This window comes from Esox lucius, chromosome 3, assembly GCF_011004845.1.
Source record: "Esox lucius isolate fEsoLuc1 chromosome 3, fEsoLuc1.pri, whole genome shotgun sequence".
Classification (NCBI taxonomy): Eukaryota; Metazoa; Chordata; class Actinopteri; order Esociformes; family Esocidae; genus Esox; species Esox lucius.
In genome coordinates this window covers 23,705,340-23,969,724 of record NC_047571.1, presented here as the reverse complement: position 1 = coordinate 23,969,724, position 264,385 = coordinate 23,705,340, and the positions used below count along the sequence as shown (strand labels likewise).

At 42.1% G+C, this 264,385-nt stretch overlaps 10 protein-coding genes and 1 non-coding gene across 23 annotated transcripts; 6 read left to right on the top strand and 5 right to left on the bottom strand.

The window, feature by feature from the left end:
• The first annotated feature begins 54,645 nt into the window (after nucleotides 1-54,645).
• Nucleotides 54,646-57,101, top strand: klf2b (Kruppel-like factor 2b). 2 transcript variants are annotated; one of them, XM_020043291.2, is made up of 3 exons: nucleotides 54,646-54,844; nucleotides 55,107-56,088; nucleotides 56,247-57,101. In XM_020043291.2, exons 2-3 carry the CDS (start codon nucleotides 55,122-55,124, stop codon nucleotides 56,420-56,422), a joined length of 1,143 nt encoding a protein of 380 aa, XP_019898850.1. In that variant the 5' UTR covers nucleotides 54,646-54,844; nucleotides 55,107-55,121; the 3' UTR covers nucleotides 56,423-57,101. The 2 variants fall into 2 exon arrangements, with proteins under 2 accessions (XP_019898850.1, XP_010889308.1); XM_010891006.4 differs by having other exon boundaries at nucleotides 54,646-54,989.
• Nucleotides 57,102-58,978: 1,877 nt separating this feature from the next.
• Nucleotides 58,979-82,372, bottom strand: eps15l1b (epidermal growth factor receptor pathway substrate 15-like 1b). Of its 5 annotated transcripts, XM_010891042.3 has the most exons (25): nucleotides 82,273-82,372; nucleotides 81,602-81,643; nucleotides 81,331-81,420; nucleotides 81,146-81,193; nucleotides 80,960-81,055; nucleotides 80,475-80,582; nucleotides 80,180-80,305; nucleotides 79,957-80,016; nucleotides 79,402-79,758; nucleotides 78,597-78,760; nucleotides 78,290-78,446; nucleotides 77,432-77,494; nucleotides 76,486-76,571; nucleotides 76,043-76,115; nucleotides 75,319-75,480; nucleotides 74,996-75,193; nucleotides 73,643-73,822; nucleotides 72,402-72,519; nucleotides 71,852-71,982; nucleotides 71,346-71,427; nucleotides 67,577-67,662; nucleotides 65,808-65,868; nucleotides 63,269-63,438; nucleotides 62,507-62,523; nucleotides 58,979-61,911 (listed from the first exon to the last, which is right to left on the bottom strand). In XM_010891042.3, exons 1-25 carry the CDS (start codon nucleotides 82,297-82,299, stop codon nucleotides 61,809-61,811), a joined length of 2,805 nt encoding a protein of 934 aa, XP_010889344.2. In that variant the 5' UTR covers nucleotides 82,300-82,372; the 3' UTR covers nucleotides 58,979-61,808. The 5 variants fall into 5 exon arrangements, with proteins under 5 accessions (XP_010889344.2, XP_010889335.2, XP_010889362.2 ...); XM_010891033.3 differs by lacking the exon at nucleotides 62,507-62,523; XM_010891060.3 differs by lacking the exon at nucleotides 63,269-63,438.
• Nucleotides 82,373-92,832: 10,460 nt separating this feature from the next.
• rx2 (retinal homeobox gene 2) lies at nucleotides 92,833-99,577 on the bottom strand. The gene is made up of 4 exons (XM_010891079.3): nucleotides 99,319-99,577; nucleotides 98,186-98,657; nucleotides 96,175-96,431; nucleotides 92,833-95,100 (listed from the first exon to the last, which is right to left on the bottom strand). Exons 2-4 carry the CDS (start codon nucleotides 98,475-98,477, stop codon nucleotides 94,609-94,611), a joined length of 1,041 nt encoding a protein of 346 aa, XP_010889381.2. The 5' UTR covers nucleotides 98,478-98,657; nucleotides 99,319-99,577; the 3' UTR covers nucleotides 92,833-94,608.
• Nucleotides 99,578-110,187: 10,610 nt separating this feature from the next.
• cplx4c (complexin 4c) lies at nucleotides 110,188-115,194 on the bottom strand. The gene is made up of 3 exons (XM_010891093.3): nucleotides 114,733-115,194; nucleotides 111,876-111,963; nucleotides 110,188-111,653 (listed from the first exon to the last, which is right to left on the bottom strand). Exons 1-3 carry the CDS (start codon nucleotides 114,891-114,893, stop codon nucleotides 111,426-111,428), a joined length of 477 nt encoding a protein of 158 aa, XP_010889395.1. The 5' UTR covers nucleotides 114,894-115,194; the 3' UTR covers nucleotides 110,188-111,425.
• Nucleotides 115,195-118,793: 3,599 nt separating this feature from the next.
• On the top strand, nucleotides 118,794-133,176 carry LOC105022579 (caytaxin). 2 transcript variants are annotated; one of them, XM_010891128.3, is made up of 12 exons: nucleotides 118,794-120,141; nucleotides 125,714-125,850; nucleotides 128,733-128,788; nucleotides 128,915-129,145; nucleotides 129,470-129,625; nucleotides 129,744-129,846; nucleotides 130,590-130,721; nucleotides 130,877-130,963; nucleotides 131,234-131,332; nucleotides 131,600-131,635; nucleotides 131,796-131,843; nucleotides 131,936-133,176. In XM_010891128.3, exons 2-12 carry the CDS (start codon nucleotides 125,762-125,764, stop codon nucleotides 131,955-131,957), a joined length of 1,059 nt encoding a protein of 352 aa, XP_010889430.2. In that variant the 5' UTR covers nucleotides 118,794-120,141; nucleotides 125,714-125,761; the 3' UTR covers nucleotides 131,958-133,176. The 2 variants fall into 2 exon arrangements, with proteins under 2 accessions (XP_010889430.2, XP_034147108.1); XM_034291217.1 differs by lacking the exon at nucleotides 118,794-120,141 and having other exon boundaries at nucleotides 122,906-125,850.
• On the bottom strand, nucleotides 129,042-145,246 carry LOC105022556. Its single transcript, XR_002196639.1, has 4 exons — nucleotides 144,347-145,246; nucleotides 143,835-144,058; nucleotides 129,468-129,603; nucleotides 129,042-129,132 (listed from the first exon to the last, which is right to left on the bottom strand). It is a non-coding gene; the product is annotated as a complexin 4c (transcript).
• LOC105022569 (nicotinamide riboside kinase 2-like) lies at nucleotides 137,448-140,512 on the top strand. 3 transcript variants are annotated; one of them, NM_001303890.1, is given in 8 exon segments: nucleotides 137,456-137,628; nucleotides 137,912-138,002; nucleotides 138,757-138,805; nucleotides 139,055-139,229; nucleotides 139,414-139,592; nucleotides 139,723-139,804; nucleotides 139,806-139,809; nucleotides 140,021-140,339. In NM_001303890.1, coding segments are annotated over 7 exon segments (606 nt in total). In that variant the 5' UTR covers nucleotides 137,456-137,602; the 3' UTR covers nucleotides 140,021-140,339.
• A 1,874-nt stretch (nucleotides 145,247-147,120) lies between the features above and the next one.
• On the top strand, nucleotides 147,121-151,893 carry loxl5b (lysyl oxidase-like 5b). Its single transcript, XM_010891649.3, has 7 exons — nucleotides 147,121-148,287; nucleotides 148,376-148,484; nucleotides 149,288-149,419; nucleotides 149,668-149,824; nucleotides 150,538-150,633; nucleotides 150,772-150,887; nucleotides 151,340-151,893. The coding sequence occupies exons 1-7, from the start codon at nucleotides 147,312-147,314 to the stop codon at nucleotides 151,344-151,346; spliced, it is 1,593 nt and encodes a 530-aa protein (XP_010889951.1). The 5' UTR covers nucleotides 147,121-147,311; the 3' UTR covers nucleotides 151,347-151,893.
• A 4,514-nt stretch (nucleotides 151,894-156,407) lies between these two features.
• On the bottom strand, nucleotides 156,408-167,350 carry LOC105022588. Of its 2 annotated transcripts, none has more exons than XM_020041401.3 (3): nucleotides 164,610-167,350; nucleotides 161,221-162,075; nucleotides 156,408-159,218 (listed from the first exon to the last, which is right to left on the bottom strand). In XM_020041401.3, exons 1-2 carry the CDS (start codon nucleotides 166,626-166,628, stop codon nucleotides 161,290-161,292), a joined length of 2,805 nt encoding a protein of 934 aa, XP_019896960.3. In that variant the 5' UTR covers nucleotides 166,629-167,350; the 3' UTR covers nucleotides 156,408-159,218; nucleotides 161,221-161,289. The 2 variants fall into 2 exon arrangements, with proteins under 2 accessions (XP_019896960.3, XP_012995183.3); XM_013139729.4 differs by having other exon boundaries at nucleotides 156,409-159,218; nucleotides 161,186-162,075.
• A 21,872-nt stretch (nucleotides 167,351-189,222) lies between these two features.
• myo9b (myosin IXb) lies at nucleotides 189,223-229,549 on the top strand. Of its 4 annotated transcripts, none has more exons than XM_010891180.3 (42): nucleotides 189,223-189,758; nucleotides 190,229-191,114; nucleotides 202,196-202,290; nucleotides 202,760-202,822; nucleotides 203,627-203,726; nucleotides 204,010-204,110; nucleotides 205,386-205,509; nucleotides 205,672-205,761; nucleotides 206,173-206,289; nucleotides 207,028-207,162; nucleotides 207,343-207,464; nucleotides 207,674-207,815; nucleotides 208,695-208,884; nucleotides 209,108-209,186; nucleotides 209,594-209,686; nucleotides 209,904-209,943; nucleotides 210,091-210,213; nucleotides 212,416-212,496; nucleotides 212,632-212,865; nucleotides 213,006-213,155; nucleotides 213,519-213,676; nucleotides 213,769-214,101; nucleotides 214,923-215,108; nucleotides 215,277-215,361; nucleotides 215,973-216,179; nucleotides 219,726-219,838; nucleotides 219,972-220,069; nucleotides 220,262-220,440; nucleotides 220,853-220,960; nucleotides 221,957-222,130; nucleotides 223,389-223,430; nucleotides 223,532-223,643; nucleotides 224,151-224,224; nucleotides 224,326-224,512; nucleotides 224,706-224,834; nucleotides 225,174-225,279; nucleotides 225,549-225,680; nucleotides 225,854-225,977; nucleotides 226,342-226,460; nucleotides 227,024-227,124; nucleotides 227,319-227,375; nucleotides 228,011-228,094. In XM_010891180.3, the coding sequence occupies exons 2-41, from the start codon at nucleotides 190,305-190,307 to the stop codon at nucleotides 227,333-227,335; spliced, it is 5,673 nt and encodes a 1,890-aa protein (XP_010889482.2). In that variant the 5' UTR covers nucleotides 189,223-189,758; nucleotides 190,229-190,304; the 3' UTR covers nucleotides 227,336-227,375; nucleotides 228,011-228,094. The 4 variants fall into 4 exon arrangements, with proteins under 4 accessions (XP_010889482.2, XP_010889474.2, XP_010889465.2 ...); XM_010891172.3 differs by having other exon boundaries at nucleotides 228,007-228,089; XM_010891163.3 differs by lacking the exon at nucleotides 227,319-227,375 and having other exon boundaries at nucleotides 228,007-229,549.
• Nucleotides 229,550-229,995: 446 nt separating this feature from the next.
• Nucleotides 229,996-248,112, top strand: mfsd14a2 (major facilitator superfamily domain containing 14A2). Its single transcript, XM_010891204.4, has 12 exons — nucleotides 229,996-230,273; nucleotides 231,595-231,690; nucleotides 236,187-236,249; nucleotides 237,225-237,352; nucleotides 238,963-239,077; nucleotides 239,228-239,446; nucleotides 240,192-240,305; nucleotides 242,764-242,835; nucleotides 243,257-243,369; nucleotides 244,273-244,370; nucleotides 245,125-245,291; nucleotides 245,407-248,112. The coding sequence occupies exons 1-12, from the start codon at nucleotides 230,190-230,192 to the stop codon at nucleotides 245,617-245,619; spliced, it is 1,482 nt and encodes a 493-aa protein (XP_010889506.2). The 5' UTR covers nucleotides 229,996-230,189; the 3' UTR covers nucleotides 245,620-248,112.
• Nucleotides 248,113-264,385: the final 16,273 nt, after the last annotated feature.

Sequence of the window (264,385 nt, the reverse complement as noted above, 5' to 3'; positions counted from 1 at the left end):
AATTTTACTTTCTTCATGAAAATGTGCTTTCTTCACAAAGTCGCGTTGTTTGAAAATTGCATCATCCAGCCGACCCGAACCTGGAGCAAATCTGCCAAGATGAATGGGCCACAGTCCATCTGACGCTGTGTGCTAAGCATGTTCGTACAGTACTTACCCCAACTCTTAAAGCTTTGTTGTTATGACGTTTCTTAGATGGTAAATGAAAGAATAACAGAGTTGCTAATGACACAAAGCACTCAGGATGTGGCAATTGGGCCATTCTTTAGGCACTAATTGTAAGGAAACCAAAAGGAACAGTGGGCTACCTATAAAAAATACTTGTTGCAAAAAGTTTCAGTTGCACAAAGTTAACCTGCAATATCTGCACTAATGAATGCTACCCTGTTCCACAAGCCAGTGTGGAATGCTGAGTAGAGGGAAAAGCACGGCAGAGAGGGTTCCTGTAAAATGCATTTGTTGGTCCAGCTAGCCCTCTGTGGCTATTTCCTCTCAATCCACTGGTTCAACAGTACTGCTGTCAGGCCCAGGCCAGTCAGGCCACTGTGATGTCACTTGCTATTCGGAAGTGTTGGTTTAGTAAACAGACGGGAACGCTGAGGAGGATGTGAGTCAAACAACTGTGTCGCACTGTCATCTGTGTTTCTGACACTCTCTGCGTCTGTCTCACACCCAAACACACATGCACACGTACACATGCTAAACTAGCCCGTCCCTGGGTTCAGTTATAGGATGGGGAGCCCAGTAACAGAGCAGCCATTGTTTTAGGCCAGTCTGAGGTGAAGTGGTGAATACAGCTTTGGGTCATAGCAGGCCACTGAGGTTATTATCCTAGTTATGTTCTCCAGAATTCCACTGAACCAACAGATAGTGTCTTTTTAAGTCATTCAGTCTGAGCTTTAGTAATATGTCCATAAAAAATAGAAACAACACACTGTAGACAAAACATACAGCCTAGATACACTTGTGTGTGTGTTGTCTTTAGTGACGTTTTGATTGACAACTTAACCTGTCACAAAGACAACAGCTGAATTATCAGGGCTGTCGTTGAAAATGGTTCTGTCATGGAAACCTGCAGCTCCTGGTTGTCGAGACAGAACCATTCATTGATTTTCAGCTTTCACTTTAGAGGTGAAAATATATGTGTATTTTCTTTTTACTAGAAAGTGAAAATGAATGATCAGGACCTGAAAGGATTAATGGTCTGTTAAGTTCATGAGGTTAAGATGTTTTAAGCCTATAACGGATGTTGTCTTTTCAAAATATTCTTCAGTATCTATTTTGAGAATGTTTGGTCAGTTGCTATGGTAATCAAAAAATTGTTCTCTGACCTGTGTCTGAGTGGGGGTCAATGTGGGTGTGTCAAAGAACAACATTTCACTGAATTCCTTACTTTCCACTCTGACCTGAACTTTCTTTGGCTTTGCTCTCTGTGATCTTTAGCTGAGGATGTGAAAACGGTATTTAGCTCAAGATGAAGAGGTCACATTCAATAGGCTACTTCTGGTTCTACATATAAACATGAGCGCTCCTACATTTTCAAATCCAGAAACACACATAACATTTACATTGTAAGGCCAGTTAAAGGTATGTTTATATTTTGAATTCACATGATGTGGCGTACATATAAGCTTATGAGTACCTGCTGTAGGTAATCAGAGATTATTTACTGCAAAAGTGTCCATGGAGGCATTAAAGTAGGGTGACCAGACATCCCGCTTTGCCCGGGATGGTCCCGGTTCCAAGCTAGGTGTACCGGGTCCTGACAAATATCTGTAAAACACTAAAACGTCCCTGTTTTTGACATTCACTACCAAATTGTCCTGGTTTTCACCACAATTAAAATAATAAAACTTATTTAATAGTACTATAATGTCTCCACATACGAGTCGGAGCCAAACAAACAACTGTGTAGAACTGCTTAGCAAAACAACAATTCTCATCAAAACTCAAAAGTCGCGGAAAAACAGGGACAGTGAAAACAGTAACAAACAGGGCCTGCTCCACCAACCACAAACACACGTGATGACCAACATGCGTGCGTAAGCGCAGAAATGTGTGCATGAATGTGTGGTACACTTAAGGGTCCCGGTTTTGGGGTTTGAAATTGTGGTCACCCTACATTAAAGGGCATTTAGTCACTCGAATGTTACGAAAGCTTCTCACTAAATCTTTATATATATAAAAAAAAAATGTTGGTTATGCAAGACTGCAATTCAGTGGTTAAAAGATATCAGAAGTTTTCCGCACTGTGGCATGCCATGGTACCTGCCCAGTTCACACACAAACAGACATACACTCATAGGTGAGGCATCCCACAGAGTCATTGTGTGTGTTAGGAACCCCGTTGCCTAGCAACTGGTGTTGTGCGAGAGGGAAGCCCTCTGGTTGCCTCTAGCATTCATTCAGTATTCTGCTCATGTAACCGTGACGTGAGCAGAGGTCATTAGCCTCGGCAACAAGCCAGAAGCTCCTGCGTGAGGGAACTCTTTCACCTACAGACATTTGTGAAAGACAAATAAGTCACAGAGTCACTGAAAGTTGATGGACTCAGAATCCTGAATGACAGGATTGGTTAAAAGCAGTGCATTGTATTGGGGAATGAGAAAAGGTGTCTATGAAGAAAACTGGAGAGGGAGAGGACCGCCTACCCACAGAAACCTGAAATAGTTGCTGCAACGGTATAAAAACACTGACATTCTTAGGCTTAGTGTGTGGGCTTTGAAATGTGGAAGGAAATTTCCACTAAAATGTTGGCGCACAATAAGCTGAGTATTCAACATTTTGACCTTGAAAACAAAATGTAGACCTACTTGACTGGGTGTTGTGTAGCAGTAATGTAGACCTACTTGACTGGATGTTGTGTAGCAGTAATGTAGACCTACTTGACTGGGTGTTGTGTAGCAGTAATGTAGACCTACTTGACTGGATGTTGTGTAGCAGTAATGTAGACCTACTTGACTGGGTGTTGTGTAGCAGTAATGTAGACCTACTTGACTGGGTGTTGTGTAGCAGTAATGTAGACCTGATAGACTGAGTGTTGTGTAGCAGTAATATAGACCTACTTGACTGGGTGTTGTGAAGCAGTAATGTAGACCTACTTGACTGGGTGTTGTGTAGCAGTAATGTAGAAATACTTGACTGGGGGTTGTGTAGCAGTAATGTAGACCTACTTGACTGGGTGTTGTGTTGCAGTAATGTAGACCTGATAGACTGAGTGTTGTGTAGCAGTAATATAGACCTACTTGACTGGGTGTTGTGTAGCAGTAATGTAGACCTACTTGACTGGGTGTTGTGTAGCAGTAATGTAGACCTACTTGACTGGGTGTTGTGTAGCAGTAATGTAGACCTGATAGACTGGGTGTTGTGTAGTAGGAATGTAGACCTTCTTGACTGGGTGTTGTGTAGCAGTAATGTAGACCTGATAGACTGGGTGTTGTGTAGCAGTAATGTAGACCTACTTGACTGGGTGTTGTGTAGCAGTAATGTAGACCTACTTGACTGGGTGTTTTGTAGCAGTAATGTAGACCTACTTGACTGGGTGTTTTGTAATTCTGTCCAACCGTTCTTGAGATTGACACGTGTCGCCCATCGTTCGATATACACTGCTCAAAAAGATTAAGGGCTCTCGATGAAGGAAATCTTTGATGTACATTGTGTAATTTGTTGAGAACAAAATGACGTAACAACAGAAATCAAAATCACCAACTAACTGAGGGCTGGATTCAAACACCGAAAATTCTGAACACCAATTCTGATGTTCTCTGGCAAATGCCAATTGAGTTGCACAGTGATGGGCCGTGAACAAAGGTCCCACTAGAGGACGTCAGGCCCTCATGCCACCCTCATGGAGCCTGTTTCTGACAGTTTGGTCAGAAACATGCACACCAGTAGCCCGCTGGAGGTCATTTTGTAGGGCTCTGGCAGTGCTCCTCCTGTTCCTCCTCGCACAAAGGAGCAGATACCAGTCCTGCTGCTGGGTTGATGCCCTTCTACGGACCTGTCCAGCTCTCCTCGTGTAACGACCCGTATCCTGGTATCTCCTATATGCTCTTGAGACTGTACTGGGAGACACAGCAAATCTTCTTGCAGCGGCAATTATGGATGTGGCATCATGGAGGAGCTGGACTACCTGTGCAACCTGAATGGGTTGCAGGTACCGCCTCAAAGACAAGGACACCAGAAAAACGCAAAACTAAGGAGAGAGCAATTGTCTGCGGCCACCCCTGGCAAAACCATTCCCTTTTTGGGGGTTGTCTTGTTGTTGAAACTCCCTCTGCACTTGCACCAAAACAGGTGACATTGACTCACAATCACATATACTTCCTAACTGGACAGATTGATTTCCCTGAAGATTAATTGTATTTGGTTTATACTGTGATGATTGTGTTCCCTTAATTTTTTGGAGCTGTGTACATAAGCAGTGTACATGAAATCCAACACTACTGTTGTTTGCTCCTTGGGGTTTAAGGCTGGATGTCTCTGTAAAGCACTTTGTGACAACTGCTGTTGTAAAAAGGGCTTTATAAATACATTTGATTGATTGATTGACATAACATTTTACCACGCAATCAACTATTATCAGCAGCACCCCCTGAATAAAACATCTCGTGGCCATGCCTACTTGATCTTGTTGTGTAGCACCGTACGCCAACTTTGTTGGGTGTGTAGCAGTAATGTAGACCTGCTTGACTTGGTGTTGTGTTGCAGTAGGATAGACCTGCTTTGCTCTGTGTTGTGAAGCGGTAGTGTAGAGCTAATTGACTGGATGTTGTGTAGAAGTAGTGTAGACCTACTTGACTTGGTGATGCGTGGCAGTATAAGCATTCGTGACAATAAGACGTATTTCACAGAGTCATCCTGTATAACCATCTTTGTAATGGGGTCAAGGGGATAAACACTTTTGGCTTCCCATTGGTTACAGTGTAGAGATGTAGCATTTACTGGGTTTTGAACTGCTTACAGTACTTGGAAACTAACTCATTACCAGAGGACTGTAATGTAGATAAAAATCTGAGGTCATAAGACCAAGACTGTAGCCGTTGAACACCCTCTCATCCGCACATTCAACAGCAGATTTGAAATATATCTGTAAATATTCAATCAAGTCGTCAATGTTTTGTGTTTTTTGCATTTTCACTGGAATTATTGCACTTTTCAAGTAGTTTGTTAGCGAAGTAATGTAAAAAATACGACCCCCTTTTAATTATCGTCCGCCTTTCTTTTCTTGGCTACAAATGGGACCTTTAAATCTATTCGTTCTGAAGTTTTATATAAATATATAATTGTATATAAAACAATCTGTGTAAAGAAAAAGCATAAATTCACAAATGGATAGAATAAAGAATAACATATAATTTCTACTAATAAATGGTGGTTTGTTTTCATTTGCTTGTTCAAGCTATCTGTGTGCTTATGCATTGAATAAAATAAATGAAAACATGTTCATGCTGTAGTAGCAACTGAAATAATTTGGAGATGATTGGAAAATTATTAAAACTACTCTGTGCTTATGAAAATATAAACTTATGAAATATGGACGTCTGAATGGTTCAGATTTGGTCCAGAAATACCAGATCTTGAGCACGGTGCTGTTTAGCATTATTGTCAGTAACACCAAAATGCAAAGTAGGATTTTGCATGCTTATGCTTCTGTATACAGTACTTGCAGGTCACGCCACATTTATAGACACTTTGCACTTTCCTTGATTCACTGTTTCTTATAAAAACAAATTACATTTTTGAAAGAAATAATTGGTCACCACAGCTTGTTACTGCATTTTATACTTCACAGAACCAATTTACTTTAGCAAACTTATGTTTCCAATTTCATCATTGAAGATAAGGATTAATAATATGGACACAATTACACAGACCTCAGAGGTAGTATTTGGTTCCCCAGCCTTTGGCCAAAATAACTGCAAAATGCTTCTAGTTGCCATCATTAAGCTTGCTGCAACTTCCTACTAGCAAATTGGCCCCCTTTCAGTAACTAACTCCACTGAAGCTTGATTTTGTAAGTGTTTTTCACTCCCAACTGCTGTTATATACATGTACTCGTACTGCTCAATGACAATAAAGGTGAATCTAATCTAATTTAATGTATGAAACCCATCAGTATTACAGGGAGGATTATATCAGTCAATCAATCAAATGTATTTTATAAAGCCCTTTTTACATCAGCAGTTGTCACAAAGTGCTTTTACAGACGCACAGCCTGAAACCCCAAAGAGAAAGCAACATCAGTTAATGCACAATGGCTAGGAAAATCTCCCTAGTAGTGTCCAAACCTAGAGAGGAACCAGGCTCTGAGGTGTGGCCAGTCCTCTTCTGGCTGTGCCGGGTGAAGATTATTAGCTAGCATGAAGTCAGGTTGGGTCAATGACAATTTACCTTGTAAAAGGTTAAAGTGGTTCATGACAGAAGTGTGTGGTTAACTAGAAACACGGCGTTTATCTACATATTTTGATGGGGTACTAATATGTGATTTCCCAGCAATCGTCATGCAATTAGGACAGTAATCTAGTGAGCTTGTTTTGGAGCTTTGCCCAAGCAGAGTCTTTGGGTGGATGTGTTGCAAGGCATCATTGATTTTACAGTGGCTTCCAACTCCTTTAGAAACACATTTATTCAAATGAAGTATGCCTGGCCTAGCGTAGCATGGAGGCTACTCATTTTGCCATTGAAGGACATAGTGATCATTAATTTTGAAACTGTATATTTGCATCGATTTCTATGTGTACATGATTTATATGATATGTCAGCGTGAAGTGGTTTCCTGGACAAACAGGGGTTTTTGCTTTCTTGTATGACATAAGCGTCTTGGTATCTGGATGGATTGACATTTTATCCAAAAAACTACAAGTGAAACCAGATTTTTATTTTAGAAATATAGTGTTTTTCTGTATCAGTCAGGAAAGACCTTGTTCAAGGGTCCTTTTTCTTCGTCCTTGATTATGGTGACATTGTTTACAGGCAAGCTTTAAGGTTAATTGCTAATGCAAGACCACCCACCCATCACTGTGATCTTTATGATATGGTGAAATGGACCTCCCTTCATACAAGAAGTCTGAAACACTGGTACATTTTTGTGTAAAACGCCGTGTTTGGTCGATTGCCTACTTATCTATGCGGCTTGTTAATACAGTCTTTGTTCCCAGGTGGTATCTTTTTGAGGTCCTACGACCATTTCTAAATGTTGTTGACCATTGTGATTGTTTTTAATTGTGTTTTTATTTTGTGGTCTTGTATTGTATGTGCATGCAGACTAATGCTACTTCCTGCCTGGCCCCCCTTTGAAAAATAGTTTTTTAACCTCAAGGGGTTTCTCCTGGTTAGATAATTATTTATTGTTAAACCTTTTAGGCAGTTATTATTTTCATCTTTAACTTTTCTTTCTTCAAAAGGCATTGTGTACTCTTGGTTAAGGGCATTTCTGGCACTTTTTGGGGTCTTTCACTTTTTCCTCTCAAAGGTTAGTGAATGACAGGAGGAATAGGGGGACCTCAAGATTAGGACACTCCGCTCAGTCAGTCGAAACCTATGATGACCTCAGGTGTCATGCATAGCACGTTACAATTATTTCCAATTTTAATTACTAACTGATTTCTTTTAGCTTTTGCTTAGTGTGGAGTATATTGTTTACATAATGCATTTCATGACTGCAAGCTTTAAAGCAAACCAATGTCCAAATTATGAGAGGATCTTAATACTGTCGTAACGCTCTGTACAGTAGGTGTTTGATTAGTACCTCAGGTATACAGTGACACAACACGTCCAGGGCTTATGGGTACTGGTACTTCCATAATGGCAACCGACAACAGCTACAGCAAGAAAACACATTCTCTGCTCTCACGCACACACACACACATAGCTCTGATAGCTCTCATTAAGATGGTCCTCATCTGGGAAAAGAGCCAAAGCTTCTGTTCCGTTATAAAGGAAATTACTGTGTGAATACAAGTCTTTCTGCTAAACAAAAACCTATTTCAGTAGTCTGTTCACATTTCTAATATCGGCTTTAGGTAAAATGACAAACCAAGCTTGTTTAACATAATCTTTTTTTCCAAAACCTGGCCTAAGGCAGTATGCATGTAAGTCCTTTCTGAGGACACAAGACGATAAGAATGTGTGTGTGTGTGTGTGTGCTACACTGGTAACAGACGTGAAAGGTGACTGACTGTTCAATGGAGATGAAAGAACTCTAAAAGTTTTGTATCTGTGCTTTGAGTCGCCAATGTAATTGGTAGATAACGACAAAGCAGCACTATCAGCGCACACTCATAATAAACACACACACACACATACTTGACTTTTTAGTAATTACTTTCAAACGATAAAAACAACTGAGTTGTCTGATGGACAAAGGCTCAGCTAAGCATCCATCTGCTGACTATTTATATTGTTCATCACTTGATGGGTTTTCTGAGATTACCAGGACTTTAACAGCTGCAAATCATATAGAGTCACTTGTCTCAAACCTCTGGAGATTACCAGGACTTTAACAGCTGCAAATCATATAGAGTCACTTGTCTCAAACCTCTAATTCATTTTGATGGTCCACCAGAGCGTTTTTGGTTTTGCTCTTTGCTACTGAAAATACGTGTTTCTCCTTTTTTCTCGTTCCTCTGGACATTGGATAGGACTTGGACGGTGTCCGGCATACTTTCTCCACTCCCTGGGCTGTCTGTCTGAACCAAATGATATTTTAGCACAAGTGCATGGCAACAGAAAAACACAGAGGGACAGAGTGAATTCTTTCTCCAACCACTTTTTGAATTACTGATCATGTAAAACCCCACTGTGGTTTCCAGATTGCAAACATCAGTGCTCTGAAGCCGCATGCAAACTATCCCTCTAAATAGGACTGTCTATTTCTGTTGGGCGAGAGGGGACCATGTGTTTGACATCAGTACCACTCTCAGACATTTTTCAATTGGCCTTCACTCACCACCTCTCATCCTGTTAAACTCCCCATTCCTCTATGTAACATTGACAACTATGATATACAAAAACCCAAATGCTCCACCCTTTTCTGGCGAGTTTAGGTATCAATGAAACCCCAAAAACGACAATATAAAATAACACATTTTGTGGTTGGATCAGGGGGATCAAGTGTGGCGACGGATTTCAAGCAGAAAACAAAACAGGGAGAAAGAAGTGAACAGAGGAAAATAAATGAGACACATATTTGAGGGCAGAACAGGACACAACTGAGGTGAGCGGTTTGGATTCACTGCTTTGTTGCTGATAAAGTTCATTGACAGTTGACACATTCAACATGGTGTTGACAAGAGAGTGAGACAGAGAGAGAGATTTGTAGATTTTGTTTTCACTTTTGGTATTCATTCACTTGAATTTTTTTATTATAGCATTTTCATTGCTTGAGTGTTGTAGAAAATGTTTCCCATTCCAATATAGATCTAAAATTGAATTGAGTGACGGAGAGTCGAGAGAAAAAGATAGTGGGAGAGACAGAGATGTGCAGGGGTAGATAGTGGGAGAGACAGAGATGTGCAGGGGTAGATAGTGGGAGAGACAGAGATGTGCAGGGGTAGATAGTGGGAGAGACAGAGATGTGCAGGGGTAGATAGTGGGAGAGACAGAGATGTGCAGGGGTAGATAGTGGGAGAGACAGAGATGTGCAGGGGTTGATAGTGGGAGAAATCCACTGAGTGCTAACAGAGGAAAAAAACAGTTCAGATGTGCTGTTAATCAAAGCCCCTTTAAATAGTGAAAGACTATATGTGGCTGTTATGACTTGATTTCCATTTGATTGCTTCGATATTTAAGATATGGAATGGTAGATCCTCAGTGCCTGTCTTCAGCACGTCCCCCGTCCCCATCAGTCCAGCAGAAGGGGAATGGAAGGTCTCTGTAACTCTCCCTGTAATTTAAATACCAGTGTTTCCACCAGCACCACACCGTCTTATAGCCATTTGGTGGTGAGCTGCCACAACCCCTCACTGCTGGTTATAAACACACACCAGAGACTAATCCTGGCGCGTTGCGCACACACACACACGCACGCACATGCACACACACACTTGCACCGGCACACACGCATATAAACAAGTTCACAGACATATGCGCCAGAGCTCAGGCAAGTAAACAGGCAGGCAGGCACCCACACACATGCTAGCACATACGAACCAGCCAACATGCGACGGCAAACAGGTATGCGAGCAGGAAGGCTGGCACACGCACGTCAGGGACATAGTCCGCAGTTCTGGGATCCTGTCGGCTAAAATGTGTGTTTAATGTTGTTGTATTGTGTTTAATGTTGCATTCAGGGCCTTTTTCTGCTGTAGTACAGCGCCCGTCTGGGCATGATTGAAACATGTATTATTGTGCAGTTTTGCAGTGTACACAATGAATAAGTAATTTTGTTATATAAGCTGTGCCAGCAATGACAGCCTTGTCGTGTGAGCAATAGTTTGATTTCTCAATGTATTTTTATTTTTGGTATTAACGCGCTATCCCGCTATGCAAGAAACTTTTAAGGTCACATTTAGAGTCTCTTGGCTTAGACTGGTGAAAGTTCTAGTAACAGCTAACAAAGCACTGTCTTACAACTATAAAATATTCTGGGCATGATTATATGCTTGCATGGATGCTTTAAACTATTCTTTTTGGAAGCAAAAGCACAATGTACAATTAGTACTGCTGGTAAGGTTGGGTAAACAGCCTTCATACAGCTAATTACCTTAAAAGTTGATTTTTGACCTCCCCTTTCTAGGAATGTCAACAAACTAGGCTGTGAAACTTTATATTTCGTTCACCCCAGTGAGCATCCAGCATCAGGACCTCAAATTCACACCACAGACGGCATCAAATTTGCCATCTCTGCTTTAAAAATGACTATGTCCATTTCAGGAAAGAAAAGTATCATCTTTGTTACCACAATTACATTTGTGTACTTTTCGGGCATAAAAAAAGACATGCATTATAATTCACCTCTTGGTCAAATTGGCATAGTTTAGGCCGTGTGAATGGGATATCAGTTAACCCAGGAAACCCTCCTAGCTCTGGTCCTCTCCCCTTGCTCTGCTACAATACTGTGGAATGATAAAAGACCTTCGGCCTATCTGATGAGGATCTCCTAGTGTGTCCATGAGGTTAAGAGGTTGGTGAGGATGATATGGTGAGTCAGACTCATAACTCAGTGTTAGGGCAGAAATAGAAAGTGGGCTAAACCACATGAAGGGTGTCTATTCATAGACACTGACACAATGATAGGCTCTCTACAGATGTTTTAAAAGCCCCTTTGAAGGGGTAGTGTGTGTGTACATCTATCTACAGTGTATGTCATCTATACAGTATGGCGCTGTAATAAACCAGTCAGGATCATTGTATTCCCTCAAAGTCAGAGTATCTGGACATAAATGGTGAAATAGATCCATCATGAGACAATGTAATGCTAGAGATCATGCAGCATTACTTGCGGACAAATCTCTACGTCCCAGGTGTTAGCATCTTTAATATAAACATGACAAGGGAAAGGACGCTCAGTCCATCTTTTATCTTAACGGCTACGGTTTGAGAACTTTGAGTGCCAAGATCAATGTCACCTCTCACCTTACTCACATTAGTGCAACTAGCTAGTTAGTAAAATAGTTCCATACTAATAGAAACACAGAATTGAGTTGTCAACAATCCAAATGATGTGTATAGGGGTAAGAGTACTCGAGGTAGTGAGTAAATCTCAGAAAAAGTCAGAAAAACAAGTCAATGCTGCAAACAATTCACTGCATCCTTGTTGTTGTTATTTACTTCACGTTTTTGAGTAAATCCTAGAATAGCATCATGTTCAGGATGGCCTAAGGGAAATTACACTCATTAAAGATTAATGTGATATGGTTACTCAACCTGAAAGTAAGGCATGATTTAGTTTTCCAACAGCCATAGAAACAAATTTATAGTTAATGTCTAGTGTTTTTGAGAGTTTTTGTACAACTCCATAACTTCCATTCATTTTCAGCTAGCGGTGGCTAAAATGTGCTGTTATTTGCAAGTTGTAAAAAATGACAAATCCATTAAGGGGCCAATGCTGAGTTTTCAAACATAAAAGCAGTATAAAGAAAATACTTATAACGGTTCTAAGAAATAAAAAAAAAGTCTCTCCCTCACAATGTCATACAGAAGGCCGAAGTCAAACATTACTAACCCTAAAAATAACGGACTTCTGCATATTGTATAATGATATGGTGCCTAGGTTTGGGAGGATGTCAGCATGTAATGTGATGCCTTTCTTTCAGTATTTGTGAAAGGAAGGGGCTGTGCAGCGGAAGAGGAGGGTTGTGGGGTGGGGGGCCATAGTTATAATATAATTAAAATAGGATGGCCTTCACCAAGCAGGCAGGCAGCCCTCAATCTTGTTATTGTATATTCAACCCTAAAACAAAGACATGTAAAAATAGAGGTAAAAAGTGGGTTGAGGAGAATGCATTAACTCATGCCGACCCATACGGACTTTGTAATTATCTTCAGGCATGCACAATATCCTCTTTTTGGTTGGATTTGGTTTGGTTAGGTTACACTTCATTCCCAAACTAACCAGATGTTTCATCTTTAGACTTGATCATGGCTTTTTCGTCTAAACATTTAAAGCTTCTGTGGAAAACATGATGGATTCAAATGATGAATTTAAATTCTGTATTCAAAGCTCCTTCGGTGTGTATATGGACTGTGTTTTGTGTGTACACGATTTGGGGCCTGTGGTGTTTAAAACATGTTTTTGACGTCCATCTACACACTGGACAGCGGAGTGGTTATGTTTACCTCATCCGTGTGTGTATTTCTCTGCACCAGTAGAAATCAATTCTGCTGTTTAAACAGTCATTAAAAATACTTCCAGGTAGACTTTCAGCTGCGCCTTCAGTTTCACCTCTAGGACACCTCTAGGAGCACTGACCGCTCTCCTTTTGAGTTATGCCATTCTATTAGTGAGCAGTTTTATTGAAGTGGCAAATCCATTTACTCCAGCATTAAACGCCTGCGGAATGTGTCAGTGGGTTTAGGGAGGTTGGTTTGAAGTGTGTTTCTGAAAGCCTTTAGTGTGAAAATTTGTGTGTGTGTGTGTGTGTGCGCGTATGTTTGTGTTATTGTAGAACGAGCCTATTCACAGCACTTTTTCTCCCTCTCTTCAGGCTCAAAGGCTTCATTTGTCCTTCACAGTAAACACTACATGGCAAACTCACTTCAGTTTGGCCCTTTGAAATGTGTTGGCCCCTTGGTTGACAATGAAAAAGTTTCTGTGTAATAGTAATGGAAAGTTTAACACCACTGGAAAAAATATATTAATGTTGATGATTGCTTTTGTTTTAAATCTAACTTTAAATGCATTTTCTTATCAGGGATTATTGGCTAGATATTTGCTTTGATTTGAACTTTTTTGCAAAAGCAATTTCATGCACAGTAGACAACAGTGAAATCAAACAGTTTGCACCCATTCAATCATTGGTCCTTTGATAGATTGTGCTTTCATTCTGGGGGAAAACTGAAATAGCAGGTGAATGTTTACATTATTACTAAAACCTCCCTGGTCTTCTAGGAAATCAGCGTGTGTTTAATCCCCCCCCCCCTAGGATGCTAGGTAACGGCTTTTTAACTTGACATGAAACTAAATGTCCTGATGACTGAAGTTGAACTCTTCCTCCGCTCTGTCATTTGCTGCATACATGTTGTTTGCTGTGATGTCAAAATAAGGGAGTTACTGTATTAATTATCAGGTAATCATCTACAAATGGCTCCAGTCCAACTGAAACCATCTAAACATTCTCATTGATCCCAGGCAGATATCTCGGTAAATCGAATGCAAAAACAATGTATCTTGGAGGATCTTGCATCCAGACTCATAGCAGAGAAATTTGACATGTGGGCTAACCCAAAGAAAGGAGTTTGTGTAGCCAACAACAAGGACATTGAACAGATCAAATGGCAAAATGCTCAAACATTTAATGCCTGCTGACACAATTTAATAGAAGCTGCAATAAAATGTCTCGGAAAATTCTACTCATAGTTCTACCCAAATATTCCCTTAGAGCAAGGGTTGCACGTACAGCAGCATGGGTTCAGTTGTGACCTACTGCACTTTTAGCAAAAAAAAAAAAAAAACTTTTCTGAATAAAATATATCTTAAAAATAGAATATTGAGTGTTTATATATGTGTGTGGGTGTGCATGCACACACATGTTTGTGAAATGGGCAGGGTTTCTGTGCTGTACTTTACTGCGCTCAATCTTACTGTAACTGAGGATTAGGTATAATGCACCTTCTGGAAGGAAGGTATGACCAAAAACTGCTGCTGCTGCTGAAAATAAATAGAGAGTTATCAGGCTGATGTCTGAAACCGCCTGAAGCACCAAAACAAATCTTTCACCGTCAGGTTCCCAGACTGATGAATAAGTCGCTCACACGCACTAATGACTGTGTTTTGTCCCCTGGCATTCCCAGGTGTGGAGGATTTCATTTTCAGAAAATGCATGCAGACATTATTGCCGTTTGAGACACATGGGGTGTATTCAACAGTTAGACCTTTCGCAAAACATTTTCCAGTGAAGTGAGTTTACTCTGAATGCAATGTTTGGCAAGAAAATACATTTGTATCTGATAAATTCAGATAGGCCCATGTAAGCTGTTTGATTTAGTGTGGTTCCTTGTAATCGTTGTGAGTTAATTATACTTGCAAAGCTTCTGTTTTACTTTTGCGGAGGATAACATTACCAACTGTGATTTGATTGGATGGATCTTGGTTTTGTACTAAAAGTTCTACAAAATTGACCACATAGTACCAAACAACGAAGAAGACGCCATAGGCCACGGACTACCACTTGACCGGGGATGAAACTCTTAACTTTCCACTCCCAGACAACCTGATGACAAGGCCACTGAGTTGGTTTGGAGCATTCCTCTAATCGAACCCTTGTTCGGCCGCGTTCCATGCGAGTCTCAGCGTCATCACCCTTCAGATTACATGCAAATACACTGTAATCCCCAACCATGGAACATGTGCACCTCTGCCTATCGACAGTCCTGTGGAATGTTTTCTCAAGATTTGGTAGATATATGTGAGAAAGTGTTCCATCTTCAGCCTTGAAAATCACTGCTATAACTGCAGTTGAAAGGTAATTTCAGGGACAGTGGTAAAATTGCTTAACATTTCAATCACACTGTAACAGGTATATTCTGCATTTGGGTTGTAATCACGTCCTACATCAATATAACCCTAAAAGCAACATTTCTCATCTCCTGAAAGCGCTGATTAAGTTAAACCAAAATATTTATCCCAAATTGGAAATCAGCGGTCTAATGTGTCCTTTCTTAGCATCAAGCTGACCACTGCTGCGCCACCGTGGAAATTTTAGCTTTGATTGTGCTTCTGATGCGTGGCTGACCCCATTGGTGATGCAGTGGAGTAGTGAAGCCTAGTCAGCATGGATTTCCTGGTCTTATCCTAATCTAGTAACTGCTTGGGCACCTGCAAAGCTAACTGAGGTCACCAGATGAGTGAGCATTCCCTCATATGTATTGACCTTCACGACTGTGGATATTAAATGCGTGTGAAGAAGTGAAGAAGTGCATGTAAATACCAGTTAACTAAGTTGACTGTTTCGTGTGAGCAAACAGCGAACACCATTTTTTAAGACCAACGGTGAACTGAAATTCTGAATTTGGCCACACCAGTGAAAATGACTGCCCATACGTGATGACTTGTGTCTGAGAGAGAGCGGAGCTATAGTTTCTTCCTTACACGCATGCTCCGTCCCTCTCTTCCTTCCTTCCTTCCTTACTTCATTCTTTCCTTTCTTTCCACAGTCTTTGTATCAGCATTGTTTAACCTTGCCCATCATCAACGTGTACTCTAAATCATTTAAATTGCAGGGACGGGGTGGGTATGCCGTATACTGTAATTTCAATGAAATACGTTTCTTAATTTAGAGTTTGGTCGGGGGGGGGACAAATGCACCAGACCACTGAACCGCTAGCTCTTTCTTCACTCTGATTGGTTGGGTTACAGTGCTGAGAGACAGAGGCCTGACCGCTGGTCGTGACCGTGAGGTTGTGATGTGGTCGGACCGCGCGGTCCTGATGACGGGGTTCCATGTGTTCACTTTGACCCTGACCATAATGGAAGGAGTTTTACCCATCCACAGCCCCGCCGCCCTGGCCCGGCTCGGCCGCCAAACGGAACCAAATTACAGCCCCGGACTCTGGAATGCCGCTCTTATTATTTCTCCTTTTCCTTCTTCTAAAACACAGGATATCTCAATTTTTGGCCCTCTGTTCTCAACTTAAAGGGGCAATCTGGAGTTGCTACAATAATTTTTTGACCTGTAAATAATATCTATATGTTGATTCTTGAAGAATACAACATATAAATGCCCCATGAGCTTAGTTTAACTGTTCTACCCAGTCAGAAACCAGAATATCAGCATGTTTTGCTCATAACATGGTTCAAACTATTATTTAGAAGTATTTCAGATTAAATTTCTCCAGCCGTATCCCTCGGCTATTTTCAGAAACAGGGACGCATGCTGTGTTACTGTTTCAACTAAAGATTCCCAATTCCATTTATTTATTATAATCATCTAGTTTTTAAATATTTAAAAAGGTTTGGAAATTTTTGGGGCAATAAATAAGAATGGGAGGAATATTTGTAAAGGTGAACACAGGCATTGAACTCTGGGAGATTTAGTGCTAGACCACAGGCTCTGTACCAGAATGACATTTATACATGGAAGAACTAACTATTATATTATAAAACCATCAGAGATTGCTAAGTGTTCTCAAGGGAAATCGGGGAAGCAGTGGATGTTTAGTGGGTGGTTTTCAGGGGTGTGTGAGTAGGATGTGTGTAGGAGGCAATAAGGATCAGCGATGAAGAGTGAATGGATATGGTGAGTTCACTGGTGGTTTATGAGCATGTTATGCCAAATTAGAACGGACCAATCAAAAAGCTTGACGAATGTCTTCCTTAACCATTCTCTGCCTTCTGCTTTCAGTCTTCAGGAGAATGCATTGGACTCATGAGACTTCTGTATGTGGCAGTGCTGTTGGAGCCTATCATCTAATACAAGTCTCTTTGAAGACGGACTCTTGACAATAACCCATTTCCTGCTCTGATTTGTATAAAAGTTGTCTTCTCTGTGAATGTTTAAATTAAACCGTAACATCAACATCTTTCAATAACAATGTCTTTCAGCAGCACTGAATTAAACTAAGATCATATTTTAGCATTTAGAGCATCTAATAAAACATTTTAATCTCAGTCACATTGTCAGAATAAATAAAAAGTGAATACATTCTTCTGTGGGAATAGTGGGGACAGAATCATCTTAAAAATAAATGTACTTCTTTGGGCCAACCCATGAATGTTGGGAATATTAAATGTGAGTCACTAAAATCAAATCTAAATGACTTGATGTATTTGGCGTAAGTCATAGGAGTACATTTAATGGGGGCTGTATGAACTGAATAGACTTACCACAAGGGTCAACACTAAAACAGAATCTGGTTTGGCTACGTGAGGCCTGCATCTGTTGAACAGCTATGGGAAAGCTTACATGAACTCCCTGGTTCTCGGTCTCTATTTCTTTCTCTGCTGGCCCTGAGAATGGCAGGAACAGGTGGTTCTTCACCCTTTTCATCCTGAAGGGAGAGAATGAAGGGATATGATGTTTTAATCGGTTAGTGAAATGTCTGGTTAGGGATTAGGGCTCTGGGTCTTACCTGTCCTTTGTCAGCCTGAGAGAGAGAGAGAGACACTGGCTGCTCTTTTCCTTTCAGACTGAAGGGTTTGAAGTGGGAGATAATGATCTAAGAGAGATAAAAGATTAAAGCTGCTTAAATCTGTGGCACCAGGACCAATAGGGTCTTGAAGAGGGGGTTTGGGGGATCCTGGGCCAGGGGGCGTTGGGGGTTGAAGATACTGTCCATGATTATAGCCGATGTGGAGGATCAAAGGACATGAGCCGGGTGCCTCGAGGGACACTATTTGTTCTCGCTGTAATGTTTGAGGGGTGGTGTTTGTGTGTGTACCAGTGAATGTGATCCAGGTCTAAGTCTGAATGTGGGGACCCACAAGGTTTTTTGTCCAGGTACCCATTCACAGTGAAAAAATGGAATGCTGAATTAGGGTTGGGCAACCTGGTGTTGTAGGCCCACAGATGAATGGACTTGGAAACTGCAACATTTTCCCTGCTCCTCATGCATCATGAGAGGGTTTTGGGAACCAAGTGGTAACTGGAAACCGTGTCTGTTAAACTAGTTGACATCAAGCAATGCAGGCAGAAAATCTACCATCCCAGCCCCAATACACAGAGTGACTCATTGATGTCAAGTACCCGATGGTAACAGGAAACACGTTTTCATATTTTTTTTTCATGCAAGTAAAAGACAGGCCTAAATGGAACACAAACTCCTCCACAGCTTTCCCAATGTCGACAAAACAACATCCTTTTGACAGCGTGGGATGACTTGATGCATCAGTGTTTGTGTTGTTGCATCAGCTGAGATTGCACCAATCAGATTGTAGTACAACAGGCCCTCATTAATATGTCTATTTATGCTGATTGGTTCTGATCAGGCATCCTATTGCCATTCACTGCTACCAGTAGTATGCATTTGCTTCTCTTACTCCCACCACTACAATCCCATTCCTCCACTGTTTCCTGCTGGGGGATTACTACAGTTGACCACGCTCACAGCCTGCTGGTGATTTTCTATATGCCACTTTGGTGGAGAAGAAAGCTACCTGGAAAGGGCACTGAGCTAACAATAGGGTGGTTCTTCCATGACATCTTGGACTCTACCATGGAAGGGAAATGTGTTGCTACTTGTGCAAATTCTTCTGTATTGTTTGGCCATATTAGTGAAGAGTACAAACATATTAAAATACAATGTTATTTTTTGTTTGTTTTTCTTATTGAACATTTATCTAGCTAACTCAATTGACAAACTGCTTTTCCAATCATTTAAAGCTAGCTACTTTAAGTCGGTGTGTGTCTTTTTTTATGTTACAATCAAAAGGTAAAGCAACACAATACAAGCTATTTCATTAACACTGATGACGTTCACCAGAATACAAAGAGTTTGATACAACTGGTAATGCAATTCAACACCACAGTATATACAAATTAAATAAATAATCATCACATTTCACTATATACAGCAAGACACAGACATACTTGATGATTTAGCAGGTACCAAAGGAAGTGTGAGTTTTAGGACTGAGCAGTGGGAGATATAGATATATAAGTTACTGTTGGAAAATAAGACGCTGATAAGTGAGCTTAAGTACACAGGGGATATGCCTTAAAAGGACTTTGATGAGTGTTGAATGGCCAGTTAACTGGAGTATAAACATCACAGTGATGAGTGTTGAATGGCAAGTTAACCAGACTATAAACATCACAGTGATGAGTGTTGAATGGCAAGTTAACCAGACTATAAACATCACAGTGATGAGTGTTGAATGGCAAGTTAACCAGACTATAAACATCACAGTGATGAGTGTTGAATGGCATGTTAACTAGAATATAAACACCACTGTGATGAGTGTTCAATGGCAAGTTTACCCGAGTATAAACACCACAGTGATGAGTGTTGAAGTGGGCACTGGTGATACAGAGGATGGTGACCTGACAATAACAAAATCTGCTTTAGGTGCAGTGGCCTATTCCTGTCCTGATAGTAGAAGCAAAAAGTATATTTTGACTATCAGTTGTCGTAAACACAATTTTATTTTAAATCACGTTAATATAATATGTAAACTCAATTTCACACCGACACGATCACTCTCTCCACCCTATGGCAAAATGCATGCATGCACAACGCTTTGGCCGGACCACTAAACTGGAAGACATAAACTTACTGACTTACTGTTGTTTACCTGGTTACTAACATTATGCTCTCCGTCAAACCAGGGCTGTTAGTGGTTTCCCTAGGTAGTCTTCTCTGATTCTGTTTATGGAGCTTGAAGGACATCCATTTTTACGTCACCGCTCATTCCACTCGAATTCACATTGAGCCAGATGACGCCTTTAGTCCTCCTGTGGGGCGTATCGGTTGGTAAATTGTCCCCACGTTTCCCTGGTAGGTGATGTGGCACATTTGGCATTTTCACTAGTTTTCACTTTATTGAAGTGCATATTAAATGTATCTCTGACGTAAATCTGACATCACCTCTCGTTCGTCGACGTTAAACAAAAGCCAATGAGTCACTATAGCCCTGCAGTCATCCAGCCAGTCAGTGCAGTAATCTCTGTAGAGTTGCTTTGATGTGGGAGGAGTAGAGCACTCCTATCTGTCATGTCATGATTCTGCAGCATGCAGCCTAGTAGAGACACCTGGGCCCTGAGCTCCGGATCCAGATCCAAATCAGTGTGCAGTTGACCTACAACTTTTACTAAAACAAGCTAATTCAAAATAAAAAGCAAAGTGGATGCAATGTCATTTTCTATGTTGACTGTCTTGGCCAAAGGGAGGGGTCAACCTGTGAACAGGGGTCAACATACCAGTAGGTGATATTAGGGGGTAGGAGGACCACGCAGTTAAATACATTCAGGTGATGAGATCATGATCTCACTATACACCTCTGGAAAAAATTAAGAGACCACTGCACCTTTTTCTTTCCTTTCCAAAAAAGTCAAAAAGGAAGGTTTTGAGTGAGGAACAGAAGGGTTAAAATGAAGAGACCACTGCAAATCGAAGGCTTCTGTTCCTCATGCAAAACTTTCCTTTTCAAGGTTTTTGGAAAGGAAAGAAAAAGGTGCAGTGGTCTCTTAAATTTTCCAGAGCTGTATGTTTAAATACTAAAGCACCATTCACATTACTGGAATGAGATGGTGTGTTTTGGCCCTCCAGGACTGGAGTTGAATTGCCCTTGTCTAGCGCATGGTGTGTAGCCCGTTTCAGAGAACACGGTTATTTTTAGATGGTTGTAGAATATAATGTTTTCATTCAAGACCGGAGAAATATATATTGTTTAAGGAAGTATTAAAGAAATATGAGTTTGATTTTCTCCTGAACTTGTTTCTGCATTTTTCTGATATTTAATCTAGCCTATAAAGGAGCTGAGTTGGTAGCTTCCTGTTTGTTGACACACCCTAGCTGCACTGAAGATGAAGCAGAGTTTGTTAAATATTCATTTCATGACGGAGACTTCAACAACCAAGGGGCCTTGCGACTCCACACCGGTGTGGATGGTCAGAGTCCATATGGTTAATGTTGCTATTGTTGTAGAAATCCCTCGTTTTAACTTTAGCCAGATGCCATAGCTAGAAAATGTACAACACCAATAAAATAACAATTTAGCAGCAGTACAGATAGCGTTCATTGACTTGCTAGTAAGCTAATTCGATAAATGAGGTATCTAATGTAACATAACCTTTCCAATAGAAAGGTGGCCATCTCTGCATCGCTCTTCATCAATTTCTCAAACTTCATCTACCGCCATTTGTTGAATGCCAAACCAAGATTTACCCTCATCTTTCTCCGTGCTTTATTGGACGTTCCTCTTCGTTAACTGGGAGGAAGTTGTCTTGTGTGCATTGTGTGTATGAACTTGGCTACAATCCTATAGCCTGCATTGCATTCCATTTTTCATCGTGTTAGCCATCCTTTCACGTTGCACCACATGCTCTCTTACTGTCTCTGTAGGAATTATTAGTAGGAATTGTGGTAATTGCAACACTCTGTGTCATCACAAACAATGCTAGACATGCATTATTTTCTATGTGTTGGTGCCTTTAATCTGCCTCCTCGTTTTGACTCACTGACTCCTGTACTTATAACGACACACAGGCTCATTTATTGCCTCTGACTATTTGACTCCTCTACTGACTTTGACGTCTGACACTGTCTCACTGACTCCTTTATTGACACCACAGAATACTGTTTCCTCTACTAATTTCTGTATTGACTGACTGACTCCTTGACTGACTCCTCTACAGATTCTTCTGCTGACTGACTCACTGACTTCTTCACAGATTTCACTACTGACTCTGACTCACTGAGTCCTTTATCCCTGCATGAAGTTTGTACAGTGCAGGGCAACAGCTGTTCCAGTCTGTAGCTCAACTCCCCTCTCATTGTCTCAGTTATGAGACTGAAGCATGTTTACCCAAGAAACTACAAAGCAATGCTATATGTGGTGTTCATGTGACTGTGAAGTAAGGTGTTTCAGTCAAACCAGCGGATTTACCTGACTTGTCCAAGGAAACTTTATTAGGGTAGACAGTTCCAAAGAAGAGGTTTTGAATATTGTATTTCACTGGGTCTGTTGATAGAGAAGGATCGTCCTGTAATTTGTTTCACCGTCACACACCGCATTGGAAACAAAAGTTATAATGATTAAGTGTGGTGTTTTTTATATCCAATGTTCCAGTTGTACTCAAATAAATGCATCATTTACTCTGGCAAGAAAATGACTAAAACTTTGACACGTTGTCGTTAGTGACAGGCCAATGTTTTCACTAGATCTAATCTGTATATGGGCACAGTACTGACCTGATGCCAAACACATCAACAGAGTCAACAAGCTTGAAAAGCCCTTTAATAGATACCCTGATAATTGCATTGGTATTTCTTTTGCGGGGATCACTGTCTGAACATGACTTTTCAATACAGAACTAATGACAGAAGACAATTATAGCATAATCCATCCGTGATCCACCACATACACCATTTGTTATTTCTTTATTCATGGGGGGATTTTTTTTTTTTTTCTTTTCATCTAACCCAGTTTAACCAGTTACAGTCCTTAAAGAGCCAGTCTGACTGATTGAATGTCCTGCTGGATTTCTGTGAAGACCATTGAAAGCTGTGTTCCAAATTAAATGCACAATTCCCTATATAGAGCTCTATGTTTCACCAATTAATAAGAATAGGGAATCATTTGGTTGGAGAACATTGTCTTATGTCAGATCCCTCTGGTACCTCAAGAACTACAGCACTTTTTAGTTTTCAACTTCTCTGCAATCTTAATGACATTGAACACAACTCCAAAGTGTGACTGCGTGTGTGTGTGTGTGTGTGTGCGTGCGTGTGTGTTCGTGTGTGTGTGTATGCGCTCGTGTGTGTGTATGCGTGCGTGTGTGTGTGCGCGTGTGTGTACATGTGCATATTACCTAGGGGGAGATGCTATCTGTTGACTGAGCGTTTATCTACACTAGGTCTTTGGATTGATTAAAGGGGTCATCCTTCCTCCCACTAATCACTTTAACACACTGCTGTCTTCAGGTGACGGTTAATAATCATCACTATCATCCCCACTTCCACACACTGTGCTGTTACATGCTGGAGACTTCCAAGGCCAACCAGGGTCAGGTATTTCAATTAATCTTACCAATACATGACTGGGGAGAATATGATGCGTACAAGATCATCCTAAAATGGGCTTTCAATTCTGGAATGTTTATTTGGAAGTGGTTTATAATTACTTTTTTTGGAGGTCAAGCTAAAATGATATTGCTCTAGTTTTTAAACGGGACAAGCACTGAAAAATGTGCACTGAGTACTTTGGTTGATGTCTACACTTCCTTTAAACGGATTCATTGAATGTAGACCTACGCAGCAGAAACAAACACCCTCAAAATATTTGTACATATACTGTACCTGAACATGTCATTTTCACACTGTCTCACAGGCCTCATCACAGTTGGTTTTTCTTTTGTTTTTTTAATAGAGACTTTGTCACATCCTGGCACAGCAGGTCTGCCCTGCCAGTGGAATCTAACACCCTCTCTCCCTCATTTGGAGAACGGAAACCAGTTTTTGTTCTTTTATTATATTATAAGCCTCTTCATTCTCCCTGCGTCTGTGCCTCCATGCCTACAACGTTTTAGAGTTATGTATCGAGTTGTACATAGGGCATGGCGGTCAGAGTGTTTGATCTGAGTCAGAGAATCAGTAATTTACAGAAGACCTGAGAAATCTACTTGAATTTCAAATCGTTTTCCAATCTCTTTTTTTGTTGTCCTAAAACTCTAAATAAAATTCTTAAATGTTCATGGTGAGACCATCTTCACAGAGTTCCATAATTTTGGCCTAGTAGAGATTGCAAATGATGGGCTAAAACCAAAGAAATCACCTAATTATGTACATCATTATTTAATCCACTCAGAGACAAGGCCTTTTGGATTTGAAATGGCAAGGCAGCAGGGCTGAACTCCATTCACCTGAAGCTGTGGGCATGAAACCTAACCCCGAGAATCATTTACCCCCCACATTCATTTACACTAGCCCCAAGAGCAATTTACCCTAGTCCCCACATTCATTTACACTAGCCCCAAGAGTAATTTACCCTAGTCCCCAGAGTCATACACAATAACCCCCAGAGTCATACACCATAACCCCCAGAGTCATACACAATAACCCCCAGAGTCATACACCATAACCCTCAGAGTCATACACCATAACCCCCAGAGTCATACACCATAACCCCCAGAGTCATACACCATAACCCCCAGAGTCATACACCATAACCCCCAGAGTCATACACCATAACCCCCAGAGTCATACACCATAACCCCCAGAGTCATACACCATAACCCCCAGAGTCATACACCATAACCCCCAGAGTCATACACCATAACCCCCAGAGTCATACACCATAACCCCCAGAGTCATACACCCAAACCCAGAGAGTCATGCCCCCTAAGCTTAGGTCTCATGTAGTTGCAGTAATTAGTGGCTTTGTTAAATTCGATATCCACAACATGTCTTCAGGGCTGCTTAGAGCAACTCTACAATTTCAGACGGAGAGAGACACATTCAGTCCAGTGATGGTTAGACCTCTTCATGGAGACACACACACACCTACCCACTCCAGTGCTGGTCAAACCTCTTCACATAGACACACACACCTACTCACTCCAGTGCTGGTCAAACCTCTTCACGGACACCTTGTCAAGTGAAGTAAGTCAATAAAGCTGAAGGGTTTAAACAGGGCGGCTGTCCTCGACTTAACAGTTTCCAAGATAATCAGATGATTTGCTGAAGATTTACCCCCAGATCACGTAGTCTGCATTGTATTTAATGTAGATTTTAAAGTTCCTTTGAAAAAAAACGTGTATTAAATAAAAGAACCAGTTCTGGGTTTAGTAACATGATACAGTGGCGTCTAGAGGGATACGGAAAACACTGAAGTCAGACATGATGTCATGGTCTACTTTGGATTTTTCTTTTAAGTTATCAACCTGGATTACACCTATCGGATGGGAACAAACACATAGAAAGAAAATGAATAGAACAGCAGTGGAAAGAATTGTGGAAGAATTGTTTATAGTTGTATAGAAGTAGAGGAAGACCAAAAAAAGGTTTAAGATTCTGAATTTGGGATAGCCTAAACGTTTGGTCTGTACTGTGGGTTGAATGATTTAAAATACATTGTTACTTGGTTAATTAAAACTAAATATGAAAATTATTAATTAATATGCACATAATATAATTAGAATTTATATGTGCAACGACTTTCTTTTTGATAATAAATGATTTTCTACCTTTTCTGAGAAAGTGTTTTCTAATTTAAAATTTCAAGTGTGTTTGCGTTTTAATTATGTCAGAATGGGTGCTTTCTCAGGAATCCCAATATAATGGCAAAAGTCCAATAAAATATCTCAGAATGTATGAAAGATTTGAAAAAGGTGTATACAATCACACTATACTCGACCATTCTTTATGTTATACATTTTGAACAATCTGTCAACCTAGTGGTTTGAATAAGAATAAAATACAACCCGTTTCCAAAAATGTAAAGAAAAACAGAATGCAATGATGTATACCCTATTTTCAATAGAAAATGCTCCAAAGACAACATATCAATTGTTGAAACTACGACATTTTATTGTTTGTTGACCGGGGCAACAAAAGACTGGAAAAGTTGTGTAATGCTAAAAAAGAAACCTGGAGGAACATATCACAGCATATCACTTGGTTAATTGGCATCAAATCAGTAACATGATTGGGTATAAAAAAAGCATCCCAGGGAAGATGAGTCTTTCAGAAGTAAAGATGGGAGGGGTTCACCATTCTGTGAAAAACTGCCCATGCAAGTACCGCAACAATTGAAGAATAACGTTTCTCAATGTAAAATTGCAAAGTGTTTGGAGATATCATCATCTACATTACATAATATTCTTAAAAGATTCAGAGAATCTGGAGAAATCTCTGTAGGCAAGGGACAAGGCCGAAAACCAATATTGGATGGCTGTGATCTTTGGGCCCTCAGACGGCACTGCATTAAAAACAGACAAGATAATGTAGTGGAAATCACAGCATGGGCTCAGGAACACTTCTGAAAACTGTGTGTGAACACAGTACGTCGCTGCATCTACTGTACAAATGTAAGTTAAAACTCTACCATGCACTGAAGAAACAACATATGAACAAGATCCAGCATCCATGATGGTATGGGGGTGCATTAGTGCACATGTCATGGGTGACATCTGTGAAGGCACCATTAAATATATATATACGTTTTGTAGAAACATATGCTGCCATCCAGACAACATATTTTTTAGGAAAGCCCTTGCTTATTTCAGCAAGGCAATGCCAAACCACATTCTGCACGTATTACAACAGCATGGCTCCGTAGTAAGAGTCTGGGTGCTAAAGTGGCCTGGGTGCAGTCCAGACCTGTCACCCACTGAAAACATTTGCTGAATTATGAAATGAAAAATACGACAAAGGAGAAACCGAACTATTAAGCAGCTGAAATCCTATATCAAGCAAAAATGGGAATACATTTCACTTTCCAAACTACAGCAATTGGTGTCCTCAGCTCCCAAATGCTTACAGAGTATTGTTAAAAGAAGAGGTGGTGCAACACAGTGGAAAATATTAGCCTCGTACAACCATCCGGATCTTGTGAGCTCACATTCTGTTTCACTCCACACATCAGTCTGGACATCCACACCCTCTAAAGGTTTGGGATAGGCGTTGAGAAAAGTTATTCTAAAAATGGGTGTTGAGAAAAGTTATTCTGCATGCTATTGGATCACTCTTAACCAATCCAAACAATGACACATATGATGTTTGTACAACGTGCCTAATATCATTCTGTGAAAACATCAATGCTGGCAGCAGATATGTTAATCTATTTTAGCTAGTTAGCATGTCTGTTATTGATGACTATTGTCATCAGTGTTAATACAATGTGCGCACACAATATATCATCGTACACACCAAGAGGATATTTGAGACATCAAATGCAGCTAACCACAAATTAATTATAATTAGGGCTACCCTTAACAGAAGTTCCAGGACCTTAATTTAGAATTTGCAATAAATGCATTTGTGTGGTAGAATTGAGGAGCATTTAGCTTATTTTGGTCATCATCAAACCCTCTCACTGATTATCAGAGAACACTGATTGGTCTGGCCAAAACTTGGTTTGAGGAAGAAAAAAATATATTGTGGATGTTCAGATTGATGTGGGAAGTGAAGCAGAATGTGCGCTTGCGAGATCAGGATGGTTGTACAAGGCTAGGTAAACATGCCCCTGTCCCGAATTTTTGAAACGTGTTGCTGGCATCAAATTCAAAATGAGCACGTATTTTTCCAAAAACAATACAATTTTTCAGTTTCCACATTGTATATGTTGTCTTTGTACTATGTTTTATTATATATAGGAATAAATGATTGATTTGGACATCATTGCATTCTGTTTTTATTTGCATTTTACGCAGCGTCCCAACTTTTTTGGAAACGGGGTTGTAATATATGTGGAAGATTGAAATTTGGGGACTTGCTTCACAACCTCCAGTAATGACCCCCTCGTACCTGGCAATGGTGAACTGCCACTATGTTCTAATTTCTATTTTAAAAATAAGGGAAACTAGTGTTCCATTCTGATTTCCATATTGCACAATGCTAGCAGAGGACTGCTCTGTCACACTAAACCCCTAGCAAAACACACACGCACGCACACACACACACACACACACACACACACACCAACACTCTCAATTCTGTTACATTGCTACTTATCTCCTTCTAGTACAGGATATCACACCTGACTTTCATCTCCTTAGGGGACAGTTACCATTAAAACTAGAACTGTGGCCAGGATTCAGTGCAAGGCGTTTTATAGGAATATGTGCCATGATTGAACAGCGTTCACCGCCATTGTGATTTACAAAAACATCTGGAAATATGCCTTAAAAGGATGTATTATCAGCTACACAGTATGCTGCAAAATGTTGTATATGCCTTTGCAATTAACCCCGGAATAAATTGTTGTTGTTGACTATCTCAGGGTACAGCCAGCTACTGGTCAATGCCAGTCCAGGGACTCAAGGTTGTCTACAAACAATTTATGGGCATTCTGCCATATAATCCCACTCCTGGAATCATTCTTGGACTGTTTTACCGCAATATATGTTCTTCAATAAAGTGTGAAGAGAAAAGCTGGAGTTTTTGATCTCAGTATGAGGAAGAAAACAATAATTGATTTGAAAATTCATTTTGTGCCTATAAATATAACAATGGAAGATTTTTCAGTAGAAAAATAAAATTGTATACTGCGCCCAACGAAACCACATTTTTTTTAAACATCATATCATACTAGCCTATTTCATATGAATTATGCTTAGTATTGGATCCATGACAATGGACTGAGTTGTAGTGGCAGGTAGACATCCGACTGGGATGTCAGAGAATTTCAGCAAAACCTTGTAAGCCCCACATAACACATCCATGAAACTGCAGTTCTGTACTTTGTGGCAAATGGTAAAGTAAAAGTAGTGTAATTGCCTGGGGGAAACATTGTGGTGATTCTGGATTGTCATCATGACATCAGTTTTATTGAACTGTGAAAGCAGGTGGCATTTATATTACACCCTGAATGTTGTTTATCCAGAGCTCAATCAATCAAATGTATTTCCAAAAGCCCTTTTTATATCAACAGTTGTCACAAAGTGCCTATACAGATACCCATTTGTAAAACTCTGAATAGTAAGCTACAAAATATTGTTGTTTACTACTCTCTAGTAATTTTTAGAAAAGTAAGTTTCCTCCAGAGTTTGCGGCATGCTTGCTTTTTGACACTAAACAATTATTATATAACATTACTGTCCCTGAGTCGTGCCAGTGAGCGACTGAGATGTAATAACAGTCATGTATGTATTGTAATACATGTATTATGTAATAATGTATCACGTATTATCACAATGCTTTGGCTAAATAAATGTGAACTACTTCTGGGCTTAAACGAAGCATGATTCATTACAACATTTGGTGTAAATTAGTATTTTGAGAAGCACAAAGTAGAGTGAATACTGCCGGTAAGCAGCCTTATTATTTAGCAGTTTTTTTGCAACTTTGCCCGTCCTGGAATTTCCACAAGCCAGGCTGTGAAGCTTTATGATTGGTTTCCCCCAGCAAGTGGTACTCTTCAAAATAATAGTTGCAAATGTATGCAATATGACTTTTCTCTAAATCTGGTAATACGGAACCATACAGACAGTTAAACAAAAATAATTCCAAACCCCTTTGTGTTTGTGATTCTGTTATGAACCCAAATAAAACCCATTTTGAGTTTTTGGTTATGCCTGAAGAATGTGTACTGGGCAAAAAAGGGGATATTCCATGTATTTTATTTTAATGAAAGGGTCACCAGAAATACTAGCACAAGATTCCTGAAAACATTTGTGAAGTTTATATGATGAGAAAAGCCTTTGTGCTTATTTTGTTTTTAGATGTCATTAATTAATCAGTTACCAATCTTGATGATGTTTTCATATTATTGGTGCCTTTTCCAATAATTTCCTGTTGAGGCCAATAATGGGCTTGTGTTTTCAATGAGCTGATAGGTGTGTGTGTGTGTGTGTGTGGGTTTGTGTGTGTGTGTGTTTTTTCAATGAGCTGATAGGTGTGTGTGCGTGTGTGTGTGTTTTCAATGAGCTGATAGGGGTGTGTGCGTGTGTGTGTGGGTTTGTGTGTGTGCGTTTTCAATGAGCTGATAGGTGTGTGTGCGTGTGTGTGTGTGGGTTTGTGTGTGTGTGTGTTTTCAATGAGCTGATGGGGTGTGTGTGTGTGCGTGTTTGTGTTGTTGTGTGTGTGCGTGGGAAGAGAAGGTGATAGTGTTGATGTTCTTGTATAAATACGTACTGGGTCAACAGTAGGTTTATTGAAAGCCTGTGATATTCCTAACTCTGCACACAACAGACCAGGATGTGTTCCAGATGACAATGAAAAACAAATGTCAACTGCATTCTTTCAGTTATCATGCACCTTTTAATGCAGCTCGTATTACAAACAGCCTGTAAAAATATGTGTGCGTGTGTGTGTCTGTGTGTGTGTGTGCCAGCCTTTCCTAACACTGTTCGGCAGTTTTTGCAGAAATGTTCATTTTAAGAAACCGGACTAGGAGTCTAGCCCACTCTCTTCTCCTGATCTTTCAATAAGTACACTATATAATGTGTGGTGTACATTTTGAGTTCACCTAACACTGTCCATATCCTCCCACAGTCCTGTAACAGGTAGACAATAACAAAATAATGGATGGTTGTTTTGTTTTATCCCTACTTTCCTGGCTGTATAACATTTGAAGAGTATTCTTCTAGTTGCCTCGGCTGGTCTAGTGGTCTAATACATACCAAACAGTTATCGAATGCCCTTACAGGGTTTAAATCTGTCCCATTTCACTGTCTAAAATGTTCCTCTGTATTTTCTCTATTATACAAAAGCCCCCAAAATATATTTTGTGGCCTTCTTCGTTGTTACCATCATGGCCATCTAGCACATTGTTTAACTCTTGTCTTTCCGGATATCCACAATGACAGGTGCTTCTTCAGTGAAAGGACAGTGGTCAGGGAACACATGCAGAGTCGATGGATGGGACATTTCTGTTATTTACTCCAGACAGGTATAGGAGACTAATGTAGGAACCATGCTAATGGCTGTACATACAGGGAAAAATTAAAGGAAAGCCTTTAGCTAATCTTGACAAGATGCTACAGGGTTACGGTGTCTTCACAGTTGTCACCAAGTGCTTTACATATACCTAGCCTAAGAATTCAAAGAAATGCAGTCAGGAGCATTACAAACCGCATGTACTGTATGTCTCTGAATCAAAACCAAGTGGTTTGGGTGGGGCTGTGAATGAGCCCTGGACTGACAGGTACACAGTGCAGTGGAATGTATAAATAGTTTAATAAGCCTATTCACCAACCATCTGAGAAGAACACACCCATTCACTGTAGCACAGGCTCCAAAGCATGTCTAATGATGATTTATAGATGTGTGACCCACAAGAGTGTCTTTCACTAAAACCTGGTGTTAAACACTCCCAGAAATGTACAATTTCAACATCAGTCACGTTGGAGGAGAGAACTGCCAATGTAAAGATGGAATGTGACAGCAGTTTGACATCGATAAATCTTTGTTTTATCAAGATCAAGGAGAAGAACGATTATGCCAAATGGAAAAAAGTCAACATCTATTCATTGCACACAAGCTGTATTTTTAATAATGGTTTGGTTAGACTTTGCACCTACAATATTTGTTTGGTATTATTTCATTCGATGTAAGAACACTGGCATAACACGTTGACCGCCGGGCCTGGGTGCAAGATGACTTTACGACCACCCGGCAACAAACGTAAACGATATATATGCATATACTGGCTAATACCTGATAGATGTACTGGCTACTGATTCTGATAATAGAAACACCTGATGTAAAAGGTGCAACAGCACCTCATGCACCCCCCGATTGTTACGCGCACGTTTGAGAACATATTTGATCACAGTTCTATTGCGGAACTACTTTCGCTGGCTTAGTTGCTTGTGTAGGCCAAACTACTGGTGGTGGATTAGTTGATTTGAAATGAACTCATCTCAAACTGTTTGAAAGAAGATCAAATATTAAATACAGTTCAAATAATAAATCTTGTGTGGAGAGCCATGGTTTCCCCACTTAACCTGCCTGCCTCTGATTCCTAAATAAAAAGCCTTGCACAAAAACATACAAATAAGTAAGGTGAGTGACTGAATAAAATATGATACACATTTATGCGTAATAATGGAAATAGCCAAGAACTTTGATGGTTATAGCTCTAACATACAGCACAATGAAATCACCCTTTAACTTGAATTGTGGGAGAGTTAACAGGGTGAAAAGAGTTGACCTCAATGGAGAGAACTTTATTTTACCATGTTCCAAAGCCTGGTCTCACAGACTCATAGGGAAATGCATTGTTCTCTGCTTTCTTCAGGAGAGTGGTTCAAACATTTTGATCAATTCAATTTGCCCAGGGGAAGAGTGCTGATATCATTACCAGTGTTCAAAGCTGTTTTTCCTGAGCTGAGCTCTCATCCTGTTTTGAGGGTGTGGGGAGGGGTGTGTGGGTGGGGAGGTGAGGAGAGCAATTTAGCTAACTGATTGTCCTGGACAGGTGTGGTCCGATATGTCACTATTTAAACGTTCAACTGGTATTACAACTCAATTGTCTCACTGCCTTTGCACATGCTGAATGACAGCTCATGTCACTGTGTTAACTAACTGTTTTTATTCCTCGAACTAACTGTTTCTATTCCTTTACAAAACAGAGCTGAAGGGGATTGTAATGTGCAGTAAGGAGTCAGGGAGATGACAACAGGTTATGTCTCTAATAGCACTCCTATGTAGCTATTCTAGCAATATTTTACCAGATAAATTGACTTATATTGCACATTGCGTTTTACACCAACAACCATGTTTCCTACAAAGGGCTCGTTACTGCTGTCTGCCAGCCTGGGCCGCCAACCTACAGCCTAACATCTGGCCAGGTACCTTCATGCCTCTGTCCTTTTATGCCAGGAACGATTTCAAGAAGCAATATCTTCTGTATCTTTGCCAGAAACATAAAGCACAGAGTACAACCAAAGAAGATTGTATGTGGAAATGCAGAGAGAACAGTCTAGAAGTAAATTATGGAAGAGTGGGTCAACCTGCAAACACTGGGAGTGTACCCATGAGTTTAAACCAGGAAGTACAAGCAAAAATGTGTACCCACCAATCTGTGCTGTGATTTGTTGAATGAATGTAACTGACATCAGAACAAATAGGCTCCATTCCAAATACATTCCACTGCATCGGCCACATCTGTTCCCACAAGTTTACCAGTCAACGGGCTATGGTTAAAAAGATCCAAGCTTGTTCTATTAATTGTATTTCTGTGGTACATGCCAGTAACAACATTCCAGTGTTCTGTGAGGTGAGTCACTGAGGGTTCTGTGGACAGGGCTCTCCGGTGTGTGTCAGGAACGGTGCTGTCTGAGGTGGACCCATGGTCTCACAGACAAGCACAGGCAATGAACCGGAGGCCTTGACAGGCAGAGTCATTACGTGCTGTGAAACTCTCCGGTGACTTTTCACAGCATATTGGTTTTTAAAGATCTGTACATTCGCTTCTCTCTGTCTCGCTCAGACATACAAACACACACTTACACGCGCACGCACACACACACATACACACACACACATTCTGCTGAACATTTAAGCCTAGTGAGACAGGTGTGTGGATGTGTGCTGCTGTGTGTGTGTGTGTGTGTGTGTGTGCTGTCAGTGTTCTGTCTACTGCTCCTTCTACCTCCTCACATGGCCTCCACTCGTGATTAAAATAAACATTGTTCACACACATATACACACGCAAACCCACACACATACACACTCCATGTGCAAACTAATTTCCAAGATAACACTGAGTCACATTGCAAACACTGCAGCTTTCATCACTCTCAATGACTGCAATCACAATGTCATACACCGTATTTCTTAAAAGGTGCACTGCCTTTGACCAGGGGACTCCAGTCAGAAGTGGTGCACTGCCTTTGACCAGGGGACTCCAGTCAGAAGTGGTGCACTGCCTTTGTTCAGGGGACTCCAGTCAGAAGTGGTGCACTGCCTTTGTTCAGGGGACTCCAGTCAGAAGTGGTGCACTGCCTTTGACCAGGGGACTCTCGTCAGAAGTGGTGCACTGCCTTTGACCAGGGGACTCCAGTCAGAAGTGGTGCACTGCCTTTGACCAGGGGACTCCAGTCAGAAGTGGTGCACTGCCTTTGACCAGGGGACTCCAGTCAGAAGTGGTGCACTGCCTTTGTTCAGGGGACTCCAGTCAGAAGTGGTGCACTGCCTTTGTTCAGGGGACTCCAGTCAGAAGTGGTGCACTGCCTTTGACCAGGGGACTCCAGTCAGAAGTGGTGCACTGCCTTTGACCAGGGGACTCCAGTCAGAAGTGGTGCACTGCCTTTGACCAGGGGACTCCAGTCAGAAGTGGTGCACTGCCTTTGACCAGGGGACTCCAGTCAGAAGTGGTGCACTGCCTTTGTTCAGGGGACTCCAGTCAGAAGTGGTGCACTGCCTTTGACCAGGGGACTCCAGTCAGAAGTGGTGCACTGCCTTTGACCAGGGGACTCTCGTGAGTCCCTACTCAAACACAGACCCAAACATTACCAGAACCAAAGACACTGTCAACATGCCAAAGAGGCAGGCAGATGTGTTACTACCATACAGCATCCAGACCAGTGCCTGGCTGAAATTAATGGCATAGACCATCCAATAATCTAAATTTGTCAACTGTTTATTTTTTGGTGGTCTATGCTTTAAGTATTAGCTAGGCTAAGGTTTCAGTCTTCAAAGTAGCCTATTGCCAAATATTCTATTAAATCAGTCATATCTTAAAAAAATTTACCATAGAGGTTTGGGTTTACTCTCCATGGCCGAAATGCCAAGCCATAGGCACACAGTGAGTCAGAAAATATGCAAATGAGGGGAAAGTAACTGACGTTTTCGCCGACATTAACCAATGCCAGTACTCAGGAACATGTTAGCAATATTCTGTCCTTACATTTCCATGCAGTTTAAGCCAGAATAAATAACTTTTAAAGGTGCTAGCTTAACCAAAGGGAGAAGGGAGAGAGAGCACAACCAGTGCCGTCGAACTGGGGAAAAGGGCTACTGAGTATTTAGGGCCCTTACACCAGTGGCCCTCGAAAATGATTGAGTCTTGAATAAAGAGGGGAGGGGCCCTCAGAGACCACTTATGTACAGGACCCAGAATTTTGTGCTACACCTCTGGTCACAACGCATCTTACCAGCACAAAAGCTGTCCAAATGTTGCCGGGAATTTGTACGTATGTCACTCATGCGTCTTTTTGTGTGTCATTAATTAAAGCTCCCCAACTACAATAGGAAAATCGAAACTATGAAGACATATTTATTAATTCAACTGGCATTATACAGAAATGTTGACTCCATGGCAGTATAATATGCTGCTGAGTGTACTTTTCTCTGCATTAAAGTAAACATTTCTACGTATCGCCAACCTTTTATTGAATGAATGGACGTCTTCATGGTTTATCTGTTGTAGTAGGGTAGGCTTTCGTAAAAAAGAAGCCACTGCGTTGGGAGTGAGGCAGGCAGGCGAGACGTTTAGATGTGTCTGAAATCGCATTACAAGATTCTTCCAGGCATGCATATGGTAAATATACTGTAATATTTACGATTACAGCTAGGAACGACATATAAATGTTTCAACCCCCCTGATCTGTTGTTTTTACCTCTTTTGGGGGGGCCCATTTGTTAATTAGGGGGTCAAACCCCCCCAGTCCCCCCCTGTAATTCAAACCCTGGATTCCAGTCAGAAGTGGTGCTCTGAGTTTGACCAGGGGGCTCTGCGAAAACCTGTGGTGCACTGAGTTTGACAAGGTAATCTGCAAAAACCTGCATATTGTAAAAAAAATATCAACTTCATGAATGTTCTCTTGTCTGCCCCAGTCACCCTACTTACACACCAAAAACTATGCATTATCTTCATACTTTACCCAGCACTGGGTGTTGTTGTGTTTTCTTGGTTTCCTTGTTAAGACTTCATAAGTGTGCAGTTCTGGGGCGGTTGGCTAAAGACATGGCCTCTCATGTGGGTGACCTCGGTTTGAATCCAGGGTGGGTAACAACATTCATCACTTTCAATGGTAGACTGGCTGAACTATGCTTTTCTGGTTAATATAGGCGTCTTTCTTTTCATTTTGTAATACAGGCCAGTGACGTAGAGAGATGGCACTGTTGTGGATTCCTTCGTATTGTCAAGTACTGTGATGGAAACATTACTTTATGGCTATTCTTGTCACCATCAGTGAGTTTGGAGTTTGTTTTGATCAAAATAAATAGGTAAATCAAATAATAACTTTGAAAATCAAATTTAATCCAGGTTTTTAATACGATTTTTAAACAGAAAAATTTGAAAACTGTGCATAGTTTAGACTTTTAGTAGTGACATACAAGTTTATTCAGATTTGTATTTCAAGTTGTTACATATTTCATACAGGTAATGTATGCTGATTGGCTGAAAGCTGTAGCATATAAGATCGAATATCACAACTTGCAAACGCTCTAATCACCACGGGAACCAGTTTACAGTGATATTTTGCATCTCAGGGGTCTGTTGTGTATGACTCCAACCACATTCCATGCAAACACCTTGCATCCAACCGTACAACCTTAGGGGACACACAGGGGACATATAAACTCTTAAGCTGGTCCTAACAACACCGTCCACTGGACACCAAGACCCAGCTGTGTCTGGCCGGGGGGGTCCCCTTGACCACCACACGCCGTGGGGGTCATGGTCCTCAGTAGTCTGAGGGAGTGACAGATATAGCAGCATAAAGACCATCACCAGACCTGAGTTTGATCAGAGCGTCCGTTAAAGAAGCACACAAAAAGCGGTCCCATGGTACCCTTATGGAACCACACAGTGGTCACCACAAGTGCCTATATTTAGAACAAGGGCACTCATTCATTTTCTGGGAATGGGGAATGGGGTGTCTTAAGCAATTGCCATTGAGCAACTGCAGTTTGTCAAAGCTACAGTAACAAACCCAGAGTTGCCGTAGCTACACTGCTGGCCCGCAACAGATGGGGCACTGTAGAAACGGGTGGCTGACGCAGAATGCACCTCTGAGGGGAACGCTGGATGTATGTTGTACCTCAGTGAGAGAGAACAAAGTGCCTTACAGGGCTGTCTATTCAATTAGGAGGCATAGAACCAGGCGGGACTAAAGAAAGTCAGTCAGCTTACGCTATCAACCCGAGGAGGTTATGGTGGGTGCTATATTGTGTAATATCCTGACAAAAGGTATGTAACAGTGATAGGTATATTCAGCACCTAGTGTCTGTAAGAACACTGTCTGGCTCCCCTTGCTATCTAAGTTTCCACAATAATAAATCAGAACTCTGCCAGCAATTCCCCGTAAATACCACCAATTCAAGCACCACCAACGACAAGCTGAAACAAACAGGTGGCCAAATGAGGCTATAAACGAAACAGCCCCCTTTTAAAATAACGTATGCTTCAATGGAAAGAAAACGTGTGTGTTTGTTGTCATTTTTGTACCTCTGTGTCATAGTTTCTGCCGGTTTAACTGTTTCCACCAGGTCCATGCTGGCTGAAACGGACTAAAGGCAATGTATGTGTTGTGACAGTGGTTTGTCTGTGTTTGTGTGTATTTGTGTATGTGCTTATATGTGTGTGTGTGTGTGGGTGTGTTGTGAGAGTGTTCAAGAGACACGGGCTGGTCTTGAGTAACAGTATGGAGATAGAAAATGAGAGAGAGGAGAAAGAGAGACAGGGATATGAGAGGGAAGGGAGAGGTGGTGAGAGAGAGAGACCTGTTACTTGATAAGGTTAATACCAGTAAGGCATAAAATACACACACTTTCTTTAGTAATTGTTTTATATGGTCCATCATTCATTGTTTGTTAATTTAAAAAAATGTTTTAGAAACATTGTGCTTGACAATAAAGCATCTAAATGAAGGTGAAGGTGGCCTGGCACCCCCGCGGTCTCTCGTAAACCACTGCCACATGGGTTGGGTTCTGGCCTGCTGGGTTCTCACTGCTGTCTCTTCTATGTCAATAAGGCCTGTAATGCTCATCAACAAGTCTTCTTAAAAACAAATGTAATTAATGGAGAGTGCACGACTTCATCCGTCAGGGTGTGTGTTCTCACTGTGCCACACACAAACAGGATGAGGAGGATGAGAAGGATGAGAAGGATGAGAAGGATGTCACGATGTCAGCGTCTCGTGTCAATCACCACTTATATCAGAGTCTTTGAGTTGTGGCGTCTCCCGCAGAATTCACAACCTTATAATTATCACATGGATTTCCCTTTTGGTAATCAACATGTATTCCAAGAATGACTGGGAACCCCAGTGAGAGAGGAGAGCATTAAGCAGATATTGAATGGGCTTGATTGACTGGCAGGTTCTCAAAAGTGATATGTAATCTAACCTCTAAACTGAATAGCTGTGTGGTGGAGACTGTATCCCTGCTTTTCAGGTGCACATGCTTCCTTGCACTTTCAATTTGCCTTCAATGCACATTTTGGAATTGCCATTTGTACTTGCATTTGCCTTTATTGCACATTTATACATCCCGCTTATAACATACATTTTGCACTTCTGGTTAGTTGCTAACTGCATGTTGTTTTGCTGTCCTTGTCAATGACAATACATTTGAATCTAATCTATACTTTCGAAGAGAACCACTGAAACAATCAAAGTAAATAAGGATACGTGAGAGAGTGTATGTTAGTGTGTGTGTGCGTGTGTTTGTGTGTATGCGTGTGCGTGTGTGTGTGTGCGTGTGTGTGTGTGTTAGAGAGAGTTTGTGTGAGGGAGAGTTTGTACGTGACAAAGTAGGAGAGTGTGGTCTGCTTAACTAACCCAGTACACTAACACATAGCAGTAGACCGTTAAAACCCACTACTGTATATTCCCAGAGGAGACTTCTAAAACACTCAGCACCAAGCTGATCAATTAAACCATTCATCCACTCTGAGTATTACACACACAAGCTCTTCACAGATGTCTGACAGGAAAACACAAGGCCTCTTATCCCTGACCCTGTATGGCCAAACATGGGAAATAGTGCAGAGGAAAATGTGTCATTCTTTTCATGTGACATAGTGAAAGTAAGAGTCTGTATGTGTGCAAGACAGAGAGGGTGAGAATGAGAGAAATAGAGAGGGGGAGCAGAGAAAGACAGCGGAGAACAGAGAGGACAAGAGCTGATTGAGAGAAACGAGACGGCAAAGACCTGTCCACCACATGCTGATCTCAGCTGATTTCTTCTTCTCTTTCGGACTATAGATGTTCTTGCCACTGCCTCTGTGCCCTTCAGCCTCTCGCTGTCTCCTCTCTCACCTCTCTCCCCTCCTCTTCTCACTCTTTCCCATCTCTCCTCTCTCACCTCTCTCCCCTCCTCTCCTCACTCTTTCCCATCTCTCCTCTCTCACCTCTCTCCCCTCCTCTTCTCACTCTTTCCCATCTCTCCTCTCTCACCTCTCTCCCCTCCTCTTCTCACTCTTTCCCATCTCTCCTCTCTCACCTCTCTCCCCTCCTCTTCTCACTCTTTCCCATCTCTCCTCTCTCACCTCTCTCACCTCCACTTCTCACTCTTTCCCATCTCTCCTCTCTCACCCGTTCTCTCCTCTCCTTCTCTCTCTGGCTGTTTCGGTCTGCAGTACTCAGTCCAGTAGAGGGTCAACACCACTCATTGGCAGACAGACATGCAAGCCCGGTGACTAATGTGTCAGAGGGGATGATCAAACCCAGACATTAAATCACAGTTTTATGTTTTCCTTCTGACTTGAACCCTAAACAGACGAAACACACACAAATAAGCACACCTGCACATAGGCACACACACACACACACACAGACACACACTTATCTGTATTTAGTGGAGTTAAACAGCACAGTACACACATTTCAACACTTGGCCAATCTGTGAAAAGGGGGCGTTTAAAAGGCATTGGTGAGGAGGTCAATGGAACATGACATCACTGTCGAACTTTGACCTGATGATTACTGGCAGGTCACTGTGTGTGGTTTCCATGTACACTGTTCACACATATACACACCTAACAAAGTACACAGAAACACACACACGCACACACACACTATTTTGGTCTCTTCACTCCAAATTACAGTGTGCCAGAAGCTGTGAGGCGTGTCAAGGTGTTGTCGGGCATATTGGAACCAGGTTTTTTGTGGCATTGGCGCAGTAAAGGCTTCTTTCTGGCAACTCGACCATGCAGCTCATTTTTTGTCAAGTATCGTCATATTGTGTTCCTTGAAGCAACCACAGTGTCTTTATCCAGAGCAGCCTGTAATTCTCCTGAGGTTACCTGTGGGTTTTTCTTTATATCCTCAACAATTCTTCTAGCAGTTTTGGCTGAAATCTTTCTTGGTCTACCTGACCTTGGCTTGGTAGACCATGGGGATATCTTTTTATATCCTTTTCCATCTTTATAAAGTTCCATTACCTTGTTACGCAGGTCTTTTGACAGTTCTTTTCTGCTCCCCATGGCTCAGTATCTCACCTACTCAGTGCATCCACGTGAGAGTTAACAAAACTCATTGATTATTTACACACAGACACTAATTGCGATTTGAAAGTGTGGGAAATTCCCCTTTAATTGTCATTTTCACCTGTGGGTGTCACTTTGTGTGTCTGTAACCAGGCCAAACATTCAAAGGTATGTAAACTACTGATCAGGGCCATTTGGGTGATTTCAGTTATCATTACTATACTATACTATACAAAAAGGAGCCAGACAACCATGTGATAAATAATGGCTTTATATGATCACTATTCTTAAATGTTTTTTGCATGATCAGTCATATTTTCTAAATCAATGCCAAAATTTCACAATTTCTGGCAGGGTATGCAAATTTATGAGCACAACTGTATGGACCAGCATTAGTTTGGTGCTTTGGACAAATCACAGTTTTGTAGGTGTTAGCATCTCTCGACATTTGGGAGTGGGGTGGAGCCTTTCATTACAGTTCCAGTATCTTCTCCAAACACATACTGACCCAGAAATGCACTTTATTGAGCAACTGACCAATTATATACTATGGTTCTGGGTTAACCAGAATTAATGAGGAGCTGACTACCATCTGAGCCAACACAGACACAACACTTTGTCAACTCTCACTTTTTCCACAAAGGCCACAGTGGTCATAGACCATGGCAGAATTTCAACATGCTGTTAACCTCTGTGTGCTTCCCCTCTCCACCATCCCCTCCTCCTCCCCCTTCTCTCTACACTACTATCAACAGGAAACATCTTTCTCAGTCCAGGAAGTGCTACTCACTAATTGGCCTGATGTGATTCGCTGAAACCTTCTGCTTACGGCCAATGGGAGGGAGCTTATTTTAAGAGGTATAAAAGGAAAGAGGCCCTTCCAGAACACCATTATTTGCATGGATGAATAATGTTTGCTCTTGCAATAATGTCTTCATTTCCAATGTTTGTGTCTATAAAAACACCCAGACAGCATTACTAAGTGCGCCTGGTCTGGTGTTGAATCATACACTGAAACTCTTTATCTTCAGAACAAAATAACTGAATCATTCTGCTTTGAATTAGCCTATGTTCTTATTAGCCTATGTTCTTTAATCTGATATACTTGATATTTTCAGAGAATCCTTACACAGTCATGATTAATGGATTGAATGAGTAACAGTATTGTACGGAAGACACCACAAATACCTCAGATATATTATTTCCTACGTAGGCCAGGCCTCCTTCTTCCATTGTAAAAAGAATAGGGCCCCTGGTCTAGAGTAATGGGAATAGGGTCCCTGGTTTAGAGTAGTGGGAATAGGGCTCCTGGTCTAGAGTAGTGGGAATAGGGCCCCTGGTCTAGAGTAGTGGGAATAGGGCCCCTGGTCTAGAGTAGTGGGAATAGGGCCCCTGGTCTAGAGTAGTGGGAATAGGGCCCCTGGTCTAGAGTAGTGGGAATAGGGCTCCTGGTCTAGAGTAGTGGGAATAGGGCTCCTGGTCTAGAGTAGTGGGAATATGGCCCCTGGTCTAGAGTAGTGGGAATAGGGCCCCTGGTCTAGAGTAGTGGGAATAGGGCTCCTGGTCTAGAGTAGTGGGAATAGGGCCCCTGGTCTAGAATAGTGGGAATAGGGTCCCTGGTCTAGAGTAGTGGGAATAGGGCTCCTGGTCTAGAGTAGTGGGAATAGGGCCCCTGGTCTAGAATAGTGGGAATAGGGTCCCTGGTCTAGAGTAGTGGGAATAGGGCTCCTGGTCTAGAGTAGTGGGAATAGGGCCGTTTGAGATTAAGACACATACTGTAGTAACTAGGTGTGTGTGTGTGTGACTTCCTCTGTGTTCCCAAAATCATTTAATCACAGTGGTATTTAAAAAGCTGAAGAGGTTTTACTATGTATCTGGTATTATTCATTCTCACTATGTTTACTATGTAGTACTGCTATATGTACTGCTATGTATTAAGTGGTATTACTGTCTATTACAAACTGACCACATCCTACCACCATGCCACCATGCTGTTATTAGACCAGACACTGGGATTGGTTGAGTTCCAACTCCGACATGTCTTCTGTTTTAATTTAAAACCCACGGCATGGGAACAGAGGCTAAAAATACCCTCTACCTACAGTACAACTGGTGACAGAAGGAAAATGCAGGACTTGAAATGTGTGTCTGTGTGTTGGCAAATGACTGGAACCCTGACAGAATTCCCTAATGAGTAAGCAACAGGCTGGAGAGCTGGAGACAAAGGGGTTCGGAAGTCTCAGGAAGAAGAACAATCAGGAGGCCTGCGCGAATTCCAAGAAAAGCTCTGAACTCACAACTCACACAGACTAGGTCCTAAATGACCCTGTGCTAACTATATAGTCCACTAGGTTTGACTTTAGCCCCAACTATATAGTCCACTAGGTTTGACTTTAGCCCTAACGTTATAGTCCACTAGGTTTGACTTTAGCCCTAACTATATATTCCACTAGGTTTGACATGAGCCCTAACTATATAGTCCACTAGGTTTGACATGGGCCCTAACTATATAGTCCACTAGGTTTGACTTGAGCCCTGTAGCACTTTGGCAGGAGGATATTCCTGTGAATGGATTGAAGGTTCACAATAGGGTTCAGAATAAGGCACACCACTGCATTAGTATGGTGGTATGGTAGTATGGTAGTATGGCAGTGTGTGAGTATGGGAGTATGGTATTATGGGAGTATGGGAGTGTGGGAGTATGTTAGCATGGTAGTATGGTAGTATGTGAGTATGTGAGTATGGTAGTATGGTAGTATGGTAGTATGGTAGTATGGCAGTATGGCAGTATGGTAGTATGGCAGTATGGTAGTATGGTAGTATGGTAGTATGGCAGTATGGCAGTATGGTAGTATGGTAGTATGGGAGTATATTTCAGCCTCTTCATTTATATGTGAGCAAACAACTTGTTGGCGATCAGCTACTTTAGTATTAGGTAGCAAACATGTTTCTGGTCAGTCAGAGCAGGTACACAGTAGATTTCTATAGAAGTGATTATGGTCTTGATCTCAGGTCTGTGTTTAAACCGACTTGGGAACCTCTTTCCTGTCAGGTGGACATTGTTCTTTATTCTGTGGTACATGTGGGTTACCTATGTGGTGTCTGTCTGTCGATTTGGCCTTTAAGCTTCTCCCTCTTTGTCTATCTGTCTCTCTCTGTCTCTCTCTCTGCATCTCTCTCCATTTCTTATTATTTTCAGTCTACTTTGTTCTTTCTCTCTGTTTCTCTTTTTCTTTATTATCAGTCCTGTCTCTTACTCCCATCATCCCATGCATCATGGCGGATCTTTTTCAGTGAAACAGATAATATGTTTGACAGAGTAGACAGCAGAGGGGCCACTGACTACGATGGACGATAGACTAGGCAAGAGGCTGTAAGGCAGAGTTTAATAAATCGAAACAGCATCCACCTTAATGTCTGTAAATATAAATTGCCACTTGACCTCGTCCCTTACTTTCTCAGATATACTGTAAACACTCAACTGGTGTTCATGTGCTTTCTTACTGTACACCTGCCATTTGTCATTTTGAAACACACACAAATGACAGTTTAGTATTCAAATCACAGATTGGATGGATCACATGTAGACTAGTTGTGCTGTAGAATGAGAAGCGCGATTTCCTGACATTTTGTATGGAACAACAGCTTCAACAAATGAAAATCTCACACACACACACACACACACACACACACAGATAATTTCTTCCATGACCACATCGCTCCACAAACAGATTCAATGTAAAAACAATGAGACAGGCTCTCTCTTTCTCTTTCTTTCTCTGTAAATGTATTTACTGTCCCTGGTGATAGAATAAATACAGAGCTGCATTGTAGCCATGTAAAACATACAGAACAATAACATCTGAGAGAAAAACTGGGATTACTAACGCCAAACAGCAAGTAGCATTCAAGGGATTCTGCACTGTGTGAATAAATACATATATACACACACACACACACACACACAGATATACACAGGTAGAGACACATAAGCACACACAAACACACACACACACTGAGGAGGAAACGATGGCCTAACTGTGAGAAGATTCACTAGTAGTGAAAACAGGAAGTGGTTTTTAACCAACGGCATTAAAGCAGTGAACATCACTCTGAATCACCCCGCCAACTCCTTTATATAACAGCATTGTGACACACAGAACTCACTAGTCTCCATCTGCGAGACTTTTAAGCAATGAAAATCAAACCACGCTTAACTCTTATCATTTCATGAAGGTATTTAAGACTGAGGTCTGAAGTCCCAAATCAAATCAAACAATCTGAACTTGTCCAATAACAACCACGCACTGTTGGGAGGAATGTGTCAGTAGACTGACATAGCATAAAGAGACACACATGACAGGCAGATTAGTGGTGTTGCGTTGTAATAACAGCGGGTCAATGGTATGCCTACCTGATGTTAAGTCTAATGATAATCTGTTATCTGCTAGCCTGCCTGGGGTCAGAGTTGGAGCAGAGCCGTTTCACAGCCCCTTCAGAAGTTAACACGCTACGGCTGCAGGCAAGTCATCTAACCTGAGTGTATTAAATGTTTCCATCTCACCCTCCCTTCCCCTCATGGAACGCTGTGTGGGTCAACCTTGCCCCTGCCCTCACTGGCCCCTACCTGACACAGGTTGAGCTGTGTGACCTGCTGTGCCTTTCGGCTGTTAGAGGTAGAACCCTGGGCCTGCAGAGAGCCTGCCTCTTTGTGGGAGAAGTGTCCCGACACGCTTTCACTTGCCCCCCAGCTTAGACAACAACAACAAAAGAACAAATGGAGTCCAGAGTCATTATCGTGAAATGCCTGGCTTAGAGCAGAATGCCGGTGCAACAAGACCCCTTGAACAGTGGTAAAGTCTCCTGTGAGCGTCTAGGCGCGACAATCAGTTCTGACAGTTTGGATGGGACCACGAACCAGATGGATCTGATAAGGGATTAAGCTGAGTGCAGCTGGGTGTTAGGGAGGCGTCTTAAGCAGGGAGTCAAGGTTGGGAGTGGACACCCTCCAGGCTCCCAGCGGCCAACACCTCCCTCACCCTCAGATCAACAGCCATCTTGACCTCTGAACCGGAACCACGGCAAAGACTGACGAAGATGTTGACCAAACGTGGATGGATGGATGGATGGATGGATGGAAGGATGAAGACAGTGACAGACAGCGTGATTGGAGAACGGACGTTTTACCGGAGAATAAGTGAGGGATATTGTAAATAGATGAGTAATGAGACGGCACGCCTCCAAAGTCCCCCACTATACATGCCGTTGCTAAGCGCTAGACACACTGTTTTAATAAAACACACGCTGTTATTCAGCATGTGAGATGGCCGATGGTGATCCCATCTGGGGTGGTGAATGAGAAACATGCAGGGAGGGGGTGTGCATCATGACTTAGTTATGTCAGCCTGTCCCCGGCATCCAGTAACATTACCTCAAACACAAACACTGAGAATGTCTCAAGCATGGAGAAACCCCTTTCAGCTGATCCAGGATGACAGTGAGCTACCATATCAGCCAAACTGCGCCACGCTTTGTTGTATATTATGTTATACAGTATAAGAGCATATAACAATATGATATCAGCAGTGACGGCGGATATATAATATATATATATGGATTTAGAGAGTATACATTTACAGTGACAATGTAGTATATCTGGATGCAGGGAGATGAGCCAAATTTTGTGCACTACAGCCCAGTAATGTGGTTTACAGTTTGGAGGTGGCTGATGTGGCGCGCATCACCCTAGCCTCTCTGGGAGAGATGGTTAGATCCTCAGGGCAACAGAACAGGGAAATAAACTGTACCAGAGGCAGAGTTTCTTGTACTTGTTTGACCTGTATTGCCCGCTTGTCCTCAACCTGAGGATGGGTTATTATTGGAATGACGGGAGGGGTCAGTGATGATCTTTCGAGCACACTTCATTCGCCTGCAGTCACGTGGGACCAACTCAAAGATCTTGACAGCGGGTGAATGAAGAATGCTCACCATAACAAAGACAAAATCCGTCCAACAGATCAGGACCACTTTCCAGGGTGTGGATGTGTCAGAAGACTTCACCTGCAGAACTAAAGTGTCTTCACTGAAAACCACTGGTTACCCAACCTTAAAAAAAGTGTCTAAAAGAGTTAGGGTCGCAAAACTCAGACACTCATTTCATGCAAAGGAGCAATAACTCATTTCATTTTATGTGAGCAATAACCCAACATGACTGCATTATCATCCTTCAAGTTAATGTGTTAAAACAACTTTTGTTGCCCTGAAATAGGGGGACAGTTTATAAAAAGTGTTAGCATTTATAAATGGTGCAAGTACGTACACACATTTAACACTGGCTGATCTAATTTCCCCCCTTCCCAGTATTGTGTGCTTACCAAGAGTTTTTTCAGTAGCTCGTGTCTGTGTGTGCGTGTGTGAGCGCGTGTGTGTTTACCACAAAAGAAGACAATCGAAAGCATGACAAGGAAACAATCCACCCACCTGTGATCTAGCCAACACCCCAATCCACATCAACAGAACAACCCAAAGAACGTTGCCGTCAATGTTCTATGAGCGTTGACTAATACCAAAGGTGTCCGCACCTGATTAAATAATAAATCACATCCTACCGCGACCCCACTGTCTCGTGCTAAGACTCAATGTGAAAGTAGGGTGCGTCGAGCAGCACGTCGCACGTGCTGAATTGCTACTTAGCAGTGCTGCGTAAACGACCACACAGCGGATCCCGTTCACCCGTCAGCCAATCCAGTGGCTGTCCAGGTTACCGCTGTTCAACTGAAGCCACAACCAGAATTACTCAGTCACGGTTACACCCCACACACACCTTGTACTCTTTAACAGCTCTAACTGTCCGTGGCGTAGCCCGGTACTGGATGTAGTCTCTCAGGCTGTGGGAAGATTATACCCTTTCCTTCATCATTGTTACTGGTCAGCAGTGGGGCACTGAACAGAGAACGGGGTGGCGTTTCGGAGTCGCAGCGGACATCTGGCAGGTCAGATCCATAATCAGCTCTACCCTCCTCAACCCTGAGGCGGTCTGTTTGGGTTTGGCGTTTCGTAACGATGCTTTGTCATGACCTAAGATATCGGGACATCAAGAGCTGTTGTGTGACCAGTTGGAAGAACCCGACCGCGACCATCGTGAGCCAATCGACCGTGGAAGTGTTCTGTTCAGGACTGGACCGGCAGACCGACGGACAGAGGGACGGACACCGGTCGGCTGGACTGGCAGACCAGACAGAGCAGAGAGACTGAAATGACAAGTTTCCTTTGTGGACAGAGGGGGGAGGGGAGATGGGGGAGAGTGAAAAATGATGTGGCACGGGAGACAAAATGGACCTTATAATCCTCAAGCTGACCCTAATATATACATATATTTCCACCCCGTGTTCAATGTTTAAGTGAGTGGCTCTTGATGTGGGCGACATGAAAGTCTAAACGAAAGTCACGTTTCATCTTCTAATGTGACCACAGCTTCCGTGTGTTTCCTCTGAGGGCTGGGTCCTCTTAGGACCCATGCTGACCTCTATGACCAGGATGTGACACTAAGTCTGATGACCGGTCTCCAACCACCCACTGGTTAGGACATGTCTGCCACTCTGCAATCCAACACATCATTTCTTCACTAGACTAAAGATAGCAAAGGAAATCTATAGTTCAAAGTTCACAGACGATTTATCTGTATTGACCCTACATTAAATCCGGTACTTCATTGAAAAAGCAGACGGTCCTCCATGACTTATTAAGAGGTCTAGCATCCCAAATCCCCCTCCCCATATAGTTTAAAACTGCTATAAGCTCTCATGACAAGTAGCACACTATATAGGTGGCAGGGTACCAGTTGGAACACAAACTCAGTCGCCTGGCCAGGTGAAGAGAGGAAATGCCGAGAGCATTCCTTCCTACTAAGAATGTTTTTTATTAGTGTTTTACTAATATCACCGTTTTGAGGTGTGTACACTAAAGTGCAATGCAGACCGGACCACTTCAACGAGCTGAGCATGGCTTCAATGGGGAACCTGTGTGAGGGGCCAGGGCTAGTTTATTGAAACAGCTGGCACAGTTTAGCTCGGCATGTTCAAATGTGCTCAAGTCTGTGGTTTGAGTGCCATCTTGAAAAAACACAGGCCTCTCTAGACTTGGCTTGCAGTGGGATAGACCCAGGTTTTATTCTGGTTTTAAGTAACTGAGTGCATCTGTCTATCTAATAGTGAGTGCTTCACAAGTGTGAATCTTCAAAGCTCAAAGAACAAACAAAATGGAGAATCACCAATGTAGCAAATCAGAAGTGTACGTTGCGGTAGTAACTCACGGAGTCCAGACATCTAATTTAACATTAAATGCCATATGTATAGATGGCACAATAAGGGGAATTATCTTGTGAAGTTTGCTTATTTAATTTGCTTACTATAATGTCACCAGAACTAAAATCCCTTACAAATGTCACTGATCGATTTGAGGTTCCCATTTCTGACTATTACAACACACACAGTCCACTGTACTCTAGGCCCAGTAAACCCAGCACATATTCGATCTGTATATGCTGTGTGGATTCTTATTCTCACCGAACAACATGGACATCCTTTGCACTTTGACAGTGAAATAAACCGCACCCAGCACAAACAAGAGTCTGAATGTTAACAGCTAATAAATTGTTCTCTCGCTTTCTATGAACTATTTCAGTGCCTATGCATTTCCTGAATTTCTATGCATTACACAACTCTCTGTGCTCTCTCACACTCTCTCCAAGTGTCACTCAGTGATATCCACATGCAGTAATTACCAACACGTTAAGGAAAGTAAAAGCTGCATACGTTGGAAAGGTGGGTCTCCATAACAAAAAGTGAAAACTAAGTCGGTGTCTGAGACAATTGTCAGGGTTATAGAGGAATGTGTGTGTGTGTGATCCAGGTCTACCTATTGTATACACATGGGATCCCCACAAAGATAGTAAAACCTGACAATTATTGATGTGGACATTGACAACAAAAGATCTCAGACACAGTTTTGCAGACAGGACCAGGCTTAGTCGAGGAAACCGGCCCTAGATCTGTTAAATCAGTCATCACAAGAAAAGATAAGCATTCAGACTGATAAATGATTAGCTCTTGCTAGGTTTAGAAAACACTTCTTCGCTGGTCTAATGTCCACATGATCAGAGCACAGTTTAATTTTCTGTGGCGTTTCACATTCAATTCAGTTTAGCAATCTACAACGGACACATCCTTGAACAGCAACAGGCTATTTGAAGCTGTAGCACAGTTGCAATGTTCAATTATAGGGTGAATTCTGAGGAACATATTGCAATATTTGTGAGGAGAAGAGAGTGTCGACACTATTCCCTCCAAAGTAATCACAGGTGTTGTAGACAGCACTGCATCTGATCCTGCTACCCACATATGGTGAACTCATGATCCAGACTGCCTTGGACCCCATCGGAACTGACAAGACAGTCCTTTAACAACATTGGATGGCCTTTAAGTCAATCATGTTTGCAGCCAATAAAAATGTGTTCATACAAGGTTGAACTTCAGTTTCCTGACATAGAATAACAGACATCTAAAAAGAGCCCAAAATAAAATCCTTTAACTATCAAGAGATACCAAACTTCTCATTTCTTTTTCCTACTTCGCTTTTCTAAAAAACTGTAATGGTAAAATCTGTCAACCAGTTAAGTTTCTATGGCCTCAGTTAGCATCCAGGTGTTTTGTTCTGTCTTTTTATCTTTTGTTATCTGGGGTTGATTGTTAAGCCATTTTTGTCATGACTGTAGCACTTCATACTTGATGAATTCTTTCATGTTTCTTGCCAAAGTAGTTTGGCGGGATTTTGCAAGCATGTCAGCTGGTTTTCATAGACAGGACTGCTCTCTGTGAATGTGTGTATCACTAGCATAAGAATACAACGGTAAAGTTCCATAGTAATTAAAATGATTTGTACTGTAGTGTAATAATGTCACTACCTAGAGAACTTGAAGTCATGACTGTTCCCTAGTTAGCCTAGTCCTACAGATGTTCCCTGATTACCTTAGTCCTACAGATGTTGCATGGTTAGCCTAGTCCTACAGAACTTAGAATGCACTTAGTTTCTTCTTCACACAAGTTATTGAGATTACCTGAAATGAAGGCAGGAGCGGTACCAAATCTTTGAATCGAATGCTCTTTATTGGCATTGTGACAACTATATTCTGTTTAACATTTTTTATTTTCTCTTCCTTTCCCTCTTTTTTTTCTTTCCCCCTCCATTACGAGAAGGTACCTCTCTGAATGCCATCATTCTGTGATTTCTTTGAATCTGGCCACTCGTGTGCGTGAGCAGGAAAAAGAAGCTGGCGCGCTTCCTGAGTGGCCGCGGAGGAAACAGTGTAATAAGGCAGGCCAGGGGTGTGTGGTTAAAAATAACCAGCGTATAAAAGCCCAGGGCAGGAGTAGAATCCCACTCTCTCTCACACACACTGTCCCTTCACACTTACTCTCTAGCAGGACGTCCTGCCTGCCTGTCTCCAGCCCTCCAGCCCACCATCTCTCCCAATACAAGCCCCAGTCCCACAGCCAACACTCTCACCATCTCTCCCAATACAAGCCCCAGTCCCACAGCCAACACTCTCACCATCTCTCCCAATACAAGCCCCAGTCACACAGCCAACACTCTCACCATCTCTCCCAATACAAGCCCCAGTCACACAGCCAACACTCTCACCATCTCTCCCAATACAAGCCCCAGTCCCACAGCCAACACTCTCACCATCTTTCCCAATACAAGCCCCAGTCACACAGCCAACACTCTCACCATCACTCCCAATACAAGCCCCAGTCACACAGCCAACACTCTCACCATCACTCCCAATACAAGCCCCAGTCACACAACCAACACTCTCACCATCTTTCCCAATACAAGCCCCAGTCACACAGCCAACACCCTCACCATCTTTCCCAATACAAGCCCCAGTCCCAGAGCCTAACACTCTCCTGAAATCTCTCAAGAACCTGACACAGAACCAGAGCCTAACACTCTCCTGAAATCTCTCAAGAACCTGACACAGAACCAAAGCTCTCTCGCTGCCCCTGTCAACAACTGGTTGTCCCACACAGACACAGTCGGCGTCTAGTATTTTGCTCAGCTTAAATGTGAAGGTATGCAACATAAAATGAGATATATGTCAGTCACCAGCATGGAGTTAAAATGTACTGCATTTAGAAACATGCCAAACAGGACAGATGCTATCAACTTAACACTCAGATAGGGGTTACAATGCCCTTGGCAGGCCTCTATGATATGGCATGTGACTGCTGGGACAATGTGTCAGACCTATAGATTTCTGCCCTTTTTTATTCCATACAGTATATAGTTGTGAAATTGCCATTTGCATTGCTCAACAAGTCACACGATTGAGCAAATTCAAGGAAAACCAGTCTTTTCGGCGCTCCTCGTTCTCAGGAATCATTACTCAAGTCATCTGCATGCCAATTTAACTTACAAACCGGATTGGGGTTCCTCTTCTGCAGATGTGTTCTCATACTGGACTAGTGATTGAGTCAAGAAATAAATCAGTACATCAAGTCTCCCTCTGTCTGAGCTAAGCTGAAGACCTCACACTCTTAGGTTCTGTTCAGACTGTCACATAGCTCAGAGAGCTCTATGTTCCAAATGACACCCTGTTCCCAGTACTGCTGACCAGCTACAGGTCCTTTTTAACAGGGCGCTGATGACAATTGGTCAGACAGAAGAACCTCTCACTGGACAGGAAGAAGTGGTGGTCTTAGGGTTAAGGCCTGTGGTCGGGGTTAGGATCAGGTAGTCACACACACACACAAACACAGTCACACACGCACACTTCCCCTTCCTTTCCTTTCCAGGACGACTGACGCAAGTTCCACAGAACAGATAACACAGACAGGCAGGAAAAAAAGCTACTGAAGTCCACAAAGAAAGTATGTACATTTCAGTAAAAATGCATTGACCAGATTTATTCAACAGCTGATTTCTGTCAGCGCCCCTTGGCAGGTTCCAGTGGTGAACAGATTCTACAAAAACAATCCATTAAAAATGCAGATTTGCAAAAGCATTTTTTTCTGCCTTAATAAAGGTGTCAGGAATGGTATGAGACAAGGCTGCTCCAATGCACTGTAGATAAATTAAAGACCAAACAAACATCCTCATGATATGTTACGGTCATCTGTTAATTTTTTTTGAGTTTGACATCCCTGAAGTGCCATTTAAATGTATTTGTTCTGCATGAAACTGGATTAAATCCTCAAAACTTGGTATATTAACATATGAAATGAAAGGTTTGAAAAGTTTGAAATGTACCAAAAAAATTGGTACAACTAAGTGGTTTGGGTCAAAATTGACCTGGTGGTTCAGAATGCTGCAAAACGCAGTTAGAGAGTTAGTTTCTCTTGTTTGACCCAGGTTATATAAGGTGACAGTGTTCTGTCATTTTAGATATTATTCTTATAATCTTATAATTATTATATTATGGTGCCCCTTCAAACACTTGGTCATATCTAACACCACCCACGTGCCCCGGCTCAGCGGTATCCCCAGTGGTATCAGCAGCGAAATCCCCAGCGGTATCACCAGCGGTATCCCCAGCAAGCTTTCCACTGTAGACCAACATAATCCAGGTGGAACTGCTTCTTGCATCACATGCCACCCATATTTGTGTTTTCTATTCAGTAGGCTTGTCAGGCATGTATTGTCTTATTACCACCCACATTAAAAAAAGATGGGGCCCAAAAACCAACCTCGGCAAACATCATCATGGCTCGTAGTGCAGAGACATCAGATCCTGTTCTACCTGATTCCCTACCTGAATCCTCTTTTGACTGGAGGAGCAAAAAAAATAGATTTCAGGACTATAATTTAAAGAAATAGCAAGAGAAAAGCACACATGACACAAATGCAAAAAGTACATCTGACAATTACATATACATAACGATTGTAAAACTCTTTTTAACATATCACTTCCGCAATGCAGATGATACTGAATTGATGTGTTACAAAATATATGTTAAGAGAAGAAGAATATCATAGATTACATAGATATTGACACAAACAATCCTTGGAGAAAAAACGTTCAGTTGAGAACACTTGGAAATATAATAATAGTGGCTATAGTTTACTTAAACTTTTTATATACGTCGTTATTTATACATAAACCACTGAGTTTTACTTTACATCTATACCGTTTATTCAAATCGACACCTGAGATGCTATGTGTTATGAAGTGTATTACTCTGCAGGCTTCCATATATGTCAATTATCCTTTAGAATTTTAGAAGAACCACGTCTAGAACTCAAGACCCAAATCAAGCTTTTTTTGATCATGCAAAAGTTATCCAAAGAAGAAGAACAATGTAAGTATATATTTATTTTATTCTGCATGCCGGCCTCATAGCAAATGTGCTTTTCTTCTTGGAGACATGTATCTATTTCCTAAACGCAGGAGAACAAAACATCCTACTGTACTAGTTAAGGTAAACGGTAGTATCGGGTTGGAACTTCACAGTTCATCCAAAACGAAACCTATGGCCCGAAAGACGATAATGGAAATGTAATGAACCCACTGCAACATTCAGATACAAACTACTATTCATTATTTACACCTGAATAGAACCGTTCACCGTAGGCGTTTGGCTGTGAAAACAGTTTAAGACTATCCTGGCGTCTGATACAGTGGTGTTTAGACAATACCAGTTATATTGAAAGACAATGAGCAACAGGGGTTTAACAAGTGTAGGGTAATGCGTGGTCTTCTTTCCCAAAAAACTATGTAATCCACAGACGTACACATAGCATAATTTGATGAAAAGGTCTACATAAAGTTAGTAAAAACATTTGAATATGCAAATCTAATGTATATTTGAACAGCAGGGACATGCGTCTCCGAAATATGTATATGTCATTTATTTATTTAACAGGTACTTGAAGTTCCTATCAAATGTTCGTTGAATTTAGATTTATGCCTACATTTTTAAAACAACGTGTAAATACAGTGAAAAAGAAGTAGTCTCGAATGCAGGACAATTTTATATTCTCAGCAGCCAATATACTCCCTTTGGCAACATTATGTAAACCTACGAGTAATTAAGAAAAATTGTGTTTTTGCCGTGTAGAGCGCATGGTATATGCTTGCAATTATTTTCCATCTGAGCAAGCCCCTCCCTCCCGCTGCCAAGTGGGTTGGTCTTTGGTAGTGGAGGGAGGTTCACAAGCGCTTTATAGGCTCGCCTGAACGACCAAGTGGGAAGAGAGACAGAGAGACAGAGTGCAACTTAGCTGACTAGAGAACTGCTTTATATACTGGAGCTAAATTTACCATCATCCTGAACGTATTTCCTCGGCTTCGCACAATTGGTCCAGCTACTCGACTACCGTATTTATAAGCTTGGAGAACCTCCTACCATTCAAACTTTCTGATGTATTTGAAGTGCAACTTCGGAAGAGCTACGGTTAGATAGAACGCACTGATTCTGGTGCAAGGTGAGCGCAGCAGGTCATTTATTCGTTTAATCGACTTTGACCAGAAATAAATAAGCATATATTTAATCTTTCAAATATGGCTTTATCTGGTGTGATTTTGCCATCAATCTCGACATTCGCAAACCAAACCAAATGTTGGGAACATGTAAGTAGGGCTACAGACCTAAAACTTTTATGATCATTTGTCTGTTTCACTGTAGTCTTTCGTTGGACAGTGTTTAATGCCATATATCTAATGCCATATTCATCTTGGTTGTTGCAGAGGTGGAAAAGTGAGATGGACAAACCAGTTTCTTCTGGCTGCTCCATGCTTGACATGGTACAGAACATGGACTGTCGCGGTGTCGGGAGGAAGGACGACGAGGATCTGAGTCATTACTTAGATCTGGATTTTATTCTGGCCAACACCACTGGATCAGAATGCATGTCTACCGCTGCTCTGGGAGCAGGTGTAGCGGAGTATAACATGTCTCCAGCGGATCATCCAGGAAACCTTTTCACCACCGGGAGTCCCATGCTATCATACCCACCGAGCGAGCACAGCTCCCCGCCTCCCCCCTACAGTACCAGCTTGATGGCGGAGCTCCTCAGGTCGGAGGGGGAGAGCAACTACGGGGTCAGTAACAACTCCAGCATCCAGGGACGGTTTTATGTTAACTCAGCACCGTTTCCCAGACAGGATATTGTAGATAACATCAAAGTGGAGCCGTCCATGGACGGTTACGGACCTGTAATGGGCATGGTTCCTCAGAGCTGTCCAAAAATCAAGCAAGAGGGGAACGTGTCGTGCATGATGTCCTTCGAGCAGCCGCGAGTTGCCACCTCCCCGAGGGCAGCCAGCAGCATGACACCACCGCTCAGCCCAAACGACGAGGGGAGCTCTGAGTGCCACCAGCAGTCACCGATGTGTAACTCTATGAGTTTCCCACATAACTACCACTCTACGGCGGCGTACCCACACCACCACACCGGGGCGCCTCAAACCACCCAAATGCAGCTTGGACTATACCAAGGAGCTCACCGGTTCGGCATGTTCGAGGAGGGACTCAGCATGCAGCAGAACACACAAAGGGTACTGCTGACGCCACCATCCTCTCCGCTGGAGTTGCTGGAGACCAAACCCAAAAGAGGTCGTCGCAACTGGCCACGGAAGCGCACTGCGACCCACACCTGCACTTTTGCTGGGTGCGGAAAGACATACACCAAAAGCTCACATCTGAAGGCGCATCACAGAACGCACACTGGTAAGAGACTATATTCCTTTTTTGTATTAAATTTACCATAACATAACGCACCTTTACGGTAACCGTATTGGCTGATTGTTTGAGAATAAATGATACGTGTCTGTTCATTATCCTGCATATAAACTAATGATAATATTTCTCTTGTTCTGTCTCCACAGGTGAAAAGCCATACCATTGCAACTGGGAAGGTTGCGGCTGGAAATTCGCCCGCTCGGACGAGCTGACCCGCCATTTCCGCAAACACACCGGACACCGGCCCTTCCAGTGCCACCTGTGCGAGCGTGCTTTCTCCAGGTCCGACCACCTCGCGCTTCACATGAAGAGACACATGTGATATGAAGTACATCAGGACTTATGGGGGGAGGGGGGGGTCCTTCATGTCTGTTTTGATTATGTGTCTTTATTTAAAGTGTTTTACACGCCAAAGTTTTTTTTTATATATTGATAAAAATGTTTAGTGTAATTATTTTACATTAACGTAGCTGGTACTACATAGGTAATATTCGTTAGGCCTGTTGAAGCTTTAGAAAAGCTTTTGTAGGGTTGTTATTTTATAGCAAACAGTAGGCCTATCTGGGGCTGGCCCTAACCCTAGTCCTCCTCCCTCTTTGACAGAACTGCAGTGCTGTGTTTGACACAAAAGTGCCTTTTTTATTATTCTGTGTGCTACTGTAAAAAGAAATGGTCTATGCAGAAGGCCACCAAAATAACAAGACAAGTTTACTTAGTCTGATATGAGTGAAAGACAATGTTTTGTTTTAAACTGCCTCATTGTTTTTTTTTTTATGGAAATAGCTTGCCATACACTCAACTGTGTTGTGTTTTCACCAAATTCTTACACCTTTGGATGGAACTATATGGCTTGAGTGCAAGCCCACGGGTCCAGCCCCTTTCTAGGCTCCACTACCAGGGCTAGATGTCCTGTGTATCATTCTATTTTACCGAAGTCTATATGTATTTTATACTGGAAATGGTGTATTTATTGTAAATATTAAAAAAAACATTGAAATATATGACTCATTTGTATTGAATTCTTCATTGATATTTCAATGTGTGCAATTAAACATTTAACAGAGTAGTCACCAAAGTCATTCCTTTTTTGGGAGAAAGTTGGTCGCACATTATACTATAGCTTCAGACACACATTCACCTCATAATATGGGATTTATATTTAGACGTTGCATAGATGCTGAAGAGCAGACTTAATATTCTACAGACAATCTACAACACATCCCCATTACTCATTACAGCCCATCTAGTCTACACACACAACACCCCCTCTGAACCTCAAAGACTTGGTTCAATTGAAACAATGATGTTTTCCAGCTGTTAGTTTGATGAGGCCAGCCCCTTGTGGGTTATGTCTATGAATACAAACATTACATTTCCATAATTACAGAGAGTCCATGTGTGTGTATGAGAGAGAAATAGAGAGAGAGAGAAATGGAGAAAGTGGCCTGGCTGGGAAGATGTCTAGACAGGACAGGGGGCACAACCCAACAGTCTTACATGGCACCCTGTTACCCGTAGGACAACTGCACTGCTTTAGGGACTAGGGTGCCATTTGGGACACCTGTCTAAATAATACACTGACATCAAAACGTCTCCAATTAAACTCCTACTGAAATGATACATATGAGGCAGGTTTTCTGGAAAGAGATTTAGCTGCCTGACTGAAAATCCACTCATAATGGAGATCAGTTTTCTCCTGAACACGGTGTGTTCAGTTCTTGTGCTTAATTTGTGCCTGGGAGACCAATCAATGGTGTAGATCGCAGTAAAACATTGGTGGGCTATAGGGTGTTCCGGACGTCTTGTCCGAAGCCTCCACGCACCGCGGCTCCACACCTCAACCAAAGAAACCATTAAAAACGCTTGACTGTCGACGCACGGCTGAACACATTGTCATCACACTCAGAGCTGAGATCTAATATGCTTGGCAGAAGTACAGTTTGCTATATGAATACTGTGCAAGTCAAATAAGCTCTAATAAAACCTCACCCACCATTATATGAGGCACCAGTCAGTCCCTGAGGGAGACACATTTAAATACATCTCATTGTATGCAGACTAATCTAATAAATATGTGTAGCAGTGTTTAGGACAGTGAGATAGCAGCTGCACCTGCTCATATCATTCAACAACTCAGTAATTAAAGAGATAAATTAGATACAAATTAATTGGACCCAATGAAACCACACCTCCCATTATGAGGCACCAGTCTGTCCCTAACTAACCTTATAAATATGTCAGGTGACTGCGCCTAGCACGTCTTATACAAAACCTAAGCATTAAAAACCATGTAGTCTCTCATACACAGCACACATGTTCAATTTTATTTTTCTATTCACCTATGGTGCATTTAACCATTTGCAGAAGGACAAGGTCCGTCATATTATTTCAGTTCCATCTGCCCACATCTTACTAACATTTTTTTTAAAAACCTATTGTTAAAAAAAGAACAAAAACAGAAGTTAAATACTGGCTAAAAATAGAGCAGTGAATGCAAATGTAAAATTTCTTTTCACTTGTGTTCTTGTGAAAGCAACGTTTGCAGCAGGGTGAAACGTGACAGGATGGACAATGTGTGTACGTGTGTTACCATACTGAGAATCAGAAGTCCTCAAATGTGCAGAAACCCATAGCAAATCTGGCAAACGACATTTAGCCTATTCTAAGCTTGGGGTAAGGTCAGAGTTATAATTAGGTATAGGGTTAAGAGTTAGCGGTTAGGTTTAGGAGTTAAGGGTAGGTTTATATTTAGGGTTTTGCGGTTTAATGTCAGGGACAATTGTATTCTTAATGCGAACAAATGTTTGTAGACAAAAAGTCCTCACAAGTGTAGTAATACGTGTATGTGCCTTCACAGAACTAAGACACCACTACTTCCTGGAATGTTACATTCTTTTATTTATATTAAAAGATATACAGAGGATTACAATCATTTTGAGAAAAGACCCAAAACTTGAAGGAATATTTAAAATCATATACATTATTATATATACTGTTGTTACAGATGAAATAAGCCATTCAGTTTGTGGATAAATAAGACCTCCATGTACATTACTCCTGCATTCCAGCGTGAACAAAATCTTCACGCCAACACAGGAGAAAGGAGCTATGGGACATAGTTGAATATATACACACTGTGCCTTTGTCCTAAATGGCACAATACTCTCTACATAATGCACTACGTGTGACCAGAACCCTAAGAGAAATAGGGTGCCATTTGAGACAAAACCAAAACGAGTTCCTTGAATGAACCCACTTTGCCCAAACGGACAACAACACAATTAGATGGACGCATCATAAGGCATTAGGACCCCACACTGTCGAACCAGCTAGTGGCCATAGTCAGTTATAAAGGAGTGTTCTGCTTAGTAGTGTTTCAAGACGGTACGCATCTACGTGTGAACAGAATCCCATTTGTTACCGTATACTGAAGCTAGACTTTACACAACGGAAAAAGAAAATGGCTATTTTTTTATTGGAGACGTTCAGGTACAGTAGTTCATACCTGCTCCCTTCTGTTTTTGTCCCAATCCATTCAGCCCGGCTGGAAGCCTCAAGGCGATGGCATGGTAAAGCTAGATAACAGATAAACGTGAATGTTGGTGCGACATCTTGTACGTGCTGTAGGTCTGCAACGTACTACTGAAAGAACTACTAAATTAAGATGTGACAGAGTAATAGGAATTACATGTGGGACGTTCAGTTTGGAAGACTTGGATGATTCTTCAATTTCCATTTATGCTACCTTAAAAACCAATAAAAGAGAAAAGGAAGCTGGTCAGCAGTTGTTCTGGTGATTTGATTACACTTTGTCTTGATATTTGCCGACAATATTAAACATGTTGCACCTCCTTCCTTCAATTTAAAAAAATAATTGGCCAAAGATATGACTAATAAACCAGCAGAGCTGCCATAGGAGTGTAATCATCTGATAGAAGGTGAAGGGTAAAAACACTTCCATCTAATGCCCTACAAGTGACATACATCCTTTGAAACAGATAAATCAAAGACAAAATTAGATCAGCCTACTAAAGGGATAACAGAGATTATCGGCAGGAAATTGAAACCTAAACCCAAATCAATCCAAATATTGTTTATGTATGGGGGAAAGGGCCACCACTCCCATCCTTCAAGGCAGATGAGTTGTGTTTTGACCGTGTCATTCTTCTCTTCCAGTCAAAAAAGTAAGGCAATGAAGTAGAAAACGCCAATATCACAAATTAACATTTCCTCTTCCATATTTGCACCAAAACTCAGGAACCTAAGCATAATAGCTGACAAAAAAACACTCTCAATATCAATATTATAAAGCAGTTAATAAAGGCCATGAGGCAGTTTCTAATAGTCATATAACAGTGCATTAACAGATACTTCATAAACCACAGACACATGATTTTACCCGCTATATAAATAAAAATGAAATAAAAATGTTAACTGTAGATATTATTCCTATAACAAAGAATAAACCTGCGGAAAGTCAAGGATCCAGAGATTGATTTAAGAACTATGGGGTCTACAAGTCTAAATGACCACAGGCCCAAGACGAGTTGGACTTACGTCACTCTGGGTTTAGACTGCAGTACAGTTTAAGTCAGACTTCATTCAGGCTGAACTGGAGATCCATTGTATTTGATAATAGTGGCAAAACTAGACTAAAGTATCCATTTAGCCTGGTTATGACAAAGGGGTTAAAGACAGCGTTTGGTAGGTTAGTCTTCATTTAGCCTAGCTTGGGTGAAGATGGCTCTGGATTGGTCGAGGGCCGGCCATCCCATCCGTAAGTCTCACAGCTGCATTTATCTACAGGAACAGGATTGGTAAGGTTCCTCACTGACAGTCAAAAGTCGTCCGGGTCAGGTTGAAGTGGTTGTCGGGGTGTTGCCAAGGTTACATTTGGTCTGTACAAGAGTTGTGGTTTGTCAGTAGATGAGCTGTTCTGAGGGTGTGGTCAGATTGCGGCACATGACCTGATTGTTCAAAGAGCTCCAGGCAGTCGGTAGCTGGGTTTGATCTGTTGTGTTGCAGTGTTGGAGTCAGTCCGTACTGGGCCTGTGGTTAGGTGGTGTGTGTGTTGTGCCCGCCTGACAAAGGTGTCCTGGAATGCGCCTCACAGGCTGATGTTCGGGCAAGTTCACCCAGGTCCGGGCAACCCGCCCAATTACCCAGCATCAGCCAATCAAATCTAAATATCTAATATTTAAGTATGTGCCTCCGGAAAGAAGAAGCATGACATTAACCCTAACCCTAACCTGGAAACGGGTATGCAAAAGCAACTAATATGATTGAAACATTATAATCATGTCGAAGGTGCTATGCTTACACACCAAATGACAGTCTTCCCCTTGCCAGCTCTGGATTCGACGTAGCAAACCTTTGGATACTGGTCAGATGCTATACAACCAGGCAACTGCCACCTGCCTGCTGACCCTTTATAACAATTGATAGTTTAATTTCATTGGCTGATGCAGAAGAATGGGCAGGTTTGCCTAAACGTCAGCCTGGGACTTCCAGATATGTTCCAGGCCATCTTTGGCATTTATGCATGCGTCGTATGTGTTCTGGGTGTGTATGGTTTTCTAGTAAGATTGTAGGCCATGTGTTGATCTTTCGGAGGGCTCTGGCTAGCTCCAGGTCCTCCCGTTCCATGTTGTGGTTTTAACTGTCACAGGGTCTTTAGTGTTCAGCCTTGCTAAGGGCAATGGCCAGCTCTAGGTCCTCCTTTTCCTGTAGACGCAGCCTCCGCAATCTCTCCTGCTCCTCCCGCTCACTCTCCCTCTTAGCCCAAGCCAGTTGCTCCGACTCACTTCCAAACTGCAGGAGGACAGGAAGGCATATTGGACACAGGACAGAAGGTAGAGCTGCATGGCAACAGCAAAGCCACTTCTACAGGACACACACATATTCAAGCATTTTAATGCACCCGCTATAACATCCGGTAAACTGTGTCAACGGATCTCACACTCAAAGCCTGCCAAAGTGCTTTGTTTGTCAAAATGAAAACAATAGTATAAAGTAATAACAAGAGCAATAGAAAAAAACACATATTTTCTAATTGCAATGATTGAACTGAGAACTCAAATGACAAAATGACAAGTTAGAGTACCATAAAATGTTCCCCAAAGGTGACTTCTTTCAATGACGAGGACTGATTTTAAGGAATTTGGTATTTATAGAGAAATGGACAAAAAGTTGGGAAATTCATGCATTGTCGAACCACTTAATTAAGAAATGTGATTGCTGGTGCTACCCACTTTATCCACTTTATACAGACAGTATAAAAACCCTGACAGTGGATGTCCACGGTGCCCCCCAGCAGAGTGCTCCCCCATTCAGAGGGGGGAATTTGGAAAGGCTCTTCGCATGCAAAGAAATAAAATCTCACCACACCTTTCTCTAGTAAACTTACCTTGACATTTTCAAGTCCTGAGAGAAAAAGAAATGACAGCACAATGCTAGACATGAAATGTACAAATCAGACACTACCCCACATAAGGCACACACACAAGCACACAACCCACACACAAACCACATAAACACACACACATCCACACGCACCCTCGCTCGCTCATTGGCAGCAGGAAAACAGTACCAACAACAAAACATCAATAGCAACATGAAATGCAAAGCTGCCATGCAGCAGGTCTCCCAGACAGTAGGAAGACCTAAGACATCTGGAGCAGGTCAGAGACACACAGTGAAACGTGCCAAACACTTAGGCAGGAGGCACCACACAACTATTAAACACACGACAGTACAATGCCTTCAACAAAGCACAACCATCTTTTCAAAAAGTCTGTTCAGCCAGATCACAGAGACGGCACAGCAACAGCTAGCAATCAGTCTCCAAAGCCACGAGGAAACTGGGAGAGAAGCATGGACTGCCGACGCAAAGACGACGAACAGGGCATTCCTTCCAAAAGAACGTTTTTCTGTCAGGGTATTCAATTCCCTTGTTACGTTCGTATTTCCGGCTGGATACATAGTTGCATATCAACAGCTACTGCAGTTGCCAGAATGAGGTGCGTAGGAGAAAAAAGAAAGCCATGTCCGTTAAGCCCAAGAGATGGTATTTTGCTGAGATGGCCACTACAAGCGGAAAGCAACCACAACCACAACAACAACCACGTCTGCGGTTGGACAATAGAAGAACCACTGGGTTCAAACTTACAGAACCAAACACTGAGGCTCTGGAAGTAGCTTTGCCGGAGACGCGAGGAGCAAAAGGATCTTTGCTGCTGCTAAGTACATCTTCAAAGGTGTTGTGACTTTGGAAAGGATCCCTGGGTTTTTCCAAAGCACCACCAGCCAACCCAAGACGGTCTAAAGGAGAACCCTTACCTAGGAGGTTTGGAGAGGGACACATCATGCATATATTAATGCCGTTTCATGAATACGCGAAGAGCACAAAACTCCAAGCGCTAAATACAGACAACAGAAATCACATTAGACCAGGCTACTGTTTGAAACCTCGGGGGGAAAAAAAAACAGACATTTCACAAGCAAAACAGAAATATAATTTGGCTAAAATAAACTGATTTACAACAGCTACGCCAAATTGGTGTGCGTGTGTGTGTACTTTAGGAAAATACATTGTGCAAATTTAAATGGCCAATCTAAATTGAGCCACATTAGGGGAAGTATGTGGTGCAAGCTATTATGAAAGTTGCAATAGTAGGAGGAAGCACCTACTGTAGTGGCCACAGAGCTGGTGCTGGGGCACCGTGGGAGAGAGGCACTGGTTACGGAAGGTGGTAACCGCACGCCAGTGAGGCAACATAACGAGGACCTGCCCCCCCTGCGTCCCCAACACCACCCTTTCACCTACATAGTGCACCGCCTTGGGCCAGTGTCTGTGGAACCATATGGAACAGTCCTGTCTATGAAGAGCGTTGGTGTTTGAATGACTGCGCCTGAGAAACTAGAGCGCGCGGCGTTTCCTTCGCTTGTACGGATTGCCCGCTGAGGCACAAACCAGCCTTTCAGAATGACGGTCCTCCAAATCCAGAAAAACATAAGGCACCACGACAACACCCTCATCTACAGTGCAAATACAAAACCCATTCCACACAATGACCTGCTGCTTTCTGTCCTTCAAATGAACTCCAGAAGGAAGAGGAGCGCATATATGGATGAGGCCTGAAGGAATGTCAGTTCAATTGGAGTTAAGGCTCAACGTTACTGAGCACCAAAAGGCGGTCTGTAGAATTAACAAAACTAACCACACCACGGCTGCCTATACACAAAGCTGTTGTAGTGGGGTTTTGCTTGTCAGTGCACTATGCACTATGCACTATTTACTGTACAGTTGGTCGACAATTATGTGAAAAGCTACGAGGACCGATTTGAATACATCTGGACGAGGCTGTGAAGCTGGGTGAAAGTACGAGCAGCTGCAGCCAGGCAACGCTTCACTACGCTGGTTGAGCTGAGGGGGAAGACCTACAGTAACCACATGAGCTGTGGCTGCTTCTGGTGAGGTGACAGAGGTCACACAGGATAAGAGAGACACTGAGGGAAATGTGGCCAGAACCTGGGTAGATAAAACATTTGACTTTTGCTCAATCTCCTTTTGAAATGCCGGGTTGAATTTAGCAACAAACAAAATTATGTTAGATGTTTGCCTTTCTAACCAGCCATTACCGCCAGGCCCATGCTAATTCCTATGGTAACCTGGACACCACCTCAGTAAGTGGGTGAGTTTGTAAACAAAATGGTAATCTGTCTTTGCTCAAGCAAAAACAGACCTTATCTGAAGAACCAACAGCTTTCCTGTTTACTGGCTACTACACTTCAAAAGAAGAAGAAACAGAAGGGCCAGCAAATAGGGAAGTGCTAGTAACATACGCTGGCTCACACACACACACATACACACACACACACATGTTTAATAAAACAGTGTTAGACCGCAAATGAGTCGTTCTGAAATGCTGACACATCAAAACCTTCCAAACTTCTTACTAACGGACATTTCCTCTTCTACACACGGACTGTTAAAAACAGACTATTTAAAGTACAAATAACTCCATAAACTCATTTAACAATAAATTTAAATAAAATAATATTTTTGTGGCATTTAGACCCATGGAAATCTATTTTCTTTTAATCTAATGTGTTGTGACCTGTAAACCCCAGCTCGGTTCCTTTGATGTAATAGTTTTTTTTTGTCTCTGTGTGTTGTCTATAATCTAACAGAGTCATGTATTAGTATGGAAATACAGACACAGGCATAAAAATTTTCTCGTTCCAAAACCTGTCCTGGCTAAACTTAACCCTGATTCCTAACTTCAACCTTCAAATCAAGCTTTTCCTCACGGGAAGCTGCAACATGTCCCCAGGACGGACAGACGTTTCCTTGTTTTACTGTCCCCGCAGGGATGTTTGGTCCCCATAAACACAGTTACTCCTGGGTACGGACACACAGGATCACACGCAAAGTATCTACTCTACTGGGTAAGCCAAGTAGCCAATCAGAATCACCCCCCCCCCCCAGAATGTACACCTAAACCTAACACCATAAAACAAACCAAACTCCTTGCCTCCAGTTCTAACTTTGCCTTAAACGTCACCAGGAAGACGGAAAAAAAAAATCCATGTGGGGAATGCCTAAAGATCCCGTTTTACATCCTTGTGGGTCCTTCAGGCTATTCAAACAAACACAGACACACAAATGTACGTACACACACACACACACACACGCACACACTTACCATAGGGAGGTGCAGGTCTGTTAGGCACATTGTTCTTCGGTGAAATACTGCTGTCTGACTTCTGCTCACACCGCCAGAATAAAACAAACAAAAGACAAATCCAAAAGGAAGATTTTAACCAAATCCAAAAAGAAGATTTTAACCAAATCCAAAAGGAAGATTATAACCATGACATATATTTAGCCCAGACAGTTGTTTTACACCCCCCGCCCCGCCAAGCGGCTCGCCCTCACATCCCCCCCCTGATATTTCTTACCCACACACCCCCCCCGTCCCTCTCCCTCCAAGTTCTCTTCACTCTTCACTCACCGTTAGATGAAAATGATGTAGCCTACATGTCTGCCTTGTATATCTGAACAGCAGAAATACACATCATGTGGCCGTTTGAACGGACTAAAAATACACACCGTGTATATTTTCTTTAAGGGTTATTTAGTCAGTAGGCTAGACCATCGCGTGGACCGGCGACATGTTAATGTCTGTAACAGCCTACTGGTAAAACAGACACGTTCGTGGTGGATTTTAACACGTTGGAGTGCGGGACGGAAGGAGCGGAAGAAGACCTCTTTTTGGACTGTTTATTTGAATAGCTGCGGGGTTTTCTTTCTGCTGGTGAGCAGTAGGAGGCAGTGGCCTGGGTTGGTCCAGCCCTCAAAGCTGCCGTCTCATGAACACAGCTACCGGTGTTAGCATGGCCCCCTGCTATCCTACCCCCCCCCCCCGTACCATTCCCAATAAAAACATAACCGGCAGACAAAACAAAAATAAGCAGGGAGAGACGCTCGCCAAGCGAGACACGTGCAGAAGCTTTCCAGTTGACACTAATGGCTGGAGCCATAAAACCCCCGTCCGTATTTGCTGGCATACACACATGGGTGGAGGATGTCAAACTCAGCCTGTAAGCGTACCATGAACTCGGCGTAACGCTCTTTCATCTGATTTGTTGTTTCCTGCGAAACAGCAGCCAGCAAACATGTCAGCACGCCCTCGTGTGATGTGTTGGGTATGCAGGCTTTCTTACTCGAAGGCAGTCACAATAACTGACGGCCAAAGCTGCTGGATCTGTACCACAGAGGGTAAAGCACACCACTCCATACAAAACAGCCCAGGGCATGAGATTCCCAATCCTGGTCCCGGGGACCCCAAGGGACGCAACGTTTTAGTTTTAGCCCTAGTACTCACGCACCTGGGACTGTAACTGTCAAGTGTTTCCAGAGAGCAATGCAACATAGTTCTAATACATTAATTATTTAATATTTATCAATGAAATATAATTTGCTAATTGGTCAAATCGGTATCCCTCCCCAAAATGATAATTAAGTAGCTCTACTATATTGGAATGGTGTCTGGTTACCCCAACGACTTGTTGTAGCAGCTGTATACAGTAATTTACAACTATTATTTCATGCTAGTTAACAGCTGATTGGCCTGCTCATGACATCAGCTGATTGACATCATCCACTATAAGTACATGCTTCGACCCAGTGTTCAGGGGAAGTGGAGGAGTACCTGTGACCCGACCTCCCTGGACATAGGATATTGAATCAGTTATTTCCTCCAAATTTACTGGTATGGATAGAAAAGTAGAGAAGGTTTTCTATTACTTTCGCCCAAAGTTATGAGTAGCCCATAGGTGAATCAGCAACATTATTTGAGTATGAGCTAACAGAACATGGGATATTTTCACTGGACAGTTACTTTGACATACAATAGTGGTATGCGACCAATAGGGGATCTTGTAGCGACTCACAAACCACAAAGTAACCTACCTTCTTAGACATTTGACTGAAGTCGGCAAATCCAGCTTTTCCTCCAAAAGCATTGCCACCAAAAGGGTCTACGGCTCCAAATCCATCTACAACGGAACATCACAGCACAAACATAAACACAGGAAAACCACCAATCACACCGCGGCCTCCATCTAAGCCTATCATTGAATGCAAACAAACACATGAAAACCACCAATCACACCGCGGCCTCCATCTAAGCCTATCATTGAATACAGTCCATATTCGCCTTTCCATTTGACAAAAGAAGCCGGTTCAGTAGAAAGGTTGTATTTCAGAAAGAGCTTTTGTTTGCAACCAAAATAATTTCTGGTGTATACATGTTGTGAAATGCCATCATTACACTGTTGCTGCAGATATATAATGAACCTTTCTTTAAGTACAACTCCCACATAATGCCTACAGTGGATATAAAAAGTCTACACACCGCTGTTAAAATGCCAGGTTCTTGTGATGTAAAAGAATGAGACAAAGACAAATCATGTCAGAGCATTTTCCACCAATAACGTGACCTGTAACGTGAACAATACAGTTGAAAAACAAACTGAAATCTTTGAGGGGGAAAAATAAAAAACTCACAATAACTGGGTTGCAAGTGTGCACACCCTTAAACTAATACTTTGTTGAAGTACATTTTGATTTTATTACAGCTCTCAGTCTATTAGCATGGCACATCTTGACGTGGCAATATTTGCCTACTGTTCTTTGCAAAAGCGCTCCAAATCTGTCAGATTGCGAGGACATCTCCTGTGCACAGCCCTATTCAGATCACCCCACAGATGTTCAATTAGAATCAGGTCCGGGCAATGGCTGGGCCATTCCAAAACGTTAATCTTCTTCTGGTGAATCCATGCTTTTGTATATATATATGCATGTGTGCTTTGGGTTGGGGTCGTGCTGAAAGGTGAACTTCCTCTTCATCTTTCTAACGAACGCTTGAAGGTTTTGTGCGAAAATTGCCTGGTATTTGGAACTGTTCATAATTCCCACCACCCTGACTAAGGCCCCGGTTCCAGCTGAAGAAAAACAGCCCCAAAGCATGATGCTGCACCACCATGCTTCACAGTGGGTATGGTGTTCTTTGTATGATGTACAGTGTTGTTTTTGCGCCAAACATTCCTTTTGGAATTATGGCCAAAAAGTTAAACCTTGGTTTCATCAGACCATAACACATTTTCCCATGTGCTTTTAGGGGACTTGATGTTTGTTTTTGCAAACTTCAGCCGGGCTGTACTTGCCAGAAATTCATGCATTTCCTTGAATGTTGCAGTAGGCCTTTTGGAAGCCTCTCTGACCTGTTTTCTTTTCGTCTTTTCATTCATTTTGCAGGGACATCCAGTTCTTGATAATGTCTCTGTTGTGCCATATTTTCTCCACTTGATGATGACTGTCTTCACTGTGTTCCATGGTATATCTAATGCTTTGGATATTCTTTTGTACCCTTCTCCTGACTGATATCTTTCAAAAATGAGATCCTTCTGATGCTTTGGAAGCTCTCTGCGGACCATGGCTTTAGCTCTGAGATGCAACTAAGAAAATGTCAGGAAAATCCTACGAGAACAGCTGAACTTTATTTGTGATTAATCAGAGTCACTTAAAATTATGTCAGGTGTGTAATGACTTCTATATAATATGAGTTTGAATGTGATGAGATTTCAGTTTGTTTTTCAATTGAATTGTTCACATTATAGGTCACATTAAAAGTGGAAAAAGTTCTGACATGATTTATCTTCATTCTTTTACATCACAAAAACCTGGCATTTTAACAGGGGTGTGTATAATTTTTATATCCACTGTATATAATAATACTTAAAGAAATGTTAATTATATATCTGCAGTAACAGTAATCCTATTAATAGAAATCCTACATAATGCCTATTTAAAAAAACAAATCAAGCAACTATATCCCACTCTACCCAAAACGCTGCTTTGCTATACCCAAAAGGATTTTGATTGGAAGACTTTAGGCTTGGAAACAATTCACCAAGCTTCATTTATTATACAAGGTTATTTACTATACGTATTGTAGCAGAATTGTAACAGGCTCAGGCAAGCAAAAAGCTGATGCAATGCAGGATAATAATGAATAATTCTGTTAAAGTCGATCCTTTTATGTTTTACTGGATATGCCTGGGATGAACAGCCCTGCCCTCCAGCGGGACTAAAGTTGATGACACAAATATAAGACGGTAAAAACACAACTTGAAGCACCCCATGATGCATGTTGGGATTGGCCAGCGAACGGCCATGGCTAGATACTCCTACAACTTATCTATTCATCAAAACCAATCACTTTTGCATGAACCTCAGCTACTGTGCCCATACATTTGGCTGTTAATATTTTTTTTGATATTTCAGACACCCGTGATCCTTTCGTTTTATAGTGTGCCCCCAGACTTGACACAGTATTAGGTTTGTTAAAACAGAGCACCTAGGATGGAAACAGCTAGGGGACAAACTAGCTACTAAAATCTGCATCGGGCCCGAAACCACACATTCATAATCATTTGATTTTGCTTATTCTTCAAAGAGCTTCAGAGTTATTTCCAGAGAAGGGGGTATTGTGGGATGACTGATTCATTTTCCATGACTTTATAAACCTGAAAAGCAGAGTGAAGACTGACGTTTGCACCTGATTAACTAACGAAAGCTCTCATGTGGGTTGCTGTTAGCAACACTGTAGTGGAGCTGTTCTCAAACACTGACGTTTGCATCTGATTAACTAATGAAAGCACTCATCTGGGTTACTGTTAGCAACACTGTAGTGGAGCTGTTCTCAAACACTCACGTTTGCCTGCTGAGTCAACGGATTCATTGCAAAATAATAATAACAAACAGCGTAACTAAATATATTTGTTGTGACTTGGGAGTGCGTATGCGACTGAGGAAAAAGGAGCACATTGATGTGTGACTGTTTTCATCCTCGTGGCAAAGCTCTAAATCTCCCCCACAATGTGCCCTTATTTCTGTGGAGGTGTGCTGTTTCAGTGGTGCGTAGGAGTGTGTTACCCCTAATTTAAAGCCACATCCTCCTCCCTGTGAATAAGGCAAATTAAGGCCCACCCATTCAGTAGGGGATGAAGGGAATGAAGGGGGGAGAGAGGGGGAGAGAGGTGAATAGCTGAAAGGGTTAAAGCATGGGTACCAGTGAGCTAGGTCAACATGCACGGCACAACACGCGCACACAGTCTGTTATGTTTGGCCTCCGATGCACCTCCTGTTTTTCCAGGGTTATTTTTAGTTGGCCAGCAGTTAAATGCGTAAGTAGACTACTAAATATACACTATGCCACAGGAAAATATGAAGCCACGGTGAGTTTAAATTGTATGCCTCTAACTAATACCCAGAAATAATGTCTAAATGTAACCAACACGTCACCAGGGCAGGAATGAATGAGTGCTTTTTCTTGCTAAGACTTGCACAATTCAACTGACACTCATAGTGATGTACAGATAAGAGATTTGATTATTTTGTTCTGCTTCTAAATCTTGTGAAATTCCACCTGAAAGAAAACAGCTTTAGAAAAATAAATGTTTTGATGTTGAAATCGACAGAACATAATAACTGTAAGCAGTTGTATTGAAACTTTTACCTTATTCATCGTGACTCATAATCTCAATATTCTGGTTGAATCATCTAAACTAAAAAGCCAGAAAGTAATTCAAATGCCAGGTACGGCAACTATTCTGTGTGCGTGTGTATAATAGAGGTTGTCCACAGATATCCACTGGTTTAAAAAGAGGCTGTGTACCTGTGGGCTTTGGACTGGAGCTGGGCCGGGGGCTGTGGGAAGATGTGAAGAGAGCACTGCTACCAAACGGACTGCCACCAGGCTGAGGACAATTACAGAAAACAAAGCTCGGGAGATTAACTTATTAATGTACATTAGTTCAAGTTCATCAAAATTAAATTAAAAATATGTAAAATATTTAATATAATATAATGGATGAGCCGGTCAGTAATTACAGTGGATTGAAGAAATATTTTGGACATTTTCCTCATTTTGTTGAATTACAAACTGGGAATTAAATGAAATATGCCATTTTGTGTGATTTATTTACACAAAACATAATATATAATTACTAATAAATGGTAATTAAAATACAGCGGTGCAAACGTATTTACTCTTGTTCTGGGTAAATTCATTTGAGAAATACCATTCAGTATTTTAGAATTGAACGTTAAACGTCTAACAGTGGCAATGGACAGTGATTGGTAGATGGATATGAACAACAAATCACAAGTTCTGCGTATTACCTTGATTGGAAGAGTAGGTTTCTTACTGAACGGGTCTGCTGACGCCAACAAACCGGACTTGAAGAAGTCTTCTGACGAAGCACCCTTGAATGGATCACTTTCTTTGAAGGGATCATCTACTCCAAATGGATCTGACAGGGGCATAAACGGGTGTTTTAGGGCATTAGCCGTGTTCGTTAGAACTATCAATCTACAACTGGAATATAGTGTACCGAACTAGTCATATAATTAGAAGCAATCCAGAATTATTGAGATACAGCTCCGGAAAAAAAATTAAGAGACCACTGTACCTTTTTCTTTCCAAAAAAGTTGAAAAGGAAAGTTTTGAGTGAGGAACAGAAGCGTTCAATTTGCAGTGGTCTCTTGATTTTAACCCTTCTGTTCCTCACTCAAAACCTTCCTTTTCGACTTTTTTGGAAAGGTGCAGTGGTCTCTTAATTGTTTCCAGCTGTATGTTCCAATCATACTATTATTCCTACAATTATTGGTCGTATATGAGCACAGACATTCAGCATAATGGAGGAAGAAAACACTTATAGAGCAGTCTAACCTTTGAAGGGGTCGGATTTGAAGGGATCCTCTGTCTGAAAAGGGTCTGCTGTCGAGAGGGGCTCTGGTGCGGATTTCTTGTTACTAAACAAGGCTACCTTCGATTTGAAAGAGTCCTCCTGCAGGAAAATGACAATAATATCACAAAAAAACACAAGTGTTGACAAACAGGAAGAAAAAGGTGCTGTCCTGAACTACAAACGGTGGATATCAAAAAGCCCTTACTGAAAATGGATATTGCAATTTTACCCCACAATACTTGGCAGAAGAGTTCAATCTCAGTAAAAATTGCCTTCTTTAGTTTTTGCTAGCCATTCCTTGGTCAATTTGGCGGCGTGCTTGGCAATGTTGATAAGTGAAATTCTTCCTTACCTTGGGCTTTCTGACAAAGGGTGGTGGGTTTGTGCCTGAATATCTGGATATTAGGAGCTATTCATTATCCTCCTGACTGTTCTGCTGCCACCACCATGCCGGCATTAAGCGCAATGAAGTTGTGGGTGACGACCTGTGTTGGCCTTTACCAATAAATTGTTTGGGGAAATAAAGCCAGAAATCGGATCCTAACCCATCTTGCCAAAAGGCAATGTGTTTTCTTGCAAAATGTATCGAGGCTTGCTCGTACATTTTTGTGAGAAATGGTTTCTGCCTCGCCGCCCCTGTCCACAGCTCAGACTGGTGGAGAATACAAGCAGTCGTTCTAATATGCAGGGAGGGCCCAGTTCCTGACAGAGACTCCTGCAGCTCCTTTAAGGTTGCTGTTGGCCTCTTGGTAGCCTCCCTGATAAACGTTCTCTGCCCCGTCATTGAATTCAGGGGGACGTCCTGATCTTTGCAAAGTTCTGGTCACCACTTCTTAATGATTGTCTTCACAGTGTTAAATGATAAGAAATTCCTTTTGAAAATAGTTTATATCCCTCTCCTGTGCCTTTCAAAAATAAGATTGTGTACATTTTTGTGTACTTTTTTTTATTTCCTTGTGCACAATAGCTATCTATCTGTGCAGTATGCAACCAACAATCCTTGAAAGAAATCCTAAAATAATTTTATTAATGGCAAAACGGAATCACTTAATTTGCCGTCGGGTGACAGCAAATTATCTTTGAGCAGGATTTGAAATATTAACATAGAGAAAAGAAGGAGGGGGGGCACTACTGTGTCATGGGGTAGTCCACTACACACTCCAAGGTGTAAAAAGGACAAAGAGTGTCTTCATGAACATGACCCTGGTATTGTCATACTTACCCTGGTTCCAAAGCCTCCATTCTCCCTCTCTGAGAATCCTCCTTCGCTCATGTCAGCCAGGTTGGTCATACTACCAGCGTGTGTCTGGGTGTGGGTCCCATTGAGAGCGTTATTGTACTGCTCAATATTCCTAGTCACTTCCTGCTGGCACTCCTGGATATGAGACAGCTTACTGCGAGCCTGCAAAAAAATAAAACTCTGAGTCAAACAGTACCAACAGCACTGACCGTCTACAAAACCCCTCCTTAATCTCGATCTCTTTTACAATCAATGCTTTGGCAATTTCCCCAGAACTAGGCCTCAAACACAATTCGGAGGTCTACAGAATTTCTTGGACTTTATGGCTTGGATTCTGCTCTGACATGCACTGTGAAGTGTAAGATCTTATTTAGACAGGTGAGTGCCTTTCTAATTCATGTTCCATCAATTTCAATTGTCACAGGTGGACTCCCATCAAGTAAGAGAAATCTCAATGATGACCAAAGACACGTTGCAACTGAGCTCAATTTGAAGTGTCATGGCAAAGGGTCTGAATACAAATGCAAGTATTCCAATTGTTACTAGTAACTTGTTCATTTTACTAATAAAAGTTACCAGTAACAATTCCATATATTCCATGTAACATTTTCTGTCTAATGAAGTAAGGATGGAATTAAAAATGACAGAAACCAAAGGTATTTTACCTCCCTGTCTGGACTGGCTATGGCACCTAACAGGTATGCTTGCTTTTTAGCAAAAAATCTGAACTCACTTGGAAGGGTAGAAATGCAAAATTAAGTTTAGTATTGTCAATAATAATCTAGCATTAGCTAGCTAACGTCATAAGCTTCAATCAATTTGATGAGGTCAAATTTAGCTACTATGTAATCAGCAGGTGACGCAGATCTCTCCTGGTTCATTGCCATCTCTCCTGTTCCCTTCAGACAGAATTTCGCCCTCCCAGCCGCTTCCTGTTACTATATTTCTCCCACACTGAGGTAACGGCAAATGTTTTTCCTCCTAACTATACAGCATTGTTGCATTAAGGTGTTCATAATTTGCTGATGAAGATCAGGCTCTGGTAGTGGTAGTTTGTGATCAACTATGATTTTAATTTTGTGAAAAGAAGTGTCAGGGATTTTTGTTGATGATGAGGGTCTTGTCGTTGTTTAAACGTTCACACCTCTAATCTTGATTAGTAGCTACAGTACCTTTCCCTTCCCCGTACCTGGTTGATCTCATCCCTCAAAGGACTTGCTGACGGTGTCCAGCAGCCTGCAGCAACTCCAAATTAAATGTACCGGTATACCAACATAGTTCCTAGACTGCATCCTCATTTCTGACCGATGCTTCCCATGGTCACATTGCCTATACCTGGTTGATCTCTTCTTGCGTTGCCTTGAGAGACTTGATGATGCTGTCCAGCTGCATGCGTCCAGCCAACAGGCTCTGCTCCATCTGGGCCTCATCCTGCTGTAGTCTGTTCAAGTCAGACTTGGTCCGGCTCAGCTCATCTTCCTGGCTCTGAAGGTCAGATTCCTGGCTGTGGATCTGGGTCTGTAAAGATGAGATCTGGACGGAGGGAAGAGGAAAGTTTAGTGGGAGGGAAAGAGAAACAGATAACATAAAAAAAAGGGGGCGGACAGGTAGCGTGGAGGGAGGGTGGGGCGGTCAGGTTGCGTATGCTGCGAACTGACCAGTGAGGACTCATCCTGACACTTCTGCCTGACGTCGTTGAGCATGCCCTCCAGCTTGTTCCTCTGCTGGTCCATCTCCTCCAGCCGCTCCTGGGCATCCTGCTTCTGTGCCTCCAGGTCCTGCAGGCCGCTGCTTTCACGGTCCAGGTCGCCCTGCATCTCCTGAAGGACAGTCGGGCAAGAGGCATGTATAGAAAATCATTCACACAGATTAGCTAGCTCAGGCAACTTACCACACACTCCAGGCCTTGAATATCCAAACAGATACACCACACCTCAGCCATCATTAAATCTAAATCCTATTTTATTTTTCACATGCTTTGTTGTCGTTTTGAAATAAATTGTATTATTTAGCATTGACCAGGAAGCAATTAGGGTTAACTACCTCGTTATGGGACACTTGTCTCACCTTGCCAGCACAGGGTTTACTGGTCAGATGCTTTAACCGCTTGAGTACCTGACACCTCTGTTTTAAACAGGTGGTGACAGTGACATTCATCCTTTGTCAAAAGGCTATTTGTTTTCAAAATAGAGACATGTAAAAAACTATTCAGATTGAAACCAGTAACCCAATACGTACAGTAACCCCTGACAATGAGCTGATCGCTCCCAACACCAGGTGTATGGACGACACCGACCAATCCTCTCACATCTAGGGTGGACACCATATAAGAGAAGGGGTTGAAACTGGATGCCGGGGTGAAATGCGAGACGGCAGTCTCACCTGAACCTCACTGTTCTTCTGTCGGATAGCATCCTCCTTGTCCCTGATGTCCTGCTCCAGAGAAAACTTCTCCCTGCAACCCAGGTTCCACACACACACACACACACGGCATAACCACAGGGGAAACCTCGCATCACCCGAGCTGTGTGTCCGAGTACAGAGCAGTGCAGCGCCCACAGGCCGCCACAGCATATCTCAACCTGTTGAGACCTGGACTAACAGGCTAATGGACAGGTGAGCCCAATCAGAGCCACTAAGCTGGTGGTAAATCAAATAATTAAAGGGGCAATCAGGGATTCCACTCACACTGCCACATTTTTGGTAAACAGGTGAGGGATATCGGGCTGGGAGCTATCACTCCGGTTTCCTTTTGAAGGAACGGAAGAAGAAAAAAAAGACGACCTCCAGGGTCTTAGGTTAGAGAAGTTAGGGGCGGAGCTAACCTCTGCAGCTGGGCGATTTCCTGACTGATGTCATCCAGCTCCTTGATGCCTGTCAGGTCAGCGGACCCTGAAGAACTGCCGCTGTCCTGGGGGTGGGGCACGGTGAGGAAAAGGGAGGAGAGGTTGTTAGGGCTCAGGCGCGGTCCGAGGGGTCACCACAACACCACCGACACAGGAAGAGACGAGGGAACCTCAAACATCCCACACTGGGAGACACACGGCAGGCAGACAGGCAGACAGACAGACAGGCAGAGGAAGACAGGGTGGCACTTACAGAAAGAGACAGAACAAGAGTATATTAGTGGAAACAATAGCCACATGATCCCCGATTCAAATGGCCGAGCTCTAACCAAAAACACTTTTCTTAAAGTGATCTCACCTAGTCTAAAAGGGAATCACCTGGTAAGACATGTTACAGCAACAATCAGGGGTAGTTTTACCTTGCGTTGGTTTAAGTGATGGGAAACTAGGGTCAGTCTATATTATATGCAGATGTATCTTTTTGGATCCAAAAAATGCCAGGAATACCTGGCCTGATGACTCTGAAAACTGAAAACTTTGAAGTGGTCCAGAAAGGTAATGAACCCTTACAATCTTGTTCTGTTTAAATAGAATTGATTGTCTCTCAATTTGTCTTTCATGGATGATCGTCTGACTGTGTTCCCGTTTAAGTCCCAATTCTGATATTTGATATTGTTCAACGCTAATCTGATTGGTCAAAAGACAAAGGATCAGAAACGGACTGCCTGTCTAAAACATTGTTCAGGTTGCAGACAGTGACGTTATAAATCTAGACCACCACCAGGTGGCAGTGTAAACAGTAACATCAGGCAATGGTGGTAAATAAACACCAGACTCCCACACAGAGTACCTTTCAGAAATGTAGTGTTTCTGGTAAGCACAAAATAGTGGCACAATACAACCACCAAGGTGACACAGTACTCACTCTGCGTATGTGAACAAATGAAGTAAACTCAGGTCCCACTCCAGCCAAAAACCCAGCATAGCTCTGAGAGGTGCAAGGAGCAGAGAAAGGTGGAAGGAAAAGTAGCTAGGGGTAAGTAACAAAAGCAAAGTCTTGTCAGCCAGCAGTGTAATAAATTGGGTCAGAATATACAGCAGACAGCAGGTAGTCATCTCAGACTGTAGTTAAACGCAAAGCATCAATTCCCAAATATGACCAGTGTGTGGTTGGAGCAGGCCTACGAACATGGCAGATAGAGCTACAGCATGAATTAGCTAAAGAGCTTTGGCATCAGCTGAAATTGAGGTGCAGTACACCAATGCTACAGATAGGAGGAGCTGGGGACAGGGTGCCAGGATGAGGGAGTAAGAAGTCCGGGGAGAGGGGGAGACTTATAGGGATGGCAGCGGCCGTACTTCCAGACAGCGGAGACCAAGTCAGGGTGCAGGGTCTTAAAGAGAGAAGGGGTGAGGACACGTAGCCAAGAGAAAAGGGGTGAGGACATATAGCCATGGTTGAGGGGGTGAGGACATACAGCCATGGGAGAGGGGGTGAGGACATACAGCCATGGGAGAGGGGGTGAGGACATACAGCCAGGGGAGAGGGGGTGAGGACATATAGTCATGGGAGAGGGGTGAGGACATATAGCCAGGGAGAGGGGGTGAGGACATATAGCCAGGGGAGAGGGGGTGAGGACATATAGCCAGGGGAGACGGGGTGAGGACATATAGTCATGGGAGAGGGGGTGAGGACATATAGCCAGGGGAGAGGGGGTGAGGACATATAGCCAGGGGAGAGGGGGTGAGGACATATAGCCAGGGGAGAGGGGGGTGACTTTACAGGAACAGGGGTGATCCTCTCAGATGGGGGTATCATTTCAGGAGTTAGGGTCTGGGGTGGGTCCACTCCCTTGGTGACCTTCTGCTGGATGAGCCACATGGCCAGGGAGAACTGCTCTCTAGACAGCTTCCCTGACTGTTTAGTATCAGCCAGGCCCCTGGGAACCAACATCCATTACATGACATTGTGCTCAAGTGGAAAGGTACTGTGCATTCTCATCTAGAGAGATTCTAATTCAGCTTCAGTAGGACACGTCCGGTCCTCTACAGCTCAGTGTAGTGGCAGGGCCCGTCCCGTCATGTCTCACCATATCTGTGCCAGCATGGTCTGTGGAAGGCTGGACTGCATGAAGATCTCAATGACTTCTCCTCCGGTGACCAGCCCGTCCATGTCTGTGTCGGTCTTCTGGAAGATGTCATCGTAACGTCCTCTGTCTGACACCGGCACCACCCAGCTCCCAGTTGCCGGGGGCTAGCACACGCCGAAATGGACAGGAAGAAAGCGTGAGGCCAACTTTGGGTCACATTATTACTGACTATATGGGCAGAATGCACACTTTGACTTTCACCTGTCAGGGATTTACAGGCAGACGAACAGATTGCTGCAGATAAACCATACGTTGAATCCGTATGTGATGCATTCATGTCAATGAGAACACAGAATATGAATCTGGATGTAGGTCAGGACAGTATGTCCTGGGGTCGTTCTCTTCACTGAATGGAGTGTTTGTTCCTTAAGGGTTATGACACATTATTGGGGAGGTTCTGTGATCTTTTCAACAAAACCTGCTCTTGTGAACAACAAGATCAATACTTTCAACATTTCTGGTTATTCTTACTACCTGCAATGTAATTGCATTCACCTGTGTGTCCTGGTTCTCAATTACGCCCAGTAACCTACCCCTGTTCTAACATCACAATGTGCTTCTCAGACATTCTCTAAATCGACAAAAACATGTAAGGCATAAATCTCACACCCACGTAAACCTCTAGTCAAACGTAATCATTGTCCAAAGCACTATGAGGGGTTTAGTGGATAGTGTGTCATTTGAGCCACAATGTGACATGACCAAGGCAGTGCATGACGTTAAAAAGCTCGGCTCTGAGCCATACCTGAGAGGGGGCTTTGAACGAGTGTTTGGGCGAGAGACTGCCCGTGCTGTTGGAGGTGATGCTGCTATGCGACGGGGTGGGGCTCCGGCTCTCCTTGAAAGGAGGAGAAGCGGTCACCCCGGGCCCAGCCAGACCAGACGGTGCCGGCAGAACGGCCACGGCGCCAGGCAGAGGAGGGGAGCTGGTTGTCCGAGACAGGCCAGACAGGCCAGCCAGAGCAGAGATGGGAGGGAGCACAGAGACGGCGCCAGGCAAAGATACCGCCGACTTCTTCCTCTTGGATGGAGGGACAAGGGAGGAGGGCAGGGTGGGTGGGACAGGCTCATTCTCCATGGCCCTGTAAACCAGATGCATGGCCTGTAAGGGGCGGATAAACCAGTTTAGTTCACTTCCTTAGCCCATTTGGATTGGATCGCATTGTAAGGACGCTAAACAAATGACTGGCAAGGCGCAACCAAGCCCACTGGCTTCATTCACAAATGGGTTTCACCTCGCTGAGCATGCGACGCAACACAGTGAACAATGACAAAGACAAATGTTCCCAAATGAACGTACCACTGAAAACTCTTCTCTGTCCAAGTGCCCATCTTTGTCCACATCACTGAGGTCCCAAATCTAGTTAACAGAAGATAACGATAAATGTCTCGACCGTCACAGTGTCAGTGACCAACCACTGCATATATACCGGAGGACACATTAGAGGCAAGACGAAGCTAACACCACATCGCTTATACATGAAGATGTACATGACGGCTTCAGGAGAAGACCAAGCGCTTACCTTTCCCAACACATCCATGGGCAGTTTGGAGTTGATGAGGACGGGCTTGACCTTGTCTCCAGAAAGAAGACCGTTCACTGGTGACAAACTTTCGAAGATCCCATCAAACTTCCCTTTCTCTTCAGACTGGAGGGGTGGACAGGAAGAGCAGGAAGAGAGAAAACCCGGCATGTTTTATTGTTGATCCCTAAAGTAGTGATTGGGTTTTTTTGCCAAATGAAAAGGATATAACTGAATTGATGGTTATATTCGATTTTTTGCCCGAAGAAAGGGAAATATGTTGGTACGCACTCACCCTGATGGCCCAGTGGGAATCTGATGAGGATACATTCAGCGATGTGTTGAATGAGGAACTAAGTGAAGTACTCAGGGATGAGCTAACTGAGGGAGTATTTGTGTCTCCCTGCCACGAGATAGAAAACAACACGTAGCTTGGATCAATAAACATAAGACCAAAACGCATTTACTGATATGACTCACGCCTAAGTGAGATGAAGAACCAGAAATAACGAATGCTTTTCTGTTTCATTCAGAAAGCTAAACCCAGATGCATGTTATTTGAATGCTGAATCAATGCCATCTGATCTGGTTATCTGATTCATCCTGTTCTGAAGTACACTCATCTGTTCAATGCAACAAGCACAAAGAGTTGCTGATAAGCTCAACTTCAGGTTCCATAGACACATAAAACCACATGAAATATGTAGTATTATGTGTCTAAATATATGTTTCTTGAGGGGTCAAATAAAGCTGGTGGACAGTAAGTAGAGAAACACTCACAAACTTGGGTGCTGCTAGAGTCTGGTTGAGGTTGTTTAGACTGATGTCGTTGCCACCCTGAGCAGAGGCCACCAACCTTAACGCAACAAAGAAACCCTGGGAGACAGGATCAGAGGGATGTGTCAGTGTTTCTTGGGACATATCACAACTATATAGGTAGTAAGGAGTCATTACGGTCTACTTTACTCTCTTGTCCAAGAAGCCCTTCTGTTCCGGATCGGCCAAATCCCAAATCTGAAAAGAGGACAACAACGTGCTGGAATTGTACAGTATGTAGAGTAGCGAAGTATTTCACTCACTACAATGTAATGAAAACGGTTATGCCTACAGACCCTTGTTTTACTTCTGGTGTGTGTATGTCTAATACTTACTTTTCCTAATGTACTGTCCGAGAGCCCTGATTTCTTCAGGAACTGAGCAGCATCTGCAGCTCCAACTTTCCCTGTATTTCCTGGATCAACCTGTCACAGGGTGAATGGAATGTGGGCCACCATATTATCAACTGAGTTTGCGTCTGTAAATATCAACTATCCTCATTCTGCGATGCACAACACAACTACCATGCTATGCAGCGTAAGGAACTAAAACTTTAAAAAGGAATTAATTGCACAAATGGCAATGCCTTTGGTAGCAGACATTTACCTGTCTGTAGTAACCTTCATATGCTGGATTACCACCCGATAACTGAAAGAAATTCAAAGAGATGTAGTGAACAAATGCCCCACACTACTTTCAACTCATTAGGAAACACTTTAGACATGTACAATGTCACATCTAGGTACAGATCATCAACAGAGTATAACTAACTGTCAACACCCAAATTTCTTGATAATCCAAATGAAATGTGGAGCAGGTCAATAGCCACAAGGAAGAGAAACTGTCGCATCAGTATGGTTGAGGAAGATCATCAAGGAAACGACAGCCGAGCGTCAGTCACAACAGCAATTCAATTTATGATTACTTGTCAGTAATCTAACACCAAAAAGATAAATACCTAACATGAGTTCACTGTTTTGACAGTGTTACAGACATCTAGTGACAACATTTTGTCATAATTTGATTCACGATATGAGGAAAACCCTACAGATGAAGTACAGTACATTGTCGGCTTCCTGTATAGGCGAAAATGCACCTAACGTTAACATAGCTAGTTAGCTAGCAAGCTAAATGGGGATCAACCTTTGATATCTCGGCTTATGGCTGTCATATGATTCAATCACTTTCCAGATTTATGAAAGACAAACTAATATATAGAACTCTCCCTTTACAGAATAATCTGGAAAGTGAGATGTTAGATAATTATTTAAAGTTACCTGGGCGAGAGTCATGAGCGCCGCCATATTTCCTGCTATCTCGGGAGCGCGCACACCCTTAAAGCGAGAGCCCGCTGAAACACTGACAGTCCAACATTGTTGACATCAGTTGCGTGGATCAGAACTAATCCAGAAGAAAAACATTTGTTTAAATGAAACGGAGCTCAATAAGAGTTAAATGCATTACGGTGAGGAATGTAATAGAATATACCTACACCCTTTTCAATTAATGTACAATTGTCACGGTTTCTGTCATTAATAAATGGGAATAAACACTTGTTTCACGGATTTTGCTCACGTACTGTAACCATTGAAAACAAACGATCCTTTTGTCTGTGTGGAATTATCCTGCCTATCTTATTACTTGGGTTTTGTCACCCCCATGTGGAGGAATGCTTTAAATGTTTTTGTAAGGCACCAGAGGTTACATTGGTTCACCATGAGTCAGATTCGTCTCGTTATTTCATCACACCGAAAAGTTCAGAATTAAATAATGTTCCAAATATTACACAGGGGCCAATGATAAGACAGTAAGGGGCGATAAATTCTTTTAATAAAACTTTGGTATCAATAACATTCTGAAAAATAAAAAGACAAGTGTTCATCTCTAGGTGAAATTGCAGTGTGTCATGGGTATAAAATGACAGGCATTGTGTAGAATGTAATGTCACTTAACAATAGCTCATCAAAACACTTTCAAGGGGAATTGTTTTTTTATACATTAAAAGATATTTCAAAGAGAAAATAGACATTCAAAGCAATAAACATGAGAAATAAGACAAATGTCACAAAACCCAAATTAAGTTTTATTGTAATCTCACTGAAATAAAACAAAATGGCATGAAAAAAAAAATTCAGTGCAAACAAGGTGATGTAAAGACGATATGTTACAGTACGATAACAACGACCTTATTCAAACAACTGTTGGAAGCTCCCACTCCTTGACTAGATCCCTAGTGCACCTTTTAGCCTATATAGAGAATAGGCAGCAATGAGAATAAATGACTATGTTCCACATCTAATTTAAACATTCAGTATTAAGTAGTTCTTTTGAAAATGTCACTAAGGGATGTCATCGTGAAGTAATTTAAGCAGTAACTTGGTGAATCAATGGAGGAGGGAAGCATGTTCGATGAATCATATGTAGGTTGGGGATGACTGGGTTGATGACCATGACATATCACTCCAGCTAACACATTAGCGTATGAACTGAGACCTAGGAATGTCTTATCTGGAAAGGGATGAAAGAAAAATAACCAAACTGATGCGTGAATCCCTAGAAGTCCAATATCACCAATTCTAACCATGCATTCCAAATGGCACCCTATTCCATATTAGCTGGGGTTCTCAAATCGCCTCGCTGACACGCTGCTGTTCAATGTAGTTGGAGCTAGCACGCCTGATTCAGCAAGACCTTGATTAGTGATTCAGGTAAGCAAGTTCAGGGCTACAACAAGCTTGTGAAACATCGAAAATGTTCCTGAGGACAGATTTTAAACCCAAGGGCCCTATATAGAGACCTACTTTTGATAAAACGCCCATAAGGCTCCCTTCAAAAGTAGTGCCCTACAGAGAGAACAGGGTGGCATTGGGGACACAGATACACTTCTCGCCTGTATAGTTTGTAACCAATTGACATGGCAGAGGATGGATGCATAGCAGCCATTATAACTCCCTGGTTACTAAAGCCAGAGTGACACACACAGACACACACCCTAAATCTCCAATCAACCCGTAGCATACACACTTCTGTAGATCTCAAAGGATTTATCTTGCCACGTTTGGTTCGATGGTGTTGCAGTAATATTTTGTGGACACATCCGGATACCTCAGATCTACACAAGTGACTGAAAGGTGTGGGGCTGAAAGGTGATTCAGAGACAGACAAGCACCTTTATCCAGGCCACCTTATAGCTCCTCTTTTGTTGGAATGTCCGCTGCGGTCTCTTCCTCATCGTCTTCCTCCTCCTCCTCCTCCTCACCTTCCTCGTCTTCCTCTTCCTCACCTTCCTCCTCCGCCTCAGTAGCTTGATCTTTGTTTTTCTCATCCTCCTCTTTTCGCTTTTTGTCTTCTTCCTCCTGTTTCATTTTCTTCTCAGGGTCCTATGCAAGGTAAAAAAACCAAAAAACACTTCAGCATGTAAATCTGTTCTGCCATTTCTCAGCCTAGCACTAGCAGACATGACTCAACTAATCAAATATATTTTATAAACACTATTTATCCGGTCCCTTTGGTTGATGCTTGGCAATGTGGATGGATTGATTTCCTGCCTGTTGGGCCCTGTCTGGGGCCTCCCCCGGATAGGGCCACTGTGTCACTGGACCCCCCCTGTCTCAGATCCAAGGTCTTACGCTGCTATATTATTGCGCCGGGAGAGTAGGGTCAGTTCTCCTTATAAATCCCTGTATATCTATGGAATGCATTTTCTAAATTGTCCTTGTCCCCTGCCATTTTAACCTAGGAGGACAAGAGGTCTTGGCCCACACCTGAAGAGAACCAGGCTTGAAAGACTCGTTGCTGTCCCTGTCCAAAGTCCTCCTGGTTGTGTTGCAGATCAAGACAATACCAGACGATATCAGCTGCCACTGTACTGACAACTCCTCCCTCCCCCGTGTTGTCCCTGTCCATCTGGTCATGCTCCCAACCTGGACTAAGTTTATATAGACTCTGGACTCAGCCCACATGTATTTACTAATTATTACAATTGTAATCTTAATATGTTCACCTGGCACAGCCAGAAGAGGACTGGCCACCCCTCTGAGCCTGGGTCCTCTCTAGGTTTCTTCCTAAATTTCAGCCTTCTTAGTGAGTTTTTCCTAGCCACTGACATTCAACACTACTGTTTGTTCCTTGGGGTTTAACGCCGGGTGTTTTGTAAAAGCACTGTGACAACTGCTGATGTAAAAAGGGCTTTAGAAATACATTTGATTGATTGAACATCAGCAGTTATAACAAAGTGCTTTTTCAGACACCTGGTCTAAAACCCCAAAGAGCAAGCAACAACAGTGTTGATGCACAGTCACTGGGAAAAATCCATAATAGGTCAGAAGTGAGAAAGAAACCTACTGAGGAACCAAACTAATGGGTGGCTAAGATTATAAGAGTACAAATTATAATAATTAAATGTAGGCGGTGTACAGAGTCTATAAACAGAATCTACACCAGCTGCATAACCAGGTGGATGCATAACTTATTGATAAATGATTGGTTAACTATTGCTACATGCATCTGGTGCGTTAGAAATCTAAATGACACTGTTAGGAGTTCCCAATGAAGTGATTGGTAAACACTCCCAAAACATTAAGAGGATAATCCAGGGAGACAGCACAGCGCCAGTACATACCTTAGTTACACCCCAAGTCTCAGCTCCAAACTGCTCTGCTGCCTTCACATCATCTGTGATCAGGAAGTTGTCAAATATGGTGCCAGATTTGACCTGAAACCAAACACAAACATCATTAGTCCCACTGATTAATTGATCAGCTTCATGCTCACAGTACAAAACGTTTCTTTCACCACGACAGTGTTAGGGTCAATTCCACTTCAGTGGAGTCAACTGAGAATGTAAACACATTTGGAAATTCAGGCATGCAATTTCCTGAACTGGCGAACCAGAACTCGGTCTGTCACAGCAGTTCACCTGCCACATATCTTACCTGCCACAGATCTAGCCCCAGTATGCCAATATCATCAAACTTGTAGATGGTTGAATCAGCTGTGTATTCTGGGTTATCGATCTCAGGATGGACCCAGACTCCTTTGTAGTTTGGATTATCAATCTGCCTGGGCTTCCATTCTCCCTGCCAAAACAATGCAAGGTGGTTGCTTTAGTCACTGTCATCATTTTCAAGTGTTGCTATAATTGTTGTCTATAACTTTATTTTAAACTCACTGAGTAAGTCATTGTCATTATATATGGCCAACCATTGGTGGACAAAAGTCATTCAAAAGCGTTCCGATCGTGTCAGCTCTTACACAATCTATTTCAACCAGTTTTGCAAGAAACTGTCAGAATTGAGAATTCAGTAAACGGCATGAAAAGGAGCACCAAGTCATACCTTTCAAGAGCAACCAGTTTGTAAAACCATTCTGGACAACTCGATCGCACTAGGTAATCAAGCCATTGACTAGTTGAATTAGAAGCCCTGGTACAGGGCTAGAAGACCGTAACACACCTTGTACTCTGGGTTGGGGATCATTGGGGGCTCCCACTCTCCGTCCATGTCCTCTTCCCAGTCACTGGGCTTCTTTGCATCAGGGTCAGGGATGTTCTCAGCCACGTCCCAGTCCTGACCGAAAATCAAATTCAAGGACCTTAAGCATTTGAGTGTAACTATCGAGGATCTCAATAATACATTTTATATTTGTTTTAGATAAATCTCCCCAAAGATTATGCACATTTTACAACTAGAGTTTGACAGCTGTCCTGTTTTCTTTTTTTGTAGATGATGTTACAATTTAGTTTAATTTTTCTAGTACCCCACTGTGTGGCTGGCTTTACAATGTTTTTGCCCTTCAAATAACCACATGCTATTTTACCAAAACAAGTACAAAAGACTCACAAAACAAATGTCAATTTAAATGTGGGGAAACAAGTGAAAGTGCCTACAAATTACAAATACAGACCAGAAATGTTATAATGGAATTATTATATTGGAGTAGGAGAACCAATCAATAGGCTACAATACTTGTAGGGATTTTGCAACAACCAAATTGCAAAAAGATTTATGGCATTCCAGTCCTTACATTTTCTTGGCTTCAAATTCAAGTACTCGAAGCACTCTGAGAACCCTGATTTAAGAGAGCCATGACAAGATGTCTAGTGCGTGTATACTACACTAAAATATATGACGATAAATGCATTTAGAACCTACATACATCCTTTAAAATGGAAAATAATTGGATCTGAATAAGCGTCAGGGTTAATGATCAGACAGCAAACCTCTGGTTTAGTGTCATCAGCGTCGTCAATCTTTGGACGGTCGTCCCAGTCCTCAGGCTTCTTGGCTTCAGGGTCACTGATCTTCTTAGAGGGCAAGAAGTCCCAGTCCTCCTCCAGCGTGCCTGACTCCACCTTCTCATTATCTATCTTCACCTCATAGGTTTGGTCTGGGTTCAGGATTAACGTGTACAGGTGGGTCAGCTCATCGTCCTGGGGAAAGAGAGGGGAGGCATTTGAACGTCTAGAAAACACTGACAACTCTTTTTGGAGTGGCTATTAGTGGCCTTAGGAAATAGTTTGAGTGCCAGTTTGAAGCCACCGAATTCCGCCAGCTCTTTCGTCAGTGTACAATTTGCAAATTAAAATAAAAACAACAACGGTAGCGCAGCAGATTACCGGAGGTAGTTTGAAGCGTTTGAGTAGTTTTACGCATGCAATGCAGCTTTTGTAAAGCGGGACACACCGTTCCCATTCATGAATTTGGACGTTGCTAATTACAGACTGGGACAGAGCTGAATAATGGGATTGTTTAGGGAAAAAAAATACTATGCGCCTTCAGGAACAATTCAGGGTACGTGGACTTTTACCCAATAGCAATCTGGGTCAAACTATCCAGTTAAGAGGATAATCAATAGTAAGTCCAAAGGTTCCAAAGCAGAAATCCTAAAAACCACAGGTGAAGGCTCATGGTATGCAAGATGTGCAATAAATGCCTTCAGATGGGACTCTCCCTGGGTTGTTACTTCAGTGAGTGAAAACCGAGGCAACAACAGGTTGCAACAGGGAACCATTTCCTTCTGAATCATGGAATACAGTATGTGTGCACATCTTTCTTTTGCTTGGTCAAAACACACACAAAACATGAGATCTACCTTGCATTTGATTTCCTTCTTGATGAGGTGATTCTTGCCCTTGTAGTTGAAGATAACGTGGACTTTCTTGGTGCTGTAGCCGCAAATGTCAGGGCCTAGAGTTTTGAAGAGAGTATGAGCAAATAAGCACTAGAGACAATGACATTTAAAAGCTTGGTGGCATTTAGTTGCAATGAGTCATTGTCACATTAAGGCCCTGGTGTTTTCTGCCCATGTAATCAATCTGTGGGGGTGGGGGGACTATCAATACAGATCTAGGATCAGTTTCTCTTCTCCAAATACTAACATTAGTTTGTAGAGGGAGAAAAACAAAATCAGACCCAAGATCCAGCATCTAGGAGCAACCTCACCCTCCAGCCTATAAGACCAAACAGTGTTCATACCGAACATGATGTAGTACTGGGAGTCTCCATGCATCTCAGCCTGGTCTAGTGTGGAGGGGAACACCTTGACATAGCCGCCCCCACAGTCAATCTTCTGCTCATGTTTCACAGTGAACTGGACCACCAGAGTCTTGCCTTCATTGCTGAAAGGCTCAAAGCGAGCGGAGACCGCATAGAAACGGGCATCCTGGCTGGTCTGAAGACCTGGGGACAGACCGGAAAAACAGAACGATGCGTGAGGAACACTTGACTAAACATGTGCCGTGTTACACAGTAATAACAACCAACTCACAATGTAGATGCGATATGCTTGTGTAGAAATTGTCTGAAAAGTATTGCATCACGACGAGTTTAACAACACACCAATGCTAAACGCAGGTTATGACTTCCATGTTAAGAGTCCTTTCTCAGCAGGTAAGATAAATTCCATTTACACTGAGTCAAATCAGGAAGTAAACTGGATTAAACTGAAGAACAATGAGGAACATTCTAATTTCACTTAACTTCCTGCACAGACACCAACCCTAGCAGTACTGACACAGTCAAGACATTCCCATAAATACTAAGGAGGGGTAAAGGTAACCTACCTTTGTCTTTCTCAGCATCGCCATAAAAGCTACCAGCCGTCAGTTTCCACTCTCCATAGTCGGTCTTGTGCTTGGAGTTCAGCCAGCGAGTGTTCCAGGCATCTAGATTGTTACATAAAAAATAAATACTGATGGTTTAACTACAACTCATGATCTTTTCTGTGTAGTCTAGGTCTGAATGTTATGGACCTCACTCACAGATACAATATAAGGGTACTTGATAATTTATATGTAATTCTTAACTGAATAGGGCAGGCTAACACGATATATCGTAGTAGCTAGTTACCAAGGCCAATGGACCTCAAAGCTTTTCCTCTGGGATCACAATGTATTCAATAGGCCTGTTTTAAATTGAAAGTACCGGGACTTCAGAGGAGAACACATACTACACCTGTCTTGTCTCTGCCTAGGTTATGAAACAGTGGCTCGTAAATAACTTGCCACTTTCGAAAGCCCCATGTATAGAGATGTATTCTTGAGCGTTAGGAGACCCGACCACACACATTTCACAATTTTGTGGTAACCCTGAACTAACTCCGCGTTACATAGATAATCAGCTGACTGACTCGATGTAACACATGGAGGTCCCGGATGAGAGGTTTGCGTTTTCTAATTGGAAATGTTACAGACAATACACTAGCATGACAACATTTAGCATGACTCTATTTTCAGTAATTAGCAACAGCAGCATGAAAGTAGTGCAGTTTGCTAACTGGAAGATATAGCTGAATTATATCACATTCTAGGTCTCATCTATGAAACCCGTGCACTCGGAAAACCTAGCATAGCCTATAGAATGCAAGAAATGAAACAAACTTACCTCCATCGAGGAACTGTTCTTGGAAGTACACGGTAGCATGGACGGAAAAGACGGACAGAATAATAGCTAATGACCGCAGGACATGCATTTTGACAGTGGCAAGCTTGAAATTTGACTTCGGATACGCTTCAGTCAGAAAATACCCAGCGATTATAATGAATGACAGGAAGAGACCAGAATGCAATTTTTCCGAGTTGTTGAGTGAACAGATGTAAGCCTCTTATTGGTTAAAAATCGAACTGCTTTAACCAATTAAAGGAGACCACGAACCACAGGCTAGTTCCTTTTCCGTTGAAGGCGTTTCTGGCGGCATGAACCCGTCCCAAAATTGAGTAAAGATTTTTTCTCAGTGTTCCAGATGTATCCACGATTATCAATGCACCCTTAGCAAAAATAATAATTGTTTATTAGCCTCAGTTTCCACTCAATGTTTTTTAGAACCTAACATTTAAATCTGCTAAAACTGCCTAAATTAAAACCAATTTTATTTAAAATATTATTTTTAATTTAAAAAAAAACTTGCCATGATCGGCACCCTGGAAGATCTTTAAAATGTATATAACTGTCTTCCCATTGTTATTTTTTAAAATGATTCAGTTAATCTGAGTCTTTAATTTCTAAGTGGTTTACGCACATGTTCATTTAGTTACTTAAAGTTTATAATTTTTGTTCCGTTCCCAGCGTTGTCCAACTCTAAGGACGTTGACATTATCGTTAGAAATTGTGAACAGGCCAGACTCTTAGTGAACTTTTGCTACGCCTTCATTCTCCGCAACAGCAAACTCCACCCATCCGCGTGCACGGCCCAACTGATCCTGTCTGTACAACTGATCCTGTCCGAAGCCAAGAGGTGGGACAGACGCAGGGTTAGGCTATACCCTCTGTATATATTTTGGTGTATTCTACTGCCCACACGGTTGGTTATCTGATCCTTTGCTTAGGCTGTTTTACCGAAAACCTTTTTTGAGTAAACTGGAATGTTTACAACATACTGAAACAATTACCAAATAAAAAATATCATATTTCAAATATCCATGTTTTACTGTTCCATCTTCATTCAGTTCTGATTGGCATTTAACTCTTCACATCTCCACCTCATAGCTGACATGTGAGCTCTGGCATCAATTTCTTTCTGTTTATCATGTAGGTTGGTGCAACATGTAGGTGGTGAATGGGTTTAGTTTGTCCCTTAAATCACTTTCAACCTAAATTGGAAGAAAGGTGTTTTAAACATATTATCATTATACTACATTTATATAAACATATTAATAACATTTGTGCTAAAGTACAAGAGGTAGAGCTTATGACATAAATGGCCTATGGTCAAAATGTCTTAAGTATGTCATTGATTATCTCACAATAACAATTGTAGTTAAAATGTAAAATATACTGTGTTAATAATCCTTCTTATGGACTCTTTCTCAATTCCCCAAAAGTATTTTTTGTTGTTATTTAGAGAAAATCTCTATAAAACAACAAATTCCCAAAAAGTATTTTTTGTTTTTATTTATAAAAAAGACCACCAATGAAAAAATACTACTTGGTTAATCATTTTGTGTTCCGCACCGATTACAATACACATTCTTTTTATCTCAGCTTTTAGGGCAGTAGGCCTTTTTGACAAGCAGAGGGCGTTAGACTATTTTCATTCAACGCATAGGTGTGTGTGTGTGTGAGTGTGTGTGCATTTGTGCATTCTTGTGTCTGACAGACACATCATTTCTCCACAGTGAATATCCCCACAGAAGACAAGTAAACTGGCGCCAGCCGTCAAATTGCCCCCGCCAGGCCCCCAACTGCCCTCCAATTACGCGAAGGCTAAGGGGGTTCAGCACCCAGAACCAGTGAGTGTCCCTTTGAAAAGCATTCTTAATCAAACCACATTAATCACGCTCCTCTCACTCATTATTTCCAGCGTGGAGCACGTCCTCTCAGCTAGTTGTAGCCATGCCACAGACCACACCACTGATGACAGGTTCAGGCAGCGCCAAGCATAACATCACATTGTAATAGCGCTCCTTCATAGTGTCGGTTGTAAATGAGTGGTATTAATTAGTAAAGGTGTTGTCTTCCACCTACTGCGTCCCTCCTACTAACATAGTTACCGCCTGGAATTGTTTTGCCAATTATTGACAAGAGATCTGATCTGATTGATCAAAAGACCAGTTAGTGGTAATGAGCTCAGAATTGGGCATCCTGTGGTAATGCTGTGGTGGGGACTTACATGGGGAATTGCCAATGACTCGTTTAACTGTATCCAGATTATGGATTGCAGTGACTTGTTATACATGTACTGCTTATAAGGTCAAGGAAAATTGTATTTCAATAATTTCAACTATCCCTTCATTGTTGGGCAAGTACCCCGTCTAAAATAAAAATTGTAGAAGTACTATCAAGAGACAAGCTATATCCTTCAATAATCAATGGCCAATTTAATAGTTAACCATGTGTGCCAGCGTTCAGATTTAGACTGGTGGTGGGCCATAGTTGGATTAATAACTCGTCAAACTCATCGTCGATAACTCTACTTTGACAAGTGACTGACCCAGAACGGGCCTTCCATCTGTTCTCCTGAACTAAAAAGAGATCCCACACACACCTCACTCTGCAACAGTGGCTCTCACATGGTATAGGGCCCGAGGGCAATTAGTGCAGTAGCCCCCCCCACCAAACCTCTACATACAAACACCCCTGGGGAGGCCTGATGGAGTGGAGCTTCATCTGCCTAACAGGCTGGCAGGCCTCCACCGGGCTGGAGAGACACAGCACAGCGGACAGATACACAACAGGTCGCTGATCCCTCCCCTCCCGGCCCTCACCCCATCTCGTCCTACCAGACCTGACATGGTGCTATTGTCCAGCAGAAACACTCATTACCAGCATCAGGCCATGTTGAGGGGAGACCAGAGAGGCACTAATACGCATTGAAAAGGAGATGAGACTTTCTGAGACCGATTTTCCAAGTGTTTTAAGCATATCTTTATTACAAAGAACATGGGACATTAAACCTAGAGCCTAAAATCTAAAGACACCAAAAATTATGTAGAAATTTCAATAAATGAATAGAAGGTATAACAGAGGTGAAACTGCATCACAAATGGTCAAAAGGGGACACGTTTGTGGATTAGACACTGGTTTTTAGTAATTAGGTTTAATTGATTTCCGTTTTCGTTTCCAGATTAAAATAAAACACACAATCACAGAATAGTTTTTTCTGTTCTTTGGCTTTTTGTCCACAAAAAGAAAATGCACTTTTTTGTGAAATATCAAGAAGTATCCAATGGATGTCCAAGGTTTGTTTTCTTCCCATCACTCCAATATATAATGAAAGGATGTCAATCGTGTTTCTGTTTCCATGTCAAGATTCCATCCACGCTGTACTTCCAAACCAATACATTAAATAATAGTTAACCAATGTTTCAACTGCAATCTGCTTTCATCAGGATTTCTGTCGCAGGCTTGCTGTCAATTCAAACAGAAGGCAGTCAGTTCTGGAAGTAAACTGGAACAGCTATCCATTAACAGAAAATACTTGCACAGATTCATGTTTTCACAGACTCCCCATTAACTGAAAAGTTAAAGCTATTTTATCAAGTGTTTTTCATAGTTTTGCATTTTAAAGTCAAATCACTTCCTGTCTTCCCGTTTTAATTGACTTGAACCTTGTAGATGTTTTGCCCATTGGTAATTCAAGGCTCTGAACCTCTCTGACCGTTTGGTTCTAGAAGCCTCAGACAAAGACCAGAGATCAATAGCCCTAAACAATGAATGTCGAGCCACTGAAGTGTTACATCAGGCAGGCTGCCTGTCCTTCTGCGACAACACACACACACACACACACACACACACACACATATAATGTAACTCCAGAATGTTGTCCAAACAGCTATAACACATAGGAGGAGCCCTCTTTTGAACTGTCTTGGGCTCTACAGAAACTCCTGCTGTCGCAGTGAAAAACAGACCATCACAGAGCAGGAGCGAATATCGTTTTTCTCCCTAACACTTAGTCCACTCCCCTGTCATACATATTGTGCCACACATACATCAAGAATGAACACATCCTAAGAGGGATGAATTGGAAGAGTTTACAGTGACTGGCTGCCTTAGTGTGAATGTGTACAGCGTTGGATTTTATCATCAATGCAGGAAGTGGAATCTCTATTCCGGTTTTCCTTAACGCTTCTCTAAGAGATATTTAACATAGAGACATTATTTTAATTTGGTATTGACCCCAACCCGGGTGGTGAATACATGAACAGAAAAATTAAAGAGGTATGTTGGTCTGCATGAACTAGCAGGCTGACTGATAACACAAGACATAGGGGCCTGCCTTCCAGGTGGCCTCATGTTGTCTCATCAGGAGTTGTTCCTAGACTGGCCACATGGTCAAGAAAAAACCCTAATATGGAAATCAACAGTGTTAAATGTCTCTCCGGTTCCTTTGCACTGATTGGATACTAACTAGCGACATTTTGGCAGACTATGACAGGACGAGCATCCGGAATATAAATAGATATTGAGGCTTGTCACTCAATTCTGTCTTTACCAGTCAGTCAACAAGCTCAGAATCTTTACCAGTCACTCAAGGGCGCCAAACAGTATCATCTCCAGCAACATTTTAAATCAAGAAAGATAACTTTTTTTTTTTTTTTACAAATTGTCATCACCCATAACACATCAACGTCTTTGTCTAGGGATCACTCGCTGAAACTGAACCGGTCCTTCCAGTTACATGTGCTGCCAGGTTTTATCCATGGACTGGATGTGCTCCTTAGCCTTCATCCTCAGCGCTGCAATGCTGGAGCTCCGTTCTACCTCCTCGTGCATCGGGTACTTGTCGTTGAAGCTGGGAGGACACTGGTAGGGAGGCGGGGCCATTGACTGCATGCTCTGCATTCCCTGAACCATCCCCTGGTGCACCATGCCATGTACTGGGGCGCTGTTGAGGAAGCCGTGGCTGTGTGAGTGGCTGGGGTACGCAGGCTGGAGGTGAGGGCCCTGCCCCGGGCCCATGTAGCCTGGGAGAGTGTGCATTGGGGTGGTGCTGGACATGGGGGAGGCCAGCCAAGGGTCCAGGGGAAGAGGGTTGGACATGGGTCCCACATTGGAAGGCATAGGCGGGCGGTTGAAGGACAGCATGGGGGAGTCGTGGAGCTTCATGGAGCTAGAGTCCACCTTCTCCTGACGTCGCCACTTAGCCCGACGGTTCTGGAACCATACCTAGACAGAGACAGACTATAATATAAGTCTACTGTACAGACTCCCAGTTACGAGAGTAAACAGTAGGGTTTGTGAACAGTGTTGGGGGTGGGGGTGATAGCAGTACAATAGTAGTCATAGTTGTAGTAGTAGTATTAGTAGTAATCTTAGTAGTCATAGTTGTAGTAGTAGTAGCAGGAGTAGTAGTAACAGTAGTAGTAGTAGGAGTGGTAGTAGTAGGAGTAGTAGTAACAGTAGAAGTAGTAGGAGTAGTAGTAGTAATAGTAGTAGTAGTAGTAGCAGTAGTAGTAGGTGTAGGAGTAGTAGTATTAGTAGTAGTAGCTGAAGGATCAGTAGTAGTTGTAGTAGCAGTAGTAGTAGTACAACCACTAGTACTACTACTGCTACTACAACTACAACTGCTACTACTACCACTGCTACTCCTACAACTATGACTATTATAACCACTACGACTATTCCTACTGCTACTACTACTCCTAATACTACTACTCCTACGGCTCCTACTACTACTACTACTGCTACTACTACTACTACTACTACTGCTTCTACTATTACAACTATGACTACTACTAATACTACGGCTACTACTGATCCTACCACTAATACTCCTACTACTACTACTACTGCTACTACTACTACTGATCCTACCACTAATACTCTTACAACTACTCCTACTTCTTCTACTACTACTACTCCTACTACTACTACTGCTATTGATCCTACTACTACCATTACTACTACTACTCCTACTACTACTACTGATCCTACTACTACCATTACTACTAATACTCCTACTACTACTTGTAGGAGAAGTAGTTGTAGCAGTAGTGCTGGGAGCAACAGTAGAAACAGTAGAAACAGTGGCAGTTGGTTGTAGCACTTTTCAGTGTTAGAAGACTGCTGTAGTAGTTGTGTTGTAGAATGAGAAGTAGTAATTAGTGTGGTAGAGTAGTAGTGGTAATCTGTAACTTTCAGCTCCTCATAATCTAGGTAGACAGTGTAATTATTTGTAATATCAGGTATAATCGGTTGCACTGATATCATTTGGGTAGAGATACTGGTATTGATACATACCTGGACACGGACCTCTGGGAGGTTGACCTTCATGGCCAGCTCCTCCCGGCTGTACACGTCAGGGTAGTGGGACTTCTCAAAGGCCCTCTCCAGCTCATGGAGCTGGTAAGTGGTGAAAGTGGTGCGGTTCCGGCGGTGCTTCTTCTTGGGGTGGTCGTCCTCTTGGGGTTCTGGGGAATTCCCCCTGTCACTGTCCACCCCTTTCTGGAGGTCAGACAGGTCCCCATCACACTTCTCCCCAGGGAAAAGGCCTGACTCTGTGGTTCACAGTAGAAGAGGACAGACACGTACATTATTAGATATGTGTCGTTGCATGAGCCGGCCTGTTAATCCAGCGGAGCCAGTTCTGCTTATCAACAGTGGCCTACTGAGCAGCTCAATATCTATACTTAACGAATAGTCCGACTCTCACATAGGTAGAGACATGATAGTTCTCTTTGCTGTTCCATGCATCTCCTCACATGTTTTAGCTGCCATTTAGATCAAAACCACTTAGAAAGCATCCATATAATGGTGGTGTTAATAATAATGGCGGTTAATATGGTTATTACTGCCAGGGCTGGAGGCAATGCAAGCTGCAGTCCCCTCCACTAAGAGTCTGGTGGTGGGTGACGTCATAATGTCTTTCACTGCATTCCTCTGTCCATGTAATCCCATGGGGACAGATGCCACCTGTTAAAGCCCAGCGTCTCTGTTTGCCCTGGCCTGGCCAGCTCTAATCTACACAAAGATGTTACTTGGCTTCTCCACCCGCTCAAGCAGCAGATCTTCTTTTCTAAGAAAACGGGGTGAAGTTAAAGCCCCACCACACATGGGGCTTGTTAATTAATTAATCCACATCAATTGAGACTCAATTGAGATTATCATCCGATCACCGGCTTGGCACAAGGGAGGCAGCAAAAGTGGTCTCCTTAAGTCACTATGCTGTAATGTTACAGTAATGTTACAGTAATGTTACAGTAATGTTACTGTAATGTTACAGTAATGTTACTGTAATGTTACAGTAATGTTACTGTAATGTTACAGTATTGTTGTTTTGATAAATAGGTGTTGCCAATGATAAAGGTAAAAATCGGCAGTTCAACAAGCCTTAAGATATTGTAGTGTAATATGGAATCACAGTGCAATTCTCACATTACCTATGATATCTCTTGTTATGATGTATTTTACTATCACTTATTCTTACTGCTCTTATAATCACACTAACATTTAACAGGCCAATACAGTAATGTAAAATACCATGCAATTTACGTAGACTCATCTATCCCAAGTGACAACAGTAACTCCTTATATTTTTGTATGAGACTCCAATGGGAATCCAACCCAGAACTCTGGTGCCATGCTTTTACAAACTGAGACACACAGGGCCACTACAACACAGTTAATACCGTAGGTATAATACTTTTAAATACAATACACATTAACAATACAGGTGGAGGATATATTATGCCAGCCATCCACATGAGCATGGTAACGTCCTTGGGGCTTGGTTTCAACATGCTAAACGTCTTTTTCAAGACGCGTGGACAATGACAACCATTTACTGTAGTGTCAATGTCAGACTATGAGCAAAGTGTAATCACAGACTGGATGCAAACTATTGCCTGCTAGTTGTGTGGTGAAAGATTAATCTACAGTATAATGTATTAATTTTAAACCTGGTTGTGGCACAAAATTCATCCCATACTTGTGAAAATAGTTTCAAGCCAATAGAAAAAGATCTGTCTCCTCTCCTTTTTCCCACCAATATTATAGTTGTACTAATTTAATTGGTTTCTTGTGACACGTCAGATCCTGTGATGATACTGAACAAAATATATCTCTATGGGATTCTGCATTTATATCACATCAACAACATGTACAACCTGCAGTAACGCATACATATTGGTGTTGTGGCTGTGTGGTGAGTGTAAATATAGTACATAATACATAAATAATGAATAAATGTAATAAATGCAGTCTATCAGTTTATTACTACATCAATTATTCAATAACAACCCATTGTACTGACCATGGAAGGCAGGGTGTTGTGTGTTGTCTCCTAGGCCAGCTAGGTGTCCATAGGTGTCTGACCGGACCTGTTTCCCCTGGCCCTCCAGGCCCTCTGAGTCCACTTTATGGGCACCCTGGTCACCCACAGGGGTTAGCAGGGGGTCCTGGTCCTTACTGAACCCCAGGATCACATCGATGCTGTGGACTCTGCCTCCTCCACCAGACCCTCCTCCCTTTACTAGGTCATGGTAGTGCTCTGGGGACAGGCAGCCGTCCTCTACCATTCCCAAGGTATCCATTGACAAATGCATCCGGAAGAGCTGTCAAGTCTTGTGTCTGTGGGGATACCCAAGGAAATTGCTGGAGACAAACAGCGGTACAGGAGGTCACTTCTCCTTACACAGATTATGTCACAAGAAGGCTTGAATTAGAGGGCAAATGGAGGCTGCCTCCATTGGGAGTTGATCCTGTCTTTGAAATATGTTGTAAGTCTGAAAAAGAGAGTTTGGTAATTAAATGTCTTATTAAATACAGTTTGCTGAACTTAAAGTTCTGTCAAGGAAGAGCAGATACAATATGTCACTGGCATAGGCACATGGCCACTTAATATTGTACACATCCAATAACATTAACTGTAAAATACCTGACAATTATTCATTCTTCATATTCCCAGTAAATATGAGTAATATGAGTAAACGGACACCCACCATAACTTGGTTCTTAACTTGTGCATCAGTTACCATCAAATGCCATTTTCTTTGCAAAATGTTTGACTCAAGATCTGACTGGTACTGTACATCAAATTGGAATGACAAAACAAACATTTATGTATGTCATTTGTAAAAATGAATTAGCCTATATGTTTAAAATCAAAACAGTTTTCCTGGTCCGACAAATACGATCTGAAATTATCAACAGGTGATTTAAAAAATAAATTAACTTATCATATGTTGCTAGCTCAATACATTCATCTGCAAATATATTTGCTCCTTGAAACACGGTTCTGTGAATAAATTGTATTGCTAATTTCCCTCAAAATAACATACATTTCTCATTCATATTATAGTTTTGTAAGTACGGCAATTCAATTATTTAACTGAAACAGTAAGGTTACTATAGTAAACGTCATAGCGGCATGTGTAATTTATTTACCTTTATTCAAGTGTCTTCATGAAACTACACACATCCCCTTCCAGTGCTGGTCCATGAGTGGTGGCTCCTCTATCTGACAGGTTGCAAATGACAGTGGGTGGGAGTTCTGTTAACTGTGTACTCGCTCATCCCAACCGCCCTGCTTAAGTCCTGGAAAGTCTGCAAGTATATAAGTGAGCAAAGTAATGCGTATTGAAAATCTCGTCAGTTTCCTCCCTCTGCTTAAAGCCTCTGTCTGTTTTGCTGTGCAGATAGTCAAGGCATGTGGCTGGATGAGAATGGAAGTAAAACCAAAGGGTTTAAGAGGTTTATTAATTGCAATCCTTCCCCTTTAAGAATGATTGGCAGTTGTTTTCTGGTCAAGTAATTGCTCCAAATGTGGCCTGCATTCAGACCACAGAGGGAGGCCTTGGCTAATGAAGGCTTGACAAAACTTTCTTTCAGAAATCTATTGTTTAAAAGATAATGGCTCCTAGTAATCCCTTTGTTACAAACTATATGAGAGAAGATGTAGGCTTTGGTTGGACACACACTGAACCAGCACAGGAAAGACACAAACATGTTTATTCTATTAAAGGCTAAATATCAGAGAAACAAACATGATAACTGGTCTTGCACACAAATAATTAAATAAGGCATCAGCCTTATATGGTATATATACATGTTACAAATATATGCGTAATATATGTACATAATGAAGTTATGAAGTATATTATTTTAATAAATACAATATATGTATATATGTATACTATATGAAATCTTTTTTTTTTTTTAAGGTAAAATGTTAGCTGGTTAAACATAAAACGAGTTTCCACACTGATTTAAAATGTTTTTAAGTTTTGTTTATAGTTGTATAGCAATTTATTTTTTGTAAATAATAATATAAATGCAAATAATGTTTCCCCGCGTTGTCTTCCAATACAGTCTGGAATAAGGTAACAATGTATTTTCATCATAGTTTCATCATCACCAGATTTCGCCTACTTTACCGGGTACTTCACTGGTGAAATGGCCAGGACCTGTCCTAGCTCCCAGGACATATCTCCTCCTAGCAGCTCCTATCTTCTGCTATTGGTTTCCTTGCTGCCAGCTGGCCAGTCTAAAGCAGAGGGAGCTAAGTGTCACAAAGATCAACCCTCACCTTAATGAGCCTAAGGACTTCAACCGAGATTTACTCTGTCCTCATCTATATAAAGATAAATGTAAGAAGCTCCAAACAGAACAACCAACAAGGAGAAATAGGAAATAGTGGAGACAGGACAAATGTCATGTTTTAGTTAAAAGAATAACATTTAAATACATGTCGTTCTGAGCGCTCTTCTGAGTGTTTAGATGTTAACTGTTTTACTTATACAGCTCTAAAGCTTCATGTCTTTAGTAGGTGTGTAATTTAATTAGTAGACAATTAACAAGATACAGTTAGTGATTCAGTCCTCTAAAAGTTATGATTTGCTTGTTGAAATATCACATGGAGTTGTTACTTAAATAAAAAAATATAATAATTTGACTGAAATAAAAATTATGTTTAACAGTTCTGGTTGAGAGAGCGCATTTGTCAGTATCAATCAAAGCCACATTTCCGGGTATGGGCCGTAATTTAATTCAACATTTGTTTCCTTTGCTAATGGTAAAGCTATTCAGTTGTCTAAATTGAATGACTAGGCTGGCAGGTTGACAGGGCAGGAGTAACTGCTATTAATTAGTTGCTAATTGATGGAATCCATTCAGTATAGCACTGAAAATGAATATGGGCTCACGGAGATGTGTCATGGTTTGGTCGTTCTAAAGATAGTTACAATGTTTTTTTTTTTAATGCCTTTTTCCTCGAGTGCATCATGCATTTATTTGTTGTAAAACATCGATGTCACAAAATGAAATACATAAAATTCAACAAACATACATCCTATCATATTTACTGTATATTTCCATTGTGGTCTTCTTTGGCAGAGAGATGGCAGATGCGCAAGACTGTTTGATACTGTACACAATTGTCTTTTTATGTGCTCAAACAAATATGCAGCATTTCAGTTTTTCATACTGCATGGTTTCATAATTTTCTTTCTCTGAATAAATGTATTCTCATGACTGAGTCTGCCAGGCCTTCATCCCAGACTCAGAAGTGACTTGCACAACAGTTATCTGAACAAAGTTTCCCTTCAGAAAGAAACTTGAATAAACTCTTCCTTGTGCAGACCCTGTAAATTAGTTGCTAATTGATGTAATCTATTCAATGCTGCATTGCCAGCTAATGGACTACAGCCATCGAATGAATAAATGGGAAGGCATTTTTCTTATTAGCAACATTTTCAAGAAAATTTTAGTTTTGCTGCTACCATTGTCTAGAAAAAAAGTTTAGCACCACAGATCACTCACCGACTGCTGTGGCAAAATAAACATTTGCAGCAGTACAGAACCTGCTCAAACAAGCATGCAATATTTCTAGTTATCAAAAACAAAGTAGGCCTAGCTATTTAATGAATGCCGTGGTTTTAAAAAAGAAAGTCTAATGCTAAAACATGCCTTCTGTTGGTTGGGTCCGTGACTAAAGCTCACTCATTCTTTGAAAATAGTTCTTGGAACAAAGTTTCTCCTGCAGACAGACCCCTGCCTGTCCTCATCTTGTGCAGGAAAGAGAAAAGCAGCAGCTGGGGCCTCTCGCCACTTACCATCTTTTCTTGGTTTAAAGAAGCTGTTTCTGAGAAGCTGTAGACTGGCAAGCCACTTAAGAGTGGATACGGGGATCTGAGACTAGATTAAATACCTGGGCTGGAAGGTGTGTATGTAGCAGACGAGATGGCTGATCCCACAACCTCGGCTCCTTAACCCCCTAGTCTGGTGTCCACTGGACATAGACAATAGTTCCTGGCATTATTGTCGTTGAATGTTTAGCCAATGTCTCATTGGCATGTATTGAAGCCTCATGCAGTCTTTGTCATTTTTCTTTTAAATTGAGTGAAAGATATTTACATACAGATCCCTGATAAGATGGTCCTGAAATCATTGCCTGAGATCATTGTGAAATTGGAAAGTACCTGCTGGTCAAGGAACTGATTAATACCCAGAATGGCTTGTAATGTACATGTAGCTCCACTAGCTTTACTCTTTGAAATGCCAATTTAATGTATTATAAAATTAGAACTGTATTTCTTGGTAGTGATGCGATAAAATGTGACGTTGTTGATGCACCCAGACCACATAGACCCAGTATCACTAAAGTTGATTGAAATCGGATTTTGCTGTCGCAGACCTGGTTTTGAGATTGGAAACAAAATCCCAAAGTCATTCACCATCATGGATGAGAGAAGCATTCAGAAGCCTACTGATTTTGTCTTTGGCATTATTTTAAGGCATCTTAGATATTGTTTTTTTTATCAAAACCTGCAGCGCGCTGGTATTGAAAGGGGTTCAACCACAACTTACGAGAATTGTGATTAACAATAGCCAATGAGCGCTCACTAAAGAAGTGGGAGAGCAAATGACAGTCATGAGTAGGCCTACAGATTGTGCAGACCATAGCTGGAGTGATGAATTCTAGCATGTAATGACACTTGTCAACATTTCTTAAAGCTTTAAATTACACAAGCAATGCTGTTGATTTTAAAATGTTTTAGCCAGATATTTCAGCTTTGTATTGCAAGTGTAAATGGCTGCCTAAAACGTTTAGTCTGATCGGAGCCACTGGAATTAAAGGAGCATCATGAGGATGATTACATCATTGTACTTTTGCAAAACAGCGTGCTGTGTGGAGAATCCCCCAAAACATCGGCAAGATAAGAAGAGAATAAACTTCAGGAAAGACGGTTGTTAAATGTGACATGCTCAGTGAGGTTTGGATTCTAAAATAGTGGTGTGTGCTCAGTTAAAACCTCAAGAATGTGATCATGCTTTTCCCATTGTTAATGCAGAATACAAAAAAGTAACACAAAAAGTAAAAAGTAAAAGCTACAAAAAACTGCCACAATTCAGCAGCTGTCCAGTGCATGGTTAGAATGACCCTGCCCCAACAGAGATTTCTGACAGAAATTACAGACCCATAGTTTTCCAGAAGGACTCTGAATAAACCATGCAGATTACTGGCCTTTGTGAGTGCTCCAAAAATAATTGACTTGAGTTTAGCTTCTGAAGAACAAAAACCGTCAGTGTTGTCTTTCGATGTGTGTTTTCGTGTGACCACAACCAAAACAGATGAATTCACCTTTAAGCCTTCACCTGAGCAGAGGGCCAGGTAGCGGTGCCTTGCCAAGGCTTGGGTACCGCAGCTCTGGATGGGCTGTGCTGCACGAGGTAAATGTTCAGCACCCATACCACCTTTTCGCAGTTGGAAGAATCTCTTCCAAGAAAGTTCCGACCTGCAAGCTCGTTATACAATTAAAGGTGGATATGCGTGCCTAGATTTCGTCGTAAGACAGGACAGTGGTGCTCCGTTAGAAGGGCTTTGGACGATGCGGCTGGCCATATGGTGATGTGACCTGGGATAAAAGACTCCGTCCTGTCCCGAAGTATCCTGCGCTGGTTTCTAATCTGATACATGAAATTGGCATTGAGTTTACAATTATTTGAAGAAGACACAAACTAATGTCATTAATATTTACAGTGGCATTTATATTGTAAGCAACTGAAGATACATCATTGTCTTCAGATTCTTTTTTTTACAATAAGTAACATCATTGCTATATGTAATTTCATACAAAACATGTCATAGCCATGAATAAAGTATGTCCAATAGGAGGAAATACATGAAACAGTCTTCAAAATCATGTGGAACATCAGACATGGTGAACTGTGGGATGGTCTTTATGCAGGGCCAATAGAAGCATCTTTGGTCCAACCTGTTGGCCTGAGCTTTGACTATGATTTGAGTCATTTCTGATGTTGTTTTTGGGTACACTGTGCTTGTATCTCAGGTAATTGCCTTAGTAACGTGATGCTAGTGGGCAAGCACCAGCTGCTAGTGGGAGAGTCATTGTCTCTGAGGTAGGTCAGATAAGGTAGGGATGATTAATGATCCTCAAATATAAGGATGTAAAAACCACATTAACTAGACTTAGACTTTGTCTCGTGACCACTAGTGATCCACTCAAAATCTCAAGTAGGGATGATTTTAAACAACTTGATGTTGGATGGTTCAGCAACTTGAAAGTAGTTTATGGGCCAAGATAAAATATAATCAATGGTTCTGTTTTCTTTAATTAAACAGCCATTACCAGCTCCAGTTAAATTCAATCCCTGCTTAAATCAAAGTGATATATAAGCGTATAAGTTCACGTCAACCTTACATATCATTAAACCAAATATGGATTTGATATGCAGACAGGTAATTAGAGTCCACTGCAGACAGGTGGTTAGAGTCCACTGCAGACAGGTGGTTAGAGTCCACTGCAGACAGGTGATTAGAGTCCACTGTAGACAGGTGGTTAGAGTCCACTGTAGACAGGTGGTTAGAGTCCACTGCAGACAGGTGGTTAGAGTCCACTGCAGACAGGTGATTAGAGTCCACTGTAGACAGGTGGTTAGAGTCCACTGTAGACAGGTGGTTAGAGTCCACTGCAGACAGGTGATTAGAGTCCACTGCAGACAGGTGATTAGAGTCCACTTCAGACAGGTGGTTAGAGTCCACTGCAAACAGGTGGTTAGAGTCAACTGCAGACAGGACTTTAACCACCTAGAGTCCACTGCAGACAGTCCACTCCAGTCTCATGAAACTGATGTCAATAATTATGCTACTGCTAACGTTGACATTTACAGATGTATTTTGTAGTTTTTGTCCATAATATTGAGCAATTTAAACTGAAACTGAAGGGCTGGAAGGTTTGAAAGAACACAGTGGCTAGACGAGAGTTCCAGGACAGATATAATTTGGATAATATCCTGTTTCCCCCATCCCAAATTGTTTTTGGTTGCTACAACACTTCTCTATATGCAGTAGCCTTTATGCTAGGAAATCTCTTGGTGCTTAGAGTAGATATAAGTAGATCTGTTTAGTTAGCCAGCAAGCAAGAATTGTGAATCACTTTAATAGCTAGCTATACTGAACTCAATGAGTGTCATCCAGAGGTCATATATTATTGTCATACGGACAAAGTCTAATGACTGCATCCTTGACTTGGCTGTAAAAATGCAAATCCCGGGATTGGAGAAGAACGGGAAAACAGTATAAAACTGCCAAACCATAGCTTTCAACTGAACAATTTAATTAAGAAAATCTAAATGTTGTAGTGCATGATCCTTTTTAGTCTTACAGAATATCACCTACTGAAAGTTTAGAGAGTTCTCATAACCAGTTGATGAACTTCTGGCCATGTTAACTAGATGGGTAAATTAGTCTGACCAGCTGGTTACCCTAAATCTTCATTATCATAGCCTGATTACCCAGGGACCTCAACCCCAAAGATGATTTTGTGTGACCCAGATATGAACACTCAACACAAATTATAATTAAAACATCCAAAAGTTCCTTCCAGTGTATAAACAGTTTCAGCATAAAGAAAGGATAAATAGGAGCTCAACTCCACTGTACTAAATGTCTGGTTAATGACCCACTAGGGAGCCACTCAAAACTGTATTTAACAGATCTTCTAGACACGTTAATAATGATCTACTTGCGAGACACTCAAAACTACTTTAGACAGATCTGCTACACACTCAACTAGTGACCAACTATCAACCACTCAAAACTACTTCAAACTGATCTACTATACACTCAACTAGTGACCTACTATCAACCACTCAAAACTTGATTGAAGGGATTTATTAAACCAAGCTTCCTCTAACCCAGGTTCACATGCCTGCTGGTCACTGGAATACCTCCCATGAAAAGGTCCTACCGATTAAATGGTTCGTTTATGTAACCATGCTTACGTGAGTACATTTCCATGTCCACTGTATAATGTTTTAAATGCTTTAAATGTCTTCTACAAATATGAATGTAGCTTTTCAGTAGATATAACGATACATTCCGTTATAGGTAGGATTCTTGAGAACATTTGTCTTATGTTTTCACTTTTAAGTGGTCCCCAGAGAATGATTGCTATGCTTTGTCCATACCTGGCACACAATGGTTTGAGAATGGCTGTACTACACACTTCATCCACTCAAAACCACAATACAGAGATCGATTTAATTTGGCTGGCCAAGGACCAGAGCTAGAATTACTTATTGAACTAATTGATAATTTATAGAGTAGCTAATTGGTTAATCAGGTTCACTTTACTTTATAAGGATCACCATTACCTATTGAACATAAAGCAGCTACTCTTCCTGGTATTCACAAAATATCTAACACATGCTTGAATAGTTATAAACAAGACAACACAAGATTATATGCATTGCATTAAACATTTTAAATCAGTGCCCGGGTTCATTTTTGTTTTTCCTCAGTACCCAGCAAAGGGTACTATTTTTAGGTAGTGGATTTACCTTACCTTACCTTCCTCCCACCCATGTGCACACGTACACACACACACACACACACACATATACACACAAACACACACACTCACACACACACACACACACTTATACACACAAACACACACACTCTCACACACACACACACTCTTCCTTAATCTGAGAAGCCTATAACAATTAAGCTTTTCAGATGTCTCAATTCGTATTTGCAAAGGCCAGCAGAAATATTGTACCCCACAGTAAAGATCAACAAAAAAGGCTATGAAGAATGTTATTGTTGATTATCAAACCTTTGCTGAGGTAAACATTTCCAAAAAAACATATTTCTTGATTGTTTGGCACCCTAGAATGTTGTATGAAGTAAATATAAATCCAAACATTTTACAATGGGGTGAAAATACCAAAAGGGCTTTGTGTGGCTTCAACACAACATTAACATAATTTACCCAAACATGGCTGGGGTTCAGTTATGTTGATGAATCTGATTTCAGCAAGCAAAACTCTTATGTCACAGTATACTGTACGACCTTATAAGTTTGGCCTCAGCTGACTGATGCATAACAACACAATGAACCCACATGGAAGACTTAATGTTTCTGTGACATGTTTAATGAAGTAACCTTTTAACGTGGTTCCTTGTCAAGTCAGATAATGATCATTTTAACACTGTCCTCTTTGCTTGTTTCCTCATTACCCTAATTGAGTAAAAATTGGTTAAGAGGGTGCAACGTAGCTATCAAGCTGCTTAGTTTTATCAGATGACAGTTTAAGCCTCTGAGATCCTATTAGGAAGAAAGGGGCTAACGCTTAAAGGAGCTGTGTCAGCTTACAGGGGGAAAAGGGGGATGGGCCAGGGAGCAGCTGAGGATAGAAACACTGACATGACAATGATGATGACGATGATGATGACGATGATGATGGCGACGATGATGGCGATGATGATGGCGATGAAATTGAAAAGGGAGTGTTTGAAGGATGAATGGCAATCTGGTGATCATTTTGTTCAGAGTCTGCAGGGAAAAGATCTGTGACTATATATAGGTAGAAGGTGAATCTCATTTCCAGAAATGTTGGGACGTTGCGTAAAAGGTAAAGAAAAACCGAATGCAATGATGTGGAAATCATTTAAAACATATATTCAGTAGAAAATGGTGTGAAGGCAACATATCAAATCTTGAAACTGAGACATTTTATTTTTCCTTGAAAGATATATGCCCATTTTTTTATTTGATGCCAGCAACACGTTTCAAAAAAGTTGGCACAGGGGCAACAAAAGACTGGAAAGGTTGTGTAGTGCTAAAGAACTAAACCTGGAGGAACTTCTAACAAACAATTAGGTTAATTGGCAACATATCCCAGAGAGTACTTAGAGATTATGTACATATAAACTAACATATAATAAACATATAATTAATGGAGCACATAATATATATATATATATATATATTTTTTTTTTAACAACTTTAAGTATTTTAAGCATCTTAAATACTTTAATCGTCTTTATGTATTCAACAATAAGTAATGGGTTTTGATTTAAATTCATCACCCAGTTTTTAGGATTGTTTTTGTGGTATTCTAGCTGATTGATTGCAAGCTGGTAGTGATTAATGAATGTTGTGCAGTTTATCGTCAATGAGAAGTTGCTTAATCTCTTACAAAAACAGTCCTCGGCTACAGAGAAGTTGCAGTCAAACATCTGGGACAGTGAGCTGCAGGTGAAATGTATAGAAATGAGAATGAACTGTGTGCTGTTTGTCTGCTCGTCTCCAGCTTGTTTTCAAGCTCTTCCCTCTGCTCCAACTAAGCAAATTCCTTTTGACTGTCACTTCAAATCCTATGAAAGCGACTTGACAGCAGCAAAGAAACTGTTGTCAGATGGCGGGGATGGCATGATGCCATTGAGACGGCTTGAATGGAGAGTAAACTGTCTGTGAATTGATGAACTGTTAATTTCCCGCTATTGACAAACCCCTAAGGGATCATCTGTTTGATGCATGATACTGTCAGCACTTTGTATAAAGGAGTGGAGCAGAGGAGTTTAAACAAATTAGTATTTATTCATAACCTCACAGGCAAGAGGCAGAATAACTAGACCAAACAGTAATAGGTCACAATAAAAATAATAAGCTGAAAAGCATCGAAGCCAACGTAGCTCCTACTGGAGACAATCACACACAAAAGGGGAGTAGAGGAAACATATATATGAGTGGGATAATGACTTGATGGGAATGATGGACTGAGTGATGAATGATGGACTGGGCGCTCAGAAGACCAGTGACGTCGAAGCGTAACACTCATTCAGACACCATGGTAACTATAGAACCAGGGTTGGGTAGGTTACTTTGTGTATGTAATCTGTTACACCTATTTATCTGTACAAACACATATTAGTAACACAACTTTTGAATTACCAAAATACAGTACCAAAATCTGAGTTACTATTGATTACTTTCTTCTAGCGCGTATTTGTAGAAAACTGCAAAGAATATTACCATCTATTTGAGGATAAACTGATGTTAGACTTTACATAGCTGACCATGAAATGAATGCCACATTTTACTTAATGAGTTACGTAGGTTTATTTTGTTGAAGACTTCCAGCAATTGCTCTAAATTAGCAATATGCTACTCTTCAACATCCTTCAAACGTCCAGCAGAGACATCAAAATGGAATCTATAAGTTCCTCTGACTCAATTTAAGTAGGTGAAGGACCTAATACACCAAAATCCTGAAGTATCCCATTAACCTGTAAGTATTTCACCTAAACCTTGTCTTGTTTGTTTCCTAGAGGAGCATCCAATCATTTACTGATGCCTCAACATGTTGTTTGCTCTGTGTTTGTGGAACCCAACAGCCAACACCATCATCCCATGACAAGGCTGCCATGTAATCTTGTTACCCAATAAATCTAATTAGTGTATACTAACCTGTGTATACTAACCTGTGTAAACTAACTTGTCTATACTAACCTATGTAAACTAACCCGTGTAAACAAGCCTGTCTATACTAACCTGTGTATAGTAAACTGTGTGTAAATCTAATCTGACCAATAGCCAGAAGATAATAAACAAAAATGTAGTTTGATTTAAAACAATGCCAAAGTGTGAATGGACATTATATAACATGCTTGACTTGGACTTCTAATTTTAGGCAAACAGCATTCTGGTTCCTTTTTTAGGCAAAAGCTTTATTTAAAGCAAGCTACTTTAATGGAGCAAGCCTTATTAACGTACACATTTTGATGTGCGATTTGTCAGTTCCTGCACTTATTTTATCCAGTGTCATGCGCTGGATAAAATGGCAACTCTGTTTAAAGAGTTACCATTTTATATAATTTCTGCTGAATGATTAAATAAAAATGACACTGGTTGGTGCAGACCAGACTAATCCATAATAAGTCATATAGGCATGTCATTTGTCTTTTGAATTGGAAAAAGGAGGCCTTGTGGAAGAAAGTTTGGGAACCTCTTCACAGTATATTTTATTCAGAAGAGTAGCGTATAAAACAGTACATTGCAGTATAGTTTAATTCAGTTAGAGTAGATTACAGTGGCATAAAGTATTGTTTATTTCTGTACAGCAGAGTATATTTCCCCAGAGTCACGGCTACATTTCCAATCAGGCTATCAATACAATAATGTCCACCTTATCCCCAACTTCCAGCCTCATTCAAATCTAGTTTGGCCATCCTTTAACAAGCCTGTTATTTCTGTACTTTTATAGGTACAATAATGGTCACAAAAGAATTGCATTGTTATAAGCTTTCCCCTTTTCTATTTCTATGATTTCCTTGATGATCAATTAATGCACTTATCTGTGTAGATTAGTTTAGTGTAGTTCTCATTGAATTCCCCACCCATTGGAAATTAGCTCCTTGTGCAGCACACCGCAAGATTTAGCTGACATCTACTGTACCTAAATGGAGTCACATTTACAACAAGGCGCTGCTTGTGCTGTGACCATTTCTCTCCAAACGGTTTTAAACATTTCCACCAGGTAGCAATTGGATTAGCCAGATTGACCCTGGTTTTTTGAGCATGTAGCGTCTCTCTGTTTGAATACCTCAGCCACGAGATCCATCATTGAGCAGAACCTGACTGTTCATGTAAAGTGTTCATGCTAATCTTACACCTAGGTCAGTATATTTCTTTGTGCATAGCTGATTAATTAGTTATGTGAATTGAAATCACTAAGCACTAGCTAGTTTAAGTTATTGCCATTACTTACACAGGCAGGTAACATTAGCATGCATTAGCTCCAAATGTATCTACCTATATAGTCCTACCTATATAATAATATATAAGAGAATAAAGTGGACCTCTGTGACATTGGAGAAACTGTCGGAAGAGACAATAAAGCTGAAACATAATCTACATTTCCCATTTCTTTAGTTATTGGCTGTTATTGGGGTTCATATTTTGGTGGGTGATATTGAATTACAACATCATGTGAACATTAAAACTATTTGATTTTCAGTTTCCAGGCACTTCAGCTAAAAATGTAAAGTACTATACACATATGTATTTAATAATCAATGTATGCAACTTAAAAGATGAGTAGCCTATCACAGTCTTTAAATTCCAGTCAAATCAAAAAGCACACTGAAATGCATTTATGACAATTTGGAATAAAAATTTGATTTAATTCCTTAATTTACTAGAACTGAAGTGCAATTGACCTCATCTCTAGATGATCAACTTTCACATCATGACACATTTCTCCTCTGCCACCTGTTGTATCTCTGTCATGGTGGTCTGTGCTTTGGTCTTCAGTTGCTCCATGTCTATGTTCTGTAGCTGTTGTAAATGTCCCAGTAGTGAGTCGTTCACCTCCTCCTCCTCCTCATCTTCATCCACCATCTTAGCCAACTCCTCCGGGAGGTCTAAGTCGTCTCCCGCCATCTTTACCATAGCTTGATCTTGGCCACTCTGAAAAAGACAGACTTGGATTAACATCAGAATGCCTTTGAGCACTCTGAGTACAGGAAACCAGGCTGTCTCAGCAGAAAGAATGTATCATATTAGTTCACTAGGGAGCAGGTCTGAGGGACATAATAAAGGTAGAATCCACATACTTGACAATTACATAAATCATCAGTGGAAGTCAATGGCAGATGTTGTGTGCAGATTTCAAACTCCGGCAGGTCTTACCTCTGGTAGACGGTACTTGTCCCTCAGACAGACCCTCAGGTTCGCCCTCTCGGCCTTCCTCGTGACGAACTCCTTGTCCCGTTCAATCCTGCAGGGGAAGGACAGTTCCCAGTTTAACACTACGGTAGCGCCCCTAGTACCAGAAGTGCTGACTGGAAATGTGGATTGACATGGCTGTCGGGGTTGGGGTCAACGTGTACACGGGGGCTCCAAGGAGACCGGCGAGGAACCAGTGTTGATTATCTCACTGATTACCTCAAGTTGAGAGGCAAAGCACCCAACACAGACACCGTAAGTTGGCCCCCGTCAGTGTACGTGTCATGATGATTCTGCACGTTATTGAATGTCTTCTACGTCCCTCAGCGTTTCTGCAGTAAAAAAAAAACACACGGCGTCTAGTTGCCTTCCAACGCGTGATCTTAACGGAGAGGGTTTCGTTAAGGTCACGGCAAAACTGCCGGTTTTAAGAAGTGGAGATTGACAGCAAAGTTTTTTGCTGTCAAACATACAGTGAGCTACGAATACTGCGACGATGTCGCGTTGTCTTGCCCCTAAGACGGCCCACTTCAGAGGGTCTTAAGGCACAATGCTTTGAACTCCCATGACATGATTTACTTGAAGGTAGTTATGAGTATCTTTCCATGGTCTGTGCTGAGTGGTTTTTGTACTCAGAAACTAAGACTCACTCAGTTGGAACACCGCCACTGCTATTGTTAAGCAGAACCCGTGGAGGGAATGTGGTTTGTGCTGTGAGGCAGTGACGCCACCTGTTGGAAGAAAGTGACCCAGGCCCTAATCCCTCTGACCTCTGTCAGACTAGCTTAATAAGCCCCACACCCAAGTCATTACAATAAGCCCAAGGCTCGGTACTGGCGGTTATGGTTGCTGCTGTTCTTTACTGTTACAGACCCTCTTATCCAAACCAACTTACAGTAAGTGCAAACAATTTCCTACTGGACTCCAGTAGGGATCGAACCCGCAACCTTGGCGTTGCAAGTGCCACGCTGTTATGAACAACAGGCCCACCGGTCCGGCCTGTCAGTCAACCTGCTGTCTGCCAACAACACCAGGAACCAGGAATGTTCCGGTGATAGGCCACCTAGTGGTTGGTGGAGTGGCGGGGGGGCTGGACACTACAGCTTTAAAGACCTGCCTTTCACTGTCTTTCAGGGACATCACTGTCTCAGCCTCAGACACACGCATGTATACAGACACACACCCAGATACCTATAAACACACACACACACATGCTGTACAAGTTCTGGTGAATGAGTGTAAACTGAAGTATGCGTAGATGTACAAACACATGCAATAACCCGTCATTTGCTCTCCTCACTCCTCTCGCATCTAGCCTTTATCTTCCCATCTCTCTCCTCCTCTCCCCTCCTCTCGTCTTCGTTTCCCCCTCCTTTCTTCTCCTCACTCCTTTTTGTCCCCATCTCTCTTCTCCTTTCGCATTTATCTCACCTTCCCCTCCCTTCCCCTCCCTCTCACCTTTATCTCCTCCTCCCCTCCCTCTCACCTTTATCTCCTCCTCCCCTCCCTCAAAGCCTTTATCTCCTCCTCCCCTCCCTTCCCCTCCCTCTCACCTTTATCTCATCCTCCTCTCCCTTCCTTTCACCATTATCTCCCCCTCCTCTTTTCTCCTCTCACATTAATCTCCCCCTCCTCTCATCTCCCTCTTGCCTTTATCTCCCCCTCCTCTCCCCTCCCTCAAAGCCTTTATCTCCTCCTCACCTCCCTCCAAGCCTTTAGCTCCCTCGACTCACGCCCCTCTCCTTTTCCTCCCCTCTCCCTTTCTCTTTCCTCTGCCTCTCCTCCTTCTCCCCTCTCCCTTTCTCCTTCCTCCTCTTCATTTCCACTCTGTGTAAGAGAGAGACACTCCTGTCCTGACTAGGGTTGAAATTAGGCTAATCACTAAACATCTAATCTAGCTATCGGCTTACTACTGTATACCTCTACTGTATATGTGCGTGTGTGTGTGCGTGCGTGTGTGTGTGCACATTATCCAGGTTTATGTGTATACATGGCAGACAGAAGTCCACGCAAAGATATTAAAACCTGGAACAATTTTGTCTGGTCAATAATTATGTCCCACTAAAATTCGATTTTTCCGGCTTAGGTTTCGGATTTCTGGGTAACTGGCCTCCTCAAGGAAGGAAAAACATTGTGTTTGTGTGTTTGTTTACTTGTGTAAGCAGCACATGAGAATGTGTGTGTGTGTGTGTGTGTAACATACTGTACCAGACAGGTTGTAGACATACTAAGGAACTGACACGCCCTCTACTGTTGTGAACACGCTACAATAGATACCGCCTGGTGGAGGTGTGGTTTATATGGCCAGTATTTAATGCTCCTGTAAGGTCAAAACTATGATTAACTTTCAATGTTCATTATTGTCCACTCAAATGTTTTATTAATTATTACACATAATTGGATTTCCCTTTCTATCAACTGGGATTTAGCTTCTAATTCGGGGGCACAATGGCAAAATCTGGGACTGTTCCTGGAACACTGGCATGTCTGGGCACCTATTTTCAGTTGGTTATTCATATGTGAAAATATTTAGGATAGCTAGAAATTTTGCATTATACATACAGTAACAGGACTCTTGGTTTCAATAACAATCTGGTTTGTGGTCTCTTCACTTTGTCAGATATGTGATAAATTGTAGTTTATATTCTCAAGTATTTATTTTTCTACCGCAGATAGAAGCACATTATAGAAATAAACAAGTGTGAATCTGTTTCTGGGTTAATACTGTATACAAAGACACATGGTACTCCCTGCTGCTTGTTCAAATTACTATAGAAATACAGTTTGGATAACTAATGGACTTATTGACTGGTTGACTTACTTCTCCTCTACGAGTTGTCTCTTGTACTCCTCAAACTCCTCTTTGGACATTCCTTTAGACTCAGGGGTCTCCATTCCATCTCCGGCCGGAGCCTCCACATCTCCTCCTCCAGTCATATCCTTGAACTTACTTCCCAGCATTGCTTTCATCATAAAAGACATCCTGGACCAACTGAAGAGTTACAGAGGCAAAGCTTTTACTCAAGAGCACTTTTGCGCGACACGAAGAGCCACCGACCTCGACTATACGAAGGGGGGCAGTCCAGCTTGTCAGGACCAGAGCAACAATTTACGCCTTCAGTGTTGAGGTGGTCAGTGCAATGGGCCCAAAGGGTCCGATAACAACAGGTTTTGCAGAGCGGCAATGCTATTCTCTTCTGCAGAGTGTAACTTTCTCCAGTGTCAGCATGGACTGTTGTCTGTCAAGGTGATGAGGATCTGGATGGCAGTGTATTCTGGCAGGAGTAAAACCGCTCAAAAGATTAGCTCATTACAGGGAGCCTACTGACCAGGGCCTGGCCTGCCATCATCTTGGCTTCTGCTGGACCCCTCATACTGCACCAATACCAGCTTTCCATGGGCCAAATATTATCTGTTTTTCTTTTCAGATCTGCTTTACAGTTACAAATCTGTCAGTGGACTCTAATCTACAGGGGCCTGCAGTTATGCATACATATTATGATTGCTTAGTGGGGTGATTCAACTCAGTAGTAGTCAGCGGTGTAGGCATTTCACTCGTTGCCCTTCGCTCTGGCCCTGAAGCCCCCGGAAAAGTGTACGCTCTACGGCCACCATGGCCATTTGTGACCCTGCTACTGCCAAAATCTCCCAGTCAGGAGTCGTTTTTTTTGTTTGTATGTTTTTTCGAACAACCCTAAGAACGGACTACATGCAGGTAAGCAAACTAGCTAGTTATCGATCTGTAAATAGTTTACTTATTTAGTGCTTAACTGAATCAAACCTCTCCGCTTTGGAAGGTGCGTTCATGAGCAACTGGGAAGTGGGAAAGTTCCAAGTGGGTGAATACACCTGAACCCTTTTGTGAGCTCTGACAAGTAACGTTAGGGTTGACATGACTAGACATAGTAGCGTTTGTTTAAAAATATACATAATAATGACTTGCTCCGCACACAAGTCACTACATGTGTTTATTTAGGTCATACTTATTAGTGCAGGTGATTGTGATGTTAAGGATACTTCACGGTTTACTTTTGTGTAACTGAGGTAATGTTAGCCTTCAGGCTAACTAACCTTAACGTTACTTTACTGCCAATACCAATGCCTGTTTGTTGTCGTCATGTGCATGCATGAAATGAAACAAATTCCACAATCTATGAAGAAGTAGATGTGACTTCAAGTATTAAAACATGATAATTTAAATGTTTATGTGGAAATACCATATCAGTTATAATAAGCTATTACTTAAAGTATGATATTAAAAAAGTGTATGTGTTTTTTCTTATCAGCAATTCAAGCTTGTTTATTTGTAAGCTCCAAATCCTCCTATTTTACCCAACAGCCTTTGTGCCCTGGCGTGTGGCCTTTGTGCTCTGGCGTTTGGCCTTTGTGCTCTGGCGTGTGGCCTTTGTGCTCTGGCGTGTGGCCTTTGTGCTCTGGCGTGTGGCCTTTGTGCTCTGGCGTGTGGCCTTTGTGCTCTGGCGTGTGGCCTTTGTGCTCTGGCGTGTGGCCTTTGTGCTCTGGCGTGTGGCCTTTGTGCTCTGGCGTGTGGCCTTTGTGCTCTGGCGTTTGGCCTTTGTGCTCTGGCGTTTGGCCTTTGTGCTCTGGCGTGTGGCCTTTGTGCTCTGGCGTGTGGCCTTTGTGCTCTGGCGTGTGGCCTTTGTGCCCTGGCGTGTGGCCTTTGTGCTCTGGCGTGTGGCCTTTGTGCTCTGGCGTGTGGCCTTTGTGCTCTGGCGTGTGGCCTTTGTGCTCTGGCGTGTGGCCTTTGTGCTCTGGCGTGTGGCCTTTGTGCCCTGGCATGTGGCCTTTGTGCCCTAAAGATTTTTGTGACACCAAAGGCCTATCTGGCCTTGCCCCTAAGATGATGAAATTCCAAGCCTGGTAGTAAGTACACATTTGTGTTATTGCAGTCGGTGCTAGAAAGAAGGGTAAATGCTAGGGGGTTTAAGCTGTTAGATACTCTTTGAAAAGTTAGGGTTTTAGAGGTTTCTGAAGATGGGCAGGGACTCTGCTCTCCTAGATTCAAGTGGAAACTAGTTCCACCATGGGGTCTCAGGACAGAGAAGAGTTTGACTGAGCTGAGTAGGACTGCTAGGAGACCTGGGTTTCTACTGGACTATTCCACTGTGTCCTGATTTGGCTACGTCAATTCATGTAACAAATGAGTTCAGATTTGGGTGTGGCCCCTGAAACAGTTGACGCTGGTAGTATTTCACTCGGTTACGTCCCTCACTGTGAGGAAGTTGTGCCCTGGGAGGCACAGGACCATGGACAGCGCTGTCCAACACTGCAGGCCTGGGAGGCACAGGACATCCGCTGTAGTCACGGCCGATGTCAGTCAGCTCAAGAAGTGTGCCCAGACTAGTTACTTGTTTTCACTTAGTGACGTGTCTTTGGAAGTTTTAGGAGTCAGTAGCACCCATAGCAAGTCTGATAACTGTCCTTAGGCCTTCTCTGAAGGCGTGGAAGGCCTTGGCACTTCCCCACTGTTACATACAACATTTAAACACAGAAGACTCAGTTTATGTTTACATGGTGTGGAAATGGGTGGTAAGGTCAAAACTATGAACTAATGAGTGGTAGGTTTATTGGCGGAAAACATGAAAACACTCACAAACCACTTAACTGTCCAGGGATCAGTGAGATGTGTATCTGCTATGCCTATTGTGTTTAATTGTTTGACATGAGCGGTCCTCAGAGGCAGTTAGTGGTTGATATATCGTGACCCCACCGGTCAGCCTTCTCTGTACTGTGGATTGTTCTTCTACCTCATCATCTAGCCACAACGGGCATCAGATTGGGTTAGCCCTCTCTGGCGCCACTCTGTGGAAGACACATGAAGACACAGGGCTGAGGGGAGAAAATCTACTCTTCATCCTCTACAGCGGCAAAAGTTCAAGACATCCCTGAGAGTACTGATTGTACCACCATGATGTAAGTAGACTGTCTGTCATGGAATCTACCCTGGAAGTGTTGCAAGTGAGTCAGGTTTGTGTGTGTGTGTGTGTGTATACGTCTTTCGACATACAAGACATGAGAAAAGCAACAGTTCACTGTTCCACATTGCTTGAATACTTAGGACTGGATCCAGAAATAGACTCAATACAAAAAGCTTTTAAAAACACAAAGTCCTTCCTAAAACCATACCAACCCAAAGAAATGTGCGTACATGTGGCGAAAACACTGTGCAAAGAGTAAAGTGATGCTGTCTTCCTATTTTCCCTTTAAGACATTAGCTCACAGTGAGGTTGCGGGGGTCAATACCACAAGTGCCTAGGTGATTAAAACTGAATCGCATAGTAGAGTAAAATCTGAGAGTTTTATTATCACACTCGTCTGTTTCATGTATACATATAACGTTGCAACCTGGTCTCAGGAACCTACGTAGACTATTTTCCATGGCATCCCGATTTCATATGATATGTGACGTTACGTTAGGTTACATTACAATGCGCCACCAAAACTTATGATACATAACGAAATTATTAAAACGTAACATGTCTTACAAACACCAGACAAACATATGATATTTATGAACGCTATGAAAGAAAATTTTTTTAACAAAACTATTGACCTGTGTTTCGAATCGGCAACGTTTGGATGAGAAGGTAGTCGCCTTACCCACTGCCCCACACTAGACATGGAGATGCCGGATGAGTAACAGCAATAGCAAGGTCGCTAGAATATGTTATAAAGGCATTGTATCGTTAAAGCTACGTTAACTTTAGGCATCACAGCACTGGGGTTAGGGTTAAGGTTAGATCTCACAGCACCGGGGTTAAGGTTAGGGTTAAGGTTTGGGCTGTGGTTAGGAAACACAAAATGTCAGGTTAAGGTTTGGTTAGGGTTACGTCTCACAGCTCTGGGGCTCAGGTTAGGGTTTGGGTTAAGGTTAGGTATTACAGCACTGGGATTAAGGTTAGGGTTATGGTTTGGGTTAGGATTACAAAGAAAATCAAGGTTTACTATAATAAGCATGATGCTTTAATTGGTTTAATGTATTTATTGTACATGGGAGCAGCAGGACTCTAGTAAAAATGCCCCTTGGGGACAATCAATTATATTGTATTATATTTTATCAAGTTTTTTCAAACATTCCTAGTTCCTATTGGTAAATAGCTGATCCCAGAACACCTTACCTATCATGGTTATTAATACCTACACTATGTAACTACTATGTTTTCACTACATTACATACTATTGTATTTGCCAGGTAATTTGACACCTTTTTATATGAAGGGCTGCTAATACAAAGTGCATTTCACCTTACCCTCTAGGCCAATAACAGGGTCAGAAAACCAATGACTGCTCCACTCAGCAGGACCACACCAGAAGAAATTATGCAAGTCTCTGTTCCCTGACACTTCCCAGAGTGCTATGCAGCTGCACTAAAAGAGAGAGAGGGAAGAGGGGGAGTGGTGGGGAAAGGGAGAGGGAGGGAGAGGGGGATGGGTAGAAGAGATGCGAGAGGCAATGGCAGTTGCAGTTTGAGATAGAGAGAGTAGAGAGTGGAATTATGGGGAGGAGGAGTTTGTAAAGAGACTAAAAGAGGAGGGCATTGCGAGAGATGCTTTATTTGCCAGGGAACAGCAGCCATGAACCGTTCATCTTTATCAGCTTGTGAGGAATAAAATCTAGGGCATAGGCAGGAATAAACCCGATAGAGGACAAAACAAAATAGACAATACAATTCAAAAACAGGTGTGCGTTTCAGACAGAGGACAGAGGAAGAGGAAGGAGAGGAAGATGCTTTGGAAATCAGGCAGGTGGTGTTACATAATCCCCCATCGACATCCACAGGCATGATGTCACAGCGGGATTAGAGTGCCTGCCTGGGCTTTACAGCTGCGGATGGCGCGTGTGTTTCTGCTCCATTGTGTGCGTGAAATTGCTAAAGGATGGAGAGGAAAGCCAGTCAGAAATTAAGGGACATAGACGGATAGGAAGAACAGCGTAGGAATTTAGAAAGGATCCTTTTTTTCCCATTTTGTCAGACTTGAATTCAATGGAAATCTGACCGAATGGTGTTTGGCAGGAGGAAGCTGAACCACACTCTATGTTACAAACACTGACTCTGGTTTCGTACCCTGACTCTTCCAAGGTTTCGCCCACTCTCAGCAGTTGGGCCAGCATTTGGTACCAGCCCCCATCAGGGCCACAGGGAGCCTGATTCTGTACATGACACCCGGAGTTGGAGGCTGGAAGTGAAGCTTTGGAGCTGAGAAACTGGCAGGCAAGTTATGCATGCTTTAACTCTTCTCATTATCTAGTATTTATTACCTACTGACTATTATGGGCATCCCTGAGAAGACGTTGGTGGCAAGGAGAAGTGTGCCCAGAATTTAGGACACTTGTTTCCAAAGAGGTTAGGACGCTGTGTAAAATGCACATTAAAACAGAATGCAATGATGTGCAAATCATTTAAACCCTGTATTCAATAGAAAATAGTACAAAGACGACATGAGAAATGACTGAGAAATCATATTGTTCCTTGAAAAATATTTGCCCACAATTTGATGCCAGCAACACGTTTAAAAAAAAGCTGGGACAGGGGCAACAAAAGACTGGAAAAGTTGTGTAATGCTAAAAAACAAAACCTGGTGGTACATCTCACAAATGATTAGGTTAACTGGCAACAGGTCAGTAACATGATTGGGTATAAAAAGATAATACCAGGGAGAATGAGTCTTTCAGAAGTAAAGATGGGGAGGGGTTCACCACTCTGTGAAAGACTGTGCAGGCAAATAGTGCCAACATTTTGGAATCACGTATCACAAGGTAAAATTGCAAAGAGTTTGGGGATTTCATCATCTGTGGTACACCATCTCATTAAAAGATTCAGAGAATGCAGAGGAATCTCTGTACGCAAGGGACAAGGCTGAAAACCAATATGGCCTTGACCTTCGGGCCCTCAGGCGGCACTTCATTTCGAAATCATGGATGCTGCATCCTCCAGACTAAAGAGGAGAGGGACCATCCGGCTTGTTATCATTGCACAGTGCAAAAGCCAGTTTCCGTGATGGTATGGGGGTGCATTAGTGAACATGGAGTGGGTGTCTTGCACTTCTGTGAAGACGCCATTAAAGCTGAACAGTACATACAGGTTTTGGAGAAGCATATGCTGCCATCCAGATTATGTCTTTTTCAGGGAAGGCCTTGCTTATTTCAGCAGAATAATGCCAAATCATTTTCTGCAGCATGGCTCCATAGTAAAAGAGTCTGGGTGCTAAACTGGCCTGTCTGCAGTCCAGACCTGTCACCCATTGAAAATATTTGGCACATTATGAAACTAAAATATGACAAAGGAGACCCCAAACTGTTGCACACAGCTGCAATCATATATCAAGCTAGAATGGGACAGCATTCCACATTCAAAACTACAGCAATTGTTCTAATCAGTTCCCAAACGATTACAGGGTATTGTTAAAAGAAGAGGTGATGCAAAACAGTGGTAAACATGCCCCTGTCCCAGCGATATGTTTTGAATCATATCACTGGCATCAAATTCGAAATGGGCATGTATTTTTCCAAAAACAATATGATTTCTCTGTTTCAACATTTGATATGTTGTCTGTGTACTCTTGTCTATCCAATATAGGGATTAAATGATTTCGCCATCATTGCATTCAGTTTTTATTCACCTTTTATGCATTTTGAATGTGAGTATTCTTAAACCCCATGGTATTCTAAATGTTCTGTTGCTGTTCTGTGTTTTGGGCACGAGTGGGGTCCTGAAACCATTCTCTATTGATCAGATGACCTTTCATGCTTCATTACATGAAGCTAATCTGGTTCAAATTACAGAGAAAATGTATTTCTCTTTTCAACAACTAGGATGAGGATCATTCACATGAATTATGAGACACAGTCCTCCCACGCAAAAAAGATAATACCACATCAATCTCTCTCCTACTGGTCCCACATACCAGCCTATCCCCCTTGGGACTCTGGTCTAAAGTAGACCACTATGCGGGGTGTCATTTGGGATAGAGACAAAGCAGCCTGTGTGTTTCCAGAAGTAGGCTAGCACATCCCCAAAGCCGTGGTGGTTGCACAGATTGTTTTCTGCATCATTTTGAAGCCGTAAACATTTCCCAGAATGCATTCCCATAGCCTGGCTGGTAACTGCAGTCAATAATATTATCAGTGTCTCTACTGAGGGTGTGTCCATCATTAAAATACACAAGCAATCTTTTGAGTTTGTCCTGATTGAAACTCCCTAACATTTTTCTCTGTATCAATGGGACCAGCACATGATCCCACGGCAGAAGTCTGTTACAGGGTGTTTGAGTGTCTAATCAGGAGGGAGTGTAGGTGGCATGTGAAAGGTGGTGTGTGTGTGTGTGTGTGTGTGTGTGTGTGTAAGAGCTATACAATTATTCTGCACCATCTGGAAATATAACCCAAATGGAAGGCATAACCCAAATGGCACCATATTCCTTATATAGTTCACTACCTTTGAGTCGTGCAGCACAGGCCCTGTATGTGAGGATTAGTGAACTTCATGGGGAACAGGGTGTCATTTGGGATGCACCATATGTAAATCCTCCAGCGGTCAACATGTCCCTCTGAGTCTGCATGTTAATGTATGTACAGGCCACTCCTGCTCCTGCTAGGGCACTGTAATGACTTGACTGCCGACAGACACACACACAGGACAGAGATGCACGCACACACACACACACACACACACACACACAGGACAGACACACACACACATACACACAGGCACGCATGCACACACACACACACACACATACAGGCACGCATGCACACACACACAGGACAGACACACACACACATACACACAGGCACGCATGCACACACACACAGGACAGACACACACACACACATACACACAGGCACGCATGCACACACACACACACACACATACAGGCACGCATGCACACACACACCCCCACACACAACAGACACACACACAGGCTCGCACACACACACACACACACAGGACAGACACACAACAGACACACACACACAAATAGACACACACACCGACACACACACAGACACACACAAACACATAGAGACAGACGTTGTACTCCATCTCTTTTCTTTGTCCCCAAGCTATTGTGCACATTGCTTACAAGCCTAGAACAACAAAATGTACATGTTGGCCTTAGTGACCATTTAGTTCAATGGAAATGTCCTTACTGAGTTAAAGATTTGTCATCTTTGAATAAGCTGATCAACGTACAGCGAGGCGGGGCTCCAAGTTACCGTGTTTTACAATCACTAATTTCAGAACCTTGATGTCATTTTTCAAAACTCTTGACACAAAACTCAAAATGGTCATCACTTGTAACAAAGGCTGTCCAATGTTCAAAACATTGCATTGTGCATTCATATCTTTAAAGAAATCTTGCACTTGCACAATCATTGTTTCACAAAACAAATTTTTTGAAATACCATTGAAACGTTAATTTAGATCACCACACACAAACAACCGATAGTTTCACTGTGTCATTGTTTGTACAATCATTATATATTGTAGTACAAAATAGGTTATTCATGTTTCATTATGGTACTACATGTAAATACATTCCTTATAAAAGTACTACAGTAGTAGAGAGAATATTACAGACACAGTGGAATCATTGAACAAAATCTGAAATATATTGATGAAAAGCAATGCAGCACAATCACAACATAGGTTTATTCAAATCAAAGCAAAATAATTAGCTACTAAATAGAAAATAAAAGACAGTACTGTAAAACATCAAATGCAGTGTTCCTCAACTTGCTTGCTTACAGTGATTACTGTACTTCTACATTTTCATCAACACTGTCTTGTGGATTTGGCCACAGGTTCTCATCTACATCACAGTGGATGTTTTCATTAGCCAAACATCATTGGACACACTTTGCTGTTGCTGCCGCTGTCTTGGTCCGTGGCCTTGTCTTCTACCACGTTCCCCCACATCTCTCAAACAAGGCCCACGACCGCCTCTCAGAAGGGGTGCTTGTCCCCTGCCATTCCTTTGACCAACACGTCTTCCTCGTCTTCCTCCCACCACTGCTTGACCCCTATTGTGACCTGGATCACCTGCCGGCTCAGTGTTACTTATCGCTATGCTGTTGCAAGTGGATCCCAATCAATTCTTTATATACTCGCTCCACAATGTGAACTCAGTCATCAGTAACGAGTTGGCAGGATTGGACAAGCAATTACAAGGGCCTGCATCCATACAGTGCAGTACTGTCAATACTGTAAATAGTCTGAAAAGGTGGTACATGGGATCATAGAAATGGTGTATGATAAAGAATGATGATGAGATATTACATCCATAGATAATCTAGTCTAATTGGTTCATGCTCCATGCTAATTGGTGACAATGAATCTAGTTATTTTGAAACTGTCATGATCTAAACATGGAATATTGTTTGTCGGTTTCCATACAACTATGCATTAAGAGTAATGCAACAGTTACTTATCACTTTGAGCAGTTGTATCAATTGATAGTTGTATCATTGTAATTCAATGAATAGAAATGTAATGTAGAAATGTAATGTGTGAATTGTCTTTTGAAATAGTAGTGCTTTGATGTTATGTCATATTGAACAGGTGATTTTTGTTAAATGAACAAATTATCTTAGTTTTATGTGTATTGTATCCAAGCAATTGAAAAAAGTGTTTGAGTTTTAAAAGACTTGCATTTTGATCATTGGTTGTGAGTTTTGTGTCTATTATTTAGAAAAATGACATCAAGGTTCTGAAATTAGTGCCAAAGTGATTGTAAAAAGCTGTAAACTGCATTGAATACAAACAAAGATAATGACCACTTGTCTATTACATCCAGTCTAGTCTGAAACAACACAATGTTCCCTCAATTAGCTCGCTAGCTACATGGGTTATGAGGGAAGGGTATCTGTGTTAGATTAATATTCGACTCATCTTATTCTAACACTAAAAATTATTTCATACTCACACACAACACTGTTATGAGTATAACTTATGGGCCAATCCCCTTTAGCTCCCATAACCAATGATTTCTGCGAGGTATAAACAGTTGATGGTTCCTGGATTTTGATGACACTAGGTTTCAGTCCAGTGCTGTCCAGTGGCTTGAGCCACCTTGGCCCATTTAATTTCGCTCTGTTTGATTTGGCATAACTTACCCCAGGTCTACAACCACCAATAATCACACATTATGGGGTGTACGTGGGCCTCTCAAATGCCGCCCAATTCAACATACTGAACCCATGGGGCTGTGGTTAAAAGTAACATACTACATAGGGAATAGGTTGCCATTTTGAACACTTAATATGCAAGGTTATGTTCCATTGGCTGAGACTTGTCATGCATGTAGAAGGAGAACATCAGCTGTGTCTCTTGGTGAAATCAGGCTTAAGTTAGGTGAATCCATCCATAGAGTGCAGATTGGAAAATGTGATGCAGCTCGTGGCACTCATGTGTTGTTACCATAGGCTACATTCCAAACACAAGCGTATTTCCATGGTGTGCTCCATTTGACTAGGGGCCCCCAGCCCAGCAACAGACCTGACATAATGACAGAAGATGGAAACGTAGCTGAATGTGATTGGAAAAGGTAGTGTAGAAGATTGACAGTACTGGAGCTCAGAGGGTAGCCTTTTCTTACACAAACGTGAATGTCGCACAGGGAATCCAGTCCTCAGTGAGAACCTTGTTTCTCTCTCTCTCTCTCTGGCTGACAGTGGCTCCAGTTAGCACCTTGGTTGGGAAAAAATGCCTCTCTGTGTCACCCTGATCGTGACTTGAAGAATGTTTGAGTGAACGTGTTGTTTGTTATGTGTGTCTCTGCTAGTGAGTGTTTCGGTTAGTGCCCAGGCCAGTCGTGCCTCCTGGTTGGACGATGGGCACGGCAGAGGTCATATCGGATGTCATAGCCCGCATGGACAACATGGAGGTCAAGGATGAGTGGCAGGATGAAGACTTTCCCAGGTAACACAGAAATACGGGGAACTAAGAATTTTCCTGGTAAGATTATCAAATTAGGGAGTCAACAATATATGGCTGGAGGAAGAACAACCCAGTTACTGTGGAACAGCAATTTATAAAGAAAAGATAAGATAATCAATAACCATGTTTTTCTGGGACAACTACACTAATACCTCTGTTTGGCTGAGGCAGCTACACTAATAACTCTGTTTGGCTGAGGCAGCTACACTAATACCTCTGTTTGGCTGAAGCAGCTACACTAATACCTCTGTTTGGCTGAGGCAGCTACACTAGTACCTCTGTTTGGCTAAGGCAGCTACACTAATACCTCTGTTTGGCTGAGGCAGCTACACTAATACCTCTGTTTGGCTGAGGCAGCTACACTAATACCTCTGTTTGGCTGAGGCAGCTACACTAATACCTCTGTTTGGCTGAGGCAGCTACACTAATACCTCTGTTTGGCTGAGGCAGCTACACTAATACCTCTGTTTGGCTGAGGCAGCTACACTAATACCTCTGTTTGGCTGAGGCAGCTACACTAATACCTCTGTTTGGCTGAGGCAGCTACACTAATACCACAGCTACAGAAACAGACAGTAAATGCCAGTGGACGATGCACCCAGTGTCGTTGTATTCCTAAATTAATTTGATTATTTTTGAATAATAAAACATCACCTATGTATTTAATATAAAATGAATGTAAACTGGATTTTGGATAATGTTTGATTCCAGGTCATTTGGTTCCTCTTATAACCTTTCCTATTCATGAAACGGTAGGCAGCAACAAACTCATAAAATATACCAATGATGTTTTATCTGGCTGCCTGGTGGGCAAGCCCAGTTCCAGATACTCCCAGTTCATTCCTTGCCTTGTGACTTGGTTTGAACAGTTTGCTTGATCTCCATTATAAAAAAATCTAAAGAGCTATGCCTTGGAGGTATTGTAAGCTGGGTACCAGCGGAAACCCTTTTCTCTGGTGATCTCACCACGACAGGACATGGAGGAAGTCGCTCATTTTATTCCTGGGGACAATTTTAGATAGTAAAACATGGCTTTTATGAAAACACTGATCCTACAAAATGGCGGCAAGGCAGCTTCTCTTCCTTTTAAGGAAGCTAAGACATTTTTGAATGCAAGCACACACACTCACTCACTTAAAAGCTGAGATCCACTGTTTTGTATCATTCAAATTAATGATATACCAACCAATTAACATAAATAAATGTAAGAGAAAAAGGAGATCCCAATAGTTCAACAAACATTCATCAGAACCCCAAAAATAAGATACTGTTGTTGTTTTACGGGAACATTTGTAATGAATCTAAATGTAGACAAACACTGCATAGTGTTTTCCAGCCATGCTCTCATCTATGAATGAGAGTGTGGTTACTACACATTTCTCCATAAGCATTTCTCAGGTTGTTCCAAAACACAAGTGGGGTGAATGGTTTGTTATTGACCCCAGCTTTATCATCTCCTCCTGCTATTGGCAGCTTTTGGTCAAGAACAGGAGAAATCTGGCTAAAGATGTCTTCAGTCAGAACATAAGAACTACAGGTCATCAATGGTCCCCAGATGGCTTCACTCAGATCCAATACATTTATTTATCCTTTCTGTAGTTCCAATTTTCAATAAGTCTTTTGAACTGACATTAAAATACTTCATTTAAGTTGACATTTGGAAATGTGTTCAAATTTAAGTTTAAGCATCAGCCAATGAAAATCCTTTACATAGTGTAATGTGATTTACAGGTACGGCTACAAGTTGGTCTCATCAGATAACATGGCATAGACTGGGCCACTGCCAATACCCCCAGACAACAGTGGTTATTTCCTGTGACAAATTTCTCCAAGAAATAGTACTTCCTGAAATAGGTCGGCTTAGACAGCAGAAGTTTTCATGTAAACATCCAAATTCAAGATCTAAATCCCCCTGCTCCCCTAAATCCCATTGGTTTGTGGAAGAAAAATATCTGATTTGGTTGATGTAACATTTAGAAATTATTACATATAATGTTACCTCAAATTGAAGGATACACTGAGTTTCTCATAATAAAAACGTTTTAACTATAAAAGAAGACTGTCTTGAATTGTTATATAATGATTGAGATGAGCAGGGAAAGAGTGGGGCCAATTCTGTGTCTCGTAACAGAACAGCAGGAAAACAACAGGCAGCAGGTGTTTGTACACTCACTCATTACATAATCAGATTACGTCATTTTTTACCTCAGGGTTTTACTGTGTAAACAAACATCAGGTTTTAGTTATACATGACTAATAACCTTTGAGCACAAGGGTTGTGTTCAGCATACAAATAACGGAACCAGGGACAAACGAGGATGTACCACCTAAAACCTTACCTTTTAATAACAAATTCTAATTTTAAAACTGTTTGATAAAGTAAAACATGAAACGCGGGGCCAGTTTCACTGAAGATAAGTGTATTATTATTATTAAGCCTTGGGTGGGAGGGGGGGGGGCGTGTTGTGCCATCCTATGGTTATATTTCTGTGCCACAGCTAAGCTCCAGGGCCACATCACATTTGTCCCCATTGATTATGTTGCTCAGGACACAAGCATTATTACAAACTAATAACAGTTATCTGTGTGTCAGGGCGGTGAGGGTACCGCGTTTGGGATGGGATGTCATCTGGCATGCAGGGGGGTGTAGATGGTATTCAAACTGCCTTACGCCTCATCACGCTGTTAGGGAGGGACATGAAAATAACTGTTGTTAACTTCTCTGACTCCAGCAGCTCTATCAGCAGAGAACATAAAGACCAGCTCCACAGTGTGTGAACTAGGAATAGCATTACCACACATAACAGGGATTTGATAGGCAATTATTATAATTTCTTGGCAAACCTCACTGTCTCTACACACAGGCCTCTACCTGAAGATGGAGACATTGAGGACACGGGACTCACTGATAACAGGACCAGTAAGTGGAACATACCACAAATAATTTAATATTGTCCTTCAAAAACCCTTTCAACAAAGCATTTTCATCTAAAAACACATCCAAAATACAGTTAAGAATAGAAGTGAAAGTTCCATCCTCTCCTAGATCCCCCCACCACCCTGAGCATCTTGGCCGATTCCTCCAGACTCTGTGTGAGTCGTAAACTACTGGCCCCAGACATGAATGTATCCCTCGACCAGAGCGAAAGTTCCGTCCTGTCAGATGACTTCCTGGGTACCCCTGACGACCAGGATTTTAACGTCGACGATATGGACACGCCCGATGACAATGACTCCCTGGAGTTCATTAACAACGGCAACGAGCTGGAGTGGGAAGGTCAGACAGGGGTTATGGGTCAGGGGTTATATGGTATGGGGGATGGGGTGGCACAGACGTGCAGCGTGCATGGCTCAGAGACAGGAAATACTCCAGGCAAACAGACTTTCATATCAACGCCTTTGAAGTTAATTAAGAAGTTTTAATTTCAGTGAAAGAAAGTCAACTATCTATATTGATTGTATAATCTGAGAAGACTGTAGAGAATATTTACTGACCGTGGGTAACAGACGTGCCTAACAAAAAGCATCAATATACTTCTTATACTCAATTATGAAATATATTGCACATACAGTTCATGGAAACATGCGTCGTTACTTACAGACGACACTCCTATAGCCAATTCCACGGCTCTACCAGGAAGTCAGACAGGGGAGCAGGAGACTGGGAGGTTGTGGAGGACGGTCGTCATTGGAGACCAGGAGCAGAGAATAGATATGGCTGTCATCAGGCCGTACCTGAGGGTGGTTACACATGGAGGTTAGTAACAGGGTGTGCGTGTGTGTGTGTGTGTGTGTGTGTGTGTGTGTGCGTGAGATATTATCTCTATCTCTTTCTCTCCCTTCACCTTTTCTTCTCTCTGTTCTCTGTCTCTCAGGGTACTATGGTGAGGGTCTGAATGCCATCATAGTGTTTGCTGCTTGTTATTTGCCAGAAAGCAGCTGTGAGGACTACACTTACATCATGGAGAACCTCTTTTTGTAAGAACACCCACACACACACGTCTCATTGGAACGCCCACACCCACACACACACGTCTCATTGGAACGCCCACACACACACACACGTCTCATTGGAACGCCCACACCCACACACACACGTCTCATTGGAACGCCCACACACACACACACACGTCTCATTGGAACGCCCACACACACACACACGTCTCATTGGAACGCCCACACACACACACACGTCTCATTGGAACGCCCACACACACACACACACACGTCTCATTGGAACGCCCACATACACACACACGTCTCATTGCCCAGACATACCTCACTTTAAAAACACATCTCACTGTTAAATCATAACTCACTGTTAAATCACATCTTACTGTTAAAAATAAATCCACTGTTAAAACACATCTCACTTGTTAAAACACACCTCACTTAAACAGTCATATGTGGCCAAAGCATTAAAATGACAAAAAAGCATTTCAAAAACAGATCATAGTGGATGATATAATCTCTTTAGGAGAATGAGCTGGCCAAACAGCAGTCTACTCACATTCACACAACCACCATAGCATCTTCCCACACCACTTTGTTTGTATACCATTTGAATATCATTTGATTAAAAAGCTATTTCACTTGAATTTAATTTCGTAGCTTTAATATCCCTGACGTGTTACGCTCCTTCACTAAGCCATTCAAGCCCAGCATTGTTCTGTCATTGTGTGATATCTGTGGATTTAATCGGGCAGGTGTTTTCTCTCCAGCTATGTGATCAGCAGCCTGGAGTCATTAGTGGCTGAGGACTACATGATCATCTATCTGAACGGCGCGACGCCGCGTAGGAGGATGCCTGGTATCAGCTGGCTAAGGCGGTGCTACCACATGATTGACAGGAGGTAAATGAATCGACAGGATATGCCTTTAAATGTTGTGGCAGGTTTGAACAATGCGTGTACATGTGTTATGGCATGTTTATGTCCACGTTTGTGAATGTGTAACGTAGGCCTCATGGAGGGCAACGAGCGCACATCATGTTTCTTGTCCTCTACAGATTGAAGAAGAATCTGAAGCGGCTGGTTATTGCTCACCCCTCCTGGTTCATCCGTACCGTTCTGGCCATCTCAAGACCCTTCATCAGGCAAGACATTGTTTCCCACCATCATCATCATCATCATGTGTGCACACGGGGATGCCTTGGGAGGGGAAGCCTTAGGATAGAGTCTCATCCTGTCTTTGCTGACCTGGAAACCTAAATAACGAACAGAGAGAACAGTGTTCATCGGTTGCAATCTGTCGCGGACAGGCGCGAGTAACACCACTGGTATTTCATCTGACACAGTCACACAGGACCTTCGTTCTTGGTTTCCCGATGTCAACCTGTATCAATCTTTCACTCTTCACCCCTCAGTGTAAAGTTCATGGACAAGATCCGTTATGTCCACACCTTGAATGAACTGAGCCAGCTGATCCCCATGGACCACATACAGATCCCAGACTGCGTCCTGCAGTAAGTCACCACAGACGCCAGGGGGCACAAATGAGGCACATGCACTGATCACCTGACTGTAAAGCAGTGGGTTAGAATGTGTATCACTTACCTAAGGTCACTGGTAAATGTATGCATGTTTGCATGTATGCAGTCTACATTAAGTCTGATTCTGAAACCTTTTTTCACAAATTGTTTTTTTGGCCACAGCCCCTGGTGCCTTATAGCCTACATATACAGTACAGATATATTATTACAGTCATAACTACACTGTCTTCCTTATTCTAGGTATGATGACGAGAAGAAGGCGGCACAAAGGGAACGGTAAGAAACAGGTTACGAATACGAACAGTGAACAGGGCAGGACACAGCGTCTTGGTGTCTTAATGACACATTTTTTTGTTGGAGGGCAACACAGGGCTTTCTGTGTCATGTCGTTTTCATGGACTCATCTCAATGTAACCTTCCTCTTGGGTCACAACAGGCAGGAAAAAGGGCAGCACCACAACACGTCGGCCGCCCACACAGAAAGGTGAGCCCCTTATCTTCTTACGTGTTAATGTTTGAACTGTCACCGTTACAGATAATCATCTTTTTATTCTGTTTTGCTTTTTTTTACGACAGGACGGCAGGAGATAAAGGCTAGACAGACGTGGTCCGCAGAGGGGGACAGGAGCACAGACAACCGCAGGGTCAAGGTGTGAACCCCCGCCGCCAGGGGCTTGTGTGGTCCGGAGTTGGACTGCCTCAGCGGACAGTGAACAGTGGCGGTTAACAGAGTGTAGACTTGGTTGTGGTATGGTTCTAACCACCCTCGCCAGCTGGGACGATGATTTCTTTTGTTTAGCAGCAAGACAATTCTGCATCACGCCCTTCTCTGGTGGAGCACATTTCAAGGCAGTACATCCCAGCCATTATATTCAGTATATAACACTTGCCCATGGTCTTGACATTGAGGTACGGACCTAACTGTTACATAAACCACATCTGCTCCTCTCTTTAGGCGCTGCAATCTCGCCACCGTTCTATGCTATTTTTACTTCCTTGCAAACATAGCAAAGCAGGGCAAAGCACAACTCCAGACCACATGTTGATACTAAAGAAGTATCCAACCCCCCCCCAACCCCAAAGGAATGGAAAGTTGTCTGGACAGGGGGTAGAGGGAAACTAAATACATCATCTAAAGAGTGTCTAGTGTTAGCATACCTCATGGAAGCATACCTGGGTTCAATGAAACCATTAAGAATCATTTGTCAGGGCTGAATGCCACAAAACACACATTACAAAGTGAAACGTGCAGACCTACAGATGGTGGAGGTGATGGAAGAGGTGAAGGCGGTTGAGATGACGATGTGATGGAGTTGGTCGGGCTGGAGGTGATGGTAGGGATGGAGGTGGTGGTGACAGAAGAGAAGGTAGTGATGGAGGTGACAGTGGTGAGATTCTATAGATGATGTTAATGATTATTTCTTCCAGGTAATACAATAATCTACTCTCTGCTGAGCTTGCCATGTACTCTATCAGTACAGACTGAAATCTTATTTGGCTGAATTGGAAGGGCTTGAGGAGAAATGCTGGGCATATAGTGGACTGCCTTTTCCATGTCAACCTACACAACTTAGTCCACTGACTGCTGACCTCAAGCAATGCTACCAAGTCCAGTTGTTAGCTACCATGAACATTACTTGGGCATTGTTCCTTATAAGCTTGGACCACATTTTGGACCACTTTGTTGCAAGGTCCATACAATGTCATGAGCAGACCTGAAGCCCTGTCTGAACACCCCTCAGACCTTTACTGAGTTTCCAGGCTGGTGCAGACACACCACAAACACACCACACAACACACCACAGACACACCACCGACACACCACACCACAGACACACCACAGACACACCACCGACACACCACAGACACACAACACAGACACACCACACAACACACCACCAGGACACACCACCGAACACACCACAGACACACCACCAACACACCACCGACACACCACACAACACACCACAGACACACAACACAGACACACCACCGACACACCACAGACACACAAGACAGACACACCACAGACACACCACACACCACAGTCAGACACACCACAGACAGACACACCACACAACACACCACAGACACACACCACAGACACACCACAGACACACCACGGACACACACCACCGACACACAACACAACACACCACAGACACACCACAGACACACAACACAGACTCACCACACAACATACTACAGACACACCACAGACACACCACAATCACACCACAGACACACCACAGATACACAACACACCACAGACACACCACACAACACACCACAGACACACCACAGACACAAAACAGACACACCACACAACACACCACACAACACACCACAAACACATTACAGACACACCCCAGACACACCACAGGACACACTGCTTGAGTTTAATGACACAGCTGTATCTGTAGTGGTTCAGATCTCTCTCAGTTTACCTAATGAACTCTGTGAAATGGGTTAATATGTTCTTCTACAGGGGCTTCATTAATCTATATGAAGTCAGTCTACTGTCAAATGTACGTAGTTGTAATAATGTTGGTGTTATGGTCAAATAATTACAAATATTTTCTAATAACACTCAACGAAAATGATGTGCAATATCGTCTGGGTTGACCAAATGTACTGTGTGAAAGTTGAGTCCAATCCTCTTGTTACTGTAAATAACTACTTAAATGAAATGTGCATTCTCTGTTACTTGTTTGTCTAGTGTTATGTTTTCACAAGTTTATTAGTAACATGGCATGCTGGTTACAGTTTTCCTTATCATCACATGTGATTAATAACAAGCTGGGTTACCAGTCTGTTCCTGACCTGATTCTACTCCTTATCATGTTATGTTTTCAGTGGCAAGGAATGGAACAATGAAACAAGCAGCTTGGTACCCAGGCTACATAAAAACCCTGTATGATGGTTTCATAGTTTTAACGTTACATATGTAGGATGCAAAATACTATTAAAATAAATAGTTTCAATGATCCTTGTCCTTGTAATGTTTAGTCTCTCCAGTCGCAATACAGATTTAGTGAGATTATTGAGTATTTTTATTGCATGGCAGCTGAAAACAGAGAGCTTTTATTACTTTTATTGATGATAACATTGTTGTGTATCTCTTGCACATACACACTTCATGGAAGCCTGCGGTGGTAGAGACGCCATAACCACTGACATCAAAGACAACTAAGTCATAAAAATGTAATAGACGGTCGCTGTGTCATACAGGAGGCCAATTCATTAGGATACTAATGGTAGAAATAAATATTTTGAGGCCTGTATGAGCTGAAACTTTGTTCCTGATTAGGTCAAGCCTTATTGGGCTACTCCAGGCCGTGTTGATGACATAGGTGAACCTTAGGAAAAAAGTCCTTATTTAATGCTCATTGAACAAATATTGTTTTGATTGAGATCAAAATATTTCCTTCCTTGTCATCTCTCAAGATCATAAAATGATCAGATCACACTGATCAGCCTGAGGGCTGTATAGGATTAGGGCAGGAAGTTCATTTGGCTCTTATAATGAACAAAGGAGTGAATTTGGCTCTTATAATGAACAAAGGAGTGAATTTGGCTCCTATATTTCCTCAGTTTTCAAGTTCAAACAACGATTACTTTGCAGATAAATTTTAAAACGTATTCACAAAAGATTGTATATCTGCACCGTAGAATCAATAAAGACAGGCTATCTTTACTGATTAACTAACAAAACAGCAGATTAACTAACAAATCAGGACAGGCAAGATGTAATCAATTTGAATGTGCATTGTTTTGCATTGTTTTTCAGCCAGCTCAACAAAAAGACTGGGAATGCCCATCTCTCGTACGTAGACTGGGAATGCCCATCTCTCGTACCTATTCCAGCCAAAATGACACTGTGCGTGAGGTGCTCCAGGGACAGGCTTTTCAAGCGCTGGATTAGGGTGTGGAGTCTGTCTGTCAACCATCAACTCCTATTACCACAACTCACTACTGCATCTGTGCCCCAAATGACAGCCTGATCTCCAGTACAACACATTGGTACAGGTCCCATAGGGCGCTGGTCTGAAGTAGGGCACTACATGGGGGACAGGGAGTCATTTGGGGTATCCACCGGTTCTCTCGTCAGATGTTTCACATAGAATCAGAGACATGAGACTTCCATGTTATCTGATCTGCCTCAAACCAAAGTCCAGGGGCCTAACAACCCATAACCATCCACTGATAAGGTTGTTACTTCAAGGAGTAAATGATCTAGCTCCTGTGCCTGAGTGTGGTGAGTGGGTAACACTGGCGTGATTTCTGTTTACATACACAGTTCTCCGCCAGAGAACGGGGTTCACTTGCTGTTGCAGGCTTTTACTGCCACACCGCCTCGCTTCTGTGTTTCACTGTCTCAAGAACTATTGATATTCAGTATATAAATGAGACAAACAGGTTTAGCATCTTTGTAAAAAAAATAAAAAAATCCAGATAATTTCCATTTAGGAAAATAAGCCCAACCTTTCCATCAGGACTGACAGGCCAAACACATTGAATTCTGGGACCTCGATACAGGGGTATAGCACACAATTCTTTCCGCTCTCTGAGGGCCTCTCCCCACTTTAATCAAGATTCAAAAAAATTTGAGGGGACCTCTACACGTTAGGGCCCTATATACTTAGTAGCCCTTTCTCCCCCCGGTCCGACGCCACAGCCTTGACAGACCAAAAAGTATGACCACTAAGCACAGTTATGTTGTGCTTAGTGGTCACTTTTTGGTCTGTCAAGGCTTGTGTCAGTTGAAACAGTTTTAGGGCTCAAGAACTGGATTGAGTTTGTCGACAAGACATTCTATCTAGTTCAGTCAGACAGATTCACGCGCAGGCAGGAAGCGGAGAGACATGAAGGCCACGTGGTCCCCTGGGTAGACGCCATGCCACTGCATTTGACTTCCAACAAAGCTTTGGTTGCATTAGGACGATGTGTGACACAGAACCACCCGACTGAGTCCGATCCCGCCACCCACACCAGTCTGTACCAGCCTAACGCTGCTCCTAAATATAGTCCAGCTGGCTTTCCCCACCACCAAGCTGTTGAAGCACAGACATTTTTACCCTCTCAACTATGTTTGAAATTGATAGCGGCCCCGGGTAGACAAATATAATTAATTGGTTTCTTCTGGTTTCTTCATGTAGGTCATAGTGTAGGATTGATTTAGTTGGCCTTGTGCGTTGAGGTACCTGATACTAAATTAATAAGAAAGTTTATGAATACATTTTAAATAAGTCAAAAAGCCTGTAGACTATTTGTATCTAGGTCTGCTGTACTATGAGTCATTATAATTGACAGCGCAGAATGGAGTTCATCTCTGGATAAGGAGAGGGGCTCATTAATACCTGCCTCTCATTCACTGCAGCCTAATAACCTCTGTTTCTGGGCTGTGTTGTGTATTTTGTAATTCTCATAATCAGAAAAACAATAAAAGGTACACTCACACATATTTGGATAGGTAGAATAAACATTCTGAAATATTGAAAATACTGTACATAAAAAAGCTTTGTTTTGCTATGGACACAACAGTAAAAATGTTTTAATGTTAATATAATTGGCCAAAGAGATCACATTTAATGTTATGATACTGTTTAAGAAAACATTAGCAAAATTTTTTTTTATTGACTTATACAATAGACACAAACAAAGATTTGGGTACATCCCTGTTCTAACTGAAACCATGGGGACGTCCCAGGAGAAAAGGTTGATTGTGCTGAGATATTTGTTCTATTATCTACTAGAGACCTTGGGGTGCGGGTTGAGCTCCAGTGTCGGGTGAGAATGATTTGACATGCTGTACAAGGAGCTAGTCCGGGTTTTGTGTGTGCATGTGTGTGCGTATGTGTGTGTGAGAGAGAATGCTACGCATGCTGACTGAGTTCCAAGAACAGGTGGAAAATTGGAGCTTGGAACATTATGCATATCAGGTACATGCGCAGTTAGGAAAAGTTCAGGAGTACAGCAGAAGCCTATTGGCCAGAGAAAGTGATTGTGATTGGATGGTATAATGCCACGAGGTGTGACATGAAAAGTGACACGATGCTGAATCCTTTATATGCCGGTCTGAGATACTCTATCAATGAAGTAGTAAAAGGAGGGAACATTCTGTTAGTTAGGAAAAGAAAAGAAAGGAGAGAAAAATATCTATCTTTTGATAGGGAGGTTGCTTATAGGGGTTCCCTTCCTTCAGATAACACCAACGTGCTACTCACAGACCAAGACATCATCATGAAGTTAATCATAGGCATTGGCGGGTAAGTCATAGCGAACATACATTACAACAAAAATATGTATTTATTATTGTTTTTATTTATTTATTTATTTTTAATGTTGGTTATAAAGGACAGAATTTTAAGAATTTTTTTTCCTAATACAGATAATAAAAAACATATTTCTGTGCCTGAACATAAAAGATAGTTGAAAAGTTGATGCTAGCTTGTTCTGAATTCTGTATATTTTAATAATATAACTGACACATATTTTTAGCTACAGGTAAAGTTATAGAAAATATAATATTTTTTTCTGTATTCTGTCCAGTGTGACAAACGGTGGGAAAACCACTCTTACGAATAAACTGATGCAGGCGTTACCCAACTGTTGTGTGATACATCAGGATGACTTCTTCAAGGTAAGCCTCTATACATTTCATCACATTTAATTTATAAAGGCCTAGAAAGCTTGCAGTGCAACCACCAGTCTGTTTTAGCAAAATAATTTCAAACTCCATAGTCGATACTTAATATCATGTCTGTTTATCAGATCGAAATCAACCATACAGAGAACAGTACAGCCTCTCTAGTTAGGGTTACCAACAAAGCTAATTTGCCCTTGAATACTTATGCACTTGGGCCACATACTGGTGACACTTCAGTGTTGAATGTTCCCATTTAATTTGCGTAATTTCAAGTACATTCCTGTGAATGGTGGAACAGCATTTTAGTGCACAAACACTATTTACATGAATTTAGCTTCAAAATACTTTTGATTCCCCCATAATGATCCATTTGAGTATGTCCCTGACTCAATGACACTGCGTTCCCTCCAGTACAGTACAGCTGATGACCCCGCCCCATGTTGAGCTGTTAGGCCATGCGTCAGCAGCATGGGTGGAATCAGTTCCACTTCAATTCAGGATTTAGAGTTGGAATTTGGAAGTCAGTATTTTCCATTTCAATATACCCGATCTCAACCGGGCCTCCATCTGCATTAGCTTGGATACACTGAGGGCGCAGGTCAGCTTTGACAGTTACCCTGCCACTAATAAAGACACTAAGTGGTCATTAGCTTAGCTCATGTCCGGGTGTGATCAGCCCTGACTGGTTACAACTTTTTCTTATCACCCTGAGATTGCAGCAATGTTTTCTTGGTGACTGTTATTTCAGAAACCCGATCAGATAGAAGTCGGGGAGGACGGCTTTAGACAATGGGATGGTAAGAGTTGGATTCGCTGTAGGAATGAAAACAAACACAATGAGTAATGTACTCTTTCCCTTTAATTGACATTTTCCAAAGTTATTCTGATTCTTAATCGAGAACCTAACTTAAACGTGTATACTTAAAGATTCTGTGAATGCCACGTCTTCACTAGAACTGTCTGGTGTGTTTCTGAGGTACACTGGCTGCGCTGCTGTGTTCTCTGGTGGTAAAGTGTGCTTGTATGGTCTATTCCATGTTCTGCAGTGATCACATCCCTGGATATGGAGGCCATGGTTAACACAATAAAGGGATGGCAGGAGAACCCAGTTAAGTTTGCCCGATCCCACGGAGTCAGCGTCACGCCCAAAGCAGAGGAACAGGAGCCCGACAACGCTATCCACATTCTCATCGTGGAGGGGTTCCTCCTCTACAACTACCAGTATGTGGTTTTCCTACTAAATATGTACATTTAGATACGTATCCCTAAACACATTTTAATTCAAGGACTTTAAAGATAATCTTATCCTACAAACTTTACTTACTATATTACGTTTATAGAGGTTTTTCTTTCAAATAATGCTGTGTGCATTCTTTTTTGTTTGTTTGTTTCTGTCATCCTTTAGGCATATTCTTGATGTCTACGACCAACGCTATTACATTGCCATTCCAAAAGAAGAGTGCAAAAGGAGAAGGAGTACAAGGACCTACACAGTCCCAGACCCCCCTGGTCTGTTTGAAGGCCATGTCTGGCCTATGTACCTGAAACACAGGAAGGAGATGGAGAACAACTGTAATGGTATAGGTATGTGAACTAGAGTAATCTCTCTGGACTTTATTAGCATCTTGTTCTGTACCTATGTCATTAAAATACATATTCATAATTTTATATATATATATATGCTTGACCAACTTTTACAAATGTTGCCCCTCAGAATACCTTGATGGCTTGAAATCTAAAGAGGAGATATATAACCAGGTGTATGAGAGCATACACAACAACCTGCTCAACCGCTTTATAGGTAAAATATCTACACAATATGTCTGAGATACAGTATATTTATAGCATAAAGGTACTGCAGCAATAATTACCCTTAGTGATTCTTTATTTTATAAGTTATTTACTTACCTTCTATTGTTACCTCAAGGTATATTTTAAGTAAGCTATTATTCAGTGTAAACTAGTGTGGATTATGTTATGTTAATAGTTCTTTCACTTTTTTTTTTCCACAGCAGGACCAGGGAGCTCTGAACATCTGTGTATAAACTTGTAAATAATAATATTTTGACAACAGTGCAACATCTGTAGCATACTCTGCCCAGAAGGAAAAAACATCTGTAAATAGTTTAAGGCATAATTTATTTAAAATAAAAAAGGCAGAGAAGCACTGTATTTTATATAATCATATGTAACCTTATTTAAGAAGAACTGCATCCAAACAAACTGGACTTCCCAGTGTTGAAACACATGAAGATCAGAAGTATATACAAGAAAGTACCATCAATGAGTTTCCCAGCTCGCTTGAAATGTTCCTAATAAATAACTATATAAATGACTAAAGATTTTCTGGTTCATTAGGATATATCAACATCTGTGCTTTTAAGAACACATTCAATGTTTATCTTATCAAAATCAGCTGGTTAACTCATCAATCCTGTTTTGTAGATATCAATTCACACTGGGAGGAAGGATTTGTGTCTGTCACTTTAAAATACTTAATCCATCTTCTGTGTTTTGTGCTCATTCTAAGGTTCAAACAGCTTTATTCCAACAGCATGACAAGAATGCATTTCAGACAATTCACTACTGATGCACAGATACCAAACATAATGTGAAATTGGCAACCTGAAGTACAGATCATTTTTATATCATCCTGCCATACATCATCATCCATACCATTTAAAAACAGATTATAGTATGAAATTCCTGATGTATATTGAATAGTAAACTGCAAACCTCACAAATGATAACAATGAAAGTAGCCATAATCTAGTAGTAACTACTCTGTAATTCCACAGCACCTGTCTATATAACAACTTTGACATAAGGGACATTTATTCTAGTGTGAATGGCGTGTTGAAATTAGTGAACAGCATTATTCTAGTCTAACTGAATCCACCATAAATGGTTCACTCAAAAATGAACTTGTAGGCAGCAACCAATCAAACGGACATGTTGGCTGTTCAGTTGGTTCGGTTGGTGGGAGCTCGGTATTGGTAAACAATTGCCTAGTGGGTGTGGCCAGTGTCGCAAACAGCACTGAATGCCGAATAACATTTGGGTGCTCAGGGTGAAAGTGACTCTTATAAGCTATTTCCTTCTAAGAAACGTGTCCAGTATTTATTCCACGCTGAGGGTAATGTCAGCCTTGCAGGTATTTCAATGTCTCTACCACAGTGTGAACAACCAACCCAGCGATGTTCCAACATGGATTGTGCCCAGTGGGTAGGGCTCTTGGAGTGCCTGGCAAGGACCAGCTGATGGCATGTGGATGGCAGGTGGCACCATGGCTCTGCTCATGTGTGTGTGTGTGTGTGTGTGTGTGTGTGTGTGTGTGTGTAAATATAGGGACCCACAGACAGTGGGATACATAGGGAACATGAATTTCCGGGTTAGGTCAACAAGAAGATAGAAAAAAAGCAAAGTGTGTGTTTGTGTATATGCCTTAATAGGTTTTACAATGTTTATAATTAAATCAGGAAAATACAATTAATTCTGTTTAAATCAGGAAAATATAATTAATAGGAAAATTTCCTTGTTTTCATTTTCAAAAAGGTCATTTTCGGGCTTATGGTAAACATAAAATTCAGGTTAGGGTTAGAGTTTGGGGTTAGGAGTTAGTTCCGGGTTTTGAAATGGGGTTGGGGTTAGGATTGGTAAAAATCTGATTATTACAGCTAATCAGCATTGATGTTTCTGATTTAAGAAGTTAAGTTACACGTGTGTGTGAGTGTGTGAGATAGAGACAAAGCGATAGAGAGAGAGGGAGAGAGAGAGAAAATATTTTTAGGTCAGATGCTTGGGATGTTAGGGACTATTATTAGACCTTGTACAGATAGGGCCTGGGGTGCTGTGATCTCTAAGTGCCCTGCCTATCACACACCCTTTCACTAACCAGCCAATCAGGCTCTCAGGCTTGGTGGAGGCAGATGCAGTGAGGGAAAGAAGCAACCCAAAGAGGTATGTGACCCATGCGCTCCCACGTCACACAGCTGCTTCTTGGTAACCAGGAAATAACCAAAGAATAAAGGCTGCTCTTCCATATTTGGGTTGGAAGGAGGAGCGGTTCATTAAAAGATTGCCAACCCTCTATTCTGTAAGGGCTGTCACATGTTTTCTGTCTCAAGTGAGTCGCGAGGGCCCAAATCCCCAACTCCAAATATGAATTGAATTTGAATACAGTAATTACTTTGTAACATTACATTATAACACAATATCTACAAATTGTGAGGCAAATTGTCAGAGAAAACCTTAAACATAACATGATTTTTCCGGACGTGATTTACAAGACACTCCCCACAATTCACAATTAGCCAAAGGAAAATGTCCCCTAATCTTGGAAACTTTTATTACTTTTGAGAACTTAGGTTATATCCAGTTGCATTTTATAAGAAGTGATCAGCTTAATTTATCACTTTGCTTTTAGACCATCAAGGCTGAAAAGGGCAAAGGACATTAGTTAAGGTGCTGAGTTATGACTTGGCTGTTTCTATAGAACCTGATCTTGGGCATGGGGGTATTTGGATGACAGTCAGAAACCCAGTCTGGCTTCTGACAGCTAATATGATGGTATTCAACTTCATTAAGGTGAATGGAGTAGGTCACCAGGCATGTCACCAGAGTGCACACAGACACACACAAACCATCTGAACTAAGCAAAACATACTATGCAGAGAAACATCATATACAGAATATAACGTTTATACTATACTGCTAAAAAGTGTTTATGTTACTACAGTGCTTGAAATCTCCTAGATATTTGAAAGTAAAATCCATCAAGAAATATAAATAAATGTGTTACTAACACAATTAAATGAAAACATATCAATTAACATTAAGTATTTATAACAAAAACGTCGTTTCTAGGGGAAAAGTATGACTCCAACCACGAGACAGTTGCCACGTGAGTCTAATGTCACGCCAGTAGAACGATCCCGTGACCGATCAGCATATTGGAGGTAAAGTTCATTGCCTGGAATAACATTTTGTGAAGGTCTGATCACGTTCTGATTATATTAATTGCTACTGTACGACCAATGATATACATGAAGGTCTATCTGAGACTAAATTACTGTGTAAGCCTCTGCACAGCCTTCGCACTGCTTCATTTTAATACAAATTTAGAAGTTATAGAAACACACGTATTAAGCGCTACATTTATTGCGGTCAGATGTTTCATATTACCGACACCTGCAGTGTAAGGCTGAATTTAAATATTATGTTAGCAAATCTTTTATTTAAAAACGAAAGCAATATAGAATCATCAGCCTAAAAATTATAATTTTGTAATTGCTGTAATTTAAATAATGCAAAACTCCATTCATTCCTATAGAGGTTTGTACCACTGACAGTGCCTTGATGGTCAACGGGCAATGTATTGGGAAATACATTGCCTGAAGAGCATGAGGAATCAAGGATTTTTATACAATAAGAAAACAGGACCAATATAAATCACTTAGTAGGCCAACCAGTCAATTTTTCACATCAAAATAAATGGGCCGTTTGGGTCTGATTAAAAAAACTAAAAACTCATATGCGTCTGGGCGTTCATCTAAGAAATCATTCAAGGATAAAATAAATAAAAATATTTAATTTTGGACAGAATAAACTCCTTAACGGTCGTTCTTTCATTTCTGATCAGAGTCCACTTGCAGACAACTATATGAGACGCTTTAGCCGGTGATACAACTGCAAATCACTCGACACTGAGTGGAGGTGCAAACAATAATATATCATGGAACATTGACAACAACATGACTTATTGGCTATAAGCTAAATAATGGGTCCTTCTTAAGATATATATCAGTATTTCGTCATTTGTCTCACCTTGAATTCTGTCTCCCCGTGATGTAATCTGTAGTAATGTAAAGGTGACCCGTAATACCTTCCGGGTTTATGATTTAGATGTATACTCCTCATGATATGGCTTCTGGTGTCACAGTAACGGGAAAGATAACAGGTGTATTCCTTTGGGGGTTTCTTGTGGTAAAACCATTATAGACCCATCTTCGTTAAATCACACAAGAAGCAAAGAAGCAGCTCTGGGGTACCTAGATTTATGGAATGAGATATATTCAAAGCGTACAACAATTAGTTTTTATTAGGCCAGCATCAAAAGGGGAGTCTAACTAACAGGAGTTTATGAAAACAACCAGAAGGAACCGATTATATTTTAATCATTTTATTTTCAAAAACACTATTTAATCAAATAGATATTAGTTCAACTTTGTGGCAACAGTTTGTTGTGATTTGTTTACTTTCCTTTGTTTAGCCTATTACTTTTGTTTACGATTTTTTTCAGTTCAGACACACAAAGACTCAATGTAGCATATACTTACTGGCTAAACTTTGTATCTGTCCTGCTCGAGGGGGGATATCGGTGCCAAACCAGTTGCATAGCGTAGCGGCTCTTATACCGGCTCCGCGCACGCGGTGCTTTCCCATCCTCTATGTTCTAGAACATCCCACGTCTCAGGTGCCGGGTTTAATTATAGACCATAGGGCTTTCGCCCTATTTGGCGAGTTGTGCAACATGAGTGGTAACGTGACTGAATCCATACACCACGACGAAACCAGAAGCTGATACTTCACAAGGCTAGCCTTCGCAAAGTTCACCTTGTGATCCACATATGTTTGAGACAACTGTTGGAGCCAAAAGCGAGACTGATTAGGCAATATTTTATAAAAAATATATAGTTATTGTTGCATGCCAGTTATTTTACTTTTTGTTATTACCAAGGACACGCCTTTACGCATGATTATACAAACATGTCTGTGTGGTCTCCCATGGGTGCTAACTGACCGATATCACATTGAAGCCTACATGAGTGATTTGATTCCACTGATTTGATATCAACGCATTTTGTATCCAGACAACTGATGAAAAATATTAAGTGTTAAACTTCTTGTAGAAGTTTGTTACAATAGGCCTAGAGAAAACTTAAAAAGGAGTGTATTCGATGTTTAACAACACATGTTCTTCTCACTTCAGATATATCAGACAAATGTCAGCCTCTGAAACACCGTGTCTAGGCTTGTTGAGAGTCATTCAGCATTGCTTTTATACCCGCTTAGTTACCGGACCAATATAGGCTACATTTCAGATCTTCTTCAGGTAATGCGGTAGATCCGATTGGTGTCAAAAATTCAGTTCTTGTGCATCAGAATAAAATCACTTAGAGACTTAGCTTTCACAGTCGAGGTAGTCCTGTTTTCTTTGGTTAGATTTTTTTCCGTCACCAGTCATCATTTCATATTGCTGCGGTATTATGTTTCACCTGTTGCAAAATGGCTAAACATATTTTTATCTCCTGTTGTTTTTTGGTTTGTTTCTGTACCATGTTCATTTTGTAAAGCGTCTTTGAAAAACGGTACTGTATATAAATGTAATGCATTATAATGATTATTATTATTAATAATAATACAATATTCGCTGGGGTAAAATACCCCCGTGTGCATTTTGCCGGAAAGGAGATGGGGCGTTTAGCCCCAAATATGATCATATCAAAACTTCATCACATCACATGACAACATTTTCAAATGAAAAAAATAAGATCAACTTGTCAGTATTGTTTTTGTGGAATTACTTGCTCAGTTGAGATGATTTAACAACATTTTTTAGATGAACAAGAATTGTGGCAACCAAGGAATTTGTGGAAATTTGGTGGTTTGGTAGAGAATTACAGGGTGGGGGCGTTGAAACTAGGCGTTTAACCCAAAGCCACCCTCTCTGTAATAAGCAAAATTACGGACGTTTCATTGATTTAATTGAATTTGTTTCGTTATTCACCTGGTACACGTTTCATTAGACGTTGTATTATAAAGAATCATTTAGAAAATATACGGTCTGAAACACTGTAAAAACATTTAAATGGAAGTTTATACATCGTACACCATTGGAGAGTGGTGTACGAGAAATAACTTTGTCTGACTGATGAATAAAACGCAGATGCAAGTCAACACTTCCACCAAGTGGCCATGTTTACCTATTGCAATACCGATGTACAATAAAAAGCCGAGGTTTATGGCCAAGGATTAGATATTGAAGTAGCCTACTTGCACATTTACAGGGGCCAGACACTACACTGAAAGGGACTATTACTTAATAGAATTTAAATCATAATTAGGAACCCAGCACATTCGGTTGATTGCCAATTAGCAGAACAAATGTGTTAGCTAAAAATATCTGGCAATGAACAATTTGATATATTTGAGTATTCAAAGCAACACGAGGCAAATAAAGTTCCAAAGACGCCAAATAGTGAATTGCAAGTGAACTGGTCTCAAAAACTGCAAAATTATTAAATGTGTAAATGTGAACAATCTCAAAAGTTATGACAGCATATTCCGAACATGGACGAACTGCATCGGCAAGGACGAATAATGGTCGCAAGCCGAAGTTCACAGTTCACGGAGAGAGACAGACACTTATCCGGATAGTTGCTCTCACTGCTGCAAAATCAGAATCAATTGACTACCTCTTTAACCCGGTCTCACGAAGCTGGAGTTCATGGCAGGGCTGTCATTCGGAAAAAAAACTTGCATCTAAGGCCAATGCACTTAGACAAAACTTGATGTGAGGAGCATAGTCCACTTTATTAGTTCCATGACATTCACATACTTTTAGGTGTTTTATTTTTTCCACCCCCTGTATTTGTAATTCTTTGGAATTTGATGACGAGATTTCGGCTCAGTTTTAATAGGCTATTTAATATGTATTTGTTCATAACAGAGTTATAACTTTGAGGTAGTTATTGTTCAATAATTTCCTATTATGGTTTCCTGTGTGATTTTTTATTTTAAATAGCTGTCATCAGTTAAACATATTTTATTGAAATAAGAAAAACTGTTCATGTAAAAAAAAATCCTTAAAAGTGACGTTACTATTCAGATTACCCTAAATTACACCAGTGCGTAAAGTTTGCTAAGTAAATTCAAGACTTGTAGAAGCTACAGTATAGGCCTTGTGTAACTGAACTTCACAGGGAGGGAAGAGTTAAGTATTTTCTCTCGAACCACAGACTTTTCTGTGCATGCGTAAATAAACTAGCCCGTTCTGATAAATGGATGAGAATTCCAATCTTCCTGTCTTCTCCAACTGTGGTGCCGCACGCAGACGAATTGGCAGGCTATGCCGCGTACTCACTGGAACGGATATTGCGCGCGCTACAGACTTTCAATTCTTTCCCGGACCCACCTCAGCCTTTTCTGTGCATTATAAATGTGCAACATAACAAACCTAGGCCTATTGTTTAATGCTTTAGTTGGGATTAGAGAGGTTTTAGTGAGTTAAAATAAACAGTTATGGCAAATTGGTCATTTTTACTTTTCTACCTCCTCCAAGGACTGGTTCATGTCGTTACCGGCCAGCAGCCGCACGGCGAGCGTGTGGGGCATTGGCGGCAACGGATTCAATGGGAGAACAACGGTCAAGTATACAGTCTAATGAGCACCGGGTCAGAGTATCACCCACCGGCGCGCCCACGGAGTCAATCCAGGGTTTACGTGAGCACCAGGAGGGATGGCACCGGCCATACGCAGCCTGGAACGCGGGGAGGCAGAGTGGCTCGCAGAAGATCTGGACCAGTGGTGTCGAACTTGGGCGCGGGACATGTATGGGACCAAACCAACAACGTTTTAGATCATGGCCCTGTAGCTCTGGGATCTCACAGTCGGCAGTATATAGCGCCCAATACTCGGCGGTCAGGCGCCAGGCAGCAACCTGAGGTCCCGTACCAAGCGGGAGTAGCGGGGTCCCCTGGCGCACGGCGCTATTCTCCTGAGTACACACAGCGAGTCAACGCCTCCGCCCCAGGTCTGCTCCCCGAGTTCTCCGGTAGCGGGGTACCGAGGAGAGGAGCTCCAGTCATTCAGGATTCTACCCGGGATGTTCGCTCGGGAATTGCAGCCTCTCCAATCCGGGCAGGCGAGGTCGTGCCGGTGCCGGGTGGAGACTATCTACCAATGCGTGCTGAGCCGGGAGCATCCGTCTTTATGCAATCGGCAGCAATGGAACCTTCTAACTCCGGTCATGTCGTTCCTGACGGTAGGGATGTTACTCCAGTAACAGGAGCAGCTAACGCTGCCGAGACGTCGAGCGAGACGTGGAGTAACATGGAGCACATGGCCTCGGACGACCCTAGGAACCGTTTTAAAAACCACCGGAATTCCGTTTTCTACAACATGCACCCCACCAGAGGCAGAACGCAGATAGTGCGCCCGCGGCGTCCCCCAGTACCACCCCCCGGCACTGGATATGGAACCAGATATTTTCAGAATGGTGAGTAATGGCCTAGTGTTAATGTCCACAGTTCGCCCCTTATTGGAGATTATAAAGTCTTATGTAATGCAATTGTGACTTTTTGCAGGGCTCCCAGACCTCATTCCAGACCCATATGCCATCCAGGCAGGTGCCTACATCCAACGAATGCAGATGTACTCGCTAAGGTGCGCAGCGGAGGAGAACTGTTTGGCGAGGTAATTTGTATGTTTCAAATTGGCCTTGGTACTTTCGGTACTGTATCCAATTTCTCCTAATTCCTACAGCTATACAGCTCAGAAAAAGAGACCACTGCACCTTTTTCTTTTCCAAAAAAGTTGAAAAGGAATGTTTTGAGTGAGGAACAGAAGCGTTCAATTTGCAGTGGTCTCTTAATTGTTCATGGAAGGCATTAGGCTATTTGCATTAACAACATACAGGTCCCGAAAAAGGTGCAGTGGTCTGCACATTTTTTCGGGACCTGTATGTTGTTAATGCAAATAGCCTAATGCCTTCCATGAACAATTTGTTACTCAGTAAGCACCATAAACAGTATATCATATTTTTGTTGCATCATTGTTGAAACTAAGTGCTTAAAAACCGTAACTAGCGGTAACTGAGCTGCACCAACTTAAAGAAAACAAAACTTTAACTTTGGTGTAGTTTTGAAACACATCCTCCTGCATCTTGAGATGTTTTAAAACATTCCATTCATGGTTATACAGACAATCAGAAACTGTGAGATTTGAAAAAAACTAAAACAATTTCTTGTGATTTTAGTTTTATTCCGTGTGGAGTTAGATAACTATATAACAGGGGTATTTGATTATTTACACTGGTGTATTAATGTCTTTGATTGGCCTATTAATCCCACATTGGCTAGTTTCTTTAAAACACCTAGCTTTATCTTCCATCAGTAACTAGATGTTCCACAGCAAAAAACTCTGCCATTGGGCCTTTCACAGATAGAAAGGCCATAGACTGTGACATAATTTAGATTTTCCAATATACTCTGTCCCAGGTCAGCCAGCACAGCCAGGGACATAGACTACAGAGTACTGCTCCGCTTCCCCCAGAAGGTGAAGAACCAAGGCACGACTGACTTCCTTCCGTTCAAACCAAGACACCAGTGGGAATGGCACAGCTGTCACCAGTAAGTAAATCCAACCACCATTTTATTTTGGAAGTCAAAATCAGTAGCTCTTTTCGTCTCAAGTCCCCTTGATTCTACACCAATTAGTCACTTGTGATTTGGAATATTTGCCCATCATTGCACAACAAAATGTTACACCTCCCCATCACAATGCAACTGAGTGCAATACTGGTCTGGCCATGTTATTCATCATGGTTGTACTGTGTGTGTGGTTTGATGTGAAAACTCCCTCCATCCTTGTGTCCCAGGCACTACCACAGCATGGATGCCTTCAGTAACTACGATCTGCTGGATGTCACCACGGGACGCAGGGTGGCAGAGGGCCACAAGGCCAGTTTCTGCCTGGAGGACACGGGGTGTGACGCCGGATTCAGACGCCGCTACGCGTGTACAGCACATACCCAGGTGGGCACCGCACTGCAGACCCAGCAACACACAGTGTCATTCCATTTCATGAATACCCAGGGACTAGCCCTAACATACCCAGTTATAGTCCATACATGCATTCTAGCCCTAACACACCCAGGTATAGCCCATACACAAGTACTAGACCTAACATGCCCAGGTATAACTCATACACAGATACTAGACTTAACATACCCAGGTATAGCGCATACACAGGTACTAGATCCTAACATACCCAGGTATAGCCCATACACAGGTACTAGGCCTAACATACTCAGGTATAGCCCATACACAGGTACTAGCCCTAACATATCCAGGTATAGCCCATACACAGGTACTAGGCCTAACATACTCAGGTATAGCCCATACACATGTACTAGCCCTAACATACTCAGGTTCAGCCCATACACAGGAACTAACCCTCACATACTCAGGTATAGCCCATACACAGGTATGTATTCCAAAGATACTGCACAGAGTTCTTAAGGCCTCTATGGATGTAACAAAAGAAGGGAGAAATGTTACTATAAATCCACCTTCTGAGTGACGTCGAACAGGGACTGAGTCCAGGTTGCCATGACACCTATGATTCTGTGTGACGTCGAACAGGGACTGAGTCCAGGTTGCCATGACACCTATGATTCTGTGTGACGTCGAACAGGGACTGAGTCCAGGTTGCCATGACACCTATGATTCTGTGTGATGTTGAACAGGGACTGAGTCCAGGTTGTCATGACACCTATGCTGCCAACATTGACTGCCAGTGGATTGACATCAGCGACGTTCCTCCTGGAAACTACGTCCTGAGGGTAATTGCATTATCACCCCTGTCTAAGGTCTGGAATATGAACGGTTTGGATCTGTGTGGTGATGAGCAATTGTTCACCTTAGGCTAATCTGTGTGTGCTTCGGCCATCCCCATCGCATGCAAATCCTTATCCCTGTAGGTCATAGTCAACCCCAACTATCATGTCCAAGAGTCGGACTATTCCAACAACGGGGTGAGGTGTGATGTCACGTACACAGGGATGCAGGTTCAAACCCGGAACTGTCGGATAACCAGGTGAGACACACTTGAGACTGACCAACGCATTGAACGTTCTATGTGACTGGACAGTAATACATTGAACGTTCTATGTGACTGGACAGTAATACATTGGACGTTCTATGTGACTGGACAGTAATACATTGAACGTTCTATGTGACTGGACAGTAATACATTGAATGTTCTATGTGACTGGACAGTAATACATTGAACGTTCTATGTGTTTCGCTAAAAGATTGTGGATTTTCTGTGATCGGACAATATGTCAAATATGCTGTGATTTGCCATGATGTAGATATCATGGATACCAAAGGCTCAGCCCTGCAAATGGTTTACCATGCCAAAGGGTTAGAAAGTTCAAAACATTATCCACTTCCTTTGCTGCATGGAAATGAATGTGTAATTTTAACTAAAGGTTGAGAAACTAAATGCACATCTCAATGTTCATCTTTGTCTTCCTGTTTCCACAGGGGTTAAATCATTCAATGAAATGTGTTTTCTATTGTCTCTTGAAGTACTGTAAACAACAACAGTCTCAACCAGCTGTTGTAGTAGTAGGTGTTGTAGATGTGTTTGTATTTTTATATTCAGTTGTAAAAGTGTTTTTATAAAAAAAAAGCTGTTTACCTAATTTACTTGTACCGATATAACAAATGTTTTGAGGAAAAGGAATATTTTTGTATTATATAGCATGAGCCTGAAAATGGAATGGAAATGTGGGCTTTCATGTGCTTGAATTATAATTCATGTTTGAATAATATAATTTGTCTGCTTTTAATATTTGATCTGTAGTTGTATAATCAGAGGCAGCAACCACTTAGTCGCCATATTTAATAAGTTGCAAACACCTGGTCTGTACATGCTAAATGTAAATTCATTGATATATTTCCATTTATTTTGTATGTATGTGCGAGCAAATGGAGACATTTTGTTTTTTAAAATTGTAATGTAAAATGGTTTAGATGTTGCTTAAACCTGTCAAAAGTTCAGTTTGTTTTTGTTTTTCTCAATGTTGTTTTAGACACAATAAACATGGTATGTCTGAATACTCTTTATGTCACTTGTTAAATATACCTCAGAGTTCATTTTGCACCTTTGTGTCCATTTTGATCTTGCTGTGTGGGAATTGATCACAAAATACACTACCAAATTATGTTCACTGCTTTGTAAATAGTGAAGAACGTACCATCTGAATACAGACTGTAAATGGAATTTGCTTTTCTGAATGAACTGGAATTGAAATTGAATCAACAGCAACTGTGTTAGTGAGGGAAGTTGTGTGTGCAGAATGTGCCTGGTCTTATGAGAGACTGAGAACCAGAGCACGTCCTCACACCGAGAGAGAAACAGGGCTAGCTGCTGTACTGTGGCAGTGTGCTCTGTAGCTATATGTTTGCTGACAGGTCTCTGTGAAGACGGCCCTCTTATACTGTCCTACCAAGGTAATGAATTTGATGCTTTTCTCTTTCCACACAAATGCAGAGCAAACCTTCACTCGTAGTATTAGTGGTCTTAGATGTGTTTTCACAGAAAACCTTTCAGATATTCTGTAATGAAAGGCTTGGTTTTGTGCAGAAAATTTACAGAAAATGCTTTAACACATTTGGCAACAGACAGACATTGAACATAAAAAACAAAGCTAATTTGAAAGGGGATTAAACATATGCACATGCTGTATACAGGTTACATTACTAGACAGGGAGCTCTAAACATCTGGTATATACTTTTGCGTTGTTATGTGGGCTGAATTCTTTATATCTGGTGGCAGCTGGCCAGTCAAATTGGAACAATCTCTAAATGCCTGGTCAACACAGTGCAGGATTTTGATTCCACTTGCCCAGGATTGTGCGAACTAGTGTGAGCAGGAAATGGCAGAAAGAAATCACAGTAGGAGGACACTATGGCGGACTACTGCCTGGTGAGGTGTGGTGGTCTTTCAGGCGCTTACTAATGCAAAAGCAACTACCAGATGGGTGCTTGATAATCTGTTATACTTGTGAGGTCTAAATAAAGCTAAAAGTGCCAGCAGCCAGCCTCAATAGATGAAGCCAATACAACAGAAACTGTTTTTAAAATCAGGTTTGTCATACATATTCATACTGTTTATGTATGTATACTATTAAATGTGACCAAAATATCTTAGGTAGACTCTGTGGCATAGGAACAGTTACGCACAGCAGAACCGCAATTGAAAAGGTTTAGTCTGCACTGAGCGAGAATGGATTGTCTATGTTATTGAAAGTGTCTGACAGGAAAATCCCCCAGTTCCTTAGTCAACTCCATTCCATTGAATCTGTCTAGAAATTCCAGCCTAATATTTACTGACAGTCAGCGACATTCTAACTCAAAAGCTTGTTTTATTGGAGGTAAAGCGTTATATTAGCCAGTAGACCTGACTCAATAGAGCATCAACCATTGAACATTTAAATTGTTTGAACAAGAACATCAGATGTCCAGAGCTTGGTTCCCTACACCTCTCCTGGCTTCCAGGTCTTCTAGAGAGGGCCTGCGCCTTTTTGGATGGGCCTGTCATTTCAAACATGCCATGTTAAAGAGAAGACTGGTGCTGTTTGCTCAGCTGTGAGCCAGGCAGCGTGCAGATGGGTACTAGGACCGAACTCTGACAGCTGAAGCAGCTAGGTTGTCCCAGTTAGTGTCTTCAGTGGCATTAAAGTACATGGTGATGGAAACGTCATGTTGGCACCCGCTGCGTAACATCCCTCGAACAATAGATCCTCAAACTGACTATTGTTGCCAGGAAAGAACAATCCGTATGCACATAAAATGGTACCATATTCCTTACATAGTTCACAGCTTCTGGGGTCTGGGCACACTAATGCACTATAGAGAGAATTGGACACTTTTTGGGAGTCTGAGACATGACCTCATATTAGGCCACCTTACAGCTGGAAGAGACAAGGTAGGACATTGACATGTTCCAGGAAGCTAATTAAGGCCCCCTGAGCATTCTGCTTTTTCTTCTGTTGTCTAGATAGAAACTGTAGCTGTGGCTTAGTAAAATAAGATGAAAAACAGGCCGTAATTTAGCAAACTGGCAGTTACATATTCCTGTACAATTTCTACCAAAACAACTCCTCTCTTAGCCATGGTGCTGATGTACAAAAAATGCTCTGGCAGACATAGATATTCCCTCCACTTTGTCGGCATGTCTGGTTTGTACTGTGTTGAATTAGTGTTAAGGGTTGGCTAGATATTTGCAGGTTGGATTTGACAAAAATGGGCCACGTAAGAAAGGCGCAATGGACGGAGGCTGCTGTAGAGACCCAGAATGCTCCTGGCCTGGGATGTCCTGTAATGTGATATGCATGTCTGGGGTCGAGCCGAGGCTGGCCTCCGGAGGCAGGTTGGTTTAGGCACTGAGCAGAGAAATTCCACAGCTACTCTGTCTCCTTGAGATGTGGAATGGTGCTTTCAGTGAGTTCAGCCATGATATACAACAGGGATGGGCCCCATGTCCTGCAGTTCAGACGGAGACAACGACAGAGGCCGAGAGGCAGAGACAAAGAAAGGAAGTGAGACAGAGAGACCTTCACATTGTATCCTGAGGGCCTGGCCAACATACAAGTGGCAGGCAGGCAGAGACAGTAGACACCTCCACAAACATACTGAGCCGGACTACAACAGGTCACACATACACGCCTCATCCACCTCTGAAACTAGTCCTGCTAAACTCGGTCTGTGTTTGAAGTTTGTTGATATACATGCTTTAGATAGTGACTCATAGAACCCTAAACTCATTGACACATTAGTCTTTGGGCCTGTTGCAACAAACTAAATGTACCTCTAGATTTTGCTGTAAAAGCTATTAACTCATACCATACCCACCAGCACAGAAAATCTCAATTGGCCACAACTTTAATGGATACTTAACACATTTTTAACTCATGTGGTTTTCTGTTGTCCTGTTTCTGTCTCCTGCAATCATATGTCTTTGGCCAGTTCTTCAATAAGAATTATTACTATTGGTTCTTTGATAGTAAACATTTTAGTATGACGTACCAATCAAGTTATGTTATTAGTCTGAAATAAAGCATCTAATTTGCTCGTTTACCATGGAACATCTGCCCTGTTGAGGTATTATTATAATGGTAATCCAGTTATGCACTAGGCTTTCAAATGTTTTGTGTGATGAGCCGTTTTGAGGTTAGAACTGTATATCAAAGACTGGCCTAAGATTCCAAATAGTGCGTGTGGTAAATAGAATGTATTGCTTTATTTACAAAACAATGTGATAAGATCAGTGCAAATTGTGAACGTTTGTTTTTTGCTACAGGGCTTCAGTAGGCAGCATATACTATTTCAGTGAAGAAATGTAATTGGAATATTGAAGTTCTTTTCTTATGAATTATAAAACCTATACACATTATCCAACTGGGCACAATACATGCCTAGAACTTAATGATGTGCAAATCATTTATACCACATATTCAATAGAAAATGGTACAAAGACAACGTATAAAAATTGAAACTGTTGAAACATTTTATTGTTTCTTGAAAAATATATGCGCACTTCGAATTTGATGTCAGCAACACATTTCAAAAAAGGTGGGACAGGGGCAACAAAAGACAGTAAAAGTTGAGTAATAATAAATCACAATTTATTAGGTCAATTGGCAACAAATCAATAACATGACTGGGCATAAATAAAGCATCCCAGAAAGGATGAGTTTTTCAGAAGTAAAGATGGGGAGAAGTTCACCATTCTGTGAAAGACTGCACAGGCAAATAGTGCAACAATTTAAAAATAACGTATCTCAGCGTAGAATCACAAAGAGTTTGGGGATCTCATCAAATACGGTACATAATATCATAAAAAAAATCTGAGAATCTGGAGAAATCTCTGTATGCAAGGGACAAGGCCAAAAACCAATGTTGGGGGGCCTGATCTTCGGGCCCTCAGGTGGCACTGCATTAAAAACAGACACGATTTTGTAGTGGAAATCACTGCATGGGCTCAGGAACACTTCCAAAAACCATTGTCTGTGAACACAGTACGTCGCTGCATCTACTGTACTAATGCAAGTACAAACTCCACCATGCAAATAAGAAACCATGTATAAAAAAGATACAGAAACACTGTTGCCTTGTCTCTGTCTCAAGCACATTTTAGATGTACTGAGGCAAAGTGGAAACTGTCCTGTGGTCTGACAAATCAAATTTTTTGGGAATCATGGATGCCGCAACTGTCATCAGTGCACAGTTCAAAAGCCAGCGTCCATGATGGTATGGGGGTGCATTAGCGCACATGGCATGAGTGACTTGCATTTCTGTGAAGGGTTTATTAATGCTGAACAATATATACAGGATTTGGAGCTACATGCTGCCATCCAGACAACATCTTTTTCAAGGAAGGCCTTGCTTATTTCAGCAAGGAAATGCCAAACCCCATCCTGCACGTATTACAACAGCATGGCTCCGTAGTAAAAGAGTCTAAACTGGCCTGCCTGCAGTCCAGACCTGTCACCCACTGAAAACATTTGGTGCATTATGAAACAAAAAATACAACAGAATGAGATCAGCTAGTCATCACGATTCATGTTACTGTGTTTTTTGTTGCTGTCAGTATTATTTCAGCTCAAGGCTTGGTTTAATTGGTTAGCACCATGTTAAGAAGTCCAACAGTAACCTGCAGATAACTCGCTGGGCCAGCATATTTGCAGCAATTCCCTCTTTATAGTTAGAGTGGAAAGCTATGGCACATCCAACCTAAATCGTCCCAAAACATTATTTGTATGTTGTGTACATTTTAGGTTTCGACTTCCTTGGGAACCAACCATTATAAAACAGTTCCCGAATAGAGACCGAATAATAGAGTTGTCTTTTTTTTTTTCAGAACTTAAAATGCCCAGGTGTTCAAAGACACAACACGTCGATGATCATGACCTCCTGCCTTACTTAAGACAGAGAGACAGACGCCTGGAACCTCCCCTGACATCAAACCCAGCCGGCAGGCAGGGAGAAATGTGGACACCCTCCTGGTCCTCCACATCCGCAGTATAAATAGCTCCGGTTCCCTGGTCCTGAGTCTTTGGTGGAGGCATCAGACCAACAGGAAGTCGGTGGGAGTTCAGGTGTGCGTCTCCAATGACACCCTCCAACCTCACGTCACCAGGACCCACATAGCACCCGTAATGGAATAGAGTGCCATTTGGGAGACAGTCTCCTAGTGTTATTCTTGGTTCCAGCCGCTGTCAGACATACCAGAGTTACTTCACAGTTTACAGAGGAGGCACAACCGACCACCTCTCAGCCAGGGCCATGTGTCTGAGGAGAGTAACACAGGCAGAATTCGGGCCAGCATGGCCGAGGAGGTCAAAGTTGAGCGACTTGTTAAAGAGCCCCCGGGGTTTATATACATTTGTGGTATTATCTAGATCAACAACATCAGACCCAACACTGCTGGGAGTCTCTGACTGCTTGAGTGGAGCTTGACTTTGAAAATTCCTGTTTTCTTTAGAATACTGAGCTGGGCCTGACTGGCCTTTGTTCACATGTGAAATCGTGTTTATTTGTGAAAAGAGAAAAGAGAAAACAGTCTAGAACTGTACAACAATGACAGGTCCATAATTCCGTTGGACAGTGCATTAGCACGGAACTACTATCACATTACATCCAAAGGTTTTATAGCAACAGAGTCAAAATAAGCTAACTCTTCTTTTGTGCCTTGGAACTGATGTTATTTTATTAGGTCGTCATGACAAGACTGATCATTTGTGAGGGCAAGGGTCTTCGACCTCGTAACTCTCCATAACCCCTCAGTGGCTTAGCATCTACTCACAACTTCACCTCTTTCGCCTCATCGCCATCCAGTCGCTCTCTCCAGGACACTCTGTGGCTGAAATGCCACCCTATCCCCTATATTGTTTCACTGCTTGTGATCAGAGGTCCTATAAAGAGGAGAGTGCCATTTTGGACCCAGAATATGCTACGTGGTCAGAGACCACGTCCTCACTGGGCTGCCGCGTGATATGGCCGCAGGTGTAACAGCTTGCAGTGTAACATTCAGAACATCCGTCAAGAGTGGACAAGGCTTGGGGTCAACAAAGGTGTGGGGAGAAAGACAGCGGTGGGCGGGTTGGATGAGAATGATGGGAGGAAACAGGGTTAGTGAACCACAGACAGCGGGACAGGAAGCACACAGAGAGGACAGAAGGCCCACGGGCTGAGCACTCCAACACCCAGCACTCTGTGCCAGGACATAATGGAGGCAAAGTAAACTACATACAGGCCATGTTCAGATGACACTATTCATGGAGCTGTGATCAAAGGGGTCTTAATGTGATCGGCCCCATGCGCCAGAGATTCCCTAACCACGCTAAGAATGGAAAACATGGAATGTTTTTAGGGTTTAAAAACTGCATCTGATGTTTGTGATTTCAACTTGTGATTTCTTTTGACTTGATTCGCCCCTCAAGAATGTATCAACGCTTACATAACAAATAACATTTCCTGTTGCTGAAGAATTATTTCCAGCAAACTGGTTCAAAGATGCCAAATCTGACAAACGGAAAAAGGGTGTAATTTGAAATGCAGACAAAGACAGTTCAGGCACTAGTGCAATGAAATACAGACAGTTAAGTGGATAGGAAACATACTTAGACAAATTACAGATTCCAATTGATGCCAGCAGAACATACCAATGCCATATCTGAAATGGATCCTTTACACAACAAGAAATGCAATGGTAGTGTATCAATGGTTTGAAAAGTTTCAGACTTGAATTTCTGTAATAAAAATGCACCAACTCCTGTTTATTAATTACACTTTTAGGCAGCAGAAAGATTCTTTTTTCGGCTACATGAAAATGGCTTAAATTAAGATATGGCATATTAGAATTATTTCAAATTATAATCACAAATAAACATCAATGATTAGGTCACTATTGTCTTTAATAAAATATAGCAAGACATTGCTGGAGTAGACATTGAGTTGTCAATATGAACTATTTTTTAATGTAGAATCTCAGGCAGTACAAATGTTTAATTTATCCCAGATCACTGGTGTGCAGAGTCTTTGGAAAATAACCTTCGGTGTCGAACTCCACTTGTGTAGGCTTATGAATAAAAGACCACTCTATTGTCCAACATGTATCAGAAATGTGTCTGTCTGGTGTCTTGAGTAGAGTCCCTGGACACCACATAGACAGCACATAGACAGCACATAGACAGTACATAAACAGTACATAGTGTGTTGAAGGACTTGCTGAATATGGTGCGTTTCAGGCCTGACCGCAAAATGTATCCTTGCAAACACCCCCACCTACAGGCCGAGCTCCGTCTCTGCATCCGCCACTCACTGACATTTAATCCCTTCGACACACCAGGGCTCCTGGGGAATACAAAAACCGAGCATTTACAGTCTGCGATAGATTCTACCAATGGTCAAATAAGTATGTAGTGTATAGCATTTGGCTTCAATCAGAGAAAATCACAGTGCAGGTTTAAATTCTGCATCAAGAGCATATCCCCAGTAGAATTGGCGTTCAAGTACAGTAATCCGCCAGATGCCCAGAACTCTGGGGGTAGCATCAGGCTCCACCAACTGAAGGAGACAGGGCCCACATTGATGGTACACAGGACCCAAATCAGATTGGTGGTTTAAGTCAATTGTATTTATGTTCTTCATATGTTTTGTTAACCCTTAACAATTAAATTGAATTTTATTCACAGTTAATGCATCCATCCATAGCAACAGTACTGTGCAAAAGACTCAGACACCTGAAAGTCATTTATTTGGAGAGTAACTATTTATTTGTTTATATATATTATAATATATATATATATATATATATATATATATATATATATATATATATATATATATATTAAATATATTATATTAATGTATTTATATATACATATTGTACACATTTATGTTTTAATTAAAATACTTACTAACCAAATAAATGTCCTTAGTTTGACTTCCAGGGGCCTAAGCCTTTGGGACAGTACAGTATATTTCTTCATTTCACATTTGTGATGTTGTGGTGAATACTGTTGATGAACTCATGGGTTAGACATGTATTCTTTGTAGGTGAGTCATTCAGCCTTGCTACAGTAGCTGTAGGAGTACCAATAGAATCAACCTCAGTTCGTGTCTTATACTACTACCATACATCTAATGAATAGGTCCAATGAAATGTCTGCCTATGTTCTTTCATCCAAGGCTAAACATGCAAATACGGGTACATTAGGTGCTGTTAAGGCCAGCAGGCAACAGAATGGAAGTATTAAGACAGGAGTTATATTGCAGTCTGTTTTCTTCAACCGACAGTCCTCAAACAGGACCGCCTTTTCTGAATGCACAACATTCACGGTCATAGAAGCACGGTTGTGTTTTCAAAGTAAAATCTTAGAAGCAATTCAAAGGAAATCATTCCTGCAAACAATTTGCTTCTCTGGGATTCCAACACCTAACAGTAAATCACAGAACGTTGCTACCTTAAAGTTAGGTTGAACGACGTCTTGAACTGATAATGTGTATAAAACAATCTCAGTATTAACAAGACTTCATTTTTCATCACTTTGCTCTGGCATCTGTCCAAAGGCATTATGATTAAAACCACATTGTGCCTGTCTAACCCACACACATCATACACAGGCCAGAAAAATAGATTGCAGTTACACATATTCTGCACAAGAGGGAAGTGTCTCTCTCCCTCTGTCTCTGTCTCGCTCTCTCTCTCTGTCTCTCTCCCACTGTCTCTGTCTCTCTCTCTCTCTGTCTCTCTCTCACCCTCTGTCTTTCACCCTCTCCCTCTGTCTGTCTCATTCATTCGTTGAAACCTTCCAGTAATCTATTATTGTAACACAGAGTTGAGACTGAAATCCTTCACTGGCAATGTTTGATGATTGTCACACAGATCTTATACATAAAACACAATCTGCCTTAATGTTATCTCTGTGAATGACACAAAGATAAATATGTGGAGGAGGCATTTTGTAGCCAACGACTGAAGATAGATGTTGAGTCATAACTGTCATCCTATAAATACTAAAAGCAACAGAGATAGACTGGAGCCAGTTGTTTCCACATTATCTCTCAGGGCAGTGTCTTGTTACAAGAAATCATTCAACTCCAGCCTACTCTTCACTCTCCAATTCTCAGGAGTCACAGTGACTAAGGTATAACAAGAAGTTCACAGTTATCCACAGTTATTGTAGCTGAATTTTTTTTTTTTGTATGATCTAGATGCTGTACTACTGTGACCTAGGTGCTTGATGTCTACCAAATCTCAAGCTGTAGGTACTCTAGGAAGGATCCTGCCAACACAAGCGGACACACACAACACTTACCACAAGCTTTCCCAGCTCAGTCTCTCTCAGACTACCTTTCAGTGTATTGCCTGTCCTTGTCCTGTTCCCAGCCCCCACGGGCAGAGAGGTGTTCCCCTGTCCCATCACACCATGCTGGAGCTGGGTCTGCCTATCCCAGGGTAGGGGGGTGTTTTCGGGGCTGGGTGGTTTGGGTGAGTCGGGTATGGTGGCTGGGCCAGGTGGGGCAGGACTGGTAGGGCTGGGTGGACAGTGTAGGTTGGCTGAGCCAGACCTTTACTGAGCCTCTCCATCTGTCCGTTGTGATGGAGGTACAGTGGAGGTTTTTCCCTCCTTGACGACCGGTCACTGTCTGTGGGGTCACAGGGGGGGTCAGGAGGGTGTGGCCATAGGGATAGTTGTAGGGAGGGGGTCAGTAGATCATACATCCCATGATTCATCTCGCTACTTGGCCCAGATAAAGGGGGGTGTCCATTGGGCCCGTGGCGGTCCTGTTTGGGGTCCTTGGGCATTGTAACGGAGACCCGGTTTGTCTTGATGACGGATGCCGTGAGGACAGGTGAAGGGGACGTGGTTTCTATGGTGACAGTTTGGTCAGGGTCTGTGAACTGTGCTCCCTGACCTGCATTATTCTTCTGGTTGTTTTTCGGAACCTCAGGGAATCCTCCGTGGTCAGGGGGAGGGGAACGTCTGGTGACCATGTGGTCCTTGTCTCTGTAGTGAGGCCCTGTGGTGTGGTCCCCTGGAGCCTTCAGGTTGAGCACCAGGTCTCCGGTACCAGCGTTTTGGTTGTACACCAGGACTCCTCTATCTTTGAGGAGGGACACACCACCATAAGGGGAATCAGTACAGGAACCCTCCTCCTCCCCCAGGTCAATGTTAGAGGTCAGAATGTCGATCTGTTGGACCACCTAAATGACAGCAAAGGAATAATGTACTGCATTACTTACACATTACATAGACATTGCATACACATTTCTAAATAAATGACTCATTATTAACTGCCATGTATCTTGAGGATTGCAGCTTTTAAGCTAAGACTCTCAACCCTTTTACTTTCTGGAGCTCTGGATCCAGAAGCTTCCACACACGTAGCTTTTCCCTACATCCTATATCATTATTTTTGGAGTGTTCATCTAGCTGAAGGGTTTTATTTCTGCCGTTCAGAAAGAGGAGGCAAAAAACGTAGGCGACACACTGTTGATAAAATGGTTAATAAAGAAAGCAACAAGAAGACACACGAGAGAAGGGAGAGAAACTCATGAACAGAAGGTAATCCACACATCATCAGAAGTTTCCGGATCCAAAGAGCCAGAATGTACATGGTCTGAGACATGCCGGCTCCACAGCCACTCTGTTTTATTTATTTATTTTTAATGAAAGGCCTTCAATTGAGCCATTCCCGAATTTTTACAAGGTACAGTTTATTATAGTCTATAGAATATGGACACCATAAAAGCCACCTATAATTCAAAACCAGTCTGAAGATAGGCTTTTTAAAGTGCTGCTTGTGTCCCTGCCAATTTTAGCAGCAGGTTTTAGCTAAAAGGTCAGTGCAAAGCGCATTCAATCAATCCAACTAAAAGAAATTATGGGAATTACAAGCAATGCCAACTCGATCCATATCAGCCTCCCATGTGTTTTTTCCCCCATAGAGCTAAATTCAAATGTAATTTAAATGCATTTACTGTCAACAGAAATAGAACACATTTTTAAAAAATCTTTCAGTTTTACTTCAGATGACAGATGGTAAAGTGTCTGGCTTTAAATGTGTTTTTTGTTTTTTAATTCGGTTCTGTTTGCTGTTTGGCACTTCATGACTGTAATCATCCTCATCGATTAGGACGTGTTACACCTTATGTCCTTTTTGGTCAGAAGTAATTTTACCTTTCCTCAGACAGCTGATATTTCAGAGTTCCTGGCACAGAGCTTCGGTTGGAAGATAGATGGGGGCAACACAGTTTGTAGTGTCTTTCATTTTATGTTATAACATAAGCATGTCTAGTGAGCGTCCTTGGTGGTGGTTTGTTGAAGGCTCTGTAGCCCTTGCACAACAACCATAATTGTCATGCTTTAGAAATATAAACTGAAGGAAAGTACTCATCCACCTTTTAGATTTGGGTATCTGTCATGTCCACCATCTAACAAATACTTTAATGTTTTGTTTTCATGGCCTTTCACTTGTGTGGTGCATACATTCAAGATTTTGTGGACATCTGGAAAATATTTCAGTTTCAAACAACGTTCTTTTCAGTCTGCAACTGATGTTGCTTACTAGGGATGTAGAAATAGTTTAGACAAAATATTGAATATAATTTTATTTGGATTCATTAAAAAAATGACAGAAAGGTATGAGAATATTCTCTTATGGCATTAAAGTTGTGGGTGTTGAGCACAGCTTTCAGAATTAAAAGGTATTACTTTGACAACCCCATCCAAATGTACCCCATAAAGTCAATATGCAATCTCATACTTGATCATTCTTTTTGAACGTTAGTATGTTCACTGTGACAAAACATACAGCTCCGGAAAAAATTAAGAGACCACAGCACATTTTTCTTTCCATTCCAAAAAAGTTGAAAAGGAAAGTTTTTGAGTGAGGAACAAAACCGTTAAATTTGCAGTGGTCTCTTAATTTTAACCCTTTAGAACTCACTGTTGCTCTATCACACTCTCCGTGAGTGAGACAGGTGTGCACTTTGACAGACATTCCAACGCTAAGCCAGAGAGGTTAAGGCATGTACACACATTGTTCCCCTTTAAGACCCTAACTCTTGATGTTTGGCCAGCTCCAAGCAGGCACTCGCATAGACACCTTTCAGTCAACCAGTTAACCCCGCCGTTTTCCCTTCGGTCATCAGTAACTTTCTTAGTTTACTTTACTGTGCATTTAAAAAAAAATCTAAACTTCCTGTTTGTTATTAGGGGTCCTTTCACTACAGAAATGTTATTGGCTAAACATAGCCGTGTCCTCTGCTCTCTATGGGTTCCAACTCTGACTATCATTGTCATGCAATGTCTATTTTTATCATAATGTTCATTCATTCATTACCATTTGTAACAGAAACAGTGCGGTGCATAAAACATTGTAGGGACTTTCCTCAAAACAACAATCTCAGTAATGCTGAAAGTAAGTGAATTATCAAAGCTTATTGAAATTCTGTCCATTTAATTTCCTTTCCATAGATTCACCAGGCTAATTTAAACAGAGAGCTTTGGCCAACTTCTCAGGCAACATGAATTGCATGACGACTACAGTGAAGTCATGGCATGGCAACAATAGGCAAAGTCATTTAGCTCAATCCCTTACAGATCTAGATCCAAGCTAACTGCAGAAACCAGCTTTGAGTTAGTGGAGGAATGAAATCAGTGGGATGTTTTCCAGGTAATATTCTATGGACTATCAAGGCCAGCTGCAAGTGAATGTTCAATTGAGGTTTCTTACCTCTTTCATCTCCACATGGACCTGTTTGAGACCACCGAGGACCCCCTCCAGGTCTGACACCACCTGTCTGATCTGATCCCGAACTGAGTCCTCCTTCCCCCGGACTGAACACTTGTTCTCTCGGGCTGAAACTTGGCATTCCTTCTGCTTCCCTCTCTCTCTCTGGGGGTCTGATTTTGGGTCTCCCCTCTGGTTCTGGTTGACCCCCTGACTTGCTAACATTCTGGATCTCTCCCTCCTGTCCACACTGGTTCCATCCACCGGGCTAGAAGAACCAGAACCAGGAACCCCATCGACCAGGTCACGGCCTCCATGACCAGGGGCTCCATGACCAGAACCAGGCCCACAGGTACCACTCTGCCTGGGCTGGCTTATTAACCGCCTCTGGGGTACTTCGGTCGGGAAGAAAGACTTGTGAACAGATCCAGAGCCAGCTTGGACATGTCTCCCATTATAGCCATCCTCCAAAGCCCCACCTTCAGCCCTTCCAGTCTTTAATCTGGCCCACCACACACGGCACTTAGCTCCATCTCCTACAGGCCTGGGACTAGCACCACCACTGTGGTGTCCATTAAGCACATGGGGGTATGAATCACCTCGTTCCAGTGGTCCGTGCCTGTCCAGATGATAGTTCTCACCTACTCGCCGCGTGTCCAAATTATAGTGTTCACCTCCAGGAAAACTCCAGACCTGCTCTTCTGAACTGGTGCTAGTTTGTCTGTGTCTCGACTGATTCCAGATCTGGTCTCCTAGACTGTGTGTAATATGTGGTTGTATTGGCTTGTCTTCTGGACTTCTTGTATTGTAGCTAGCTGGTCTGCCTAGTTTTTCTGGGCTGAAGCTGTTCTGTCTTCCTAACCAGTGATTCGACTGAACCCAGGCCTGCTCTTCCGAAACAGAGCCAGCCTTCTTGTGTTGCTCCTGAGGACCATAGCTAGCCTGTCTTTCTAGCCAGGATTTCGATTCATCCCAGGTCAGTTTCTCAGAACCGTAGTTAGTCATTCGGTGTTTCAGCTGAACCCAGATCTGCCCATCCGAATTGTAATGACCCTGTCTGTGTTGTGTCTGTTCCTCCAGACTGCAGCTGTAGCTAGCCTGTCTGTGTTGTGTCTGTTCCTCCAGACTGCAGCTGTAGCTAGCCTGTCTGTGTTTGGTCTGTTCCTCCGGACTGTAGCTGTAGCTAGCCTGTCTGTGTTTGGTCTGTTCCTCTGGACTGTAGCTGTAGCTAGCCTGTCTGTGTTGTGTCTGTTCCTCTGGACTGTAGGTGTAGCTAGCCTGTCTGTGTTTGGTCTGTTCCTCCGGACTGCAGCTGTAGCTAGCCTGTCTGTGTTTGGTCTGTTCCTCCGGACTGCAGCTGTAGCTAGCCTGTCTGTGTTGTGTCTGTTCCTCCGGACTGCAGCTGTAGCTAGCCTGTCTGTGTTTGGTCTGTTCCTCTGGACTGCAGCTGTAGCGAGCCTGTCTGTGTTTGGTCTGCTGACCTGTGAACTGTGAGTATCCTGGGCTGAGAGGGACTGAGGGGGCATGTCCTCCGCTGATGAAAGGATGTGTCCCGGTCCCAGCAACCTTCCCTCCTCTCCGTCCCACACAGCTACACTGTCCTCTCACAGGGGAGCCGTGTCTGAGACCCCGGCCAGGTTCCACCGGGCAGCTGCCCTCATCAGGACTGAGGTCCCAGGGGTGACTGGGGCTGAACCGGCCTGGCTGAGGTTCACGGTACAGACCCGACAGTGTGAACAGAGGCCTCCTCTGTGGGGCCCTTTGACCGCCATCCCCTCCTCCGCCACCCGTCTCCGGCACAGAGTCTCTATCATCCGGGTCCACGGGGAACGGAGGAGAGCTGAAGTCCCCTCGGGGGGCAGGCCGTGGGTGGTCCGAGCGCGTGGCCGGCCGGCGTACCCCTGGTCCTCCCCGGAGCGGAGGGGCACCGTACGGGAGGGCACAGTACTGGCAGCAGCAGTGGCCGTCCGTCTCGCGGTGAATGAGTCCATAGTGTCCCGTCCGCGTGCCGTCTGAGTACATGTCGGACTGGAGTAGGGCGGTTTGGGAAACGCCTTAAAAAACAACTGGTTTCCTTCTCCTCCCCTCCTCCTCCGCGCAGCTCCCCAGTCCCGACCTAGCCATTCACGCAAGCTGTTTCCCTCATCTAGCTAAGACTGACTCCACCACAAAAAAAAGAAAAAACTTTTCTGCAGCTCTGCTCTTTCTTTCTTACCTAAGTCTTCCCTCCCCCCTTTCTTCTCGCCTGTTGTGCCCTTGCTCTCCTCTACTTGTTTTTCTCTGGTTCTTTTGTTTCTCCTCTCTGACCCCCTCTCTCATTTCCTCTTCCAACTTTCTTTCACTCTTTCACCCTACAGCCCTCTCTTCTGCTCAGGCCTCTTTTCTCCACCTCCCTCCTCTTATCCCGCTATCTCTCTCTCCTTCTCTCTGTCTCCTTCTCTCTCTCTCCTTCTCTCGGTCTCTCTCTCTACATCTCCCGCCTTGTTCCTCAGTCTCATTTGCTGCTGCTGGCTTCCCGTCACTCTCCCTCACTTGGCTTTGCATTTCCCGTTTCCTCCCCTCCCCTCCCCTCCTCCTGTTTCTCCACCTCTCACAGTCTTGCCGCTGTTTCTAACTCCCTCTCTCCTTTCTCATTCTTTCGCACAGTTGCATGTAGCAGAATTCCCCATCTCGCTGTCTCTCACTCCCCCTCTGTCTGTCATGCTGTCCCTCACTCACTCTCTCCAGCTCTCTCTGTCTCTCACTCTCTTGTTCTCTTCCTCTCTCTGGTCTCTCTCTTTCCACCTGAAATCCAGTCCTGTGTCTTTCTGTTGTGTAGTTAGTCGTGTGTGTTTCTCTCGCCTAGTTGGTTCGTCAGATAGCGGGGTGGCTACGTGGGTCTCCCGCTCCCTCAGAGCTCTCTGAGCTTATTAGTCCTCCTTGCTAGGTGGCTGCAGCCTGGTGCTCTTCAATTAAATGCAGCCTGGATATAGCTAGTCAGGGAATCCTCGGCGAGAGCGAGAGAGGAGTGGGAGGAGAATGAGGAGGAGACATTGAGAGAGGAGGGGTTTCAGCAGCCGCAGACTGCATGGCTGAACAGACCAACGCCTCTGAGTATGGAGACAGAGGCACGGCCCTATAGAAGGAGTGTTTAAACACCACTTTCAGACTTTCGCTCTGTTTCTCTCTCTCACTCTCTCCCTTTCTTTCTCTCTAGTCTTGCACACTCTCTCTCTCTTGCTCTTTTGGATTTTGCTTTCTCTCTTGCACACACTTTCTCTCTCACTCTGGTCTGAGTTTATAGTAAAGGATTTCAGTTTACTCTCCTTGCATACCATAGGCCTAACATCTATGGCCAACATCAATGGCCAACTGCCATCCGAGAGGCTGAGCTGAACCCGAAGTTGAGTTCGGTTATGTACACAAATCTCTCCCCAAGAAAGAAATCTCCCTGTGAGTATGAACGGACCAAGAAAAATACAACAATGAAACATACATTCGAATTCGAAAGTAAATTGCGCCGGAAAAAAGCCTACTTGACTCCCGTTTGGAGAGGTTGCAGATTACATCAACATGCTGAGTGTTAGCTTTCTAAAATAGTAGTAACATTGTGTTGCTGGTTTTGAATGAATGTGTCCAAGCTGACGCATGTATTTTTCAAATCTACTTTCCAAATGACACCCTATTCCCCACTGAGCCTGAACAAAGGAGCCTGGTCAAAAAAGGGCACTATACATGGAATAGGGTACCATTTAAAACACATCAAAGAAAACAGCTTTGGCTTTGAAGACAATGGGCTGGAATAAGATGTGCTAAGAATAAACATTGAACTCCTTCTATGTTGAGAGGAACAATCCAGAGCCACTCTAAGAGTCTGTCACAGCTGCCCTTGTAGAGAGGACAGAAGGTATTCACTGCCCTGAACAGACTAAGAACTAGAGACACATGTTGTTCCTCTTTAAAACACGTACACAACTGTTTGGTCTAGTCAAAAGGAAAGCTCCTGCCTGAGGGATTTTGTTACATCACAGCATGGCTGAACTCCTGGAGGGCATAGTAAAGAAATGGAGGTAGAGAATTGAAGAAACACTTAGTAATGGTGATGTCCCAGTCAGGGTCATGATGACCTAGTTCGCTATGGACTCACTGTTGTTTTTGGCCTCGAGTCCCAGATTGCACACTAATCCCTCTGCAGTGCACTGCTTGAAGTGAACTCCACATTATATGATATGGGTCGGTCATTTAAGACACACTTTGATCCAAAATTACTTAAAGTCAGTGCATTCGACTAGTAGGTAATATTGCTGGTATGTTATAAAGATACGAGAGACTAACATCAAAATACTAACACCTAGAGAATTCTGCAAAGGACATATATGGCCTTCAATGGAAAGAAGTCTCAATCTAATTTCTCTCAATTCTCTAATCTGACCCACTCTCTTCCCTCCTTTTCAGCCTTACCACTCTCTCTCCCTCCTCTCTCTCTCCCTCCTCTCTCTCTCCCTCCTCTCTCTCTCTCTCCATCCTCTCTCTCTCCCTCCTCTCTCCCTCCTCTCTCTCCCTCCTCTCTCTCTCTCCCTCCTCTCTCTCTCCCTCCTCTCTCTCTCCCTCCTCTCTCTCTCTCTCCCTCCTTTCTCTCTTCCTCCTCTCTCTCTCCCTCCTCTCTCTCTCCCTCCTCTCTCTGCCTTGTTCTCTCTATTAAATCTTTGTTAAATTTGACCTCTTCCTGCTCGATCTTTATCTTTATTCTCCTCAGTCTATTTCCCTCTCATCGACTTCCTTCCCTCTCATCTCTTTCTCCCTCCTCTCTCCCAGATATATTTGACATTATTCAGTGTTTGCATGGACCCTATCAGGACAGGAATTTAATGTTTCTAGTTGGAAAATGATTTTGCTCATTGAGATAGAAGGTATGTCTCTTTGCTCTTCCCAACCTCCTTCCTCTCTTCTACCTTTCTCCCTCCTCCCTCCTTTTACCAAATACCCCCTACCTCTCTACCCTCATCATTCTTTCCCTCTTACTCCTTGCTTTCCCTCCTTCCCCCTCCAATAACTCACCCTCCTCCTTCCCTCCCATTCCCTACCCACAATCCCTCTCTTCTCTCCCACCTACAGTGGGGAGAACAAGTATTTGATTCACTGCCGATTTTGCAGGTTTTCCTACTTACAAAGCATGTCTGTCATTTTTATCATTGGTACACTTCAGGTGTGAGTGACGGAATCTTAAAACAAACATCCAGAAAATTACATTGTATGATTTTTAAGAAATTAATTTGCATTTTATTGCATGACATAGGTATTTGATACATCAGAAAAGCAGAACTTAATATTTGGTACAGAAACTTTGTCTGCAATTACGGAGATCATACGTTTCCTGTAGTTCTTGACCAGGTTTGCACACACTGCAGCAGGGATTTTGGCCCACTCCTCCATACAGACCTTCTCCAGATCCTTCAGGTTTCGGGGCTGTCACTGGACAATACAGACTTTCAGCTCCCTCCAAAGATTTTCTATTGGGTTCAGGTCTGGAGACTGGCTAGGCCATTCCAGGACCTTGAGATGCTTCTTACGGAGCCACTCCTTAGTTGCCCTGGCTGTGTGTTTCGGGTCGTTTTCATGCAGGAAGACCCAGCCATGACCCATCTTCAATGCTCTTACTGAGGGAATGAGGTTGTTGGCCAAGTTCTCGCGATACATGGCCCCATCCATCCTCTCCTCAATACGTTGCAGTCGTCCTGTCCATTTTGGAGAAAAGCATCCCCAAAGAATGATTTTTTCACCTCCATGCTTCACGGTTGAGATGGTGTTCTTGGGGTTGTACTCATCCTTCTTTTTCCTTTAAACACAGCGAGTGGAGTTTAGATAAAAAAGCAACAAAAAAAATCTCATCAGACCACATGACCTTCTCCCATTCCTCCTCTGGATCATCCAGCTTGTCATTGGCAAACTTCAGACGGGCCTGGACATGCGCTGGGTTGAGCAGGGGGACCTTGCGTGCGCTGCAGGATTTTAATCCATGACGGCGTAGTGTGTTACTAATGGTTTTCTTTGAGACTGTGGTCCCAGCTCTCTTCAGGTCATTGACCAGGTCCTGCCATGTAATTCTGGGCTGATCCCTCACCTTCCTTATGATCGTTGATGCCCCACGAGGTGAGATCTTGCATGGAGCCCCAGACCGAGGGAGATTTGTAAGTAGGAAAACCTGCAAAATTGGCAGTGTATCAAATACTTGTTCTCCCCACTGTATCTACACTTTCTCCCCCACACTTTCTCAGATCCACACACAGACAGATGTATCTTCTCACAGACAGACAGATCCACGAACAGACAGGCAGGCAGACAAACAGACAGATCCACTCACAGACAGACATATCCACGTGCAGACAGACAGATCCAAGCATAGACAAACAAACAGATCCACGCACAGACAGACAGATCCATTCACAGACAGGCAGACAGACAGACAAACAGACAGATCCACGCACAGACAGATCCATTCACAGACAGGCAGACCAACAGAGAAACAGACAGATCCACACACAGACAGACAGATCCACGCACAGACAGACAGATCCATTCACAGACAGACAGATCCATTCACAGACAGGCAGACAGACAGACAAACAGACAGAGCCACACACAGAGAGACAGATCCACGTGCAGACAGACAGATCCATGCACAGACAGACACTGTTTGGTAGCCCCCAACTACATTATCCTCAATCCCAAACAAGTTCAATTAGGGTTGAAATGGTTGAGTTCTATACCAGGGCCAAGCTCCATGTCATCCTAGACAGGCCCTAAAAATAGTCAATGACCCCAGCCACCCGAGCCACAGACTATTCTCTACAGTACCAGGTGGCAGGCAGGGTGTGCCGTGTCGGTGTCAGACTGGGACCAGCAGAATCCTGCACGCACGGGACACTTAACTGTTTTAAAAAGGCTTCCAAGCGATGTTCAATGTCAGTGATTAGCAAATGGCTCTCAAGTGTCCTGCACTGTCCCTTCAGTGTAAAATATGTAATAACTCTAAATTCTTGACACTTACTGCATTGTTAAAATACCATTTCATTATTGATCAGGTCCCTAATCTGTACTTTTTAATATGAATGTATTTTAACTGAAGGGCGAAGACACTCAAAAAACATCACTAGGTTTACGTACAGCGGAATTTGGCGGAAAATATTTTAGACTTGTTAGACTTGGATCACACACACACAACACTTCACACACACCCTTCACACACATACACACACACCCACACACACTTCACACATTTAAGACTGATTTAGGTTGTGGCTGCTACTGTTTATTATCTATCCTCTGCTATCCCATCTATTTTTAGTGCCTTCTGCCTGGTGTAAAGTTCCTGAGTGGCAGGAAGTTGGGCTCCGGTGATGAACTCGGCCACTCCCACCACCTCGGAAGCTCCATGAAATTGAATGCGGTGTAGTTGACATACAAGTGGTGATGTGACCCGTAGACATTCTTAGTGGTGCAGCTTTACTACTGAAGACCTACAGTAAGACCTACAGTAAGACTTACAGTAAGACCTACAGTAAGACTTACAGTAAGACCTACAGTAAGGAAAAATGCCAAATCGGTTCAGTCTCCTAAGGAGAAAGAGATACTCGTGTTACTTTCTTCAAAATTTTCTGGGTGTGTTATTTTACTGGTGATGCCGAAGTTGAGGAACATGAAACTGCCTCTCCACTCTACTTCAGCCCTTCGGTGTGGATAGAGATCCTTTCACCTCTAACCATAAGGTAGTCCAGGATCAGCTCCTTTGCTCAGCCCAGAAGATGCATTTCATTTTTTTATTTTATTAAAAGGGCATTGTGTAGAATCCTGCATTTAACGTTTACATGATGGTGATGACAGTACAGTGTCCTCGGTAAGTACAGCAAAAACATGAAGCTGATGACACCACAGTGTCCTCTGTAATGGCAGTCTGAGTAAAGCGAGTCATACTCGGAGAAGCCTGTTGCCAGGGCCAACAGTAAAAAATTGGCAAAGAAAATTATTTTAAGCTCCCTTTCTTTTGGTAGGTACTGAACATGATGTATAAGGTGAACAGGTACTAGACAAGGTGGGATGGAGAAAGAGTCAGAGACAGCGAAGAGAAAATGTATAAGGAGAGAGAGAGAGGGAAGTGACAGGGAGATAGGACTGAGAGTGAGGAAGAGGTAGAGGAAGAGTGACTGGGCAGAGATCGAGCAGATACATATGTTTTTAAAAGACAAATGTCTTTTATTGGAACAGATCGTGTCTGTCACATCAGGATAGAAAAGACAGTGTGCAAGCAACTTTTATGTCCCTTTTAGGTTATGGTAATGCGTTATATATGCACGCCTCAATCTCTGTATTGACATCTCTGGATGCGGTCTGTGATTTGGCCCTGCGTTTTATTTGTGCTAACTTTCGTACACATCCTTGTCTTTTATTTACTTCAGTTGGCTGTCACTGACCTCTACAAGGGCCAGACAATGGTTGATGTTTTTTTTTTTAAGACTTCCATGTAAAAACTTCCTGACTTTCCAACAGAGAAAATGTGTTGTTAGAAAGTATAGTTAAGTTCTGAGATAAAAATTTGTTTGTACCGTGTGGGTAATCTTATAATTGAAAAAGCTGATGAATAAGACAATGCGCATTTATTAAGGTTATTTCTAAAAGGCCTTGTGTATAAAACTATTGTATGTTTGGTTTAATGTATTTATTACATATAGATCTGATGATGTAGTGTCATCCATGTTCATGGCAAGAAGAAATACAAATAAAAACTGGCTGCATATACATTTAGTTTGATCAGGGTTAGATCTCAACAGACAGTTCCCATGAATAAAGTATATTCAGAATGACTGCAGGAGCTCCCCGGCTCTCTCAATCACCCTCAGACAAGTCTATCATATGTAAATATTGCATAATATGCTGAAAAGATCCCACCCTGGGATGAAGACAACTGTCAGCAGAACAGTACTGAAATCAAGCAGTCATGACTATAAGACATACTGTCACGTTGTAATACTGTCTGAAACGTTCCCTCCTTCCTCACACTCCCCACTGAGGTCTCTCCTGCACAAACAAACGTTATATTCATGTTCATATTGATATGAAATAAGGATTAAAAAGATAGCAACCATACATTGTATAGATCGATATTTCAAACCTACAGTAAACACAGTACTTGACATGAAATATAATATTTAGGGAGGAAGCACTGATTGTTCTGGACCAAATAAAGGAAAATTCACGTTAGCGCTGGAATGGGCTGTTTTTACTCCTCAGCCATATCTTCCGAATGCTTCATTTTGGGGAGATAAGGGAAGGTATCTAATTAATGTTATTCCATTGTGCTGTTTTGCTGGGTGACCTTTATGAGATCACACTCCTGGTATGAGATGAGAGTCTTCTGCATGCTGCTAAATAAAGTTGAGGTGATTCTGGGCTTTTGTTGTTAATACTAGTGCAAATATATAAGTAACAGGGGATTGTGATAAATGCTACCTAACCTTTAAGACTAGATCTGTGTGAAGGATGTGTGTGTGTTCCAGGTTTAAGTTTACTGTACATGTGAGGACCTGATGTCCCTACAAAATGAGTGAAAAATGAAAAATACTATAAGGTTTTTGGTAGATCGCCAACTAGGAAACTGGGATTTTACGTTCAGGGAGCAATTTAAAATGTGTTACAATTAGGGTTCATTTTAAGTTTAGACAGAAATGATAGTTAGGGTTTAGGGTTAGGAGAAAGATTTAGGGTTAGGTTAGGGGTTAAGTCAACATCCAGGGGATAGATAGTGTGGACGCCTGGGTTTCAGGTCTCCACATGCGTGTGGGTTAGGGTTAGGCTAGTTGGGGTTAGGGTTAGGTAAGGGTTAGGGTTAGGGGTTTGGGTTAGGGTTAAGTCAACATCCAGGGGATAGATAATGTGGACGCCTGGGTTTCAGGTCTCCACATGCGTGTGGGTTAGGGTTAGGCTAGTTGGGGTTAGGGTTAGGTAAGGGTTAGGGTTAGGGGTTTGGGTTAGGGTTAAGTCAACATCCAGGGGATAGATAATGTGGGTGCCTTAGATTCAGGTCTACACATGCGTGTGGGTGTGTAAACAAGGAAGAAAGTTGTCTTCTTTCTCCAGAGGGTGGCAGACTAGTCCTCCTTTACTCTTACTGAGCAGTTCTAGACAGTGTCCACATACACTCACCTAAAGGATTATTAGGAACACCTGTTCAATTTCTCATTAATGCAATTATCTAATCAACAAATCACATGGTAGTTGCTTCAATGCATTTAGGGGTGTGGTCCTGGTCAAGACAATCTCCTGAACTCCAAACTGAATGTCAGGATGGGAAAGAAAGGTGATTTAAGCAATTTTGAGCGTGGCATGGTTGTTGGTGCCAGACGGGCCGGTCTGAGTATTTCACAATCTGCTCAGTTACTGGGATTTTCACGCACAACCATTTCTAGGGTTTACAAAGAATGGTGTGAAAAGGGAAAAACATCCAGTATGCGGCAGTCCTGTGGGCGAAAATGCCTTGTTGATGCTGGAGGTCAGAGGAGAATGGGCCGATTCAAGCTGATAGAAGAGCAACTTTGACTGAAATAACCACTCGTTACAATCGAGGTATGCAGCAAAGCATTTGTGAAGCCACAACATGCACAACCTTGAGGCGGATGGGCTACAACAGCAGAAGAACCCACCGGGTACCACTCATCTCCACTACAAATTGGAAAAAGAGCCTACAATTTGCAAGAGCTCACCAAAATTGGACAGTTGAAGACTGGAAGAATGTTGCCTGGTCTGATGAGTCTCGATTTCTGTTGAGACATTCAGATGGTAGAGTCAGAATTTAGCGTAAACAGAATGAGAACATGGATCCATCATGCCTTGTCACCACTGTGCAGGCTGGTGGTGGTGGTGTAATGGTGTGGGGGATGTTTCCTTGGCACACTTTAGGCCCCTTAGTGCCAATTGGGCATCGTTTAAATGCCACAGCCTACCTGAGCATTGTTTCTGACCATGTCCATCCCTTTATGACCACCATGTACCCATCCTCTGATGGCTAATTCCAGCAGGATAATGCACCATGTCACAAAGCTCAAATCATTTCAAATTGGTTTCTTGAACATGACAATGAGTTCACTGTACTGAAATGGCCCCCACAGTCACCAGATCTCAACCCAATAGAACATCTTTGGGATGTGGTGGAACGGGAGCTTCGTGCTCTGGATGTGCATCCCACAAATCATCAACATCAACTGCAAGATGCTATCCTATCAATATGGGCCAACATTTCTAAAGAATGCTTTCAGCACCTTGTTGAATCACTGCCACGTAGAATTAAGGCAGTTCTGAAGGCGAAAGGGGGTCAAACACAGTATTGGTATGTTGTTCCTAATAATCCTTTAGGTGAGTGTAAATAAAGTCTGATTGTGACTTTATTATTATTAGTGATTATTTTATTGCTGCACAAACGTTTTGGGTCTGAACCCTTCTTCAGCATGCATAAAAGCAATCAATATCAAAGCAACAGGCCACTGACAGGTGAGCAAAATTATACATTTTCAATATTGGCACAGTTCAGTGACACGGGTACTGAATTTTTGAGAGACATACTGGATAGGTCACTGGGGCAGTCTTGACCTAGCAGGTCTCAAGGAGGAATGTTAATTTTCTAGATTTTGTAGAAGGCAATAAAAATGTAAGCCAAACATACTTTTTTACGTGTTATTCTTATCATGTTTCCGCAAAACAACTACCTGTGATGAAATATTGTGACTGTCATAATTTACTGTAAATTTAGAATGATCACCATCTGTATGTGGCCTTTAATATTTAAAAATGTATTAAATAATAAAAATATTTTTGTTTGTTAAACAGAGTGCGGTCTTATTTTGTTATTTGCGTTATTTACTGGGCTCAGCACCTGATCATTGAAACTTATACAAGGGGAAGTTCACCTTTTTGTTTGTTTTTGTCATAGCGTTCATTAGAAAAAGATGGACAGTCCTTTGTCCGGATGTGGTGGACATCCTGCTTGACACGTTTACAGCACCGTGAAAACTCAAACATTGTTTCACTACTGTTCTGTGGTTCGTATCTGCTACTGAAAACAACCCAGGAATGTGGCAGTTAGTGACTCCCACAAACCACTCTGAGGTCAAGGGTCAAATAGCTAGTTCACACTTCTCAGATGGTGTTTACATTCCCTCCCCAAAGCTGGCTCTACTATATGTCTGCTCGTGAATGGGTGTGAGGGGGACGGTTTGGAGAATATGGACATATTCTGGGGACTGATTTACGGATATAGTTTTCCATCCATCAGCTTTTTAAATAGTTTGTGCTCAGGCCGATTGTAAAAAGTCTGTGACTGAGTTACCTGAATGTCTGAAACTGTGCTTTTTGCAACAAGTGGGAGAATCAAGTAGGTGTCTCATCTATGTAGTAATAACATCTGTTCAAGCATGGTCAGAATTAGATGCCATGCTCATAAATATAGTAATCCATTTCATTATAATTTATAGGCTGATACTTGCTGATTACAACCATCCGGGCCATCAGGAAGGTTCAACCCATGAAGCCAGAAGTTCCATTCATTTGATTGCATTACAATGGTGTCTGTCCATGTTTGTGTATATCTATGTTGGAACTCTCAAGTCCTCTAGCCATCTCTATGGCAGGAATGCAAAAACCTATCAGCTAATTGGTCAGATTGGCTGCCTCTTTTGCACTTAGACACAACCTCATCATTTTCTTTTATCCCATTAGAGTCACTCTTGACTCCTTATTGACTCGGCCCAGTGGAGGGCTGCCCAGAGGGACACTTCTCACAGGCTAATTTCCTCTTTCTGGCAAGTAACGTCTTACTCTGGGAAGTTTGTTTTCAAGTGCATTTCCTAAACCAAGAGACAGAACAAATGTTAATTCTCAGCACGTTTTTAACAATCAGAAATAGCCATGTAATACAAGTAATGGCACACAGGAGCATGACGGCCCATTGTATGTCTGATGGTTCAGGTCTTAATTTCCACGCTCTGTGGGGAGGGGACACCCAGTTGCATGGCAGTGGCAGTAAATACAGCAGGGCGCAAGAGGGAACTAGATTGACATTCTGTCGATTTTCTCATTGATGAAATTATATCCGATCTCAATATAGTTTCCTGTTACCAAAAGTAGAATATGTTATGCACAGAAATAACTTTACCCTTTGACAATGATTTTACATTGCAAATCGAGTGTTTGCTCATGTTCACTTCTGCGTAGTTGTTTTCTCATAGAAACACAGTACAACGCATCAGTATATTGCTGGAAATGCTTCCGTTTGGTAGTGAGTGGAAACATCCACTGAATAAACTGGGTCCTTACTACAGTATGTGACCGTACTGTGCATTTCCACTTCCTGGTTCCGTGTCCATACTGTCATGTGACCCATGACCAATGAGTCCCCCCTTGACCCCCGTTTAGATTGTCCTCTAAATTAACAACAAGACAAACTATAGACAAAGAGCCTGCGAAAATGGCCATAGACTCCAGCAGAGCCAACAAGCACATTAGCTGTTGAATCATCCAGCCAGCCAAGACACCTTGACCCCACATCAATGCCCATCCCATAATAATGGATCTCATTCACACAACTCCACTCTTCTCCCATCCCCTTCTCTCCCTTCACTTCTGCACTTGTACTTTATTCTTCTTTCTTCTCTCCAATCTTCTTTTCTCCAAGCTCTTCTCCTTTCCTCCTCTCTCTTATCAAAACCAGTAAGACACTTTCTGTTAAGCAATTTGGGAACTGTTCATCACTTTAGTACACCTAGAAATGAAACTGAAATTATGATCAGGTCACAGACGTGTAATGGTCTCCAGATGAACACACAGCAATCTATACGGTATTTCAAATACCTGTAGTGGACATTGATTCTGTGAGGGAACTTGTTTTCTACTTTGACTGCGATCTCTGGTTTCACCAGCTTCTCTCTGCTAAATGGACTGGATGCATTAGGGCCAGAGTGGAGCTTGTATCAAAGTGGTCTTAAAAGGTTACATGAAAACCCAGAATGCATTCCAAACGTCACCCTATCTCCGATATAGTGCATTACACTACACTCAATGAGGGGCCATTGGTCTCTGGTCAAATATAGTGCGCTTCATAGGGAATAGGGTGACATTTGGGATGTATACAATGTTAAAACCCCAGGACAACGTCCCCGCTGAGTGATACTGTCTTGTATCCTACAGTCCTAGTTTTGAAGTCGTATCTATCAGCTTTACGCCCTCTGAACATAACACATATCTGGACTGGTGAGTTTGAAAGGAAAGCACCATATTCTTAGAAATTATCACTCAAGAAAACCAGGAGATTCTCAAGTAACCCATGGAGTTCCTCAAGGAACAGTTTCTAGTCACCATGAGTTATTTATGGCATTCTTGGCATGTTCAATGTAGTAACACATTCTGGTACATATATATTTCAAGGAAATCATTTTAAAATGAATAGCAAATTAATAGAAAATGAATGCAAACTATTGTTTGTAGTTAATCATTATTAATCATTAGAATACAAACAGGATTGTGATGAAATGTTGCCAGCTTTGCCTGAATTATTTGTTGAAACATTATAAATATCAGATTTGATCTTTATAACCTGGTCAAGTGGTTTGAAGTGAAATGGCAGATTTATTCTTTATAACCCGGTCAAGTGGTTTGAAGTGACATGGCAGATTTATTTAATATATCCCAGTCAAGTGATTTGAAGTGGCATAGCAGGTTTATTCTTTATATCCCATAAGTCATTGGTTGAGTCCTTCCTGTAAATCTAAAACTGTTTAACCAATGGACAGGCATCATCTCCCACTAAAAGCTGCCCACATGGAAAAAATTTGCCATAGGCAACAAAACCAAAGGCCAGAATAAGGTAAAAAAAAAAAAATTGCAGGCATAAAGTAAAGCATTAAATCCCAATCACATTATCATTCCAAATTATTCCCTAAAAGAAAATGCATACATATTTAATAAATGTATTCTAATTTCTTTGCAAAACATATACAGCTCTGGAAAAAATTAAGAGACCACTGCACCTTTTTCTTTCCTTTCCAAAAAAGTTGAAAAGGATGGTTTTGAGCGAGGAACAGAAGCGTTCACTTTGCAGTGGTCTCTTCATTTGAACCCTTCTGCTCCTCTCCGGAGCTGTATTTTTGTTCTCAATTCTTTCGTGTTGATGTTTTGCAATTCTAAGAATTGGGTTTAATTGTATTTTTTTGGTGGGGGGGTGGGGGGGGGGGCATGAAAGCATTGCTGTGGAGAAGAAAGAGCTCACAATGGGGTGTAACCAGTCTGAAACAGTCTGCTAGGGCTGCGCACGGTAGCATGTCACATGGTGACATCACTGGCTCCGAACCCCTGAGAGTAGTTGTTTGCAATCTGATAAGCATCCGCCTCAAAAATACATTATTTAAAAGGCTCACAACTGAACCACTCCCATTACAAAATGGTTCTGGTTAAAACCTTTTCCCAGGGGTTCCTCCAAAAACCATTATGAATTGGAAGGTTTCAGTTAGTGTGTCAACCCATATGTTCTTCCAGGCGCCTTTGCTTCTAACACGTCAGCTTCACTACAGTACGTGGGTCGCATGGCCTTGTCATGAGCATTGTGTTATCGGAGTGACGTCAAACCTGCTGCACCAGAAAGCAGAATAGTCAATTATTTCAATTCACATGATAGAATTAATGAATGTCAATAGCTGGATATGGGTGGCAGTTGTGTGACAATGATGGCTGTTGTGTAGAAGGGCCCAGAATTTTCTCACTAGATTTACATACAGAAAGGGAAGATATTCATCTCTGCACAGACTGATGATCCTGATAATGACTCCACCCTCACTTTCTCTGAATTTCTCTCTCACTCAATCTTTCCCTCTAGGTCTCGGTCACTCAGTCTTTCTCTGAACATTTCTCTCACTCACTCTTTCCCTCTAGGTCTCGGTTAATCAGTCTTTCTCTGTTTCTATACACTCTCTCTCCCTGTTTCTATCTTTCTCTTTGTCTGTCTCTCTCTCTGTCTCTCTCTGTCTCTCTCTCTCTTTTTTTTTTCTTCTCGGGGTCAACCTGCTGTGGAGGAGTGACTCATCACATTACAGCAAATCAACTGGGTCTCTGCTGTTAGCAGGGTGTGTAAATTCCACACCTGTCCCACATCATTCGCCCTCCCTCGCACGCTCCCTCTTATCGCTTTCCCTTTCTCTTGGTTCTTCTATTGCTCTCTCACACACACACACACACAAACTTGATATGGAACAGCTTCAAGGTGCAGTATTTTCCCGTGTGAGGACATGCAGCAGGATATAGAGGGAATCCATCTGAAGTTTGTCCCTTTCCTCATGTTCCACAGTACCCTCCTTATAGCTGGTGAGTCCTTCAATATTCAGTAACATATCTTTGTACATTGTATATTATATATAATAAATTATCACTATGCATATATATTTAATAACAAAAGAATATCTCTATTGATAAACAACTTATGTATCTTATCTATATTCATATACTGTGCATACATAATTATCTCTCTTGAAATGGAATATATATACACTACCATTCAAAAGTTTGGGGTCACTTAGAAATGGCCATGGTTTCCATGAAAACATATATAAAATGACTTTGAATAGGAATGTAGCAAATTGAATAGGAAATATAGCAATTGACAGTGTTAGAAATAACATTTTCAACTGAAATAATGATTCTGTCCTTCAAACTTTACTTTCGTTGAAGAATCTTCCACTTGCAGCAATTACTGCCTTGCGGACCTTTGGTATTCTAGTTGTCAATTTGTTGAGGTAATCTGAAGAGATTCCACCCCAAGCTTCCTGTGGTACCTCCCACAAGTTGGATTGGCTTGATGGTCACTGCCTACGAATCATACGGTCAAGCGGCTCCCACACCAGCTCCACAGGGTCGAGATCCGGTGACTGTGCCGGCCACACCATTATAGACAGAATACCGGCAGACTGTTTCTTCCCTAAATAGCTTTTGCATCATTTGAAGCTGTGCTTTGGGTCGTTAACTGGTTGTAGGTGGAACTGATAGGAACTGGTCCCAATCAAGAGCCGTCCTCAGGGTATGGCATGACGTTGCCAAATGGAGTGGTAGCCTTCCTTCCTCAAGATTCTACCCCTTTTCCTCTGTCCGGGGTCTGTGTTCTTTTGCCCAGTATGATCTTTACTTTTTATCGGTCAGTCTGCCAAGAAGACCAGCATCCTGGAGTCGCCTCTTCACTGTTGAGACTGCTGTTTTGGGGGTACTATTTATGGGAAGCTGCCAGGTGAAAACCTGTGAGGCGTCTGTCCTCTTGCTCAGTTGCGCACTGGGGCCTCCCACTCCTCTTTCTATTCTGGTTAGAATTTGTTAGTTATTTGTTTCTGGCCATTTTGAGCCCTTAATTGAACCAACAATTGCTGATGCTCTAGTTTAACTAGTTTAAAGAAGGACAGTTTTATTACTTCTTTAATCAGCACAACAGTTTTCAGCTGCGTTAACATAATTGCAAAAGGGTTTTCTAATGATCAATTAGCCTTTTAAATTCATAAACTTGGATTAGCAAACACAATGTGCCATTGGGACACAGCACTAATGATTGCTGGCCTCTGTACACCTACGTAGATATTCCATAAAAAATTACCCGTTTCCAGTTATTATAGACATTCACTACATTAACAATAACTACACTGCATTTCCTATCAATTTGACGTCATTTTAATGGACAAAAAAATATTTTCTTTCTAAGTGACCCCAAATGTTTGAACGGTAGAGCACAGTATAGATACCAAATAACCTCTCTCTAGTTACATACTATCAAAACCCTAGAGCAGAAGACTCCTAAAATGGTTCCAGGTCTGTGTAATATTTCTAGGCTGCTATGTGTTGAACAGAGACAATTGGTCCTGCTTAAGTTTCAGTCTCAGGACCTGGCCTCACTACACGGCAACAGTCTTTTCTTGTCCTGAGAGGAGCAGCAGTGACATAATGAGGTTCAAGTAACTGACTTCTGACATGGATGGTGTTGAAACTAATCCACCATCCAATCTCTGTCCTGTTCAGCCTTGTTTATATTGTTGCTCTGGAACCAAACTGAAGCCCACTATATGTCATGGCATCAAATCATGTGCCCACATGGCTGATCCCTCATGTTATTGTGACAACAAATGCCCAAGTAAGATAGGGGGGTATCCTATGGACTAGTATAGAATTTCCTTTGTGTAAGTCCCCTCACATGTTTGACTAAACTCAGATCAGTGTGTGTGTGTGTGTGTGTTTTTCCTAGGAGGGGGTTTTAGGTTAGAAACGTAAAAACATTTCACTCCTAAATGCATTTACATTTCAATTTTCATATTAATCTTATAAAGAGTCAAATTAAGTCATGGATATAATCGCTGTCTCTGTGTGGAGTATGAATAAAGTTGAATGGATTTTAACTAATTATGTTTAGTATAGATGTCTATAGCTTCTAGCATGCTGTTCCTATAGGCCGTTGGTCATTGAGCTAATGCTAGTCCTTGCAAAGATCCTTTGAAAGGTTCATCCGGCAGGAGTTAACACGAGTGATTATCTGTGATTATGGCTCTTGAATTTCAACTTGAGTTGTCATCCCAATAAAACAGTATGGTGAAGTCATGAGATTTCTATTTGGTTATGAATTACCCTGCGTCCCAAATCACACCCTATTCTCTCAACACTACATTTGACCAGGTATTATAGTACACTATAAAGTATAATGAATTGGGTGCCATTTGGGAAGTTTCCTTGGTCAGTAAGCAGATACTCCAGTTCCAAGGATCAGACACACTGTCTAAGAACAAACACAACAGATAGGACTCTGGCTCAGTTCTTACTGTATAAATGGGATTTACAGACTCTGATGTAACAGATTTTGTCATAGTTGCAAGAAAATTGATTCCCACAGCTTTTTTCCTAAGTTCAACCATACAATGTGACATGACATATGCAGAACCCTTTGAAAATGAACACAAATAGATGCGATAAAGATGACAACGGAACTCAACCAAAACGATGGAAAAGTTGTGGACAAGCATGGGGACTAGATGCTGCGGGGGAGAGATCCTGAATCTCATTGCCCCCTCAGCAAAGCAGACTATATTTAATCTATTGCTTCTGGAAAACAATCTGTTTTACAACATTGAAACAATCTGAGGTTCATGCTTGCATTGAGGTCAACATATTGTAACAGGGGAGACAGATACAGTACCAGTGTTCTGGGACCTGTAGGGTCTTCATTAACAAAACAAAAGTAGGAAAAGTGAATCACAACCACAAAGCATTGCTAAGGACTCGGCATCCACCTCTTCTTTTTCCCCTCTTCAGCCCAGAGCTGCTTTTCTGGGACCCTTTTATCCTCCCCCTGACGAGGCCTGATTGGGGCCTGCTGTGTTTGGTCAGGGGGTAGCAGCCAAGATGCGTTCCAGGGTCTAGCAGGCCAGGTGGTTTGGGTTTGTCCAACATTGATGTACAGCACATGCTGCCAGGGCCCTGGACGGCTTAATGGCTCCTAGTCCAGGGGGTTCTCACTGGCCGGAGGCCCTGCTGAATTTCCTTCTTCCCGTAAGGAATCGACCCTTAAAGGAAATGTCCCTAATTTGCTCCCACCTTTGTGGAGGGTAGGTGAGTACCGGAACAACATTTCACTTTTCCCTTTCAGCGCACTGGCTGGTAAGTTTCACTTTTGGTTTACCAGCCTACAAAAGCCTTAAAAATGATAAAGGAGAGAGTGGCTACAGCTCCTTCATTTCACTGCAATTCAGGAGGCGCTTTTGAATGCCTGAAAAAATCTGCTGGTGAATACATTTTGTAAAACACTGCCATTCCACTATTACCACGGATACGTTATGTACATTTTGTCATCTTTGCAAAAATTCTACATGTGGCTCTTTTAAGTACTGTTCATTAGATGTAGACTGGAAGAAATGATGGTAAATTATTTTGTGTACTTTTATTTATTCTAATGTATAATTAATAAGCACTTACTGCCCAGATAAATAGCTTTAAAACATTTCTCAAATAGACAGTCACAAAAAATATTTTAAAGTTATTGCATAGCTTACTTATTCACTATAAAGAAGCACGATAACCAGCAATGTTATCGAACTGTGTATGGGAAAAATGAATTGGCCGTTTTTATTTCCAAATGAATTTAAGTGGATGCAGTTTGTGACCCCTGTAGTCTTTGCAGTAGGGGCGTTGCCTCATCCTCACTCAGATTCCCCAGTGTGAATGTTGACTTCTCATGTTCACTTGTACAATTGGTATTGAGCCTCTGTCCTCCCAGGAAAAATACCCATCCACTGACATGTAACAGATACATCTTCAGTCCCCACACTTTTAGAAAAGAAGGCTTTTTCTGTGGGGTGATGTAATTCAAGCATTCTGCGGTATGAATAATGCACCCTCATAATGATGCACAGGTTATAGACTCTATGTTCATGCAAACTCTTTAATGCTGTACTTCACCACCACAACATTGTCCTTCTGTACAATGTGAATTATGCAGAATATCTCTCTTTTTCCCTTTTAGGCTGGAGTAAATTTGGACTGTACTTTCTGAAGATACTGAACTTAGCTTATCAGTGACCATTATTCAAAAATGATTTGTTCACAGTGGCTAAGTTCAGTGTCTGGAAGGGAAAACTCATTGAGCACACCAGGTGTCTTCCTTGTCACAGAGGAGGTGAAATAGAAGGAAATAAAATAAAAAGTAACCCAAGGTTGGAAAGTAACCTTGTACAATGATCATAGAAGTGTTTGGACATACAGGATTCTACAGCCATTTGTTAAATAAATAGAACATACTGAGATTTGTATGGTAGAAGAAAGATCAATAAACACACTTTTAAGTAAAGTAATTGTGTTTGAATGTGAAATGGAACACCTCATCACTCAGACCTTCGGGGCTGATTACTTGTGTACTGTGTTTACTGATCTAGAAGCAGTGTGTGTGTGTGTGTGTGTGTGTGTGTGTGTGTGTGTAGACTAATGATTCCCTCATCTAATTCTGTATTTCCCCCACTAATGGGTAAGGTACAGTAGGGATTGTGCGGAGAGGAAAATCACCCATCTAAACCTTTGGGACAGCTTCCATCCAGAGTGTTATTATTCAGGGCTGTGTACTCTGGTGTCTACTGATCTGGAATCAGTGTGTGTCTGTGGACAACTGGCTCAGTTCAGCAGGAACCGGAGTGGAGCCCAGCGTTGCGTCATAATCATCATCATAGCCATCCCTTTTTTTTCATCACGGTCATCATTTCCGACCCGGTCCTATTGAACGTCATCACTACCACTCACCCATGTGAATAGGGGTGGTATTCTAATGAGGTTGGAGAGTCTTAAGACGTCCCGGTTGTGTTGATTGTTGCAGAGGTCTAGATATTGGCTAGTCAATGGAGGTCTCTGTACTAGACATTGGAATCAAAGAAGAGAAAGTGACAGTGACATTCCTTGGTGTGAGATGAGGTTTGTGTCTGGAGTTAGTACCCTTGGACCATTTGGATGATTCTGTCCTAAACCTGAACTCTCACCCAGCATCTCACCAAGCTTTTTTTTCATGTGCAATCACCTGATTTAAAAGTGGGTTTGTGAAGGAAACTCTGAATGCTTTTTTAAATCAATTGCTCTTGGTTCACTAGAGGCACCACCTTTACCCGCGAACTTGTAATAAACAAGAGTGTTTTTTGTTTTCATCCATCAAAGGAAGGTTTGTCTTTGGAAAGGTTTAATTAAGGTGAAAAGAGGTGAAAATGTCACGAGGATCTCAGCTGAACAGAGCAGTCCATGTGAAGTAGAGGAAACCACAAAGAAGCAGTTAAAAATCTATTAAGGGCGTGGTTTACGTTATGATATAATCCCATTTCCGTTACTTCATCTGGTTACATTTCTGGTTACCAAATGTGTGTAAATATACTACTGCCAGAAACACAAAACACACGACATAAAGGAAATGAACGGACTACAGCTATGTACTATAAAGACCAAGCTTCATCCATCCTCTTTTACGATACATTTATGTCTGAACAGGCTGTGAAATCTGTCTCTTACAGCCCTGTGCTATAAGCCTCATATTGTATTGTGATGTCATCACCATGGCTACTATAATTAATTGAAATTGAGGTGATGAACTGGAGTTTCATCCTGACTAGAGCTTTTTATAAACCGTTAATAGCCTGAGTTGTCATTGCTGACATGTATTCGTGCTGAGTCAATGTTGGAAACAGTAGCGGCCCTAGCCAGGTACTTAGTACAATCCCACACCAGAGGTGATTTACATTGGAAAGTGTTCCGTTAAATAAATGGCTTTCCGTCCACAATATGTCAGGCAATTTGCAGCCAGAACACATTTTCCCCTGTTACACACATCTTCACACACACACCATTGCCCTGTGGCCTCGCCAACAAAGCTGATCGACGTAACCATGTTAAACCTTCCTGTAGGTGGCACTGTTGGACAAAGAAAGGGCTGTAGGGTGGAAACTACTGTTTTATATATTCTCAGGACAACTTAAACCGATCAGCCATATCATTATGACCACCTGCCTAATATTGTGTAGGTCCCCCTTTTGCCGCCAAAACAGCCCTGACCCATTGAGGCATGGACTCCACTAGACCTCTGAAGGTGTGTTGTGGTATCTGGCACAAAGACGTTAGCAGCAGATCCTTTAAGTCCTGTAAGTTGCGAGGTGGGGCCTCCATGGATCGGATTTGTTTGTCCAGCACATGCCACAGATGCTCGATTGGGAATCTGGAGGCCAAGTCAACACCTTGTTGTGTTCCTCAAACCATTCCTGAACCATTTTTGCGTTGTGACAGGGATCCTGTTGAAAGACCAGCATAAATTTCTTCAGCAATTTGAGCTACAGTAGCTCATCTGTTGGATCGCTCATCTGTTGGATCGGACAACACAGGCATTGGCAGCCCATAATCCTGTCACTGGTTCATCCCTTTTCCTTCCTTGGACCACTTTTGATAGGTACTGACCACTGCAGACCGGGAACACCCCACAAGGGCTGTAGTTTTGGAGATGCTCTGACCCAGTCGTCTAGCCATCACAATTTGGGCCTTGTCAAAGTCCCTTAGCTCCTTATGTTTGCCCATTTTTCCTGCTTCTAACACATCAACTTTGAGGACAGAATGTTCACTTGCTGCCTAATATATCCCACCCACTGAAAGGTTCCATGATAACGAGATAATCAGTGTTATTCACTTCACCTGTGAGTAGTCATAATGTTATGGCTGATCAGGGTATGAACAGATTTGTCAATTAACACAAAGTGCCCAGGTTTAATAAAAACATTTTTAAAAATAACCTATTTGTCCATACCCTCTTTTTTTTGTTTTGGCTTTGAAGTCAGAACCCATGAGTGGAAAGGAATGTCATACCTATTGTAAGATGTGGTGCATCTCTGATGTCAACATACGGTTGCAATATTCTGCTACAGGGGACAGCCAATAGGCATTAGAAATGGAAACATCTGGTAACATCAATTACCAAAACCTCAAATTATTTGGGAACCAAATTATTAAAGGATTGACATACCAGACATTACATTTATGGCCACTCATAACCCTATCTTTTATAACCGGTTACATTTAAACATGTTAGACCTATACTGTAAAGTAGACTCCACCTGCAGTAATTCCCTAATGAATGTGTTCAAACTGACACTTCTAACTGCAATTGCTGCATTTCTAACATATCATTTCAAGAGCTGGATTTTATCTACCTGGATAAGCCAACTGGTTTGGAATAAATGCACAGAAATTGAATAAATGTAAATGCAACTCACCATTTAAATGTATGAGTCATCTGTTCTATTCAATCTATTTCTACAGTAGACATATATTAAAATCGAATTCAAAACGCATGATACTGGAAGATAATAATACAGATGCAAAGAATGAACACCAGATGGTGCTCTTCACTCCTGAAAATGGGTCAATTGAGATGGAAATAGTCACTTTTTCATATTTTTTTCTTAGTAGGGGCAGTGTCATTGAGGCAGCTCTATGTTGAAGTAGTCAAATTCAGTATAATAGAGATCTGTAAATGCCAAAAAGTAATATCTTATCATAGAACAGTTTTCCAAGCAATATTTTTTTAGGGGTGAACGACACAAACAGGAAACCAGCACGTTTCTGGCTGACACATTTCTAACACTATTATGGGTCTTTTAACTGCTCTGGTGATGTCACGCAATCCGTCACCAGGTTGGACAAAACGTCATCCTGCCCAAACTGGCTGAAGTTCATGCTGTCTTTTTAAAACACTCTTGCACAAAAATTATATATAATGATACAAACAAATGTCAAAGAATAACTCTGATCTGAACCTAGTAAAATCACTGGGACACATCGTAGACAGTTTTCTTTACAAGATTTAGCCAAACCCCTTGTTTGCTTCTTGTTCTTTAGCTAATACTTATTGATGACCCGGTTGGACGATTGAAGTTATGATCAGATTAATCCAATTGGGACATCGGGAGCGATCCGTCAATGTAGTTTAAGTCACACTCATTTAAATAAAATATCGAGGCGATTGGCATGCTAAAACGCTCTTTCTTCCAGTTAGGTAATCTAACCATCTCTATGATTTAGGTGAATCAAATCGTTCTATCACAGAATAAAAATGTATGGTAAAGAATAGCAACGTGTGGTGAATTCTTCAATTTGAAAATGTAAAGTAAATAACAGTCCTGATGTCTGTTGACGTTGGTGACTGTGTTTCAGAAGTTATTTATGTTATTGACAAACAAGCTTGGCTCGCTTTCATGACCAGAATCACACGCACCCAACACGACGACAACAGCGCATGGACAGAAGATATAGGAAGTTACCATTCGCCAGGACTCGAAAAACTTGTCGGGTAGACTTTCGATTACAATTCAAGTCAAGTTTAAATCTCAACCGTCAATGTACTGACAGCCGACTATTGTTTATTTTTTGCTTTATATTATTTTACAAAACAATCAGGAACAGCATCGCTCACCTTGGGTCGCGCAGGTGAATTTATTTGTTCACTTGGGAGTCCCCCACAGCCTTTTCGGGAACTAGTGGACGAAGCAGTTTCCCTCTTGGCAACTATGTTCATATGTACAGGATTCTAAAATAAATAGACCGTAATTGCAGGTGAGGTGTAACGTTTAGTATGTATGGTATTAAAAAAAAAATGTGTTTGCCACTGAGTGATTGTTTCTGGTAGTTTGGATATGGTGACTCGTGGGAAAGTTGATTGAGGGAATAGAGGCCATTGTGTCAGTGGAACAAAATACTGTAGAAATTATTGAAATGTTACCTATTCTTGTGTCTGCTTGCATACAGGCTCAGACAAGACAAGTATGCTCAGGCGTCACTTGGAAACTGGGTTATTTTTTAGTTGTCTTCCTTCTCGTAATGTTTAAGTTATATACTGCATATATAACTTAATGCATGGTCCCATTAAATCTCTGAGCTGTAGGAATGTATTCTCATTCTCAAGGGTGAGATGATGTTATAAACAGCCTTACTGTCATACAAACGCTTTGATTATTTGTATACTGTGATGTTTATTTCCTATACTTTTCCCTCAACTTTATAGTCCTCTCTCTCGCCTTTCCCAGGTGGTTGCCTGCTGATTGTGGGGGGGCAGTGCCACTAAGGTATGCTGGAGAGGACCTGTGTGTGTCAGCCAACGGGATGAGTGTGTCTGATGGTACGACGGGGGCAGCTAGACGGGACGTAGATCGACAGAAGCAGCAGGATGTTGTCATCCCGATCTATCCCCGTTTGTCCCAGGAGACTCCAGCATGTTTTCACATCCAGGTCAGCCCAGGAGCCACAGCGGCAATGGTTATCCAGTTTGCAGTGGCCACTTTAGACCTGGACGTGACCCGAACGTATATCCTGCTGGAGGTCACACAAGCTGGAGGTGGGGAGAGGAGGTTAGGGGACACTGAGGTGCCTGGGGAGAGGGTTTTACTGTGGCCACAAAGAGCCAGGAAAGAGCATCTCCAGGAAGAGGGGTATTACTTCATTCTGCAAGCCCAGGGAGGTGGAGGGGCTCCGGGCCCAGGGGCGGACGATGTTGGGGTGCCTTCACTGGAGGACTATGATGACCTGTGCAGCCTGTCCCCCCTGACGGAGGACACTATCCTGACCACGTTGCGCCAGCGCTTCTACAAACGCAAAATCTACACGTACGCCAGTGGCATCCTGGTCGCCATTAACCCCTTCAAGTTCCTGACTATCTACAACCCCAAGTATGTTACAATGTACTACAACCAGCCGCTAGGAAAGTTAAGCCCACACATCTTTGCAGTGGCAGACGCGGCGTACCACACCATGCTCAGGCAGCAGGAGAACCAGTGTGTGGTGATATCAGGGGAGAGTGGGTCAGGGAAGACCCAGAGCACCAACTTCCTGATTCACTGTCTGACGGCACTGAGTCAGAAGGGTTGCAGCAGTGGGGTGGAGAGGACCATACTGGGAGCTGGGCCTGTGCTGGAGGTAAGAAAGTGTGTGTGTGTGTGTGTGCGCGCAAGTGTGTGTGTGTGTGTGTGTGTGTGTGTGCGCAAGTGTGTGTGTGTGTGTGTGTGTGTGTGTGCGCAAGTGTGTGTGTGTGTGTGTGTGCGCATGTGTGTGTGTGTGCGCAAGTGTGTGTGTGTGTGTGCGCAAGTGTGTGTGTGTGCGCAAGTGTGTGTGTGTGCGCAAGTGTGTGTGTGTGCGCAAGTGTGTGTGTGTGTGCGCAAGTGTGTGTGTGCGCAAGTGTGTGTGTGTGTGCACAAGTGTGTGTGTGTGTGCGCAAGTGTGTGTGTGTGTGTGCGCAAGTGTGTGTGTGTGTGCGCAAGTGTGTGTGTGTGCGGGGGGCTGGCCCTGTGTTTGAGATCACTGACCTGGAGTCTCCCTCAACTATTATGTCTGGTTTTCCGTTGCCCAACCCGGGGTTAGCACCGATAGGTTTTCCTAACATAATGACTCGGACATGAGGAATGGTGGGTCCTAATGAAGTCTCTGAAGTTGCCTGTCTGGTCAGGACTCATGGTGGGGAAAACTCCTGGCCTTTCTGATAGGAGACCGGACACCTGCTACCAACACTTAAGCCCTGCCTCCCTGTCTGAGACTAAGACGGTACTACATGAGCACAGGGCACAAGATAAGGAAAGGGGTTGAGTCATTCAAGTTGCCTCTCTGTTGATTTAATGTGAGTGTGTGCTTTGTAATAGCCTGGTATTACAACATATTTATGTCACGGATTACACAGATGTTACCTTTATTAATGACGAAGATATGGATCATGTGGCTTGTTTTTAGACCTGTAAATGTAGGGGAACCCTTATAGGGCCCAGTATATCGGAAAGGATTCATGCCTGTTCTGACTTAATTGGTAATTGATCAACTTTATATTTTTTGCCTTTAGTCTGCACACAATACTCAACAATGCCAACGCACAAACGCATTTTTAGAAATGTGTGCCTGTTTATTTCAAAATAAAAGTACAGATCTCATGTACATGTGTGACAAAAACCATGACCGGAAAAACCCTGTTGTTGTGTCCCTAAATGCGCCTAGGTTCTGAATGTGATGTGATGAATGTCTTCTTTGCTTTCTGGTCTGGTAAATACAAATTGAAATAGAAATTTAGAGTTACCATAATCCACAGGGTCAAATCTTTGACTTGGAGACTACTCACTTTAATCACAGACATTAATGACAGACATTAACAACAGGCTTGTCAGTTATAGATTATGTTCACATTCTAATGCGAAAGAGTGTATTGTTTTGTACGCAAAGCCGATTCCCGTGCTCCTTCTGACAAAGCCGATTCCCGTGCTCCTTCTGACAAAGCCGATTCCCGTGCTCCTTCTGACAAAGCCGATTCCCGTGCTCCTTCTGACAAAGCCGATTCCCGTGCTCCTTCTGACAAAGCCGATTCCCGTGCTCCTTCTGACAAAGCCGATTCCCGTGCTCCTTCTGACAAAGCCGATTCCCGTGCTCCTTCTGACATAGCCGATTCCCGTGCTCCTTCTGACAAAGCCGATTCCCGTGCTCCTTCTGACAAAGCCGATTCCCGTGCTCCTTCTGACAAAGCCGATTCCCGTGCTCCTTCTGACAAAGCCGATTCCCGTGCTCCTTCTGACATAGCCGATTCCCGTGCTCCTTCTGACATAGCCGATTCCCGTGCTCCTTCTGACATAGCCGATTCCCGTGCTCCTTCTGACATAGCCGATTCCCGTGCTCCTTCTGACATAGCCTATTCCCGTGCTCCTTCTGACAAAGCCTATTCTCGTGCTCCTTCTGAGAAAGCCGATTCCCGTGCTCCTTCTGACAAAGCCGATTCCCGTGCTCCTTCTGACATAGCCGATTCCCGTGCTCCTTCTGACAAAGCCGATTCCCGTGCTCCTTCTGACATAGCCGATTCCCGTGCTCCTTCTGACAAAGCCTATTCCCGGGCTCCTTCTGACAAAGCCTATTCCCGTGCTCCTTCTGACAAAGCCTATTCCCGTGCTCCTTCTGACAAAGCCTATTCCCGTGCTCCTTCTGACAAAGCCTATTCCTGTGCTCCTTCTGACAAAGCCGATTCCCGTGCTCCTTCTGACAAAGCCGATTCCCGTGCTCCTTGTGGAACTAATTCCATGTAGAAATCTCTCAAATGTGATGAAAAGAACAGCTTAGGGTCCCTCAGGTTGCAATTACCCTTTAGATAGTGTGGACCCTCGGTTGCAATAGTTACCCTGTGAATCTGATTGGAAATTATCTGCGCTTCTACTCTCGTCCTACTTACATAAAATGTATGTGCAATCCAATGATGAGGGGCATTCCACCTTGATTTGGTTATTACAGTTATTCAAGGGGAGGGAGCCGAAAGAGGTTGGGTCGTATATGCTAATCATCACAGAGATATTTGCAGGAGAAATACTTTGGTGGGCAAACCTGTCCACTCAGATCGGACTAGCATCATCCTCTATGGCCCTCAAACGTAACTCTGGAATTCCATTCCACTCCATTTTTTCCCTTTGCATCCCTGTTATCAGGGACTTATTTTGACCTGGGACACCAGGTGGGGGCCATTAATGATGAGGTAGGACAGAAAATCAGCTGGCTCCGGACCTCGTAGGGTAAGAGTTGAATACCTCTGCTCTACAGGAACTGGTTCTCAGTCAGTGGCATCAACTGATTATAATCTGTTCTACGAAGTTACCCTTCTCACACCTGCCTTTTAAAAATGTTTGTCTCATTGGCAAGTTTCCCTTGGTCCAAACGTACTCTCCAAGTTCAGATATTTTGTCATCCTGCAGTGGACTTATGATGCTGGTTGATGATGGAATTTTTATTATGTTATTAAACCATTAACTTTAACCATAATATCTTTGGAATGTTATGCAAAAAGTAATTTACTAATTATGTTGCACACCTACAAATGTTAACACCTTTTTCCATAACGCTATATTGCGCTCAAAACAGGCTCTAGGTTGATAGAAACAAGTCTAAAGCATGTTTTCAGTTAATTTTATTAGCCTGAAATTTATAAACATTTATATAATAATGCAAATTCTGCTGAGAAAAGTCAATTTCTAAAGTTCAATACGAACATGTGGAACATGCGTGACTGCATTTTACTGTTATCAAGACACCTGCTGATGACATAACGTGTTGGGACACATCCAGAGCTGCCTTATAATTACCTCAAGCTGTTTGGACATCTTGCCAGAAGAAAGTATTCTCTCAACAAGACTACATCAGTGGCAAGTGTTTGCAAACATCATTGGAACTTTCCTTGGTACTGGTTTCTATGGTCAAAACTCTTGTTCAGATAAGAGTAAAGACCATCTTCTGGCAAGACACCCAGCTGGGTTCTTGACATGGATGAGTTGAGTAACTGTAGTTTTTGGAGACTAAATTCAATCTTCTTTGATAAAAAAATGGCTGCCATACTGTACATGGGGGCAACATACACTGGGTTCCTCTTTCAGATTTATCAAGGCTTCAGTTGATGTAAACTTAAACGATAATTATTTTTGGAATTCTGGCCTCCTCAACAAGGGAGACAATATTTTTGGAGGAAACTGGTCTTCTTCTGACAAACAGTAGTGGTGTTGCATCAATGCCAGATTTGAATTGCCGATAGCTGTGACAAGTCAGGCCCCTGAGTAACTCCTGATATTGAGTACTGATCCAGTACTGGTGTTTTCATATGTTGACGTGAAGAAAAGCTGTATAAACAACCTGTGCGGGGATCTGATATGATGGCATAATTCTTGTCCATTTAAAAACATTAAACAGACTCTAAGACTGAATTACATGACTTCACAAAAGATTAAGACATAAAAACAACTTGACTGATTTGTATGCTATACACCTTTTTATTAATAACTGTCACAGTCCCATCTTAACATTTGAAGTGGAACTTAGATTATGATTTTAACAATGTGAAATTGTATTAGATATGTCCAGATACTCCCAAAGGATACAGCAGGTAGAGATGCACTTGACCAGCAGTCTGTATCAGGGGATTCTGGGCAAGACATGTCATAATCACTATTGGACAATATGATTTAGATTTGAATTGGCATCCACTCTTTTATTTTCCCAATTGTTTTATTGTTATTATCTTTTCACTCTTGCAGTTTTGTTGATATTCCTTATATAGTTCATTTATTTCCAGTCATTGTGTGATGTACAATCACAGAAAGAGAATGTGTATTATTTTATCATATAATTTATACTATGTCTATTCATTGTGCTTATTTCTGTCCAATTTTATTTCATTGGTGTTATCAGGACACCTGTTGGTTATACTCAGGACAGCTCATGAGGCCCATTAAATATCTGTCAAGCTCCTAATGGAATTCTAATGACAAAAAGGGTTCATGCAGAGCTCTTCTTTTCACCCATAATGTGTGGACCATAATGGCTCTTACACTTACAATATAGTTTCTACCCTAAATGCTGGGTTCAGTAGAGCTTCTCATTGGTTGAACTTACTTCAGATGAGAAGTCAACTGACAATGCATTACTACAGTCTAGGGGCAGACAGGAAACTGTGCATGTAAGTAGGAAACAAACACATACAAGAACATTTACTAAGATCTGTGGTTTTTATCTGTGGCCTCAGATCTATACGCAGATATCACAAAACACTAAAACATCACTAACAAACAGGTGGATAGTGAAAGCCTTCTAAATGTTCTGCCCTTAAATTTGATCTAACTGGGATTATATTGGATCTTCTCCTGTGGAGACCTACAGAAAACACACTCACATTTTCAGTCTTTTCACTGACCTGTATTAGTGTCTCCTTCACTGAAGACCCAAAACTATGTGTGCATGTGATGTTACGTCCTTCAGTGGAACACTCGTTACTGAGTTCCAAACTGCCTCTGCAAGCAGCATCGGCGCACAGCTCTTCGTGGAATGTGTTGCCGTAGCCAAGGAGCCACACACACAAGTGGTATACAGCTAGGAGCAGTATAAACAAATTCTCAGAAGGGATGACTCACACTTGGCCACCTAGCAGTCAGACAGAATGCATAGTGCCTACTGTTATGTTTGGTGGAGGAAGAATAATGGTCTGGGGCTGCTTTTCAAGGGTTAAGCTATGCCCCTTAGTTCCAGTGAAGGGAAATCTTAACCACTCTGTGCTTCCAGCTTTGCGGCAACAATTTGGGGAAGGCTTTTTACTGTTTCAGCATGACCATTCCCCTCTGCACAATGTGAGGTCCATACAGAAAGGAGCTGCTAAAATTGGTGTTGAGGAATTTGAGTGGCTTGCACAGAGCCCTGGCCTGAAGCACAACAAACACGTTTGGGATAAAATAGAATTCTAACCAAATCACCCAACACCAGTGCCTGACCTCACATCCAAAAGGGGGACCAAATTGAAATTTATTCCAAGCAAGTGTCCAGATACTTTTGCCTTGTAGTGAATTTTATTCATCAAGTAGCCAGCTAAAGTCTGGGACAAAATAGATGTTATAAGTCACATTCTTTATTAACAACAGGTGCTCGTTTACTTTAATAGAATGAAATAAATAAAACCGAACATTCAGTTGGTATGAGCACACGGGGGAATATATACAAAGGTTGGCCCACGTATCAAACTGTGACACAATACTATAGTTCAACTCATCCATTGTTCTATAGCTCTCAACAGACCGGCGACAGTCATTCAACCGTAACATGACTCACTACTAGGGCCTTTTTGTGAATACCAACTACAACATGTAGTTCTCACCAATGCAGCAGGATTTCTGTTTGTGATTAACAGCCCTCCTGGGTGCCCATTGAGGAAAGTTGTTGATAGGTTATAATCTGCTTTCAATGCAGCTTATTTCCTGCAACATAAACGCATGGCTGGGCGTAGCCTTACTGAGGGAGTATGAGCCATCTGGTAGGGGCCGATTTTACATCCGTGATGAAGCTACTCAAGTATGGGGCTTACAGTCACAATTGTCGAGCAAATAGTGTTGTAAGTTCTCGGAGGGACCCAGCGCTATACCTGACGTTAGAGAACTTTCCATTGAAGAACATTATCTGGGTGAACAATCAAATTGTAATAGCAGGGAATATCAAGTGATGATCAATAACGTCAGAGGCCTTACTGATTCTAACATTTCCTCCCCAACTGTCGTCGTGTTATTAATTTACTTTAACTAATCAGCAGTCATCTGAGTCGGTGCAGTCCAAATTGCTGTGGGTGTACAGGATTGATACAGAATGTGCAGAAAATTACAACCACTCCAGTGACTCACTGATATTAGTTAATGGCAGTGATCGAGAACATCAAAACCGCAATGTGTCATGGGTGAATTGTGACTTACTGGCTGATCTTCTTTAATTTATGATGGAAGACGATTGCTGGATTAGTGAATTGGCAGTTGCCTCGTTGCAATTCTGATCTACTGGATCACGGCCCTTTGAGAAGCATCGGTTCCCTCTAGAACTCTGTGTGCCACTTACATTTATATTATTTTACTGACTGCCACACTACTTCAACATTATTTCTTATGGATTGACTTGGTCTTGACTTTTATATACATTTAAGTTACTGTTTTGGGGTTGCCAAGGTGCTGTGAGGAAGCCTAGGCTACACATCATCTTTTTTATTTGCCTTCTGGAATGTGGACTGTAGTGTCAGGGGATTCAGAGGTTTGAGCAGATGCAGCATGTCGTTTCTTCCCAGGTCTGACGCGACCTCAGGCTTGGAGCACCCTGTTCCCACCCCTACCCAGCATGCAAAGTGCTCTTTATCTTTATCCCTACCCAATATGCATTGCAGGCTGTTTCAGGTAGTCTTTTCTTATTTCAATGAACAGGTCAAACAGGTTTCTTCTCTGTTTCCTGACCTACAGCTCTGTAATTTCCCCCCCAATATGCTAGTGTCTCTCTCCTATTCCCTGTGTTTGCCATTAAGCCCCTCCCCTGTTGGCAGAGAGAGTTTACCCCAGTGTCACAGGGAGAGAACAAGGAAACTGACTGGTTTAGTGGTTAGGGCCCTGCAGGGCGTCTGTGGCCATGCTCTCTCCTTCAGCTGTAGAGTTCTCAGTGAATATTTCCTTGTTGGGTTAGCAGAGTTATTAAGAAGCAGATTGGCTTGGTGAGATGTGCATCAGAAGAAGCATGTCTTCATTTCTGAATGCTGCAAATGGCTGCGATGAATCAAGAGCATTATTTTGAATTGGATGTTGCGAAGTTGTTGAGGGGAAAAAATTGTTAATAAATATTTAAATTATTAAATGGAATCTTTTAAGATGTGTGTATGCGTGCGTGCATGCTTGCGTGTGTGTGTGCGTGTGTTTCTATGTCTGTAATCAGTTCACTTACTGCTGAACAAGACTAGATATTGGGGTAAAGAAGGCCTCCATGTAGATGACAGAACTACTCAATCACTGATTTTGGTTCACTTTGACCAAAGGATTTCTAGTCACAAAATAACCCTAACCTTGTTTAATAACCGTAATCTTGTTTAATAACCGTAATCTTGTTTAATAACCGTAATCTTGTTTAATAACCGTAACCTTGTTTAATAACTGTAGCCTTGTTTAATAACCGTAGACTTGTTTCATAACTGTAGCCTTGTTTCATAATCGTAGCCTTGTTTCATAACCGTAGCCTTGTTTAATTACCGTAGCCTTGTTAAATAACTGTAACCTTGTTTATTAACCATAGACTTATTTAATAACTGTAGCCTTGTTTAATAACTGTAACCTTGTTTAATAACTGTAACCTTGTTTAATAACCGTAGCCTTGTTTATTAACCATAAACTTATTTAATAACTGTAGCCTTGTTTAATAACCGTAGCCTTCTTTAATAACCAGAGCCTTGTCGTAGCCTTGTTTAATAACTGTAACCTTGTTTAATAACCGTAGCCTTGTTTAATAACCGTAGCCTTGTTTAATGGCTGTAACCTTGTTTAATAACCGTAGCCTTGTCATAGCCTTGTTTAATAACCGTAGCCTTGTTTAATAACCGTAGCCTTGTTTTATAACCGTAGCCTTGTTTAATAACCGTAGCCTTGTTTAATAACCGTAGCCTTGTTTAATAACCGTAGCCTTGTTTAATAACTGTAGCCTTGTTTAATAACCGTAGCCTTGTCGTAGTCTTGTTTCATAACTGTAGCCTTGTTTAATAACCGTAGCCTTGTTTAATTACCGTAGTCTTGTTTAATAACTGTAGCCTTGTTTAATAACTGTAACCTTGTTTAATAACCGTAGCCTTGTTTAATAACCGTAGCCTTGTCGTAGCCTTGTTTAATAACTGTAACCTTGTTTAATAACCGTAGACTTGTTTCATAACCGTAGCCTTGTTTAATAACCGTAGCCTTGTTTAATTACCATAGCCTTGTTTAATAACTGTAGCCTTGTTTAAAAACTGTAACCTTGTTTAATAACCGTAGACTTCTTTAATAACCGTTGCCTGGTTTATTTCAGTGTGATAACTTCATATAATAACTTAAAAAATATATATATTGTGTATTTGTTCTTTTTTTCTCCAAGGAAAATTAATGTTTCGTATTTTTGTCAGGAAGTACGAAAAACCAAACAGGATAGTTACTACTACTAAATGACTAAAATGTATGTACTACCGTCTTCATTAGCCTTTATTAGATTATGAAAATCCAAAACTGCATTATACTGGATAATTCTATTACAATGTTGGGTGCATGATGAAATTACATTGACCGTTTTCTGTTGCTCCGTAGTCTGAACTAAGAAGCTTCGAGGCTCATGGCCTGCCTTCTTAAGGCTCCCTTTGTGTATCAAATGTGATCATAGAGAGGTATTCCTACTCTAAGATGCTATGTAAATACAGACTAGTTTATGGGAGAAACGTTTGGTGACCCAATGGACTTCACACCCATGATTGCAGGATTCTAGGCCCCATTCCCTCTAATGCTGAGAACATTCCTGAAGAATAATCACTTCACATGGTTGTAGATAAGTGTAGACCTACAGTAAAACCATCCAAAGCTCTACACTGTCAACCTACTGCCAACCCTTAGGCAGTGACCATTTAGCGCTGAATCTTTTCTCTGTGTGTCTGGTGTTTTGTCCTCTGGTTTAACTTCAAGCCACTCCCAGGAGCACAGCAGATACCAGCAGAGATCTATGGTAGGGATGGATTTAAAACAAAACATCAATGCAAATGCTAACTGCATGTGGACACACAAGACCTGCAGGAGCTGTTTGCTAGATTTCTTGTAGCTAGGTTTCTATTTATAGGGCCGTATTCTTGATTTTCTGTGTTTTTGTTTCATTATGACTAACTTACAGGGAGTTTTTATGTCCCCCGTGTGTATCGTATTTCCCATTTATGTGGAATTGAAACAGCGTTTCATATTGAAACTGGATATTTAGGGTTGACATTTCGCAATTTGACATACTTTGATTTCCCGGTTTGACGTACAGATTGTTGTGAATAGAAAACTGAAGAAGGAAGAAAAAGGCAAAATAAAAGGCCAATGACTCCTTGTTTTTTTATCACAATGGCTTGAAAGTGTGTCTGGTTTCGCTGTGAGGGTGGGGTCGAGACAGGGGTTGGGTGCCTTTCTGCTCGGGCCCTCAACTCCCTAGGGGTATGTGAGTTGTGTAGGCTGTGTTGTGTAGGCTGTGTTGTGTAGGCTGTGTTGTGTAGGCTCTGGGGAGGCATTGGCTAGAGGGAACACCAGAAATAGAGAGTGAGTGAGAAAAAAAAGGGTGAAAACAAAAAGGGTGAGAGAAAGAAAGAGGGCAAGAGAGGCACTGAGCAAAAGAGAGAGCAAGACAGAGAAAAGAAACAGAGCCAACAAGCCAGGGGGAGACTGCAAGAGAAAGAATGAGTTCAAGAGAGAGAAAAAGAAAGCAAGGGAAAGCTGGGTGGAGAAACCTCAACAAGCCATGACAGGCTCTGCCAGGACCTGACCAGCCCTGATCTTCATCTACCTGGCTCACGTTAACATATTTCTTGGTGGAAGGTAGATATTTTTCTGAAACATCTGAAAGAAGATAAAGTCGTGGTTGTTACTGCAGTCTGGAGAGAAAGATCTTGCTCAGGCTGGAGCAGGCAGTGATATTAACACGCTAGGATGTTGTGGGTGTGGTGGGTGGGTGGTTGGGGGGGGGGGCAATATTACCAGAGAAAGCCCGATAGATCCGGAAGTTCAGCATGATAGTGCATGTGGAGGCTGTATAGATGCCTGCCCTGGCATCTATACAGACAAAGCCCTGGCCTGTCAGGACAGGATCTCCTACGCAACCCAAATACCGAAAGACTTTGAGTTTGACTTTGAAAGGTAACTACATAAATGTGTTCCTTTAGAGACATCCTTTTCTGTCATGTGCTGCAAGTGTGAAATAAAAACTCTTCAACATGTTTTGCTTTGGTGTTTCCTCACAAGTCTGGTCTAGGAAACCCTTGTTTTCTATTAACCAGAGCTTAAAAGCCTACTTCACTTCTCATTCTGTCTCTGTCAATTCAGTTCCACTGTAAATTTACTTGGAAAGTTATTTTACATACATTGTCAAAATATTTATATAAATCATTAGACCAGTGGCAATAATAATAATAATAACAGAGTGGAAATAGTTGTTTTTTGTGTGTGATCAATGTGGGGAATACATTTTGAACATTTGTATTTATTTCTCACAATCGAATAAGAAAGTCTTCACTGTCCCTTCCCCTCTTAGTTGCCTTTCTCATCAATTTCATTCTCAGTACATTTCCTACAACACGCCTCTGTAGTCCTCTTATCGGTTAGGGCTATGGCGGAATGCCCCTGTAACAGGTTTTAATCTTTCAATCTCCTCAGAATGATAGAGTGTCATGGTTCTAATGTGTCTCACAGAACAGTCGTGAGTGTCCTCATACACTAAACACAACCTGCCTAAAAACCGCGCAGTCATCTAGTCAACAACAGATTATATTATAGCTATGCTTCAGTCATCTTGACATATACGAATTACAGCCACCGACTTACATTATCCACCCGGTGAAGATATGTGGGCCTTGCCTTTTACAGCAGCGCAAATCTTTTGTGTTTATGAGAAAACCTTTATAAACTTTCATCAGTTGATGGAAGTATGAATAATGTCCCCTCTCTCTTTCTAAACAGGCATTTGGCAACGCAAGGACTGCACAGAACAACAATTCTAGCCGCTTCGGGAAGTTTATCCAAGTCAACTATTTGGAGAGTGGTGTGGTGAGAGGGTGTGTTTTCATCACAATGCTACAGTAACACCTGTCACTGCATGATAGCATCGTCGACACAGAACTATATAGAATGTTCATTTAGTGTGTTGCTGTATTTCTGTTTGCCTGGGTGCCAGTTAGTTTCTGCTCTCTTGACAACTTTTCATGGAATTTCCATGCCATTGCCAACCATAAAATGAGCTTGACAGTGTCTGCAAAGGAGTTGGCAAAGGCGCAATGGCAACCACATTCGAATCTTTGAGGTTCTGTTACGTCAGGTCGTCCAGAGGTCAAAGCAACGACCTCTGTTGATCATCTAATGCTGCAGCATGGATTAGAATCCAGCTCACTCCTCTTTCAGACAAAACTCCTGTCTTTCCACTCTTTTTTTTGTCAAGGATACCAGTTCCTCCCAAAAAAAAAAGAATATTAAAACATTTTAGGATTGTATTGGTTTGTTAATGTATGTCCCTTTTCTGCTTTGCAGGGCGGTAATTGAGAAGTATTTGCTGGAGAAGTGTCGACTGGTGTTCAGAGACAAGAGTGAGAGGTATGGATGGAATAACCACTCTGGCTCAGTTTGGAATGTGTTTGCTCTATTCAAGTCAATTAATGATTAACACAAAAAAGACTTGTCCCTGGTGATCTCGACCGTGTCTCTTTAAAAGAAAAACAGGAAATTGTACCGAAGCTCTTCATTTGTCACGGTAGCATCAAAGTGAATACAGATGTTTTTAGTCTATCGCCATCGCAGAGAAATATACTTTAAATGTAACATTTGAATCGTAGCAGATGCTCTTATCCAGTGCGCTGTGGAAGCACATCCATCTTCATCCATATTGACAATGACGAGGGGGAAATGCCCAGGACAATAACTATCACAAGTTTTCATTGAGGTTGACCACAAAAGTGATGAGACTAGACCATTTGACATGACGCTCCTTGTGCCTTGCAAAATATGACTCAGTCGTTTCACAAGCTGAATTCATGTGGTTCTTCCCCATAACACACGCAGCCTTCATCAATCACCCACAGTCTTTTGTTATGGTTAGCATTGGTTAACTTTGGTTACAATGTTGCCTGATAAGTCTGTAGGAAGACACCTGGTCTAGGTGGAGAAGGCTATCTGTTCCACATTAAGAGGTACACGTTTATTATATAATGGAGAAAGAAATTATCAGACTAAAACTGTTCAGAATTGCCATGTTTTTAAAAAAAATAATGAAATTATTTAAACTAACTAATGACATTTTGAAATAACTAATGGAATTATGAAATGAATTAAGACAGAAACTGCCAAAGCTGCCAGAATTAACACTGTTCTCAAGTGTGACCTCTGACCCTTGACCACCAGGAACTACCATGTGTTCTACTACCTGCTGGTGGGGGCATCCCCTGAGGAGCAGACAGAGTTCCGCCTGCTACAGCCTGAAGACTACGCCTACCTCCAACAGGTAAACACCCACGGACACATACACAGTGAAACAGGCGTACAGACATAAACAGTGTCTGTCAGGGACGTTTCCCGGTGGAAATGCTGTTCGCATAGAAATCAGTCCTGTCAAATGTGAGTATATGTATAGAATTCCATGAAGTGCACTATTTTTTCATCTGACCTATTATTGATGCTATGTAGTACATAAAAGCATACCTGTCCTAATATGTTTTGTTTTCTGCCTGTCTTTGTAGATGTTTTAAAAAAAAAAAAGTCAATAAATGTTGTGTCACTATCCTCAGGAGAACCTGCATTTAGAAGATGCTGAGGATCTCCGACATGAATTTAAGAAGCTTCATCAGGCCATGGAGATGGTGGGATTCCTGCCGCCCACTAGGAATCAGTACGCATGGGTACTTTAGGGTGAACATCTAGTGGGAGAGACCGAGTATCAGAAAGAGAGGAAGAGAATAGATGGGCGAGTGAGAGGGAGGTAAAGAACAACAGCATTGACTGGGATAAGGAAGAGGGGGACAGAGGAAGGAGAGTGAAGAGAGAAACGTAGTGAGATAAGGCGCGACTGAGAGACAAAGACCATACAGAGTAAGATGGCTACGAACAACGTAGCGGTTGATCTTAGGATCCTTTTCCCAAAGGTAACAACACATTTTTTTATCTAGAAACAAGATGATTTTCACAACTTTTTTTTTTAAAGGGGTCCACCCCATTGCAGTGTAACGAGATCACATGAAAGTTTGAGAAGTGCTGTTTTCAATTTCAAGAAGTGAAAATGAAGTCAAAGCTTCTTTTATACAATACATCCTGTTCTATTGAAATAATACATCCGGAAAAGTATCTGTGTAGTGAAACAATCACCTTTAGATAAATGATGGCAAAACAGGATTTAGCAAATGCAAGTTTTACTTCCTCATCCCAGTCTAGAAATGAACCTGAAGTTATATGTTGTAACATTTAGGACGTCTCGTGTGGCTTGCTGAAATAATAATTATGATCAAAACGTCCTTAATTAAAATCTTCTTGTGACAGACATTATTTATTTGGGAGTTATGTTATCTATATCACGTTCAAATGGGCTACATTTGTACTTGGCTCATTGTCAAAGATGGTTGCAGAAGAGGAACATTTGCCCCATACATTTTCTTCTTTATCAGACAAATTATGAAGCCTTTGAAAAGACAATGAGGAGGAGCTTGTCAGTTTACTGTTCGGACGTAACCCTCAATTCCAACCCATAAGCCTCTCTCGGCTCGTGGTCTTACTGTCCAATGTAAACCAAAACCTCACGTAAATGATTTATGTAAAATAAATCAACGCTCTCTCTCTAGTGTAAAAGTCCCTTTGTGTCAGGTCTCAAGTTTCCACCATCTTCACACTTCACTGGACTTCAACAATTTGTGTGGAACATTACAGCCCCAATGGTCCACCTCTGTTAGCTGAAGCAGGTTAGAGCCTGTTAGTACAGCTGTAGACATCCCCTCATGGCCGTAGGGTTTGAAGTGCTTGCTAGGAAGAACAGTAGAACTTCGTTACACCACTGGTGGGAAACTTTTTTTTATCATCAATGTAATTATATGGTAGCATTATGTGAATGGATCTGCAGGTTGGGGTGCCTAATTGAAATAGGCGGTAATTCCACACAAACTTTTTTGTTATCCAGGATATTCTCTGTGCTCTCCGCTATCCTGTACCTGGGCAACGTGACTTACAGCCAGTCAGAAGATGGACAGAGGCTGAAGGCGGGACCAGAAGAAATCCTCTCCACCCTGTCTCACCTGCTAAAGGTTGCTTAATCAATCAAAAATCGTTGTTGTATCACCTGCTCACAGTAATCAGTCAATTAATTTATTGCCAGTTAATTCAGTCACTGTCGTTATTGTCTTACATGCTCAAATAGAGGAATACATACACACCATGTTGACTGACATTCTGCTCTGTGTTTCTAGGTCAAACAGGAGTTGCTGGTGCAGGCTTTGACTGAGCGGAAACAAAAAACAGCCAACGACACACTAGTTCTACACTACACTCTCAAAGAGGTAGGCCAGGGTTCTCACTACAGATCTGTTATATTCTGTCTGTCCATGGAGTCGTAAAACACTCAGTTTAGTGTCCTGATAATATAGAGTCCCATTAACTTGGTCTTCCTGGTTGTTCCATTGTTGTGATTGGTTGTTTTTTGTTGTTGTTTTTTTGTTCCTGTTGTTCAATATAACCACTGCGCTTTAGTTGTTGCTGTTGCTTGCTCTTTGGGGCTTCAGGCTGGGAATCTGGAAAAGCATTTTGTGACAACTGCTGATATAAAAGTCTTTATGAAATAAATGTGATCGATTGATATATTTTTTTGTCTTACTGTCATAGATAGGCTGTAACTGTCGTTTCCTGTAGTTGTTCTTCTCCTGTTGTTGTCTTATCAATGAGGTAACCATAGCTGTCATGGTCCCTCCTAGGCCATTACTGCTCGGGACTCAATGGCCAAGACCCTGTACAGCTCTCTGTTTGATTGGATTGTCCTGCACATCAACCACGCTCTACTCAACAGACGAGACATGGAGGAGTCTGTCTCTGTAAGACAAACACTCACTGTGCTACACCTAACACAATGAAACAGAACCCTTCAACTATAGCTTTAAAGCCACAGTCTGTGTATTTTACTTCCATTCATGAAACCACAACACTTAGAAACGAGGGACCTCAAAAATATGGCGGCTACACAACGTCGTAGCAATACAGCATGACATTCTTTAGACCGATTCCTGTGGCTTTCATTTAGGAGGTGTACCAAGCAACTTTAAGGGAAGACTGTTATTCCAGGATATGAAGAAAGCATTATTGAAGTGGGGCTCAACTGTGTATCAGACTATCATGTGAATAAATGGATGAGAGTGCTGCCTACTCTCTGAGCTATGTTGGTAATGTAGACTGAGTTAAGTGTATGGATCCTAGAATTGAGCCTTGGGGTATTCCTGATAGAAGCCGAGACAAAGGATGGTATTCTGAGGATGTAGAGAAGCAGGCTATAAAACACTCAGAGAAAATCTCCTTAGCCAGCCTACAAAAATGGAATGGTATGAAAGGCTTCCTCCATGTTAAAAACTATAGCGGTAATAAGTAGTAAGAACATGCAACAGCATGTTTTTGTGGAATATGAAAATGTATGCACTTAAGTTCCTCTGAAAAGGGCATCTGCTAATGTAAATGTGATTACAAAAACACTGCTATATAGTGAAACATATTGTAATGGAGCTAAATAATCCTCAACTCTGATATGGTAATTAAAATACAAAGATGTATTGTTTTTTTAGTGTTTGTCCATAGGTATCCTGGATATATTTGGTTTTGAGGACTTCCGGACAAATAGCTTTGAACAGTTCTGTATCAACTATGCCAATGAGAAGCTACATTATTACTTCAACCAGCACATTTTCAGCCTGGAACAGGTGAGTACTAGGGCCTTTCATTAGACCTGATAATAGTATAGAAACTAGTTATTCTCATTGGAGGAGAAGGATGCCTGATCTTTTGAAATGTTTCAGATCTGGAAAAATGAAGCATGTGTCCGTATCTTTGTTTAACTGTCCATCGATTCAACCTCAAATGCGTTTACTCCTTCATTCCAGGAGGAGTACAAGGCAGAGGGGATCTGCTGGAGAACAGTAGAGTACACAGACAACCTGGGCTGTATCCAGCTGATCAGCCAGAAACCTACCGGACTTTTCAGCCTCCTGGATGAGGAGAGCAAGTACGTGCCAAGGGTCTGAAACTACAACCAGGGCCCAAAGTCTTTCTAGTCCGCTCATGTGATGAGGAACGTCTGTCTCATCTGTATCTCAGTAGACGGTAGTTCCATATCTTCATCAGCGATGAGCTGCGGGAAATTGAGAATTAAATATATGCTTACTGGTCATCTTCCCTTGTTGTTTTTACTTAACTAAGTTTTTGTGACCTTAGTCTACCTCAAGCCACAGATGACACTCTGTTGGGCAAGTTCAAGAAGCAGCATCAAAACAACCCATACTTCATCTCCACCCCAGTGATGAAACCTGCCTTCATTATCCACCACTTTGCAGGGATGGTCCAATACCAGATCCAGGTAGAGCACAGTAAAACCAGGAAGTATAAGCAGGAAGTGTGTGATTTGATCAACTTCACTGTACTTAAAACAAATACATTCTACTGTATGAGGCATATCAGTTAGCAACATTTGAATGAACATGGAAATTCTTGGACCACAATACCAGGCAGCCATTGCAAGTGTCACCTCGGAATTCACCAGCCAAGTTGCCATGGTTAGAGGGTCCAGTCATATTCTATTCATTCTATTTATATAATGTTAACCCTTACTTGTCATCATCAGCTACTATCTGGCTTCGGAATTTAAATTGCGAAAAGGGGGGGGGGGGGGCTGTTTTCATCACAATGGGATTCATGCTGGTGAAGAATGACACTCCTTTTGCCTTTCATGGGGCTTTCTCTCTATAAAAATTACAGAGATGCAAAATATTTTGTGTTGTTGAAATAAGGTTGTTTTTTTAATGACAAATGCCTTTATCGGCAGCAGGACAGGACACCCACATGCAGTCTGTGTAGCCTATTTTGAATGGGCATTTCAGCACCATTGCATTGTAGCTTAAAATAAATGGTAATGGCCTGCACATCACTAGTCAGGCATCAGCTCAATTCTTTGTAGAAAGAATGAATACATTATTATATAAGTCATGTAGATAAATTATTTAAATTAATGTTTCTTGCTTTTCCTTGAATGGTCAGAACCAAAGATGTTGCCATATTCACAAGGTTTAATAAGTTGCCATATTCCCTTCGTTAATTGTCTATGCTGTCACAGTTAACTGCCCCTTTCCCATTTTTATTGTCCTCTCTTTTTTCCTCCCCTTGTCTCTACCCCGCCATCTCTCGACATTCCTCTCTTTGCCTCCCCAAACTCCTCTTCCTCTTTACGGAACTTCATTAGGACTTCCGGAAGAAGAACACCGACCACATGCGTCCGGACATTGTGGCGTTGCTTCGTAGCAGTGAGCTGGCCTTTATGCGTCAGCTGATCGGGTCGGACCCAGTGGCTGTGTTCCGCTGGGGCATCCTCCGAGCCACTGTACGCATCATAGCGGCTTTTAACAGCGTTGGGCGCACCCGAGCAGCCACAGGTAGGCGTTTCTTCAGTTATCGTCCTTCGTGGACATTTCAGGTGGGTTTTTATTTTGTGTGAGCTGGCTGCACAAGGGAAGATTATCTGCGTCTTTTCGTAGCATATAACTAGCCTATAGGTTTAGTCGGCCGGTAGGTTTTAATGTTTTTTCATGTCCAGTAATGAATGAGGTAATGATTCTGTCACTCTATGTAGCATGATGAGGCCTTTGTGTTCCACAGGTCTTCCCAAACGCACGTCTTCAAACTCCATCGGGGAAGTGAAGAGAAGATGCAGCTTGGCTCTTCTGAGACTGTCCAGGTAAAAGGAGAGGGATGAGTCTGGAACTCATCTGTTATAGTTGCAGCAGTATAGCAGAGTATTTATCACCTTAGAAGACAAAATAGGGAATTGGTTTTATCAATAGAGTGGATAAAACCATGTGGGTGCACGTTTTTGTTCCAGCTAAACCGAAACACATCAGATTAAAGGCATACTCGGTCCAACCAACGTTGATACAGAAAGTAAACAGCTTGCGGTGTCAGTTTTCACAACAACGAACAACGTTTAATCGAGATGCACATCTTCTCCACTGTACCAGCATTCATTGAAATTGTGCGCATGCACAGATATTGTGGATGACTGTTGGAGCGCAAAGCCATCTCAGAATACAGTCATGAACGTGGTCATTTCACCGCCATACCTTCAAACAAACATTTCGTCTACAGCTACAGCTCCATGCTGGACTTCTCGTTTGATCGGTCTGACGACAACCCTGTGGAAGTGTTCGAGGACATCTTCACCAGCTTCGAGAGCAGGAAGTAAGTTGGCTGGTGGGAAAAAGCCGCAGACAGGTTTTTGACTGAATGTTGCTCACTGAACCGTGTATTGTGAACTTCTGTGTTTTTCAGAGGAATCTTTGCTGCAGGCTAGCCTGAGTAATCACCATTATCAAAGCCATATAAACAGTACATAATAATAGTCTTCCATCTTGCCTTTATATCCAGTTCACCACCATCTCTGTCTTTCTCCCCAAAGGAAGATCAAGACCAGCAAGCACAAGCAGCTCATTCCCAAGGTAATGAATTATGAGATGCCATTATATTACATCTGTACTTTCTGGTTCACATGTTTGTAATGATGCAAGTTCTATTTGTCGTTTCTAAGTAGGAGGATCGGTTGGTCGGTCCGCCGATTCATTGATTTATTGTGCCTTGTCCCGCAGAACCTGATCAACTCCCAGTCCCTGAAGCACATAGTAGGCCTGACGCTTTACGACCACACAACCCGCGCTGTACTTCACCCACACCAGAGGAAGAAACCACCTAGTATCAGCGCTCAGTTCCAGGTCTGCTCCCCCAACAAACACTAACACACATTGCATTATACACACATACATAAACAGGCGCGCACACACACACACACACATCCCTGCGACCTCCTATGAGAGATGGTCGGAGTATTGGCTAGGCAGTGAGTCACCACCACCACAAAGTCTCTCCTGGGAGTGGATCCTCAGCGGTGCATGCTCTTACTGTTAGGAAACTGACAAGTTACAGCTTTATTTTATTAGTCACATGCACGGGGATCACATGTGTAGTTGTGTGTACGGTGAGAATATTACGCCACGGAGCAACAGTCAAAGTTCTTAGGGCACGAAAATTAGTTTTTGTAAGGACACACTTTCATAATAGCTCTTAAGATTCAAAGATGTACCTAGAATGAATGAGTTCTGGCACGGAGGAGAACAAATGGGAAGAGATGGCTGGAGTCCTTCAGCTGGTGGTGTGCTGCTCGCTGAGTCTTTCTTTGCTCTTGTTCTTCTCTGAGTAACGTCTGTTGTCACTGGTTGGTTCCTTTCTCTGTTGGCTCTTTTCTGAGTTCTGGAGGTTGTGCTCTGATTGTTCTGTGAAGGTTACTGTAGTTGAGATGTACTGTTGCAGGGATTTTCTCCCTTAAAGGTCTGTTCCCTCGTGTGAACTTAAAGCACATATAGTACTTTCTTAAACATATGGTAAGTGTTGTGAAAATGGGACGGTTAGTGAAATGGGACGTTTGAAAGACAAATCCACCATTAAACAGTATTTTTTTCTTCTATCTTCCTAGATAATTATGTGTCTTTGGAGGTGTTTCAGACATGATTATGCACCACAGACATTTTTGTGGCCACTGATTGCTTAATCACACTAGTGGGAGCCAGATGGTCATCCTTGTTCAGTAGAGCCATTGAATTTTGTCTCAGCAGTGTTCCTATTGGTCAGAACATTGCAGGATAACCAGGATGACTTATTTTCCCAGGCTTTTTAATGAGTACAGCCCTATCTTTTTTTAAATCCATTTTCTCAATACTCAAAAATGTCTCATTTGCTAATGATCAGTTAACCAGTTGTTGCTATTGGAGGCTAATTTTGGTCTGGCAACAGTTTATTTGCCTCCTTTGGGAGCTGCTGAGGGCAGGATAGAGGATGTATCTATTTGGATGCTAGCAGGAGGTATTAAGGGAATTGGGGGGGGGAGAATTGTAGACCCTTTTATAGTATTTTGCGCTCTGATGGAGAGTAGGCTATGTTATTCCTAAATTTGAAGAGCTTATTTTATGACTCATATTTCTTGTCTTGAGGAACTCTGTTTATTCCATAATCTTTCAGCTTTATAATCAAACATTTCAGGGTTGTGTAACATGTGGCATTAATAGTTCTTTACTTGTCTTTATATTGTACATCTGGAATTGTCAATTGTCCCAGTGTGAATGAAAGAACTTTAATGGTGTGGTCGTACCCAGTAGATAATATAAGCTTTTTGCTACAGTTAATTGTATCTAGTAGCTATATAGAGTCAATGTAGGGTAATTTCTATATTTGTTTCATATTAAAATCAGGCTAGAATGATACCGTAGCTTATTGAATTTGTTTGCAAAATAGTTATTTTGAGTGTGCTTTGAAGGTTTATTATACAGTACCAGTCAAACACATGGACACATTTAACCATTCAGGTGAATAGAAATAAAAACTACATTAAACTCACACATTTGTTACAGCACACTGGTTTGTCAAATTGTTCTGTAGGTGTCTACACACACACACACACACCAGGAGTGTAGCCAGGAATGCATTGGTAGGTGGGCGTGCAGACATTTGGCTGGGCTGAAACTGAAAACCTAAAGTCATATATTGGACTTATTGTGTCATAATCATAGGCTAACTACTACAGCCCTCATGCACACCCACCATTTCACCCCTAATGTGGCTGACCAAAAAATCAGTTATCAGAAGCTATTGCATTTCACATGGCCTGCTTAATACACACACACACATATATATATACACAACAAAACCATAGCCTATAACCTCAAGGAGATATAAATGTAATTTCAGGTCTACATGCAAAAGTATAATCATATTTTATATTTGTGTCGCTTCATCTAATTTGTGTGGGGGGGCGTCTCCCCAGGTGAGGGGGTGATTTGTCAGGCCCACCCGTGCCCTACGCATCTGTTACATATACATCTATGCCACTGACTGGTGTAAAGTACAGTAATTTTGTTCTGTAGGCGTCTCTGAATAAGCTGCTGGAGACTGTGGGGAGAGCAGAGCCTTTCTTCATTCGCTGTATCCGATCCAATGCTGAGAAGGTGAATGGAGCGATGACGTTTTCCATTTTTGGTCATTTAGCAGACTCTTATTTCCAGAGTGTCTCACATTCTGTATTTATCTTTGACCTCTCACCGATGCTGCTGGACGCGTGTGCTCCTGGGTGTTTCTTGTAGAAGGAGATGGTGTTTGATGATGCCTTGGTGCTACAGCAGCTGAGGTACACAGGCATGTTGGAGACGGTCCGCGTCAGGAAGTCTGGCTACAGTGCCAAGTTCACCTTCAAGGAGTTCCTGGAGAAGTTCAAAGTGCTGCTGCCTAAAGGGGCCACTGCAGCACCAGAGGATATCGCTAAGCTGTTACAGAATATGGGCCTCAGACAGGGCACATACCAGATTGGGAAAACCAAGGTAGCTGTCGTGAGACCTTGATTCTGTCTTACAGGACATGTGGCAATACCAGACTACATTTTGAGTGGACAAAATAAAACGTGGGATATTTGATTGGAAAGGCAAAGTTGTCCAACCATCCATGTGGTCCTTTGTCCCAGGTGTTCCTGAAGGACAAGGAGAGGCAGCGTCTCCAGGATGCTGTGAACCAGGAAGTGATGCGGAACATCATCATCTTGCAGCGCTGGTTTAGAGCCTGTCTTGTCAGGAATAACTTCCTATACAAGAAAGATGCCGCCATCAGAATACAGGTTTATACCCATATGGCAGATACCATAATCATATAGCAATCGTTGAAACTTCACAGGGACCTGTCCTAGCTCTGGTAAAAATAAAACACAGCATTTGGGAATTTCCAGAGAGCTCTGTGAGTGTTGTGCTCCTGTGTGTTAGGATAAGATTGATATTCATTTTGGTGCAGCTTAAGGCTAGGCATTAGGAGAATACCATCATCAGTTGTGTGTCCTTACCCAACAAAGCTCTGAGGGGCTAACAGGACCACATGCTAAATAACCTGCTCCTTATTTGTCGTAGTCTACATGTTTAACGCCTTTGTGGTAGTTAGACTATCAACCTTCCCTCCCAAGGACAATAACGTTAGTGTTCTCCTATAGCGATGTTGGCGGGCCTTCCTTGCTGGCAACCGATGCCGGGCAGCAACAGTGATCCAGGTAGCATGGCGGGGTTCTCAGAAGAGGACGGACTACCTGAGGAAGAGGAATAGCGTCCAGAAGATGCAAGAACTGCTCAAAAACAAACAAGTTAAAAGCCGGTACTAAGAATAGCTTTTTTCCATAAATGGACAGTTGTATAACATTAAACGTCAAAGTTCTGACCATGGTATATTTCTGACCCGACTTCTAGCTCCAAGGCTGAGGAAGAAAACCCCACACCTCCCCAGCTCCCTGTAAAGGCCCAGACACCACCCAAGCTGCCACCCAAGCCCAAGACTTCCCCAAAGCCCTCTCCCAAGCCACCAGCCAAACACCTCATGGAGCGCCGGAGGAGTCAGGAGAGGAGGGAGCTGAAGAAGCAGTACAATGTGGATCACAGCCCCAGCAGGACACCTAGGCCTAAACCAAAGGTTAACGAAGAGGAGGCTGACCCGAACAAAGAGTCTGATAAGAGAGACGGAAGAGGCTCGCCACCTTCTCTTAACAGACCTCTCTCCTTTCCCATGGACTCCAAGGCTGGCAGGTTCTGTATGATTCATCCAGTCCCTTAACCTCTACACTTTGACGGCCGATGTGTAGTGAGTCCCCTGAGTGGGTAACTCTACTGACCATTTAAAATGCAAAGTAATCCCTTTTTTAATACTTACTAGAAATGATTGATCTGTTGAAGGGAAAATTAATGATCAGAGGTATTTTGGACAGTTATACACAGCAGTATTTTTGAAATTTCTCACCGTGGAAGTTCAACCAATGACATTGTGGGCTGAATGAGCCAGCTGTCTGATCTAGAAATGAAGTCTTGTTTCTGTAGCAATTTCTCTGGCTTTTGTGTTTTGCTGATTGGATTGGATTTGCCTCAACAATGTTCTAATGGGCCACAACATTGCACAATAGCCAGGCTGGCAGTTTCCTTCTGGAATTATTAAGACTGAAGCCTGATGGCAGCTCTGTTCTCACCTTCAATGATAGGCTTTTCAAAATGGGGGCAGTACTCGTTTTTACAGATTTGGGAGCAAATTAAGTAGCTCGTTTTGTTTAAAACTGGGAAACAAAGGCTTCTTCTGATGATTAAAAAAAGCTATGAAATCGCTGGATATTGTAGTTTGCTTATAACCGAAAAATATATGGGCAGTTTGTACCAAGGAAAAGTACTCGTATATGCGTCAGGTTAGGAAATACACAATTTCAATGGGCCACGTGATGTGCTTATACCATACTTACAGACATACTATATATTGTAAAATAGAGCAGTGGCAAAATATGCCCCTTTAATATTCAATGCAAAGTGTGTTGCTTGTCGTTAAAGCACTGTTTGAATCCAGTTCATATTAATTTAATTAACAGGGACGAAGAGGGGAAGTCAACCAGCCCCTCCCGCCCCACCGGCACCTTGGAGCGCTACTCCCACTTGAAGGACATCAAGGAGAATGCAAAAAAGTGGAAGGAGAGCAGGAGTGGGGGAGCAAGTCCAGAATTGTCCAGCCCCGAGGTCCAGCAGCCCATTAATAAACGCGTGGATGGTTTGCTGAAGTATGTCGTGTTATGATCGTTTTGTGTCGAGTGGTGTAGTAACAAATAAAAGCTGTGTCAGCCGCTATGTCAGCCGCTATGTTGGCGTTTATGGCTTGACCAACAAAAAAAAAATCTATTGAATTCTGACAGTGTTTACAGTTGGTATATTTCTCTGTGTTAACTCAGAAACCAAGGGATGTCCATCTCACTGGACAATTTGTCTAGGATCAGCTCAGTATCAAGCTCTGACAGCTCTCCCTCCAATACTGAGGTAACGCTATTTTTTAATTCACCGTGGCTATGTGTTGCTGATTTACTGCACTGAACTGTACTACTATTAATTCATAGTGTGACGTTTTGCCTGACAACTCAAACTTAAATATTCTGCTGCACCAATGTTTGCTACATTTCAGGTCACGAATATTTCATTGCTGTCATTAAATTGATGTCCACATGAGGGGTGTGGTCCAAAGAAAAGAAATCACTGATTGGATAACCTCAAACCGAAAAGTATCGAAGTCAATGAAATATTTTCAAAATGTTTCGAAGAAAACGAAAGTCTTGTGCATGAGGTGTGGTCAGAGCAGGACGTTTGGGTAGCCAGGCAAATGTGACATTCATAATAGGTTTTGTTACTGTATGTCCTAATCCGGTGATTTTGTGGTTGACATACGTCGATGAATCAGTAGACATGAAGCTGGAAAACATTTCAGAAGGTTAAGAAAGACAATTCAGAATCATTGCCAAGTTGTGTTAACCGTCTCCTGTGGTTCCATAAGGTTTTCCCTGTTTCATTCCTTCTGAACACAACCCTGGGACCGTGAGGGGCATATCCCTCGCGTTATTTCACCTGTGCATCTTGACCTTTCCTGGCCATCGTAGGTCAGGTTGCCGTCCCCCAAGCGGGCCAATCACAAGCGGCGGTTAGCCAATGCCCGCAGTGGGCTGTATTTTAATCTCGGGGGGTCCCAAGAGGGCGAGTGTTGGAGCTTCCCCCTCCCCCCGATGAGCCCTGCACTGGCGGTCAGTGACATGGGCCAGTTCAGCCAATCAGCAGTTGACCTCCGTCTACGCAAACCTGGGGTCCAGGTACCAACCGGTCTGACTGAATGAAAGCTAATACAAGCCCTGGCTCTGCACGCTGACTGGCTGTGTTGCTGTGCTTGTACTGCAGGCTTTGTGCATGTTACGACAAGGTCTCCCCTCTCTGCAACCTACAGCCCAGATGGCTGGGTCCTCCATCTTCTACAGTGTCTACATAATATGGCTTCTCTTCTTCATGCTGGGAAAAACCCGGCGAAACAAGTCGCTAGTCAAAGGTTTTAACCACAGGGGCTTGATGGCTCTCTGGGAGCTGCGGCTTGTTTCTGACCTGTCACTTTTAGAAACGCATACCAAAACCCTGTACAGTTTTCATGCCATTGCTACGTGTGTAATGCTATGAGAGGTGCAGTGGGACAAGTTCTCCAGGTCAGTATTCCCTCTTGGTTGAAAGACTGAGAGGATATTATTAAATGTAGCCTCTCGAAACTATTAATTAATGTTTGCTTTTAATTTGGCTGAAGTAAAAATGGTCAAATAAATGGTAGGCTCCTGTTACTGCTGAAGGTGTTAACATGGGCTAAAGAGGGCGTTTGGTATTTCACCACAGGAAACACTCATAGCATATTCGTCAGCAACTGTTATTGGAGTATGTCGGCCATGATCCAAATGTGTGCCTCTACTAAAGGACACATTGTCTCCATGTCCTTGAAACACCTTGCATCCAATCACAAAGCTACCTCTCAACTTGACAGCCTGTTTCTGATACAAGCTGAACTTTTCATGAATACGACCTCACAACTAATTTTCGGGTTGGCATTGTCTGGACTAGGCGGTGCCAATAATTTTCCTTCCTTTCAAACAAAGGAACTTTTTCAAGAGAAGGAATGGGTTTCGCGGTTACATGGCTATCCATTTCCACAAACAAGTTAGCCATCTCCAAACTAGAATGTGCTGTTAGCCTAACTACCTATCACCCCAGCTAAGTTCTATTATACAGTTTTGGTTCAACAAGGAATGGAAAGAAGTTAACTAGACCATGGTAATTCTTCTTTGAATAACGAAAATATTTTGTTATATCTTTCATTATCGCTATCACAATAGACAATGGGAATGTGATTTTCCAGTAATTTAGTGATGAAACTTAATGTGTTAGGAAAATATAAGTGCACTCCAGTGTGCAGTGCAGTGTTTTGAGGTAGAGAAAATGACCTGAAAACATTGACATTTGTTATTGAATTGCATCACATATGTAAACAAAGGTAACTACAGAGCTGGAAAGCATTTCTACAAACAAATCCATGACTTTCACACAGATACATTTTCTGCCTGGTCTCGTTTTCCTATAGAAAGTGGTGACCACTTTTTTTTTGCACACCCCAACTACTTTTTTTAAACGTTATTTCTCCCCACTTCTCTTTTAAAGAAATCAATTAGAAAAAAACAGACAGGCGAAAAGGGACATGACGTGTTCCGCTTGCTTAGGGCTGTAACGTGCCCAGCATGTCCATGTTATCCTGAATCAACAGGACTCTGCAGCAGGCTGATGCCCCAGAATGCCCCAAGGATTTAATGTACATGCCCACTACGCTAATGGGGCTTATGAAATAGCAGTGATCAGACCATCTCTCTACCAGGGATAGAGGCTGCCCAAAGCAAAACCAGTTTTCCCAGAATACCAGAAGTAGGTTACTTGTACCTAGAGCACAGGACAGGGTTTCAATTCTGTACCCTAACCAGAAGTTGTCTTTAATGGGCCCAATCTACCAGCAAAGTAAGAGCACTTCCAGTCATCTTTGAGGCCTTTTAACAAGTGTTGTGAGGCCTTTTAACGCTGCCTGTGGAGACTCAGCATTTCAAGCCAACCTCATCTCACGGGGACCCCACCATGTCCGAATGTATTCAAAATGTCCCCACCAGTGCAACCAGGCTATTGGCTACGGGCACAGTCCGACACATGGGATAGACCCCTATTACACCTTGTGGCCACAAACGCCCTCCTAGTGCAGACCAGCCACACGTGCGCAGCGGGATGAGACCTGTCACACACACTCTCCAGCAGAGGGGGCTGCCACACTATCTGCACAGTGCGGTGAAGTCCTGTCTGCTTTCTCTCTGGGAATGGTGTGATGTAATAATAGTTTCTGACAAATATGCTAGGGGCGTATCCCATACTGCAATACCTCAGTCATACACTTAGAGAACCGGGGGTTATGGCTGTATTTTCCACCATGTTCCTTTACCTAGGTCCTTTGGGGATTAAAGGGGGAGACTTGGGTGCGGTGGCTGCAGGCAGGTGGGCGGTAATGCTGGAAAATGGGGTCTAATTAGTGATGTATATAAACCCTTACATTTCTTAAACTACGCATTGACCAATGAGAACTCTTTAAAGCCATTGGCTGCCCTATTGATACTCCTCATCTTAAGTAATCCTGAATGATTGGAATTCAGCGGTTTTTCAATTTTTCAAGAACAAAATGTCCTCTATTTAAAGTTGGAATCCTTAATTGTGAACATACTTTTATTGAAATTATTTATTTATTTTTACAATATAGCACAACATGTAAACTTTAGGTAATTGTACTGGGGGCAGATGCATTGCAGGTACAAGTAATTTTTTTTATTCAATGCACATAATACAATATTATGTCATGTATTAAAGTGATGTTTGTAGGTGAAACAGTAACAAAGTACCACTTCTGTACCTCTGTTTTGGTAAAAAGCTAAGAGATGGGTCTGAAGAAAAATAGTCACTCTCAAATGCAAAGACAAAGCTGATAATGCAACGACTGACCCTCCTTGATATCAAAATATATTTGTATCTATGTATAGTTTGAACCCTGCGCTTAATATATACAGAAAATTCACCTGTTACTATTATTATTATTATATTTTTATAAGCTTTTAAGTGTATAAGATATATTATTTTTGAATCAATGGGTAAACAGCATATTATCAATTTCTAAGCTATAACAATTTTTCTAGCTACAACCATTAGAATTGTTATATCTCTGCATTCAGTTTTAAGGAGTTTGGCAAGCAGCATTTGTTACATTTCTAACTAGGGTTAGCAAAATAACTAAAGCTCTATCCTGTAAACGTCCATTCATTAAGCGTTAGCTCACACATCTAACTTCTTTCCTACTGGATACTGATACAACTAGCCCTGGGAATATAAATAAATCATTGCGGGGAATCATTGCAGAAATTCCAGAAATGTCCCTTTAAAAAAGGCAAATCGTTGCTATTTTTACAGTGGAATACCAAAAGGGCTGCACAACGGTTTCAAAAGAATGCTAGCTAGCAGTCATGTTGAGTTGATATACATCATTGGTACTAACCATCTCTGGGGTGGCCTGGGACTGGGTCCTAAGTCGTGTGTAAATGTTACACCTTCAGACGATTGGGAAAGGGCATTATCTGAAAGCAATCTTGAACTTGGCTTCATGTCAAAGGAAAAGTTCATAAGCACCAACATTTGTTAACTGTAGCAGTGTACTGTAATGATCCGTCAGATTTTTCCCAGTATGGCTGTGTTGTCTCCTTGTCATTAAATCTCAGATCTTCAGTAATTGTTTCATCTCTACATTTTAGTCGTCTTCAGGTAATGTGACGGACTCTTCAAGGTTCAGCCTTCCAGCCACCGGTGCCAATGAGCACCCAGTTCTTAAAGACTCCCACCAGTCTCCATCGCACACACCTGAGAGGTAAAGGCTGTTCAGCCAGTACAGGAGGCTGTGAGCTGTCCTCTGTTTGGCTTTGTGTCATTTCCTAGTTCCACTGAACATACCTTGTCATATTTCTTGTCATGACCAAATGCTAACCCTTTGTGTTGAACAGGATTGGCTTTTTCAGTAAGATTCTGAAGAAACGGCCCAATAAAGACCCCCAACCCCCTGACTATGGGAAGAGGACCTATCAGAATACAGAGTGCGGAGGTAGTGTAGTTCTGCCAGCTAGCAAACTGCACACTGGGCTTTTCAGCTTTTGAATGTTCTGTGCTGAAACTATTTTGGGTGTCTTTGGAATACTATCATGTTTGAAATCTAGAGGTGGACATTATACCTCTGACCGCAAGTCCCCACTCTTCCTATGTGTAATAACGCCAAAACATCATTCCTCCTCTAAAGCCACCTCTCCCACCTCCCCATACCGCCGTCCGTCAAACGAGGCCAACGGGTTGCTTCGGAAAGCAACCATCTGCATCAGCCGAGCCACGAGGGTCTCCAAGCAGTGGAATGCTTCTTTGGAACGGGAGATCACTGACAGCAACGAACTCCGAAACCTGGATGAGTTCCTGGGGAACCAGGTGGGTGAACCCTATACATATACCTGGTATCGGACACTAAGCTGGCACTCGCCTATGGCTTAGATGTCTGTTGCAAATTGTCTTTGGAAAAATCTGACACTATTGCAAATGTAAGGCAATAAACTATCGATTGCTGTCTTTAGGCTATAAAGAACAGTTGCTGACTAACTCACCATGTCACTCGTTCACCATTTTTCTCTCCATTAGTCATTGAGACTCACCCAGAATAATAACACTTACCTCTATCTTCACACGTTCTCATTACTCTCATGTCCCGCTGTGGATCTTTTAGAACATACCGATCGTTACTAAATCTCGGCAGAGAGTTTGAAAGTGTGGATGGGGCCATCTTAAATGCTGGAGAATGAAGCCTGTTTAGATCCGTGTGTCTTGTCATACTTACCTTCCCCAGGTTAATGAGCTGCGTACCAGGGGGAAAGAGCTGTCGGCGACGGAGAGCATCTTCCTCACTGCCACAATGCATTTCAGAGAGAACATCAAGAGCATGTACTCCATCTCAGTGAGTATAGTATAAGTCTACCCACTAGGCTGACCTGAGCTCCTGGAATACAAAACCATCAGCCAAGTTTGCGAGGGTGTCTTGAAACTGGTTTAAAAATAGATTGTTCCTCGCAATCTGAAACAGATGCTATATTAAAAGTAGACAGGGCTGGATCAGGGCTGGGCCAAGACTGGGCTGGGCCAAGACTGGGCTGGGCCAAGACTGGGCTGGGTCAAGACTGGGCTGGGTCAAGACTGGGCTGGGTCAAGACAGGGCTGGGCCAAGAAAGGGCTGGGTCAAGACAGGGCTGGGTCAGGGCTGGGCCAAGACAGGGCTGGGCCAAGACAGGGCTGGGTCAGGGCTTGGCCAAGAAAGGGCTGGGTCAGGGCTGGGCCAAGACAGGGCTGGGCCAAGAAAGGGCTGGGTCAGGGCTGGGACAGGGCTGGGACAGGGCTGGGTCAGAGCTGGGTCAGGGCCGGGACAGGGCTGGGTCAGAGCTGGGTCAGGGCTGGGTCAGAGCTGGGTCAGGGCTGGGCCAGGGCTGGATCATTGGCACCGCAATGGTATAAACATTTGTGATGTCATGTATGTCAGCCCTTTTCAAACAGTATTGAGTGAATATCTGGGGAATGCTTAGGTTAAAAAAATAGATTTTTCAGTGCATTGTTCTATGATGTCTGCTAACCAAGAAGGATTTGTACATTTTGGTGGTAGAAGAAACAACTAGCTAATGAAATATTTTTTATTTGACTTATAGGCAACTCCCATACATTCAAACACGCCTAAAACTCAAAACATAATGAATCTGTAGAAGACGTTGATTTTGTTCTGTTGCACTTTTGCAATTCTAACATGTTGTTCACAACTTGTGATTGTCGTGAAAAGACACCTTTAATAAAAGAGATCATAAAAGCCCAAATGAAAATCCATTCGAAAGCTAGCGGACTTGGGTTTGAGAAAGGCAGCTGTATATCATGTCACCCCAACACTCATCATTTGGCCTTTCCTCCCCAGCAAAAGCCCCAAAGTGGCTACAAGGGTCTGATGGTGAGCTACGAGAATCGGGTGTCCAGTCTGGCTGGAACTAAGCAACAGAATGAAGTCCAGTCAGTGGTCAACCTGTTCCAGTCCGTCCTGGATGGCTTTATACGAGGAGAGATCAAACGAGCAGAGGCTGGGATTTCCAAGGTTGTTCAGAATGGAGTCTGACATGAACACACAGACACATCACGTTTTCACATAGACAAACGCATCACATATCACGTATTCACATAGACAAACGCATCACATATCACGTATTCACATAGACAAACGCATCACATATCACGTATTCACATAGACAAACGCATCACATATCACATATTCATATAGACAAACGCATCACATATTCATATAGACAAACGCATCAGATATTCATATAGACAAACGCATCACATATTCATACAGACAAACGCATCACATATCACATATTCATATAGACAAACACATCACATATTCAAATAGACAAACGCATCACATATTCATATAGACAAACGCATCACATATTCATATAGACAAACGCATCACATATTCATATAGACAAACGCATCACATATTCATATAGACAAACGCATCACATATTAAAATAGACAAACACATCACTTATCACATATTCACATAGACAAACGTATCACATATCACGTATTCATATAGACAAACGTATCACATATCACATATTCATATAGACAAACACATCACATATTCATATAGACAAACACATCAGATATTCATATAGACAAACGCATCACATATCACATATTCACATAAACAAACATATCACATATTCACATAGACAAATGCATACATATCATGTATTCACATAGACAAACGCATCACATATTCACATAGACAAACGCATCACATATTTATATAGACAAACGCATCACATATCACATATTCATATAGACAAACGCATCACATATTCATATAGACAAACGCATCACATATCACATATTCACATAAACAAACGCATCACATATTCATATAGACAAACGCATCACATATCACATATTCACATAAACAAACGCATCACATATTCACATAAACAAACGCATCACATATCACATATTCATATAGACAAACGCATCACATATTCATATAGACAAACACATCAGATATTCATATAGACAAACGCATCACATATTCATATAGACAAACGCATCACATATTCATATAGACAAACGCATCACATATCACTTTTCACATAGACAAACGCTTCACATATCACATTCACATAGACAAACACATGTCACGTATTCACATAGACAAACACATGTCACGTATTCACATAGACAAATGCATGTCACGTATTCACATAGACAAATGCATCACGTATCATGTTTTCACATAGACAAATACTTGCAACTCAGTTGTTGTTTTTTACAGCATTATTTTTACTATTTTGCAGACCCTGAAAAAAACAAAGGTGAAAGAGAAAAAAAGAAAGCGAGTAAGTTGAATCTTGTGATTACCTCTAAACAACAGCACTGTAAAGACAAATTTGAATGTTTTGTGTCAATTCCACTGTCTGTGGTTTTGTGCTGTTCCCAGCCCAACAGTCCTCTGGATCACATGTTCAGCACGTACCAGGTGAACATCATGCAGTCCTGTGACCAGTGTGGCTCCTACATCTGGGTCATGGAAAAGGCCTACATGTGTAGCAGTGAGTAGCCCACATACAGGCCCACATATAACACTCTGCTGTTCACCATCCTGGTATACAACATAGACGTGCAGTTATGAGTTGCACTGAGAGGGGTGCTGCCTTGGAGTCGTTACAACTCATCATCCCTCGAGGGCACAATATCTCAATAAACTTTTACATGCGAGTTGAAGGAAATTATTAACATTTGAGAATTCTTTGAGAATTTAAGAAAGCTAGGTTTAGGAAAAATCCAAGGTGCCTTAAAATCCCCCAAATCCAAACTCATTGGTTCCTTAGTGTGAGAAACACATCGAACAGGCAGCTGATAGCCTAGGAATTGGGATTCCTTCTACAGTGCCATCTATGGGCCAATGTGTGCATTTTTGGTGTCTATGTAGCAGTGTTTCTGTTTAAATACCTGGATATTGCAAAAGTTGTTTATAAATAAATAATAATTCTGTTATAAAAATAGACTACCCTAATGATCACACATGGTTTTCTTGTTCCCTCTGCTTTGTCTTTTAGCTTGCAAATTGATAAGTCACAAGAAATGCCTCTCCAAAATCAGCACCGATTGCTCAACACGATGTGCCAGGCTGGTAAGCAGCATTGCAGTAGTCCAATGTTTTTAAAGTTTTTCAGGACACAAAGATGTTCAGGACCTTGTGATCCCATATCTGTCTGTCTTTCTTTGTGTTAGGACAATGCTTGCCTTCTGCAGTTCGGGGTGCCAGTATGTGTTCTGACAAGTCAGGCCTGCCCAATCCCCTTGGTGGTACAGATGTTGCTGGAGCATGTGGAGATGAATGGCCTATACACCGAGGGCATCTACCGCAAGTCAGGCTCCGCCTGCCACGCCCGGGAACTGCACCAGCTACTGGAGACCAGTAAGACTTCCACCCTGAATGGTTTGCCCTTTGGGTTTCTGTTTTACACTGTGTTCAACTGTTTTTTTTAATCCTTCAATTACTAAAGGCAATGCTTTCATACAGTTTAGTGTTACAGTAATGATAGCATTTGCTATTCAATGCTTTATTTGTAGAATGTTTACAACAAGTGTTTTTACATGTGTGTCGTCAGACCCCGAGATGGCGACTCTGGAGAATTACTCCATCCACACTGTGACAGGTCTGGTGAAACGCTGGCTCCGAGAGCTGCCTGACCCCCTCATGACCTACAACCTCTACAATGAATTCCTGCAAGCTGTAGGTAAGTCTGTCTGGTGGGCTGTAGGTAAGTCTGCCTGGTGGGCTGTAGGTAAGTCTGCCTGGTGGGCTGTAGGTAAGTCTGCCTTGTGGGCTGTAGGTAAGTCTGTCTGGTGGGCTGTAGGTAAGTCTGTCTGATGGGCTGTAGGTAAGTCTGTCTGTCAGTAGAGCACATTGTTGCAAAACAGCTTAATAAAAGACATTTCAAGTAATAAAAAAAAGAAGAACATTTCAAGGAATACCTAACAATTAATTATTGAGGAGAACTCACTTTTCCACCCAGTCACACCAAACTGGGCACAACCCTGGTAATCAGAAATGACTGTGTCATTTTCATTTGCAGAGTTGCCAAATCAATCTGAGCGGCTGCGTGTGATCTATCAGAAAGTGGAAGGGCTACCCACTTCTAACTTCAACACACTGGAGAGGCTACTCTTTCACCTGGTCAGGTAGGTAGGCGTAGCCATAGAAACATAGATCTGTGGTATCGCTGTGGAAGATAGATCAGCCAATAACCTGAACAGTATGTTGCCATTGAAGTTGACCGATTTATTTTGATTTGTTGTGAAAATCAACTGTCTTCCAAATAAAGGCCTTGACGGTTTCATGGGGGTCCAAGAGAAACACTGGGCCCTGATCATGGCAGGTTTATGACAGGTTAAGCATGTCATGTATCAGAATGATCACCAGACCCTGATTTAGTTTTTCCTTCCTCTAGAGTGGCAAAGGAGGAGGAGCACAACCGGATGTCAGCCAACTCTCTGGCCATAGTGTTTGCCCCATGCATCCTGCGGTCCCCCGACACCACAGACCCCTTCCTCGGCATGAAGGATGTCTCCAAGACAACTATGTGAGTCTACCACTACATGCTGTAACTGTAGTGGTAGACTCACATAGTTGACTACCACTACAGTACAAAATTGACCACATCTCTCAATTTAGGATGCAGTCCATAGTAAGCATCCTGCGTATTTTGTTTTAAAACGCCCTGGCCCCTGACCTCCCGTTCTCTTACCCCCCCAGGTGTGTAGAGATTCTGATCACAGAACAGTTCAGAAGGTACACGGAAAAGATGCAAGACATCCTAAAGCTGGAATTTGCAGAGACCCTGGCAGTCAACCAGCTGAAGCTCAAGAGACAGAACACTGTAAGAACATTACTACCATGGCCATTTGTAGTCTATTCTTATATTTAAATGTACAGTGATTTCTGGACACATTGGAACAATATGTATTATTTTGTCTCTAAATTTCCAAAGTTTGGATTTGAAATAAAAATTTACTATTGGGTTTTATTTGTAGGTATTTCTGTGCATATTTGTATCAGAATTTAGAAATGACATGATTTTGGAGAGGAACATTGTGGTTTGTTGACTGAGTCATACTAAATCATGTGTTTCAGTACTCTGAGGATTTTTGTTCCATTTTGGGAATGCCATTCCCAACTCGTCATCAGTAGTCTGTCGTCCTCTGTGATCCTTTGTATTACTGACTCCTATCTACTATCTGCAGATCTTAGAGGCATCTTCAGGAGGGGACATGCCTAACATGGACAGTCTTAACCCGTCAGCAACAGACAGGGAGTCAGAGAGAACGCTTATCGAGAGGATCAAGTCCATCAAGGAGGAGAAGTGAGTGGAAAGAGTAAACCTGTAAATGGGGTGTCAAATCTGTCCTGGCCTGGTACTAGTGCATCTGACTGATCCAATACCCAGTTAATTATACAAACACTGTCTTAATTATTACAGTACATTCTGTTGTTTTACTATACTTTCATGTGTTAAAGGTAGACACAGCAAAATGACTTGGTGGATGCAGAAAAATATTCTGCCACATGGAAGAGTGTTAATGCGTGATAAGAAAATTGGCAACCTGATTGTAACAGCATGTTACTTGCATCTGCAATACTGTGTGTGATTTTATGAGTGAAGCCATGCATGATCTCAGTGTCCGCAGTTCTGCTTTTGTCAACATACTTAGCTGTGTCTACTTTTAATGTGTTTGTACCAAGCTATATAAAACCAATGATGAAAGATGTATTGTTTGTGTGCTACAGATGGCATTATATACACCACACAGCTAAGCCCATGACAGCTTAGGAATTTGATCTAGCAACATTTTGTTTATGGTTGAGATGCTAATGCCACAAAGCTGTCTGCCACCCTAATGTGTGTGTGTGTGTGTGTGTTGGCAGGGAGGACCTGGCTTGTAGGCTGCCAGCGCTGGAGCAGGAGAACTCGGACAACGACATCCTGGACTCTGAGTCATCAGAGTTGGACGATACAGTCTCAGAAGGTAAGTAGAAACGTACGGTAGACCATCCTCTGCCTGACTTTAAAGCTATTTTTAATTGTTTGTGTAACGCTTTGTGAAGCTCACAATTAGAACCTACCTTTTCTATTAGAGCCTGACAGCCTCATTTATTAACCGTGTGTATATAAAACATGTCCCTCCGAAATGTATTTTCACACAAAAGTTGTTTTTTTTAGAAGTTTACTTGAAGTGAGAATGTGCTCAACTCCCAAGAAACGTCACACCCTCCACAGGTACATCTGTCAGTGGTTGAAATCTGTATTGCAAGCTGGCAAGTCAGTGTTTTGTGCAAATGAGGAATAAGATGAAATACATGTTTGTAGAAATAAAAACAGGATAACATGAACAAGTAGGCAGCACTTTCCTTCAAAGGAGCAAAATTCCTAATTTTCTCTTGCATAATCCCAAAGCAGCCATAGATACAAATTACCATATGCATCTTTCATTTATGTAATTGGGCCTAGTAAATCTGAATAGTCTGTATGTAAACCTATTTCAAATTATACAATCCCACAGTGCAGTGCTGTTTAAATTATAGCCTACAGTTTCATATAAAAGGTTGAAAACGGTTTAAGTTAGTTTTAAAGTAGGTCATGCATGCGGTCTGGATTCATTAAATGCCTGTTTTGTGTAACCAGGTAAATTATTTACTGTCAGGCTTAGTGGTTAATGGTAATTCTGGGTGTGGGCTTGCTTACCGTTTTGTTAATTTCCAACTGAGGGACCTCTTTGTAATTTGTAACTTATGACAACACCTGTATGGTGCTTCTGCCAACTCCTTAGGCTGTCATTATCATGCTAAGCACAAACAGACTTGACATCAGCCTGGCTACTATTACCCTAATCCAGATGTGTCTCCACCAGGCAGAGTGAACATGTTAAAGAAGAGCCAGTGGCAGCAGTGCCCTCCTACGCTTGCTGACCTAACTACAGCCACAGGCCAGAGAGACCAACCTCATGGACGGCCCAACACCAAGATACTGAGCAGGAAATTCTCAGACCTGGACATCCCCTTCATAGATGATGAGGACTAGCCTGGTTGCCAGTCTGTTCTTGCCCCATGTAGACCTGTAATGTCAAAAGTCGCTTCTCAATCACAGCAGTGGAGCTGGGTGGGGGAAGCAAAAATAGATATTGGACCAGGTTAGAGGGCTTCTAGAAAGAGATCATTTTGTCCTCCAACAGGTGTTATCACTACACAAACTTAGCACTGATGATAAGACATTGAACCTAGACAGAAGACGGAAGCTTTAGAAATAGTGTTATGCAGTCTATATGGATACATCTCTATGGAGAGCAGACATTCTGCATCAGCAGTCTTTGTGAGAACTGGAAATACCTCTTATAAGAGTAACAGGTGGAGCAGCATTATGGTAACAAGAACAACCACCAAACACTTTCTGTAAATTTTCAGGCATCTGTTAATGATCATGCTTCTTTTAGAGACATCTCTGATTCCCTGCTGCTGAGGAAACATAATGGAATAGCATGAGACAGTCGGTTTTACAGATACATCAGGCTTCCCCAGTAGCCAGGCCATGTAACATATTCGTTCCGCTAGTTATTTTATCACCCCCCCTCAAGTTAATTATTTAAAATTGTCATTGTTTTGACATGACATGATCATCGAAAGACTATACAAACTTTATCTAATGTATGTAGGCAGTCTGTTCGCAAGTATTCCCACACATAAACATGTGTTTGTATTGCAGTGTATTCCAGGTTTCCTACTGTATATCTGTTTGGGTTTTTGCTATCCAGTTGCGGTGAGCAGCTCAAAGAAAGTTTTTCCCACAGCTGAATGTTGTTGGGAAAGAAATGTGCCTTATATTTTTTTGCCATATACTGTCTAACAGGGCTAATCAACTATCTTCTTATGAGATCAGATTGGTCGGAAAAATTGCTTTCTTACAAGGGGCCAGAAGTTTTCTACATGGAATGACTGTTATTAAAACTCATATAAAGTAGCCTAACATGTTCCAGCCATCTAAGCCTCACTACTCACATGCCACTTAGTTTGGGGTTTTCTAACACATACCTTGTACTTTAAAATAATTATTTTTGTTAATTGTTCTTTACCTATTACAAAAGAATGTGATTGTATATATGGTTATCAATGTAAGTGAGTATAATGGGGTTTTATTTGGTGAAGATGGACATATTCACCTTAGTCTGTGTGTCTTAGGATGTCATGTTATAGAAATCAGGTTTTGATGATGTAAAGAAAAGTTTCTTGAAGTTCCTGACTGAGGCCTCATAGATTGACTGTGCCAAGTAGGTCAAATTTATCAAGATTAACATGTTTTTGTATTATGAATAGAGTTCTTCAGAAATTGATGTGTTTGCTCAGTTGAACATAAATTAGTTTTTGTATTATTCTGTATCAAATAAACTGAAATATGTTTTAGTGTTGACCTTCATTAGGCTTAAGTGGACATCCTTTAAACACAGAGAACTGTGTGATCTAAAATCAGTTCCTAAAACCAGTAATAAATGACCCATTATGTATCCTGTGTTACTCTAACTTTGAAAATATATGTGAGTTTCTCTTGTAGTAACATTCGATTGTAAAAATATTCCTATGACATTCACAGCCCATAGAGGTGAAAACAAGCAGGTGCAATTATTTGGGTTTCGTTGGTGAAGAGTCCTCTAAGACTAGTTAGCCAATCGACGAACGCTAGTCTGTTAACTCGAAGGAGGGAACTTCTTTGTTCTGGCAAACCCCACTTATGATGCTGACAAATTACATTGTGTATGTGTTGTACAAAACGTTTTACTAAGCCTATCAAATCTAGTGGGTAGTGTTTCGCCTTGTTTCTCCTGCCAATCAGGGTTATGTCTCGTGCCTGATGGGCGTTTTATTTTCAGGAAATAGAAATTAGGTGGGGATATGGCAATGGGCATTGGGTTATCATATGCTAGCTGCCTGGGTAGCTAGGTAGCTAGCTGTCTTGCAAGATAAGGTGAAGTCAGTTGTTGAATTATTTTTTAGAGTTTATCCCTGAAGTTATCCCTCTGACACCAAGAATGGATATAAGTTAACAATGACGGGAGAGAAAAAGAAGAAAAAGCGGCTGAACCGCAGCATTCTTCTGGCTAAGAAAATTATAATTAAAGATGGTGGGAGTGTGAGTTAAATAATTATTTTTTCTCGTAGCTTGAGTGCTAATGTTAGTATATTTGTATAGATTTAATAATATTTGTTAAGTAGATAATGTGACATTTTGTTTGTTTACATTTACCAGTTCGCGTCTATCAGTAACAGGCTGAGCCGTTTACACGTCAGCCTTGTACAGTACTGTAACTAGCTACTACTTCTGTCTGTCATGTCTAAATAGCTCTTGGCTAATCTAATGTTTGCTAGCTAGGTGATACAGGTTGTACAGGAAACAACACAGATCGAGCTAGCATGTCTATTTGCTTTTAGCCACACCTCTTTGTGTGTTTTGTCCCTTACATGTAGTTACTATGTAATTAACGATGTGATATAATATTTCTTAAGTATCAAGTTATTTGCTAGTATAAATCTTATTTTATGGATGCGCTAGCTAAGCTAACCTTAGGTAGCTAATCAGACAGAACAGATGGAACACCATTTTAACTCGCGCTTTTGACACAAGGGGGGTTGTTTTCCTAGCTACTACTGTAGTGAACTAGCTAGCTAGTTCGATAACATGCGTGCATTTAATTTAAACGGTCTCAAACGTCATTAATTCATGTCTTTATCATTTGTTGACAATACACCAAACAAAGGTTACACTGCAGCGAGCCAGCTAACTAAATGTTATTTCAGTTATAACTAGATAGGTGCTTGTTTTTTTTTTTTTTGTCAACTTGGATTCGACCTCAGTTCAAACTGATAAATAAGAGATGTTCCGTGAGTGACATGGCCCTTGGAACATATTTGGGATAAGTGTTAGATTTGTGACCAGATATATGTATTGCATGTATAGCATTGAGCCAACAAGAAATCTGTCAGGAGACAGGGTACTGGTTCTCAAAGTCTTTCAAACATTAAAACCCTGGCCTTTGATATAGTAACAGTTGAGCAGTATGCTTGAAACAGATTGTCAACTAAATCTAAATGTTGTGTTGCAATTCGCACTGCTAGAGCGCTGCACACATCTCATCTATCCTCTTCAGGAAGTGTACACCATTGCCTTCCTCCACCTATTTTGAAAAGGCATTTAGTTGACCAGAAACTTTTGATTATTTCTCACATCAACAATTTCCTTCATAAATTAATTAAGAAAATATAATAAGTGCTCACATAGACAGACTCACTGACTAGCCTATACTCAGCACCTATTGAAATGTATTGTAGTGTATGTTTGCTTTATTTTTAACACTTTTTTTTTTCCTCTGAGTGCTTTCTTCTCACCCCCTCTTGTCATCTTCTGCCTTGTCTCTCTCTTTGTTTTCTACTTTCTCCATCTCTCTATGCATTAGCCCCAGGGTATGGGCGAGCCAAGTGTCTACCATGCTGTTGTGGTCATCTTCCTGGAGTTTTTCGCCTGGGGATTGCTTACCACACCAGTGCTAACGGTAGGTGGACCACCCCCATGTAGCACAGCCCACCCAGCCATCCCACTATCACAGCCTTACCAAGAGAGGTACTGGAGTTGCCTTTCACCACACCCCGTGCTCTCTCTGTGAATGAGCCACTGCACACCTGAGCCCACCTGCATCCCAAGCTTACATGGCTCTAGCGGCGGTGCAAACATGTTCACCACGCCTTTGTTGACGGTAGGTAGCTAGCTCTGGGTTAACCGCCGGATAAGATGGTCTCAAGTATGAGTAACGCCTGAGCCCAACTGCTCTCCTCAGCTGTGTTGTATACCCAGGGAATACCTGGTCACCACACCCGTGCTCCCGTAGGCAAACAAACCCCCACCTGCATCCCAAGCTACAGTACAGAGTGTAGGCCAGAAAGGAGATTCAGGTGCGCTAGCTCTGTTATACGTCTAATACATGGAATGTCTGGGGGGGCCCCCAGCCGTGCTTTGAGAACCACTCGCTTGGTGCCCGTGATAAGAAACACTTGCCTTTAATAACGTCGCAGCAACCGCATCAAGACGTGTATATGTGATTGAATTTACATTTGCTGAAAGAAGCGCCATCAAAAAAAGTTTTTATTTAATTAATGCCTGGGTACATAGATGACAAAACATGGATAAAAAAGTGGATAGTGCCCTAGTTGTAGTAGATTATGTGGGAGCACTGCAGTCCAGAGTAGTCTGTCTGATCTGTGCAGCAGACGAGCCATTAGGAGGGCAAAATGCATTCTGTCTGACTTCAGTGAGTACCTCGTCCGATTCACATTCAAACACTTCTTTTCTTTCCTTTCCTTTTGATTACAGAGAATAGGAGATATATTGAGGTTTTTCTAGTGGTGACAATGTTGTTGAGTTTTTTTTTGTTTTTTTTACCGCATTGTTGATATTTCTCAAAAGATTATCTGAGAATGCATCGAGCACTTATAATGCAATAATGAGGTTTTTTTGCTGCAAAACCAATTGCTCTGCAATAAACAAATTTGTAACTTGAAACTCATATGTTAATAGGCCTCTCTCCCATAAACAACAATAGAGTTTAATCCATTCTAATGCACAAATAATGATTGGTTATAATGCATTCCTTCCTTTGATGTCTACCCCTTCCACATTTTCTGAAGCCCAACCAGGGAGTGACATTTCCCCGCAAACCACTATGAATAATTGAATTAATAATCAAATGTAGAGAGCCTGATGATGCAGTCTGTGTTGTGTGGATGCATCTCAGTGTTGACCGTAGCTAATGGACGGAGTGTTATCCAAAGTACATCAGGGTATTGTTTGAACAACGCCTGTTTTGCTCATGAAAGAACTACTCAGAGCGAGAGAGAAGGTTAGTGAGTGGTTATTGTTTAACTAATGATATTAGACCCACACAGCCGGACATAACTCTTTATTTTCACAGTCGATCTGTAGATGCTTTACAGACTGTCTGCAGACTCAATAACATTTCAGTTAACTATCCACTAACCTTAAACCTTGTCCCTAACCCTTACACTAACACTTATTGAAAGCAAAACCCTAATCTTAGCATTTGCTTTGTTTTTGATAGTATGAATATCTATAAAGCACCTACAGATTGTAATTTTGACTGTCCAAATGAAGTGTAACCGATTTTTGCTACCACTAGCAACAAATCAACGGTAGTAAGGCATGTGGGTAACACTTTAATTTGAGAGTCCCAAACCTAATCTTTACTTTACGTTGCTTATCAAAAGTTTATTGTGTTACTATCTATAGGACATCTACAGATGGTAGGTTGGAACTCTCAAAATAAAGTGTAACCGACCTGTGAGCTACAAATCAATGGAAATAAAAGTTTCAGTCACAATTTGCTTTGAGGGTTCTCAAATATTGTACCACAATTGTTTAACTGTTAATCTTTCATCGGCCAACGTGACTTGATGAACTGCTTTTAGCAAATTATGTTTTTGTTCCTGAAGCTAAAATGGAGGGTAGCTTTCAGAAGAGAAAATAAAGCCTGTACTTGTTTCTACATGTTTGTGAACTTTTGCATTAACACAAGTCTATTGTGTTTTCTGTCTTAACCATGTAGTATGGTTAAGATAGAAAATGCTTTGCATTTGAATGCTTTTGGTGCTGACTAGTGGCTTCTGTAAAATGTAATTACTTAAGAGCTGCATAGCAAGGACATAAACCGATCCGTCTCACATGATTTCCATTGCAGTGTGAATTGGAAAGTTAATCTACACAACCGTTCAAGTTTGGGGTCACTTAGAAATGTCTTTTTTTCATTAAAATAACAACCAAATCGATAAGAAAGTGTAGACACGGTTAATGTTGTAAGTGACTACTGTAGCCAGAAACGGGATTTTTAATGGGATATCTACATAGGCGTACAGAGGCCCATTATTCGCAACCATCAGTCCTGTATTCCAATGGCACGTTGTGTTTGCTAATCCAAATGTATCGTTTCAAAAGGCTAATTGATCATTAAAAAACCCTTTTGCAATTATGTTAGTACCGCTAAACCACAGCAACTGTTGTACTGATTAAAGATTACAGGCTCAAAAGGGACAGAAATGGAGATCCTTCATCTGAAATGTGTCAGTCTGTACTTGTTCTGAGAAATGAAGGCTATTCTATGCAAGAATTTGCCAAGAAACTGAAGATATCGTACAATGCTGTGTACTACTCCCTTCACAGAACAGCGCAAACAGGCTCTAAACAGAAAAGAGGAGTAGGAGGTCCAGTGCAAAACAGAGCCTGAGGACGAATACATTAGTGTTTAGTTTGAGAAGCAGGACCTCAACTGGCATAGTTTGAGAAGCAGGACCTCAACTGGCATAGTTTGAGAAGCAGGACCTCAACTGGCATAGTTTGAGAAGCAGGACCTCAACTGGCATAGTTTGAGAAGCAGGACCTCAACTGGCAGCTCCATTAATTAGTACCCGCAAAACATCAGTCTCAACGTCAAGTCAGCTGGTGTTTACTGACATGTTCAACACCTCACTGGAGACATGCTGCATTCCGGCTTGTTTTAAGTCCCCAAGAAGCCAAGTATCACAGGACTTAATGACCTTTAGACCTGCTGCCCTGCCCCTGTGGTTATAAAGTCATTTGAGCGTCTTGTACTGTCCCACCTCAAGACCATCACCAACCCTCTACTAGATCCACTACAGTTTGCCTACAGAGCCAGCAGGTCTGTGGAAGACGCAGGAAACATGGCTCCTCACTTAATCCTCCAGGATCTGGATTCCCCTCGAATCTACACCAGAATCCTGTTTGCGGAATCCTGTTTCCGCATTCAACATCATGATTCCTGCTTCGCTCCAGGACAAGCTATTACAACTCAGAACAGTTTCTTTCCTACAACAGTAGGCCTCCTGAACATGCCCCTGGAACCAAGTTGACTATAGCCTGCTTTCAACATACACACTACCCTCAACGGGCAAATCTATAACCCTCTCCCACATAAACAATCCTCAACTGGACAAAATCTTGCACCTTACATATACTTTTTGTAGTAGTTTATTAATGCACAGTCTACTATTTTTATGTTCAGTCCACTGTTCTTATTTATTTTTAACATTTGTGAGACGCAGACCAAAGGAAACAATGCTGAAGGAGTGCTTTAGGGATGAAGCAGTCAGCTGGTTTTCTGTCTATAATGGGAGTGGCCAGCCCTCTTGAGCAGTTGTGGGAGCAGCTTGACCGGATGGTCTGTAAGAAGTGCCGATCAAGCCAGTCCAACTTGTGGGAGGTGCTTCAGGAAGCATGGGGGGGAAATCTCTACAGATTACCTCAACAAATTTACAGCTAGAATGCCAAAGGTCTGCAAGTGGCGGATTCTTTGACGAAAGGACACAATTATTATTTCTAACTTGTCAGTTACTATTTCCTATTCATTTTACTATATTTCCTATTCAAATTCATTTCATGTATGTTTTCATGGAAAACAAGGAAATTTCTAATGTAAATTAAATGTAAATTGAAGTGTATCCCTGAAATTGCTTTGCATTTAGTTTGTACCACACCCTTCTAACCAAGACTGGGTTTGTGGGTCTCTAAATGCACAGCTTTGTTCTCTTGCTGGTGTCAAAGACCTCGTCATCCTCATAAGTACTGCCTGTAGAGTTTGAACTGCATGACATTGGTTTAGGCTGCATTTGCACCATTCCAACAAAAATGATGCTGTTGGAGTGTTGTACTATAGACCTTTAACAGGCAAGAACCATACACAACAACATTTAAATATTTGGATTTTATTTGGTGTAATTAGTGTCCCTGAACCAGAAAGGATACTGTCCGATAACAAAATGGATATGGGTAGTTTTTCTTAACTGTAGACTGAAGGTTATTTTAGTCAGCAACTGTCACAATCTTATAATCTCACTGTACTAATATGGAACAGTTAATGTGTTTCTCTCTTTAGTGTGTGTGCATATGGGTTTACATTCTTACTGGTGTGTCATGCACTGTTTGGACACAGTAGGTTAAGTGGTTTTATCTCCGTTTGTTTCCCAGGTGTTACATGAAACGTTCCCTCAACACACATTTCTGATGAACGGGCTTATTCATGGTGTCAAGGTAGGGTTCTGAAACATTTATTAAATAAAGCTTTAAAATACATACATACATACATACATACATACATACATACATACATACATACATACATACATACATACATACATACATACATACATACATACATACATACATACATACATACATACATACATACATCTTAAATACATACATCTTAAATACATACATACATCTTAAATACATACAAAAGATAAAAATGTCTTCAGATTTTGCTGATTTCTCTTCACCTTGACCACAGTGCATTGTTAAAATGTGTCTTAAGAAAGTTTGAATAGAATTCAAAACATTCCATGTGAAAGGTTCCAAATAAAAGTTCTTTGTACAACAGCAAGATGCAGATATGAGGTTTTTGGACAGTTCCTGTCAGTTCCTGACACAGTGTTCCACTAGACAGTGTATGCATTTGAGGTGTATTTGCATTTTGTTTGAGTCCTGAGCCCAATGTATTCAAGTGGTTGATGATTAGGAGACTCATTAAATCCTGCGGGCCACTTTATGTCTGCGGCTAAAGTCTAGAACGTCTCGTGGTTCCCAAGAAGAGGGTTGAGAAACCCTGCACTAGCCTGTCCCTGGGGTAGCGCTAAGCCAGTCCCTGCCTAGCATGGACACTCTTCTTAGTGAGTCAGATTGGAGACCGGTCATTTGCATTCTTTCTTCCAAGATCTGTATTTTGGTTTTACCACTACTAGCTGCAGTAGAGCAGGATGTCCAATCTCATCTGGCCTAAATACAACAGGTTACATTTTAATGGCAGGTTGAACATAGCACATAGAATGTAGCACTAGAGCTACAAGTGGGAATGATTAGTTATACAACAGCTGTAGTTAGTTACTCATTAGCTCAGAGCCCAGGGCTCTTCTCTCTCTCTCTCTCTCTGTCCTCACTCACACACCCACTCCCACTCTTTATTTTCTCTGTACTATATATATGCCTCCATGTCACTCTCTCTTCTAGGGTCTGCTATCGTTTTTAAGTGCTCCTCTGATTGGAGCACTATCAGACGTGTGGGGGAGGAAGTCCTTTCTGCTGCTAACAGTCTTCTTCACCTGCGCCCCCATTCCTCTCATGAAGATCAGCCCCTGGTGAGAACTCCAGATGATAACAGACACGCGCACTTCTCTCACTACACCTCTGTGGGCGGTTGCTGTTATCTGGCCGTATATTGCTGCTATTTAGCTGTGTTTCAGTGGCAAAGACCACTCTTGGTTACATGATCATCCCACTGGAATTGCCAAGGTCCTCCAAAATGTTTCTTCTCAAAAAGGATCACAACTTGTTTTCAAGTGACCTCATCTGTCAGCCATGTCACTAGTACTCCCAGTCAAACTGAGTTTTAGGTGTATTATAGGTCTTTTCTGTTTCTTGGGCTAGAGTCATTATCTCTCTTTTCAAAACCAAGGGATGGTTTGTCGGCTGGGACCTTAAAATGTTTTAACCCAATTTCATATTTTGATTAGGGCCTTGCAACAACTCCAAAGTGCAGGATGTTGAATTTTATTTCTGTAAATCCCCCCTGTGCTTCAGAGTTATATCACACAGCTCAACCAGGAAGTTTTCACCAGTAGACGTGTGCACGAGGTGAAATCACTTTGCAGCTAACAGCAACGATTGAGTTCAGAATGATCATGATCGCAAGGAGTCGCTTAAACGTGACATGGCAGCATTACCCAGCATCCACCTGTCCATCTTCGGCAGATACTATTTGCTGGAGCACTTGGCATTGTTGGAATGCTGCTACCAGGATTCAAACATCTGGCAACGGCTGTACTGTATGGAAGTCCCAAGGTGGACATTTCAGATGGATGATCAATTGACCCGAGTGTTCTAAGGCTAATAGTCGTGGTCTCAGTAGGGAGACGTATGTGGTTTTTGGTTTAAATAAATAGACTTGAATGTTATTTTTCTAAATACTTTAAGAATTCCAATCTAAAATTTTTACATATGACGATATACCATGACATTTTAAAAAGCTATACCGTTTTAAGTCGTTTTTTATAACATGCTCTCCTTCACACGTTTGTTGTTTACGTTCCTCAATCAAAGCAGTAGTTGTGTGGTCGGGCCCAGTCAGTTAGAATGACGCAATATATGCTTCTTAGTCTACTGTTAGCAAGTGGATGAAAGTCAACTAATTCAAGAGAAGATGGAATATATTTACTGAATTAATGTTACCTCCGTAAAGGCCATAAAACGCTAATTAAAGTTCAGCTGTGGAATCGAAAGGCGGTTGAGAGTGCAGAAAACGGTGAGTTAAACAAATGGCATATCTGGCTAGATTAGCTAACTAGCTTCTCTAGACACTTCCAACCAATAATCTCAATGTTGTGTGTTGATTAATATTAATCTTCTAGTTCTGTAGTTTTGCATGTCAACCACACGGCATCCTCCATACACGCAGTCGCTTTTTTGTCACACGAACGGTCATTGTGCGGATGTTACATGAAAACAACACCCTGTCCTTTGTGCGTTATGTAGTAGCGCTCATGTGGTATCGGTAGTTTTTAAAAACATGTATTTCGGTTAACCGAATACTTTTTGAATAACAACACATACTATTCGGATAGTAAAATATGGTCCAATGCACAGCCCTAGTCTCCAGTCACCTTTGAGCTGCACAGATCTCCTATAGCATGGCGCCTCCACCTGCCCTCCTCCTTCATGTCCTTCTCTCCTCCCTGCGTGTTTTCTCCAGGTGGTACTTTGCGGTCATTTCCATGTCTGGTGTCTTTGCGGTCACCTTCTCCGTGATCTTTGCATATGTGGCAGACATCACAGCAGAACACGAGAGGAGCACAGCCTACGGCTTGGTAAGCAAGGGTTTGAAAACATCTGTCATCTCTGTACTTCAGTTTGACACCAGGTCTTACATTTTTCCTTTCCATGTCCTTGTCTCCTCGTCTCTCTTCCCTCCTCCCTCCATTATCCTCCTCCACCCCCCTTCTTTCACTCCTCTCCAGGTGTCGGCCACATTTGCCGCCAGCCTGGTGACGAGCCCGGCCATCGGAGCGTACCTGTCTGTGATGTACGGTGACACTTTGGTAGTCATCCTGGCCACAGCCATTGCTCTTCTGGACATCTGCTTCATCCTGGTGGCCGTCCCCGAGTCCCTGCCTGAGAAGATGAGACCGGCCTCCTGGGGGGCTCCCATCTCCTGGGAGCAGGCTGACCCCTTCGCTGTAAGCACCATCTAACTACCGGGTGTGGAGTTTGACCAGTACTACGGCTCTGGGCATCATACTGTACTATAACAATACATCTGTACTCATATAGCAGTCAGTATTAATACTGTATGAGTGCATATTTGGACATGAATATGCAGTGCTCACATTTGACCGATTTAACGTATCCTAACAAATGACACTCAAAGTTTATTTATTCAGCAGTCAAACTGTTTTTTTACTCGATCCATCTAGGAGCATCTTTCTGTCAAGGTCTTGGGCTGAATTTGCTGAGAAGATCTGTCCTATGCAGATGATTGCTCTGCATGGTTGTATAACAGACTAAGAAATATGAGGCCATTTAACTGGACCAGGTGCACACTACAGGTCAAACACTGTTACCTCATGGTGTTCCAATATTCCAGGATGACAGTGCCCCCATACACACTTAAACAAATTTAAAATGGTTTCATGAACACGAGTGATGTGAAATGCCTTCCATGGCCTCTCTAATCACCAGATCTGAACATCGCTGAGTGCAAAGTAGAGTTCCAGCTTTTCATGATGTCACTTTGTATCTGTGGTACACTCTTGTATCAGCATTCAGGATTTGAGCCACTGTTTTTTATATATTTTTTTACATAATATACTTGATTCTGCCTAATGGAGCCTTCTTGTTTTGGCAACATTATAACAAATCGGCATTTGTGTCTGGAAATGTATTGAATGTGAATCTGTGTTTTCCTCTCTCTGGTCTCCTCAGTCTCTGCGTAAGGTGGGCCAGGACTCTACAGTACTTCTCATCTGCATCACTGTGTTCCTGTCTTATCTCCCCGAGGCAGGACAGTACTCCAGCTTCTTCCTCTATCTCAGACAGGTACTGACCCGGACTCATACTACATCCTAGCCGCTAGCTCCTCCTACTGGAGGTAGATGGGTATTTCAAACCCGCACCTTATTTACCCCTCCGTCCAAACATTCCAAGGGCTACCACAGTGTCAACACCTTTGTCTGCTCTGTTCCAATAGCAACCAGTCAAAGCACAAGTCAGGCCAGTCGGACTCACTGTGTCCCAGATCACAACCTTCTCCCTTTAAAGTGCACAACTTATTTTACCCAGACACCCAGGGACAAGGAACAGAGTGACATTGGGGATCTGGCTCTTCGGTGTCTAGTCTTATGTCTCCCTCTGCTGCCCAGACGTCTTATCGTTTCACTGGGCCGTCACTGTACCATGGAGGTGGTACTCCTCCACATCTGCTACTGTGTCTTTCTGCTATCAGCCTCTATTCTGTACACACAGACTACAGTGCACTTCTTTTGACCACAGTCCTATGGACCCAGGTCAATGGTAGTGCTCTGAGTAGTTCATAAGCTTGGATGGCAAGTTCATAGTTTCCGGAGCAGCTGCTTTGGCTGCTGTCTGAATGCACCAGATAAAGCACTGAGGTTTGACCTGGATAGAGGCACTAAGTACGTTTTTAAATGTCACCCCTTTCCCCTGCATAGTTGATCGGAAACAGTGCGTATTCAACATAGAACATCTCTTTCCATGCTACGGCCAAGGTCGGGAGGAGGAATCGGAAGAATGTGGCGTGTTCCTTCAGAGAGGCTTCTGAAAGGTCTCTGTCGTTGTGCAGCTGCCTTCTACTCAATGGCCTTGTCTTGTTTAGTAACCGTGTGGTTGGAATTAGATTAGTTCTTCTTTCCAACTATTTCCAACTATTAACGCTGCCCACAAAGACACTGCCCACATAGAGAAATGTCTTGTTGTGAAAGCTGCAAAACTCTCACTCTATTGCTTGCTTGCTCGCTTTCCTGAAGAACCCTTTCCCTGAATCCCAACTCAAGTCATGCCTACTGCCTTCTTTGTGGCTAAGAGCTGTTTTGGGCTACAGCATCTGTGTGTAACTTCTATAAATTAACCTTTTTTTTGTGTTGGCTTTAACCCCATGTACAAGCCCCCATCTGGTACCAGGCCATATATTAAGTGTTCTCTAAACCAGTGGTTCTCATGTATTTTGACCTAGAACTGAACTGGATTGTCTCTGTTGTGATCGACTATTTGCATCGCAATTGTCTGGACAAAATGGTATCTCCAAAACAATTGTTTAAGCTGTTTTTAATAAATGAAGAAATTATTTCAGATGAAGGAAAACATTATATCTCACTGCACGTTCAGCAAAACTTCTCAACCTTTCCCAATGCCTCTGTCCAAAAAACTTGGGACAGGGAAGACCTGGGGGACTCTGGGCAGGAATAATCAGGCAGAAACAAGATCTGCCACACAACCAGGTGGACTGTGGGCATTGACTGCAGGAATCGTCAGGCAGAAACTAGATCTGCAACACAACCAGGTGGACTGTGGGCATTGACTGCAGGAATCGTCAGGCAGAAACTAGATCTGCAACACAACCAGGTGGACTGTGGGCAGTGACTGCAGGAATCGTCAGGCAGAAACTAGATCTGCAACACAACCAGGTGGACTGTGGGCAGTGACTGCAGGAATCGTCAGGGAGAAACTAGATCTGCAACACAACCAGGTGGACTGTGGGCAGTGACTGCAGGAATCATCAGGCAGAAACTAGATCTGCAACACAACCAGGTGGACTGTGGGCAGTGACTGCAGGAATCGTCAGGCAGAAACTAGATCTGCAACACAACCAGGTGGACTGTGAACAGTGACTGCAGGAATCGTCAGGCAGAAACTAGATCTGCAACACAACCAGGTGGACTGTGAACAGTGACTGCAGGAATCATCAGGCAGAAACTAGATCTGCAACACAACCAGGCTGACTTTGGGCAGGGACAGTTAAGTCATCAGGCCAGGTACTCCTGAGGTGTGCTCCAAAGGCTCAGATCCTCCTACGATTCAACAGGACACCAGAACAATTAGAGAGAGCTTTCCTTGGATCTAAGAAGACACCTCTGCACATAATTCAGACTGACCCTAATCCCTTGTCACGATCTGATACACTGCATTTGTTTCAGACAGGACAAACTGAACCTAGTCACTTGAAAAACTATTGCAGCATAAAACTTGGGACCGAGACAGGTGGGGTCTTGGGGCACTGTGGCCCGATCCAAAGATTGGGGACAAAACTAAATCCAAGGTGCGACTGTAGCAATGCGTTGGTCCTAAAACCTTTTGGACAAAATCCACTTAAGTCAATTATAGCTCCAAAAGGTCATTTACGTTCTGTTAATTAAATTCAGACTAAAAATAAGTGATCCAATCAAAACCTCCCGGGAGTTGAGAAACTCTGTTCTAAGGTGTGTATTGGTTTCCTGTACTCTAATGTGTGTATGTACTCTAACCTGTGTCTTCCCTCTAGGTAATAAGGTTCAGGTCAGAGACGGTCGCAGCCTTCATTGCTGTGGTGGGCATCCTATCCATCGTGGCTCAGGTTTGTGACCTTTGGCACTTAAAAAAATCCCCACAGTATTTTTATTTTGTTGTAATTCCTTGACTGCAGGACCTGGAAGGTGATGTGTGGGTGGGACAGAGGAATGGGTGGTAATTTTACAATTAATCCAAGTCCCCATTTCACACTGTGAAAAGTCCATTCCTGTAACTTATTGGCTGATTAGTTCACTAGTCAAATTTGGCTTTACCCATTTAGGCTTCCCTGAAAAAGGTGATGTATTCTTTACTACAATGACAATATCTTTATTAATTGGTTAAAACTGTCTAGATTGGATTGTCACATTGACATTGTATAACATTTTAATCCATTTAGCAACGCCAAAAAATTTCAAAGTCCACTGAATACGAATGCAGCCCATTATATCTGCAACACTTGGTTGATGCTGTGTTCTTTGTATCAGACGCTAGTTCTGGGCATCCTGATGCGCTCCATAGGGAATAAAAACACCATCCTCCTGGGTTTGGGCTTCCAGATACTGCAGCTGGCCTGGTATGGCTTTGGATCACAACCATGGTCAGTACTGCTAACTATTATCTCATGTTATGGCCCTGTCCGTGCAAATGAAAGGATTAAGATATATGCACACATCACAGTATCTAGCTGTGTCTGCTAAATGTTCACTACCTGACCCTTTCCTCCCATTTAAACAGGGCTGGATTAACTGTTTCTTTAGTTTGTTTTAATCTGCTCTTGAATGCAATAGCCCACATCAGTTAAAATGGAAATATAGGGTCTGTGATTTGTCTTTGCTGTATTGCATCATACAGATCTATCCTGTCAGGATACCAGGGTCAGGGAAGGCAACGAAAAATGGGTTTAATGACCAGAGCATTGTATACTACTTAGTTCACTCAAATTCACAATGCTGTAATTGATCAATGTTTTTGAGTCCAGCATGTGGCAGCAGAGAGGTGCCTGAGAGATCTGCCCACTCAGATTCTTTCATTAGAGGATGAGAATTTGACTCAATTGTTCTGGTAGTTATCGCCTCAAACTGAACCCCCGGATCTCAAAGCCAGTTCCACTCCACATTTTTTTTAATTGAGGACATAAGTAGACCTGAGACACCAGTTGAGTGGAATTAATGATGAGGTGGAACAGAACCATCAGGCTCTGGACCTCGTAGGGTTGAGTTGAATCCCTGGTTATCTATGGTTAATGACAGGTGGAGGGGACTGGGAGGGCAGGGGAGGATGTCCTGTTGCTCTGTGTGTGACAGTTGTCAGTCTTGATTCTGATTGAAGCACCAAAGATTGTTGAATACAGGTTCTATTAGTCCTGTCTCTATGATGTGCGTGTGTGCGTGTACATAGAATATTGCAGCGTAGATACTGGGAATCAAGACGGGGTTCTGGGTGCACCGTGGCCCCATTCAAACATAACAACATTGTTGATCCCTGTCGTCTATCCCATCAGGATGATGTGGGCAGCAGGAGCTGTAGCGGCCATGTCTAGCATTACCTTCCCAGCTATCAGCGCCATCGTGTCCCGCAATGCAGATCCAGACCAGCAGGGTAGGTATCCCCAATAGAAGAAAACTGACCTTAAACCAGACCTTATCTAAAGTTCCTTTCTTGATGTAAAATGTTTAGGGTAATTTAAAGACTGCATCCCACAATGGTGGACATCCTAGATTATTTCATGTTGTCTAGGTGTGGTCCGGGGGATGATAGCCGGTGTTCTCTTTGTTGTGTCTAGGTGTGGTCCGGGGGATGATAGCCGGTGTTCTCTTTGTTGTGTCTAGGTGTGGTCCGGGGGATGATAACCGGGGTTCTCTTTGTTGTGTCTAGGTGTGGTCCGGGGGATGATAACCGGGGTTCTCTTTGTTGTGTCTAGGTGGGGGATGATAGCGGGTGTTCTCTTTGTTGTGTCTAGGTGTGGTCCGGGGGATGATAACCAGGGTTCTCTTTGTTGTGTCTAGGTGGGGGATGATAGCGGGTGTTCTCTTTGTTGTGTCTAGGTGTGGTCCGGGGGATGATAACCGGGGTTCTCTTTGTTGTGTCTAGGTGGGGGATGATAGCGGGTATTCTCTTTGTTGTGTCTAGGTGTGGCCCGGGGGATGATAACCGGGGTTCTCTTTGTTGTGTCTAGGTGGGGGATGATAGCGGGTGTTCTCTTTGTTGTGTCTAGGTGTGGTCCGGGGGATGATAACCGGGGTTCTCTTTGTTGTGTCTAGGTGTGGCCCGGGGGATGATAACCGGGGTTCTCTTTGTTGTGTCGAGGTGTGGCCCGGGGGATGATAACCAGTGTTCTCTTTGTTGTGTCTAGGTGTGGTCCAGGGGATGATAACTGGTATCCGTGGTTTATGTAACGGTCTCGGACCCGCCTTTTATGGGTTCATCTTCTATCTGTTCCACGTGGAGCTGACTGATCTGGACACTGTGGACAGCTCTGGGAAAGAATCCAAACTAAACATGGCCAACCCTACAGACGAGGTGAGACCAGCGATGTCAGGACACACACACACACACACACTCACTGTCTGGGACAGGACATATCAGGTCAGCCCTCACACACTGCTAAGCCCCTGTGCCGTCTCTCTCCCTCCAGAGCTCCATCATCCCCGGCCCTCCATTCCTGTTTGGTGCGTGTTCGGTGTTGCTGTCCTTGCTAGTAGCCCTGTTCATCCCAGAGCACAGTGGCCCCGGTGTCCGACCTGGGGGCTACAAGAAGTACAGCAATGGAGCCCAGGGCCACTCACACAGCCCTCCCAGTAGCGGAGCAGAAGGCAAGGAGCCCCTACTGGACGATAGCTGTGTATAACACCAGTCAGGGGGCACTCTTACCACATTTGCCCCCCCCCCCCCTCCCCGCCCTGCCCACTCTGTATCAAGACAACGAACCGCCACATATTCATCACACCCTCACACACAAGCCTATCCAGATAAGTGGCCTTGAAGGTGTGTGTGTGTTGGGAGCACCTCGTGGGATGTCCTCGGGTGACTGAACGTGTCAGTGTAGTGTGAAGTCCTTGAAGGTCCTGAGAGAGAGGGAAGCGGTGACCAGGGCTGTGAAGGAGGATGTTACATGCTGCCAGAGGTCCCAGCAGCGCAGCAGTCCACCCCACAGTCCAGCAGGGCGGCGCCACCAGGCCCACCTCAGCTCTGCTTTAAAGTGCCCTATACAGGGAATAGGGAGCCTCGTCACCTCACCAGAGAACAGGGTGCCATTTGGGACGCGGGCCGATTACTCCATTTCCTTTGTCGCCAAGCGGCTTCCTGTGTGACCACAGCAGCAGTGTTCTTTGTCCAAAGAGTAAGTCACCAACGGTAACAGTAACCACCAGCACTACACGATAACTAACGTCTGGTGTGTCTGATTGTCTCAGTACATAACAAGGAAGAGCAGGCCTTCCTCTGGAGAGGCGTGAGAAGCTTTTTGGAGGCGTCTCAACTGGCTTCCTGTTCTTTTTATAGTGCATTATTTTTTTTTTATCATACATAGTTCACTATAAAGTGAATAGGCTGCCATTTGGGACGCTCTACTGAAGAATGTGTGGAGCCTGTTTTGAGCCGTCTCAGAGATGCATAGAGTACCAACATAATCCTATATGGTTTTATACAGGGATTTACAGTCAGACTACTTGAATGAAACATTTGGTAGACCAAACTATAATCCCACTAGACCATGACAGAGTCCACTGCTCTACTAAAAATGAGTTTTTCAGTGTTTACCTATCTCTCATCTCTGCCATTTAGACAGTCAGTCAAGCATAGTCTGTTTTCTTCTGTTTATTTCCCCTTAAGTGTAGTTGTGCTTCAAGTTTCTTATTGTTCCCTTTAAGTGTCTTTGTCTTCATATTAATACTGTGTATATTACAAAAACCTTTATGAAGACTGTTGTCGGATGTGGGTCTGTAATTGTTGCTATTGCTCCTATTGGAGCTTTTTTTCATGGTATTTTCTTGTTGTTCCTGACCTCGCCACACACAGCCCTCTGCCATGTGAACCTAGGCACAATTATAGTTAACCAACTGTCAGGACTGGAGTTCCCATAGATTACTTCTTGGTCTGTACTCGCGTCTTGAAGTAGGACTGCTCGTTTAAGATCCCTTTTTCCAGATAGATCATCACTTCTCCTGTTGAAGCTTAATGAATATGTGCCCTTATCTGTGAAGTTGGTATCAATGTCAGCACTGTTATTCTTTGGAATAATATCATTAGGTTCTGTAAGATAACATTTCACTTATTGTACTCCTGAGGTAGCACAGTAAAGCTTAAATGTTATGTGGTATTTTGGATTTAAACTGTAAAACAAGTTAAAGGAAATCTTTAGCCGTGTCCATACTCTGCTGTTGTACTTTTGAAACACTTATTTTTTGGTAAATGAGCCTCAAGTGCATTGAAATAACCAAATCAGAAATTGAAATATGCTAGTTTGTGTCAAGACATTTTATCAGAGTTTTGATTTTACTGGGTTCTTTTTATTTCCTTTTTGTGCCATAATCTTTTGTTGCTTTGTTAATTTGACTTTAACTGTGGTTTTACTATTGTTTTTTTGTGAGCTTCAAGTCTTAATAGCTTTTAACACTGAACATCTTATTTTGTTATTTTGAATGTTCTGCTTTGCATTTAAAGACAAATGTCTCATCGGTCAGTTTTGATGTAATAACAAGCTGTTAATTTATTTTCTTTGACGTTTATCGATAGCATCGTGGATGTTTCAGCCGGGTTCACAGTGAGGCCATTAACTTAGTTTCCCATTCTGTGTGTCAGTCCCATGCGGAGCCCTATTACAGTGATACGTTTGAGAATAGGGTGCCATTTAGGACTTTGGGAAAATTTAGATCAGAGTCTATATTTATATATGTATTTCAGTGCTCAGATTATATCGGACCAACGCATTGGACCAACAACACAGCAAACCCAACAAACTGAGATGTTGCATTAGTTGATGTGATTCTCCACCAGCCTCGACACACAACACGGCCACAGGTCTATTACACAGCTGTTTCAGTAAATGTACTTACAATACGTGTGTGTATGTTAACCTGAATGACATGGGATGCCATAGGTCTGATTTGCTACTGTAGGATGGTGCAGCTAGAAGAAGAAATTCAGACCTACCCTGGCTTTTTCAGGCCTCTCCTGTTTTCAGTCCCTTGTGGTTCGTGGCTTGAACAGAGCCTTGTCTGTGCCTACTATTAGCCAAGAAATGAGCAACCACAAGGCCAGCACGAGTGGAAGGGTTGGACAATATAATGTAAATATTGGACGCTAATGTCAAACTATTTATTAAAGGGTTATTGTACATTGAGTCTTGTCTTTGTCTCTTGCAACATACATGCTTGTGAATCGAGCCTACTGTATGGCAAACTGGCTTGTGTGTGTTAGCTAACACCTCGGCTAATTGTTTAGCTGTGGAAAACAAAAATGAGAATTTCTCAGGTTGTTTTCTTTCATGTAATCATCTCTACTGAACACAACCCAGACCCTCGCTGTAAGAGCTTGTTCAGAACCTATTCAGTCTATACCCCAGGATGGAAGCTCACAGTGCTGACGATTTCCTTTCATTTATCTTATTTTGTTCAGTCGTCTCAGTGAGTTTCAAGGATCTTGTTTTTGAGCAGAAGCCACACCTTCCTTTGCAAGGTTTGTTTTAAGCCACTCTGGTCCCAATCCTGGCTCTTTACAACTATTGACAGTGAAGGTCTTGGTGGAAGATATATATTTTATTAAAGTTTTTAATGTTATATAACCAGGCAACTTGGTTAAGAACTAACTGTTATTCACTGCAATTAGGAGCAATTCAGGTAAAATGTCTTGCTCGGGCAGAACAACATTGCTTTCACCTCGATCCAGAGAGTCAGTGTATGTAGTGTGTTTCAAGCCAGTAGGGTGGTAAGGCAGACAGGTTGGATGTTCAGACTGGAGCAGAGAGCCTGCCTCTATATTAGTTATAGATGTCCAGACAGCAGAGAGCCTGCTTCTATTTTAGTTATAGATGTCCAGACAGCAGAGAGCCTGCCTCTATATTAGTTATAGATGTCCAGACAGCAGAGAGCCTGCTTCTATTTTAGTTATAGATGTCCAGACAGCAGAGAGCCTGCCTCTATTTTAGTTATAGATGTCCAGACAGCAGAGAGCCTGCCTCTATATTAGTTATAGATGTCCAGACAGCAGAGAGCCTGCCTCTATATTAGTTATGGATGTCCAGAGAGCCTGCTTCTATTTTAGTTATAGATGTCCAGACAGCAGAGAGCCTGCCTCTATATTAGTTATGGATGTCCAGAGAGCAGAGAGCCTGCTTCTATATTAGTTATGGATGTCCAGAGAGCAGAGAGCCTGCCTCTATATTAGTTATGGATGTCCAGACAGCAGAGAGCCTGCCTCTATATTAGTTATGGATGTCCAGACAGCAGAGAGCCTGCCTCTATATTAGTTATAGATGTCCAGACAGCAGAGAGCCTGGTTCTATATTAGTTATGGATGTCCAGACAGTAGAAGAGAGCCTGCCTCTATATTAGTTATGGATGTCCAGACAGTAGCAGAGGGCCTGCCTCTATATTAGTTATGGATGTTCAGACTAGCGCAGTTCTCTACACCAGACTGACACAAACGCAAAATTATTGTGATTACCTGTGGTAGCCGGTCACTAGGACCATGTGGTCACATCGATCTGACCAGGGTGTGTCTGCACCGTTTTATATTCACATTTAACACGTTTGTTCAGCCACCAGGTGGCAGCAGTGAGGTGGTGAACCCGGCCAACTGTCACAGGCTCCTTTTCTCACACACCCAGTTGATCAGGCTTTAGAGAATGTAGCTATATAACCGGTCTTAACCAATGGGTTTACAACCTAAATGGAAACCACCGATTTTTGCAGAACTCCGACACTCCTAAACAAAATGAACTGTATGGAATAAACAGTGAACATGAGACAATCTATGTACTGTCTACAGTTTATCCAACAGGAAGTCCGGAGGTCCTGGCCCGTCAGCCAGACTCCTTTAATAACGACTTCTCTATATGCTGAGGATAATCTGCTGGTATTGTAGAGGGTCTGGTTTCAGTACAAATACACACACGGGTAGACACACACCTAGCGTATCAGTGTAACATGCTGATGTGGGCAGCCTGACAAGGTAGTTGTCTATCTAGAGTAGCAGGTGGCACACAGTCTTAACTTGGACTTCAGGAGTATCTGTGATACTAATACGAGTCTTAGCCTTAATTCTGCCATTATCCTCATAAAGCCTCCAATACGGCATGATGGATTGTGACGGCGCCCAAAACCGCACCCTATTCCCTACAGTCCTACGCTGGATCAGAGCCCTGCGGGTCCGTAAGTAGTGCACTGGAATGGATGTCATTTGGAAGTATGGTTCTTTGTGTCCCAGCCATATGGGTCTGGTTATGGTATAGATGCATTAGTAAAATGTGGCCTGTCGGTGTTCATTCAGTTTAATCCTGTTTTGCTTTGGTGTAATTGTTACTCCATAAGGTGACTTTGGGTCTTAGAAAAGTCCCGTGTATGATTATATCTGTCCCCGGTAATGATAACAGAAAGGAGGATACGGTTTGTCTCTGTCTGTTTGTGCATATATGTGTACCTCAGACACCACTGATCTGTTTCGGTTGGGTGAATTCCTGAAACTTGGTATATACACTCACCTAAAGGATTATTAGGAACACCATACTAATACTGTGTTTGACCCCCTTTCGCCTTCAGAACTGCCTTAATTCTATGTGGCATTGATTCAACAAGTTGCTGAAAGCATTCTTTAGAAATGTTGGCCCATATTGATAGGATAGCATCTTGCAGTTGATGGAGATTTGTGGGATGCACATCCTGGGCACAAAGCTCCCGTTCCAACACATCCCAAAGGATGGGTTGAGATCTGGTGACTGTGGGGGCCATTTCAGTACAGTGAACTCATTGTCATGTTCAAGAAACCAATTTGAAATGATTCGAGCTTTGTGACATGGTGCATTATCCTGCTGGAATTAGCCATCAGAGGATGGGTACAATGTGGTCATAAAGGGATGGACATGGTCAGAAACAATGCTCAGGTAGGGTGTGGCATTTAAACAATGCCCAATTGGCACTAAGGGGCCTAAAGTCTGCCAAGGAAACATCCCCCACACCATTACACCACCACCACCACCAGCCTGCACAGTGGTAACAAGGCATGATGGATCCATGTTCTCATTCTGTTTACGCCAAATTCTGACTCTACCATCTGAATGTCTCAACAGAAATCGAGACTCATCAGACCAGGCAACATTCTGCCAGTCTTCAACTGTCCAATTTTGGTGAGCTTGTGTAAATTGTAGGCTCTTTTTCCTATTTGTAGTGGAGATGAGTGGTACCCGGTGGGGTCTTCTGCTGTTGTAGCCAATCCGCCTCAAGGTTGTGCGTGGTGTGGCTTCACAAATGCTTTGCTGCATACCTCGGTTGTAACGAGTGGTTATTTCAGTCAAAGTTGCTCTTCTATCAGCTTGAATCAGTCGGCCCATTCTCCTCTGACCTCTAGCATCAACAAGGCATTGTCTGGATGTTTTTCCCTTATCACACCATTCTTTGTAAACCCTAGAAATGGTTGTGCGTGAAAATCCCAGTAACTGAGTAGATTGTGAAATACTCCCGTCTGGCACCAACAACCATGCCACACTCAAAATTGCTTAAATCACCTTTCTTTCCCATTCTGACATTCAGTTTGGAGTTCAGGAGATTGTCTTGGCCAGGACCACACCCCTTGATGCATTGAAGCAACTGCCATGTGATTGGTTGATTAGATAATTGCATTAATGAGAAATTGAATGGGTGTTCCTAATAATCCTTTAGATGAGTGTAGGTTCCTCTCCTAACAGAAACCCAAGAACACAAGTCAACTAGGTATGTTGTCACAGCACAATTTAAACCATCGTCATGACTACATTACATCCAAGGAACTTCTCCAGATCTTTTTAATGTTTCATTTTTCTAACCGTGGTTGAAATTATGATCCTTACATAGCCATAGGCCCATCTAGGATGTGAAATGGAAGCGTTGAATTGAAGAGTTATTTTACACAAATACTCATATTCAATAAAAAAAATTATTAGAATAAAAACTGTGAATGAGCACATAAATAAAAACTTAGTTGAGGCACTGACCATGATGTAAAGGCAAATTTGTGTGCAGCTGTGTTTTTGTGTCAGTATGCTTCATTAGATGTCTATCTGCAAAATAAATGCGGATAGACATCTAATGAACACTGTTGATCAGCCTTATGGCTTAAAGATAGAAGCTGAGCAGTGGCTACGGTAGAGTATTTCAACATTTATCAGGCCTTCTTCTGACAGCACCTAATATAGAGTTCCTGGATGGCAAGGAGCTTGGCCCAGGTTTGTCTTCCTGTACCTGGTTGAAATGATCCATGTGACTGGGCTGGAATAAATTGTGGTGTACAGACACTGTCATAGCGCATTTCCTTTCCAGTCCTAAATTAGGTACACGAGACTGGAAGAATGCCGGCGTGCTTCCAGAGTAGTTCTCCTGAAAGTTGTTACGGTCCACACGCACAAGGATCCATGCACACACACACACACGGACGGATTTATTCATGAACACTCAAACACATACAGTCCCCCCTCGCACACCCTACTAACCTCCAACGCAAATGAGGGAATCCATTAACAACAAAAGCCCGAGCATCCATCAGCCCAGACTAAAAACAACAATGTCATTGTCAGGAGCGCTGGACAGGGGCAGCAGGAAGGAATCTTTCTTGAGAATGAGACACCTTGACCCACCCAGGCGGTCAGGAGGGGAAGCCGACGAGGGGGAATGGGACGTCCCGCTCGCACAGCGCGGAGAGAGCAGACGGCATCGCCTCTTCCTAAGGGGTCAGCGGTGGACCGCTGTGGCGCCCTTGGCCGAGCCCGGGGATGAATCATACCGTGAACTTTATTGTTGCTCCTGTCAGGCAGCGTCGTGTGAAAGGGCCTATGTGCCTCTCCCCTTCGCTGTCCCCTTCCCATGTTCTATATGTAGATCCGTTTCAGTGGTGTGGCTCCAAGCTGACCTTGCCCTCACCCCCCCCCCCCCGGCGTCCAGCGAGGTTGGCTTGACGGTTAACACAGGGATGGGCGTGTCCTCTCCGCGGCCGCTTGGACAAAGAATGAACCTCTGTTCCCTATGTGTTCCGCTGCTTTGAATCCGGGCCCCGTAGTTCACTGTGCAGGGCGTAGGTTACCATGGGTGACGCGGCCTGAGCAGCCAGGGACATGACTGTCAGGGGAGTGCCAGAGTGGTGTGGGTTGGACTGAAAAGACCCACCATGACGCCCCCCCACCCCCCCCCCCCCATCCTCACATGTGGCATGCGACTTCTCCAAGACGGGGGGAACCGTATGGAACTGTGGACTTGGCCGAAAAACACCCAACTGTGCTGAGATACTTACGTGTATTATCATGCGTGATAACAGTGAGAGAGGCCTTCGCACAGCTCTTATCAGGCTGAACCCTGACCCTGTTGCTTTAGCTGTCATGTTTGAACAGTGTGCTGCTGGTTACCCACATAGAAATAAGCAGAGGGCTGTTGGGTGAGCTTTTAAAGACTGTTTCCGAGGACAACATGTGGCTCAATATGTGATGTAGCATACCTGTAGGGCCACTTTCTATGCAAATTTCCATTTCCATTTTTATTTTTTTTGGAGCTAGGTTTAATCTGGGTTAAACTCTCTTCCCCGACTGCCCACAGACAAGAGCCAAATCAACCCCGGAGAGTTAGTTAACTTAGAAAGGTCAAGATTAAACCTAGGTCAGTAAGATGAGCACAGTTAACGTTTGAAATTGAGCCAACATCTGCTAGTCTGGTTGACACCTGTGATGGTAATTTCATCGATCAGAACTCTTAAAGGAGGAAGTACAGATACAAAATTCCCTTGCACAATTAATAGTTTATTTGTAAATAGAGAGACGCGTCAAATGCTTACAAACATAATCATCCGAGGAGTCTCTAACTTAATTCATGAAAAGTTTGTATTTATTACAGTTAAAAGTGGAGTGGTAAGATGCTGCCTATCTGTCATGTGTCACATAGGTTTTATCTAAAGGGAGGGCTGTCGCCCCCACCTTATCCTTCCTGCCATAATGTTTACTGTTGTGTTTACCTAAACAAGCCAGTTGCTCCTACATCCCCCCAAGGGCCACATTCCTAAGGAACAAAAGGACTGACACTTCTTTGTCTAGACAGGAGAACATGGTCAAAGTACCTAATAATCCTCTGATATTATACAGACATGTGTCACAATCAAAGTTAAGATTTACATACTAGGCAATAGAAAGACAGACATTTCTCAAATGTACCTTAGTTCAAAATTCTGAGTCCTTTTGAGTTGAGTCACAGCTATCTGCTCTGTAGTTACATCAATCACATCAGCAAGGCTAAACATCTGCTACGGTAACTTTGAATGCAATCTCGGCAACCGCAATTAGCTTTGAATGATGCCTTAGGTAGCTGAAACGTGGCAAAGGGATTATAAACTGGCCTAGGTAAGTACTAAGAAAATAAGCAATTAAGTAAATTGGTCCGTGAAGTTCTAACAGATAGGTTTCAACCTCGACCTATTTGTTATCTAACCCTAACCTGTGACGAATCTAACCTCTGTGGGTCTGGGATCAGTTCACTTCACCTGAACCCAGAGGGAGACCATTTGAAAACTGACTTGTGACCAGACTGTAGTGGCAGCTTCATCAGCATCCATGAGCTGGCCGCTGCCGTGCCGTGTGGTGTTTAACGGAATTTCAGAGAAACCCCTGCGGGGGCGGGGGCAGTGTGCAGGGGGGGGGGGGGGGGGGGGGGGGGTTGCAGAGGCTTTGGGTCCGAGTTGTGACCAGCCTACCCCAGGAGGCCTCTTGAACCAGGTCAGGGCCAGCAGGATTAGCAGTCAGTCACAGATCAGCCAGCCTCAGTCAACAGCATTCTGAGTCTGACTCTAAGTCTGCATACCAAATACTATTAAAAGTCCAAAAGTGTTCTTCAGCTGTACCTATAGGACTTCTTTATGAAACGCATTCTAGATAGAACATTTGTCACATATTAACGGACGCTCTTTGCCCATACCGACGTACAGTAGGTCTTACCTGGAAGGGTTCTATCTGGAACCCAAAGGGGCCCTTGAAATGGTTCCCCCATTGGGACACCTGAACAACCATTTGAGGTTCTAGATAGCACCTTCTTTTCTGAATAATGTATTATTCCCTCAGGGCTATTCAACTCTGGTCCTGGAGGAGTGACAGACTTGTTTTTTTTCTCCCTGGTTGTTTGTGGTATACAGGTCTGAATTAGTGCTGGATTTAGAAGCAAAGGATGAAAACCAGAAATGTTTCTGCCCTCGAGGACCGGAGTTGAACAGCCCCTGGTCTGAATACTGCTGTACTACATCTATCCAGAGACACAGGATTCTGGTCAAATGTTTTGCTCTTTTGGCTGGGTATCTGTGAAATCACTTTTTGACAACTGCTGATGTAAAAAGGGTTTAATAAAATACATTTGATTGATTGATTGATTGTCCTTACACTACACACACAAAAATGTGCTAAGATACAGCGAAAAGTGTACTCAGCTGTCCCCATGGGAGTGACCTTATTGGTCCTGGGTAGGATCCTTTTGGGAGCCATCTGGAATATTTTCCAAACACTTTGCATTGTTTCTTTCATGGAACCAAAATGTTTTCTACCTCAAACCAACAAGTGTTCTCCCATGGGAACAGCCAAACCCTTTTGGAATCCCCTTCCTAAAAGAGTTGAGACTAGGGTGCCATTTGAGACACAGACCAATGCTACAGGGCTACTGGCTCCAGGGCTACTGGCTACTTACTGTGAAAATTAGCCTCACGTGTTTACAGGTCATCTCTTATCGCCAATAAGTAAGCCTTGTCCGAACCAGAACTGGCCTAAGGGGCAGGAGTCTATCTGCTTTTTCTGTAATGTGAGGCAGCTTGATCTACAACAAGTAGGCTACACACAACAGACAGAACGATAGATGGTCAATACTACATCAATACTGCTGAGTAAAGCTCTATAGTCTTAAATAATATACATATCTTTTATAATTTAGTCAATGACTTTTATTTGTACACTCATTGTAATTTCCATAAAAAAATTATAGGACAGGAAATATTTATATTCAACTGAATGAAAATGGAGATAAAAGAGTATCGTGCTTCAATTTTCTCAAAAGTTTCTGGAAGTATATTGTCATGTTGGTAAGGTATTGTCATAATCACCCATCTATCAGTCAATGTGAGTTGCTTAACAGATCTTCATTTCCCTGTGTGCTTATGGTAACACTTTATGTTAAGGTCTACCAACATTTCCTTGAATTGATAATGAATGTATTGTGACATATAAGCCAAGGGTTCCCAACCTAGGGGTCTTTCATGATTCCTACAGGTTTTTCATTATTCTTCTCAATTTGCTATATTTTATACAGACCAATAATGACAAATAAATCTGCATTCATTTAAGATCAAAGCCAGCAGCAAAATCTCAGAGGAAATCAAAACTTTTTTTAGGCCCCACAAATTGAAACATTTTCACTTGTGAAAAAGGGGCACTGGATGAAAAGTGTTAGGAAGATCTGTTGCAGGCTACCCCTTCAGTTAAATTGACAGTGGAAATGTTGAATGTGAACATCATTTAGAACAGGGGGATTTTAGCCAGTACTATAATCTTATTATAACTCCACATAGAACCTACAACGAGAGAGAGACTTTATGAGATTTATGTCAATAGATAAATCACAATGCTATTAGCTTCAGCACAGCTTTTTGTAACGCCAAATGTTCCGATGCAGGCTAATGATGAGCTGAAATGTGCTGTAAGCTGCATACAGTCCACTCACCCACAGAACATTGTCCAGTTCGCCTGCCATTGATAGTTTCTGTTAATTTGTTTTTTATGAAGTAATCTGGAATAATGGTGTCTGTTTGCTGCTTTTCACTGAATCTTAAAATACTTGTTCTTTATCAATAAAATGAATTAGTTATAGGAAGAATATTATAATATGCTGGACTTCCAGTGACATGGCATAAGAGTCTGGATCCGAAAACCAGTCACTATCTGGTGTGACCACCATTTGTCTGTCGTGATTCACATTAATCAGACAGTTTTTTCTGGCTTGTGGAATGTTGTCCTACTCCTCTTCAATGTTTCTGAGATTATTTTAATTTTTTTTAACTCATAGCATAACTTTTGGATTGAGATTAGATTATTAGAGGTAAGTATTGGAGGGGAAAAGTCTTCGAAAGAGGTCTCTGCCATCCCAAATTCTGCTTCATGGAAAAGCTGTGTCTCGAGCCTATAACACTAGTTCTCCTCACCGTGGCCTTGCAATCTGTTTGCAGCTCTTGCAGAGAAATTCAGGATTACTATAGACAAGTGGAATTCCAAAATGTTTGCCTTCTCTTTACATTTGCATAATCTGGCCAGCTAGACTGGCAGTCCAACAAACTAGGGAAAAGTATCCAGAAGCTAAAACAGCCAAAACAATTAATACTTTTATGAACAACCGAATTCAATCATCAACCCATTCATGGGAGATGATAAAGCACATTATTGGTAAAAGACACCTCTAGGAATCCTTGATAGAAAGAGGACTGTCTCTCCCATTTCTCATAACTGTATTTTATTATTGGGTCGCTAAAGTCTGTGCTGTCATTTTGGTTTGACAACACTCCAGCATAGTCCAGATGGCGTAGAATGGAGCATGGGGATTGCAACCACTTTTCTACCGGCACTGTGACCTGGTCTCTTGTCACTTTAGAATATACTTTAAAATCACAATCCCATATATAGCAAGCTCAGTAAACGTAAAATAAAGGTCATTTTGTCTTTAGACCAATGTCATTCCTGCACCCCATTGCGAGAAATCTCTACTTTGCCCCTTCTAATCTTGATAATACCTTTGGGCAATGGAGAGACCTGGGGATTCATACCATTGGGGATTTATACATAGTCATTTCTGGCTCTTTTGACTTACTGAGGGAAACCTATGACCTTCCCAGAAATAACGTCTAAAAGACTATAGAGTTATGTTAGAAAACCAAACTTTCATAATGCTACCCATTTACCCTACATCAACCAGACGTATACATCCCATTTGTATGACGCATTCCAATACGTCAAACCACCTTCAACAGCTGCCATAAGGGCCAGGTGGGGGAAGGAATTAGGCACTAAGCACTGAAGCAACTAGACACAGTGAGGATACCTTAGAAGGCATCTAAACCTGTACCATCAACTCCAGAAATGATTGTCTTGTACAAATCAAGATATTATACGCATTAAACTATTCCAAAACTGACTTACATATGATATATCACTTCTTTATGTCTGACTGGGGGAGGGGTAATGGGGTACCTTTTATTAAACTATATTTTTTATTACCTAGTTAACCATTGGTTATCGGAGCATTGTGGACTATAGGATTTCTGAATAAGTTTTCATAATTTCATAATTAAGGTTCTTATAGCTCCGTTGATGTTGCTGTTCTGAAAGTCAAGGGTATGAGCTCAGTAAAGGAGAAGGATAAAAGGATTCTAGAATGACATCATTCCACAGCGTAATAATGAAGAGGTAAAGAACTTAGTAAGAGATGGAGATTAAGAACCAGAGGTCTGATACTACCCAGACGACACAAGAATGACTGGCCAAACCACCACACACAGGACTTGTCCAGACCCCACTTCAAATCTGAAAGGTCACATGGAGAGATGGTGGATGGGAGGCTGAGGAATAAACTATAAAGGAAGAACGGTGATACACAGCTCTGACTGGTACTCTATTTAATGTGGTGTGTGTTTGCTGTCCATAAATACTGAGTAGTGAAATAAGGCTAATGAGGCCTAATAAGGCTAATTCAATGTCATAAATAGGCCTTTTACTGTAGTTTAATAAGAACCACTAAAATATGTTTTCTACTACTGATTAAGTTTTGTGCAGGCAATAGCTTTAAAGAGATTGGACATTTCTAGAGGTTAGGTTTAGGGTCAGCCTTTAGGGATAGGTTAAGTTTAAGATATGGTTATTGACGTTAGGGTTAGGTTAATGGTTATGAGTAGAGTAAGAGTTTGGGTTAGGGAATAAGGAACATGGAGAATAGGTTTTCTGGTACACACAAGAATAGAAATACAAACATGTTTGTGTGTCAATCGACTTTATTGCTTTAAATATGAACTGGGTTAAATAGACAACAACATTAATTGCGTTTTCTGACCGCTAACTAGTGGATTAAGGCCATTGCATGCAATTCAACATAATTAAATTTTTACATTTCAGTAATTTAGCGGACATAAAACATGTTGCACCTATAGTACTTCAACGGTAACATAAAATAACGGAATGAGGGCAAGTCTGGAAAAGTAGCCAGGAAACCAGGGTTGACACACGACTCTTATAATACATTCTGTGGCATCTTCAGTGACCACACATACTAAACAGATCCTAAGTACATTTATTTTTCTGCCTGGGACCTACCATTATCAATTTACAGCCCACATGGACAAGAAGATAATTTTATTCTCTCTTTTAACTAAACAACTAAAATCTTAAAAGGTAATATGAGCTAGAGCTACATGTTAAAATGTAATATAAAATGTAAATCTTGTCAGTGTTATGAAATACATTACTAAGGGACGGTTTCCCGCAGAGTCCAAAATAAATGTATTCTAATGGAGATTTTCCATTAAGTTCGATTTTTAGTCCAGGACTGTGCTTAACCTGTGAGTGGGAAACTATGATGAATTGGTCTTTTGTAGTGACCAATATTTGTTCTGCATTTTCATTGTGTAACAGTAGTGTAGATAGATAGTATAGCCGTACAGATCTATGAACGTTGTTGTCAGTTAACTGTTGCTTGCAAACCTGCTAACTATTCTGTTGACCCCTCCCCCCCACACCAAAAACAGAGAGAAAAATCGACAGGACTCATTAGTACATATTGTTTTCGGTCATGTGGGGGTGGGTAAATATTTATACTGCTATATATCTGAACTGCTATACTATCTATAATAAATGTAATAACACTTATTCAAAGTTGGGAAACCCTGCCTAAACACAATCTTTAAACACACGCTCGCATTAGTTATATCGCTTGAGTCATTAGTATTGTAATTTAATCCACTTTGTGATGACCTATTGCCTTGGGCCCATGGTTAATAGAGTTGTGGACCACATAGAGAACAGGAGAGTATTTGGGGGCCTGACCCTGATCTCTGTACACCCTTGTATTGTACTGATCCTTGGGGAGATTGTCAGTCACTGTTGGTTCAGGTAGAGAACTGCATCTTATGTTCATTACTCTAAACACTGCAGGATCTGGTCTACTTTATAAATGGGAACTTATCCCCGGCATAGAGCACTATTTTGACCAAAGAGTAGTACTTCTGCACTACGAAAACCTATGGGTCCTTATAGAGCACTAGGTAAAAGTGTGCCATTAGTTGACAGAGCCCTGCTCTATTTCCAGTTGTCAGAAACAAAGAGCAGGTGTCTGGTTGGTTGTCTATTGGTTTGGCAGTCATTGTGACTTGGAGAATATGCATGGAGCCATTTGGGAAACATACTAATTTAGAAAGACAGGAGGACAACATGCCTTTAAAATTGGTTGTGGTATATGGTATTCCCAGATACAGTCCACAGCTGTGATATATTGCCAAAATTACACATTGATGCAATTTGAACAGTAAAAACATCAGTTACAGTAGGGAGAACAAGTATTTGATACACTGCCGATTTTGCAGGTTTTCCCACTTACAAAGCATGTAGAAGTCTTTCATTTTTATCATAGGTACTCAACTGTGAGTGACGGAATCTAAAATAAAAATCTTGAAAATCACATTGTATGATTTTTAAGTAATTAATTTTCATTTTATTGCATGACATAAGTATTTGATACATCAAAAAAACAGAACTTAATATTTGGTACAGAAACCTTTGTTTGCAATTACAGAGATCATACGTTTCCTGTAGTTCTTGACCAGGTTGGCACACACTGCAGCAGGGATTTAGGCCCACTCCTCCATACAGACCTTCTCCAGATCCTTCAGGTTTCGGGGCTGTCGCTGGGCAATACGGACTTTCAGCTCCCTCCAAAGATTTTCTATTGGTTTCAGGTCTGGAGAGTGGCTAGGCCACTACACGACCTAGAGATGCTTCTTACGGAGCCACTCCTTAGTTGCCCTGGCTGTGTGCTTCGGGTCGTTGTCATGCTGGAAGACCCAGCCTCGACCCATCTTCAATGCTCTTACTGAGGGAAGGAGGTTGTTGGCCAAGATCTCGTGATACATGGCCCCATCCATCCTCCCCTCAATACGGTGCAGTCGTCCTGTCCCCTTTGCAGAAAAGCATCCCCAAAGAATGATGTTTCCACCTCCATGCTTCACGTTTGGGATGGTGTTCTTGGGGTTGTACTCATCCTTCTTCTTCCTCCAAACACGGCGAGTGGAGTTTAGACCAAAAAGCTCTATTTATGTCTCATCAGACCATATGACCTTCTCCCGTTCCTCCTCTGGATCATCCAGATGGTCATTGGCAAACTTCAGACGGGCCTGGACATGCGCTGGCTTGAGCAGGGGGACCTTGCGTGCGCTGCAGGATTTTAATTCATGAAGGCGTAGTGTGTTACTAATGGTTTTCTTTGAGACTGTGGTCCCAGCTCTCTTCGGGTCATTGACCAGGTCCTGCTGTGTAGTTCTGGGCTGATCCCTCACCTTCCTTATGATCATTGATGCCCCATGAGGTGAGATCTTGCATGGAGCCCCAGACCGAGGGATATATACCGTCATCTTGAACTTCTTCCATTTTCTAATAATTGGTTGGTAGGTGATCAAATACTTATGTCATGCAATAAAATGCAAATTAATTATTTAAAAATCATACAATGTGATTTTCTGGAATTTCGTCTCTCACAGTTCAAGTGTAACTATGATAAACATTACAGACCTCTACATGCTTTGTAAGTATGAAAACCTGCAAAATCTGCAGTGTATCAAATACTTGTTCTTCCCACTGTACGTAATAACTTTAGGTCTTTCTAGTCAATTAGACAAAATCAATGATTATCTGAGCGATATATTTGATCTAGTTTGTGTGTGTGCATGTGTGTGTGTGTGTGTGTGTGTCTATTTATATATATATCAGTTATAAGTGTGTGTGATTGTCTATGTTATGTTATGTGTTTGAATTCCAGTAAGAGAGGTATTTAAATGTCATTGGAGACTGAAAAGGTTTATTTCTCACCTAAAATCTGTTGGGATTAGGAGGAGAGGTTTTCAAAAGTAAATTAATGCTAGTCATAGAACTGTACTGTAACACAGAGCTTAACCCTCTCTCTTTCAAAATTACCAGCATGTCAGCAGGCCAAATCTCCCCTCCCTTTCCTAAATTAGAAAGTTGCAAAATCTGCAAAATCGGGATTTGCCCAGAGAAGGAAAAGGACAGGCCCAGGTCCAGGGTTGCCCTGCGATATCCAATGACATTGTAGGAATGAAGTAATACACATATAGGCACATAGCAACGGGGTACACAGTTTTGGTGCCCCATGTAAGAGCTAAATCATTCAAGCACTACTGGCTGACATTATACAAATGTAAGATAATGCATCTTTAACTCATTATTTTACTTGGACAATTGGCTAAGAAGAAGATGTGTTCTCTTCTATTGTAGCAACAAGATGTGGGAAGGGAGTGAAGTCAGGAGAGGATAATCACTTGGAGTGTGTGTATCATTTCTTATCACATCTGGGCCTGAGGAATTTGACTGGGTTCTGCCTGTTTGCAAACAGCTCCTCTGTCTGTCTGTCGGTTCCTCCCACGTACTTCCTCCGTGGTCCCACATAGGACATTCTGTTTCCCAGGCAGTCCGTGAGAAACCAACCACCATAAACATCAACACGCATTGTCTGGGTCCCAAATGACCCCTCTAGACCCCAAAATAGTCCACAACTTTTCACCAGAACCAATCAATGTAATTTTATGACCCAAGGTGTGCACTATATAGGGAATAGGTTGCTTTTTGGGATCGGCACATCCAGTGATGTTTTTATATGTAAAAAATTGGTGGGGCACAAACCATTTCAAAATATAGGATACATACCAGTGAAGCTACAAAACTCCCTCTTGCTACTGATGTGTTTATTTAACGCATCAACAAACAGCATGGCTCCACAAAACACTTTTAACGACAGAGCAGCTTGCTTCTACCAGGTGTTGTAGTACACATACTAGAGAGAGAGAGAGAGACCTTCTTGTGTAATTGCTCTCCTTCTCTCTCACACACGTAAAATTATCAATGTCACATTTACAAACCTAAATTATGCAACCAAGCTCAGAACCAATGTGCCTACAGGGCCATACACAAACAGCAATGAGCTCAACACCATTGAAGGACACAACAAAGCGGAAAGACAACTTTTTAAGGATACAGATCCATTCTATGACAAAAACCTTAATAGATAAGCATGGACACACTGACACTCGTCACCATCTATATCAATAGATCCAGCACAAAAATATGACCAAAGCACGGACCAGCACCACAAAGGCAGGAAGATAAAATATGCTTTCACTCACCAAGGCTGAGGGCTTACTGAAGAGAAAGGTGGCACGGCGGTTTTCCTCTGGGTAAACTTTTCGATGACTTTGGGAATTAAGTCTTGTAGCTGCTGAATCAGCTGGCTTTCGATGGACAACATGGCCAATGCGTTGAGTCGCGGCTTTCCCATGGTATTGTGAGTGAAGGTTTTTACCCTCTTAAAGGTGGAAAAGTTCCGCTCTGACTCGGATGTCGCCATAGATTTTGTTATGATAATTTTCAGCAGAGTGACGGTCTCAGCAAAAGCATCATCTAGGTTGTTCTCATGGATGGATCTTAACAGAGACAGGGCCGTCTTACCAGTGTGAAGCTCAGTGTGGCGGTACAGAGTGGTCAGCTTAGACTCGTTTCCTAGAGGCCATAGTTTCACTGCACAGTCAAGCTCAGATGTAGGGAATGACAGAACAAATTGTGGGAAGAGCAGACTGTCAACCAGCTTGGCAGCAATCAGGTGGTCACTTTGTGAAAACCTCTGCTCCACCTGGGAGATGACTGCGTTGTATGCCTCCTTCATCACTGGTGCTGTGCTGGTTACTCGTCGACCATCATAGGTCTGAGCGATCAGCTTTTCTCCCAGCTTCAGTGGTTCCAGCACACCCTTGATGGTATTAGAGAGGCCGAGTCCAGTTTTATCTTTGACTTCCACAAACTCCAAAAACCTCTCTGTCACTGTATTGTCAGGCAACATGTACCACAACACAACCACCATTTGTGATTTACAGGAGACATTAGTTGTCTCATCTGCCTGTATGGCAACAAATTATGTCTCGTCAACTTGCTTGGCCATCTCCTCGCTGTACACTTCATACATACAGTCTAACAGTTTGTTTAGTACAGTGCTAGATGTCCCTTTGAAGATGCGCTGAGCTTCATAGTGCCTCTGAAGTCTTGAGTCGCTTTTGCAAGCCTCTCAGAAAGATGTTTCAAATCTTTGTAACCCGTCCTC

Bases quoted from the DNA above. Each gene is read 5' to 3' on its own strand.
- klf2b (XM_010891006.4), top strand. From the start codon at position 54,921: ATGGCTTTATCTGGTGTGATTTTGCCATCAATCTCGACATTCGCAAAC. The intron at 54,990-55,106 runs GTAAGTAGGGCT...TGGTTGTTGCAG, and splicing joins AAACCAAATGTTGGGAACAT to AGGTGGAAAAGTGAGATGGA. The intron at 56,089-56,246 runs GTAAGAGACTAT...CTGTCTCCACAG, and splicing joins GCATCACAGAACGCACACTG to GTGAAAAGCCATACCATTGC.
- myo9b (XM_010891163.3), top strand. From the start codon at position 190,305: ATGAGTGTGTCTGATGGTACGACGGGGGCAGCTAGACGGGACGTAGAT. The intron at 207,816-208,694 runs GTAGAGCACAGT...GAACTTCATTAG, and splicing joins TGGTCCAATACCAGATCCAG to GACTTCCGGAAGAAGAACAC. The intron at 225,978-226,341 runs GTAAGAACATTA...TACTATCTGCAG, and splicing joins AGCTCAAGAGACAGAACACT to ATCTTAGAGGCATCTTCAGG.
- LOC105022569 (XM_034288416.1), top strand. From the start codon at position 137,603: ATGAAGTTAATCATAGGCATTGGCGG. The intron at 138,003-138,756 runs GTAAGCCTCTAT...CTGTTATTTCAG, and splicing joins ATCAGGATGACTTCTTCAAG to AAACCCGATCAGATAGAAGT. The intron at 139,810-140,020 runs GTAAAATATCTA...TTTTTTCCACAG, and splicing joins CCTGCTCAACCGCTTTATAG to CAGGACCAGGGAGCTCTGAA.
- cplx4c (XM_010891093.3), bottom strand. From the start codon at position 114,893: ATGTCTTTTATGATGAAAGCAATGCTGGGAAGTAAGTTCAAGGATATG. The intron at 111,964-114,732 runs GTAAGTCAACCA...CTTCCCCTGCAG, and splicing joins AGACAACTCGTAGAGGAGAA to GATTGAACGGGACAAGGAGT. The intron at 111,654-111,875 runs GTAAGACCTGCC...TGTCTTTTTCAG, and splicing joins ACAAGTACCGTCTACCAGAG to AGTGGCCAAGATCAAGCTAT.
- mfsd14a2 (XM_010891204.4), top strand. From the start codon at position 230,190: ATGACGGGAGAGAAAAAGAAGAAAAAGCGGCTGAACCGCAGCATTCTT. The intron at 239,078-239,227 runs GTAAGCAAGGGT...ACTCCTCTCCAG, and splicing joins GGAGCACAGCCTACGGCTTG to GTGTCGGCCACATTTGCCGC. The intron at 244,371-245,124 runs GTAGGTATCCCC...TGTTGTGTCTAG, and splicing joins TGCAGATCCAGACCAGCAGG to GTGTGGTCCAGGGGATGATA.
- LOC105022579 (XM_010891128.3), top strand. From the start codon at position 125,762: ATGGGCACGGCAGAGGTCATATCGGATGTCATAGCCCGCATGGACAAC. The intron at 129,146-129,469 runs GTCAGACAGGGG...CGTTACTTACAG, and splicing joins CAACGAGCTGGAGTGGGAAG to ACGACACTCCTATAGCCAAT. The intron at 131,333-131,599 runs GTAAGTCACCAC...TCCTTATTCTAG, and splicing joins ATCCCAGACTGCGTCCTGCA to GTATGATGACGAGAAGAAGG.
- eps15l1b (XM_010891033.3), bottom strand. From the start codon at position 82,299: ATGGCGGCGCTCATGACTCTCGCCCAG. The intron at 81,644-82,272 runs GTAACTTTAAAT...AATTTCTTTCAG, and splicing joins CGCTCATGACTCTCGCCCAG to TTATCGGGTGGTAATCCAGC. The intron at 61,912-63,268 runs GTAAGTTTGAAC...GTCCTCCTGCAG, and splicing joins GAGCCTCAGTGTTTGGTTCT to TTTGGAAGTGAGTCGGAGCA.
- LOC105022588 (XM_020041401.3), bottom strand. From the start codon at position 166,628: ATGTACTCAGACGGCACGCGGACGGGACACTATGGACTCATTCACCGC. The intron at 162,076-164,609 runs GTAAGAAACCTC...GCTGTCATTTAG, and splicing joins TCCATGTGGAGATGAAAGAG to GTGGTCCAACAGATCGACAT.
- loxl5b (XM_010891649.3), top strand. From the start codon at position 147,312: ATGGCAAATTGGTCATTTTTACTTTTCTACCTCCTCCAAGGACTGGTT. The intron at 149,825-150,537 runs GTGGGCACCGCA...GATGTTGAACAG, and splicing joins CGTGTACAGCACATACCCAG to GGACTGAGTCCAGGTTGTCA. The intron at 150,634-150,771 runs GTAATTGCATTA...TTATCCCTGTAG, and splicing joins CTGGAAACTACGTCCTGAGG to GTCATAGTCAACCCCAACTA.
- rx2 (XM_010891079.3), bottom strand. From the start codon at position 98,477: ATGCATTTGTCAATGGATACCTTGGGAATGGTAGAGGACGGCTGCCTG. The intron at 96,432-98,185 runs GTCAGTACAATG...TGTGAACCACAG, and splicing joins ACAACACCCTGCCTTCCATG to AGTCAGGCCTTTTCCCTGGG. The intron at 95,101-96,174 runs GTATGTATCAAT...GTCTCTGTCTAG, and splicing joins TCCCAGAGGTCCGTGTCCAG to GTATGGTTCCAGAACCGTCG.